This window comes from Pipistrellus kuhlii, unplaced genomic scaffold, assembly GCF_014108245.1.
Source record: "Pipistrellus kuhlii isolate mPipKuh1 unplaced genomic scaffold, mPipKuh1.p scaffold_m20_p_2, whole genome shotgun sequence".
NCBI classification, from domain to species: domain Eukaryota; kingdom Metazoa; phylum Chordata; class Mammalia; order Chiroptera; family Vespertilionidae; genus Pipistrellus; species Pipistrellus kuhlii.
The window spans coordinates 71,628,768-71,837,591 of NW_023425515.1; the positions used below are offsets into that span (position 1 = coordinate 71,628,768).

The window sequence follows — 208,824 nt, forward strand, 5'->3', positions numbered from 1 at the left end:
GATGTTTCGGATGCAGCCTGGAGTCTGCCTGCTGGGGAATTCCCTCTTGCTCAGGGGAGGTCAGCCTTTTGTTTTATTCGGCCTTTCAGCTGACTGGATGAGACCACCCATATCATGGAGGACAGTCTGCTTTACTCTGTCTACCCATGCAAAGGTAAATCTCGTCCGAAGGCGCCCTCGTTTTCACCACGGCCGAAACAGTGAGAATATGACTGAGCCAACGTCTGGGCACCATGGCCTGGTCAAGTTGACACACAGAGTTAAGCATCGCCGAAGGCGTCTGCATTCGCCAAGACTTTCTAAACAGGTCCTCCCCGTTTCACTTTGTCCTCCAGTGGAAAGGACCTGTACAAAATGTAAGTCCATCCATACGCCAGACATGAGTGAAAGTGTAGAGTTGACCTTTGTTTGAAATTTACCAACTAAACTCCTTCTTTGTGGGACAAGTTCGCCATGCCGCGGATGCGGGGATGAGCCAGCCTGCTCTCAAGGGACCTGTGCCACACAGATCTCTGTGTCCCGCTAGGCCCCCTTCACGTGCCCTGCAGGGCTGTGCGCACCTCCCACCTCACCCTGGGTTCCTCCCCGTTTCCTCAGTGTCGCACCGGCCTCCCTGAGGGATGAGAGCCTGTGCCCCCGCTCCCCCTGCACGACCCCAGAGCACGTAAGTCCGTGCTGGGCACAGAGAAAACTCCTGACGTGGACACAGCCCAGTCTCTCCCAGCCTGCATGCGGGCCTTCCTGACAAAGGCTGGCTTTTCATCTGGATTATTTCATGGTGGAGGCTTTATGAACCAAACGTTAATGAGAGAAGCTCGCTTCGGACAGCCGCTGGCGTTCCTGTGCAGTGTGTCCACCGGAGCCCCACATGCTGTGGCCCACGGCTGTCACCATACCTTGTCTCTGGTGCTCGTGAATGAAAGGACTGCAGAGCGGACTTGTCCTGGCTCCTCCACCGGCTGTGACAACAGGAGCCCCTCGGGCTCGGCCGGGCCCTCTCCCAGCACGGGGTCAGTCCACAGAGTGCAGCCCTCTGAAGCCCTTCTCTCTCCTCGCCAGGCTTCTGAGAGCTTCACGCTCCTCGTCCCTGTTTACAGTGTCAGGACGTCATGGGCACTTCTGAGTTAATTGCATTCTAGGCAAGCCATTTCCCCCCCCCCCTTTTTTTTAAAATATATTTTATTGATTTTGTACAGAGAGGAAGGGAGAGAGATAGAGAGTTAGAAACATTGATGAGAGTCATTGATCAGCTGCCTCTTGCACACCCGCTACTGGGGATATGCCCGCAACCAAGGTACATGCCCTTGCCCGGAATCGAACCCGCGACCCTTCAGTCCCCAAGCCGACGCTCTATCCGTTGAGCCAAACCGGTTTCGGCAATGGCCCCCTTTTTAACTCTCCCTCCATCTACCCCCTCACCCTTAAAATAGCTGTCTGGAGAAATGATTAGGAGAGAAGGTGGAATTATGAGATTTGGATTGCAGTGGCTCGGAGAGCAGCCAGAGGAGCTCACTTACGGAGAAAAAGGAGAAACTTCTCTGCGGAGGGTCAGGCTTGTACAGTATCCCCCAGGCCGATCCCGCGGCAGTCCACGGAATGATTCAGAGCTGCTCTGACAAATCTAGGATCTCTTCTAAGTCTGGAGAGTGAACTGTTGTCTTATAATGAATCTTCATTTTTGATTAGTGCAGAGCCCATGTCCTGCTTCCAGAGGCAGGATCCAGTTCTCTTATTCATTTTCACCACGGCCGGAACGGAAAAACTGAAGTCATCACTCCGATGGCAAGAAACATCTTGTGGAACTCGCACAGCCAGCCACCGGCGCAGACAGGCCCCGTGTGGGGCACCTTTTGCTCCTGGTCTGTATGGAAAGAGCCTCCCTCCGCGGACACAGAAGGTTCCTAGGGCAGGTTAACATTGTAAACATGACTGAGGCTCTGTTGATTTTTTTTCTTTCTTGTTTATGAAGATTTCCCAGTTTCTTTTTTATAACCAGCATCCATGGACTGCCTAGCTATAAAGATGTATTCTTCAGTCTGAGGCCAGGAATTTTCTGGACAGGTTGGGGGAGGTTCCAAATGGTTTGTAGAAACTAGAGCTACAGAACTCCAAAAGGTAAGTGGGGGTGGAAGAGACAAACAGGGCACTTGTTTAGGGGAGGGGAGGAAATTTCGGATTTCCGTTTTTCTTGTAATGCAGAAAAATGAGGAAGGACACCTGAAGGAGAGCGGGGGTAAATGAAAGAAGCAATGTGGGTGGAGCCCTCTCCGTGCCTTACCACGGCGTTTTTCAACCGCTGTTCTGCGGCACACTAGCGTGCCGCGAGATGTTGCCTGGTGTGCCGTAGGTGCAGACAAGACAAGAATTTTATAATTTTTCACTATTTTGTTTACTTAATATTTCATAATAAAGTAATTATAAAAATGCTTTCTTTGTGTTTATTTGATTCCTATTCAAGAGAATTACTTTATATAAAGTCAATATAGGCACAGAGTTAAATTTTTTAACATTTTCTAATGGTGGTGTGCCTCGTGATTTTTTTCATGAAACAAGTGTGCCTTTGCCCAAAAAAGGTTGAAAAACACTGCCTTACCACACTGCTGCGTTTAATCCAAACCACAGAGTGAGGCAGATGCTTATTCTCAGGGGTCATTTCTCTCACCTTCTTCCCTCTTGTCAAAGCCACTTCACATCAGTATGGAAATGCTAGCTAATGCTTTGCCTTCAGGTAGGAATGGCCAAGGGACCCAGTTCTGACTATAGAATAGGGGTGTCGAACTCAACCAGAGAAGGGGCCAAAATCTAAAATCCAGCCTAAATCGCGGGCCGAATGGTTTACTGAACAGTCATAAACTGTCATTGTGATGGAAACGCAGCGGAGTGCAGTGATGACAGCGCGGTGCGGGCCACATTGCAAGGCCTGGCGGGACGGATTTGGCCCGCGGGCCTTGTGTTTGACACATGTGCTATAGAACATAAGAGAAAGTCTGTTGGGGTGACTTGGGAAAATATTTTCTTCCAAGACAAAACACACACACACACACACACACACACACACACACACACGAAGAGCTTCCTAAAAATGCACTGGAAGTTCTAGCCAGAGCAATAAGGCAAGAAAAAGAGATAAAAGGCATTAATTTGGAAAGGAAGAAGTGAGTTATCTCTTCACAAATGACAAGATCCTCTATATAGGAAACTAAAGATTTCACACCAAAAATAAATAAATAAATAAATACCTGTTAGAACAAATAAGAGATTTCAGCAAAGTTGCAAGATAAAAAATCACACAAAAATTAGTTGCAATTTTGTATACAACCATGAACAATTCAAAAGAAGATTAATAAAATAATTCAATTTACAAGAGCATCAAGAATAATAAAATGCTTGTGAATAAACTTAATGAGACACCATTTCACATCCATTAGGATGGCTATTACAATATAAAAAAAATAACAGTGTTGACAAGGATGTGAAGAAAGTGGAACTTATTGCTGATGGGAATGTAAAATGGTGCAGCCACTATGGCAAATGATATGTAATTTTTTTCAAAAATAAAATATAACTACAATATGACCCAGTAATTACACTTCTGGATATATATCCAAAAGAATGGTAAGCAGGAACTCAAACATATAATTTGTACATCCATGTTTATAGCAGCTTTATTCACAATAGCCAAAAGATAAAACCAACTCAAGTGTTCATCAGTAGATGAATATATAAACAAATTGTGATTGAGATCTATATTTATATATTGGTGTATTGTTGAGTTTTAAAAGGCAATGAACTTCTAACACAGGCTACAACATGGATGTACCTAGAAGATATTATGCTACATGAAGTAAGCCAGTCACAAAAGGGCAAATATTGTATGATTCCACTAATATGAGATACCTAGAGTCATCCATCTTATAGAGACAGAAGATAGACTGGTGAGTGCCAGAGGCTAGGGAAAGAGGTGGATGGAAAATTATTTTATGTTATGTATATTTTACCACTGCAACAATAACAACAAAATCTCAGGGTCAGTGTGCTCTGCTTGGAATTCAGAATGGCACCGGAAAGCCTTTTTGAGATGTTCTGATACATGTGCTCAGCATTTGAACAAGCCAAGTATGAGCAAAGAACAAGGAGTGATCGCGGCTGTGGCTTTCAGCTGCAGTATCTTCCACCAAGTTAGGACAGCATGCTGCTGTGTGAGGCTCCGGCCTTGCTAGTTTCATTGGGAATGAATAGTCTCCACATCAGCGAGGGTTGTAGTGATTAGGGTTTATGGGATTCACTACATCAGCCCCATTATTTAACCACTCAAAAAAGTTCTTCAGCCACAGCCATCTTATGTCACTACATCACCAAATAGGACTCTTAAGATGCTCTGAGGATGACTTGTTAGCACAAGGAATGCATTCTCCTGGGAACACACTGGAGCCTCCACATGGCCCGTAAGAAGACACTGACCTCTTTGAAACTAGGACTGAAAGATCAGGGGCTGGGGGCAACTTCCAGTCGCACAGATCCTTCTGAACTCTGGTTCTCAAGAAAGATTAAGTGAAGGACTCATCCAAAGACCTGAAATAGAATTTGTCACATACCGATCCTATGAGATAATGCGTGATCTTGCAAAAGGCATTAAGAAGAAGGGAGACAGATAATCTGGGCCTCTTTTAATGTGATTTATTGGATTCTAGAGACTCAAAGACTGGAAAAATTCTCTTATGAGAATATTAAAATGTATAGATTTAAACCGAAAATAATAGTTAAATCCTAGGATCAGGACTAGCACCAACATAAAGAAGAAGGAATTTCCAGCCTCCCAGCCTCCTTCCAGCCAATGCAGATGCCATCAGTCTCCCAGCCAGGGTAGAGACAGGGTCTATATTTCAAGATTTTCATCTTTGACCTTTCTGTCTAAAACATGAAGTAGCGTTGTCATGGGGATTAGACAGCCCCTAGCTTCATGCAGGCTTCTTTGGTTCACACCAGTGATTTTCCCATACGGACTGAGGTCAATTCTTGACCTCTGGAATCCTCCATATGCTATCCTCGAGGCAGCTGCCTTCTTCCTTATAAATTAGCTGTGCATTTTCTGGGATCAGCCACATCCTTGGAAAACTGACTGCAGCTCGTCCAAGAAACTTGGCTTCCACTCCCTGCTCTCCAGAGACAGCTGTGTGAAAGTTTCAGGAGCAATAACTCAGGAAGAAGGTCCGCTGTGGTCAGGAGAGCCCCAAATTTGGATAAGATTTCACTTGAACATTCATTGGCTTGAGCAATTTGGCAAAAGGAGGCAAGGACTGCTAATTCCATGGGGTCACGTATCCTCCCCGAAAAGATGAACTGACTCATGGAAAGGATCTTAGGATAAACCTAATGTCCTGGGGCCGCTTTTATAAAAATACCTCCTCGAACACTCATTTCCCTTGTGCGCCTCTTGAATACTGTTATTTTCAAAGACTTTTCTGTCAGCTTTCCAAGTCACATCTTCTAGAGGAGCTGGTAGATTGTTTGAAAAGCCCAGGGCCCTCAGTTCCAATGAAGCAGAGAAATACAGAGGATGTAATGAACCAAGTGTCTACTGGCACAGCCTGAAGCCAACAGCACCCTGGGGGCCAAGAGAATGAAGAGACCTCAGCCCAATGGAGATGTTTAAGCAGACCGGAGTTAGATGATATTAGCGATTACATACACACATGGCAAATAAGCCATGAAAGGAAGCTCAGCAGCATACGTCATTGGGGAGTTGTAAGTTAAAACAACAATGAGATTCCACTGCCTACCTTTTCCAATAGCTAAAATCCAAACATTGGCAACACCAAATGCTGACAGTAAAAAATTCGGCAGGGAAGGAGAGAGAAATAGGTAAAGCACGGGAGATTTTTAGGGCATCTATGGGAACTTTCTGCTCAATTTTTTTGTAAATTTAAAACTTCTCTAAAAAATAATGCCTATTAATTTTATTTATTTATTTATTTATTTATTTATTTATTTATTTATTTATTTATTTTTAAGAGCTGCTGCTGAGGGCTGGTAAGGGCTGTCTGAATGAAGACAGACCAGGCAGAAATTTTGGCCAAGTAGAGTGGTTGTGTGGTTGTAAAAGGGGAACCAAGTGAGGTTTCTCAAGATGAGGTCCAAGTGCCCAGTGCTCAGTGGTTGAGCACTGACCTATGAACCAGGAGGTCACAGTTCGATTCCCAGTCTGGGTTCAATCCCCCGTAGGGGCCGTGATGGAGGCAGTAGATCAATGATTCTCTTTCATCATTGATGTTTGTCTCTTCCTCTCCTTTCCTCTCTGAAATCAATGCAAATATATATTTTTTAAATGAGATCCAAGAACAACTGTGTTATCTGTAAAGTGCAGACTCCTGGCCTTAAGACAGACGAGTGAATCAAAGCCTCCTGTAGGGGGGTGGAATTCTGCATTTACAGCACTCCAGTGACACTATGGACCGTCTACTAAATTGTTGGTATTCTATTTTATTTCTGCACATATGGAGAAATAAACAGAAAATGTCCACTAAATTGTTATCAAATATATGTGACAAGCCCATGGAAGGCTGGAGATGGCAGACACGGGATGGACACACACACAGGTGAGGCTGATGAGCAAGGGGCTTGATGCAGCTTCTGGGGCTGTGTCATCAAATGACCCAGTGGGAGGTAAGTCCTGAGCTTTGAGTAGAAGCATCACTGGTGATTTCCAGAAGAACTGTGAAAGCATGCCCTCCCCAAAATACCCAAGATAAAAACAAAAACCCAGAACAAAGAAACGAGAATATGAAAGGTGAGCATTTTCCCTCAGATGTGTTACATTCATATACAGGCTGTCCCAAAAACATATACACACTTTTAACAGCTCATAGCTCAATTTTGAAAATGAAAAGTATACACATAAACACTGCCTTTTACAATTATTCAAAGTGTGTATATACACTTTGGGGGACACCCTGTGTTTGCCAGATTGTGGTTTTCTTTCTACTTGAATAAATTACTATAATTACAGCATGAGACTGAAGTAACAAAAGTAAATGAAAACGCCATAGAAGGGAGAATAAAATATCTTTCTCATTTGTCCAGCATCCACTTTTACAGCAAACTAAAATCCTTTTATGTGTACATAATGCTTTGTTTGTTGTTGCTATTTTAGCACTTACTGGTATAGCCAGATGTGTACCCATCTGGCTCCATCACTAGGCTGTGAGCACTTTAAAAGCTTATTTACCTCTGGGTTCTCAACGTCAGGCACATAGAAGGCATTTTGTAAATATAGATTTTGTTAATTAGCTAATTAAAACATCACCTCCAGGTGGAGGCATACTCTCCATTGGAAGTTGGGTTACATAAATGAGAGTAGCATCAAAACTGCATTGATTTACACAAGTAAAGGGGAAGAACGAAACAGTAAGCACAGTGAGCAGTCAGTCAGCACTTGCAAATAGTAGGGAGGAAGATGACAATGGAGTATTCGAGTTCCCGGGCCTGAGGATTTTTGTCAGATCACAGACCAGACCTACAGCTGAGCTTGCTCTGCTGGTTACCACAGCCTGTTGTTAAGTATAGGCTTTCCCCTTCTCTATCCAACATTCATTATAAAACAAAACAAGAACTCTCATAGAACTACTCAAAGTCAGATGGAGAGAAGTGAGGTAGTAGGCATAAAAGATTTCCATGCGTTTTATTCTTAGTGTTTCAGTTACTAACTTTGCATAGAAAATCACATTTGCATTTCAAGTGAGTGTATTTTGTGCGCTTAAATTTTCCTGGCCTGTGGAATACAGTTGAGTGCCTCCGGGTTTTTCAAATGGGGAGGAATTAGCCTCTGCTGTCTATAGAGCCTAATTAGCACTTCTGAGAAACACTCACGGGAAATTAGGAAAAGTTAATTCATTTCGGTCCCTGGGCTTGCTTTTATTTGGACTAACACAGGCTGCCCAGAGGCGGTAGCGGGAGAAGCTGTGAAGTGAAGGGACATTCAGAGCGTTAACTTGGAGCCACTTTGCGTTAACTTTGGAACAAGACAAACGAGTACAATAAAATCGGGAAACATCTCGCATTTGTAGGAGAGTTATGGTTTATTATGAAATGATTTTATGTATATTAAATCTCAACAGAGAAAATACTCAGGAGTAAGCACTGTAAACACGCCTTTTTTTCCTTGTGTGCTCACACACACACCTACTATTTTGTCTTTTGTCACTACCACCTAACATTTTGTTGAACACACTCCCCTATTTGAACACAGTGTTTCTGCATAATTGCTGTTTTTAAGGCCACAGAGCATTCCTTTCTGCAGATGTAGTAATCAGGGCTCTTAATTGTAAGTGACGCTTACCCAACTTAAACTAGCTTAAGGAAATAGAGGCTTACTGGCTTGTGTGCTTGTGTGAGGGAGTGAGCGTGGGGAGGGGGGGTGCTAGGTATGGCTGGATGCAGGGTTCAGAGGCTGTCTTCAGGAGTGCTCTGGCTAAGCCTCTGTCTCTCTTCATCCTTTGTCCCTGCTTGTGTGCTGACCTTACTTGGTTTTACTGCAGGTAGGCTTTCTCCATGGGGCTCACAATGCTAGGACTATATTTTTCCAGTCCTTCACCACTGAAGCAGGATGAAGTCTTCCTAACTAATGCTACAGGAAAGATCCTAAGAAAGGATATTTATTAGCTCACTCCTAACCAACCACTGCGGGGCTTGGAGATGGAACAATCTGATTGGTCACCCGGGTCTTGGGCCGACCCTTCTATTAATATTTAAGAAGCATGCTAGGCAGGCAGAAATAGGACCTTCCACAGCTACTAAATCCTGGACTTTGAGATGGTTTCAGTATTTTGGTTGTGACCGATAACCTTAAGGACATTTTCAAGGATGTGATGCCTATAGGATTTTTTCTTTATGAAAAATTCTTTGGAGTGGAATTCCTGAATCCAAGAGCAAAATACAGACATTCCTATGATTCTTGCTATAGGTTGCCTTATTGTTTTACAAAAGAATTGTGCTGAAAATGTAGCTTATAAAAAGTGAGATCACCCCCAGCCAGTGTGGCTCAGTGCTTGAGCGTTGACCCATGAACCAGGAGGTTACAGTTCAATTCCTGGTCAGGGTACATGCCTGGGTTTGGGGCTCACTCAACAATAGAAGTCATGAAGGAGACAGCCAATCAATGATTCCCTTCCCTATCATAACTGATATTTCTATCCCTCTCCCTTTCTCTGAAATCAATAAAAACATATTTTTAATCATTGAGATCCAATTGAAGTATTGAAGCTGATTTATTAGTGCAACAAACATATGCTCAGCTATGTGCCAATCATTACGTCTCTCCAGCATGTTACCAGTTAGTGAGTCAGCAGTGTCTAAGTCCAAACCCATGTGAGTGCTCTGCCTGTGTCATAAGCAAGAAGAGTACATGTCAAGAGACATGTTCTCTTGTCATTGAGGATCCTCGTGAGTAAGCAAATGGTCTGGAGGTGGAGCTACCATATCACCCTTCCTAGTCCTTTTCAGTCACCCGAATGACTCCTTTTCACTCACAAACTTTACTCAAATTAACTGCAGCAACACAAACTAAACTGGAATGTGAGGCATCACCCACATTTGTACTGATTTCAGAGAGGAAGGGAGAGGGAGAGACAAACATCAATACGTTTCCTTATTTCCCTGAGCGCGGCTTCGCTCATCCCTGAAAAAGAATCTCTGCCAAGGTGTCTCCTGGGGCCACGGAGGGGGTCAGAGGTGGAGAGCGCAGGGACAGGGACGCGAGGTGCTTAGAGAGTGATGAGAAGTGGCTTGGGAGAGCCCATGAGGTGAGTGTGATAGGAAATTTAAAAACCGACAAGAGAAATTTGTTAAACTGTAAAGCACGATGTTAATGAAAGCTATGATGATCAGGAGAAGTGCTACAAAAGCAGCTCTTTTTTCCCCCCTCATAAAAATATGACACAAGGTTACACTGGTATCTGTGGGATAGAAAGCTGGGTTTTGAAATTCTGTCATCACTTTGCACAAAAACATAAGGAAAAAACATTTCTGAAAGTGCTTCTTCCTTTAATTTCTTAGAAGCTCTTTGTTAGGTTATGGCCATCTTATTAAACTTGGGGATGGGATGGTGCCTTAGTGAAAACAAATGGATGAAATCACGTAGAGTTGCTAACTTCCCCCCGGATTCGAGTTACATTAATGGGCAAGAATTTATCATGTAAGGCATGAATAACAGGCATGTGAATTGTGCTCAGGTTTTCCCACTGACTACACTTTTTCAGGATCAGAGCCATAGATTTTACTTCCCCATGACTGAAGCAACCTTAGAGATCATTTAGTTCAACTCCCTCATTTCGCATTGCTTTAGCAGAAACTGTTAGTACATGCATCCATTTGGTTAATATTCTCTATTTCAAAAAGATGTTTGTTTAACTCTCCTTGGCAACACTGTGGCTATTTTTAAAAGGTACATAAATAGGGGAACCGTTACAATTATGATGAAGCAATCCAAATTGTCCAGAAAAACATTTTCATGATGTAATCATAAGATTTGAAAATAGTTGGCATTTACACTGAAATGTTCTTAAAATGCTTTATAAATGAAGGCCTCATTAATCTCTAAACTGTGTTCACGATTGTTGGGTTCCACTGTAAGTGTTCAATTTTCAACATATGGTCCAAAGATTTGCATACTTTTAGGACCCACAAGCTGTCTAAAAGCTTCTCTCTGGTGCTCACCACATCATTTACACTCTCAAGTGGTTTCAGCCAGATTCTAGCCGAAAGGAAGATTAATTAAGAGCTTAATTATCATTTTCTGCTAAATGGCATTTGTTTAACTAGAGCTTTATAGTTTTGTCACCAATGTTAACATATGCTAATATTGGCTAATGTTATTCTCGTGGTAAGAAATTGAAGGCTTATGGAATTCAGGTGGCTCCCAAATGATATCCAAACACAGCACTGTTCATTTATTAAAAAGTCATGGATGACCTCAAATCAAGGTCAAGAAACAATTATAATCAGAGGTTTGAAGAGGAAACAGAAAGTTCAAGGACTAGCTAATTATCCTCCCTGTGATATTAGGTAGTCTTTAGAAGTAAGTAAAGCAAGTGATGATTATAATTTCGCCATTCTGATCAAAGTATGGCATGGAGAATCGTTTTCTTCTAGTTCAGACTTGATCATTACATTGTGAGATCTTGGGCAGCTGACACACAGACAGAGTCACGTGACCTAGCACGTGTACAGGCTTTGAAGTTGAATAGACTTGGGTTTGGGTCCTGTAACCGACCCTTCACTTGTCAGTTCTGCCGTTTACCTGCTCCCTCCTCACATTGCCTGGGAAGTGAAGCCACAAAGCTACAGAAATGAATCAGATGTGATATTTGCCCTCAAAGAATATATTTAGTGACAAGAGATAGGCAACTAATAAATCTATAAAATAGGATTATTAAAACCAACAAAACTAGCGTGCTACAAAAATTCAGTGAGAGGATGTGTGTGTGTGTGTGTATATATATATATATATATATATATATATATATATGTATATAATTATTATAAAAGTATGTAAAACATGATATATAACACATAAAATACTTGACACTACCCCTAGCTTACAATAGGCATATAACAAATTTAGTTCTTTTTCATTCAATATTTTTTTCAGTGCTAAGTTTCTGGCAGTGTTCTGGGTATTGAATAAGAGTCAGAGTAGTACAAACCATAGTCCAGCCCTAAGGGTTACCATGTACAAGTTGGAGGGAGAAGAGCGGAGGAGAGTTTCAAGCACACAGGTGCCTCCAGCACAGGCGGTGTAGGGTAAGTGCCAGTGGCGTCCCACAGCCGAGGGGCCGTGTAAGTGGACGAGGGTGACGATAAGAAAGGGAGGAAGGATGGCAAGCAAAGCCCCTTGCTGAGGCTGGCTGTCCTGGAGCGCAGTTTTAACACGGATTTCTCCAATGAGGCTCATCACTCACGTTTCTGAGGGAAGCAGACCGGGGTGGCTCGGAGTTAGAAATCAGGCTTTCAGCACAGGAGCCAGTGGAGCCAGAGAGGCAACACTAAAGTGCCCGGCTCACGAGTCCACGCTGGCACACCTTGCGAAAGAGGCCAGGGAGAGCAGAGGGTGCCTGTGAAGGTAGGAGAGCGAGAGGAGGAGGGGGGGTCACGGAGGGCGGGAGGGAAGGGAAGTGGACAGTGTCCCAGGTGAGAAGTTTGTGGTCTGAGAAAAGGAACCAAGAACCTTGAGGTCCAGTCCATACTCTGCAGCGGTACCTAGCATGTCCCTGCGTCTCTTAAGAGACACAGTGGGCCTGGCGGCCAACACACTCCGGCTGCTCCCCATTGGAGTTACATGAGTGCCACCTAGTGTCACTTGTTAACGCTGAAGGGGGCCTGGGAGACCTCACTGAGGAACAAGGTCCTGAGAGCAGGGGGACTTAGGCAGGGCCACACAACCATCTGCTGTCTGATCCGTGGCTGAGCCCGAACTAGAAATCCAGGGTCCTCACTCTCGGTCTCCTCGCCTGGGGCCGGAGTCCCGGCAGCTCCCATGTGCCAGAGACTGAAGCCCAAACCCTCCATGGCCTCCATCTCCCCGTGCATTCACTCCTACAACAACACTGGCTTGTTCTGCTGTTATCTGAGGCACGTGAGAATGGAGAACAGAACCTGACAGTTAGTCCAGAGGCCAAGCCACTGGCATCGGGTCTGCTCCGGTCCTGCAGGACCCGCTGCCCTCATCTCGCTGTGCAAGTGATCACACCGTTTCCTCCCAGCAGGTGTGCGGTCCAGGTGGCTGGCTGGAAGTCAGGGGGCGCCTCGGCTTTCAGCCTCCGGTCTCCCTTTTGAATGAAGCTGGTGCGCACCATCCTAGGGACCAGTGTCACGAGGATCTTTCAGGCTTTGTTTTCCAGAAGCCATTGTTCTCCAGTTCTCCAAGTAGAGGTTCTGTTCCAGCGTTAATTTAGGCCAGTGGCTCGCATGCTGCCTGAATGTTAGCATCGCCCAAGGAACTTTTAGAACCCCTGTGTTTGGGTCTGACCCTAGACCAGCGGAGTCAGCATCTGGTGGGAGGGTGGGATTGGGAAGGGGAAGGGAAGGGAAAGGAATTCCCACATCATTTTTTTTTTTTTAAGCTCTCTGGGTTATTCCAATGCTCAGAGGATTGAAAATCACGGTGATGGGCTGGGCTTGTACTGAATAAAAGTAGAAAAGGTAAAAGTAGGAAAGGCAGGTAAATAAAGACATTCTCACCAGGGTCTGGAATAAAACTTGGTGTATACTAATGTGCTCAATAAATAACTGGTCTGACCCTAGACCAACAGGAAATGGTAAGATGTAATGACTTTGAAGTCTCTTAATGCCCTGCATAAGAAATATCTATGAGGAACCACAAATAAACCTAAAGGTAAGAGAAGCAGGTAGACAAGAAAATATAGATAAAAAAGAAATGTTTCAAAACATGAATAAGGTATACATCACTCTCTGCTTTCCTTCTCCTTTCCCAGTTTTAATTTCTTGCTTCCCCCATTCCAATCGCATGTAGTGCATCTACAAACTCACATCATAATGGTCCTGCGGAATCCCAACAGGCTGTCCTCCCACTTCCCTGAGGAAGTGGCACTTGAAGGAAGGTGTGGAGTAAGAGTAGGGAGACTATGTGCTGGGGTCTATGTGTGCGGGGGGGGGGGGGGGGGGAGCACAGGGATGGGGGGCGGGTGGGGAGACGTGGGGGAGCTTTTCAAGGCAGAGACAGCACGTGCAAAGGCCACGTGTTGAGACTTAGTCAAGGAACACAGAGAAGGCCAGTGTGAGGGGGAGGGAGAAGTGATGGGAGAGGGACCACAGTGTTCAGGAGGCCCAAACCAAGCAGGGCTGTGTCCCCTCGTTTCCATGTGCACCCACATCACATGGCTTTTCCACACAATGAGTCCATTGCCTGTTTTTCTGCCCTGCTTTGTCCTGTGTTTACAAGCTCATCTTTAGTATCAGTGACTAAATGACTTCCTTAGGAAAATCTTCAAGTGTCTTTTCCTAAAATCCCAGATTTTTATCCCTATTACGCCGGCCAGGCAAAGCTGAAAAATTTTTAAATAAAAAAACCTCTTGCCCGGCATGGCTCAGTGGTTGAGTGTCCATCTGTGAATCAGAAGGTCACACTTCGATTCCAATCAGGGCACAGGCCCTGGTTACGGGCTCAATCCTAGTAGGGGGCATGCAGGAGGCAGCCAAATCAATGATTCTCTCTCATCATTGATGCTTCTATCCTCTCTCCCTTCTCTGAAAAAAATAATATATTAAATAATTTTCAGCTTTACTGAGCTGTAATTGACAAATAAAATTAGAAGATATGTAAAATGTACATGATGCTGCTGATTTGATAGAAATTATGAAAGGATTCCACCCATCTAGTTAATTAGCACATCCTACAACTTGCTTATTTTACTTAAATATATCATAAACATCTTTTGTGTCAGTCAGCATACATAGCTTTACCTCATTCTATTTTAGCAGGGACATGGAATTTCATCATAACTGTACCATTCAATGATGAACAATTAGGTTGACTCCATTTCTTCTATTTTTTACATTATAATCCAAACAATATCAGTGAGCATCCTGTGTACACTCTTGCTCAATTGTGCAAATATCTTTATAAGGTAAATTCTGCAGAGAATGTTTCAAAGGGTATACAAATTTTAGATGTTGATGAGTATTTCCAAATTCCCATCTGAAACTATTGTACCAATTCAGCTCACCCAGTGGCATAAGTGTGTCCATTGTCTTTCAGTCTCCTTATCTCATAAGAACCAACCAGGATCAGAATTTTGCAAAATTCAGATCCTTAGACCTAGTCCATTTTCTGAGTCTTGGCCCTGTTTCCATCTGCCTAACGACTCCCACTTCCCTCAAACCTCTGTCTCCAACAGATCCTCCTCCTGAGGCTCTGCTCCTGCTGTGGCCACTGTCATCTGGGTACCCTCCTTGTCTCTCATATCTAATCAGAGATTCTGTCTCTTACCATCCTTCTCTCCTCACAAACTCTCACTTTCGTTACTTATCTTCCAGCTCTGTGGCTCATAATCCCAGTTTAGGATCTTACTTCTTCCTTCCAGACCTCCTCACCTCTGATTTCTCCCACTTTCAATCCTGAACTTAAGTCCACATTCGTCTTCGTAAAACTCTCCTTATATGGGCCTCTCCTATTTGAGAACTTTCAGCGACTCCATTCTCTTTCAAATCCTGGCTGAGCTGTCTCTCCGTCACTGGCCTACTTTCCTAACCACCAACATGCCTGGTCCTTCTGCACTTGATCCAGTCGATCCCTCCCTGAAGTTATTACCGTGTCTCCACCTACCTGAGCCCTACTGTCCAAGGGAGCCCTCAGGGTGTCTGGGCAATGAGATTTCCGGATGGAGGGAATGCTGGGGCTACAAGGCATGTAGAGCCTCATAGGACACTGAAAAGATTATGACTAGGCAAAATTTAAGCATTATCATTATGTCCTATACTAGAGGCCCGATGCACGAAGGTTCATGCAAGAATGGGCCTTCCTTCCCCTGGCTGCTGGCACCACCTTCACTCCAGCTGGAGCTGCCTTTCCACCTTCCCACACTGCCCACAAGCCCAGAGCGGCTGGGTGGTGCAGAACGCCTACATAGTCACCATGGCAATGATGCAAGTGTCCCACCCCACCCCCGGCCACTGGGCACCTATGTATGCAAATTAACCTGCCATCTTTGTTGGGTTGATTTGCATACTCACTCCTGATTGGCTGTGGGTGTTGTGAGGGTACGGTCAATTTGCATCTTACTCTTTTATAGGTAATATGTGGGTAATATGTAAGTTGACCATCACACCTTCGCACAAGATGGCTGCACCTATGTGGTCACAAGATGGCAGCCCCCCATGTCATCACAAGATAGCTGCCCCATGTCATCACACAAGATGGCCACCACAAGATGGCCGGCAAGGGAGGACAGCTGGGGGCAAACAGGCCAGCAGGGGAGGACATTATGATAAGCAAAATAAGCCAGCCAGAGAAAGATAAATATCACATGATCTCACTTATTTGTGCAATATAATGAACAACATAAACTGATGAACAAAAGTAGAGACATAGAACCATCGATCAGATGCTCAAACCTCAGAGGGAAAGGGGGGATGTAAGATATCAAACAAAGGACTTATATGCATGCATATGCACATAAACAATTGACGCAGACAGTGAGGGTATGTGCTGGGGGGTGGGAGTGGCTGGGGAAAGGTCAAGGAGATGGGGGGGGGAGATATGTAATATTTTAAACAATAAAGAATTTAAAAAAAGGAACTAAAGCTAGTTCCAGCTAATATATTGTTTACTACCTCTGTTTCCAACTAGAAGTGAGTCAAACCTAATAAGAGTCTTTTGTCTGGAACATTAGGGAACAAGTTTGGAATGAGGAAAGGATGCATCAGGTTCCCACATTAAAGCACAACCATCCCAAACTAAGAATGAGTCCATCCTTATCCAAATGCTTCCTCTGGGTCCATATACATAATCTTTAAAAGGCAACTTCAATTAGCAAAGACAAACACCAGGAGGATAATGGGGAAACACTATAGCTTCCAGCTCCTTTTTATCATTGTTTGCTCAACACTTTTAAATGGATTAAAAGCAGATGTTGAAACTGCTGCCAACTTTTCATTTGTCATCAGTGAATGGGAATTTGGTTTTGTTCATCATTAAATGTAAGGCTCCAGTAGCTTAAAGTGTCTTAGACTACAGGTCCTAAGGAAATTTTAAAGTTACAAATAACAAGTAATTTTGGTTAATTGGGAAAACACTTGTCCTTGAAAGATAACAAAAGTTCTTGATAAAGTTTAGAATTCTGAAACTCTCACAAGATATCTGAAGGAAAAAAAAATCAATATTTTGTTTTCCACAAGAACTTTTGGGCACCATCTATACTCTCAGCCCTGTGTTTGGCATAGTGGAGATTATAAAAAGAAGTTAAAAATGGGAGAAACCAAGATGGTGAACACCGGAACTTGCTGCCTTGCACAACCACTTCAAAACTACAACTAAATGACAAAATGGACATCATTCAGAACAGAACCACAGGAAGGCTGGCTGAATGGAAAATCTACAACTAGAAAGAAAGAGAAAAGCACACAGACTCAGAGGAGCTTCAGAACTAAAGTGCAGAGGTATGGAGGCACGCACGTGGAAAGGGCTGGCAATTGAGGATGCAGATGTCTTTTTCAATCAAGAGGGAGACACAAGCTCCTGAATACTCTGAACTCCAGTTCTGGGCGAGATCTGGGCCAGACTCATATGGGGGACAGGGAAGGGGGGAGGGGGGGAGAAACTGGACTGTTTGGCATCAGGCCAGAACTGGAGGGTGGCTTTTTCTCAGAGGTGCATGGGACACTGAGACTGAAGGTCAGCCATTACTGTTTGCTCCGCCCTGTTGATTCCCTGAGACCCCTGCCCCACCCAATTACAACCCCACCCCAGCTATGCACAGAGGCTTTTGCATATGAATGGCCTGGCCCTTTGCAATCTAAAATTACCTAACGAACTGCAGCTGGGTCAGAGAGACCCAGAACTTTCAAGGCTTGTATTGTTTCAGCTTGTATTGTTTCACAGCTGGGCCTTATCTGGGCACCTCCAAACCCCAAAACAAAGAAGAGGGATCTGCAGATCTCTCCATAGCTCCTGCTGGGTGGACTCAGGCAGAGCTAAATTTGCACCTCTTTATAGATCCAAGAGCCAGTGTACCCTGTGATCAAAATGGGACTATCCAGATTACAACTTCTCAGATCCGTAAGGGACACACTCAGGGGGCAGACTCAGTGAGTACCAAAGCCCCACTAAAGCAAGTCCTGCCCCATAAGGGTGTCTTCAGCATAGAAGTTCTCCCAGCGTAGACACAACTGATTCTCACAGCCAATTGGCCTGGAGGTCAATTCCTCCCAGGGATACCAACAAAATCAAAACTTAACTACAACAAGACTGTGCACACAGCCCACAAAGGGATGCACCAAGAGTGTCCACCTCAGGTAATTGGGAAGGCTGAGCCACTGGGCCTTATAGAACACCTATCACATAAAGCCACTCAATCAACACAGGGAAGCTACCAAAATGTGGAGACAAGGAAACAGGTCACAAATGACAGAAATGGAGGAAAGCAAACATCTGGATATAGAGTTCAAAACCACAGTTATAAGGTTTTTCAAGAATTTTCTAGAAACTGCCAATAAATTTAGTGATAATAGTAATTACCAACGATTTTTGCTCCGAAGTGACTTTTAGAAAGTCAGATGCTATACTTGTATGTAAGGATTTCTGGTACCAAGAGTTAACCAATTAGATGCAACCTTATTATGCAATGTGACCAATAAAATACTAATCTAGTATATGACGTATATATTTATGGTCCAAGACAGCAGATAACTATCATTGTGATGGCTGTTGTAATTTTTTAAATTTGACACTATTAGGGAAAAGAGATCCATGTCCCTGACAAAGTAGTCAGGTATTGCTCGCTTTAAAAATTCTCAAGGCACACTAATTGAAAATGGCTGCTCGAGAGGAAGCCAACTGCCATGTTAAGAGGACATTCGAACAACACATTGAAAGCCTCATTTGGAGAGGACGGTAGGCTCCTACCAAGAGCCAACACCAACTTCTCAGGCATGTGAGTGAGCCACCAAGGAGGTGGGTCCTCCAGCCCCAGAGAAGCCTTTGGATGATTGCACAACTGCAACCCTGGCCAGTTTGCTGACTATAACCTTGAGAGACTCTGAGCCAGAGCATCCAGCACACAGAAATTGTGAGATAATTAATGTTTATTGTTTTCAGACACTATGCCTTGGGGGTAATTTTTAATGTAGCAACATAATACATTTTATTATGTCTTCATCTTCACCTAAAAATGCATAAAACTAAAGAAAAGATTGTTTGAATATGAGTAAAAGATAAAGATAAAGATAGTGAAATAAACACTACTACACTAACATAGCAATTGACCACACAGATGAATTTGCAGGTTGACCACACAGATGAATGCACAGATTCCTATGGTCACCAATGTTAGCATCACCTTGTATACTGCATAAGGTCTATGAAAAAAGAGATTCCAATTCTCTCTGCTCGAGAAGCATATAAAGAAATATAAAAGCAGAGAGAGAGCTCCTAATATTATTGATGAAATCTTCTTGCATTAGGAGAAAAGAGTAATGTAAGAAACTACAGGAAATTACATCACAATAAAATCTTCCCTAGCTCTTGAAAAGGGTTTTTATTTTAAGCAGAAATCTACTATGAGAACTAAGCAAATTTTCCTTATAATCCCAAGCTTATATATTTTTTTGAAGCAGATAATAATCTAGGTAAATGGTAGGACTTTTAGTTTTGGTTTTGTTGTTGTTGTTAATCTTCACCCGAGAATATTTTTTCCATTGATTTTTAGAGAGTGGAGAGGAGAGGAAGAGACACAGAGAGAAAACATCTATGTGAGACAGAGATCGATTGGTTGCCTCCTGCACACCCACCCTGACCAAGGTTGGGCGTTGTGCCTGCAACTGAGATATGTGCCCTTGACTGGAATTGAACATAGGACCGACCCTTCAGTCCTTGGACTGATGCACTATCCACTGAGCCAAACTGGCAAGAGGCAGTTTGGCTCAGTGGAGATATATATATATATATATACCCAATATATATATATATATATATATATATATATATATATATATATAATCACAAAAATACTCAGAAAGTTAAACCTATAAATTTTTGCAACCAACTAGAAAATGTTCTGTAGGCATAGTGTGGTCTTTGTCATCTCAGGAAGTGAGGTGAAAAATGTGGACAAACATGATCAGAGCAAGAGAAAGAACTGAGGATCCAGGGGTTCTACACTCAGCCTGGAGATCAACAACCCAGTGTGGTGTTTGTCCCTCCAGAAGACAAGGCAAAATGAGAGGAAAGTCTAGATGCCTCTGATTTGGAGCAAGAGAAAGAGGAGGAAGGGCTTATAGGCAGAAGCCTCACCTATCACTGAGATCTGCAGTAACTCAACAGCCCGGATATCAATACACTAAACCCAAGCAAACATGATAGAGTGAATCAGTGGAACCTGTTCAAAAAAGAGGAACCAAAGATATACCAAGTTCAAGGACTTGACCCAACAATCAGATTCCTAGAATTACCACTGGAGGAAGATAATGTCATTTTGGTGAATGTCAGGACCTCAGAGTGAATACTCAATAGAACCCCGAACAGGGTTATGAGTAAAGAACAGAAGCTATAAAAATTTCAGATAATATTGCTAAACACTTTCTACTGAAACCTTGTCCCCAAAGGATTATATATCAATATCTTACTGACTCTATCTAGTATGGACTATAGAATTTGTGGCTGACCCAGTGCAAAAATGAAAAAGAGAGGCCTCCTGTTTCAAAATTAGTAGGAATTTCAAGATGATAATCACAGAGCACTAAACCATATGCAGGGCCCTTGTAAGCATGGGTTGCATGCTCATGAAGTTGACTCTGATCCTTTCTACAGATTAAAGAACTGCTTGAAAATTGTCAAGTGATATATTCTTAATGAAATATCGGGTCTAGTAATAATTAATGTCGTTTTAAAACATTCGTTTAAAATCTTGCTTGGCGTTGACTTGTATTGACATAACCTTCAAACACGTGGTATCTACAGAACGTGTGAAGTGCAATTAACAAGTTTTGCTTGAAAAAGTTTGTGTTTGGTTTGGTTTTTGTTGCAAAACTAGGGCTAAGAAGATGGCGGATGAAGAGCATATTCGGCACTGCATGCTTTACGAGTTCCAATTAGGAAGAAAAGCAAGTGAGGCTGCAAAAAACATCTGTAGTGCTCTTGGTCAAGATGCAGTTAGCGCCAGAAAATGCCAGCGTTGATTTGAGAAATTTCGCGAGGGAAATTTTTCGTTAGATGACAAGAGTGGTCGAGGCCGTGTGTCCAATTTTGATCAAGAAGCTCTTCAAGCTCTTTTGGTGCAAAATCCTCAAATTACCCAACAAGAGCTTGCGACAACTTTAAATTGTCCACAAAAAACAATTTCCAATCAATTGCGTGCACTTGGCAAAGTCCAAAAGTTTGGAAAATGGGTTCCTCATGAGTTGACCAACAACAACCGTAATCAAAGAGTCACAATTTGCAGTTCGCTCCTCTCTCGTCAAAACCGTTTGCCGTTTTTAGAGCAAATTGTTACTGGAGATGAAAAATGGGTGCTGTATGTTAATTTGAAAAGGTGGCCTCAATGGTTGGACAAAAATGAGGCTCCGCAGCCCACGCCAAAACCTGACTTGCATGCGAAAAAAGTGATGTTGTGTGTTTGGTGGAATTTTAAAGGAATTCTTCATTATGAACTTTTACCATCTACCCAAACCATTACAAGTGCAGTGTATAGTGCCCAATTGGAAAGGTTAGCCCAAGCTTTAAGAGAAAAAGAACCCGCGCTGATTAATCGGAAGGGCGTAATTCTTCACCATGATAACGCACGACCACATACTGCAAGAATTACTGCTGAAAAACTGCGCCAGTTGGAATGGGAAGTTCTCCCTCAACCTGCATATTCTCCTGATATTGCCCCTTCCGATTACCATTTGTTTCGTTCTTTGCAAAACTTTCTTCTTGGAAAAAAATTTAATAATGAAGAATGTCTCAAAAATGCATTGACCGAATTTTTTGCATCAAAATCACAAGAATTTTACAACAGAGGGATTAAAATGCTTCCTGAGCGTTGGGCACAAGTAGTAGAAAACAACGGCAACTATATTGTTGATTTTGTTGTATTGTTAAAATAAATTCGATTTAAAAAAGTATTAGAAAACGACATTAATTATTACTAGACCTAATATTATATTTACCACATGGTGTGCAAAGCAGTCTCTGATTTATTTATTATTATTATTATTATTATTATTTTAATATTTTATTCATTTTTCGCAGAGAGGAAGAGAGAGGGATAGAGAGTTAGAAACATCGATGAGAGAGAATCATCGATCAGCTGCCTCTTGCACATCCCCCACTGGGGATGTGCCCGCAACCAAGGTACATGCCCTTAACCGGAATCGAACCCGGGACCTTTCAGTCCGCAGGCCGACGCTCTATCCACTGAGCCAAACCGGTCCCGGCAAAGCAGTCTCTGATTTAATTATACTCAAAATGAATTGCATTTGAGGATTAAAATCGCCTTAACTAATGAACAACTGCTTGTCATGTCACCGACTTAATAGTTTTTAAAACCAACTTAGCCCTAGCAGGTTTGGCTCAGTGGATAGAGTGTCATTGTAGGCCTGTGGACTGAAGGGTTGCTGGTTCGATTCCGGGTCAGGGTATATGCTCAGGTTGTGGGCTGGACCCGCAGTAGAGGGCATGCAGGAGGCTGCCAATCAATGATTCCCTCTCATCATTTTTTATTGTACTATGACTTGTGCTTATTTTAATAAAATAGTTTTTTAAGTTATGAAGTAGAGACCAAAGTACAACTCTCTAAAGAACACTGAACAACCATGTAGCCACTTATGAGCTCTTAAGAAACAAAATATTAAAGATATAATGGGAAACCTGGCCAATTTGGCTCAGTGGATAGAGCGACAGCCTGCAGACTGAAGGGTCCTGGGTTCAATTTTGATCAAGGGCACATGCCCAGGTTGTGAGCTTTGTTCCCAGTGGGAGGCATGCAGGAGGCAGCTGATCAATGATTCCTTCTCATCATTGATGTTTCTATCTCTATCTCTCTCTCCCTCTCCCATCCTGTCTGAAATCAATAAAGATGTATATAATGGAAGCCATTTCCTCCCCTCCCCCAAATATAAGTATATTATATTATGCAAAAAGCTGATAACTCTGTCCAAACCCCTACACTAAGAAACTTGGCCAAACTCTAGCACAGGTTCTAGCAACATAAGGCAGTGTCCCTAGGATGACCCCAGCCCCTCATTGAACCCCAGCTCCCCATTAAAATGCCTGATGGAGAAAGCTCCTGAAAGGCAGCCAGGAGAGTTTACTGTTCCTTCTAGCTGACACCTGATGACAGGCTGCTGACCTCTCTTCCTTGGAGTCTTAACTGGAAAGGGCTTACCATGGTGAGTATATACCGTATTATCTCTTCTAATTTAGTACTGTTCTTCCCAAAGAACAGAGGACCATTCCTTTGAAATGCAATCATTAGGACAGATAGGCCCTCCCTCTCCCAGTCTCTGTGGGAGGGTAGAATCCTAACTTCGAGCATTGCCAGCTAGCTGACACAGTTGGGCCAGTCAAAACTACACTGACCAACCCTCTGGAGCTTTTCACTGCTCCGACTAATGAGCTCCCCCCCCCCCCCCATTCTCCCTTTGAAGCCCTTAGCCACCTCTGCATAAATCTGAATGGAGCTCAGCTCTTTCCCCTAATGTGTCTTTACTGCTTTCACTAATGTCTGGCTGTGTTTGTCTTAGAGAACTGTCATTCCAATTTTTCTATATATCATGCCCCTGCAGTTTTTAAAACCACATATCTATTCATAAACAATATATTGTCTATTTCTTTTTTCTTATTATTTTTTAATATATTATCTATTTCTAATGCCAAATACAAATGACACTAGAGATTCGTGCTTGAAATTCATGCACAGTAGGGTCCCTGATCTGGCCTGCAATCAGGGCCCATCAGGGCCTTCTGGCTGCCAGCCAGGGCCTGCCTTCATTCCGTGCCACCCCCTGGTAGTCAGCACATGTCATAGCGAGCAATCGAACTCCTGGTCTCCTAGACCACGTGTCAAACACAAGGCCCGCGGGCCAAATCCGTCCCGCCAGGCCTTGCAATGTGGCCCGCACTGCGCTGTCATCACTGCACTCCACTGCACTCCATCACAATGACAGTTTATGACTGTTCAGTAAACCATTCGGCCCGCGATTTAGGCTGGATTTTAGATTTTGGCCCCTTCTCTGATTGAGTTTGACACCCCTATCCTAGACGAATTCCCGAGTGGATACTTTGCATATTAGCCTTTTATATAGATAGATAGATATAGATATATATTACTATACTTATAAAGGTGAAAAACTAGAAGGTATTTCCTTTACTGTTTAGCTTTTTAAAAATAAGACAACTTTTAAGTATTAGGACATAAAGTATATTTGTTCTTTTGGCTGCACTTCACTACTACGGGTGGACTTGTCTTTTCTTTGCACCCCACTCTTTCTTCAAACCCAGTTTTTAAAGAAGGAAATTACTGAAACTGCTATCTTCAGCCTTCCTGGTGGAATTCCCCTCCTCTAGTTAGGACTCTGGTCTGACCTGTAAGGGCCGCGCCAAGAGGAATGAGGACGCTAACTGGACGCCCACAAAGACCTCGCCCGCACCAAGCCCCGCCCACCCCGCCCCGCCCCGCCGGAGCCCGCGGCATCCTGGGACTTGTAGTTTTTGGAAGGGAAGCAGCCTCCGCCAAGTCTCCTCCCCCAAAGCTGCCTTTGGCCCCGGACGTCGTGACGTCCGGGCCTCCTCCCCCTTTCTTCCCAGCTCCAGAACCTCAATCCCAGGCTTCCGAGCACCTTTTACGACACTGGGTTCCCCGTCCGTCTCGGCTCCGGGTCCACTTTCCGGCAAAGTGACGTGGACGTCAACAGCAATGGCGGAAGGAGAAGAGGTCCTGCCACCGCCACAGCCGAGCGACGGCCACTGGTGAGTGGAAGCCCCGCGGCCGATTCCCCCAGCCCTCCGGTCTCCCTCCTCCCCGCCCCGCCTGTGCCGGAGGCCCCGGTGGGCGCCGGCTGGGCCGCCCGCGCCTGCCCCGCCCCCTCCGCCTGCCCGGGCGCCTCCGTCCCCGACGCCGGAGGGGCTGAGGCCGGACTCGCGGGGAGCGGGGGTCCGACGTCCGGTGCTGGGCCTCCGCTCGGCCCCCAGCGTCGTCCACCGGCTCCCAGCTCCGGGCTGGTTCGGCCGGAGTCCTGGCCGGGAGTGAGGGGCTGCCGGGGAGGGCAGTTCGGGGGAAAGAGGCCCCGGACTCCCGGCGGGAGGAACGGCCGTCGCCACCTCTGCCTGCGGGTTCGCAGGTTGAGACACACCCAGGGAGGATCCCTCCCACATAGTTGAGATACTTTTTTTTAAAAAATTAATCTTAGTTTCTGAGGTTAATCTTAATTTCCACCATTCTATCCTTCACATAACTCATCTTTTCTCTTCCTACTACTTCGCTCTCAGCCCTGGGTGCGATGTGGGACACCACTCTCGCTGCTGCTCCCCAGCGTTTGCATGCTTACCTGGCTTACACTCCGGGTGTGGGGAGGATCTCCAATAATTTTTTTTGCTAGACTTTTGTCACCCCGTGTTGTTAATCTTTGGGAAAGGCTCCTACTTTTGAAACAGTGGATCTTCATAATACAGTTTTAGGGTCATATTAAAAAAATGGGACTTTGAGAGGTTTGTCTAATTTTTACAATTGATCTAAATGCATTGACCGTATATAATAGATAGTTTTAGATTTCCTTGTTCATCATGTTGTATGCCTACAGCTCACCGGCATTGTTATAAAAATAATACAGGACATCTGTACACATGGACTTTAATCCCCGAGAAAAATGGAAATCATTTCAAGGGATAGATAACATAGTACATGAGGAATTCAGCTCTCAGTTAGCAGACATCAAGCATTACCTTAGTCCAAGGTGTAGGAGGAAAATTTATGGTGACCTCGATGTCGTTTCTTTCCTCCATTTACTTATGTTGGAGTTGGGGAGCTCTGACAGGTACACGCAGAAACAAGGTAAAATTGATCCAGTTGTTTGGGAGAGTGGGTAAAAGTGTTACGAGAGATCAGCAGGCAGAAACCACTTCCCCTTGGAGTCACTGGGGAAAGCTTCATGGAAGCAGAGGTGCTGGAAGAAGGCCTTAAAGAATGAGCAGGATTTAGATCAGTGCTGTCCAGTACAAGTGTCCTGTGAGCCACATATGTAATTTAAATATTTCTAATAGCCATGTTAAAAACTAAAGAGAGCCGGGACCGGTTGGCTCAGTGGATAGAGCGTCGGCCTGCGGACTGAAAGGTCCCGGGTTCGATTCCGGGCAAGGGCATGTACCTTGGTTGCGGGCACATCCCCAGTAGGGGGTGTGCAAGAGGCAGTTGATCGATGATTCTCTCTCATCGATGTTTCTAACTCTCTATCCCTCTCTCTTCCTCTCTGTGAAAAATCAATAAAATATATTTAAAAAAAACTAAAAAAAACTAAAGAGAAACAGGTGAGAATAATTTTTAATTATTTTACTTAAACATAGCCAAATTCTATTTTCACATGTAATCATTGTAAAAACAAACACCCAAACAATGACATAATTTTACAGCTTACTGTACCAAGTCTTCAAAATCGAATACAAATTTTACATTTACATCTCAGTTCGGTCTAACCACATGTTAAGTGTTGAATAGCCACACGTGGCTAGTGATTAACATTGGATACTGCATTTAGATGAGCAAATGGGATTGGCCTCTGAATGGAGCATGAGCAAAGACATAGGCAAGAAAACTGATTAGTTTGGAGAGTAAAGACTAAAGCTTCATGAAGTTTGCTGTTTTGGAAGAAAGAATTGTATCCTAAACTGGCTGTTAGCACCTGATTGAAGGCCAGGAGGGAAATGTTTCTAGAGTTAAAATGTCTTTGAGGGATTTTTGGTTAGGATTGTGAGCATGTGTCTGGTTCCCAGGGGCAAGGAACATGGGGTGAATGGTTGCTTGAGGTAGCATTTGTTCTCTACTAGGGTTGCCGCCTCTTTGTTGTGACTTTTCATTTTTGCTCTTTTTATTGTCATGAATGAAGGAACCCTGAGGTGTTCTGTGATTTCTACTCTCCTTCCATTCTCCTAATATTTCTCCTTTTTCTCTACTGACTCCATTCACCAGTCCCCCTGGAAGTGAGTCTGAGTAGAGTCAGAAGAGACATTCAGATTTGGAGCACAGGGTTTGGTAAAGCCTCTGCTTTAGTGCTTGATGAATGAGTGGTTGTTATAGAATGGGGAGGTTTTACATCTTTTTGGTAACATTTTTAGATGGAAATTTTTCTGAATTGTGTTACACATCTCATTTACCTAACCTAAATTCATCTTAGTGACCTGGGGTCATCCAGTTTACAAATGTAAGTATTTAGGAATAAAACTACTAGGTCCTTGTCCTCAAGGAATATGTGGTCTAGTTAGACTCTTAACTGTTAGAGGAATCACATTTAAGAAAATCAATTACTGTTACACTTCTGTAATAATAGTGAGAGCTTTAGGGCAGTTAGGGTAGATTGTTGCTGTTAAATGGCCTTATACAGAGATCCCATTTTGAAAATGCTTTTTATTAGTTTTTCCCCATTTTCTTTCTTTGTTGTTATTGCTATTTCCCAATTTGTTCCTAATCTGTAAACCTAGGCAGCTAAATCTGTTAAAATTGTGTATTCCTTTGTTAAAAGGGCTCAGAATGGGGCCTGAAGCTCCTTAAAAGTACCAGACATCACTTTTACTTACTTACTGGTTTTCAGATCATTGCTTCTCAAAATTTAAATGTGCATTGGGTTTACCTGGGGATCTTATATTAAAATGCAGATTCTGATTTAATAGATTTGCTTGGGACCTGAGATTCTGTATTTCTGACTGACTGGCATCTGGGTGATGGCAGTTTGCTGGTTCATGGACCAGTTCTACTTAGCAAGTTCTAGATAATGTGTATTTCAGAATGAGTTTATCACAGGAATCTATTCTCTATAATATATATGGCAAGTTATATTGTATCACCTAACATACTATAATTTATCCAATTACATGGTTTATCATTGTTCTTTCCATAGTGAGCTCCTTTTCAAAGGCAGTGGCTGATAGCAGGTGGCTCAGTAAATGTTTATTGTCTGAATGTATGCATGAATGAAGGCACATTTTTGTAAAATCATGTCAATAACATACCATGCTGCCATTTCAGTGTTTTTGTGAGCTGTGTAATTACTGTTATAATGCTCACTTTTTATGGTAAGCTAAAGTTATCAGAAACTGCCTCAGCTCTCAAACTTTCTGAAACTGTAGCCATGTAATTATTTATACTAATAAAAGGGTAATATGCAAATTGGTCAGGACTCCCTCATAGTAATGACCAAACAGCAGGCGGCGTGGGGTGACAAGGCTGGTAGGGGAGTTAGTGAGTTTTGTTTTTGTTTTAGCAAAGGATTCATTCATACTTCATTCAATAAACATCAACTAAGTACTGGTTATATTCAAGCTGCTAAGCAGTGTTTTATAATCATTTGAAACAAATGTAAAGCCAGAATTGTGTATTATTCTGCCTTGCTTGGGCAGTTCAATTTTTTTCATTATTTTAACCCTAGGAATGATACATAAATATCTTCTGAAGTTAAGTAAATACTGGTATTTTTAGAAATTACATTCTCTAGCAGAGTAGAATAGAATGACACAGTTTTAAAATGTAGCAATGTTTGAAGTGACTTATTTACAATAGATTGTGAAAAATACAGATGGGAAACAAAATCAGTCCCTCCAGTTAGGTTCAGAAGAGCCAGTTGTTTCTTGTGCAACTGCAAGAACAATAAGATAAAAGCCAATGAAAACAAAAGATATATCCTGAAACTTAATGTATATCTGTTTTTAAGGATTAGCCTTTTGACCACCTGATAAAATAATGACTAATAAATCATTTGTTTTTAAATCATCTTTTTCTTGTGAAGGTTAAAGGAGTTTGTTTTGTTTGTTTTTTCTTCTTATTCTTAAGCTGACATAGTTGGATGAGAATGCTGTAGTGTGTGCTCTTCTTACAAGCACTTACATAAAACTCATATAAAACTGATTGCTTATGGTGGTATTCAATAATTTCAGCAAGATATAATATTATTTGTATAGAACTTTATCCTTTATAATACGTATATATGTACATATATACATATCTATACTAATAAAAGGGTAATATGTTAATTAGACCAGACATTTTCTGGACAGCCATCCAGACATCCTCTGGACAAAGCCATGGTGGCGAGGGCCAAGGCAGAGGCGGTTAGGGGCAACCAGGCTGGCAGGGGAGGGCAATTGAGGGCGACCAGGCAGGCAGGCAGAATGGTTAGAGGTGATCAGGCAGGTAGGCAGGTGAGTTGTTAGGAGTCAGTGGTCCTGGATTATGAGGGGGATGTCCCACTGCCAGTTTAGGCCTGGTCCCAACGGGCAGTGGGACATCCCCCAAGGGGTCTGGGAATGGAGAGGGTACAGGCTGGACTGAAGGACCTTCACCCCCCCCCCCCGTGCGAATTTCATGCAACAGGTTATATATATATATAATCTCATTTGACTCCTTTAACAATTCTTTGAGAAAGGGAAGTTATGAATTATTGTTGTTGCCTTGTTAGAGATAAGAAGACAGGCGTAGGGTGATCAGATGACAATCCTTCATGATTGATATGGTGGGATGTGATACAGAGTGTTATATACTGTAGCTTTATACCTCTTCAGATTTCAAAATGTGCTCACACATCCCTAGCCAGAAATCACTTAAAGAGACTATTATGGTTACATATAGCTTCCAGATAATACGTATCTAATTTATATTAATATTTAACTAAATGTATTTTATAATACATTATATATTAAAAATGTAAATATATAACAATGTTATACTGTATGTACATCATATACAAAAATAGAATTATAACTTGATTATGTACTGAGAACACAATAATAAAATTAGAACATATAAGCAATTAAATTTTGTTAATAACTATCAGCTCAGTAATTTTTCTGTTTTTTTTTTTTTTTATTCAGTAATGTTGGAGAATTAAGAAGTTCTTAAAATAACTTGTTTATGGTTATTTTCCCTTTAAAAAGTTTCCAGCATTTTTATTTATTTATTATTATTTTTTTAATAAATTTTTATTGTTCATATTATTACAAATGTTCCTTCCCCCCCCCCCCCCCCCCCATTGCTCTCCTCCACCAGGTTCCCACCCCACCCTCTGCCCTTTCCCCACCCCTCATTGTCCTCATCCATAGGTGCACAGTTTATGTTCAGTCTCTTCCCACATCCCCTCTCCCCTTTTCCCCAAGAATCGTCAGTTCACTCCCCTTCCATACCTCTGATTCTATTATGTTCAACAGTTAATATTGTTCATCAGATTTTTTTTTAAATTCCTTGGTTTTTAGATTCACTTGTTGATAGTTACGTATTTGTTCATAATTTTTATCTTTATTTACTTTCTCTTCTGAAAGAACCCCCTTCAGCAATTCATATAATTCTGGTTTGGTGTTGATGAACTCCTTTAGCTTTTTTTTATTAGTGAAGCTCTTTATCTGACCTTCAATTCTGAGTGATAGCTTTGCTGGATAGATTATCTTTGGCTGTAGGTTCTTACTATTCATCACCTTAAATATTTCTTGCCATTCCCGTCTGGCCTGCATGGTTTCTGTTGAGAAATCAGCTGACAATCGTATGGGTGCTCCTTTATAGGTAACTACCTGCTTTGCTCTTGCTGCTTTTAATATTCTTTCTTTGTCTTTTGCTCTTGGAATTTTAATTATGATTTGTCTTGGGGTGGTCCTCTTTGGATTCCTTTTGTTTGGAGTTCTGTGCGCTTCCTGGATTTGTAAGTCTATTTCTTTTACCAGGTGGGGGAAGTTTTCTGTCACTATTTCTTTCAGTATGTTTTGGATATCTTGCTCTCTCTCATCTTCTGGGACGCCCATAATTCTGATGTTGGTTCACTTGAAGTTGTCCCAGAGGTTTCTTACATTATCTTCAACTTTCTGGATTCTCTTGCCTCCTAGCTTCTGTGGAGGAGTGTCTTCTGGCTCTTTATGTTCCAAATCTTTGACTTGATTCTTGCGATCTTCCATTCTGTTTTTAGGACTCTGTATAATATTTTTTATTTCAGACAATGTATTCTTTATTTCTTGTTGATCCCTTATCATTTCTTGTTGATCCCTTATCATTTCTTGTTGATTCCTTAATAATTCTAGTTGATCTCTTTTCATATCCTCATAGGTCTTATCGATCTTTTCTAGGAAATTCTTGAAAAACCTTATAAGCGTAGATTTGAACTCTATATCCAGTCGCTTTTTGTCCTCCATTTCTTTCGTTTGTGATATATTTCGTTGTCGCATTTCGCAGCTACAGATGGGGCGGAGTTTCAGGGTGGAGCCTACAGCCTTGGCTTCTGTCAGCCCCGCCCTATGCTGCTCCTAGGTCTCAGGGTCCTTCAGTACTCCTTGCAAGCGCCTCTGAGAGAAAGGTGCCCTTGATTTTCGCCTGCTACCAAACAGTCTAGGCTCTCCCCCAATGAGCCCGGTATTGGGGTTCAGTTCAGTTGGAAATGGAGTTGGAGGTGGCGTTCAGAGCAGTCTGGAGCCCCAGTCTCCTTCCCGCCGGGGCAATCCCACGGCACAGCCAACTGTCCCTTCTCTGCGCGCAATGTGCGCGCCTCCGGGACCTCCTTTCGCCGCTCCCCCGGGGTTCCGCCTTACACCCCAGCTCTCTATGGATGAGCCTGGGTCCCCTGGGACTGGCCTAGAACTGGGGTTCAGAGCAGTCAGAACTGGGGCCCTGCACAGTCGGAGCTTTTATCTCCTTCCCGCTGGGGAACACCAGCCAGGCACTCAGCCACCCCTCCTCTCTGGCTCTGTCCTCTCCGCGCGCGCCGTGTGTCTCTGTACCTTGGGCTTTTACAGCTCCTCTGTGACTCCTCCTGGTTTTCTCCTTGCTTCTCGTTGTAGAATTTCCAGTCGACTTTCCTGTAGTTCTGGGTAATGTCCATTTTATATTTTAGTTGTATTTTATTGAAATTGTTGTGTGCGGCTGCGGCTAGGTGTTTACCTGGGCAGCCATCTTGGATTCTCAGTTTCCAGCATTTCTAAATATAAAAGTGACATATAGAAGTATGTATTTTATCTCATATAGGTGTGTAATTGAATACTAGAAAGTCTTGAGCTTTATATCATAGATTCCATTGTGGTCACTGATATTAAAGAAATGAGATCCTCTTTTTCCAAATAAATTATCATTGATGATTGGAATTCAGGGAGAAAAATAAATCTCTCATCTACTTTTTTGCCAAATTATGATCTCTGATTGATAAAGTACCCTTAGAAAGAATTGTCCAGTTGTTGCAAAGTGTCACCTTACTTGCAATAGTTGTTCCTTTATTTTCCAAAATGATGGTTTCCAGAAAAGGAGTATTTGGGGTATTGCTTTTCTCATTACATTTTGGATAAAGTGGAAATTTGTAATAGAAACATTGTGCTATTTTATGTTGACTTTTGCTGTTTTCATTTTGTTATTTCTCTTAGGCAAAGGATACAGTTTTCAGCTTCCAAATAAAATACTGCTTTGGAGGTGGTAGTACCCTGATGCTTTACCTTTTTGCATTAAAAGTGTTGCAAAGTCACCTCGTGTGTATAGAAAGGAACATTGTGTTAAGAACTTTGTTTTGAGGAAGTGTGTAAGATGAAAGAGGGAAGTATTTAGAGCACTCTCTAAAGTTAACTTCTTGGTAGAGAAGATATTCTTCTATTTTGTAAGCAAAGTCTTACAATAAGTGATTGCAACATTACACATGTAGAAAAGTCACGTTTGTTTGTTTGTTTTTCTTAGGAAGATGAGTTTTTTTCTTAGCAGGGAAAAAAGTACCATTGGTGCAATTTGATCTACATGGACTATGGATAAAAAATAAGACTATGAAGATTTACAGCATCTATTCCATGTATAATTAATTTTAGTAGTTTACAGAACAACATTCTATGATCTCTAATTCCTTTGTCAATTGCAGTACTGAAATATTGTAGTTATCATGTTTGTTTGACTTGTCAAGCCAAGAAGACTAGACTTAGCACCTTGTTTACTTAGCACAAGATGCTGGTTAACTCAAATTCAGAAAAGGATTACAGTAATTGAAAAGGGACTTTTCCAAAGCTGCTTTTGCGGCTCTAATCCTGATTCAGAATTCCACTAATTTTTAAAACACTGATGAGTGAGGTATTTTTTCCTTTGGTATGCAAATATGCAGATTGTTAAAATGCTATAACAGATATGTCTGATTCTGATCAAAATGCAGATAACTTCAAGATTCTTCAATGATCAAAGAATGCTCCCACATGGTCATGGTCATTTCTGAATGTGCTATCATACTGTTGTTCATTAGAAAGGTTTAAGATTGTTATTTTTAAACTAGAGGCCCAGTATATCTACACAACAGAGTACTGCAGTGAAAAAGTTCTTACCATTTGCAACATCATGGATGGAACTGGAGAGCATTATGTTAAGTGAAATAAGCCAGAGAAAGATAAATATCACATGATCTCACTCATAAACTGATGAACAAAAACAGATCCAGAGACAGAGAAATATCGATCAAACCATCAAACCTCAGAGGGAAGGTAGGGGAGAGTGGGGGTAAGAGGGAGAGATCAACCAAAGGACTGGTATACATGCATATAAGCCTAACCAATGGACACAGACAACAGGGGTGTGAGGGCATGAGTGAGATGGGGGTGGGGGTTAATGGAGGAATAAGGACACATATGTAACACCTTAATCAATAAAGAAAATTTTTTTTAAAATATATTTTTTATTGATTTTATACAGAGAGGAAGGAAGAGAGATAGAGTTAGAAACATCGATGAGAGAGAGAGTCATCGATCAGCTGCCTCTTGCACACCCTCTACTGGGGATATGCCCGCAACCAAGGTACATGCCCTTGACCGGAATCGAACCTGGGACCCTTCAGTCTCCAAGCTGATGCTCTATCCATTGAGCCAAACTGGTCCTGGCAATAAAGAAATTTAAAAAAACAAAACAAAAAACACTAGAGCCCTGATCGATTTGGTTCAGTGGATAAGAAGGGTCCCAGGTTCGATTCTGGTCAAGGGCATGTACCTTGGTTGCAGGCATATCTCAAGTAGGAGGTGTGCAAGAGGCAGCTGATCAATGTTTCTCTCACATCGATGTTTCTAAATCTCTATCCTTTTCCCTTCCTCTCTGTAAAAAAATCAATAAAATATATATTTTTAAAAAACAAACACACACACTAGAGACCCAGTGCATGCACTGGGGGTGGGAGGTTGTCCCTCACCCAGCCTGCACCCTCTCCAATCTGGGACCCCTCAGGGGATGTCCAGGCAGTTGGACATTCCTCTCACAATCTAGAACTGCTGGCTCTTAACCCCTCGCCTGCCTGCCTGCCTGCCTGCCTGATTGCCCCTAACCACTTCTGCCTGCCAGCCGGAGCATTCCCTAACTCACATGTGTCAAACACAAGGCCCGCGGGCCAAATCCGTCCCGCCAGGCCTTGCAATGTGGCCCGCACCGCGGCTGTCATCACTGCACTCCGCTGCGTTTCCATCACAATGACAGTTTATGACTGTTCAGTAAACCATTCGGCCCACGATTTAGGCTGGATTTTAGATTTTGGCCCCTTCTCTGATTGAGTTCGACACCCCTACCCTAACTGCTCCCCTGACAGCCTGATCTCGCCCCCAACTGCCTTCCCCTTCAGGCCTGGTCATCCCTAACTGCCCTCCCTTAAAGGCCTTGTCCCTTCCAACTGCCTTCTCCTGCTGCCCCAATCACCCATAACTGCCCTCCCCTACTGGCCATCTTGTGGCAGCCATCTGATGTCCACATGGGTGCGGCCATCTTGTGTGTTGGAGTGATGGTCAATCTGCATATCACCTCTTTATTATATAGGATTGCTTTTTAACATGATCATAACTGAATCATTTTACTCATCCCCAATTATTGCTTGGTGAAAGGGTATAAATGTTAAAGAGGAATTCATAATATTATTTAAATAATCAAGCAGTATATACAAATATAGTACATATTATACTCATGTTGTACTGACTTATGCTGTGTGAGGAGTGAAAAGTCTCATTTCTATCTCATTTTTCAGAAGTAGCTACCTTTCACAATTTTGGTTTTTGTTCTAATGGATATCACCATAATTTTAAATTTTTATGTCTGTATTAAGTTATTTAATGTTAAAATATATTTATTGAATAATTCTTGAGGGAATTTGTGCAAAGGACGAGTGGGAAAGGTTAATGCAAGGAAATTTTAGAAAGTGCCTTCATACCAAGCTCTAGAGCAGTGTTTCCCAAACTTTTGACATATTGTGTACTTCTTCTATCATTTTCGTAACGCTGAGTACCCCTCATACTCATGAGAACGTAGAATTAGGCGCAGCTAAGCACGGTGCAGTGCATATCCACACCAAACTCCGGTGCAATGCTTACCCCCACCAAACTCTTCCCGTACCCCTGGGGGTACACATACCACACTTTGGGAAACTCTGCTCTAGAGGAATAGCCAAATCAATTACTCAGCCATTAAAAATCCAAATTATAAAGAGTATTGAATGACTTGGAGAAATGTTCATAACTTTTTTTGAAAAATATAGATAAGTGAGTCATACAGGATAATTTTATATAATTAGGATAATCCAGTTTTGTTTTATATATGTCTCTGTACACACACATACACACACACACATTTACACACATACATATATATGAAAAAGTAATTCAATGAATGTGAATAGTAGTTCTTTCATGGTATTGGAATTGTGGTTGGTTTTTACTTTTTTTTATGCGTTGTCCAATTTTTCTAAAATGATTATATTACAATAACAAAAAGGTTAAATTTGCCCTGGACTGTATGGTTGGAGCGTCGGTCCTCGGACCAAAGTTGTGGGTTTGATTGCTGGTCAGGGCAGGTTCAGTCTCGACTGGGGTGGTGCAGGATGCCTCCAATCAGTGTGTCTCTCACATAGATTTCTTTTCCTCTCTCCCCCATCTCCTCACTCTCTAAAAAAAAGGAATAGATGGAAAGAATATTCTTGGGTGAGGATTAAAAAAATAATAGTAATGAAAGTTAGCTACTGTCCGGTAATATTAAAAGTAGTTGTTTTCATGGCTTCTGCTTATTGAAGAACTAGAGACCTGGTACACGAAATTTGTGCACTCGGGGGGTTGGGTGGGGATCTCTCAGCCTGGCCTGTGCCCTCTTGCAATCTGGGAGCCCTCGGGGGATGTCTGACTGCCAGCCTAGGCCCAGGAGCAGGCCTAAGCTGTCAGTCAGACATCCTTAGTGCTGCTGCAGAGGCAAGAGAGAATGCTGCCATGCAGCTGTGCTCACCAGCTGTGAGCCCAGCTTCTGGCTGAGCGACACTCACCACTAGGGAGTAGATGCTCAACATGCCCCTAGTGGTCAGTGCGCATCATAGTGACCAGTCATTTTGCCATTTGGCTGATTTGCATATTAGGGTTTTATTACATAGGACTAGTGCCCCGGTGCATTAAATTTGTGCACATTAAAAGGGGATTAATTAGAGGAAATAATTTAATATTGCTATTTGCCCTTTCTCTATAATAGAAGTGTCAGAGATTAAAGAAAATTAGTAAAATGTATATGAAAACCTTCCTCCTGTCAGAATCTGGGGCACACAATGGGACCCAGAGTCAAGTCCCCGCCCACCCACATGCACCTCAAAATCACGTGAGACACAGACCCGGCTGCACCCCACCCCCACCCCCACCCCCATTGGGCTAGATCCAGAAGCCAGTCCCACCCTTGTGAAGCCCCACTGGGCAGGGGATGGAGCCTCAGATCCCCCAGACTAGGGCAGGGCAAGGGGCATGCCTTGAGGTCCCCTATGAAGCCCCACTGGGGGTGGGGTGGGGGCATGGCCTGAGATTCCCCATCAAGCTCCGCCATGCGGGGGAGAGGGGTGCAGCCTCATATCCTCCTGCCCAGCACCGGGAGGGGTCTCAGCCTCAGGTACCCTGTCAAGCCCCACTGGGCAGGGGGTGCAGCCTGAGTTCTAACCTAGCACTGGGGGTGCACCTTGAGGTCCCCTGGCCCAATGCTGGGGTGGGGAGTGTGGCCTGAGGTCCCCTAGCCCAGCACCAGGATGGGAAGCACCTTGAGGTCCCCCATCAAGTCCCACCCGGTGGGGGGGCGCAGCCTGAGGTCCCCTGTCGAGCTCCACAGGCGGAGGAGGGTGTAGCCTCACATCCCTGCTGATTGTTCTTTAAGGCTCCTTATGGGAACTTGGCCTCAGCTCTGGGTGCAGCCATCTTTGTGACAGAGTGATGTTCAATTAGCATATTCTCTTTATTAGATAGGTGTTTTTTTTACCTTAAGAGGGCAACATGTTAGGAAATTTATACATTTAAATAGATATTTCTGGAATACTATCAATAAGAAAGATTTAAATCACTCTATTGAAAGAATGTGGAATGGGAATAATTTATTTTCCTCAAAATGAGTTGTCTAGCTGAGTTATAGATTTTTATTTTTTCAGATTTCTTATGTATTGAATACTAAAATTATAAATAATGACTGAAACTTCAGTTTTAGAGAATTCTGAAGAAATTAGTTATTTCCTGGCCAAAAAAATAATTTGTACCTTTGTGAAGTTTTTTTTTTTTTTTTTTTGTCATTTAAAAAATGTTTATTTGCTGAATGACAGTTGACTTTACCACATTGGTGGGTCTCTAAAATAATTATATTAAACACTTAACATTATTGAATACTAAAGTAATATATCTTAAAGGAACATTAATCCTCAGATTGATCATCTTATCAATAAAATAGTATTAGCAGAATAATTATTTTTGGCACATATTCATGAACTTTATCAGTTATTTAGCGTATTTATCTCTAATATTAAAGTCACTGATATTTTTCTTCGCAATGTAATTTTAATATGGTTTATTTTTTTAATTTAATTTAATTTTATTTTTTTTAACTCAATCTTTATTGTTCATATTATTACACAGGTTCCTCGTTTCTTCCCCCCTCCACCAGGTTCCCACCCCACTCTCTGCCCCCTCATCCTCATCCATTGGTGCACAGTTTATGTTCAGTCTCTTCCTCCCTCCCTTTCCCCGATAGTAAATCCCTTTTCAGATAGCAAATCTGTTACTTAGCATTTTCTCATATCAATAATACCTCCAAATGCCCAATGATACACTTCACACAAAAGACATTTCCTAATAGGACAACCAGCCTCATCCAGGCCCCACCGAAGGCACTCACAGATCAACACCCCAGGACTATACTAACTCAACACATCCAGATATAAGCCTTCATCACTTGATTCAGCAGACCCTCAAGTTCCCGCAAAAGTTTCCAGCCATGTCTGAGAGGCAGCCATGGGGCAGGGGCAGGTGAGGAGCGAGCTGTTTTGGGCCAGGCTGCTCCGGGCCTGGCCTCTGTTGCTCTGGTTCGTTCCACAACCAGCTGCTCCGTGTCTGGTCACTGCCGCTCCTGACCCAGTTGCTCTGGACTTGGCTGTTGCTGCTACAGGCCTGGCCACACCCGACTCGGCTGCTCTGGGCCCAATTGCTCCGGGCCCGGCTGCTCCCAGCCTGACAGCCGCTGCTCCGGGCCTGGCCGCACCAGACCCGGCTGCTCCGGGCCTGGCCGCTCCCAGCCTGGCAGCCGCTGCTTCGGGCCTGGCCGCTCCCAGCCTGGCAGCCGCTGCTTCGGGCCTGGCCGCACCCAGCCTGGCAGCCGCTGCTCCGGACCTGGCCGCACCAGACCCGGCTGCTCCGGGTCTGGCCGCTCCCAGTCTGGCAGCCGCTGCTCCAAGCCTGGCCTCTCCCAGCCTGGCAGCCACTGCTCCGGGCCTGGCCACACCAGACCCGGCTGCTCCGGGCCTGGCTGCTCCCAGCCTGGCAGTTGCTGCTCCGGGTCTGGTCACTGCCACTCCCAACCTAGTTGCTCTGGACTTGGCTGTTGCTGCTACAGACCTGGCCACACCCGACCCGGCTGCTCCGGGCCTGGTTGCTCCGGGCCCGGCCACTCCGGGCCTGGCCGCTCCCAGCCTGGCAGCCGCTGCTCCGAGCCTGGCCGCTCCCAGCCTGGCAGCCTCTGCTCCGGGCCTGGCCACACCAGATCTGGCTGTTCCGGGCCTGGCCTCTCCCAGCCTGGCAGTCGCTGCTCCGGGTCTGGTCACTGCCGCTCCTGACCTAGTTGCTCTGGACTTGACTATTGTTGCTACAGGCCTGGCCACACCCGACCCAGCTGCTCTGGGCCCGGTTGCTCCGGGCCCGGCCGCTCCGGGCCTGGCTGCTCCCAGCCTGTCAGCCGCTGCTCCGGGCCTGGCCGCACCAGACCCGGCTGCTCCGGGCCTGGCTGCTCCCAGCCTGGCAGCCGCTGCTCCGAGCCTGGCCACTCCCAGCCTGGCAGCCACTGCTCCGGGCCTGGCCGCTCCCAGCCTGGCAGTTGCTGCTCCGGGTCTGGTCACTGCCACTCCCGACCTAGTTGCTCTGGACTTGGCTGTTACTGCTACAGGCCTGGCCACACCCGACCCGGCTTCTCTGGGCCCGGTTGCTCTGGGCTCGGCCGTTCCGGGCCTGGCCGCTCCCAGCCTGGCAGCCGCTGCTCCTAGCCTGGCTGCTCCCAGCCTGGCAGCCACTGCTCCGGGCCTGGCCGCACCAGACTCGGCTGCTCCAGGCCTGGCCGCTCCCAGCCTGGCAGTCGCTGCTCCGAGCCTGGCCGCACCCGGGCTGGATGCTTTGGGCTTGGCTTCTGCTGTTCTGGGCCTGGCTGCTCCCAACCCGGCTGCTCTGGGCCTGGCTTCTTCGGGCCCGGCCACTCCGGGTCTGGGTGTTCCTGGACTGGCCACCCTGGGCTTGGCCGCCTCTGCCTCAAGCCTGGCTGCCCCTGCCCCAGGTCTGGCTGCTCCAGTGCTGGCCGTTGATTCTCTGGTTCTGGTTGCTGCTGCTCTGGGGCCTGGCCACTGCAGCTCTGGGCCCAGCTGCCACTGCCTTGTGCCTGGCCACTCTAGATCTGGTCGCCGCTGTTCCAACATTCTGTCCCTCCTTCCTTCCTTCCTTCCTTCCTTCCTTCCTTCCTTCCTTCCTTCCTCCCTCCCTCCCTCCCTCCCTCCCTCCCTCCCTCCCTCCCTCCCTCCCTCCCTCCCTCCCTCCCTCCCTCCCTCCCTCCCTCCCTCCCTCTCTAGATCTGGTCGCCGCTGTTCCAACATTCTGTCCCTTCTTTCTTTCTTTCTTTCTTTCTTTCTTTCTTTCTTTTTTTTTTTTTAAAAAACGCATTTATGTTGCAATGTTGGCTGGTGAGTTGAGTTCTGACTTAGTCTTTGATTTTTCAAGATATTCTTTGCATTCTTTCTTAAGTAATTTTACTATCATTTGCTCTCACTTGATTTCTTCACATTGAGAACTTCTCTGGTTTCTTCCTCACCGTCCTGGAATCTCAGCAGGTTGGCCTGTGGCACCCCTTTGTTCTCCGCGGGCTCCTGCGCTGCTTCAGCCTGTCGCCGGGGTTGGCGCCGCCCAGGAAGCATCCCCGGTCCTTGGCTCCGTTGCCTGCGCTCAGCGGTCGACGGCTCAGGGGCACCCCCCCCCCCCTGGGGGCCCCGTCGCCTGGCTCCTTGCTGGCAAGATCCTCCAGTCTGGAGCTTTCTTTCTCTCTCCCGCTAGGGGAGTCCAGGATCAGAGTCAACAGACTGTCCTCTGCGCGCAGTGTGCGCGACTCCGGGGGCTTGGCCTTTCGCCGTGCTCCCAGGACTCCACCTCACAGCCCCGTCTCCCCCTGCCCAGCCTGGGTCCCCAGGGACTGGCCCAGACCGGGAGTTCCGGGCGGTCCGGTCTGAGGCTCAGCGCAGCCGGAGGCTTTGTTCCTTCCGGCTAGGGTAATCCAGCATCAGAGTCTACATTCAGTCCTCTGCGCACAAAGCGCGCGACTCCGGGGGCCCCCGCCTTTCGTTTTTCCCCTGGGATTCAGCCTCCCAGCCCCGTCTCCCCCTGCCGGAGCCTGGGTCCCCAGAATCTGGCCCATAATGGGGCTCAGCGCTGCCGGTTCGGGGGTTCAGCCCAGGCTGGGGGTTTCATTTCCTTCCTGCTAGGGAACGCCAGGCAGCACCCAGCCCTCTCCTCCTCTCCGGCTGCGACCTCTCGGTGCGCGCATACGTGCGAGCGCGCAGCATGTCTCCGTACCTTAGGCTCTTTTTTCAGCTCCTCTGACTTTCCCTCTGGCTTTCTCCCACCTTCCTATTGTAGAGTTTTCAGTCAGTCGACCACCTGTAGGTCTGGGCAATGTCCACTCTACATTTTAGTTGTATTCCATTGAAATTGTTGTGAGCTGCTGCGGTTAGGTGTCTACCCGAGCAGCCATCTTGGATCCTCTCCCTTTGTGAAGTTTTAAAAATTATTGTTTTAACCATATACAAATGAAAAGAAAATGTATTTCATACTTTTTTAAAAACATAATAGACTGAACATAACTGCTGTTGATTTTCTTGATAACTTACTTGATGTGATATTATTTTACTTTTAATACAGTGGTGCCATTAGAGCCTTTGTTATTCCTCTAACATTTATTGACTATTCACTGTATGCCGGGCACTGCTCTAGTCATATATCTATATAGTTATGTACTCTCTCTTCTCATTCTGCAGTGCTTTGAAATCCTAATTGAATTTGTTTATCCTCCTTGCCATTACCTAGCATAGTGTTAAGAGCGTACATTCTTTTAAAATTTGAATCCTGGTTCAACTATTTATTAGACATGTGACCACAAACAACATAACTCCTCTTTGCCTCAATTTTTGTATCTTTAAACTGGGGCCAATAATGTAACCTACCTCAGGCTTATTGTGAAAGTTAAAAAAAAAAAAAAAATTAAATGCTCTGAACAGTGCCTGGCACACACTTAGTGCTATATAAATTGTTAGTCATTACTACTACTATGAATACTGCTTTCACTGTGACTTCTCAATGCTGTCAGCCAGCTTGCCCTTCTCTTTTTAAATTTCTTTAATCTTAGGAAACAGGTAACTAAGTTTGTTAGAATTAAATGCAAATTAAGAGTAAATTTAGTGTATGAAGCCTGAAAACAAAATGTTGTGTATTTGCCTTTGTATTGATTGCACTTTGGCTGCTGAGAACGTTTTTATCTTGGGTGCAACCTTAACAGGCCCTGCTTATAAATGAATCTGAAATACGTAATAAAAGAATTAAAATATCTCTTAATAAGTACAATTTGCTTTTTAGGGAAAAAGATCTTGAAGAAGCTCTGGAAGAAGGAGGTTGTGATCTTGAAACTTTGAGAAATATAATTCAAGGGAGACCACTACCTGCTGATCTCAGGACCAAAGTTTGGAAGGTAAATGGAAACTAAATTAATGAAGTGTAATTACTAAAGAATAATATTTGAGAGTTTCTATTTTTAATTAGTTGCATAAGACTGTTATCCCATGGGCATGTCACATGTAGAAAATTTATCACACAGGTCAACTTACTAAAACTCTCTGTTTCTGTAATGTTCAGCATATTTAACTAAAGGCCCGGTGCATGAAATTTCATGCACCAGGCAGGTGTTCCTCAGCCCAGCCTGCACCCTCTCTAATCTGGGACCCCTCGGGGGATGTCCAACTGCCAGTTTAGGCCCGCCAACTGCCCTCGCCTGCCAGCCTGATCGCCCCCAACTGCCATCCCCTGCTGGCCTGGTCATCCCCAACTGCCCTCCTCTGCCAGCTTGATCTCGCCCCCAAATGCCCTCCCCTGCCGGCCTGGTTGCCCCTAACTGCCTTCCCCTGCCGGCCTGGTCATCTTTAACTGCCCCCACCTGCAGTCCCGGTTCCCCCAGCTGCCCTCCCCTGCCAGTCCAGTTGCCCCCAACTGCCTTCCCCTGCTGGCCTAATTGCCCACAATTGCCCTCCCTGCTGGCCTGGCCATCTTCTGGCAGCCATCTTTTGGTGACGTGAGGGTGAGATTAGTATCGATAATTTAGATTTTTATTAGTATCGATAATTTAGGTTTTGAAAGGCAATGTTTTCTTTATTAAGATGTTATGATTACAATAGAAATACTTATTTTTATTAAAATATATAAGCAGAGAATAAGATAAAAATGATTTATTATCTACCACCTGTATGTAAAGCACAATATCTTGGTGTATATTTTTTTTACTTTTTACCTCTTTGTATATATATATATATATATATATATATATATATATATATGTAAAATAAATGGAATTATTATTATTATTTTTTAATATATTTTATTGATTTTATACAGAGAGGAAGGGAGAGAGATAGTTAGAAACATCCATGAGAGAGGGTCAATGATCAGCTGCCTCTTGCACACCCCCTACTGGGGATATGCCCGCAACCAAGGTACATGCCCTTGACCGGAATTGAACCCAGGACCTTTCAGTCCCCAAGCCGATGCTCTATCCATTGAGCCATACCGGTTTTGGCAAAATAAATGGAATTATAACTGTACATAGTATTCTGAATGTTTTATCACAGAAATTTGATACACTTATATAATGAGCCTCCTCTTAGTTTTAACTGTTATCAGTATTTGGCCAATCTTGTTTGACTAATACCGCAATCCTTTCCTCCCCACACTGGATTATTTTACAACAAATCATTGGCCCAGCTGGCGTGGCTCAGTGGTTGAGTGTTGACCTATGAACCGAGAGCTCACCATTTGATTCCCAGTCAGGGCACATGCCTGGTTGTGGGCTCATTCCCCAGGGTGCGGTGTGCAGAAGGCAACCAGTCAGTGATTGTCTCTCATCATTGATGTTTCTCTCTCCTTCCCTCTTCTTTCCTCTCTGAAATCAATAAAAATTTATACAACACACACACACAAACCAAATCCTTGATGGCACACTAAAATACTTTAGTATGAAAGTCTAAAAGATAGACTTAAAATAACCGTAATATCATTAAACTTGAAAGAATAGTAATTTCCTAACGTGCATGTCCTTCCATAGCTGGAGGAAAAAGGCAGCTCTCTTTTTTATAAGAGCACTAATTCCATTCATGAGGGCTCCACCCTCATGATCTAATCACCTCGCAAAGGCCCCACCACCAAATACCATCTCACCAGGATTTCAGTATGCATAGGTGACATAAACATCATGCTATATGGCATTGATGTTATTTGTTCAAAATAAATTTACATTTGTAACTATGTAAATATTTTATGTAATTTCTACTCACTATTGACATGGAGCAGTTCAATTTAATTTAGAAGGAATATGACTAAGGTTTCAGCATTTGATGAAGTGTAGATACATTACTTTGTAATCTTTAAAATATTCATTATTATTCCTAAATTCAGGCCTTTTCATTGTTATAGCATCTTTCCAAGGATGGAAGATAACATATGAAGTTAGTTGGGGTTTTTTGTTGTTGTTTTTTTCTTCCAGATTGCTCTCAATGTTGCAGGAAAAGGAGATAGTTTGGCATCATGGGATGGTATTTTAGACTTGCCAGAACAGAATATTATTCACAAAGATTGTCTAGAGTTTATTGGTAAGTTTAATAATTGTTTTCAAACAATAAAATTTTTTTGAAATAAGAATTTTGGGGAAGAGGAATCATTATCTTGTTATAATTTGGGATATTTCAAATTATAAAGAGCTAGTAAATAGCTTTAAATTATTTATTTTGAACTTCTTATGAAATAATTTCTAATATTTTAAGAGAGCCCAATTTTTAGTGTTCTTTTATTTTCAATTCTTCAAGTGTCTTTATAATTTTGATGCAGCCTAAAATTTTTTTTATATAATTGCATATAGTCCTAAATTAAAGGAGGCTGTGTTCTAAAAGTTTATCTATAAATAATAGGTCATGATCTACTTTTAGAAAAATATTTTAGTTAAATTATTAAATGGACTTTTGTTTACTAACTACATAGGAAACATTGCTGGTGTGGGCCAAGGAAATTGAATTTGGAGGTAGAGAATGAATCATTTTCCCTGCCCTTGGCCAGGCTGTAGGTAGCTGCCCATCACGGGGTAGATGATAATCTCTTGTTTAGAAAGCAGTTTTTGCTTTCCAAGAATATGAGTTATGACTCTTTCCTGCTCTTCTACTTCAGATGGTCCATTCTTGTTTGATCTATATATAGGTCAAATATTACTAAGTTAGTAAATATTGAGCTGCTAGTAAATACTGAATAACTATAAGGAAAGATACGCTTTCACATAGTGTTGTCTTGCTCTAAATCAGTGGTTGCCAACCTTTCTGACCCCACAGACCACCTGGCAACCGCTGCTCTAAATGCATTAATAGAATATTTGTTATATATTTGTAAATAAGTGTTATGTCCAATAACTGAGCCTCTAAAAGGCCCTTGGTAACCTTATTTTGACATTTATTTTCTAGACCAGCTTTCAGTGCCAGAAGAGAAGGCAACAGAATTACTTTTGGATGTTGAATCTGTAATTACCTTTTATTGTAAATCACGTAACATTAAATATAGCACGTCCCTTAGCTGGATACATCTACTCAAACCACTGGTGCACCTTCAACTGCCACGCAGCGATTTATACAACTGCTTTTATGCTATCATGAATAAGTACATCCCCAGGTAAAATGTGATTTAATTACTTATTGTAAAAACGAACAAAGGCCTAGTTTGCTTGAGTTAAAGTTGTTAGATATATTTTGGTGGTGAAGTAAAAGGATTAAATAATTATGAAGGTTGTTTGAATCATAATTGTTATTTGACTTAGTGATTATTAAAAATTTTAGGGATTCTTTAGTTAAGAATTTATGCTTCTAGAAAAAAAAATATATATATGTAGCATAACTCTTCATACTTTTTCAGTGGTATCCCTATTTTAATTTCTTCATCTATAACATCAAAATAACATTATAGTGTCTAAATCAGTGGTTTTCAACCTTTCTAATGCCTCGACCCTTTAATACAGTTCCTCATGTTGTGGTGACCCCCAACCATAAAATTATTTTAGTTGCTACTTCATAACTGTAATTTTGCTACTATTATGAATCGTAATGTAAATATCTGTGCTTTCCAATGGTCTTAGGCGACCCTGCTTGTGGTTCTCAGAGCCTGTTGCTTCTGCGACTTTCTGTTTAGTCAGGTCCATAAAGTGTTAGCAGGAGAGCTCTGCCTGGTTTATTAGATAGGCTGGTATTCAGGTGTTCTGAGCGTGGGGAGGAGGTGAATATTACAAGAGCATTGGTTACTGCTGTGATTATTTCTGACCCATTAATGCACGAAACTTTTCTTCTTTTGTCTTTTAGGGATTGTTCCCTGAAGGGGAGACCCTTTCATCTTTTCCGATTACTCATCCAATACCACGAGCCTGAGCTTTGTTCTTTTCTTGATACAAAGAAAATTACTCCAGACTCCTATGCACTCAACTGGGTAATAAAGTGAAAGTAGGAACATTTAATGAAAAATAGATTTTTATGAAACTTTAATTAGACATTTTTTCCCAAGGAAGAAAAAGTAAAGTACTAAATTATCAACCATTAAACCAAAGGAGTAAAATTATTGGCACTTAATAAATAGCTTGTTTTGCTCCTCACTTAAGTTGGTTTATATTAATACAAACTTTAGCCTTTTGTTTTATAAAATATGTGACATATTTACCTACACATCTCTCTATATAAAAGCCTAAGCAACCATTAGGATCAAATGACCAGTCACTATGACACGCACTGACCACGAAGGGGCAGATGCTCAATGCAGGAGCTGCCTCCTAGTGATCAGTGCTCTCCCACAGCCAACCTCCTTTGCCTGGCCAAACTCCCATAGTCCCTCCCCCTCAGCTAGCTGGCCCCAATCGCCGGATCGGGCTGGGACAGGGACCTGGAGGTGGGTGGTGGCAGACTCGGCCCCTTTCCCAGGGGGACCAAGGGCCAGCTCTCTCCTCAGGGCTGGTGGCCAACCTCCCGCGCTCTGTTTCACCCCCCGGCCAGCAGGCCCCAGTCAACCCACTGCCTGCCCACCGCAGTGGTGGCCAGGTGGGGAGGCGGGGAACCACGCAGTGATGACATCGGCCTCTGACGTCCATTCATTCCATGCCCAGCCCAGCGACTGTTGCCTGCTTTCCCGACCCTATGGGGGGGCCTTCACCTGTATATGAATTTTGAGCACTCGTGTGTGTGTGTGTGTGTGTGTGTGTGTGTATGTAATCTATGATAAATACTGGTTCACTTTAATTAAATTTGATTACACTGATGATTTATATTAGAAGTGATATTAAGTCATGAAAATAAAATCAAATGACTAATATAAAAGGAAATAATGTACATCTCAGTGCTCTGATATTCTATATTTGTATGTTGAGTGGAAAGTTTGTTATTCGAGGTCAGTGTTCTCAAATCTTTTGGTCTTGGGACCACTTAACACACAACATTTATTGAGGTTTCATTGTTTATATGGATTGTGTTCATTAGAAATTAAAACTAAGAAGTTTTAGGTATTTACTTATTTAGATGTAATGGTAAATCCATTACATGTTAACATAAATAGCCTACTTTTAAAATAAAAACTAAACTATATTTTCCAGGAGAAAATTAGTGAGAATAGTAGCATTGGCATTGTTTTATATTTTTGCAAATCTCATTAATTTTTAGTAGATTCTCATATCTGCTTCTGGATGCAGTCTCTGAGGATACTACACATAATGTAGCCTTTGGAACATTCTGTTGTTTATTTGTGAAAGCATGAGTATGAAAAAGACAAAGTCTAAGTATTATTTCACGTCATTGATTCCCCTATAAATACTCTTGGGGACTTCCGGGCTCCTCAGGTTTGAAAACTACTCAAACTTTGAGAACTGCTCTTCTGGGTTTTAAAAACATGATTGGGTGCTGGAAGAATATATATTCAAAAATTAAACATCCCTTCATCGTGTCTTATCTAATTTCAGGAAATTCCATTTGTATAACTCATTAACTGTGTGATTTAAGCAGCCTCTTGGCTTTAATTTTTTTCATTTGTAAAATGGGAATAATAATAGTATCTATCTCAGAGGGTGAGTTAACAATCAGAAAATGCTAAGTAGAGATTCTAACTGGTTTCATTTCTGGCCTAATAAGTCTGAAACTGCAGCAGCCTATTCTTTAGTTTCCTCTGGGCTATAATCTTGTAACTCGGAGTTAAAATAATAAAATACCTATAAAATTATAGTTTCTCTGAGATACATATTTGCCATTAACTCCTTATTTGTGTTGATATAAGGAACTTTTTTTTTTTTTTTTAACATTCTAATACTTAATGGAGGTTTCTCTGGTCACACCATGCCTAGGAATTGCATTTCTGTTACCAGAATTCAGAATTAGTACTCAGTGTTGGTAGCAGATTTTAACTAAGTACTAAAAACTGGTTTCTCTTCGTTCATTATCCCAAATAGTTCATTCTTGCTATGAATATGTCTATAGAATGGAGTTTTGTGTTTTTTTTTTTTTTTTTTTAAATCTTTTTTGTTAATCCTCACCAAGGATATTTTTTCATTGTTTTTTAGGGAGAGTGGAAGAGATAGGGAAGGACAGAGAGAAACATCGAAGTGAGAGAAACACATCGATTGGTTGCCTCCAGCATGAGCCCTAACCAGGGCCTGGGCCAGGAGGAGCCTGCAACCGAGATATGTGCCCTTGACTGGAATCTAACCCTGGATGGTTTTTGCTTCCAAATAAAAAAATGTTAATGTGTAAGTTTCTCTAGAGCACAACTGTGTTTTAAATTGCACAGATTCAATGATATTTTTCAATTCCATTAGATACAGAAACAATTCCATGTAGAAGTTTATTTATTTATTTATTAATATTTTTATTGATTTTTTTACAGAGAGAAAGAGAGAGGGATAGAAAGTTAGAAACATTGATGAGAGAGAAACATCGATCAGCTGCCTCCCTCTGGTCCATAGACCGACACTCTATCCACTGAGCCAAACAAGCTAGGGTGGAGCTTTTCCTTTTTAACCTGAGATGAAACAAAACTAATTCTTAAACCCTGAGAACCCATAGCTATAAGCAGTGCAGTGTTAGCTTTAGTTTAGTTAAACGAGTTTAGTGATGACCATATTGCTATTCTGTTTATATTTGCATCTTCTGATCTATTTTTAAGAGTAATTTTTTAAACAACAAAAAACATCAGTAGTATTATGTACTTTAAAAGTTTTGTAGTCAAGTGTAATGGTAGTATGTGGGCTGTGGCATCTCAGGTCTTTAGTCTAGTTTGAATATCACCACTAACTATTACTAGTAGCCAGTAGTAGAACTTGGGAATGTTATTTAATACAAGTCTGTTTTCTCACCTATAAAATGGGGGGGAAAATGTCGTCTTTGAAGGCCTATGGTGAGAATATTTGAAATAAAGATATATTTTAAATAAAAATATTTAATACTGTGACAGTAGCTTAGTGTCTGGAACAACATATATGTGTTCTAGTACTAAATGTATGTATTCCCATTAGACATAAGAAATGTTTTAAACTCAAACGTCAGCCAAAACTGGTTTGGCTCGGTGCATAGAGCATCGGCCTGCAGACTGAAGGGTCCCGGATTCCATTCCAGTCAAGGGCATGTACCTTGGTTGCAGACACATCCCCAGTGGGGGGTGTGCAGGAGGCAGCTGATCGATGTTTCTCTCTCATCAATGTTTCTAACTTTCTATCCTTCTTCCTCTCTGCAAAAAAGTCAATAAAAATATTTAAAAAAAATAAATAAACTTCTACATGGAATTGTTTCTGTATCTGATGGGATTGGAAAATATCATTGAATTTGTGCAATTTAAAACACAGTTGTGCTCTAGAGAAACTTATACATTAACATTTTTTATTTGGAAGCGAAAACCTATTGGGGTATAAATGTTGTCTCATACATTTCAAATGACATACAAGTAAGCTTTGGGAGCAATTCACATTTATATTGTCATTAAACACTTTTAGGTGCTTTTCAATTGCTGTGTTTGATTCTCACAATTACCTTGTATTAATAAGTTAGGTACTGTAATAATTATGCTAGTTAACCTTAGAGAGCTAGATGGTAATTGTTAGTTATTAGGCTATGGTAAATATATGGTACTTAAAAAAGTCTAGGTTAATTATCTCTCTTCACAACAATGTAAGAAGGTGGGTAGTAGTATTTTTATTTTTTATCAGAAGTAGAAATGGAAGCTTTAAAGTTTGTTTCATGCCCTAAGTCAGACAGCCAGTACATGGCTCCTCTGTGCTTTGAATCCACATGTTCTGCCTTTGGATTCTGAATACTAAAAGTACATACTCATTTTCAGGTGCTGGTATCTTGATTTAGAGTTATTTATGCATTTGTTTAATATTTTTAAAAGAACAAGTCATTTCTGATTGCTTATGTTCATCATTCATTTTCTGGTTACAGCTTGGAAGCCTTTTTGCATGTTACTGTTCCATTGAAGTCACAGAGGCATTATGGGATGGATATCTACAACAAGCAGATCCATTTTTTATTTATTTTTTAATGTTAATAATCCTTGTTAATGCAAAGTAAGTATCAAGTGGGTTAGATTTTTCTGTTGTCTGGTCTCAGGGTGGTCTTTTAACATTGAACTCATGTGACTTTTTTTTTTTTTTTTTTTTTTTTACAGAGAAGTTATTTTAGCACAGGAGTCTGACAGCAAAGAAGAAGTTATCCGTAAGTAGAATTTAATGTAGATAATTTCATGTCACTTAGTTTTATTTATTTTTATTTTTAATTTAAGTTCTTTATTGTAAAGTATTACATGAGTCTCCCTTTTCCCCTATTGACCTCTCTCCCCTACCAGCCCCCAGCACATGCCCTCGCCCCCCCCCACTGTCTGTGTCCATTGGTTATGCTCATATGTATGCAAACAAGTCCTTTCCACCCTCCGCCTTCCCTCATAGGTTGGACAGTCTGTTTGATGCTTCTATGTCTCTGGATCTATTTTTTTTCATCAAGTTTTTGCTCATTATAGTCTACAAATGAGTGAGATCATGATATTTACCTTTCTCAGGCTGGCTTATTTCGCTTAGTATCACTTAGTTTTATCAAACTCAGTTTCCTCAGCTATAAATTTAGGGGACTAGTCTAGAAAAGCTCTAAAGTTCTATTCAACTCTTCCTTATTCTTCAGCTACAAATGTTAGACTATTTTCCCTAGTTTTGCTATCCTCATTCATTCATTCATTCATGTTCTTTCATTCCTTTCCATATACTGTTTCTTTGATTTCCTTGTTCAAATAAAATTCATGTCCTCCCCTCCTGTCCCTTTCTTCCTCCTCTTTTTCTCCCTCCTTTCTTCTCTTCCTATCTCCCTCCTTGTCTTCCTCTCTTGTCTCCCTCTCTCTCTCTTTCCTTCTCTCCTCCCCCTTCTCTTCCAGCCCCCTTCATTCTTCCTCAGTTTACTTTTCAATACTCTGCTTTCAATGTATCTACATTGTGAAACCTTGGTTCTCCTTTTGGGTTCTTCTCACCCACTCTAACACAACAGATTTGTTATTTTCCTTTATATATTGCCTAGCACTTTGTGCTATCTGTATTACAGTGTTTATCTTGTTAACATTTTAAAGATTTTTTTTTTTAACATTCTTACACAAGACAAACTTCCTTAAGTCAGGTATTATTTCTTAGTCATTTTTATTTCACATACCCTGGCCCTTACGCGGTGTTTGTTAAATAAATAAATTACAGTATTCTGATCAAGGCTAATGAATTTGATTTGATTGCCTGACAGCATCATTCACTAACAAAATTGCATTAATAGTTTCAGCTCCTTTGGAGAAATACACTTCTCCCCAAACAGTTTTACAGGCATCACTGTTGAGATTCCATTTATATAATTTTTATTATGTTGAGCACATTCCAGCTTTGATACTAAATAATGTTTGTTATATTCTTCACAAAGAATTTTTTAAATGTTGTTATCTCTATACTCCTATTTCAGAGTTCTTGGAAAAAACTCCATCCAGTTTGAATCTAGAAGATATAGAAGACCTTTTCTCTCTGGCTCAGTATTATTGCAGTAAAACACCAGCTTCATTTAGAAAGGTATAAACAGGAAATTACAAACTATTCACTACTTCACATTTTGTACATTGTTTTATTGTTTACATTATCCATTTTAGTTAAGTAACTCGAGATTGGTTTTCTTTTCTGTCTTTTTATGTGTTACACTTTGTGTGATTTTATACTATAAATACTCTCTCTAATGGAGAACACACAGATTAAAAAAGATAGTATACAGATGTGCTATAATTACCCTACTATACTCTGATTATTAGTTATTTCTGATCATTAGAATATTGACTATATTTCTTAAATTAGTTCTCTCTTATAAAAATTGTATTACAAAAATCTAAAAACACACACACACACACACACACACACACACACACACACAAAATCTGATGGGGCCATATGTATAACTATGCTTTCTTTATCTGGAATTCAGCTTTGCACTTTACTGATGCAGAGCGGTCTTGTAAGCAGAAAAGGATCACTTAGCCTTATAAAAACCTGGAATCTTTCTCAGACCAGATAGGTGCTTTCAAGAGAAAGGACACCAGATTAGAAGCATAAGTGGTGTGAGCTCCTAGAAAGTAAAACTCCAGGAAGCAAAAGCTAATGGTGAAGGAGGCAGAGAAGTACTTTAACAACTATTATGGCACACAGGTTTGTCTGTGACCTCAGGTGCCAATGAGAGCATTAAGTGCCTATTTTTTTAAACACATTGTACCATAATAATTGCTAGTTGGTAGTTATCATGTCACTGAAACATCAAGATGAGATTATGTTCAGTATAGCATGTTTCAGAAGGCAGTTAAGGGAAACCTTTTAAGAACTTTTTTTTTTAACTAATTAAAAAAGAGATTTGTTTTGTTTCTAGGGACTAATTTCAGCTATTTTATAATTGCCTCATATAAATCTCCTTAGTTCTCAAAATGTTGTGTAGTCAGATTATGGGATAGTGATTTAGGATGCTGGATGAAAAGAAGTTTTATACTTTTCATTCTCTTAAGAGGAACAGCTTTTATTCAGACATAGTAAATGATCTGCACTAGCATTGGCTAATTAGAGCAGACTGTACTGTGTATTCAGTGTCTTCATTTATGCAATTCATTTATACCATATATTTGTTTTTATTGTATCAAAATATGAAAAGTTGTGAGTAACCAATTTTAAAATTTAGTATTCAGCTATAGGTGATAGTTTGGAAAACAATTTAAAGAATGTGTTATTTCATTTTTTTTATTTTGTGTGAACTCTGACAGGGAGTTTGTAGCTTTTAGCTTATAAGATTTGAGATGATATATTAAGTTTTAAAAATTACATGTCTCAAGGATATTATATAATTATTTTAGCTCTTACCCTGGTATATTAAGAGTATTTTAGAAAGAAATTTTTATTTTGTTTTTCCTTTATGGTATTTTTAAATTTTCTCTTCAAACAGGATAATCACCATCTATTTGGTAGTACTTTGTTGGGAATTAAGGATGATGAGGCAGATCTGAGTCAGGCTCTTTGTCTGGCCATCTCAGTCTCAGAGATCCTTCAAGCAAATCAGCTGCAGGGGGTAAGTAAAGAAAGCCCTATCAGAGGACTGTCCCTTTTATTTTTTATTTTTATTATTATTATTTTGTTGTTGTTGTTGTTAATCCTCTCCCGAGAATATTTTTCCATTGATTTTTTGGGAAAGTGTAAGAGAGAGGGAAAGACAGAGAGAAACATCCATGTGAGAGAAATACATCAATTGGTTGCCTCCTGCATGAGCCCAGATCAAAGCCTGGGCCAGGGAGGAACCTGCAACCAAGGTACATGCCCTTGACCAGAATTGAACCCGGGACCCTTTGGTCTGCAGGTCGATGCTCTATCCACTGAGCCAAACTGGCTAGGGCAAGACTGTCCCTTTAAATACAAGGAACCGGTATTTCCTCCCTGTTTGATGATTTCCCAAAATTAATCTACTACAAAAATGTAGCTATTTTGCTTTCTTTGGTGATTAATGTGCTAAATCTTCTGTCCAGATGGTCATTTTTAAACTGCCAGTATTGGTGTTATTTTAATTTTCAACAGCTGATTATTTTTTACACCAATTTTTGTAAACTGTTAAACCTTTTTCATTTTAGCAAAGCAACTGAATGGTGTATAAAGTACTTAACATAGTGAATTTAGCATTTAACAGTTAAAGTCTGGGTTGCTACACAACTAATTAAATTTCAAAGTTAAATGCCATAAAGCATCTAACAAAGGAGACTTGAAGAACTATTACTATAGTATTGCAACATTTACCCATGGAAGTGTGTATTTGGAATGTGGGATGTATTTCCAAAGAGGAAAGAGGAATAAACATGGGAAAATGCCTTTGACAATAGATCTTTTTAAAACAAGTAATTCACATATTTTTCTTATTAGAACTATTATTAAAAAACAAATGAAAATATGTAATATAGTTTAATGAGACCCATATGAACTTCCTCAGTTCAAACTGCAATTGTAATACTTCCCCTCACCCAACAAAAACATTTATTTCTTATGTGAATTGAATTGTTGATAAGTTTCTGGATTTATTTGCAGAAACAGGAATTGTATCTAGATCTATATTTGTAACTATATGGTTTTTTGAAAATTGTTAAACATGATACACATTAAAAAAATTAAATTCCAATATATTATAATTAGTTTTATAATTCAAACTGACATTTTCCTGTTACATATTTTAAGACTATCTGGTCAAGAACAGTATATACAAAATTTATGTTAATGTTTAAAATGAATATAATTTTTTAGGATCTTGAGGTAATTTTCTTGTATCTGTATTGATTGGGTCATCCTGATCTATGTGAGATCAATTTTTTTTATAAACTTGTTCCCCCTCCTTTGGTTATTAGTATTGTCTAAAATATAACTCTTACGGCAAATTACAGTACATCAAAAAATTGTTTCTTTCTTAGGAAGGAGTCCGGTTCTTTGTGGTGGATTGCCGTCCTGCAGAACAGTATAATGCTGGACATTTATCAACTGCTTTCCACTTAGATTCAGATCTGGTGAGTATAAATGCTTATTAATTTATTTTAATTAACAAAAATCTTTTTTCTTTAATTTATAAATATATGTATCTAATTTAGGGATGTTTTTTATTCTGCTTAAGGAGGGAGTTTCTGTCCTTATGATAAAAATTGCTCTTGGATTGCCTTTTCACTCAGGACACCCTTTTGGCATCCTAAAGGATAGATGAAAACATTGTTTACTATGGCTTATTATTGCTTACCATTGTTAAGTCAATAAATTCTAAACTTCTTACTACAAGCTACCTGATATAGCACTTAGCATAGTGCCTTGCACCTAGTAACTACTCTGTAAATATTAGCTCTTTTATAATTGTGTAATTATTTTAAAAGCTTTTATTATAAGCCTTTTTATCTGACATGAATACTATGTACATAATAAACTAATACTTAATAAGGGTAGTATCTCGGCATATAGGTGTTAAGTTGTTAAAATTTCTATCCTCTGGTCACTTGAATTGAAGAAATAGATGAGGTAAATAGTTAAATATTGTCAGAGATGCTTAGCAGTTGGTAGACTTGGTACTGATGTCATTTAAGCCGTTAACGAGGTTATTGGAGCCTCGGGGATAGAGAAGATGAAAAGAGCAATAAACACTTTTGCTGATAGTGCAGTCTGCCCTCTTCCCAGCATGTCTGAAAAAATTGATGCTAAGACAAAGAGCATGTAGAAAGGCTTAGGTGGTGTTGAGAGGAAACTCCTGGAAAATGAAGAGAAAACAATTCCGAGAGTTTTGGGTGCTGTAGGTGAAAAAGTCTATCTTAGCTTGTTTGTATCCTGAAAGTGAACTCTGTGCCTTTCTCTTCCTTGATTAGAGCAGGAAAACTTAGATGGTTTTAAAATTTACTTAAGTGATTCACAAATACTTGAATTAAAAATAAATATCAGAGAATCTCAGAGAAATCAAGATGATAGCATAGGTAAACACCTAAACTGCTGCCTCACACAAAAATTTCCAAACTACAACTAAAAGACAAAACAGACATCATCCAGAACCACAGGAAGGCTGGCTGAGTGGAAATTCTACAACAAAAAGGAAAGAGAAAAGCACACTGAGGCTCAGAGGAGCTGTAAGAGGTAGAGGTACTGAAATACGCATGTGCGGAAAGGACAGACAACTGAGTGCGTGGCTGGCTTTCTCAAGTGGGAGGGAGACAAAAGCTCCCAACTTCACTTAACTCCAGTTCCAGGCGAGACTCTGGGGACCCAGACTCATACAGGGTGAAACTAGACTGTCAGGAAAGAGAAAAGCACAGTGAGACTCAGGAACTGCCAAAGGCACGCTTGGTGGGCAACTGAGTATGCAGCTGGCTTTCTCAAGCGGGAGGGAGACAAAAGCTCCTGGTTGCACTGAACTCCAGTTTCAGACAATACTCTGCAGACCCATACTCATTCGGGGAGAAACTGGACTGTCTGGCAGCGGGCGGAACTCGAGGGTGGCTTTCTTTCAGAGGTGCTTGCAGCGATTACAACGGGACACTGAGACACAGGAGACTATTATGGCAGGGCTGACAGGAAGCCAATGCTGTCTGCTCCACCCTGAGACTCTGCCTCAGCCAAGCTGAGCACAGAGGCTTTTGCAAGTCTTGTCTCATAAGGATGTCTCCAGCACCGTTCTCCCGATGTAGATACAGCTGATCCTCAAGCCAATTGGCCTGGAGGTCAATTCCTCCCAGTGATACCAACAACAATCAAGGCTTAACTACAACAAGACTGTGCACACAGCCCACAAAGGGGTGCACCAAGAGTGTCCAAGTAACTGGGGAGGCTGAGCCGCTGGGCCCTATATGACACCTAGCACACAAAGCCACTCTATCATGTGGAGACAAAGAAAAAGATCACAAATGAAAGAAGGAGGAAAGCAAAATACTGGATATAGAGTTCAAAACCACGGTTATAAGGTTTTTCAAGAATTTTCTAGAAAAAGCCGATAAATTTAACGAAACCCTCGAGGATATGAAAAAGGACCAACTAGCCGAACTGGTTTGGCTCAGTGGTAGAGTGTCGGTCTGCAGACTGAAGGGTCCCAGATTCGATTCCGGTCAAGGGCATGTACATTGGTTGCAGGCACATCCCCGGTAGAGGGTGTGCAGGAGGCAGCTGGTCAGTGTTTCTCTCTCATTGATGTTTCTAGCTCTCTCTCTCCCTTCCTCTCTGTAAAAAAAATCAATAAAATATATTTATAAAAAAAATAGGACCAACTAGAAATTAAGCATACACTGACTGAAATAAGTATTATACAGAGGAATGCAAGAATCAAGTCAAAGATTTGAAATACAAAGAGGCAAAGGACACTCCTCTGGAGAAGCAAGAAGAGAAGATAATCCAAAAATGTGAAGATAGTATAATGAACCTCTTGGACAAATTCAAGCATACCAACATCAGAATTATGGGGGTGCCAGAAGAAGACAAAAAGCAAATATTAAAAATTTATTTGAAGAAATAATGACTGAAAATTTCCCCCACCTGGTGAAAGAAATAGACTTGCAAGTCCAGGAAGCACAGAGAACCCCAAACAAAAGGAATCCAAAGAGGACCACACCAAGACACATCATAACTAAAATGCCAAGAGCAAAAGACAGAGAGAATATTAAAAGTAGCAAGAGAAAAATAGTTACCTACAAGGGAGCACCCATACGACTGTCAGCTGATTTTTCAACAGAAACTATGCAGGCCAGAAGGGAGTGGCAAGAAATATTCAAAATGATGAATAGCAAAAACCTACAACCAAGATTACTCTACCCAGCAAAACTATCATCCAGAATTAAAGGGCAGATAAAGAGCTTCACAAATAAGAAAAGGCTAAAGGAGTCATCACCACCAAACCAGTATTATATGAAATCTGAAAGATATTCTTTAAGAAGAGGAAGAAGAAAAAGGTAAAGATAAAAATTATGATCAACAAATACATACCTATCAACAAGTGAATCTAAAAATCAAGTAAATAAAAAAATCTGATAAACAGAATAAACTAGTAAATATAATAGAATCAGGGGTATAGAAAGGGAGTGGACTGACAATTCTTGGGGGGGTGGGGGCGAGGATGAGGGGGTGCAGGAAGAGACTGGACAAAATTTGTACACCTATTGATGAGGACAGTGAGGCGAGGTGGGTAAGGGCTGAGGGTGGGATGGGAACCGGGTGGAGGGGAGCTATGGGGGAAAAAAGAAGAACAATTGTAATAATCTGAACAATAAAGATTTATTACAAAAAATTTTCAGAGAATCTCCAGAGTTAACTATTAACAGCGTGCTTAATCTCCTAGACCTGTAATATGTATTTATATATTTCTTGTTCGCTTTTTTCACTTGTTTTTTTATTTGACAGTTCATTTGTTTTTTCACTTAACAGTTTCTTAGAGATCTTTCCACTTAAGTACATTCTTTTTAATGGCTGTATTTGGTCCATAGTACAGATATACCATAATTTATTGATTGATGTACATTTTGGTTGTTTTCAGTTGTCTTATAATAATCAGTGCAGTTAATATCCTGTACACATTATGATCTCGTGCAAATATTTCTGTAAAACAGATTACTTAAAGTAGAGTTATTGGGTTGAGAGATGTGGATGTTGTTGTTTTCATGGTGGCTATTTAAATGTGTTTTTGCCCCCTAGAAAACTATTTCAGGTTTTGCAAATGTTTGTGAAACACAGGGTGGGCAATGTTTTTAAATTTTTTAAAATTGTCTAGATGCTCCAGAATCCATCCGAGTTTGCACAGTCAGTAAAGTCCTTGCTGGAAGCACAGAAGCAGTCCATTGAGTCTGGCTCCATCGCTGGTGGGGAACACCTCTGTTTCATGGGCAGTGGCAGAGAGGAAGAAGACATGTATATGAACATGGTCCTAGCACACTTCTTACAGGTATGCTGACAGATTATTTCAGTTTTGCTTTGTTATTGCTATCACCTTTAAGAAATTCTCATAAGCATTTTTGTGCTGTTATCCACATTGTCAAATTTATCTGTTTTTCGTTTTTTAAAAAATACATTTTTTATTTCAGAGAGAAAGGGAGAGGGAGAGAGCTAGAAACATGAGTGATAAGACAGAATAATTGATTGGCTGACTCCTGCATGCCCCCTACTGGGGATTGAGCCCGCAACTCGGGCATATACCCTGACTGGGAATCAAACCATGACACTCAACCATTGAGCGACTCCAGCTGGGCTGTATTTTTACTTTTTACAGCTTGTATATTTTGTGTCTTGCCAAGAAAGGTCTTTTCCCAGAATTTTCTTGCATGCTTATCAGGTTTCTGTTTTTGTTTAAGTTGTGAATTAATTGTCTGGAATGATTTTCTGTGTAAAAAATAGGTAGGAAGCAAAAAAAATAATTTTTTTCCAGTTAGCTAACCAGGTGTGTTATCAATTTGAAATACCACAATTTTAATATACTGAATTCTTCTATGCATTAACTTCTGTTTCTGGATTATTCCATTGCGTTGATCTTTATCTTTATTCATGTCCTAAGACTATTTATAGTAGCTGTGTAATTCATTTTAATATATTCACTATTTTTATAGCCACCTCTTTTTGTGTGTTTGAATATAAATTATCTTCAGCGTAACTAATCTGTATTTCTGACTTTATGCAATCTGTTCCCCTCCCTTTTCTGCAAAGCCATACTCAGTTATGGCTCTTTATTTATAAAAAGAGCTGTTTATTAGGTATTCTTTGGTACTTTATACATTAAAGTCCTCTTTGTGTAACCCTTAACTGTGGAATCAGGAAGACAGTGGTGTGGTGTTGCACAAGCCACTCAATTTGGGTCCTTTCTATTCATGTTGTATTTTCCTGGGTATCAGGTTTGAAAATATTATTGTGGAGGACAGAATCCTTGAAAGACAGGATGAGAGAAGTAATGAGGTATTTGGGGAGAGACTATAAGATAACTTTGTACTTTATTAAAGAAAAGATTTTAGAGACTTATATAGAATAACAAATAGGGACTCAAACTCATTTTACTTATAAATTTAATTGGCCTATTCTAAAAATGATCTGGTATAAACTGCTAATTGTAAGGGTTGTCAGATCGCCAAAATTTGGAATATTGTGAATTCTATTTTTATAATTCAAGTTCTTAATGTGGTTTAGAAATCTACCCCCCCCCCCCAATTTTTATCATGGATAATTTCAAACAAATCTAGAAGTGCAGAGAATTGAACCCTATAAACACTTTATACAGATATAACCTGTCATTGTCATTATTAGACTTTATTATAAAAAATAACCTAGTGCTCAGCCAAAACCGATTTGGCTCAATGGATAGAGCGTCAGCCTGCGGACTGAAAGGTTCTGGGTTCGATTTCGGTCAAGGGCATGTACCTGGGTTGTGGGCACATCCCCAGTAGGAGGTGTCCAAGAGGCAGCTGATTGATGATTCTCTCTCATCGATGTTTCTAACTCTCTATCCCTCTCCTTTCCTCTCTGTACAAAATCAATAAAATATATTTTTTAGAAAAAATAACCTAGTGCTCAGGTTTCCCTGATTTTCCTAATATCCAAAACCAAACATTGTACTTGGATGATAACTTTTTAAGTCTTTTTAAATTTATAGATTTATAAGTTCTCTTTCAAAATATTTTTCCTTGCATGTATTTGTTGGGGGAGAAATTATTTGTAAAATGGTAACGTTTTGTCATTTTTTTTCATTCTGAATATTTGCTTTTATATTTCCTTTTTATAAAGGACACACTATTTTGGAAATTAAAAAACAACAACACTCTAATTATACCCAAAAATACATTAACTATTTTTCATTTGACCTTTATTGCACTATTGGAACTGTAATTCAAATAAAATTACAGTCTTGTTAGAACCATGAAGTTGTTCCTTTCTTCCCACCCAAGTACTAGACCTTAAAATACACAAGGTAAATGTATTTACTTCTCTGTGCCAAAGTCCATAATGTTAGCTTATAACCTTATATTATACTTCTCAATGTTTATAGAATTATCAGAAGTTTTAATTATTCCAATATTGCATTTTGGAATAATTTAAATTTTTTATTCTATTACAGAAAAACAAAGAATATGTGAGCATTGCCAGTGGAGGATTTATGGGTAAGATTTTTATTCATTGATCCGTTTGCCACCACTTTTCAGTGAAATTATATTAACCAGAGTTGATTTGTAGTAACTAAGTCAGTTAATGGGTATTTTCTCTCTTCAGTCATTCAGTATTTTCAGAAAAGACAAAGCCAGCAGAACATAGATAATAGACAAATATAATAGGAAATTGATAAATATATAATGGAAGACTCTAAATAGATATGTTAAAATGACTGAATGACTGCCCACATGACTTGCCTTTACAGAGGAGAAGTAGATAGGATCTAGGAAAGGAGTAGGAGGAATACTTTCCACTGTATCTGTATACCCTTTCTGCTCTTGCTTTTTAAATTTGTTTTGTTTTCATTTTATTTTTAACTACTAGAAGGTATTAGCTGCTAGAAAAATGACTCAGTGGAATAAAACAAATACCATATGTTGATGTTTTCAAAAATGCAGACTAATATCTGGTAATCCAGGTTAGTAAAATAATTGACAAAATCTCTGCAGGCAAATAAATATTTGAGAATTTATGAATAATTAGGTCAGAATAATAACATTTAGAATTTTTGTTTTTTATAAGAGATGTTATTTAAGGGGACAGACTTGCAACTAGTAATAAGTCCTGCAGTACTAATGTACAGTATAGTGAGTATAGGCAATGGTATTGTATTGTGATCATCAAACTTGCAAAGAGACTAGATGTTCATTATTCCTACCACGAAAAAGAAGTGATAATTACGTTATCTTATGTCATAACTTAGAATTTTTGGTAGATTAGTTCCTGTTTTCTCTTGGTCTTTATAACATTAGCAAGTATCATGATTACCTCCCTTTTATCGTGGCCTGATAAAGTAATTATCTTTGAGGCTCATATATAGAGTGATCTACAAAAGGGATTATTTCAATAAAGTGTTAAGCAAGTATTGGCCTTGGCCTTAAGGTATGAATTATTTATTTTCCAAGAAAAACCTCTCTTTCCATAGCAATTAATGCCTGGACTGCTTTTATTATTATGGCAAATATTGATATCTCCTTATGGTAAAACAAAAGTCACAGTAGATTTTCTTTTATTTTTAATTATTCAATATTACTTTGTATTTGTTTCAGGTGTAACAATAAGTTTTCTATTAATCTTCTGTGTCATAAGAAAATGTTGCTGAAAGCATCTATTAATACTTGAAAGATTACCTTCCAAAAAGGAAAATATAAAGCCTATATATACAGTTATTGTCACCCTTAGGATCAGTTAAGAAAAGCAATATGTGTACAGAGGGCATTGGAAGGAAGGAGAAGAGAAAGGGGAGGCTCTCTGTGGCTTGGACTCCTTTGCTCCTTTTCAGAGGTGCAGAACGAAATACCTGTGATTATGTCTGTGGATCCTTTTGCATTCAGTTATGACATGTTTATTATACTTCTCTGGTAATGGATCTTCCTTAAAGGGGTTGATTTGATGGGTTTTGTTTTTCTTCTCATTTATTTTAAGCATTGCAACAGCACTTAGCAGACATTAATGTGGATGGACCAGAAAATGGATATGGCCACTGGATTGCTAGTACCTCAGGCTCAAGGAGCAGTATCAGTTCTTCTGTTGATGTAAGTGTATGTGTCAGATATGTCACCACAGTAAGATAAATGTCCGGAGAAAGGTGATTTTAATTTGTAAACCCCACCATAACAAATAGAGTAAAATTTTCAAACACATACAATGAGGAGTGTGATGTTATTGTGAAGTTAATGAGACGATGGAGCAGGTCCGCACAGTTAAACTAGCCTGAAGTGTAGGAGGTCTACCTGCCGAATTCATATTTCTCCCTGTCCCACTGCAGTTTGTTGTCACCTAGTGACAGTTTTCTGCTCCAGCTGAAATATTCTGAGTTCTGTGATGAACTGACAGTCTCAAGTGAGTTTATTCTAGGAATCTCCCAATCAGTTTGGGCCAAGATAATACTGAGACCGATGATCCCATTTTCTGCATACCATGTCTACTCCCTACAACAGACATATTGGATAGATTTAGTCCACCCATATTTGAGAATGGGTCATAGAGAGGGAGACTGGAACCCATTGCCAGGACCATAATATTTAAATTTTAGTTCTTGAGATGTACATTACTGCAGGATTTTACTATTTGGATAAATTTATTTTTCTGTTCTATTTTGGAAATATTTGGGCAATAAGTCTTTTATACTTTTTCAGTAATTCAGGTAAGTCAAATTAGATGTTAGGAAATCACTAGAGGCCCAGTGCACAGATTCGTGCACTGGTGGGGTCCCTTGGCCTGGTCTGCATCCTCTCACAATCCGGAACTCCTTGGGGGATGTCAGCCAGTTTCCGCCCAATCCCCACAGGCCTGATCTAGGAAGGAGGGAACCTGATCCTGTGGGTTGAGTGCATATTATAGCAACAGGTCGTTTGGTCACTTTGGCTTAGATAGATAGAGAGATAGATAGATAGATAGATAGATATTCTTAACAAGTAGTAGTCCTCACCTACCTAAGATTATTCTTTAAAACAGAAATAAAAGGAAAACTGCAGTATAGAGTCATGGTTACTAGCTTCGACATACAGGTATGACATACCAAGGTGCTCAAGTTTTATCTCCACAACTTACTTTCTTCATGGTCTTCAGTAAGATCTTTCCAGCCCTGGTTTCTTCATCTGTACAATACAGATGTAATAACAGCACTTTCCTCATAAGGATGACATGAGGATTAAATATGCAAGTGAATGTAAGGTATAGTAGTTATTATAGAATTATAACTCATTAGGTGTATTAATTGAGGCTTATCTTCAGCTCTGTAAGGCAAAGCAAATTATTATGAAATTATCAGTGGAAAGGATCCTCTAAGAATTAAGTTTTAAAATTGATTCTCTTAGGTATCTAAGCGTTCTTCATATGAGATCACCATTTATTTATCGATAATAAACACTTGCTATTTTCTCTTTTTCTTAATGTTCACCCAAGTGCATGCTTTTTGTTTTATTATTGATTTTAGAGAGACAGAAAGGAAGAGGGGGAGAGAGAAACATTGATATGAGAATGAAAACCGATCAGCTGCCTCCTACACACACACAAACTCAAGATCAAACCCATAACCAGGGCATGTGTCCCAACCAAGAATTGGACTCATTGGTGCACAGAATGACGTTCCAGCCAGCTGAGCCACACTGGCCAGAGCTATTTTTATTTTTGATTAGGTAGTATTCCATTATATGGATGTATAATTTATTCAGCTTAGTCCCTTATTGAATATTTACATTGCTTCCAGTCTTTTTGTTATAAATATTACCACCATTAACTTACGTGGTAATATACTTGCATATATCATGATTATTTGGTCCTAGAAGTGGAATAACTTAATCAAAAGATTACTTACCAATATCTTCTGAAATCTGCATTATTATCAAGTTACTCTCCAAAAAGCATTATTCTGATTTATATTCTCAATCATAGCATCGGTTTTCTGTTGAAGCTTTTGCCTTCAGATTTGAAAAACACTGATTGAGGCTGGTAAAGAAATAGTTGTAAAGATGTGTTATATCCAGAAGTACCGAAGAATTTCCCAATCAGTGTAATTTGGTTTTGAATTTGGATATGGAAATAAACTTTTTGTGTGTGTGTGTATTATATAGTTAATGAGTTATTTCTCATAAAAATGAAAATGATACCCATTTATTGTAGCACCATATATAAATGTGAAAAGTACGTATAAAAACAAATCACCTATGACCCTATCAGAGATAACTGCTACTTATGTTTTTTAAATACTTTCTTCAGATCTTTTTTTAATGCATGGGTTATTAGTATTTTATTTTAAAAGTAATGATCAGCCCTAACCGGTTTGGCTTAGTAGATAGAGCGTTGGCCTGTGGACTGAAGGGTCCCAGGTTCGATTCCAGTCAAGGTCGTGTACCTTGGTTGCAGGCACATCCCCAGTAGTACAGGAGGCAGCTGATCGATGTTTCTCTCTCATCGATGTTTCTAACTATCCCTTTCCCTTCCTCTCTGTGAGAAATCAATAAAAGTATATTTAAAAAAAATGATCAGGTTATACACATAATTTCACTAAATATATGAGTATTTTCTAACATTTTGAAATACTTTTATTGTTAAGCATGAGTTTTTGTTGTTGTTGTTTTGCTATTATAGGAAAGGTGAGTGACAGCATAAATACTATACTAACCTGAGCTGTCAGTCTCTCTCCACATTGCTCTCACATGTAGTTAAAAATCCCATGGCGGCAGCCAGCCACAGCCCTTGAAAACATGTTGTAAATCATGTGTTTTTTAGATCTGTATAATTTTCCATCAAATAGTACCTAAATCCTAGACCACTTCTTGATTATTTCCTTCCCATAAATTCTGAAGAGGATTGGTACACTTTGAAACTTTGACACCTATCACCAACTTGCCTTCTAGGGTATATGGAAGCAATTCCATGAAATAATTTAAGACCTATACCTATACCTATTAGGTACGCCAGGTTAACCTAATTCTTGAGAAATTGGAGGCCTAAGTGAACATGTTTTAAAAAGCAAAATTTTACAACGAACCAGTTATTTAAAAATTTAGCTCCATGAAATGATATGCTCGTTATCGGCATCTCCCTCATTTTATTGTATTTAACGGCACTCTGAAGATTATCACTTCATTTTTCTAATTGAAGATTGTAGCCACCTTGCATCAAACAAACCCACTGGCATTTTCAGACAGCATTTGCTCACTTCATGTATCTCTGATATATTTTGTTCTCACAATGTTTCAAAATATTTCATTATTATATTTGTTATGATTATCTGTGATAAGTGTGATCTTTGATGCTGTTTATTGTTTTGGGCTGCCATGAACTGTGCCTATATAAGACTGCAAACTTAAAAAATGTGTGTGTTCTGGCTCTTACACCTATTGAGTCATTTCCCCATCTGTCTGTCTGTCTCTCCCTTTTCTGGTCTCTCTATTCTCTGATACAGCAATATTGAAATTAGGCCAATTGAGACCCTACAGTGGTCTCTAAATGTTCCAAGCGAAAGGAAGAGTCACAGGTCTCTCACTTTAAATCAAAAGCTAGAAATGATTAAGCTTATTGAGGAAGGCATGTTGAAAGCCAAAATAAGCCAAAAGCTAGATTCTTATGCCAAATAGCCAAGTTGTGGTGCAAATAGCAAGAGAATACGAAGTAAAATGAAGACTGTATTACTGCAGTCTCATTTCATAAATGAGGAATTGCTTCAATGGATGAGCAGAGAAAGTGGCTTCTTGAGGTGGAATCTATTCTGGGTGAAAATGCTCTGAAGATTATTGAGATGACAACAAAGGATTCAGGATAATATATAAACTTATATATAATACTAGGGACCCAGTGCATGAGGCCTTGAAAGAAACTGTGGGTCCCGAGGCTGTGGTGGGCACAGGGGCGGGTCATGCCAATCCTCCGTGCCCCGACCCGGCCCATCCTGCCACGGCATTTAGATCACCGTTAGCAGTAGTGTGTCTGCTAATCGTTTGGAGAGAAGTTCTTTAGTAATTTTATTTTTTTCAGGGTGAATCTTCTAATGGCTTAAATGATAGAGGAATGAAATCACTAGTAAATAAAATGACTATTGCTTTGAAGACAAAATCCGTTAATGTCAGGGAAAAAGTTATCAGTTTTATTGAGAATACATCAGCTCCTGTGGATCGGTGAGTTGTTTATAAAGTATGAGTTTATGATGAGTAATTAAAACTAAAGAAAAGTCTTACAGTAAAAATTTAGTTGACTTGAATGTGTTCTAGAAAAATATTAAGTACATTTTTTAAGTATATGGTTTCAGTTTTCATTATAATTATAAGATGTTCTTTATTGCTGTAAAATTTGTCTACAGATTGCTTTTTTTTTCTTCTCAGAATAAGGTGCAAATAATGATTCTGCTCCTTCATGCCATTTATTAAAAATATATTCAAATGCCATTTTATGTTTTACACTTCATATGGTGTCTGCTTCCCACATGGCAAATGTATGAGAATCAACTACCAAATGCAGTAATCTCTGCAGGAACCTCTTCCTCTGCTTTCAGAATGTAAAACCTAGAAAATATTGTCATGCTAAATAAAGCAGAAATAAATTTTCTGAAGTTCAGTAGTTCAGATCTTCATAGAATTTTGTTCATAGAATATAAGAGACTGTTAGCTTCCCATGACTTACAAATGAAGGACATAGCCAACAAATAATAAACAAGTTTATCTGTTATATTGTTTCTTACTGGAATTGTGAATGCACAATATACGTATTTTTGTCCACACATCGATCTTTCTTATTCCTAGAGTTCAAAGCTAACCTAATAATTCAGTGCAGAATTTGTTTCTAAGCAAGCTTGATCTTGGTAGTGTGTTATAGTATTTAGTTTTATTCATGTTTTATTTGTTGTATCCTAGGAAAGTTGAAATATTTGGCTTCAAGAACTGAATGTCAGGAATTTACTATTTGTCACTTTTTTAAGTATAGTACATATATACAAAAATACATTTTTTCCCCATTCAGTAAATAGTAAAGAAGAGAATAGGTTGTTTTCACTAATTCAAAAAATTGTATTTTGTCTAAAATGGTCAACTGATAAATAATGTAAAGTGTTTTACCACAAAATATTTTTTTACTCATTAAGTATATGTCTGCTCTCAAAGGCCTTTAACATTTTTACTTTTAATTAGTGCATTTTGAATTATAGTACTACTATTGCTACATTTTATAGCCTGAACATTAAATATTTTTATTTTAAAATTCATTAATTTTATTTTAAAATGAACTAGTGATAACTTTAAATGAAAATACTTTGTTAAGAAGTCACTTGAGACAGGCTTTTACATTTTTTTCTTTGTACTTTGGATGATTGAAACTCTTTATAATGTACACTCTGGGTTAGAAAAACTGATTGTGCTTATTTTTGTTTTAACTGTTGTGGTTTTATAATCATTTTGTTCTGTCCTCTGCCTCAATTTGCTGTAGAATGTCTTTCAATCTTCCTTGGCCAGACAGAACATGTACAGAGCGGTAAGCCAATGAGTAGAGCGGCTTTGTTGGGCATCCTTTCCTCTAGCATGCTTCATGCTGTCTATAAGCCTCATGCTGTCTTGGCTAAAATTTCATGTAGCTGTTTCAAATGCTAAATTTTTCTCATTCTGCTTTTAGGAGTACATGTGATGCTAATACCTTTTTGGTTTTTGCTTTGATCATTAAAATTTTTTTTTCTTGCATGCTTCCTTTTATCTCCCATTCATCAGATGAAAATCAAGTACATTTGAATCCAAGAACTTCATAAACCTGCAGCTTTTATTCTGAGGCAGAGGAAGGTGAAACAAAGAAAATAAGTAGTTTCAAAGTTGACAGGGTATTTAGCTTTGAAGATTATTTACTTCTGTGTCCTGCCCTAACAATAGAGAAAATTATAGTACCTGGGGGGAAAAAGCACAATTCATGGTTCAAAATTTTGGATAATTCATGTTTATTTTGTCTTCTGTAATAATAAACCGTAATATGGAAATCAACTGAACTGTGCAACGACCATCCAGACAACCTTCCAAATGAAGCTGGGTTGCAAAGGCCTACTCTTGCATGAATTTCATGCATAGGGCCTCTAGTTTTTTAATATTTTAGATTTTTTTTTAACAAAATGTATATATTTAGTTTCATGAGTTAACATATAAATTGGTTCCAAAGAACCACAATTCTAGAGTCCTGTCTTTGGTTTTCATTGAAAGAAATTGCCGTGATGGACATGTTAATGTATTACCCATCTCTTCTCTGCCTCATTGAGATGGGCTGTTTGTCATTAGATCCCATAAATTTTAAAGAATCTTCAATTAGGATGAACGAAACAACTTTACTTAATACTTTTATATGGCTTTACAGTTTTTTGTTTTTTGTTTTATATTTTATTGATTTTATACAGAGAGGAGGGGAGAGAGAGAGAGAGTTAGAAACATCGATGAGAGAGAGTCATCAATCAGCTGCCTCTTACACACCCCCTACTGGGGATATGCTCACAACCAAGGTACATGCCCTTGACTGGAATCGAACCCGGTACCTTTCAGTCCCCAAGCCAGCCCTCTATCCATTGAGCCAAACCGGTTTCGATTGGTTTTACAGTTTTTATACTCATTGAATTTTTCTGCAATTTAAGTTAGAATATCATATCTAGCAATACCTATGAACATTTTAAAAGAAAATATTGCCATACTTTGAATGTAAGTTAAGCTTTAGAATAATAGACTTGACTTTTTCTCGGAACATTTCAATATTTCCAGTGGCCAGAAGTATCATTTTTAAAAACAGTAGTTTACTCCCAACTTATTGATAAGAGTTTTTATTTGCTATAACTGTTCGTATACAGAACCCATTACAAGGGCTGCTATTATAATTTTATATATTTTAAAGGAAATTGCCTCCTTAAAATTATGATTGTGAATCATCATTCTATTTTCTCTTATTATACAACCATTGAATTAATCTGATTTTATTTAACTCCCGAGTTTTCTCCCAGATTCCTAATTTTTAAAAAATTTAAATTACTTTCTCTGGCCCAAAGGCAGATATACCTATTTTAAAGGAAAATTTAGTGAAATGTTGGAATGAAATTTTAGCTCTTTCTGAGCTCAGCGAACTAAGTAAAAACCTTGACAAACTATTTTGTAGATGTTTCTGTTGTTATTTTCTCTAAGAAAGAATAAATATACTTCTTTTTTTTAAAAAGAGTCCATCCATTGAATTTCATGAATTTTTTGCCAGTCTTTTAAGAACCATCTCAGTAATCTTTAGCAGTCTTCTTATAAAAACTACATTGTATTTTTTTTCCTATTTGTCTCTTCTGATACTTGGTTTCTGATTCAAGTAATCACTATAAAAGTTACCGTTATTACTTTCTGTGTTGTAGCAGGCGGTTAAATTATGTTTTAATATCAGGAGAGAAGCAATAATTTAAATCTTATAATTTTACAATCAAAACTAAATGCCCGGTGCATGGGATTTGTGCACTGGTGGGGGACGTGGCCCGCAGGGATTGGCCCACTGTGGGAGCACTGCTTAGCCAAGGGGCTGTGGACCCGCCCTCTAAGTGGCTGCTCCCTCTGCAAGAGCAGCCAGCTGAGCGGTGCTCCCACTTGGGAGTGCACTGACCATCAGGGGGCACCTCCTGCGTTGAGCGTCTGCCCCCTGGTGGTCAGTGTGCTTCATAGTGCCTGGTTGACCAGTCATTCTGGTCATTCCACTGTTTGGTCTTTGGGCTTTTATTAGATAGGATGGCACTAAAGTATTCTTAGGTAAAACTGTATTATCTTTGTCTGCCTTTTGTAAGAAAGTTGAATCTGAGTTTCATAGGTTTTTTAATTTTAATCTAATGAGAATAGTTTGGTAATTTTCAGGATAATTTTACATTAGATTTATTTTAACATAAACTCAAAATTATTTTATGATTTTAATGTAATCAAGTGTAAGCTATGTAGTGATTAACCTAACTTATAATTCCCAAAGAATATCTGATTATACATTCAACTCAGATTGATTTTCTGTTGAAGAATGTTGTTTTAAAGAAGTAAAGATTTAAGTCCTTCAACAAAATTAGGTTGTGATAAGATTTTTATTGATAAATGTATTAGAAAAATATTTAAAATACAGGTTTGATATCCATCTTGTGGAAAAAAATGAATTATAAGGCTAAGTAAAGATATTGTAACTTGATTTTTTCCCCCACTTTGGACTCTCTTTATACTTTATCCTACAAATAATAAAATGCTTATTCCCCAGAAACATATAGTATTTTGTTGAAACACTTTCATTTTACTTCTTGGTTCATTTGAGATTACCTGCAAAGGAATGAGGTTAAATTTTTATATTAAAAAAAAAAAAGGTCATACTTCTGGCAGAACTAACCAATTTTGAGTTTACATGTTGTTTAGCCTTCTTGCACTTAAAGAAGAAAGACAGATTCATTTTCATGGCTTACTAACATTTATGTATAAGAAGTAGAACCTTAGTTTCTATTAAAATTAAAGTAACAATAATAAAAAATGGGAGGAAAATCCTTAAGACACTTGCACACTCCTATGAGAACTTTAAGCACCCCTAGAATTTGAATGTTTGGTCCCATAGTCTATTGTCTAATAAACATGTATGTTGAATTTGCTATATGCTAGACATTGTCCTGAGAGCTTTACAAAATATGGAAAGCGTGGCTCTAGTGGTTGAGTGTCAACCTATGAACCAGGAAGACACAGTGCGATTCCTGGTCCGGGCACATTCTGGGTTGCGGGCTCGATCCCCAGTGTGGGTATACAGAAGGCAGCTGGTCAGTGATTCTCATCATTGATGTTTCTATCTTTTTCTCTCTTCCTCTCTGAAATCAATATATATGATATTAAGTGGTTTAATTCTTATAACCAGGAAGGGTAGATGTTATCATTTCACAGAGAGGTTTAGTAACTCCTCGAAGGCCGCACAGATCTAAGCATTGTTGTTGTTGTTTTATCTTTACCTGAGGACATACTTAGAGAGAGGGAGGGGGCGGGAGAAAGAAATATCAATGTGAGAGAGAACATTAATTAGTTGCCTTATGTAAGTGCCATAACCCAGGTATGAGTCTTGACTGGGAATTGAGCCGGCAACCTTTCAGAGCATAGGACAATGCTCAGCCAACTGAGCCACTCTGGCTGGGCTAAGCCTTGGTTTAATATGAAAATTAAAATTGCTTCAGATATAATATTTACAGATTTGAAAACCTTCAGCCACCAAGTCCTTTTGCCACTTTTGCTAACATATTTCCTTACCTTGTTTCAATTTCCTTAACATAGCTATCCTAAAACTGGTTTGTATGTGGGCAAAGAACATTTACATTGGTTTGAATAGTCAAGTGATACTTGGTTAAAATCTTTAATAACTTCTTATGTGATTTCTCCCCTCTCCCCCTAAAATTTTTTGAATATAGGCATGTGAGCAGCAGTGACAGAGTGGGCAAGCCATACCGTGGTGTGAAGCCTGTGTTCAGCATTGGGGATGAAGAAGAGTACGACACAGGTGTAGTACCACACCTACTTATACACTTCTTTCCTCAGGCACCAGGAGTGATTATAAAGATTATTTTGGGAGTAGCAGACAACTGCTTAACAACAACAGCAAAAAAAGACAGTACCCAGCCGGCAGGTTCAGTGGTTCAATTCCTGGTCAGGGCCCATGTCCAGGTTGGGGGCTCCATCCCCTGTATGGGGTGTGTAAGAGGCAGCCAATCAATGATTGTCTCTCATCATTGATGTTTCTATCTCTCTCCTCCTTCCCACTCTGAAATCAATAACAATATATTAAAAAAGAAAAAAGACACAGTGAGATTCTGTAAAGGAGATTAAAGACTTTTTTTCTATTAAGAGTTGGTCTGAAACATCTAAAATTCTGCCTATTAGAAATTCAAGGTGAAATGTTGCATAGCCGGTTGATATAGGAACCTTTAATCTAGGAGACAAGTCTAAATTGGTGATAATTTCAGAATCATCAGGGTACAAATAGTGTCTAAATCCCTGGGATTGAATTTAAAACCCCTGATACTCCCAATTTAGGAGATTGAGAGTTATGGGACCAAAGTTCAGGGAATTTCAACATAGACATCTGAAGAACCTTTTGAAACTAGAGGCAATATTTTAAAGGGCCACAAGATGGGGATATTGTGTAAGGGAAATTTGTCATCCTCTGTGTGGTTGGTTGTCTTTATATTTTTAAAAAGAATTTACTACTTTGGTTCATAATCCCACTGCCAGATTATCCTGGTTAAGGAATCGTAATTAATAATATGTGTATTAAGTTAGAAAAAATAAAACAGTACATAAATGTACAAAATATGAAAAAAACTTCTATATCTCATCTTGCCTTTTCCACTTAGTAATACATGTTGCATATTTTCTATCTCAGGCCGTATACCTTCTCAGTTATTTTTCTATCATGTGAACATACCATAATTTATTTGTTCAATATTCTTCCATTGACTTTTTTTTTAATAAATTTTTATTGTTCATATTATTATAAAAGTTCTTCATTTTTTTCCCTCCACCAGGTTCCCATCCCCCACTATCCTCATCCATAGGTGCACAGTTTAGGTTCAGTCTCTTCCCACACCCCCTACTCCTCTTTCTCCGAGAATTGTCAGTCCACTCCCCTTCCGTACCTCTGATTCTATTATATTCAACAGTTAATATTGTTCATCAGGTTTTTTAATTCTCTTGGTTTTTATATTCACTTGTTGATAGTTACATATTTGTTGTTCATAATTTTTATCTTTATTTTTTTCCTCTTCCTAAAGAACCCCCTTCAGCAATTCATATAATTCTGGTTTGGTGTTGATGAACTCCTTTAGCTTTTTTTTATTTGTGAAGCTCTTTATCTGGCCTTGGATTGTGAGTGATAGCTTTGCTGGCTAGAGTATTTTTGGCTGTAGATTCTTGTTATTCATCACCTTAAATATTTCTTGCCATTCCTATCTGGCCTGCATGGTTTCTGTTGAGAAATCAGCTGACAATCGTATGGGTGCTCCTTTATAGGTAACTACCTGCTTTGCTCTTGCTGCTTTTATTATTCTCTCTTTGTCTTTTGCTCTTGGAATTTTAATTATGATTTGTCTTGGTGTGGTCCTTTTTGGATTCCTTTTGTTTGGAGTTCTGTGCGCTTCCTGGATTTGTAAGTCTATTTCTTTCACCAGGTGGGGGAAGTTTTCTGTCACTATTTCTTTCGGTATGTTTTTGATATCTTACTCTCTCTCATCTTCTAGGACCCCCATAATTCTGATGTTGGTTCGCTTGAAGTTGTCCCAGAGGTTTCTTACATTATCTTCAACTTTCTGGATTTTCTTGTCTTCTTGCTTCTGTGGAGGAGTGTTCTGGCTCTTTGTGTTCCAAATCTTTGACTTGGATCTTCCATTCTGTTTTTAGGACTCTGTATAATATTTTTTATTTCAGAGAATGTATTCTTTATTTCTAGTTGATCCTTTATTATTTCTAGTTGATCCCTTTTCATATCCTCATAGGTCTTGTTTATTTTATTGGCCTTTTCTAGGAGATTAATGAAAAACCTTATAAGCATGGTTTTGAACTCTATATCCAGTCACTTTTTGTCCTCAATTTCTGTCGTTTGTGATCTGTTTCCTTGTCTCGGCATTTTTGCTGCTTCCCTGAGTTGGTAGGGTGGGAGGATCAGCTGTATCTACGCCAGGAGACAGCCTTATTCGACTAGACTTGGAAAACTGCAAGAGCCTCTGTGCTCAGCTTGGATGAGGCGGAGTTTCAGGGTGGAGCCTACAGCCTTGGCTTCCGGTTAGCCCCACCCTATGAGGTTCCTGAGTCTCAGTGTTCCTCAGTGTCCTTTGGTACTCGCTGCAAGCACCTCTGAGAGAAAGGTGCCCTAGAATTTCGCCTGCTACCAGACAGTCTAGTCTCTCCCCCAATGAGCCCACAACTGGGGTTCAGTGCAGTTGGAAGCAGGGTTCAGTGCAGTCCGGAGCTCATGTCTCCTTCCTGCTAGGGCAATCCAACGACTCAGTCAACAGTCTGTCCTCTGCGCGAAATGTGCGTGACTCGGGGGCTCTGCCTTTAACCGCTCCCCTGAGCTTTCACCTTATAGCCCAGATTCCCTCTGTATGAGCCTGGGACCCGCGGGTCTCGCCCAGAACTGGGGTTCAGTGCAGTTGGAACTGGGGCTCAGCACAATCCAGAACTTTTATCTCCTTCCCGCTAGGGAACGCCAGCCAGGCACTCAGCTGCCCCCTCCTCTCTGGCTCCGTCCTCTCTGAGCGTGCAATGTGCCTCCATACCTCACGCTTTTACAGCTCCTCTGATTTTCCTTCTGGTTTTCTCTTTCCTTCTCGTAGAATTTCCAGTCAGTCAACTTTCCTGTACTTCTGGATAATGTCCACTTTATATTTTAGTTGTATTTTTTGGAATTGTTGTGTGAGGCTGCAGTTAGGCGGTTACCTATGCCGCCATCTTCGTTTCTCTCCCCATTGACATTTTAACTTTTATTTCTGTTTCAGATGACAAACAGATTTTTTATACATATATGAACATGAACTTTTGCAAGTACATCCAGATGGTAAACTCTTAGCAGTAAGATTGCTAGGTTATAGGGAATCACATTTGATATTTTTATTAATTCATATTACAAAATCACCTTCCAGAAAACTTGCATTGCAGTAAATGTAATTTTCTACCTCCTATTTTTAATTTATTTCTTTTGCTCCTTTTCCCCCAGTCCTCTCTGTTGCCATCATCCTGTTATATATCTTTCTCTGAATATCTCAACTCCTTCTATTAACAAATGAATGAATAAATTATGGTGTGTTTACATAAATCACACACATATTTACATTATGGAAAACTGCACAGTAATGAAAATGAGAAAACTAGAGCTATGCATATCAACATGGATAAATTTTATAATGTTGGGAGTGGGGTAGCCATTACAGAAGACTACAATTGAATAGTCTACTTATATAAATTTTACGTAAAATACAAAATACTATATATTATTTAGGAATATTTATATATAATTAAAGAATAACTATATGCAAATATAGTTAAAGTATGGAACTGGTAACACTAAATTCACATAATCACTATTTCTTTTTTCTTTTTTTTTTAAATATATTTTATTGATTTTTTTTACAGAGAGGAAGGGAGAGAGATAGAGAGTTAGAAACATCGATGAGAGAGAAAGATTGACCAGCTGCCTCTTGCACACCCCCTACTGGGCATGTGCCCACAACCAAGGTACATGCCCTTGACCAGAATCGAACCTGGGGCCTTTCAGTCCTCAGGCTGATGCTCTATCCACTGAGCCAAACCGGTTTCGGCAATCACTATTTCTTAGGAAGGAAGAGGAGTGTGACTGGGGAAGAGGAATGTAACTATATGAGATTTCCTTTTTTCATTATATCTTTACCAGAGGCCTGGTGCATGAATTCGTGCTCCAGTGGGGTCCCTTGGCATGGCCTGCACTCTAGCAACTCAGGACCCCTTGGGGAATGTCAGACTGCTGGTTTCGTCCCAGTCCCCACAGGCCAGGCCGACAGACCCCACTGTGCACGAATCCGTGCATGGGGCCTCTAATCCTATCTAATAAAAGAGCAATATGCAAATTAACTATCACTCTGCTACACCCACTTCTGCCTGCCAGCCTCATCACACCCTAACCACTACCCTGCCAGCCTGATTGATGCCTAACTGCTCCCCTGCCAGCCTGTTTGCCCCTAACTTCCCTTTCCTGCAGGCCTGGTCACCCCTAACGGCTCTCCCCTGCAGGCCAGGTCCCCCCAACTGTTCTCCCCTGCAGGCCTGGGTCCCCCCAACTGCCCTTCCCTGCAGTCCCAGTCACCCCCAACTTCCCTCTGCCAGCTTGGTCACCCCTTACTGCCTTCCCATACAGGCCTGGTCCCTCCCAACTGCCCTCCCTTGCAGGCCTGGTCCCTCTCAACTGTGGTGGCCATCTTGTGTCCACATGGGGATCTTTGACCACATGGGGACAGCCATCTTGTGTGTTGGAGTGATGGTCAATCTGCATATTACTCTTTTATTATTAGTTAGGATAGAGGCCAGATGCATGGGTGGGGCCAGCTGGTTTGCCCTGGTGTCCCAGATCAGGGTGGGGGTTCCCTTGGGGTGTAGGGCAGCCTGGGCAAGGGGCCCATGGTGGTTTGCAGGCTGGCCACGCCCCCCAACTACCCAAGTGGAGACCCTGGTATCTGAGGTTTATCTTCTATTATTGAAACTTTGTAACCTTAAGCGGAGGCCTTTGCCTGCCAGGGCTGCAGAAACTTGGCTTCCTCCATTTTCAGGGCAACCCTAGCCTCATGCTCTCTGCAGCTCTATGACTGCCGCCATTTCTGTTGGAATTAATTTACCTTCTATAATTGAAACTTTGTACCCTTGAGTGGAGGCCTGGGCCCACCAAGGTGTGTGGAAAGCTTAGCTTTCTCCATAGCCAGGGAAACCCAAACCTTGCGCCTGTTCGCTCTGTGGTAGCAGCCATCTTGGTTGGAGTTAATTTGCATACTTGCTCTGATTGGCTGGTGGGCAGTTGGGAGCCAACAGTCCTGGATTGTGAGAGGGATGTCTGATTGCCCATTTAAACATCCACCGAGGGGGTCCCAGATTGAAGAGGGTGCAGGCTGGGCTGAGGGACACCTTCTCCCCCTCTGTGCATGAATTTTGTGCACCGGGCCTCTAGTATGTATATAAGATCTTTGGTTAATCTCTCCACTCCCACTCCCTTCCTCTTTCCCCTTCTGAGATTCATCAGTCTGTTTCATGTTTCCATGCCTGTGCGTTGAGCATCTGCCCCCTGGTGGTCAGTACGGGTCATAGCTGCCAGTAGAACACTCAGGCTTTTATAGATATATTTTGAAATATTTCTTTAAAAGCAAAGGGAAGAACATTTATAATTATTAATCCCAGGGATTGTAATTTCTCTTAAATAAGAACAACAAAATAAATGTTTTTTATTTTTCTCATGAAAAAAATGTAGATTTTTACTTATCTATCCCATGATGGATTTGTTGTTGTATATAATCTGGAACCAGCCAAAACTGGTTTGGCTCAGTGGATAGAGCGTCAGCCTGCGGACTGAAGGGTCCCGGGTTCGATTCCAGTCAAGGGCATGTACACTGGTTGCAGGCACATCCCCAGTAGGAGGTGTGTAGGAGGCAGCTGATTGATGACTCTCTCTCATCAATGTTTCTAACTCTTTATCTCTCTCCCTTTCTCTCTGTAAAAAATCAATAAAATATATTTTAAAAAATAAAATAAAATCTGGAACCAGCAAGAGAAAAAGAACTCTGCTGTATTTGCCCTCAAAAATAGGTATTCATTGTTAGAAAATTCAGCCATCTCTCTACAGACTAGTCAGATTTTATAGTTATGCTATCTAAATAAAAGTTTAAATTTCTTTTTATTTATTTATTTATTTATTTTTTAAATCAATCTTTATTGTTCATATTATTACAAAAGTTCGTCATTTTTGCCCCCCTCCACCAGGTTCCCACCCCACCCTCCGCCCCCTCCCCACCCCCCATTGTCCTCATCCATAGGTGCACAGCTTATGTTCAGTCTCTTCCCACATCCACCACTCCCTTTTCCCCCGAGACTTGTCAGTCCACTCCCCTCCCGTATCTCTGATTGTATTATAATCAACAGTTAATATTGTTCATCGGGTTTTTTAATTTCCTTGGGTTTTTTAAAAGTGTTTAAATTTCTTAGTTTAATCTTTAAAGATGCATTCTCAGTGTTTTCACCTGACTTTTTCTTACTATATAGAGCAGTGGTTCTCAATCTTTCTAATGCCGCGACCCTTTAATACAGTTCCTAATGTTGTGGTGACCCCCAACCATAAAATTATTTTCGTTGCTACTTCGTAACTCTAATTTTGCTGTTAATAAATCATAAACACAGACATTTACATTATGGTTCATAACAATGGCAAAAATTAGCATTAGAAAGGTTGAGAACCACCAATGTAGAGCAATTTTTCATAACATTATTTTTGTATTAGTTTTTGTGGCATAAGGAAATATAGTAGTAACAGCATTAGCATTAAGTCCTAGCTGGTTTGGCTCAGTGGGTAGAGTATCGGCCTGCATACTAAGGGTCCCGGGTTCAATTACAGCCAAGGGCACATGCCCAGATTTGGACTCAATCCCCAGTAAGAGGCATGCAGGAGGCAGCCGATCAATGATCCTCTCTCATCATTGATGTTTCTATCATTCTCTCCCTCTCTCTTTCTCTCTGATGTAAAGAAAAGAATTGATTGGTGTGTGTTTTCAAAGTACTACTGAAATTGTTTTTCAAGCTGTTAAGAAATGTATCATTTTTGAAATTGGTAATGCCCACTTTTAACACTTTAAATTCTTTATAGATGAAATTGACAGTTCTTCCATGTCAGATGATGATAGAAAAGAGGTGGTAAATATTCAGACTTGGATAAACAAGCCAGACATCAAGCATCATTTTCCTTGTAAAGAAGTGAAAGAAAATGGACACATGTTTCCTAGGTACTTGTAAAAATGTCTTCTTCTGAAGTATAATTGAATTTAAGGAAGTTAATATAAAACCAAACTACAAAAGAAAGTTTATTTATCCAAATACAATAAGATATAATTTCCCTCTAATAATATATGAATCGATTTTTTAGAAAAGATTTTTAATGTAATTTTTTATTTTGAAAATTTTAAACAAGAAATGTTGAAGAAACAGCACATTGAACACCTTTATAAACCTCTCTTAGATTCACCAGCTTTTAACTTCTTTTCACACTATCCCATCTCTATTTGTGTATATACATACACATATACTACATATGTGCATATGAATTTCCCTTTTATCAAGCCATTCAGAAGAAGCTTACATATAACACTTAACCCTAAACACTTCAACATAAATCTCCCAAGAAAATCTCATAACTCAAATAGTGTTTTCAACTTTAAAAATCGTAAAAATTAGCATGATTCAACATTCAGACCATATACTTAAATTTTTCAGAGTGCCCCCAAAGTATCTTTTATAGTCTTTGTTTTTATTTCCTGATCTAGGATCCAGTCAAGGTTCACACACTGTATTTATCTGTGTTATCTATTTAGTCTCACCCAAAGTACTATACTCCACACCCATTTCTTCACTATTAATTAATCCTGTGACTGTAGGCTGAATGTGCCACATTTTAGACATTTCTGGTATTTTTCTTATTGTATTACCTAAAAGTGTATGAGTATTATCACTGTATTAAAGCTGACACAAGGTTAGGGGTCAGACACAAGGTGAGGGATGCTAATTCTGAGCACATTTTGTCTTGAGGATACAATTACAGAATATTATAAAATATGTAAGGCAGCCCAATTATTGCGTAGTGGTGTCTAATATTGGGCATATGCTATGGTATACTGAATGAGAATACTTCATGAATATATTATAGACAATACTGTTAAAAGTATGAAAGGTAGTATATTTTATATACCTATAGAATAGATTCTAAAACTCTATTGTTTTAAATCTATTATTTTACTTGGATCATACTTTTTATAAAACACTAGAGGCCCAGTGCACGAATTCATGCACGGGTGGGGTCCCTTGGCCTGGCCAGCAGTCAGGGCTGTTTTGCCCGGCTGGCCAGGGCAGGGACTGCTGCAGGAGGTTGGCTGTGGGATCCCACTGACCACCAGGGGGCAGCTTCTGCATTGAGCGCTGCCCCCTGGTGATCAGTGAATGTCATAGCAACCGGTCATTAGGTCATTCAGTCGCTTAGGCTTTTAAATATATAGATTATACCTTTGTTCTTAGACATAGTTTGTTAATAAGACTTTAGGGAAAATGTAAAGCTTATATAGCTTATCAATAATAATAATAAAAGCATAATATGCTAATTAGACCAGACAGCCGAACAACCTTCCAGATGAAGCCGAGGCTGTAAGGCACATGTGTCAAACACAAGGCCCGCAGGCCAAATCCGTCCCGCCAGGCCTTGCAATGTGGCCCGCACCGCGCTGTCATCACTGCACTCCGCTGCGCTTCCATCACAGTGACAGTTTATGACTGTTCAGTAAACCATTCGGCCCGCGATTTAGGCTGGATTTTAGATTTTGGCCCCTTCTCTGATTGAGTTCGACACCCCTACTGTAAGGGCTGAGGCAAGTTGCCACAGCTGCTAGGGCTGAGGCAAGCCACTGCAGCAGCAAGGGCCAAGCCCCTTGCACCAATTTAGTGCATCGGGCCTCTAGTCTTATATAATAAAGAGCTAATACGCTAATTAGACCAAACAGGAACAACCATCCAGGCAACATTCTGGACTGTCTGGACGAAGACAGGGCTATGAGGACCAAGCCCCTTGCACAAATTCTGTGTATTGGGCCTCTAGCCATAAATAATAGAAGCCTAATATGCTAAGTGTCTGGTCATCCATTCAACCAAAGTGTAATATGCTAATGGTATGCTAAGGCTGCTCAACCACTTGCTATGATGTGCACTGACCACCACGGGGCAGATGCTCCAACTCGTAGGTTGGCTTGCTCCTGGGGTCTGGCCGATTGGGGCTGAGCGAGATAGGCTGACAAGCCCTGGAGCCTTCCTCTGGTCCCTCCCCAGCTGGTCAACTTCCCACATCTCTCCCTGGCCCTGATCATTCACCAGTGGGGTCCCTTGGCCTGGCTTGCACCCTCTCACAATCTGGGACCCTTGGGGGTTATTGGAGAGCCCATATTGGCCCGATCCCACAGGCCAGGCCAAGGAACCCCACAGGTGCACAAATTCATGCACTGGGCATCTAGTTTGTTTATAATGAGCCTTTGTATTTTTAACTCAAAAGTAATTTCATCTGGAGTTGAACATTTTTTATAATTGGGGCTATTGAAGGTAATAGCTATTTTAAACAACATTTTAAAAACATTCTTTTTGTTTTTTAATGCTTTTTCTCTCAAGTCATCTGTTGGTTACTGCAACACATATGTACTGTCTAAGGGAGATTCTTTCACGGAAAGGATTGGCTTATATACAGTCTCGACAAGCACTAAATGCTGTGGTTAAAATTACATCCAAAAAGAAACATCCTGACCTAATTACCTTCAAGTATGGAAACAGCAGTGCTTCAGGAATAGAAATCTTGGCAATTGAAAGGTAAGATTTTCTTAGGATGATATTGTCTAAATTATTGAATTAGTTCATTATTAAACATGCTTTGTTTCTCTGTTTAGGGAAAGAGGTGGTAGATAGGATACACGAATCACTTCCATTAATATTCTTTGCTGTCTTTTTCTTACTCATCTGTGTTTTAGCCATCAGCCCATGGTTTTAGTAAGTACCATAACTAATTAAACTTTTTGACAGAAGGGTCTTCAAGAAAACCTGTGCCAGTGTTGCATTAAATGCCGGTTCGTAATCAAATAAGTTTTTTCCGAATATAAGTCAATTTTTATTTTCTTTCATCAGATTCTTACTTTTTTTTAAATGTCAGTGACCTAAGCAGTGTACTGAATGGTGTAGTTAATTTGCAATCTGGTATAAGCTCCTCCTTGTCTCATTATGAAGCAGTGACAAACAGTTCTTGGACTGGCACAGGGCCATATACCACATTGATCTTGAAGCTAAACCATATCTAACCTAAAAATATAGCAATATGCAAATTAACCATCACGCCGCTACACAAGACATACCCACCAGCCAATCAGGGTGGGCACGCAAATTAACCCAACAAAGATGGCGGTTAATTTGCATATAAAGACAGTATAGAAAGAAGCCAAGCCTGCAGAAGGGAGCAAAGCTGCGGAGAAGCAAGGGGGGTGGCAGAGAAGGGAGGAAAGCAGGTGGGGCAGCGACCGCAGCAGGAAGCCCTATTGCAGGAATCTTCCTGTAACGGGCCACTAGTTTAATCTTATAAATAAAAATGTGAAGCCAAGAGGGATTAAATGACTTTCCCATCTTCACACCTACCTTTTAACTCCTGATCTGCAGTTCATTCCACCTTGCTGTACACTATGAAAAATCACCTTGCTTTTGCATTTAGATTTTCTCTCAAATATGCTTTTGAGTATATTTTTTTTATCCATTTATTTTTTTGCTACTATGATACTGTTTTAATTTCAGCCATTTTATAATTTCTTTTTTTTTAAATATTTTTATTGATTTTTTTTTTTTTTTTAACAGAGAGGAAAAGAGAGGGATAGAGAGCTAGAAACATCGATGAGAGAGAAACATTGATCAGCTGCTTCCTGCACACGCCTTACTGGTTATGTGCCTTTGACTGGAATCGAACCCAGGACCTTTCAGTCCACAGGCCAACGCTCTATCCACATAGCCAAACTGGTTAGGGCTTGAGTATATGTTAATATAAGTTCGGGGGAGTACGTAGAAGGACATTTCTGCTGGCTTTGTAAGTCAGGGAAAGCTTCCTATTGGAGGTGACATCAGAGTTCTGAAGACAAAGCGCTGTATTAATATTTACATATTTCCCCCTACAGGTATTTGATTCCAAATGCAGGAGATGCTACCAAAGCCATAAAACAACAGATCATGAAAGTGTTGGATGCTTTGGAAAGTTAATATAAAAGAGAATTAAAAGGAAATTAAGGCAACCAAGAGAAATATGGACATTTTCTTGACTGAATACTAACTGGAGAACTTTCATTTGCTCATGTGGATATTTGAAAATTTTAAATTATTATAATCTCTGGACAGTTAATTTTAAAATTTTTTCCTTTTGCATTTTTGGCTTTGTAAAATGATTACTTACAAAAGTCACTTATTAAGTGACTTTGAAGTAACTGACCCTGTGCCCTTATGAACTAAGGGAGCAGAATGCAGTTCTGTTTTGAAGAGCTGTTTTAAGGGAACATGCATCACTTTCAGATTTAAAAAACAACCATACACATATATATATATATTTGCAATGTCTTCACTGAAAACTAGAGAGAGAATTAGTTGAAGAGAGCCTATTAATTGCTAATTTGGTTTTACCCACTGAGCAATATCAGTAACTAAAAAATATTACATAGCTTAATAATTAGTTTGCCGTTTCTGTTCTTAAAAAGAGTGTTATCTTTTCAATGAAATGGATAAAGATTCCAGCCAACTCAGAAAGTCAGTCCAGTAATAAAATGTTGAAACATCAGTTTCCAAACATCTTTGCACCATTGGCTAATAATTTGAACATGAGTGCTTCAGATACTAAACTTCATCCTAATAGTTTCAATGGAGCAGTTAAAAGCAATATATATAAGTAGGCAGGCATACTAAGATTACAATTAACATTTTGAGGACAGAATTATATCTGTACAAATGTCATTGGTCTTTATTACAAATGCAATACTTGACTTAGGGTATTTAAGACAGGTGTTGAGCACACACTGATTTATCCTCAGTGAGATTATGGTCTATGACCACAAATATCCACTTAAATAAAAGCCAAATAATCAGAGAGCTGTATAAACTATAGATGTTTTTATCATCACCTTCTGAAATTTCTCTTCTTTGGTTTTTGTTTTGTCTTACAAAAATTCCAGTGGTTTCAAACTATTTTTATTCTCTTAATATGACAAAACTGTAAAGAGATCTGCTTTATTTCAAAGCTTCCTCAACTTAACTTATTGAGAGATTCATATTAGACATGTTAGGTGAGAGAAATCCAAGAACACATTTGAGGATGTGGAATAACTTCTTGTAAAATCTGGGAAATAGCAAATCCTAACAATCTTCCTTGTTTTAAAGTGTAATGGATTATCTCAAAGGGATTGATAGGAGAAATATTTAGACATATCCTGTTTTCAGATAGTAATTTTAATTTACTTCATGGAAATCAAGTGAATAAAAGGCAGCATATGTCATGGTATTTTGATATTTTATTCTAATTAAATAAAAAGTTTACTTGAGTGGTTGAAGACATTTGCATGAAATTGCTCCTGGTGCAATAATTGATATTTATAACTCTCTCCACAACTGTTATATTGCATTTTTTTCTTTTCTTGGCATCCCTTTGGAAATGTCCTGAAGTCTCATCCCTCCACCCCCATTCCAGATATGGGACTTTTTACATAACATTAATGTAAAGGTGTTCGTGTTAATGTTTATAAATCACAGTTGTAAATAAACCAATACAGTTTGCGCAAAACTTTGTTCTTAATGACAGTCTCTCTTTTTCTTCCCTCCTCCATTTTTAATCTTTATAGATATCAAAAAATTAGGAAATTGAGGGCCATTCTTTAAAATTTAAATGTTTAGATTTGAAAGTACAGTAAGCCCTTAATTTTAGAAACCCAATTTAACAGACTTTGGATTTTATTTACTAGAGGCCCAGTGCATGGATCTGTGCACCAGTGGGCCCTTCAGCCTGGCCTGCACCCTCTTACAATCTGGGACCCGTTGGGGGATGTCGGACTGCTGGTTTTGGCTGGTTCCTGAAGCGGCAGGCAGCTGGGGAGGAGCCCAAGCCCATGAATAGAATTAGAGAACCCAGAAATCGACTCAAGCCACTACTTTTCCTTGCCCTTAAAATTGATTAAAGGTGGGCTTTTAGTGCCATCCAGACGAATTGCCAAAATACAGGAAACACATGCACTTTCGTAAGCAGTGGAGAGAATGTACACTAAGGAGGCCTGTTCAATTGTTGTTTGAGATGATTGGCCCATAAACACTGCAGTTTCATCCATAGCAATCATGTTGGAAAGATTGTATTTAGAGAAGTCAGCATCATCAATAAAGGACTTGAATGCAAGTGCTCACTTAATACTTGAGTATCTTCCAACCTAAACAATGTTGTAGATCTTCTTAAAGACAGTTCACTTTGCTGAAGGAAATTATCCAACCAGTGCTGTGATGCTTCGAAGTCTTCCGGGGCTATGTTAAACTGTGATGCCATTGCAAGGGCAAATTCTCGAATCTGAACCCTATTCACAACCAAAGCCTTTGCTCTCCTGTCAACAACCCATTCACAGATCAGGTCTTCCAGCTCGGAAAATAATGGTTGCCGACCTGATCCACACTTGTGCTTTTTAGCATTTCCCTTGTCCACTTGTTCAATGAGGTTACCATACTCTGCTCGCCATTTTCGGACCAATCAGATACTCAGCATCTTCTCTTTGCAGAAAGCAGTAAGATTTTGGCCCCAAAAGTCTTCCACGATTCCTTTCTTGTACTCCATGGAGTAGCTTTTTCTCTTTGCACTCATTTCTAGGGGTAAAAAAAAGGAATTCGGGTATCAAGGTGGGGGGAGGGGGATCACTTAAAATGACGGGGAATCAGAGGGGAGAATCAAAATGGCACAGGAAAATCAGAGGGGGGATTACCATTTTAGTAACCCCTTTTGATCCTCTTGTGTCATTTTGATTGCTCCCTCTGATCCTCCTGTGTCATTGTGACTCCCCTCCCCCCACCCCTGTGCCACTGAACACCTTAACCAGACATCCCCCCTACCCCTTTATCAGACATTTACCCCTGGGGCCTGCCTGGGGACTGTCACGGGTTGCTGGGGCCTGGATCTGGGCTGGAGCAGGGTCTGCCACTGACAGAACCTTCAGTCATCATGAGGGCGGCCGAGAGCATCAGCTGGTGTCACCAGAGACAGACCAGCACTCACCATCTTTGCCGTGTCCCATCTGCTCTAATCCTCCTGTTCTTCTACATGCATCTGCGAAAGTCTCCTCCTCTCTCCCGCCCCGGGCTCACTGCTCACTCAGACCTCCACTCCGCCTCCACACAGCAGTGACGTCAGGACTCCGCATAATGTCACTGGTTGCCAGTCGGGGCGGCCCTAGCGACCAGTTTACGGTAAATTAATTTTCATTCTGAGACAGCCTAGGGGGGGGCCTTATTTTCGAGGGGATGCCTTATATTTCACTCAGAAGGAACCTGTAAGTAGGTCTTATTTTCGGAGGATGTGTTATTTTCAGGGAAACATGGAGTATATCTCAAGAAACTAGAAACACTAATCAGAAAGGATATATGCACCATCATGTTCATAGGAGCGCAATTCACCATAGCTAAGATTTGGAAACAGCTTAAGTGCCCATCAGCAGATGAATGGATTAGAAAACTGGCACATCTACACAATGGAATATTATGCTGTGGTAAAAAAAGGAGTTCTTATCATTTGCAACAGCATGGATGGACTTGGAGAACCTTATCTTAAGCAAAATAAGTCAGTTGGTGAAAGATAAATATCACATGATCTCATTTGTGGAATATAATGAACAACATAAGCGGATAAACAGAGACAGAGAAGCATCGATCAGACCATCAAGGGGATGATGGAGGGAGGGGAAGAGATCAAGCAAAGGACTTGTATGCATGCATAAGGGTCTATCCAATGAGGGCATAAGTGGAGGGGGGTGAGCGGGGCAATGGGGGAATAAGGTCACATATGTAGTAATACCTTAATTAAAAACAATAGAACACTTGATGCACTTAAAAGAATAGCAAATTTTTATTTTATTTTAATTTTTGATCTCTAAACTTGACAAAAGCACAAACAAAACACAAAAATCAAAGAGCAATCCTGGCGAGTGAGTATAAGTGGAAAAATTCTAAAACAACATCACCAAACAGATTTCAGTCCATTAGAGGCCTGCATTGTTGAGGATACTGAGTTTGAACCCTCAGTGGATCTCTCTCCCTCCCTCATCAGCTACCAGCCCTAGCAGTGAGGTCCCACTAGGCCTGAGTGCCTCCCCCAACCTGGCCAGTTCCGCCCCAGTTACCGCCACTGGTTCACATGGCTCCAGGCCATCAGCTCACGGCCGCTCCCAGGCACAGCGCCCACCCCGCCCGCCGCAGACTCAGGCCCTGGCTGAGAGGTGGAGGCCGGTCGTTACACATTCACCAGCCGCTTCCCTCACTCCGGCCGCCCCGCTGGTCCCTCTGCCTCCGGGGCGGTCCTCTCCTGAGGGCCGTGCTGTAACCCCGGTTCTGATTGGCCCGTTGGCGCCGACAGCGAGTGAGGGACAGGAGTTGCGGGGGTCCAGCAGGAAGCCCCGCCCAGTGCGTGATGAGAGGGGCGGGGCCTCGGGCGCTCGCCCCGCCCCTTCCGGCGCGGCTTGGCCCCGCCCCTCCCGGCGCTGCCTGGGTCCGTCCTGAGGCTGCAGCTCCCCGCGGCGCGCATGGTGTACCCCGGGAGAGCCATGGCCAGTGAGTAGCGCGGCTTCGGGAGCGGCGCCGGCGAGGGCTTCCCGCGCCGTCCGTGACCTTCCCTGTCCCGGGTCCGCGGGGCTTGAAGAGGGGGCCGGAGCGCGGGCCGGCGAACTCGCGGGTACCGGCTTCCGGGGGCGCGGGCGGGGCGGGGCGGCGGGCCGGCGCCTGCTCCCCCCGGGCTCCCCCTGCGCCCCGCGGGGCAGAGCCTGGAGGCGGGTCCCGGGGCCCCTGCGCGGGAGCGTGGGCGCTCCTGTAAGGTGCAGGCCCCGCCCCTCAGAGAACCTTTGCGGGGACCCTCCGCAGTGTGACAGCCGGGCCACCTCGGGGGGAGCCTCTGCCTGCGGAGTTCCTGGAGGCGGACGCTTTGCTCCCGGGGCGGAGGAGCAGCGGGATGGCTCTCACCCTTTTCACCTGAGGCTGTTTGAACTTGAGTTTTGCGATGGCCTGAGCCCAGTCACGTGAAACGGAAGCACCTGTTGTCTTCGATTTGGGCTGCGATAGGACTGGATCCTGCGCTCCACGTTGCACCCGCCCCCCAACTCCTGAGCCAAAAATTGGGCAAGTCGTTTCTGCTTCTGGACATTGAGCTTAGCGGTTGGGTTATCGCGTGTTAGTTCCACAGCCCCCTCCTGGGTCGGCCCCAGCGCGGAGTTTGCCCCCAGGCCTGGGCCAGATTTCTTTACACCATCAGTGCGGTGCCCTGGACTCACAGCCTGGAGACCTGGAGCCTCACAGTCCTGGCCCAGTCAGTAACTTCCCATGCCAGCGAGACATCTAACCTGGTGACCTGTGAAATGGACAGGGCGTCTTGGGAGGCCCCCGTGAGATGATAAGGTGTGGAAATTCGTGGAAGTGCTCTTTGTTTTTTTATTTCAACCTAGAGTGCAAGTTGGTGGCTGAACGATTGTTCAGGATCGTCATGTGGGCGTCCTTTCACACACCTCCCTCTGGATGTGACTGCATCGTGTGAGAGGCAGGCATGACAGAGGCTGAGGTGGTTCTTAGTGGTGGCTGTCTGACTAAGTTGAGGAGTTTTTTCAAATCATATGACAACCCCCCCAAAACAAACAAACAAGGTGCCCATCTTGCGTTACTGTTCCAGATTTGGGCTTGGATTGTTACTCTGCCACTGTTCACTGACTGCAACTTTTGCCTCTGCAAGCTTCCTGTTTCCTTATTTACAAAGTATTCTATGGTCCCATGTTGGTCTTTGCACGTATTATGTGTATTTTTCCCTCTGGGTAAGTCCTTCATTGTTAGACTAGGTCACAGGCGTCTTCAAACTACGGCCCGCGGGCCACATGCGGCCCGCAGAGGAGTCTGATCCGGCCCGCCAGGTTTTTTGGGCAGTGAGCGCAGCCGAGGTGTTACAGTAGGAATTAGTAGTTCATATAGTCCGGCCCTCCAGCTCTCTGAGGGACCGTGATCTGGCCCCCACTTTAAAAAGTTTGAGGACGCCTGGTAGGATGACTCTTAGGGCAGCCAGGGACCTAGGAAATCATTGTATTTGTATTTTACAGCTGAGGTAATAGCACTCCCCAGGGGTGAATTGCCCTGCTGCAGTCCCCTCTGTGGAGCAGGCGGTTTGTAAAATGCAAGCAATCCCAAGCCTGATTCAGGAGCTGCCTTCTGGGTAGGATGGGGGAGAGGGAAGCCAGTAATAGCTGTGTGGACTTCAAACCCCCTCCCCCATTCCTCTGAAGCAGAGACAAAGCCCAGCTTCTGAGTTAGTGTGGAAACCTGTAATGGTTTTGGTAGTGTTCTCAAGGTATTTGTTTGTCCCAAAGTAATCCCAGCTTTTGTTCCCTAATTTAGTTTCCTTTGTTTTCATCCAGATTCTGAAACTGTTTAACAAGCTGCATTCAGGGTTAAATTGAGCTCTTCTCACTTTATAAACCAAGGAATGCGACGTCTGCATTTTCCCTTCAGGGTTAACTGCGAGCCAGACAGGCCTTCATCAAAGGCCAGGTCTGTCAGCCCTGCCTCTTCCCAGGACGTTTGCACAGGTTCAGGACACACAGAGTGCGTGCTCTCGTGGTGGGGGTTTCACACTGTAGAGCAGGGGTGCCTAGGGAAGCCAGGGCAGGGCATTACTGCTAATCCTGAACTAGCAGCCTCACCTCAGACCATGAGCAAACACTGGGTATGTCAGTCAGGGTCCACACAGGACACAGAAACCACACCAGTTACTTGAACAGGGACAGTTTTATATAAAGAATTATTAACCACTAAAAGGTGATTACTATAAGAGCTAAAAGAGAACTCTAAAGAATATAGGAAAGCAAGTGTAGGGTGTAGCTACCACCTCACGGAAGGAATAAGCCCTAAGACTGACCGCAGATCTGTTGGCAGGGCTGGCCACATAATTTGTGGGGTCCAGTCCCCAATAAAGATGTGGAGCATTGTTAAGATAGCAGGAAAAAGTGCTGTCAGCTTTTCCTTTGAAGTGTCTCAACATCTCATGGTGGTTTTTATTTGATACTTAATGTTGTGGTCCTCATCTACACTAATAAAAGAGAAAGATGCAAATTGGCTGTACCTTCACGATGCCCACCAGCCAATCAGGAGTGAGTATGCAAATTAACTCAACAAAGATGGCGGGTTATTTTGCATACACAAGCACCTGGCAGCTGGGGGCGGGATGCCTGCGTTGTCACCATGGTGATGATGCAGGCATTCTGCACCACCCCAGTCGCTTTGGGTCTCTGGGCAGCATGGGAAGGCTGAAAGGCGGCTCCAGTGCCAGAGCAGAATCAGTGCTGACAGCCAGGGGAAGGAAGACCCATTCTTTTTTTAAAAATATATTTTATTGATTTTTTACAGAGAGGAAGAGAGGGGGATAGAGAGTTGGAAACATTGATGAGAGAGAGTCATCGACCAGCTGCCTCTTGCACACCCCCACAACTAAGGTACATGCCCTTGACTGGAATCGAACCCGGGACCCTTTAGTCCGCAGGCCGATGCTCTATCCACTGAGCCAAACCGGTTTCAGCGGAAGACCCATTCTTACATGAATCTTCGTGCATGGGGCCTTTAGTATTAGCATAACCAATGGACACAGACACTGGGGCGGTGGCGGCTTACCCGGAGTGTGAATGGCTGGGGAGAGAGGGGGGTTGTGTCAATTGGGGGAAAAGAAATATGTAAAATTTTAGACAATAATAAAAATGTTTAAAAAGAGCAAAAATGTTGCAGTCATTTGGGCATAGGGATATTTATGGGGTGAATACAGACCCTCACAAGTGCACAGGAGCGCTGCCCTGTGATTAGGCACATCTGCAGCCCACCAGCTGCCACCCTCGCCCTCCTGTTCGCAGATGCACTTAGGGTTGAGTCCCAGGCCCTAATGAGGAACTTGAGTCAGGTGTCTTCCCTCCTCATGACCCACTGCCCCATTCCCAGTGGGATTTCACCGTCTGTACTGGAATGCCCTCAGTTACCCAGATAAGGGGTAGGTGAGGCCCAAGATCAAATAGTAAGGAATAGTTGTGTATTCAAACCTAGTTGTCTTCCTTCAAGCCCTGTTCTCATTTTAAGTAAAAATCTGGCCCTGCCTATTTCACTTCAGGCTCTTGTGCGTGGCATGGGGCTCTGCCCATGGCAGTTGCTCGCCAAGGTCTCTCAACATCACCCTGCTTGAAATTTTGGACTGATAATTTGTTGTGAGGGACTGCCCTATACATTGTGGCAGGTTCAGCAGCATCTCTGACCTCTTTCTGTTAGATGCCAGTAGCAACCCACCAGTGTGACAGTCCAGAATGTCTCCAGACACTGCCGGATGTCCTGGCAGGCGGCGTTGTCCTCGGGTGAGGAAAGCTCCGATTCAGCAGTCCGATCTTCTGACACATGTTTTCTCTTCTTCAGCTTTCCGCTTGGCCCTCATCCAACTTCAAGTTTCTTCCGTCAAATCGGATAATCTCAATCGAGCTTGTAGCCTTGTCCGGAAGGCAGCCGCCCAAGGAGCAAAAATAGTTTCTCTGCCAGTAAGTATGGAGGAGCCACCCCTTTCTGGGCACGCTGGGCCCCACGGAACAGCGTCTGCCAGCTCTGGTTTTCCTCTTGTGTCCGGGGCCAGCAGGGCCCTCTGGGGGCCAGGATTGTGTCCTGATTGTCGGAAAGATGACCCTCGCAGGGGCCTCCGGGATAGGACGTGCCCATGCAGTTACAGGTCCTCAACAGGAGGGTCGCCTACTCTGCTCAGAACCCTCGTGGGCTGGAGGACTTACCTAAGGCTGAAATACCCCACCTCGGACATTTCCCTTCTTTCCTTATATAGTTCTTCTTCTTTTTTTAATCCTCTCCCCAGGGTATGTTTTCTCTTGATATTCAGAGAGGGGTAGGGGAAGGAGGGAGGGAGAAAAAGAGGGAAAGAGAGAGGGGGGAGGGAGAGAGAGAGAAAGAGAAAGAAAAACATCTATGTGAGAAACATTGCCCGTTTGCCTCCCATATGCACCCTAACTAGGAATGAACTTGCAACCCTTTGGTGTATTGGACGACACTCCGACCAACTGAGCCGCCCAGCCAAGGCTCTTTGTATAATTCTTTTTTTTTTTTTTTTAATATATTTTATTGATTTTTCACAGAGAGTAAGGGAGAGAGATAGAGAGCTAGAAACGTCGATGAGAGAGAAACATGGACCAGCTGCCTCTTGCACACCCCCTACCGGGGATGTGCCGGCAACCAATGTACATGCCCCTGACCGGAATCGAACCCGGGACCTTTCAGTCCGCAGACCGACGCTCTACCACTGAGCAAAACTGGTTTTGGCTCTTTGTATAATTCTTTATAGGACCAGGATGTACTGATTTTATAGCTACACCTCCAACATTTAAAAAAACTTTTTTTGAAAACTTAAACTATTAGAGACATTTAGAAAATCTTTCTAAATGTAGAATTCTGCATCTCTTTTCTAGGTGATTTCTTTTAAAACAACCAGCTGAAGCTTGCACCACATTTGCCTGCCCTCTAGTAGGGGGTTAGCTCCAGAGAAGGATCCCGCAGGGTCAGTGGTGGAACTGTTCTGGACAGCCCTCCTCCCCTCTCCCGCGCTGGGGAAGAGGCGGCCCTTTGAAAACCCTGTCAGACTGGCGGGAGGATTCTCAGGACTGCCCGCACACTGGGCCAGGCCATCACAGATAAGGCCAGTGAGTAGGAATCTTTAGCAGGGGAGCTCGAGATCTTAATGTTAATCCATCTTCGCTTGCACTCCTGTCCTGGGACTCACCTGGACTTGTACCCTAACGTGGCCTGTCGTTGGTTTGTGCTGCTCGGGCATTAGAGTTGAAGACCAGGAGTGAAGCACTTGAACTCAGCTCTGCTTCTCTGACATGCGTCTTGTACAGGCTGTCAGCCTGAGCTCCTTGGCATAGTGTGCGGAGCACAGGCAATCTCAGTAAATGCAAGGCGAATGAATCAGAGTCAAAGTCTAGCGGTTTTGCTTTTCTTTTATGACCGAGCTGGGGAAGACAGATGTGTCCGGGGAATGAGAGTCCGCTGGGTCAGGATGCTGGTGCTGGAAGGGAGCTGAGAAACCGCTCATTTTACAGATGGGGAAACGTCTTAACTTCTGTGGCTTTCGAAGCTTCTGTATTTTTCCAGTCGCAGGCTTTATTGCTTTACATAGTTGATGTAATTTTGAGCCTATGGGTTCATCCTAACGAAGTCCTGAGAGGGAGCCCGTGTGGTGGCCTGGGCGCCCTGGGAACGTGCAGCCCTCCTGTCCACTCGAGGGAGAGGCCGTTCCCACCTGCCGAGATGACCAGGGTCTGGCTGAGCACAGGTGCCTGTCTCTTCTCAGCCCGCCTGAGCCGGTGCTGACACTGGCCTGTGGCTACAGGCTCTGCAGCCCTAGAACCTGAGAGAGAGAGAGAGAGAAGGAGAGAGAGAGAGAGGTGTGTGTGAGTGTGTGTGTGTGTGTGTGTATGTGTGTGTGTGTGTGTTTGTGTGTGTTTTAACCCTTTCAGAGCAGAGCTGGAAGCAGCGGCTCTGTCTTCTTACAGTAGGACTTTAAAATGGGTTGGATGTTTTGATGTTTTTTTTCTCTCTGCTAACATTGTTCTAGGAATGCTTTAATTCTCCATATGGCACGAGCTATTTTCCTGAATATGCAGAGAAAATTCCCGGTGAATCCACAAACAAGCTCTCACTACTAGCAAAGGAATGCAGCATATATCTCATTGGAGGTAACTTCCTACCCTTAAGGTATAATGGTGGGACATTGAAAGCACATGGATAATTTTTGTTGTTGCACTTAAACCAGGGAATATGAATTAGCCATTGAAAAGAATGAGGTAGGTCTAAATGTAGTAAAGGGGAGAGCTCATCCAGACATACTGTGAAGTGGGACAAGAGTAGGTTCAATATGACATGAACAAATACTCGCATTCATATTAATCCCACACACAAAAGGTTGTTGATTTTCATATGTGGTTTTGCATGTCAGACACAGTCAGTGTTGTAGAAGGACGCACACTGAACTGGTAATGATGATTTTCCCTGGAGAAGGAGTGGGAGCGAAGGCACAGATGGAAGTATAGAAAGAAAACCATACCTGAGTGTCTTTCATTTCACTAATACAGGGTTAAGAAAATTGTTTTTCTTGTGCTCGCTTCAGCAGCACATATACTAAAATTGGAACGATACAGAGATTAGCATGGCCCCTGCGCGAGGATGACACGCAAAAAAAAAAAAAAGAAAATTGTTTTTCTTAAAGAGGCTCCATACATCAAGGTAGCTTTATGTGGTTGTAAAATAAATTATAAAATGTTCTGTTTGCTTAAAAAAATCGGTACAGTAAAACTGTTTAATAAGGACTGCAAACAAAATTATTTCTGTATTATGCTACAATATATTAAGAATTAGAAATGAGTAAGAGGTGGAAAAAGAAGGCAAAGCAAGAGGAGGCAGGACTGGGAACCACAGTCAGTGACGGACAGACATGTGGCTCCATGTCCGTCTGGAGGCCCTTGTGGATGCAGGTGTATTGCAGGAGGGCCTGGTGAATTTAAGTTGAGCAGCAGTGAATTCCCCATGTTGCTTCAGTGTTTCAGATTAAATTTTGCTCAAGATCAAAGCTAAATTCAGATATTTTTGAAACTTTAGCATCTGACCTAGTTATTTACACTCCGGAATTTATCTCTGAAAGATTGTATTCAAGAAGGAAAACAACTGGTTAAGTGACCCTTACAAGATAGTAAACTGTATTGTTAGACATAAGTGACAGTTTATCAAGCCGCTGTCCAGTTCCAAAAGATTGCTTTGTTCAGAATGTTTTCTGTGCCTGCCGTCTTTCTCCTCTCAATAAAAGGTTCCATTCCTGAAGAGGATTCTGGGAAATTATATAACACCTGTGCCGTGTTTGGGCCTAATGGAGCTTTACTGGTAAAGCACAGAAAGGTAAGTAGGAAATGTGCCAAGTCTCATTGCCTCTTGAGAATTTACTATGAAGTCCCCTGTTTCTTCTCATTGTATTGTACACACATCAGGCATTTTGACTGGGTGGCACATTTGGCTATTCTTGGATTTGCATTTTGATATAAACTTTAGACTTGGCCTGTCAAAGGGCAAACCTGCAGGAATTTAGTTAGGATTGCATTGAATATATAGAGATCATTTGGGGAGTGTTGACATCTTGGCAGTAGTAAATGCATGTACATTTACGATTATTAAGTCTTCCTGGTCACGTCATTCTTTTATTGTTATGGAATGTCTGTTCTGCTTTTCTTTTTCTTTTTCTTTTTTTGGCCTTTGTAATGCTCTCTTTCTTGAAGTTTATTTTATCTCTGATAATACTGTAGCCACTCTTCTTGTACTTAATCTTGGTGCGACTTTTAATCTTTCAAGCTATGTATGCCTTTATTTTTTAAATTTGTAGGTAGCATACAGTTGGGTTTTGCATTTTTATTCATTCTGACAGTCTTTGCCTTTTAACTGGAGCAATTACTGCATTTATAGTGAATACTAGTGTCCGGGTGCATGGATTTGTGCACATTGAAAGGAAATTAATTAGAAGTAATATTTTAATATTGCTATTCATGGCTTTCTTGTGAAAAGAAAATAATATTCTACCAAGACTCCTATCTACCTACTCTAGGACTTCTGTGAGGATTAAGTGAAATGAAGTACGGGAAAACGCTTCACAAACATTTGGTTGAACTGTAAAATGTTTGCCCCTGGCTATAAAACAAGTTGTGTTCCTGGGCTGAGGAAACTTCAGGAGGTTAATTGCTAGGGAGAGGAAGCCAGGTCTTGCTACATGACGTCATTACCTAGTGCCCACAGTCACCATTTCCAGGCTAGGCTGGGTTGTGGACACATCTTGTGCCATGGAGTCTTGGCAACATTGGCTGTGATTTTATGGGGTGTCACTCTGGGGTGGTGATGGGGATTGTGTCCCTCTTTGGGGGGAGCAGAGTGTTGGTTTGTGGGTGCCACGTCTGTGTTGCCGTTTATTTTTAAATGGCCAGTTCGTGTCATGGCAGCTTTAGCGTTGAGCATCTGTTCTTTGGTGGTCAGTGCACATCATAGCTACCATTCAGCAGGACAGTCTTTTATACATATAGATAATTATTAATATGGAAGGATTTAAGCATATAGATATTTCACTGTTTTTCCCCCATCTTTTCTGCATCTTTGGCGTTGAGTATTTTTTAGAATCCCATTTTGTCAATTGGCTTTTAAATTATACCTCCTCTGCTGTTTTTGTTTTTGTTTTTTAAGTTGTTGCACTACGCATGACAATATGCACCCTTATCACAGTCTACGTTGAGTTAATATTATATTACTTCATGTGAAATTTCTAACCCCTTTTCATTTTTAAACTATGGTTGACACGCATATTGTGTCTACATACATTGTAAATCCCACAAAGAATGTATTTTTAAGGTAGTGTGTGTTTTAAAGAAAGGAAGATAGAAATCTTTTGTTTACTCACATATTTACCATTGTTATTTTTCTTACTTTCCTGAAGATCCTAGTTCTATCTGATATTTTTACCTTCAAAAAGGAAGACCTCCTTTCGCTTCTTTGTAGTGAGGATCTGCTAGCTATGAATTTTCTGACTTTTTGTTTATGAACATCTTTAGTTTGCCTTCATTCTTGACAGAGATTTTGGTGGGATAGAATTCGGAGTTGACAGTTTTATTTTTTCCCCAACTGTTGGAGAGACCTTTTTCAAATACCTTCTAGCCGCTTTTTTCTTTTTTTCTGATTAGTCAGTGGTAACTTGTATTATTGTTCCTTGTGTGTAACTTGTGTTATCTTCCTGCCGTCAAGATTTCCCTTTTGTATTTTTCAGTGGTTAATATTTTGTCTCTCATGTGCCTAGGTGGGGTTTTTTTGTATGTGTCGTACTTCATGAAACTTTATATTTACGTCTTTCACCATATGTTGGAAACTTGGGGGCATGATTTTACTATATATAGTTCAGTCCCATTCTCTTTTTATAGGATTCCAGTTTTGATACTGTTCCTCCAAACCAGGTCACCAAGGCTCTGGTTCTTTACTTTCCCAACCTTTTTCTTTCTCTTCTTCAAATTGGACAGTTTCCACTAATCTATGTTCTGAATCTTTCTTTTGTAATTGCCAATCTCCTATAAGCCAATCCAGTGAAATGTTTAAAAATTTCAGATACTGAGTTTTTCAGTTCTAAAATTTTTCAGTTCTTTAAAAAAAAATTACATATATATATATATATATGTGTGTGTGTGTGTGTGTGTGTGTGTGTGTGTGTGTGTATAAAATTGATTTCAGAGAAGAAGGGAGAGAGAGAGAGAAACATCAGTGATGAGAGAGACTCATTGGCCGGATGCCTCCTGCATGCCCTACAATGGAGCCCGAAATCCAGCATGTGCCCTGACCAGGAATCGAACTGTGACCTTCTGGTTTATAGGTTGATGCTCAATCACTGAGCCATGCCAGCTGGGCTCATATGGTTCCTTTTTATAGCTTTTATTTCTCTACCAATATTTCTATTTGTTTAATTCATTATGAGCATTTTTTTTTTCTTCATACTCTTGAGCTTAGTTTCAATAGCTGCTTTAAAGGTTTTGGTAATTACCACATCTTGGGCATGTTGCGGTACTATTTGTACAGTTGCTCTTATGTGAGTCACCCTCATATCTGGCCATGGACAGATTGTGTTTATTGCCATGAACTCTGCTGGGAAAGAGGTAACTGAAGCCTGTATTTGTGCTGCAGCTCCATCTGTTTGACATTGATGTTCCTGGGAAAATCACATTTCAAGAATCTAAAACATTGAGTCCTGGTGATACTTTCTCCACATTTGAGACTCGTACGTACCAGATAAGTCCACCTCCTTTTGCAGTCCCAGTAAAAGAGGACCAGGTATTCCTTTGTTGTTGTTTTTTTTAATTATTATTATTATGCCCCTCCCTAATTTTTTTTTTTTGTAATTAATCCTCACCCCCAGGATATTTTTCCATGCTTTTTAGAGAGAATGGAAGAGACCGAGAGAAAGAAGCATTGATGGGAGGGAGATACAATAATTGGTTGCCTCCAGCACTCACCCACATCAAGGCCAGGGATCCAGCCTGAAGCTGAGGTACACGCTGTTAACTGGAATTGAACCCGTGACCCTGCAGTCCGTGGGCCAACGCTCTGTTCACTGAGCCAAACCAGCGAGAGCTCTCCCTAGTGTCTTTACATAACCTGGCTGAACGGCCAGACGTGAGAAGGGCAGAGAACAGTCAGAGATCTAGAAAGGGCGGGCTGAGTGGAGAACTAGGAGTTTGACATGACTTTGCTCTTCCGTTTGGTACAGCCTCCTGTCGGTGGGATCGTTTCCGGAGTGTGCTTGCTAGTCCACAGTTGAGCACCTCTCACTTAGAGAATAAGCATTTACTTAGAATGAATTTCTCATCTCTGCTCTGCTGACATAAATGATGTCTTTACGAGGTGACAGCCAAGCAAGAATAAGCTTACAGACCTTGTCCACCACGGGCCCTGTGTCGCCGTGTCCCCATCAGTCAGTGACGTTAGCTCAGGAGGCTTTACCCTGGCACCGTGCTGCAGGTTAACTGTCATCTGTGCGTTTTCTGTCTGTCAACAGCTTACTGCAAAGTGGGCCTGGGCATCTGCTACGACATCCGCTTTGCAGAGCTTGCACAAGTCTACGCGCAGAGAGGTGAGCAGCACCGCCGTCGTGTTGTGTGGGTGCCTGGAGGGTTGAGGCTGGACAGAGGGAGCCCTTAGTCGGAAAAGCTGGAGGAGAGGTCTTAACCTCTCCACCCCTGACGGCCTTCTCAGACTCTTGCTGCGAGTGGACAGTGTGGTTTTCCAGAGGTTGTGGTTTAACACGCCGTGCGGCTAAGGCAGGAGCCAGACTCTTACACATCTGCTCTACCCCTCCAGCCCTTCCTGCTCCTGTGTTTGGGAAGAGTCCCGTGGAGCCCAGTAGCAATGAAAACATGTCTGTCCCTCGTGGATGTCACCGGGCCACAGTCCTAGATGCTGGGTACGGTGGGAATGTAGTCAGTGACATTTTGGTGCAGATGAAGGTGTCCTACCATCCAGCACCAAACAACATCAGAAGATCTGGTTCTGGTTCCAACTCTTTTCCTACCTCAGTGGTCGGCAAACTGCGGCTCTGGAGAAGCGGTTTGCCACTTCGTTGACTAATGAGTTTGCCGACCGCTGGGACAGAGGCTTCGTCACAAGGAACAACTACAACCTGTGATTATTGGAATCAAGAGTCTAGGTCAGTGGTCAACAAACTCATTAGTCGACAGAGCGGCAAACCGCGGCTCGAGAGTGTGGCTCGCAAGCTGCAGTTTGCCAACCACTGAACTACCTGGCATGGTACTTTGGGTGAATGGTTTCATTTCTAGAGCAGTGGGGCTCCCAGTTTTCTCATAGGGATGCTGTGAGGACGAAGGAGAGAGAACTTACTAAAGCTCCTTGTATGGCACTCAACACACATTAGCAGCCCTGCTAGACTGTCGGAGCCACTCTGATTCTGAATGAACTCAGCGCAGTGAGGTGGATGCAGCAGTTCGCCTGCTCTGGGTCGGCAGTCTTTGCAGTCTTGCCCATGAGCCTGGAAGCACCCGCTCTGCCCCTCATTTCAGTTGAAGGGCGTTATGGAACGTGGTCCTCGGCCATGCAGAGCCACCTCACTGGTGCCGAGAGAAATCTGAATGATAGTCGTGTCATCCCCCCCGCCTCCTCCCCACTTTTTTCTAAGTGAACTCACATGTGGTTTTGGTCATCAATACCAGTTTTCTCCTGTGTCCGTCTGCACCATGCGAGTGTCTGAGGGAACGCAGAGCCATAAGCTAATGCTGCTGACACTGTCTGACCTGGCTGACATCCTTTTATGCGGGGGGAAGTGGGAGCTGGGTCCCCACTGAGTGGAGGACAAAGGAAGGGGCCAGGGAGTTGGGTGTTCTCTGCACAGATTCTCGCCTCCCTCTCCCAGGCTGCCAGCTGCTGGTCTATCCCGGAGCCTTTAATCTGACCACTGGGCCGGCTCACTGGGAGCTGCTTCAGCGAGGCCGGTAAGACAGCATGTCAGCGCACCTGCCGGCATCTCAGTTTCTCTGTGGGAAGGTTTCAGGGCGGTGAAGTCCCAGCCTTCCTGGTACCGAATGGTGCCTGTGACTCAATTCCGCAGCATCCAATCGCATTTCAAATAGATGCATCTTTTCGTCTTTCAGCCCAAAGGGAAGGCTTCTGCTGGGAACCTTCTCTTCAGAAGCCAGAGTACCAACCGCTTAGATTTTTAAAAAATATATATATTTTATTGATTTTTTATAGAGAGGGGGAGAGGTTTGTGGTCTTCACACAGCTGACCCTGTGCTGTTTGATTGGGTGCTTACCCTGCCCCGACTTCCACAGCAGCCTGCTGGGCCCGGGATGCTCTGCCAGGAACCTCGCTATGAGCCCTTGTCCTGCTGACCTCTAAGCGCTGGGCCTTGCTCTGATGGGTCCCAGTTGCTGTTTCCTTAGCCCCCTGAGGCTGAGCAGTGAGAGGCAGGTAGCAGGGGGATGGAACATGGAAGGGAAAAGGAGTGTAAAGTGCTCTGCAAACCATGAAATGCTGGTCAGAGACAATGTGTTTCTTTTCTTTTAAAAAAAATATATTTTATTGATTTTTCACAGAGAGGAAGAGAGAGGGATAGAGAGCCAGAAACATCAATGAGAGAGAATCATCGATCAGCTGCCTCTTGCACACCCCCTACTGGGGATATGCCTGCAACCAAGGTACATGCCCTTCACCGGAATCAAACCTGGGACCCTTCAGTCCGCAGGCCGATGCTTTATCCACTGAGCCAAACTGGTTTCGGCGACGATGTGTTTCTTGATTAAATGTTTTTGTTTTATGTGTTTAAAAAAAAAAAAAAAAAAAAAATATATATATATATATATATATATATATATATATATATATATATATATATACACACACACACACACATACATACACACACACACACACACATATATTGATTTCACAGAGGAAGAGAGAGTGAAGAGAGATGGAAGCATCAATGAGGAGAGAAAATTGATAGGCTGCCTCCTACATGCCCCTACTGGAGATCGAGCCCCAAACCTGGGCATGTACCTTAACTGGGAATCGAACCCTGACCACCTGGTTCATGGGTCAATGCTCAACCACTGAGCCACACTGGCCGGGCTTGATTAAATGTTTTTTAAATTGAGGTTAATACACTTACAGAAAAGTGCACTAACTTTGCCTCTACAGGCAGGTCAGTGAATGTTGACATATGTACCACCTACAACCAAGATCAACTTATGGGACATTTCCCAGTCCCTGGAATGGTCCCTTTTGCTCCTTCCTAGTCAGTGCCCTATCCTCTCTGCCTAGAGGTGGCTACTGCTCTCCCTTCTAGAGATGATGGTGATTTTTTTCAGGGCGATGTAGAGGTGTTTGCCTGGTTGCATCGTAGAAGGTGGGGTAGGGGTGTGTGTTACCATAAATATTAATAAATGCAGTGAAAGGGGAAAGCAAGAAAAGCTTGGATCTATTGTCTGAGCCCAGAGAGCTCCCAGGTGAGGTGGCTTGATGTACCCAGGCTGGATCCCTGAAATTCTGATCCACCTTGAGAGATGGCACGGCCACCATTGGCATGGAAGTGCCATACAGCCCTCACCGTGGATTGCCCCCTCAAGGGCCCCTTGGCTTGCATTAACCCCAGAGAAGTTCTGTACTGGTTGGCTCAGGCCAGAGTCTGGCCACTGGCAGTGTTAACATTTTGGACTACATTGTTCTGTGTTTTGGGGGGCTCTCCTGTAGGGTGGTTAGCATTTCCGACTTCCACCCACTGGATGCTAATAACAACCCCCTTAATTATAACAATTTAAAAATCTCCAACCCGGTCGGTGTGGCTCAGTGATTGAGCTTTGGCCTATGAACCAGGAGGTCACGATTTGATTCCTGGTCAGGGCCTGTGCCTGGGTTGCCAGCTCTATCCCCAGGGGGGGTGCAGGAGGCAGCCAATCTGTGATTCTCTCTCATCATTGATGTTTCTAGCGCTCGCTCTCTCTCTCCCTCTCTCTCTTCTCCCCCTTCCTCTCTGAAATTAACAACAATTTTTTATTTTATTTTATTTTATTTTATTTTTTTTTTTTTTAAAGAAAGGTCTCCAGACACTGGCAAATGTCCCCTGCTGGTCCAAATTGCCCCAATGAGAACTGGCTTAAGTAATAAGATGGTTTTTGAAGAGAGGGTTCCGTGGCTTTGTGTGTTTCTTCTGTATCTGAGCCAGCCTGTCCTATCGTAGTTTTTAAAAGAAGGATAGGATAGGAAAGTGCCTCAGCTCTGAAATGCATGACTTCCCTGCTTTCTGTCCGTGGACTGCAGGGCTGTTGATAACCAGCTGTACGTGGCCACGGCCTCTCCGGCCCGCGACGACAAGGCCTCCTACGTTGCCTGGGGACACAGCACCGTCGTGAGTCCTTGGTGAGTGGCCCGAGCGGGGACAGGCTCGCCAGGAGCTCGTTGGGCGGTGGGCTGTCTGATTGGTGACCGGCCCTGCCCTCCCCCACCGGCCCGGTGCTGCCTCTCCTGTGAGGAAGCTCCCACGGGAGGAAGAAACGGCCCGCTCTCCTGACCGAGCCGCCTTCGCCCTCTTCTGGTTTCCGTTGTCAGTCTGACTGGATCGTGGGGGACACACGGCAGCAGTGATGGGTGTCAGTTTTAGTGAAACAGGCCCCCAGCTCCCGGCTTTTGGTTAAAATTTATTTAGACTGGGTGACTCGGCCTCAGGCAGGAATGAGTTACAGGGTGAGGATTCTGCTCCCGGAATAATGAGAGAGGATGGGGGATTCAGTAAGAAAATGGAGTTTGTCCTCTGAGAGGGCGGAGCATTGTACTGCTCAGTGGGACCAGCGTGAGAGTCCGCCATGTGCACACGCTGGCGGGCGCTGCTGCGCGGACCACGGTCTCCGCCTGCAGCCGCACAGCACTTACATGTGGTCTCAGTGCGAACGCAGGGACTTCCCTTCGGTTTGTAGATGGTGGGGTTGAAGTTCACAGGCTAAAGTGGTTAGAACTGGTGTTTGGATCCAGGATTTTGACTTCAGAACTTGGGTTTATGCCGAACATCTGTATGATCACACACACGCGCGCGCACACACACACACAAACAGATACGAATCTCTACAATTTCAGGATGCTCAGACAAGGCTGAGAAGGGACCCTGGTCATGTGGGGTCCCTAACGCTTCTGTCTTCGGACTCTATAGGACCCACAGATTAAAGCATGTGATAAGGGGAGTCCTTGGAAATATGACCAGCAAGAGACTCTCCGCACATCAGGATTTGGGGGTCGTTGGGAAACTGGAAGGATTAAGGTGGACCGAAAGTTTTCTCAGACGTGATTCACGTCCCTCTGCCCAGATGTTAGGGCTGCACCTCTGCTTCGCCTGGCTCTGCTGATGAACTCTGGTGCAGGTTAGGCTGGCCGCTTCTGACAGCGGCTCCACAAGGCTTACCTTCAGGTCTTCCTTTTCAGAATTCCATTTGTAGGGCTTGGGGGCCTTCTGACTTACATTGACTTTGGGATAGTTGTCTGGGATTAATACAGAGAGAGCTTTGAATGCCAGGGAAAATGAGGAAGAAAGAGAAAAAGAATAGAAGAGGATTCAGTTAAGCGGCATCAGTAATTGTGTTTGTAGCTCATTTGTGCCAAGTCTGTTTGCGGCCGCCTGGCGGACGGACCCAGTCACAGTGTGTGAGGCCAGGTTACCCTGTGCTGAGCTTTGGAGGCTGCACTCACGAGGTCTGCGCTGGAAGCCCTGCTTTGGGCTGGGCGGCGCAGGCCAGCCTTTCCCCAGGCTTAGGAAGGAGTGTTGTCTCCTAGTGTGGGCTCACACCCACGGATGGAAAGAGGGCCGCACGGCTCTGGCCATGCCCAGGGCCTGCCTCGCCACCCAGAGTCAGGGGCAGCCCCGGCAGGGCTGACGAAGCAGAGCCAGAGCATCTGGTCGAGGACGCCTGTGGACCCGCACTCCTGAGGGGGCAGGGCACCTCCTTTCGGCTATAAGTGGCTCCGGTCCAGACGCTCATTTCACGGAATAAGAAAATCAGGAGTTTGCAGTTTAGGAAATATACTCCATAATTTTCTAAGTCCTAGCAGAGCTTTTATTTCCACTTTATAATTTATTAAAAGTGACTTGGCCCAAGGACGCACAGCATTTTAAATGGTAGAACAGGAGTTTGTAGCCTTCCTTTCTGGTTTTAAATCTCAGATTCCTTGCCCCTTGCCCCTTGCCCCTTGCCCTGTCAAATGGGGAGAAAAAACGGAGTTCTTGAATGTCAGTAAATGTCAGTGAACCCACTCATCTCCCCTGAATCTTTTCCAGGGGCGAGGTCCTGGCCACAGCGGGCCCTGAAGAAACGATCGTGTATTCAGACATAGGTAAGGTCTGCTGGCCCAGGGCGGGGTGAGGTGTCTGGCACCCCCAGTGCCTGAGGCCAGCCTCCAGAGGGGGGCAGCCCGCCAGCTGCAGGAGTTCCTCTCCCCCTCCCCGCCCCTCCCCAGTTTATCCTTCATTCTTGGTCAGGTCTTGAAGACTACAGTTTATTTTGAGTTCTTTTGGTTTGGTTTTAAGTGACTCCAGGGGCTGTGCCAGGCCATCTGTGCCTCTAGCAAGGCCTATATGACTGAGTTCCTTGGCTGAGACTCTGGTAGTTTTTATACTGTTTGGGAGGAAAAACCCCTTTTGTTAGTGAAGAGTTACTTCTTGCTAATAATACACATTTCTGTTTTTGCAGACTTGAAGAAGGTGACTGAAATACGCCAGCAAATCCCCATCCTTAGCCAGAAGCGGTCAGACCTCTATGCAGTGGAGGCGAAAAAGCCCTAAGGTTTATGTTTCAACGTGTCATTAAATAGGAAGTTATGTTTCTGCAGTATCAATTCCCTGCTGAATTCTGTAATGGGGAGCCTTTTTATTGGTTTGTTTGTGATTTTAGCCTGTGGAGACGATGGACCTCCAGCACACTGATACTCCCCGCACCATATCAAGTAGGCAGAGAGGACCCAGGCTGGGCACTGCAGAGCGGAGGACAAGGGGGTGGTCCTAAGCCTTATTCTGTGCTTAAATCACCTCCAGGAAGTTGGTAAAAGTATGAGATTTGGGTATTCTTGTGGTTGGTTTGCCTGATATAAATGTATTGGTGTCATAAACCTCTTATCTCATTGCTGGAGTTGGAATCCGTTACGTAGGAAGTGGGAATACTCTTTCCAGCAGAGCCTTCGAGTTGTATTGTGGGTTTGTGAGTGGCTGTGGGAAGCAAGGTGATGGGTCCTTGGTGTTTGCGAGGGGAGGTGGCAGCCCCTGTAGCAGCCTTCAAGAAAGAGCTAAAGAGTCAACCCCAAACTCTCAGGTCTTAAGGGCAAGACTGTGTCAACAGTGAGGCCTGTGGGAAGATGGCAGTGGAAGCATTTGGTCAGGCAACTAAAGTATGTCTCTGCAAGAGGTGTCTTTTTTTAAGATTATCGATTTATTTTGAGAGAGAGAGAGAGAGAGAAGCATCGATCAACTTGCTTCCTGCACCCCCCCCAACCGGGGATCTATCCTACAACTCAGGCATTGTTTCAATCAGGATCCAGCCTGCAGCCTTTCAGTGCCCAGGGCCATGCCTAACCAGCCGAGCCTCCCCAGCCAGGGCAAAAGCGTTTTTCTCGATAGGAATAAGTGTCTGAAAGTCTCTCTTGGTTTTTCTCTCTAGAAATACTTTTTACCTTGATAAAGGCAAGCTTTTAGCCTAATGGTTCTTGGAATTCTTTGGGGCAATTATAAATTAAGAATTTCAATAAGCTGTGATGTATATACTGGAGGCCTGGTGCACAAAACGAGAAGGGTTCCTCAGCCCAGCTGTACTCTCCATTCAGGGACCCCTCGGGGGATGTCCGGCTACCCTGTGGGATCGGGCCTATATTGGCAGTCGGATATCCCTCTTGCAATCTGGGACCGCTCGCCTGCCTGCCTATCTGCCTGATTGCCCCTAACTGCCTTTGCCTGCTGGCCTGATTGCCCCTACTTTGCACCCTGGCTGGCCTGATCACCCCTGGCTCGACCTCCTGCCAGCCTGTTCGCCCCTGCCTTGCCACCCTGCCAGCCTGATTGCCTCTAAACGCCTCTGCCTTGGCCCCTGGCCTAAGCCGCAGTCTGGTCTCCCTCTGCGGGAGGTGATCTGGCAGATCAGGGGAAGGGGCCGCCCCCATTACCCTGCTGCTGCTGCCACTGCCAGCCTGAGCTTCAGCCCTTCGCAGCCACTCACGGCTGCCTGAGTCTGGGCCCTTCACAGCTGCTGCAGCTTGTCCGGAAGGTCGTCCAGAAGACATCCACTCTAATTAGCATATTACCCTTTTATTAGTACAGATGTCCTAGCTAGCAATGGGCTGGTAATGTTTAACAACCAGCTGTCTTAAGAAAAAGCCCTGATTTTGTGGTGGCATTTTCCAGTTTCTGTGGTGTAAATACTTTCACCCTGGCCAAGTTCCATCTGTCAATATGATCCTCTGCACACACAATTGGGAATAGATGTGAGCATCTGACACAGGTGTACATCCATGAAACCCTGTTAGCAAAGGTAATGAAGATGCCCACTCCACCATCAAAAGTTTCCTTGTTTCTCTTATAAACCCTCTAGTTATTCCTCTTGTTCCCAGGCACTGACTGGCTTTGTTAGTATAGATTAATTTGAATTTTCTAGAATTACATAAAAATGGACCCATCCCATATATGTACTTTTTATCTTTCATCATTTGGCGACTATCCACATGTGTGCATCAATAATTCATTCCGTTTTTATTGCCGAGTATTCTGTTGTATGGACGTACCATCATTTTCCACCTGTTGATTAGTATTTGAGTTTCCAGTCTTTGGCTTTTACAAATAAAGCTTCTTGTATAAGTTGTTCATTTCTCTTGAGTTAGGTATTTAGCATTGGAATGAAATGGTGGGATCATACATGTATTTCACTACCAAATTGTTTTTCAAAGTGATCGTGCTGTTATACATCACTACCAGCAGTCTCTCAGAGTCCCACTGTGCTCCACATCCTCACCTACACTTGGCATGGTTAGTCTTTTTACTGTCATCCATTTTAATGGGCATGTAATGTTTTCTTGTGGTTTTAATTTGTATTTCCATAATCACTAATGACGCTGGGTATCTTTACTTATCTGCATATCTTTGGTAAAGTTTCTGTTCATATCTTTCCCCCATGTAAGTATTGTGTTATTTACCTTTTTATTATTATGAGTTCTTTATATACTCTAGATAAAAGCCTTTTTTCAGATATTATGTTTTGCAAATTTATTCTCTAAGTCTGAGAAAAAGTCTTCGTTTTCTTAAAACTATTGCTTAAAGAACAAAGATATTTAATTTCATGAAGACTGATTAATACTTTTTTCTTTGAAGTTTGTCTTTTCTGAGTTGTATTTATGTAAATATATTTATGTATTGCATAAACCACCAAATCCAAGGTCACTAAGACTTTATCTTATACTTTTATTTTTTAAAATATTTTATTATTATCTGTGTACATATTTTAACATTGCCCTCTCCCTCCCCAGATTTATCTTATACTTTATAATTTATTTTCAGTTAACTTTTGTATATGGTGTAAGAATCAAGATGTTTTATTTTATTTATTTGTTTGGCCTATGGTTGCCTGTTGCTCTAGTACCATTTGTTGGAAAGATTATCTTATGCCCGTTGAGTATCCTTGGCTCTTTTAGGAAAAGTGAATTGACCATATACATCTTAAGTCTATTTTTGGACTCTGTTTTATTTCATCAATCTATTTGTCTGTCTTTACACCAGTAACTAACTGTGTTGATTACTGTGGCTTTCTAATAGATTTTTTCCTCCCTCAAATATGTCTTTATTGATTTCAGAGAGGGAAGAGAGAAATAGAAATGGTAATGATGAGAGTCATTGTCTGTGTGCTGCATGCTCCACACTTGCATTCAATGAGCAGGCAACCTGGTCATGTGCCCTTGGCTGGACTCGAACCTGGGATCCTTTAGTCCTCAGGCTAATGCTCTATCCAGTGAGCAAAACCAGCTAGGGCTACATTCCCTTTTTCTTTTCTTTTTTAAAAACATATTTTATTGATTTTTTACAGAGAGGAAGGGGGAGAGAGAGAGCCAGAAACATCGATGAGAGAGTCATCGATCAGCTGCCTCTTGCACGGCCCCCACTGGGACGTGCCGCAACCAAGGTACATGCCCCTGACCGGAATCGAACCCGGGACCCCTCAGTCCGCAGGCCGACGCTCTATCCACTGAGCCAAACCGGTTTTGGCCCCTTTTTCTTTTCAACAGGCTTCTAAAAGTAGTCGAGAGTGTAACCAAGTGATCCAGAGAACGGACATCATTTGCCCCTGAAGTTCCCAGGTGTGGAGAGGGCGCAGGACTGTGTAGCACCACATGATGGTCCCATCATGCCGTGGGCCCGGCCCAGCAGTTCCTAAATTCCTGGTAGAACTGTCCTCGTTGTGGCTGGGTGTTGCCTGCCCTGAGGGTCCCTGCTCTTTTGGGGTCTGTGTTTGCCTTGCTCTTGCCCTCACTGCCTGTGGGGGTGCAGGGATGCAGAGTCTGTGGCTCCTCGGGGCTTGATCTAATAAGTCTTAAAGTCAGGTAAGATTAGTCCTCTAACTTTCTTTCCCCCCACATTGTTTACAGACTATTCTAAGTTCTTTGTATGTACATTTCAGAATCAGGTTGTAAATTTTTACCGTGAAGTCTCTAGGGGTTTTATTGGGATTGCATTGACTCTTTAATGCAGTTTTGTGGAAAATTGCTATTTTAACAGAACTGACCAACAGACCATGAACATGAGATGTCTTCTCAGTTATTCAGGCCGCCTTTAATTTCTTGTAATACCTCTGTCAGGTTTAGGTCTCGGGGTCTGCTGCCCTCATATGATGACCTAATTTGATAAAAATTCAATTCTTTTATTTTTGCTTTTCCCTTTCCTTTATCACTCTATGTCATTCTGTGATTCACTTTATCTACTTTATTGGTCTTTGTTGTGTTATTTTAATTGCTGTTTTCGGGTTTATACATCCTTAATATGAGTCTTTTCCTCAGGCACACACCTACCAATTGGCATGTAAGAATATTACAGTGTACTTCATTTCACTTCTCCCTATGTAAATTGTCATACTTCAACATATGAACCCCATAATAATACAATTTTTATTTTAAACAGTCAGTAATCTTTTAAAGAGCTTTTAAAAAAGTGTACTATACATTTAACAACATATTTACTATCTCTAGTACTATTTTGTGTAGACCTATTTCTGCTTGAAGGAATTTTTTTTTTTTAGCATTTTTTTTTGTACTGTAGGTCTGCTTGGTGATTTTCAGCTTTAGTGTGTCTGAAAAGGTTTTAATTTTGCCTTCATTTTAAAGAAACTATACTGATTATAGAATTCTAGACCCCTCTCCCCCCACAACACTTAAATTTGCTGCTGTATTATGCGCTGGCTTGTGTTCCTGGAGTTCTTATTCTTTATTCCTCTATGTAATTTATATATAACATCGCCCAATTTTACCTTTGAGAATGTGATAGCTGATTAAAATTAACCCTGAATTTGATCCACTTGAAGTGGGAGACTATTGCCATCTAAGGCACTAAAAATGTTTTAACTCATTGCCCTGTACTCCCTGACTTTCTAATGAGTTAGTCAATTTTTTTTTTTTAAACTTTTAAGTCTGGTATTGCATGTTGGAATTTGTCACCTGAAATTTAGATAAGCTAACTCATTTAGGTAATTTAAGTGACTTCCTTACAGAGATGGTAATGTATGGTGAAATATATCTGTGTGTGCTGCTTGACTCTGACCCAGCTGTTTGAAGTGGAGAGCTAACAGATATAGGTGTTGTATTGGTTGCAGATGAAGACATTCCTAACATTGCAGGGTTTAAAAAGACTTAGTAGTCAGTTTGTGACATCAAGTGGGTTTTTAGGGAAGGACTCCTTGCTGCACCAAAAGGTCTGTGCAGAACACTAGTGTACCAAGTGAAAAAGGGCTCAGACAAGAGGGTGGGTGAAAACTAGTGCTCTCCTGCCGCTAGTTTTGTCTTTCACGCTGCCTCTTCTGGAGAGGTCTGGTGGCGAGTAGGCTTGACGAAGCCAGAGATGGAAAGGGAGATGTGCCTTCTATGGTGTCTGCACTGACCAAACACATGGTCAGTGCTATTGGCTTCATGGACTTTTCTCCTTTGTGCCTTATCTTTGTGTTGTAGTTGTGTGTATGAAATTATCTTCATTTAACTATTTCTTGAATGAAGATTGGAGAACAAAGCTAGTTGTGCTGTAGTGTACCCCCATCTTACAAAGGACACCTCAAAAAGTCGAATTACGGAGTCATTTATTAAAAGCCGGCGGCTTACAAGGGAGCAAAAGTACTCCAGACCTCGCAGCCTCGAACAGCTTGCCACATCTGGCTTATATTGGCAGAATATCAGAAAGGTATCGATTACATCTTTGGGTCTGGAATGAGGAACCTGTTTTGCGAAATAAAAGCATTTTTACAGAAGCGAGATGAGCAAGTTATCTAAAATATAGGTTTTGGGTCTACAGAAACACATTATTTTGGACCACCATGGCAATTTGGAATAATTGTGCTGTCCTGATTCTGGGATCACCAAGTCAACAGGAATGCACTATCTGTAGCTACTGAGACAATTTGGGATAATTTGAGTTGTCCTGGTCCCCAAAAGAATGTGCTTCAGTAACCAGTTAGATCACAATCGATGGGATATTCAAACCATCATCAGTGGAGTATTGGGATAGCATACGTAAGTTCAGAAAATCAAAATAACTTTCTGTTGTTTTAGCAAACAAATAAGTACAGAGCCCAAAAAGCAGTTTCTACCTGAGATGATTGCTACCATACTTCAGTTGTTGGAAGAAAATGCACTTCAGGATAAAATGGTCTTATTAAAATCAGGAATTAAGCTAAGCCTTAGCTGGTTTGGCTCAGTATATAGCGCATTGGCCCGGGTTCAATTCCAGTCAAAGGCTCCTACCTCGATTGTAGGCTTGATCCCTGGCCCTGGTTGGGGCGTGTGGGAGAAAACTAATCAGTGTTTCTCTCTCCCCTCCCTTCCGCTCTCTTTTAAAAAATCACTGGAAAGCCAAAACCGGTTTGGCTCAGTGGATAGAGCGTTGGCCTGCGGGCTGAAGGGTCCCAGGTTCGGTTCCGGTCAAGGGCATGTACCTTGGTTGTGGGCACATCCCCAGTGGGGGCTATGCAAGAGGCAGCTGATTGCTGGTTCTCTTTCATCAGTGTTTCTAACTCTCCATCTCTCCTCCGCTCTGTTAAAACTCAATAATAATAAAAAATTAAAGGAAAAATACCTTCAGGTGAGGATTAACAACAACAAAAAAATAAAAAAATAAAAGCTCCAGATCTACAGTCAAATAACTAAAACACATCCATACTTTCTCACCAATGACTTCATATCTGGTTCAAATGGAAGGAGTCTGGAAGGCGGAGCACGGGGGCAGAGTGATCCCACCCTCTCCTAAAGTCTGTGGGCGCCTACAGATGTGTTCCTTTGTGCTCAACAGTGGGACCTCAGTCCTCGGACTTAACTCGTTCTGGAGCTGTTCCAGAAGCAATTTCTTTGAAAACCAAATTATTATTTCGTCCCAGACCCCCAAGTGATTCCGTATTAACCTTTCTTTTGTACAGCACATGTCTAATGTACTGTTTAATTTAACAAACATTCCTAAAATTTAGCAAACCACCACCCTCTGCCAGCCTTCAGTGAGTCGCTTTCAGTACTCACTCCAGGGTGTCCAGCAGGAGGTCAGAATGCAGCATCTTCATGACACTGCCTCCAAACACTGTCCCTGGCTAACTCCCTGCCATCTATCCAATCACAACCGTTTCTCTCTCAATTGTCTGGGATGTTTCTTTCACACCCTGAGCAGCATTAGCACTCGTGAGGGCTTGTTTTAAAATTATGCTAATAGTCCATTTCTCCAGCAACAAAAGCAAAAAAACAAAAAGCCAACAAAAATAATCACAGCACAATTTCCCAAGATGTTAACACAGGTTTAGTGGTAAACTGACACTCACAGTTTCACTTTCTGTCATGCTGATGTATCAGCACAAAAGGGTTGTCAGGTTGAGAACCAGAGGTGTGACTTCATTTTTTTTTTTTTTTTTAAGATTTTTTTTGGGGGGAGCAGGAGCAAACATTAATAGACTGCCTCTTTCATGCCCCTCACCGGGGGATCAAGCCTGCAGCCCGGGCACGTGCTTGACGGGGAAATCAAATTGGCAGCCTTCTGGTGCATGGGCTGATGCCCAGCTGAGCCACACAGGCCAGGGCTCAACTATTCTTAAATGTTGTGTCCCAAGATCCATTCTCTAAGTTTCTCCCTCAAAATAAAACAAAAACCATGCCATCCTGTAAAAAACTCCCTTCACCTCCCAGCCTCTTAACAGAATCATTCCTGCTCATTAGTTCTCAGAAGCCTGCGGCCATTTCCCCTGTGACCGATCCAATGACACTCCCCTGGCAGACTTGTTTTGCCTCTAACGTCACTGTGACCTTGGTCCTATCTGCTCTCAGCCCACTTTTACTGGTACATTGCTCCCTTTTGTTCCTTACATGTTTCCCTGAATTTTTTATTTCAGAAAGGAAGAGGGAGAGAGAAACATCAACGATGAGAACCATTGATTGGCTGCCTCCTGCAGGCTCCCTACTGAGGACGGAGTCTGCAGCGGGGCACGCACCCTAGACCAGAATTGAACCCAGGACCCTCAGAACACAGGCGACGCACTGTGCCAAACTGGGTAGGGCTACCCTTTTCAATGTTAATTCTGTCCTGAAGTAATCGCATCTACATGCATGGTCTTAAAGATATGCTAATTCTCAAATATGTAGTTTCACCGTTGGTGTCGCCTCACCAGTTGAAAAAAAGAACATCTTGCTAGATTAACTTGGGTGGCTTATTTTCAGCTCAAAATCATATTGTCCCTTCACTTATATTTTTAAGAAAAGGTTGCTCTAGCTGGTTTGGCTAAGGGGATAGAGCATTGGTCTGTGAAATGAAGGGTCCAGGTTCGATTCTGGTCAAGGACACATGCCCTGGGTTGGGGTTTGATTCCAGTAGGGGGCATGCAGGAGGCAGCCAATCAATGATTCTCTCATCATTGATGTTTCTGTCTCTCTCCTCCTCTTCCTTCCTATCTGAAATTAAAAAAAAAAAAAAAAAAAAAAAGAAGAATGAATGTATAAAGTAACAGCCACAGGTTCCAGGGATGAAGACGCGGATACTTTGGGGAGGACCATCATTCTGTGTTATGGCTTGTAAACAGACTTCAAGAAAAGAAAGAAAAGCTTGAATGTAATATTTATTTGGTGAATTTACATATGAGGTCATTTACAAAAGTAAAGAACAGACAGATGTAACTTTCAGTGCAGGTCCAAATATCTTTTAGAACAGGCAGTAGTCCATGAGGACTCGGAATGACAGTACTGATTGGCACATGCTTCAGTTTTCTTTGTGTTCTCGCCCCCCCCCCCCCCCCCCATGGGGTAGAAAAGGAGAAGGGAAGATCAGTGTTAATGTAAATACAGCTAGGCAAGTAAAAACTGGTGTTTGTCTTCTCTAAGTCACAGGTTGCTCAGAGATGGAGCAATGTGTGTTCAGGAGCATTATCTAATAACTAAAATGCAGAGCTCATAGTTTCCATTATCCAAGTCATCTTAAATTATATTATCTGCGCCCACTCAGAGGCCCCTCAGTATTTTGCAGACTCTGACTTTGGAAGGAAGTAATTTCTAGTAATTTCTAAGAAGACAGCATTTACAATCTTTTTGGTTTTGGTAGGATAAAGCACCCTTTAAAATGGGGGGGAGGGAGGGTGTAAAATGCTCCTTTACTCCCAGCAACGTAAACTCTAATTAGATTTCATTTCCAAGAAAGTGTAACTAAAGGCTTGATGTTTTATTATTCTCGGGCTTAAATAAACCTGTCACCACCCAGAATATCTCAAAACAAGAGACCCCTTTAAGAACAGCTACCAGAAAAATGCAGCATATAAACAAAATGATGGTCCTTAAAAGTGACAACTGGAAAAAACAAAGTGATTTGTAAGTAAAATGGTAAGGTAAAGAGATAAACAAAACAAAAATCTGCTGTCAGTATCCCTAGTGAAGACCTGGTCGTGGGAAGTCAGCCGGCCTTTGGGAACAAGATTAACTCAGAAACAAAAAGCACTCCACAGGTCCGCAGCATCTTTAAAAAGACTGACTCCAAATTCCTTAAGCACATTTAGCCACAGTTGAAGCACTAAGCTTCAGAAAATGCTATGCTTCTGGCTCTAAGAATTACTTTATTTTTGAACCTTTAGCCCCATTTTCTCTCCATTAGAAACTTTAAGCTAATTAAATACACCCATGTAGCACACTCATTCTTTAACATACAACCAACCTGCATTTTCTTTTAAAAGGACGCTATTTAATAGTACTTATTACAGAAAATAGTCATGGCAATTAAAAACACACTTTCATTTCACCTTACCTCTTACCTGGTCCATTCCTCCATTCACTCAGTCTTCCAGCACATACATCAACAATATTTGCTTCTGCATAATTTACGATGAAAGCAGCTATTGTAGACTTGAAGAACAATGTACATTACCCATTAGCGTTAAAGGGGTAAAAAGGCTGAACAGTTGCCACTGAGTCAAAGGTTCTGTGGAATTTGAGGCATTGTGCATGCTGACAATACTTAAGGGTTCTATCAGTTTTGATGCCTTAAAAACAAAACCCCATTTAGGCTTTATTTCCTTCAAAAAACAAACAAACCCAAAAAACCCCAAAACTCAACAAAACAGAAAAAAAAAACACCTCAAAGGGATTAAGTGAATCTAAAAGAAACCTATTTTACAACACTTATTGTTACTTTAAAAACCAACATGCTGTAAAAATACTTATATTACACACACATACACACACAGACAAAATCTTCCATCTCCCCGCCCTCTTAAAAAAAAAAAGCCAAATCAACAAATAAAAGTTTTATTTGCATGGCCAATTATCATGTGTACTCTTTGCAACTTCATTCTAGTAATCCTGAACAGGTTTTAAGCTTGTCGCCCAGGGAATAAAAGCTGCAACACTGCACACTTCCTTCCACAGCCACTCCCACACCTAAATGTGAAACAGATGTAGCGGATGACAGCAGCACAAACAGGAATACTTCCCACCAGCCAACACAGTTCATGAGTGTCTGTAGGGTTCAGTTGCAGAGGGGGTAAACTTCTAAAAAGAGTCATGTTCCCTCCCCCTATTTTATAATGTTGGTGGCTTTAATCCATATTTCTTTGCAACTTCTGTCTGGGCATGGGCCGCATCACAGAGGGAGTACAGATGAGCCATCTCCATTTCCGATTTGGCCAGGTTAATAGCTTTGTTGAACATGTCAATGGCTTTCTCCATGTTTCCTCTAAAAGAACAAAAATTTTAAATATTTCATTCAACAAGCTCCTCACAGAATGCAATGAAGATAGTAGTGATGTGATATAGAGTCTGACCCATAAATTTCAACTACAGTTCTAATAAAATCCTTTTAAAAAATATATATATATATTTTATTGATTTTTTTACAGAGAGGAAGGGAGAGAGAGAAAGAGCTAGAAACGTCGATGAGAAACATAGACCAGCTGCCTCTTGCACACCCCCTACTGAGGATTGTGCCCACAACTCGGGTACATGCCCTTGCCCGGAATCGAACCTGGGACCTTTCAGTCCGCAGACCGATGCTCTACCACTGAGCCAAACCGGTTTCGGCATAAAATCCTTCTTTATAATAAAACAATGCACATCGAAAGTGCTTGATTTACAATTACTGTGTGCTTATACCTGTTACAGTCTTGTTTTACAGATAAGAACAGTGAGAGTAGAGAAATTAAGTGACTGACTTGTTTATAATCTTCCTAATTCGTATGTTTGACCAAATACAGCAGGCTAGCTTTTAAGTGGGTAATTCTGTGTGGTCACGAATGACGTTATTAATATCCAAAGGGCCCTTGGCAGAGAAGGTTCCCAAGCCCTGCGCTGGAAGTGACAGCCTCAGGGGACAGCAATGGCACTCAGGGGCCTTACCTTCCGGACCTGTGGGCCCACCTTCCTTCTGCCTCACCTCTTACCACCACACCCCCCTCCTATGCACCTCACTCCGGTCACACACGTCTACCCAAATCCCGTGACTGTGCTTACACCCAGACCTGCACTATTTGTCTCTTTCCAAGACACAGTTCAAATCTAGTATTCTCATGAAAACGGTTTTCCACTCCCTTCCCAGTGTTCCTGTAGTTCTGTGGTCATTCTATGCAGACATACGTATACACAACACAATCCTAGTAGATCCTTAGTGGAAAACCTTCAATTTCTAGAACCTAAAACAATGCCTAATAATAGTATCTGATTTTTTTAGTAAATGGGTAAATATGCTTGGTCAAAAATATAATTTACCATTTACAATTTAAGTGTGGTTTGGCTTTATATGCTTACTAAGAACCAAGAGCTATGTTAAGTAATTAGTATTAGCTATGTACACTGAGTGATCTCTGAATGCATAATAATATGGACATTGTGTGTGTGTGTGTGTGTGTGTGTTAGAGACCTGGTGCATGAATTCGTGCATGGGTGGGGTCCGGCCAGCCTGGTCAGGGGGAGGTGACGTGGGCGGTTGGCCAGCCTGCCTGCTTGTCGAACTCCTGGTCAAGGGGACAATTTGCATATCAGCCTTTTATTATATAGGATATACACTGAGTGGTCAGATTATTATGCGTTCAGAGATCATAGTAATATGGCCACTCTGCATATATGCATATCATCTTACAATAAATATTTATTAAGCCCCTATTCTATCTATGCCAGTTAGACTAAGAAGTACACTGTACCTGTGGGGTGACTAACCTCTTACTCCAACAGATGACTCCACGGTAGACATTAACAACAACAACAAAACTTTAAAAGTTCAGATATCAAGTATGTAATAGGTTGCTAAATCCTAGGGTAATGAGCAATTTCACTCCATTCACATGTCTTTACTTTTAAGGAAGGATTTAGAATGAATTTCTTAAAAGTTAAAATTAATTCACAAACAAAAACCATCAAACACCATAACGCAAGGGTCCTTAATCCAGGCTTTATGAACAACTTAAATGCAAAGTGCTTTTATATGTGCAGCATCCTAAAAAAAAAATCAACAGGTCTGCTCAAAAAGATTAAGAACTGCTTTCCGACAGAACTTTGCATATAAATAGTGCTTCCTTGTTAAGAAAACCTCTCCACTTGTGGCTATGGGCAGAAGGCTGTTAGTCCTGCTTTGCAGATACAGGTTGTGGGTTTGTTGTATGCCAGCACTAAATTATTTTCTAGTCTTTTTGTACAATGTACCATTGTAATCTGTCTTCATTATTTTATCCAAAATAAACTTTTAGTTTTAATTAAAAAAAAAAAAAACTGCTTTCCCAACCCATTCTAATACAAGAATATTGTATTCACATTAACAAATTGGCAATTTTATTATTTACATGCAACCATTAGTACACAATAGTTAAAAAGAACCATAAAATTTTCATCAGCCTGAATATATATTTTCTGCCTATTCTGAGCAGACAGAGGAGCCCAGGAGGGGCTGAATGACAGAATTACAACAACTACTTGTTCCTAACAAGCAAAGTGGCAAGATCAGTTATTCTGATGTCAATGAAAGATGGCTCATTTCCCGTCTACTTGGCTCACTGGTGTAGCTTGTCAATTTAACCCATCTGGTCATCAGTTTATAGATTCTTCAATTACACTAAGGATCTTCTAGTTATAAAGATTGGTGTAGAGATTAACTGAACTAATATTTGGAAAGTAACCAAGGTTCCGTATCTGGCCATAAAGTAGGTTCTCAAGTAGATGGCAATTTCAGTATTAAGATGGTTATTACATTGAACTCTTGGGCATAAACAGTTGTCACCTGTTAATGGTGGATCTCAAGTGCAACTCTGGATAAACATACACAAGAAGTTATGAAAAGAGTTGCAAAAAATCTTACCCAACTCCCTGATTTTAAAGAAAACTCAGGCTCAGAGCTGATGTTGCCACTTGGCTGGTTGCTTCTCACAGGATCTAGTTCTCTTGGCCACCTGACTGCCTACCATTCCTGATGCGGCTGCACTGCCTAAGCTCTCTGCAGGCTTTTTCTCCCAAAGAGGAAAGAACACACAACAGGAATTGGAAAAGATCAAATTTTTCTTTGTAATACATATGCTTGACTTAAACATTTAAATTTGAAACTTTTAAATTTGAAAAATAATAAAATAAGGCAAATAAAAGTTGCGTAGTTTGAGGGAAGCGTGCCTCAAAGGACATAACATATTACGACTTAAAAATTTAATTGATATTGACAATAACCTATCTGTAATGAGAAGAATGAAGAGATAAAATATCTAACAGAGCTGCCTTAAATTTCCTAAGAACAGACTTTGGAAGTTACCTTTGTACTTCAATAGTTCCCATGGTTTCATAGGCAAAATCACATTTACTGTCAATTTCAATAGCTTTGCTGATAAGCTCCAAACCTCTATCCAGGTCTTGCTTCCACTGAAGTTGAAGTAAACTGCAAATGCAAAAAAAGCAGTCAGATTGACCATGGGCCAAAAGCAACAAGAATATAAGTATATAACTCAATTTCTGCCCTCAATGAATTTTTAATTACAAAACGAAAATAAAACTTAAAATAGTATATAATCTGCAAACTGTTTTTATTTCTCAATTTATATTTGTTTTGTATACTAAATTCCTTATTATGAAAAAGTGTCAATGGAAATAACCTAAGTGTCCATTGATGGGTGCATGGATAAAAAAAAAAAAAAAACTTGGCACACACACATATGCACACAAGGAATATTACTAGAATGGGCCATAAAAGGAATCCTACCATTTGCAACAACTAGGATGGATCTTGAAAGCATTATGCTAAATGAAATAAGTCAGACAGAAAGTCAAATACTGCATGATCTCACTTATACATAGATTCTAAAAAAACAAAAACAAAAACAAAAAAACGAACAAAAACCAACCTACACATAAAGAGAACAGAGTGATGGTTCCCAGAGGCAGGAGTGAGGGGTGAGTGACATGGGTGAAAGGAATCAAAAGGTACAAGCTTCCAGTTATAAAATAAGCAAATCATGGCAATGCAATATATGGAATGGCGGTTATAGTTAATAATACTGTATTGTGTATTTGCTAGCTGCTACAACAGATTTTAAAGTTCTCATTACAAGAAAAAAAAAATTCTGTATGTACAAATACTTGTTAGACTTATTGTGAAAATTTCACAAATACTGACTACATTGTACACCTGAAACTAGTATATCTGTTTTTTTAATAGCACTTTTTTTCTATTTTTATTTATTTAATATATTTTATTGATTTTGTACAGAGAGGAAGGGAGAGAGAGATACAGAGTTAGAAACATCGATGAGAGAGAGTCATCGATCAGCTGCCTCTTGCACACCCCCTACTGGGATATGCCCGCAACCAAGGTACATGCCCCTGACCGGAATCGAACCCGGGACCCTTTAGTCCCCAAGCCGACGCTCTATCCACTGAGCCAAACCGGTTTCGGCTGAAACTAGTATATCTTATGTCAATTATATCTCAATAAAAAAGAGAGGAGAAAGTGTCCAATAGTATGGGCTCTATACTAAGTGAAGTTTCTTTTTTATTACAGTTCATTTAGCATGCTATGTTTCCTATTTGACACAAGTAACATTTCACAGAATGTTCAGAACTGAAATCCTTAAGCTAAATGAAATAGTACATTTATTGATTGTATACAAGAATGAAACATAAGTAAAATTTAAAAAATTAACAGTGAAGCATCCATAGCATTAATAAATTTATTGATTAACTCAGTGATACTCTACACCACAGTACTTTCCTCAGTGACCAAAAGAAATCCATCCCATTATGCAAAAATTTATTTTTTTACTGGAACAAACAGAAGCACAAAAATACATACCCTTTATGAACGTAAGTTGTGGCATTATCTGGTTCCAAATCAATACATTTATCATACATTTCATCAGCTTTACCAAACTGCTGCTGATCTGTTAATGCCTAGGTGAGGAGATACTTCAGTTATATTAACATAACTGTCAACCTAAACAGCTAAAAGCACATTGCTTATTAATTACAAAAAATTACTTAATTTATCAATTTCTTTACAAATTATGATGTTTGGAGGATACAAAATGTTACAACTTAATTATGTTACAAATATGAAATCTTAAACGTCCACTATTTTTGACAAGTCATTAAATAGAATAGCAAACAATGTGGTAAGTGGAATACACAAAACCCCACTCTTGGTGCAGTTCTAATATCAGATTTTCATAAGTCACTTATTCATAACTTATCAAAATATATCCAAAGGAATTTAAAGGCAATACTCATTATTTGAAAGGATAAATTCAGACATGTGTGTTAAATGTCAGTTATTCCTTAAAAATTGATTTTTTTTTTAAAAAAAAGCAGTTACAATGAACTGTTTTAAAGCAAATCCCATGGCAGAAATCAAAGGGTTGGTGGTTATGTGGATACCAGATCACACTCAAACTGTAACTGCTTTGACGCCCTAATCAAAGCAATAATCAATTCGGACTGTCACAGTACAACACGTGAGATTGCAGAGAAGCTTCATGTATCACATATATGCATTGAAAATCACTTAAAACAACTTGGCTATGTTCAAAAGCTCGATACATGGGTTCCTCACGAACTGAAAGAATCACAGTTAACGCAACGCATTAGCAGCTGCGATTTGCTAAAGAAACGTAATGAAAATGATCCATTTTTAAAACGACTGATAACTGGCGATGAAAAATGGGTTGTTTACAACAATATCAAGCGGAAAAGATCGTGGAGCAGGCCAGGTGAACCAACTCAAACAACATCAAAAGCTGATATTCATCAAAAGAAGGTTTTGTTATCAGTTTGGTGGGATTACAAAGGAATTGTCTACTTTGAACTCTTACCACCCAACCGAACGATCAATTCTGATGTCTACATTGAACAACTAATGAAATTAAACAATGCAGTTGAAGAAAAGCGGCCCAAATTGACAAATCAAAAAGGTGTTGTATTCCATCATGACAATGCAAGGCCACACACATCTTTGGTCACTCGGCAAAAATTAATGGAGCTTGGTTGGGATGTTTTGCCACATCCACCATATAGTCCTGACCTTGCACCATCTGATTATTTTTTGTTTCGATCTTTACAAAACTCCTTGAATGGTAAAAATTTCAATAATGATGATGATGTCAAATCGTACCTGATTCAGTTTTTTGCTAATAAAAACCAGAAGTTTTTTGAACGTGGGATTATGATGCTGCCTGAAAGATGGCAAAAGGTCATTGATCAAAATGGGCAATACATTACAGAATAAAGTTATTTAGTTCCATGAAAAAATTGTCTTAAAAAATCCGCAATTACTTAGCTGCCGACCCAATATGTTCCTCCCTGTCTCCTCCCTCTCTAAAAAGCAATGGGAAAAATATCCTCAGGTAAGGATGAATTATAGAGAACTACTAGAGGCCCGGCGCATGGACGCATGCACCAGAGGGGTGTCCACAGCCGGCCTGTGCTCTCTTACAATCGGACCCCTCAGAGGATGTCTGACTGTGGTGGGCCCGATCCTTGCAGGCGGCTAGGGAGGAGCCCGCTGCGCTGCACTGCTGGTACTCATCCTCATCCTGGCCCAGGGCGGCTCAGCGCTGCCTCGGAGTCAGGAGAGGCTCCTCCCCTCTCCCCCCAGCTGTGCTCACCAGCCAGGAGCCTGGCTTCTGCTGAGCAGGGCTCCCCTGGGGGAGTGCACTGACCACCAGGGGGCCGCTCCTGCATTCAGCATCTGCTGCCTGGTGGTCAGTGCACATCATACTGACTGGTCTTCCCGTCATTCGGTCATAATGGTTGTTAAAGCTTTTAATATATGTAGACAGTGTGTATCTATACTAATTAGACCAGGAGACCTTCCTGACAAAACCAGCTGGGTGAAGCCGCCTGCAGCAGTCTTGGGCACCAGCGCCTGCGGCCGGCTGTGGCCCGGGAGATGAAGAAGCTGCTTGCCCTGTGGTCCCGGGCCGCCAGCCGGAGAAGCCACTCACCCCGTGTCCCAGGGACACGGAGAAGCTGCCTGCCTGCGGGTGCCACCAATGCTTGAGGCTGGCTGTAGCCTGGGAGATGGAGAAGTCGCCTGCCCCGAAATCCCAGGCTGCAGCCAGCGGAGAAGCCTCCAGCCCTGCAGGCCAGGCACCAGGGCCTGCGGCCTGGGAGATGGGTTCTCTCTTCTCTCACTGCTGTCATTACTACAATATTCCCTTCTGAATTTCTCTCTGCTGCCCGACCCAACCCCACTTTTCACCTGAAGGATAGGGAACAGAGAGGGCAGTGTTAAAAGCTGACATTTTAAGCAGGTAATTTGGTATTTAAACATATACATGGAAAACTAGTCCTTAAGGTAACAAAGTCTAGAAAGGGAGGGCACAGGGCAAGACATATTATATCCAGCAATCCATGTGGGGACTGATAACTTTGCAATGTTGACATGAATATTCTTCATGAATATGTTGGCAGGGACAATTCTTCCATCTTTGAAAGTATATCAAGTCTGTTTAAATAGATTTTCATCTGCATAATATAACACATTCTGATACCACCACCACCAATGTGGTCAGTGTTGTGCTGGTAAATGTTTAACAGGGTGTCAAAGAAAACAAAACCCTGATTTATAGTATCTCCAATTTCTGTGGCATAAATTCTCCATCCATGGCTTATTTCAGCTGCTAATGTGATGCCACTAAATGCAGAACTGAGAAGAAATGTGTAGTACACTATTATATCCCACCAGAAAGACCCAAAGAAATAATGTCAAGAGTCAGAACAGTAAAGTGTAGTAAATAATTGAAGAGTGATGAATTTAGAGTATGTATTACCTTTGGTTTTAATGTAATTTATTCACTCTTAAGATTATATAGTTTAATTTTTAACAATGACCATCTTTAACAACCAGCTTGCAAAATTCCTGAAAATTTGTGAGCCAGTCAGAGCAGGCTCCAGCACAATGCTGAGTGGAATATAATTGTTAAAGGGCATGGCTCATGGATTTGAAACAAGACTCGGCCACTTTTAGGTTTCACTGGTCAAGTTACCTGATCTCTTTATACCTCAGTGTTCTCATCTGTGTAATTATGGTATCTATTATGTAGAGTTGTTGCAAAGATACAATGAAATCTGTGTATGACAAGGCACAGCACCTGAAACAAATTCACTCACTTTGATATAAACTGTTGCTACCTCAATATGTAGCTGACAAAATTACTCATGCTGAAAGAATGAAATTTTACTAATGAGAAAAATACCTTATTTGCAATCTACATAGAGACAGTCAATTTTGCTTCCTAGACAGTAGATGGTAATCTACTACTAGAAACTGAAAGGGGGGAAATGACCTCAACCAACCACCAGGGAGCTGGACCATAAAGCAGGGGGGATGCCATACATTCTGGGATACATCTGCAGTAAGAGCCTTAGCCTCGGGCATTAATTCAGATCAACTAAGCATCACACTTAAGATGAATGGTGAGAAGGACTCTGAGGCTGCTTCTAGACTTAGCAGAAATAGAACTATTTTAATGCATAAGCAATAGTTACTATGGCTAATGATGGCGAGAAAAAACACAGCATGATCTATACTAATAAAAGACCAGACGTCTTCCGGACAACCACCGCACGTCCTTCCTGACAATGCCGGGCCCAAGCAAAGCCACCGGCCAGTGGTCTCAGCCCCCAGCGCCCGCAGCTGGCTGTGGCCTGGGAGACAGAGAAGCCGCCTGCCCCTCAGTCACAGGCTATAGCCAGCTGGAAAGCTGCCTGCCTTGTAGTACCGGGTGCCAGTGCCTGCGGCCGCCTGGAGGAAGGAATCCTGGGTCCCGGGTGCCAGGCAAAGGCAGAGGAGGTTAGGGGTGAGCAAGCCAGCAGGGGAGCAGTCAGGGGTGATCAGGCTGAAGCGGTTAGGGGCAATGAGGCAGGCAGGCAGGTGAATGGTTAGGAGCTAGCGGTCCTGGATTGTGAGAAGGATTGTCCGACTGTCTGGGATCAGACCTAAACCAGCAGTCATACATCCCCCAAAGGGTCCCAGATTGGAGAGGGTGCAGGCCAGTGTGAGGGACACCCCCTTTTCCCCCCATGCTCAAATTTTGTGCAATAGGCCACTAGTATACATATATAAAATTACATGTAACTATGTATATAGTGAAGCAAAAATAAGGAAACCACAGAATAGACATTTTAGCATAGACTGTGATACTAGTGCTAATAAAGATAGCTCAGGTAAGCCAAAATCTATTTTTGGTAGCATAGTGACAAGAAAATGTGTAAGAAAGCTCTGGGAGAGCTGTTCCTAATATAGGTTTCTTTAAAAAGCTATTCAGTGGCCTTTGTTCTTTTAGCTGCTTATAGAACTCTGCATCAAAAAGGCATTTTAAACTTCATTTCAGTGATGCTGATGGGATTATCCCTTCTGCTTTGTTCCTAATATAAAGCATAAACCCAAGTGTACCTATTCAATACAAAGTTACACAATTGTAATGTGCATTTTCTTATTTTAAATTCTATCCATTCTTTAAAATTATATTTATATAGTACATGCTATCACAAGGAATATAGAGCAACTATTGTTCCCCCCCACCTTTTTTTTTAAGTTATTATCGGCCATTACCATTAAACTGTAAGGACAAAGACCGAAGAAATAAGATTACTTCTGAGATTAAAGAACTTCTGTGTTTACTTCATGCCCCAGAGAGTTAATAGAGAATTTCAATTTCTGATAATACGCTGATATGTAGAACTATTAAAGGATAGATCCAACACAAATCAGTCTTCTCACAGTCCCATACCATAAATCCTCAAAAAAAGTTTCACCCATGGAACTTTTTTCTTTAACTTTACTGAAGACTACATTAAGGAACTTTAAAAAAAAACAAGCAACCTGAAGAATGGTTTGGAGGTAGAAATCTACCACAGCTGGTCATTTTTGAATGTTTTCTATTTCTGAGATGTGGGTGTGACAACATTTCTTTGGAATAAAAAAAAATCATATAGAATATTGAGATAGATGATTTATGCAGACACCAAAAGCAACTTTTAAAAATTAGTAAGTTTCCAAAGATTTCAAGTTACAATTAAACAGTGGAAGTAATTCAAGTTTAAATCAAACTTTCCCCAAAGCTTCAATCCTAAACCAAGAATTTTAGACAAACCAAAGAGGAGTTAAGATGAACTGTTTATAGCCTATCTAATCATTTCAAAGGATCTTGATCAAATAGAACAGAAGTTTTCAACCTTTCTAATGTTGCGGCCTTTACTACATTTCCTCATGTTGTGGTGACCCCCAATCATAAAATTATTTTCGTTGCTACTTCATAACTGTAATTTTGCCATTGTTATGAATCATAATGTAAATATCTGTGCTTTCTGATGGTATAAGGCTCTACAGTCGCAACACACAGGTTGAGAACCACTAGCAGGGTCGCCTAAGACCAATGGAAAACACAGATATTTACATTATGATTCATAACAGTAGCAAAATTATAGTTATGAAGTAGCAACGAAAATAATTTTATGGTTGTGGGTCACCACAACATGAGGAACATGGCATTAGAAAGGTTGAGAACCATTGAAATAAACAAAAAGCTTCCATATTTTTCCTTCCTTGAATACAGTAAATTTTCCTAAGTTCATTTGATAAATCCAATCCAAATGAAAACATAAGGGAAATGGTCTGCTTAAACTTCCCCACATTATGAGTTCAGGGTCACGGTTTTCAAATTGAGTAACATATGAGCCCCTCTTGAAGGGGTGCAGGACCATCCTGGGGGCCCAGAGGATCACAGAAAACATAGCATTGCTTTCTGATTTCTCTACTGGGATTCAGCACACAAGTACACATCTTTAAAAAAGAAAAAAAAAGAAAGAAAAGAAAAGAAAAAAAAGGCCAATCAACTAATAAAGTATGAAAAATCACACTTACCTGGGCATATAGTGCATAGCCTTCAGCACACCTGGGAAATTTCTTTATGACCTCTTCAAACCCTTTCATAGCTGTTTGGATTTGTGAAGAATTGTTTCCTGTATATGCCTGGCGATACTGTTTTAAAAAAAAAAAAAATCAAAACAGGCCTGTTAAATCAAGAATTTAAAACTCATGGAATGTTAAAATATTATAAAAGTTACACAAAATTACATAAATATTTCCAGAAAGGCAGGAGTTATACTAACATAATTTGCTGCATCTAAAAGGGTTCCAAGGAAGCCCTGGTTGGTGTTGTTCAATGGTTAGAGCTCAGGTCTGTGCAAGGAGGAGTGATAGGTTCAATCCTTGCAGGTTCAATCCCCAGCCCTGGTCAGGGCACATGTGGGAGGCAAGTAATCAGTATGTCTTTCTCACATCAATGTCGTCGTCGTCGTTCCCCCCCACCCCCACCCCCATCACTCTAAAAAGCAATGGGGAAAAATATGCTTGAGTGAGGCTTAACAAAAATAAATGAATAATAAACACAAGGATTCCAAGGAAATAACTCAGCAGCAGTGTATTCAAAGGCTATGTACAGCTAGGTCTTTGCTGATTATACAAATTCCAGGATGTTCAGTAGAAGGGGGCATTCTAATGTGTCAGAACTTAACTTGTATATAAACGGGGGAATTTTAAACCTAATTTATTATCACTTTACTACAAATGTTACTTTATCTAATATCATTTTCACCTATAATATACAGGACAGACCAAAATTACAATGATGGTCCTATAAGATTATAAGGGAGCTGAAAAATTCCTATTGCCCAGTGACTTAGTCACACCAACATCATGATGCAATGCATTACTCACGCATTTGTGACAATGCTGTTGTAAACAAACCTACTGTGCTACTAGTCATACAAAAGTATAGCACATACAATTATGTACAGCACATAATACTTGATACTGATAATAAATGACTATATTACTGATTTATATATTTACAAGACTAAATACTTTATTATATCTTCAATTGCAGTCTTTCTATTTACAAAAGGTTTGCTGTCAAACATATATATGTGTGTATGTATGTGTATATATGTATATGTATTATGTATACATACATATACATATATATGTACACACACACACACACACACACACACACACCCTGTTTTATGCAGGCGGAAGCCTCAGATACCTCATATTTACTGCATCTCTTAACTGCATAATTTTCTGGTGCTTGATTCAGTATCATGTTGTTTTACCCAGTAACCTGCTGTACAGGTTTGTAACCTAGGTGTTTAGTAGGCTATGCCACTTATGTTTGTGTAAATGTACTGTGATATTTGCACAATAACAAAATCACTTAAAGACACATTCCTCAGAACGTATTCTTATTGTTAAGCAATGCATAACTGTAAATGTGTTTGTGATCCAATTTCTTTCTTTAAAAGGAAAATCATTTTAGGACTCAAACTATAGAGTGTGGATGAAAAGGAGCCACACACTAAACCTGGCAAGGTCAGGGGAGGCCTGTGGGAAACCTAAAGTATCCACACAGGATGGTCTGAAATTAAAACTTCCTAACTAAAAGCAGTTCATGGGGGGTAGTCATGTCCAAAGATGATATTTTTCCCTAACAAAGGTCAATCTTCACCTTAACTGAGTTTGTCTGTCGTCTCTCATCTAGAATAGCATACTGACAAACATAAGATGGCGGTTAATTTGCATACACAGGCACTGAGTGATGGGGGAGAGACGCTTGGCAATGACACAGGTTTCTGCCCCGCCCCGGGTCTCTCAGGCCTCTCTGGGCAGCGTGGGAAGGTGGGGCCTGAGTGGAAAGGGGCTGGGCCAGCTTGGAAAGGCGGTGCTGGCAGCCAGGGAAAGGAAAGCCCATTCTAGCATAAATATTCGAGCATCCGGCTTCTAGTGTAAAAGATGTGTCTATCGTTTTACTTTTCATCCAATGCCAGAGGTTTCCTCACTTTGTTTTCTCCAGCCTCCTTCATCTATCATCAATGAATTCCATGTAACCTACATCTCGTTTTTTTATGGTAATGTATAAAGAAGGTGCAAAACCGCCATTTTGCAAAGAGTTTTCTCAATCCATTGAGATTTTTCTTCCTGGCAATTGTCAGTTTGGCTCAAATAAACTCACAAAAATTCTTACAGGTTTGGTCATTTCCTGTGGTTCACAAGAGCTATTGGAGTACCTCATTTCAATATAAATTGAATTATTTTACTTGATTTTCAGTGTTTCTGATTATTAATAGTTTTACAAAGGCGAGATGAACTTGCAGTTAATGTGGTGTCATGATTGCAGTTAGTTTCTCAAAATGCTTTTGTTCTCTGTACTAGTTTATGGAAGAGGACCAGGAAGAACAGTGCTAATCAGGGGAGCATAAAAATCAGGGATAAACATCTATCAAGATGAACACAAATAATACAATCAGAGAAATACAGAAGCAGTGCCTCAATAAATATATGTATACATTTCCTTCTCTAAACTAACTTGTTTTCCCTCGAGGTGTATCCTTTCGGGGAAAAAGAAAAAGATGATTTTACGGATAATGAGGGAAATAAAAATGATGTGTAGGAATAAAAAAAGAAAGTAGAACCTACCAATGCAAAGCATTTCTGTGCTTGTGCCAGGGCAGACTCAGGTCTTAATCTAATACATTCATCAAAATCTGCCACTGCTTCTTCAACTTGATCAAGCAGTATTTTCAGCTAAAAAACAACAACACACACACACACATATATAAATAAACAAGACTCAAAATAATAAGTGTACTCACCCCCAGTTAAGTACATACTATCTTTTATCAATGCTCAGCATAATGCTAATAGCAAATAGTAATTATTCAATATAGAATTACTTTCTAGAAACAATAAACTAGAAAATCTTATAATTTTAAGGAAAGCTTCTACAACTTAAAACTAGTGTCCAATTTCTTAAAAAGCACTAAAAACCCACCATTTTGCACTGTAATTTTGACCACTCTTTTTTTTTTTTTAAATATATATTTTATTGCTTTTTTACAGAGAGGAAGGGAGAAGGAGAGATAGTTAGAAACACTGATGAGAGAGAAACATTGATCAGCTGCCGCCTAACAACTGCCTACTGGGGATGTGCTCACAACCAAGGTACATGCCCTTGACTGGAATGGAACCTGGGACCTTTCAGTCCACAGGCCGACACTCTATCCACTGAGCCAAACAGGTTAGGGCAATTTTGACCACTCTTTTCTTCTAGAAAAGTAGACATTTCTGTACTTTGAAATTTCAAAGCAAATCAGATCATTCAATAATTACTTTTCAAATTAACCTTAAGATACTACCAGTAAGGATCAAAATGTCAGGAATTTTAAGAATGTCAACACTTCTTCAAATCCTTCAGACAGAAATATTAGGTACAATTCTCCATTAGAGAAAGAACTTCAGCTTTTGTTATTGAGTGGATAGTCCATATTTTCTACCATAATACATTCCACCAAGTCACAATAAACAAGCAGATTAAAAAGCCATGCTTTCTCCAGATGAAGCTAAAACTAGGAACTGTTTACTTCACTATATATATATTGCTAAAAACCAAATATGCAGATTGTAAATCTCCAATAAGATATTTTGTGTGTGGCCGAAACTGGTTTGGCTCAGTGGATAGAGTGCCGTTCTGAGGACTGAAAGGTCCCAGGATCGATTCGGGTCAAAGGCTTGTACATTGGTTGCAGGCACATCCCCAGCGGGGGGTGTGCAGGAAGCAGCTGGTCGATGTATCCCTCTCATCGATGTTTCTAGCTTTCTATCCCTCTCGCTTCCTCTCTGTGAAAAATCAATAAAATATATTTAAAAGAAAAATACTCTTCTTAAAAAAAAAAAGAAAGATATTTTGTGTGTGTATTGTTTGGATAGTCTAGGCTAAATATTTCTTGACAGCAAGAAGCCCACAAAAACCATTGCATTAATTCAAAATGCTCATTTAAATGTTTTTAATGTTTTACTCATTGAAAATCTATGTACTGGAAACACCTGAAAAACAAACTTGAACTAGCAAGCCAATATCTGTAGCCTTCCTTTTCTTCTTTTTAATAAGCAAATACTGATATTATAAGGACAAATGTTCAAGAGGGGGACTGTGATCATTTGTTCAGAATGATCTGAATTGATATAAGAAAACTTTAAGACATTCTCAAATATGGATATCAAATTCCTTAATCAGAGATCAGAACTCTTGGTAAGAAAATAGACTTACCTGTCCTCGGTGATGATAAACATCTGCATTCTGAGGATCAATGTCAGCAGCCATGTTAAAATCCTGAGTGGATAGCAAAGGCTGCTGCTGCTGCATGTACATGCTGCCCCTTTTGATTAGTGCATTTGCTCGAAGCTACATGCCCCAAATGAGAAAAGGTCATCATTACTACCTTATATCCCAATATAGTTTAGAAACAAACAAACAGCTGTATTGAGATATAATTCATATACCACAAAACTCATTTAAAATCAATTGTTTCTAGTATATTCAGAGTTGTGCAACTATCACCACTATCTAACTCCAGAACCTCATCATTAATCTCCAAAAGAAACTTTATACATATTAGCAGTCACTTCTCATTTCCTCTCTAATCCATCAATCTACTTCTATGAATTTGTATATTCTTGGGCATCTCATTAAGATGGAAGTCTTTTGTGTCTGGCTTCTTTCACTAAGTATATTTTTAAGGTTCATCTGGTTATAGCATGTTATCAGTACTTCATGCTTTTTTATAGCTGAATATTATTCTGCTAGAGGCTCAATGCACAAAATTCGTGCAAGAGTAGGCTTTCCTTCCTCCGGCTGCCTGGCATTGGCTTCCCTCACAGCCCCAGCTTTACCTGGAGGGTCATCCAGGATATCTGGTCTAATTGGCATATTGTGCTTTCAATATTATAGGTTGTATACCACTTTTCTTTATCAACTCATACCTTGATGGACATTTGAGCTGCTTCCACTTTTTGGCTATCATGAATAATGCTGCTATGAACATTCATGTACAAGTTTTTGTGTTGCCTTATATATTCAACTAGAGGCCTGGTGCATGAAAATTCATGAACTGGAGGTGGGGGTCCCCTCAGCCAGGCCTGCCCCCTCTCACAGTCCGGGAACCCTCAGGGGTGAGAGATGACCCAGTGATTAGGGGAAGATGATGACCTATCACACCTCTGCTGCCACTGCCGGCAGCGCAAGCCTCAGCCAACCCTGGATACCTGAGCCTTGGTTGGCTCTGGGCAGCCGCCTCAGAGGCTTGCCTGTGCCTCGGGCTGGCCCTAGGTGGCTGGGGGGCTGAGGGTACTGGGGGACTCTGGAGGCAGGCACACGGAGCAGCCAGGCCCACCTGGGGACAGGCCCGACCTTGCCACGCACCTGCTGCCCAGTGGGGCTGAGGGGAGTAGGTGCTGCAATCTTGAGGCTGTGGGCACTGTGATCTTTTGAGGGCTTGGCAGTCAATTAGCATATTCCCTCCTTATTGGCTGTGGGCACCATCATCTTTGCAATGGCATGAGATTAAATTAGCATATTCCCTCTTTATTAGATAGGATTCTCTTGGGTATATGTCTAGGAGAGGAACTGCTGGGTCTTATGGTAACTCTTATCAATAAACTCCCAAAATAATTTCTAAAAAAAGTTTTACTATTTTACATTCTTGTGAGCAACGTATGACAGTTCCAATTTCTCTACACCCTCATCAATACTCTTCTCTGTCTACTTTCTGAATATAGTCATCCTAGTGGGTGTAAAGTAAAATCTCATTGTGATTTGGATTTGAATTTCCTTAAGAGTTAATGATGTTGGGCATCTTTTACTGTCCTTATTGGCCATTTTAATATACTAGAGGATTGATGCACAAAATTCGTGCAAGGGCCTTGGCCCTAGCGGGCCCCCATCTACTGTGGCTTTTTCCGGAAGGAAGGATGTCTGATCTAATTAGCATATTATGCTTTTATTATTAGAGATTCTTTGGAGAAAATGTCTATTCAGGGCCTTCAACCTGTTTTTAAATTGAATTGTTTTAGTAAGAAGAGTTCTTCATATATTCTGGATACAAACCCCTTATCAGATACAGAATTTATATTTTCTCACATTCTGTGCAATGTGTTTTCTCTTTTTTGATGGCATCCTTTCAATCAAAAAAGTTAAAAATTTTGATGAAATCTTTTCTTTATTGCTGTTGCTTAGCTTTTGGTGTCATATCTAAGGAATCACCATATAATCAAAGGAAAGCTGTCCTCCTATTTTTTTTCCCCCTGTAAGAGTTTTATACTTTTAGCTCTTACATTTAGGTCTTTGATTCATTTGAGTTAATTTTTGTCCAAGCGTATGATAGACATCATTACTACTTGCCATTCAAACCAAAAGTCATGATCATAATAAAGCAAGATACAGAGATCCCCAGAATTCTTTTTCAAGACAAACTTACATGTCTTCCTGAATTAAATGAACAGGAATGCCCTCACATTTTAACAAGAACACCTAACAACATTTGTAATTAGTAGGAAAATCATTAGGAAATAAAATTAAAATTACTAGGGTAGCTACAGCTTTAAAATTTCATTTTAAAAGTAACTTAACAAATATTGTTATAACTACTTTTGTTTACAGAAAGTTTAGATATTTATTGAAAAGTATTTAAGTCTTTATTACAACTTTTATACATGAATGATTTCTTTGAAGGTGGAAAAAGCCAGAGTTTTCCTAATTTCATGAGGAAATAGGTCAGTGTGAACAACTGGTAAGGAAGAGTTAGTTGATGGCTAAATTCTGTCATGTTACACTTAGTAGAGACCTCTCAAAATTCAACGGACACCCAATGTTAATTATAAAAATAACTACATACACATAAGAACACTTGGAAAATGAAAAGCTGTTCCAATGACACACTGCAAAACTTTTGGTATATGTTAGTACCTATATCATATTTTTAGATCCTGTATTTTTCCTCCTGTTAAAAATAAAAAATTACTGGCATCCTAATAAAATCTCCCAGAATATATTATTAAATGTGCTTATTTTTATTAAATGCACTTTATAACCTTGTACTACCTAAAGCATATAACTTACAGCATTACATTTACCATTTCACTGACCAAATATAGTCCATTACATAGGCAATGCTACAAATGAGAAGTGAAGCTACCGAATGCTATAGGAAAAATATTTCCCTTTCCTAGCTAAAAATAAACGTCACTGATATTTATATTGCAGTTTCATTACACCAACTCAGCCATCATTAGGGGTAGTTCCTTCCAAAACAAAAGTAGCCTTCTGGAGAATGACAGTGAAATGCCAAAATTTTGGCAAAACAGATCTAAAAACCTCATTTTTATTTATTAATTTTTGCACAAGCACAAAAGCACATTTTTAATATGTACCTTCACATTAGCTTCTTTCAAATTGATGACCTTGTCTAAATCTGGTTTAGCTGCGTTGGCATTGCCAATAAGCAGGTAGAAGGTAGCTCGTAGTAATAATGCTTCTGCCATGTATTTGCCTTGAGCATCTATTTCTTTTGAGCATTCACTTATGATCTTATCATAGTTTTCTTCTTCCATGTATTGTTTAGCCTTTAAATATCCAGAACTGAAAATAAAATGAATATAGGAGATCATTTACAAAGAGAGGATGAAATGCTACAACCTGCCACACTTAGTAGACCCGAATTAAGCAAACATCCATTTCCCCTTAATAAGCTAGTCGGCCAGTGTGGGAAAGCAGCAGGGCAGGAGGTAACAGGAGTCTTGATTTTCATGATGCTTGAATAATTTTTAAAAAGGAATCAGCAGAGTCAGTGGCAAAAACCTGGAGTTACTGCCCAAGCGTCAACATTTAAACACTTGAAATGAACAGGGCAAGTCTTATTCACTTTCTTATCTGTGGCACATTGATGGCATGCAACAGTTATTTTATGACTAACAGAAAGGATAAAGAAATCCTATATAATAAAAGGCTAATATGCAAATAGACTGAAAGGCGGAATGACCAGTCTCTTGACATGCACTGACCACCAGGGGGTTGGCGCTCAATGCAGGAACTGGCCCCCTAGTGGTCAGTGCGCTCCCACGGGGGGAGTGGAGAGCTGCTCAACAAAAAGCCAGGCTCATGGCTGGCAAGCACAGCAGCGGTGGCAGTCAGATATCCTTTGAGGCTCCAAGACTGTGAGAGGGTGCAGACCAAGCTGAGTCACGTCCCCCCAAACCCCAGTGCACAAATTTCATGCACCAGGGCTATAGTTGGAAATAATTTAGGTCAGGGTCACAGAGGCCAAGGGAAGAGGGTGTGACCAAAGCTGTACTTTGTAAAGATGAGCAAGGGAGCAAGACTAGAAGCAGAGAAATATCTGCAGGGCTTTCATCCAGAAGTTGTGTTGTTTTACTTATAAGAACAGACCTAGAAAGAATAGGTGGAAATATCAAAGAAGCAAATTTAAAGGTAGATTCTCCCAGAAAAAGTACTTTAAAGACATCCTTCCCTACTTCTTAAATTCAGTGACTACAATATCATTATTCATCTAAGATGATGACTATTATCAAAGGTGCTTACAGGAGGGATTTCCTTGAACTGAAAAGGAATTTATAATAGATGAGCTTATAAGAGGTGTTATAAACATAAGGTATTATAAATGGAAGTACATTTTCTCATTCCACTTGTTATATATTTTTAATTAAAAAAAAAACTGACAAATGACTTGAGTTGTTGGTCAAGCCTGGCTGGTGTGGCTCAGTGGTTGAGCACTGACCTATGAACCAGGTTACGGTTTGATTCGCAGTCAGGGAACATGCCTGTGTTGCGGGCTCGATCCCCAGTGTTGGGCATGCAGAACACAGCCAATCAATTATTCTCTCTCAACATCAATGTTTCTATCTCTCTTCCTCTCCTTTCCTCTCTGAAATCAATAAAAATACATATTTTTTAGTTTTGTTCCTCACGTAACCAGGCTAAGAAAATATAATTATTAAATCAGTATGGAAATAATAATGGTTCCTAACTTATTGAGAATCTAAGTGTATGCTTACAAATATAATCTTTAAACTTCATAACTACCCTCAAAGATAAATATTACCAGCCCCAGTTAAAAAATGATGAAGCTACAGTTCAGAGTAAAATGGAATTCAAAAACTTAGGCCCGATTCCAGCTAGTGTTTTGGTGACAGGTAGCTGCCACCTCTCAATATATCTTTTAGAATAATGGTATTAACATCATTGTAGTTTTGCTCGGACAATGACCTTTTTCCTAACCAGAAGAGGAAATTATTGGCATAATTTTAAACATTTACTTCCCAACAACTATCTTCTGAAAAGACTAAGTATCAACTAAAATTTGAACATCTTAGTATCATTATGCATAGTATCTTCCTCCTTAAAAACTGGCCAACAATGCTGGAAAATTTGAGAGACAGAAATGAAAAACAATCTCTATCCTGGACCCAGAGAGAATTATGCTAAAGTGAAATAAGCCAGTCAGAGAAAGACAGTGCCATATGATTTCACTTACATATGGCATCTAATGAATAAAATAAACAAAACAGAAACAGACTCAAAAAACACAAACAACAGGCTGACAATGTTAGAAGGGAATGGGGTTAGGAGGCCAGGTGAAAAAGGTAAAGGGGTTAAGCAAAAACTAATTAAATCATAGACATAGACTAACAGTATAGTAATTACCAGAGGGAAAGAGGAGTCGAAGGGGGTGAAAGGGGCTAAATGGTGAAGGAATGAGACTTGACTTGGGTGGTGAACATACAATACAATATAGAGGATGTATCTAGGATTGTACATCAGAAATTTTTATTATTTTATTAACCAGTAACTCCAATGAATTCAAATAAAATGAAAAGCTGGTTAAGAGACATTTAAAATTAAAGAATAAAAGAGCAATCTGTTTCCTTAAACGTTCTAATATGTTATAGGTGGAAAACTATGCTTTTCTACAAAAATACTTCCTTTTCTTCCAAATTCATTTAGAAATGTTATTTTGGTAATAATAGTGTACCTTTTCCTGGAGAGGAAAGGTAGTCTTAACATCAAAACATAAGTACTGATAAAGACAAATGGACAAGCAGGCTAGATGGCTTATGTACTAGACTGTACCACTGACCTCCAGTTGTAAACATGGCATCCTATACTGCTCTCCAAAAGAGCAAAGTCAAGAAGCCTAGAAAAAGGCATTTTCCCAAGCAAGCAGAAAAAAAGCTTGAAGAAAGTCATTTTTGGGAACTCCTAAGCATCTCAGTTTATAAATTATAAACTTCCCAACACTAAAACGTTTGAATATTCAATTACATAATAATTTTCAAATTAATGTCCCTATTTGAATAGTTGATCACCTCACTCACTGGGAATCCTCTTGTGAATATCACTAGGACCCTAAAAGCGGGGCAAACTCCTGCTAGTAAAACCTTAAATCACCGGAGAAAAACTCTCAGGGTGTAATAGACACATGTGAGAAGTATTTTTATTATAACAATGCTATCAGGATATTTATTTATTTTTTTCTAGATGAGTGAGAACCCCATTTAGGCACATAAAAAAACCAAAACTAAGCCCTAGCTGATTTGGCTCAGTGGACAGAGTGTGAGCCTGTGGACCGAAGGATCCCAGGTTTGAGTCTGGTCAAGGTCAATTCCCAGGTTTTGGGCCTGATTCTCCAGTGTGGGTGTGCAGAGAAGGCAGTTGATTAATGATTCTCTCTCATCTTTGATGTTTCCATCTCTCTCCCGCTTTCCCTTCTTCTCTGAAATCGGTAAAAATATATTTTTACAAAACAAAAACAACAAAAATCCCCCCCAGCCCAGCCCAGCAATGTGACTAAGTAGTTGAGTCAACCCATGAACCAGATCACAGTTCTGTATGGGGCTTGATTCATCTAAGATTCAGCAGGAGAAGTGCAAGAGGAAGCCAATTAATGATTCCCTCTCATCATTAATGTCTCTCTTTCCCTTCCTGTCTCTGAAATCATTGAAACATATTACAGATTAGAGGCCCAGTTCACAAAATTCATGCAAGGGGTGTGTGTGTCCCAGCCCAGCCTGCACCCTCTCCAATCTGGGACCCTTCAAACAATCCAGGACTGCTGGCTCCTAACTGATCACTTGCCTGCAAACCTGATCAGCCTCTAACCATTCCCTTGCCGTCCTGATTGATGCCTAACTGCTCCCCTGCCAGCCTGATTGCCCCTAACTGCCCACCCTTGAAGGCCTGGTCATCTTGTGTGTTGGAGTGACAGTCAATTTGCATATTACTCTTGTATTAGATAGGATAGAGGCCTGGTGAACGAGTGGGGGCTGGCTGGTTTGCCCTGAAGGGTTTCCTGGATCAGGGTGGAAGTTCCCTTGGAGCGTGAGGCAGCCTGGGTGAGGGGCCTGTGGTGGTTTGCAGACTGGCCACGCCCTTCCAGCAACCCAAGTGGAGGATCTGGTATCTGGGATTTATTTATCTTCTATAATTTAAACTTTGTAGCCTTGAGTGGAGGCCAGAACGGGTGGGAAGCCTGGTTTCCTCCACTGCCGGGGAAACTCAAGCCTCCTGCTTGCTCTGTGGCTACAGCCATCTTGGTAGGGTTAATTTGCATACTCATTCCTGATTGGCTGGTGGGTGTAGCAGATGTATGGTCGATTTGCATGGTCAATGGTTTCTCTTTTATTAGTGTAGATATATACATATATAAAATATCTCCCCCAAAATAAGCAGATACTATACTTAACACACTTACTTTTCTTTCACTTCTAAAACCTCCCCTTCCTTGTCTTTATCTTCATCAGACTTCTCTCCTTTAAGCATGGGCTGAGAAATTATATCATCCGTGAAAGAACTGAAGTAAGATTTGATAAACTGTGGAGATGGCATCAGAGGTTCGCGATTCTGAAATTCAATCATAATTAAATACATCAAAATGAGAAAACACAAACCAAAAAAGCAGATACATTTATACAACACTGAGAATGACATAAGAATTGGAATCTCTTTTTTAAATAACTGAGGAATATTAGGTTCCATACTATATAGGACAGCAGAAATGGTAAAGCTGTCAGCCCTAGCTGTTCAAAGCAGGTTTTAAGTGAGAACATTTCCCCTCTTCAAAGATGTAAAATGTTAAGAAATCTTAGAACCATTCATTAGCCAAGCCAGCATGGCTCTGTGTTTGAACACCGACCTATGAATCAGGAGGTGGTTCAATTCAGGGCATATGCCCCAGTTGTAGGCTTGATCACGAGTGAAGGGCATGCAGGAGGCAGCCTATCAATGATTCTCTCTCATCATTGTTGTTTCTATCTCCCTCTCCCTTCTTCCTTCCTCTCTGAAATACACACACACTAGGTGTACCAGTTAATGTGGATTTTGTAATCAAGTAAACATGATAATTTTATTTTTTAATTTAGTTTTAATTTTTTAAATATATTTTATTGATTTTTACAGAGAGGAAGGGAGAGCGCGATAGAGAGTTAGAAACATCGATGAGAGAGAAACATCGATCAGCTGCCTCCTGCACACCGCCTACTGGAGATGTGCCTGCAACCAAGGTACATGTCCTTGACCAGAATCGAACCTGGCACCTTTCAGTCCACAGGCCAATGGTCTATCCAGAGCCAAACCAGTTTCGCAAGCATGACAATTTTAAAGAGACACATCAAAAGTGCTTTATTCAAAGTAATGTCCGTCATTAGCTACACATTTCTCCATCTTTCAGGTAATTTGTGGATATCCCAAAGAACTTTTCTTGTTTTGAAGCAAATCATTCAGAGGCCCAATTTTCCACTTCTTTGTACGTTTTGAAGTGCTGCTCAGAAAGTATTTGTGCCATCGATTGGAACAAATGGTAATCTGAAGGAGCAAGGTCTGATGAATATGGCAGGGGGGTTAATATACCTCAGGCAAGATCTTTTAATGTGTCTTTAACTATTTTTGAAGTGTGTGATGGTGCATCATCACGAAGGAAAATTACTTTGCTGTGTCTTCTGTCACATTCTGGTCATTTTACAATGAAAATGTGGTTCAAATTGATTTCTTATTGTCGGTATCTGGTTTTAGAAGCTCATAATACATCACACCTTCCTGATCCCGCCAAACTCAGAGAATTGTCTTCTTTTTTAAGCGATTTGGCCTTGCAGTCAATGTGGATGGTTAACCTGGATCAACCCATGATTTTGTGCATTTGGGATTCTCAAAATATATCCACTTTTCATCGCCAGTCACAATTCAATGCAAAAAAAACAAAACTTTCTTTCATGCCATTGAAGGAACATTTTACTGATGACTTTTCAGTTTTCCACTTGTCTTTCAATCGTTGATATGGCACCCATTTTCTTTTAAAATCTTTCCCATTGTTTGTAAACAATCGGAAATTATTTGCTGAGCAACATTTAATCTTTCTGCAAATTGTTTTTGAATTTGACAAGCATCTTCATCCAATAAATGCTTATAATTGTTGATCTTCAAACTTTTTCGGTTAACCTGGAAGTTCTTTGTCTTTCACATTGAAATTATCACTTTTAAAGCATTGAAACCAGCATTCTCAAGTATCCTGAGATGGAGCATGGCCACCATAAGCTTCCAGAAGTATACGTTAACTTTTCAGTAGTACTTTTCTTCAAAATAAAGTAACGAATTAAAACTCCTTCAAATGCTCTTTTTTATGGCACGAAATTCAACATTTTTAAGCATAAAGATACCTATGATGTTAACACCTTCAGCAAATTTGACAAATGAAGTTTTGAAGCTTATTGTCAATACAACAAAATAGCATACATATAAAATCATATGTATCAATATATGGATAATTCCATCTATTGAAAAAAATCCACATTATTAACTGGCACACCTAATATATATATACACCATTCACTAAAAGTAAAAGAAGGTAAAATCTGGAATCCAGGGGACAAATAACTGCTGAGTTAAAATGATATCCTTCTGGTCCCTGTCCTAGGAGACTAGCATCTCAGTTCACCACTGAAGACCATGTCTTACAAACGCGTTGACATGTAAAGTCTACATCCCATGGGCCTTCATCTGTCCTCTGTACTGCATCTGAATATCTCCATTAGAGTTAAGTGCCAATTGAAAGCCAGAATGAGATCATATTTCCTGTTAAGTTATTGCTTTTTGGCATGGGAAACTCACTCACAATCACATAATTATAGTAGCATTTTGTTTTTTCTTATAGTACAACTTAGATGATAAAGTTTTAAAGGTAGAGAGAAGAAGAAGTAACAGCCAAAGGGCTCTCATAATATATATTGGATCCTTTATATACAAAATTCAATCAAAAATTTTTTAAGTGAAAATATAGTATTTAAAATTGTATATCAAATATTATTGTTATTTTGGTAGATTATTTTGAGAATATATTTTTATTATTGATTTCAGAGATGGAAAGGGAAAGATAGAAATATCAATGAAGAGAATCATTGATTGGCTACCTCCTGCATGCTCCAAACTCCTAAAAAATGATATGGAGTCTATATAAATATCGGTTAACTTGCATTTTCTTACGACCCTTCAATTCAATCAGTACAATTCCTTAACAATAATCTATAATAATAAAAGGGTAATATGCTAATTAATCCAGATGTCCTTCTGGAAGTTATTTCGTATGTCCTTCCTGACGAAGCTGGGGCTGGAAGGAAGCCAGCCCGGGTCCTGGTGCGGTGGGGAAGCCAGTGCCAGCAGCCGGGGAAAAGAAGGCCTACTCTTGCACGAATTTTTGTGCATCAGTGTTATGTAAGTAAACATTAAACATTAAAAAAAAACAAACAAACAAAAAAAAAAACAAACAAACAGGTTCCCTTAAGATTCCATTTATATTTTACAGTGTTTTAAGGAACACCAGTTCTATGAAGTGCTCAGTGAGAGACAAAGGATCATTAGTTTAAAAAAACTGAGAACCGCTACATCTATATTTCTCTTAGGGATTCATAACTCATCTGAGCACATGAAAGTCCTGCCATGAAGGACCGTGTTTTAACTCAGCTAATATTTGAAAATGGTAAGTTAAAAATATACATAGCTTGTTAAATTGAAATTTTTTAAATAAAACCAAACAAGTTATTATTTAAAAAAAAAAAAAAAAAAAAGGAACAATTGTTAAATTACTGACATTTAGCAGAAAATCTCTAGGGATATTTGGTGATGACTGTGGTACTCCCACAGTACTCTACTCATACCTTCCCTGGCACTTCACCATATGATGCCTTATACCTATCATGGTGGTTTCCCTCACCAAACTAATTGCTTAAGGGCAAGGACCAGTCTCTGTACTGACCCTTCTAAAATGCCCACCATGGAACTTTCATCAATATTCGTGAGAGCCCCTGTCACAACTACTCGACTCTACTGTGGTAGCTTAATAGCAACCAAAAATAGTGTGTGAGCACCTGAGTTCCAAATAAAATATCTATATATACAAAGAGGAAGTATGCAAATTAGGCCAGGAGCCATAATGGGTCACGACCAGACAGGAGGAGGTTGTGTGCGCAGGTAAGGCCCGGAGTGGAGACGGATGCAGGGGGAGAAGGGACGGGCCGGCCCCCAGAACTGGAGCACACACGAACAGGGACAGAGGGGCCAGCCTGCAGCCTCCATGGCCAAGCACAGGTCTGGAGAGGAGACGGTGGGCCTGCCTCCCACGGAAGCAGCACAGCTCCTTCCTACCTCATGCGGAATTGGTGCTGGCTCCCGTGAAAGTGGCGCGGCTCCCCCAGAAGTGGCAGGCGGCCTACTGCTGGCAATATCATGCTATGGGCGGGCTACTACTTACTTATAAAAACAAATGGCAGATGGGATTTGGCCTATGGGCCATTTAACAATTCCTTTTAATGTTCTCCAGGTACAATATTGGACACAGCCTACATTCTTATTTAAAAAAAAGATAAGTAACAAAAACTCAAATTAAAAGGAAAAATAAATATAGTCCAGATCTAATCCAGTTATCATTACCATCAAGCCCAAGTTTAAACAATATATTAGAAATGACCACTCAAAATGTATACTCACCCTCTATTAACCAACTCAGATTAATTTACCTTGTATTTTTCTTTGGCTTTCTCTTTTCCAAGAAGTTTAAGAACTTTATCAGCTAACAGCATGCTTTGTTGATTTTGGAACCCTTCTAATATACACACAGCAGTAACATCTAGAAATAATAGAAAAACAAGAATAATTATGAAATTATTGTGAAGATGACTAGCAGCATCAAATGGGCACAGTCTTACCACAGAAAGCCAAACTAAATTCATGGCTTTATGTAGCTATCAATTTCACTTCCAATAAAGTGATTCCTACACTTTATTTTATATGTTCTATGACCAAACTCAAAGCTCAGAAAGTCACTCCACTTCTATGAGATTCACTTTCTTCACCTGGGAAGTGAAAGAGACTGTAGTGCGTGATTTTTTGTTTCTCCTGCACTAACATTTTACATAGAAAATAAAACAAGGAACTCAGGAGCATTCTCTTAGGGCCAGTAACTATAGGCCAAATTAATATCTGGTCTTTTTATAGGCCTCAGAGTTATTTCTTATTATAGAGCCATCTTGCCAGGGTTCTCAATGAAATATACTTCAAAATACCATTTTTATGTGGTCATGCCATAGTTCTAAGATACACTAGTTTGGAATTTAAAAGATCAGTGATTCCTTAATCTCTCAACTTTAAAAGTACTAAAACAATGGCTGTTCCTGTTTTCTGAACTCAGCTTCTTACAATTACAAATCCTTCCTTCTCCAAGAAGTCTTTCTGCTGTTATGCTCCCAAAAGCCTGGTTATGCCAGTATCAATGTTTTTCTAATCCCATTTTCCATATTAAAATCCATTTAACCTCCTCTTAATAAAGTATCTATAAATAACTTCAAGATTCCATTCAAAACTCAAAATTCTCTATCCAAAGCAACACACTTCCATCTACCACCAAAGTTATGACAACATAAAACATCAAATTTTTCTAAATGTTCTGTAAACCACTCACTTGGTAATTTAGGTTTTCAATAAATAAAATGGCACTTTTCTTTTGAATAATAATGCTTTTAAAAATAATTATGGCCCTAGCCGGTCTGGCTTGGTGGATAGAGCTTCAGCCTGTGGACTGAAGAGTCCCAGATTCAATTCTGGCTAAGGGCATATGCCTGGGCTGCCAGCTCAATCCCCAGTAGGGGATGTGCAAGAGGCAGATGATCAATGATTTCGTCATTGATATTTCTATCTCTCTTTCTCCCTCTCCCTTCTTCTCTAAAAATCAATTAAAATAAATTTTAAAAAATGATAATTGTGGCTAGCCCAGCAGGTGTGGCTCAGTGGTTGAGTGTCAACCCATGAACCAGGAGGCAATGGTTCAATACACAGTCAAGGCACACGTCTAGGTTTCAGGCTCAGTTCCCAGTAGGGGGTGTGCAGGAAATCAGCCAATTGGATGATTCTCTCCCTCCCCCTCTTCTTCCTCTCTCTGAAATCAATAATATATATATATATATATATATTTTTTTTTTTAAATATATTTTATTGATTTTGTACAGAGAGGAAGGGAGAGAGATAGAGTTAGAAACATCGATGAGAGAGAGTCATCGATCAGCTGCCTCTTGCACACCCCCTACTGGGGATATGCCCGCAACCAAGGTACATGCCCTTGACCAGAATCGAACCCGGGACCCTTCAGTCCCCAAGCCAACGCTCTATCCATTGAGCCAAACCGGTCTCGGCTATATATATTTTTTTAAACAAATAATAATTATGGCTAAATCTTCTGAGTGTTTATGGTTTTAATTGTGTAAGATTTAAATGTGCAATGGAAAACAATTTTAGATGGTAGAATTACACTTTGATTTAGCTCCACGTCACCCAGAAGAATGTACTTTAAAACCCAGTGGTCTAGCCCTGGCTGGTTTGGCTCAGTGGATAGAGCATCGGCCTGCGAACTAAAAGGTCCCAGGTTCAATTCAGGTCAAAGTGCACACGCTCGGGCTGTGGGCTTGAACCCCAGTGGGGAACTTGCAGGAGGCAGCTGAGCCATGATTCTCTCTCATCATGGATGCTCTCTCTCTCTCCCTCTTTCTTCCTCTCTGAAATCAATAAAAAACATATTAAAAAAAATAAAATAAAACAGCAGAAATGTATTATACAAACAAACAAAAAAGTGGTCTATACTATAATTGAAATTTTGATACCAGAGTATTTACAGTATTTACTAAGAATGGCACTTTCACTTCATGCTATGTCATTTCTAACTGGGTATAAAATAATGTTTGAAAAATACAGAGGATAAAAAAAATGTTTTTAATGAGTCATTTTAAAATTATTTTAGATGTAGGATATTAACTGAAAACATGTAGAATCTTAGAAAAACTATCACTTACTAAAACCTCTTTCCTGATTTTTTACTCATGGAATTACACTGATGCTCACTGGTTGTCAATTTTAAAATGTATAGTGTATTAAATCCGAATCATAATATTTATTTAATTCCATAATTGAACAGAGACTGTCCTCAAGTATCAGCTAGTACAATTTAAACCAGAAAACAAAGTCTCAATTTGGAAAGAGTTGAACTTCTAAATAAAATTGATTTTTATACTGACAGGCAGAGTTTCATATAAATTTTACCAATGAATACAAAAACCATTAATTTTCATATGGAAACACAAAAATATCCTCACCTTCTAAACATTCTTTCTTATTGTCTAGCTTCTCGTGGGCTTTTGCACGTCTAAAGAGAGCTTTCACATATTTGGGATTAAGTTCAACAGCCTTTGTACAATCTTGTGCCACCTCTTTCCATTTTTGCTGTAATTGAAAGTATTTTTTAAAAGTCACACCAAAGCACTGTTTGACAGAAATCAGTTTTCCAAACTTAACAGGCTGATGTTAAGAGTCTGACAATAGAAAAAAGAATTTTCAATACATATGAAGAATATAGTTCATATAAATATCTGTAATAAAGATAAGCAAGGACACACAGAAGGCCGAGAGAGACGTATGAAAACATGCTCAAAGTCACTAATCCTCTGAGAGATGCAAATCAAAATGACAATGAGGTACCATCTCACACCTGTCAGAATGGATATAATCAACAAATCAACAAATGACAAGTGCTGGAGAGGATGCGGAGAATAAGGAACTCTCTTGCACTGCTGGTGGGAATGCAGACTGCAAAACTAAAAATGGAACTCCCATTTGACCCAGGAATCCTACTTCAAGGAATATATCCCAAGAAACCAAATACATTAATCAGAAAGGATATATGCACCCCTATGTTCATAGCAGCTCAATTTACAATAGCTAAGATTTGGAAACAGCCTAAGTGGCCCTCAGTAGATTAATGGATTAAAAATTGTAATACATCTACACAATGGAATACTAAACTGCTGTAAAAAAGGAACTTTCACCATTTGCAACAGCATGGATGGAACTAGAGAGCATTATGCTATGCGAAATAAGCCATGTATAGTGTATTAAATCCGAATCATAATATTCATTTAATTCCACATGATAAATATCACAAGATCTAACTCATTTGTGGGATATAATGATCTACATAAACTGAGGAACAAAAATAGATCCGGAGACAAGGGGTAGGGGTGGGGGTGTTAGAGAGCAACCAAAGGACTTGTATGCATGCATATTAGCATAACCAATGGACACAGACACTGAGGTGGTAGGGGTTTGGCCACCGGGTGGGAGTGGATGGGGGTATCAACAAGGAAAAGGGAGACATGTAATACTTTAAACAATAATAATATTTTTTTAAAAAGGTAAGCAAACTGATTAGTAAAAATACTAGGCAAAGGACATACTTAGGCCAACTTTCTACCACCAAATCTACAAACCTACCTGCATCTATGTGCCCATATCATCTTCTTCTTCCTGCCTGTTAGAAATGAGGAAGCACCGTTCTTTATCAAAGGCCAACCCTCCACTTATGGATCTGTACTCTCTCCACTTTAGGGACTCCACTCTGTTAGCCATTCTCTCTCTCCATCAATCTGACGCCTCTACTGAATCATTCCTATGAGCATCTTTTAAAAACCCTCCATTGATTCTATAAATCCTGTAGCTTTTACACCATTCTTCAGCTCCTCTTTACTGCCAAACTCCAAAGAGTTGCCTCTCTATCTGATTTCACCTACCTCACTGGCTGTTCCTTCATAATTTCCTTCACTAAATTCTTGCTCTCTATCTGATTTCTGCATGCTGGAATATTCAAGGCCTCATCTCTCTTCCTAGGTGATCACTTCTATTGTCCTGGAATTATATAACACCTAAAATTAGATGATTCCCAAGTATATTGCTTTAGCTCAAACCACTCTCCTAAAATAGACACTTCTCAAGTCAACTGTGTACTTAGCTGTCTCATGCCTTTCCCAACCCACTGTTATTAAAATTCCTGCTTCTCTTCACCCTTCACATCCAATGCTGTTGGGTTTCAGCTTTCCTTCATGGCTCATCTAAGCTACTACAACATCCTTAGTTGGTCTCCCTGCCTCCATTCTTGCCTCCCTCCAATATAGTCTTTACAGAATGGCAAAAGCAACAGATGATATTCCTGCTCTACTTAAAACCCTTAAATATTTCCCTATACTCAGCATCAAATCCAAATTCCTCACCACTACAAGGCTTTGCTTGATCTGGCCTCTGCTATTTCTCCCAATTTCATCCCTCTATATTCCAGGATCCTTTATACTTCATTAATCACACCAGACTCTTTCCTGCCTCAAATTACACATAGCATTTCCACTATTTGTAATACTCTCTTTCCCTACTTTTATATGCACCAATACCATCTTCAATCATTCCTCGATTATAGAATCATGCGTTTTTCAAAGCATTTACAAGATATCATTTAGTAGTTCGTTGTTTAGCTATAAAGTCTATGCATAACTGTTTGCTTTTATATAGAACCAGCTCCTGCCATAGTAACATTCCATACAGTCAATTAAATTTGGTTGAACAAATAAACGCAGAGAATACAAATGCTCAATAAGCATAGAAAAGGATAGTCAACTTCAGCATCATTTCACAAACTGCAGATTAAAGTAATGAGACAGTATTTTTCTTCTATAGAAGTGGCAAATATTATTAAAACTGATAACCAGCCTAGCCAGTGTGGCTCAGTGATTGAGTATTGATATATGAACCAAAAGGTCACAGTTTGATCTCCAGTCAGTGCACATGCCTGGTTTTCTGGCTTGATCTCCTCCAATAGGGGACATGTAGGAGGCAGCCACTTGATGATCTCTCTCCTCATAGTCTCTCTCCTCATAGATGTTTCTCTCTCTGCCTCTCTGAAATCAATAAAATCATATTAAATTGAAAGAGTGATCATCAGTCAGTAAGAATACTGGAAATCAAGCATGCTCACGTTATTGTTGAAAATAAATATTGATGCTATCTTTTTATATATTAATTTCTAGAATTTTATTTCCCAAAAGTATGCATAAAAATTTATCCAAATGTTCAATAGCGAGATGTTTTCCACTATAAAATCATACAACAGCTACTACATATAGCCTTAAAAAAAAATGAAACAGATCTATATGTTATGAAAAGCTGTACAAGATATAGTGGCAACTGAAAAAATATGTTGCAAACAATATACGTAATAGGAACTCATCTTTGTTCTTTTTTATTTTTACTTTTTAATTTACTGATTTGAGAGAAACATTGATTTGCTATTCTACTTATTTATGCATTCATTGACTGACTTATATGTACCCTGACCAGGGATTGAACCCACAACCTTGGTGTATCAGGATGATGTTCTAACTAATTGACCTTCCCAGCCAGGGCCTCCCCTGCCCACAACCCTCACTTTTGTTACTACATATACTGAGACAAAGAGTTTAAGAAAAAACCTCACACTGTTGAGGAGAATAGTGTCACCAGAAACTTTAGCTTTTTGTATTGTCTAATTTTATAAAATGGGTTATATATAACTTTGGATTACATTTTTAACAAGCAAAACTAAAATTTGTTCTTAAAAAACTTACATAATTAAAGGATATAAAAACAAAACAAAAATCCTTTAAGATTTCAAAAAAGTTATTAGATTTATTTAAGTAGTATTATCTGGCACATAATAAAAATAAAGAAACAAAAATAACAGAAAAAACAACCTAGGATACCTACCAACTGTTCAAAGGCAGCAGCTCTGTTTTGATAAAATGTGGAAAGGTCAACATTCTTCTCTGTAGGGCACAGACTGATGGCCTCTGTATAGCAATGAATAGCTTGTTCATATTTCCCTGCTTTAAAGTATTTGTTGCCTTTGTTCTTGGCTGCTTGGGCTCTATCAAGAGAGTTCTAAAATGAGAGGAAACAATTATTAAATACTTATCAATAGTCAGGAATAGATTCAGATCACAGTACCTAAATGATACACTGACAGAAAAAAAAAAACAGGAAGGTGTTCAGAATGGTCCTTTACCTGAATGGTGCAAGTCACTTCATATAATTATCTTCCTGGGATAATCTACACTAATAAAAGAGAAACATGCAAATTGACCATGCCTCCACCATGCCCACAAGCCAGAGTATGCAAATGAACCCAACAAAGATGATAGCTAATTAGCATATGCAGGCTCTTCCCGGGACCCAGGCCGTTCCTAGCCTGTAGGCCTACGCATAGGCACCAGGCGGCTAGGGATGGGGCAGAAACATAGCGATATGGCACGCGTGCATCGGTGCCTAATGGTGGCCCAGGTCCGCACGCCCCCCAGGCTGGTGCCCACAATGAGGGGCTGGCTGCTAGCCTGGGGACATGGCCCTAGCCCAGTGAACACAACACAGGGGGTCCACAGGGAAAACACCTGTTCTTTTTAAAAATATATATTTTATTTATTTTTTACAGAGGAGAGGGATAGGCAGTAGGAAACATCGATGAGAGAGAAACAATCACCTGCCTCCTACACATTCCCCACTGATGATGTGCCCCCAACTAAGGTACATGCCCTTAACAAGAATCAAACCTGGGACCCTTTAGTCGGCAGGCCGATGCTCTATCCACTGAGCCAAACCAGTTTGAGCGTAAACACTTTTCTGACTGCTCATTCACTAAGCTCTTGTACGCTCTTGGAGGAAAAAATGAAGGTCTGCTGCTTGAGGAGCTAAGAAGTGTCATATCCTGCCCTAGCCGGTTTGGCTCAGTGGATAGAGCCTTGCCCTGCCAACCACAGGGTCTGGGTTTGATTCTGATCAAGGACATGTACCTAGATTACAGGCTCCTCCCTAGCCAGGGCCAAGATCAGAGCTCATGCAGGAGGCAACCAATTGAAGTGTCCCTTTCACATTGATATTTCTCTGTCTTTCCTTCTCTCTTCCACATTCTCTAAAAATCAATGGAAACATATCCTCAAGTGAGGATTAAAAAAAAGAAAAAAGAAAAAAGAGTCATATCTTATGAAAGACACATCTTAAAAATGCCTAAAGAAAGTTGTCATTTTTTCATGGTGAAGGGACTGGAATCTATGTTGATGAAAATACCTTGGTGGCTGCAGTGGCTGGCAGTAGTGAGTTGATGGGGCTGGTGCCTTCCCCTGATCAGCCTGATCACCTCCCACAGAGAGAGGACAGACTGCGGCTTAGGTCTGCTCCCCACCGGGATGGGGGCGTGGGGGGAGTGAAGGGGGGTGGAGGAGGCCTAAGCCATCAGTAGGACATCCCCTGAGGGCTCCCAGTCTGTGAGAGGGGGCAGGCTGGGCAGAGGGAACCCCCTACCAGTGCATGGATTTTGTGCATCGGGCCCCTAGTCCTGTGTAATAAAAGCTTAATATGCTAAGTGTCCAGTTGGCTGGTCAACCAATTAAAGCGTAATGTGCTAATGATATGCTAAGGCTGCTCAACTGCTCACTATGACATGCACTGACCACCAGGGGGCAGACAGTCAAACAGTTGCTATGATGTGCACTGCCACCAGGGGACAGACACTCCTACTGGCAGCTTAGCTTGCTGCTGGGGTTTGGCCAATGGGGACTGAAAGAGACGGGCCTGACACACCCTGGAGGCCTCCCAGGCCCTGATCATGCATGCACCGGGCCTCTAAATCTCAGTAATAAGACTGCTAAATCAACAGGTTTACGTATTTTTTTTAAATATATTTTTATTGATTTTTTACAGCGAAGAAGGGAGAGGGATAGAGTTAGAAACATCGATGAGAGAGAAGCATCTATCAGCTGCCTCCTGCACACCCCCTACTGGGGATGTGCCCACAACCAATGTACATGCCCTTGACCGGAATCGAACCTGGGACCTTTCAGTCCGCAGGCCAACGCTCTATCCACTGAGCCAAACCGGTTTAGGCTACATATTTTTAATTTCAAAACCATTCAGACTTTCTCCCCAAAATGCTTAAGTGCTTTAATGTACCACTTTCCTGCCATTCCTACCAGCAACAGGTATGGTTGCTATCCTTTATTTTACCTTTTAGAGCACATTTGCCAATATCTGAAAACATTTTGACTAACAACTGAGGGCAGGGGAGCTACTGTATCTAATGGACAAACTTTAGAGATGCTTCTAACATTCTACAATGCCAGTGAAATAGGACTTTTAGGGGTAAAACAGGGCAGGTTTAGGAAATTTTAGAAATTTTGGAAATTAAGGGGACCATGAAGGAAGCACAGGGCTGCAGAGCAGAAGGTATATTTCCATAGAATGAGGGAGCTGGAAACAGCAAAAGGTCTATATTTACAAAACAGAGAAGGCCTTCATCTAGAAGGAGAAGAAAGCCCAAAGGGAATAGGAAAACAATAGGGAAGTGTGTGGTGTGTGTGTGTGTGTGTGTGGGGGGGGAAGAACCTCACATGTTCCATGTCCCATGTCAGGTTAGATCTTTGAGCCCAGGAGTTACTATAGTAGCCAGTCTAAGGGAATAGTGACCAATCAGAGGGGATATCAAGGCACCAGGATCTGCAGCCTTTATAAGCCACAGGAAAAGGGAACTCAGTGGGACCCTTTTACCCTCCCCACATGGGAGTCCATCTGTGGGGCTCTTTCCCTCTCCATATTGGAGTCTGTACTTGATCTTCAATAAATCTCCACCTTTACTACACCACTTACTGTCCGTGGACTCATTCTTCGATTCCAGCGGACAAAGAAACCAGTTCCAGTCCAAAAATTCTATTTCGCCAGCACAGTCCCCACAACAAAGAATTATCATATTCAAAATGTCAATAGTAGTAAGGTTGAAAAAATTGGGTATAAACTAATATTCCAGTATTATCTTAATTTGCATTTTCCTCACTATTGTTGAATTTGAATATTTTTCATATTCATTGGTCATTTGCATTTCTTATTTTGAAAAACCACTTATTCATACATGTTACTATTTTTCTATTAGACTGTCAGCAGTATAGAACAGACATTATAAACACTGTCATTTTTATTATAATTATCTCAAATGTACTATTTGCTCATCAATATACTTTTTTGCACTATTTTTGCCTCAGAATCTGATTCCTGGAATACCCAATTTACACAGTTTATGTGCACAATATGAAAGAGTTGGTAGTTAATACCCACTGAGGACAGTTGTGAACATGTTGATCAACACATGGGAAACATCTCTGTAGACAAATCTAGTTGTCCAGAGTCTTGCTACGAAGTCCAAGAACTTAGTTGGCATATCTCTATCCAAAACTTTGTTGTCAAAATCATCCAACTTGAACAAATATGTGATTATGAGGAAAATCCATATATCTCCCACTGACAAAGCAAAAGTGCAAGTGGCTGCTCCCTCAAATAACTTACAGCACAGTGAAAGCCCCAGGACATCTCAATCACAAAGAGAGATAACAATCCTTTTTTCTATTTGTTCTTCTTCCCTTACTCTTGTTTCATTTTTCTTGCTGCTTCTCCCTTCCATTTACCTTTTGTTTACCTTCTCTTTTAGTCTAACCACAGCTATGGCTATTTTTTTAAGTCCAGTGTGCAAAGAATTTGTAGGAAACTATGATCAGAATATAAAAAGTTTAAGCTAGCCAATGTCAACAAGTAACATGCATATTTTAAAACTAGGATGTGTGAGGATGAAAGAAACCAAATAAAGCACAATAAATTAGATGAATATAAAATCTTCCACTTGTCAATAGCTTTAATCATCTTCTATAAACTTTGACAGAAAAATCCTAGGCATAAAACATCTATAAAAGAAGACAACTAGGACTCTCTTAGGTAGCTATGATTCTGGAGGGCAGAGGAGGAAGGGAACTATTAAGGTGATTTCTTGAAAACTGCATTTGAAGCAAACTCAACATCCCTTCCATTCCACTGAGAAAAGCAGAAGTCTGACTCTACTAGGGCTGTGCCATCCAGGAGTGGAGATCTACGTCTACAGACAACTGACAAGCATACCTTGCTTGTCTTCTAGAAACTGCTTACATAAAGGAAAATTAATACCACAAAAGAGAGGTACCAAAAAGAGAGAGGTACCAAACTCAAAGTGAAAACTAGTATTTATGAAAGAATAAAACAAAAACAAAAAAAAGTTAACATCAGTAGAAAATGAATATATCAGTATTTTAAAAAGGACCAATTAGACATCTTGAAAATTAAAAAGAGGATTACAATGAACTCATTGTAATTAGAGTTCATTGTATATTAGACTAAGGAGTCAAGAAGGTCTGCCAGAATGCAATAAAAAACAGTTTTGCTCAGTGGATAGAGCGTGGGTAAGGCACCGCCCCCATCACCCAGCTGCTGCTGCTGCTGCCACTGCCGGCCACCATCACAGCTGCTGGCCCTTGCTTTTTAGTGCTGGCTCCGCCCCCCACCCACTGGTAGGGACTAGGCTGGCTGAGGGAGGGCTATGGGTGGTTGAGGCATAGCAGGTCTCGCCCTGTCCAGCTTCTAGAGGCATGGTGCCACAACCTGGCCCCTGCCGCTGACTCTGTGGCTGCCTCTGGGGAAGGGGCCATGGCGGTGTTCTCCTTACCCCACCCCCCCCAGCAGCAGCTCCCCCCCCCGTGGCCTCTGTGAAAGGGGCCACATGGAGCTAGACCAGCCTGCAGCCCTGGACCAGCCCATGCCACCGGCCCTCGCAGCAGCTGTGGCTTTGTCTGGAAGGATGTCCGGTGTAATTAGCATATTACCCTTTTATTAGTATAGATAATGTGGTATGGAATACTATACTCAGCTTTAAAAAAAGGGAAATCTTACCCTTTGCAACAGCATGGATGGACCTGGAGAACATTATGCTAAAGTGAAACAAGCTAGAAAGAGAAAGACAGGTATCATATGATTTCACTCATATGTGGAATCTAATGAACAAAATGAACTAACAAGCAAAATGAGCTAAAAAAGACTCATAGAAAGCAGGCTGACAGCTGAGGGATGGGAGTCTGGGCGGTGGTGGTGAAAGAACTAAGCAAAAAAGGGTAAAAAATGTGGTATATTGAATGCATTTAAGTATGCTTGACTACAAACACATTGAAGATTTATTTAGCATTTTTACTGAAGATTTACAGAATAAAGAGAACATTCTCTGGGCATAAACAAGTAATACGCTTTTTCCAGTCTACTAGAAGTTAAAGTCTAAATGATATCACACTAGAAAAAATAATAACAACACACTGAACACAAGCAGAGGCAGTCATAGCAAGGGCTGAAGATTAATAGAATACAGCTAAGATAGGCACACAAGGCTTTGCATAGAAATATGGATACTTATTTTATTAAGCAAGGTTCAAATCAACCTAAAATCAAGCAACTGAATCTTTCAATTAGCTATTTCCCTTCATTTAGTCAAATTTTATAAGAGCTTCCTTTTTAAAATTATTACAAATTTTTAACTCTTAAGGCCAAAATAAGAACCTACTAATTTTCTTTCCCTATCCTATATAATAAAAGGCTAATATGTAAATTGACTGAATGATGGAACGACCAGTCGCTATGACATGCAGGGCTGTCCTCTGGTGATCAGAGTGCTCCCACAGGGGAAGCACTGCTCATCCAGAAGCCGGGCTCATGGCTGGCAAGCAGGGCAGCGGTGGTGAGTCAAACATCTGTGGCAGTCAAACATCACCCAAGGGCTCCTGGACTGTGAGAGAGCGCAGGTCAGCTGAGGGAGACCCCCACCCCCCCCCAAGTGCACTAATTTTGTGCAATGGGCCTCTAGTTGTACTATAAAATAAAAAAAATAAAAAAAGCTTTGAATGACTGAGTATAAAAGGATCAAATTACAAAGGCAAACACCATATTGCAAATTGTTTACTTTTGCATAGCTCTTGATCTTGGTTAACACCCCTAGCACCTTCTGCTCATCCCACTCCTCACCTCATTACTTTCTGCCAAACTGTTAATAAAAGGCAAAGAAAGAATAACATGCCCTAGGCCTTTTGGCTCAGTCCAGGTTCGAATCCAATCAAAGGCATGCACCTTAGTTGCAGGCTCAATTTTCAGTCCGGTTGGGGTGTCTGAAGGAGGCAACCAGTTGATGTGTCTTTCTCACATAGATGTCTCTCTGTCTTTCCCCTCCCTTCCACTCTCCTTAGAAATCAATGAAAAAATATCCCCAAGTATTTTTCCAAAGCAAAACAAAAAGAGGGAATAACATTACAATAGAGATGGTATAGAAAAGCTCATTATTTTGCTCCACTGATGAATTTAGGACAAAAAGCAACTTATTAGCGCAATGCTAGTTTATCAGTTAAAACCAACTATGTCGGGAACTAGACCTTAAGCTTTGAGACCAACACTAGGCAGAAATTAAGCAAATGCACTGGAGGAAAAAGTTTAAAGCTAGTAAAGATTTTAAAACTAAAAAAGCAATTTGTTACTGAAAATTACTTTTGGTTTGAGTATTTTTTTTTTAAGTTCCAAACCTTAAAATTGATGATTCGTAATATTTGATACTAAATTTCTGTGAAAATGCATCTTTCCCCTGCATCTTTTTAAAAAAAATACATTTTATTGATTTTGTACAGAGAGGAAGGGAGAGAGTTAGAAACATCGATGAGAGAGAGTCATCAATCAGCTGCCTCTTGCACACCCCCTACTGGGGATATGCCCGCAACCAAGGTACATGCCCTTGACCGGAATCGAACCCGGGACACCTTTCAGTCCCCAAGCCGATGGTCCATTGAGCCAAACCGGTTTCAGCTCCCCTGCATCTCTTACAACAAATCACTTTCTAATTGATCTGAAAGAGCTTTTTAACAAGCTGAATTGTTGAAACCCCCTAATAACTTCCCACTACCATTGCTTACACATAAGAACTCCAAACTCAGATTACTCCACTCTTACCAATCTGGCCTCCTACATGTAACAGTGGTGGGCTCAAAAAATATTAATCTCACCCTGGCTGATAAATATTACTTAAACTACTAGAAGACAGCTTTATCCATCCAAAATATGAATAAGTTTCATCTCTTGATAATGAGTAATTGTCCAGTAGAGTCAATGACCCTGTACTTCTGCTTAATGAATTCAACAAACATTCGGACTCAAATTTTATGGGAAATCCTGAAGTTAATGCATTAAGCAAAAATCATTAATAGGCCGAAACCGGTCTGGGACTGAAAGGTCCCAGGTTCGATTCCGGTCAGGGGCATGTACGTTGGTTGCGGGCACATCCCCGGTAGGGGGTGTGCAAAAGGCAGCTGGTCGATGTTTCTCTCTCATCAACGTTTCTAGCTATCTCTCTCCCTTCCTCTCTGTAAAAAATCAATAAAATATGTATTTTTAAAAATCATTACTTGTCAAAATTACTTTTGAAAATTCTTTTTTTTTAAATAACTTTTAATTGAACTTATTGGGGTGACAATGGTTAAAAAAATTACATAGGGTTCAGGTGTGCAACTCTATAATACATTATCTGTATATTGTATTGCATGGTCACCACCCAAGTCAAGTCTCCTTCCATCACCATTTTTCCCCTCCCCCACCCGCTTTCCCTCTGGTAATCACCATGCAGTAGTCTGTGGTAGTTTGTGGTGATGAAGTTTGCTGGTGTGTATTTTTTTTTAATTCTTTAGGAATTAAAAACAACACAGGAGATGCAAGGTAAGTGCTATTATCTCCATTTTATGTATAAAGAAACTGAAATCTGGAGAGATTGAGAAATTTGCCCAAGGGAGGACTCAAACTCAAGCAATCAGACTCCAGATTGCCTAAACTTCAATATAGGCAATTTTTTACAGAGAGGGAGAGAGCTAGAGAGCTAGCTAGAAGTATCGATGAGAGAGAGAGAAACATCGATCAGCTGCCTCCTGCACACCCCCTCACTGGGGATGTGCCTGCAACCAGAGTACGTGCACTTGACCGGAATCGAACCCGGGACGACCCTTCAGTTCCCAGGCTGACACTCTATCCACTGAGCCAAACCGGTTTCGGCTAAACTTGACTTCTATAGTACATGGACTGTTACACATGATTTATTAATATGAATCTTTATCACTAAAACCACACGCAGATTCACACTCCTGAACGGAAACAAAAAAGATTTAGGTATCATCTTTTGCTCACCACTGGTGACTCCAAGGCGAAAAGGTCATTAACTGAAAAGAGAATCATCAGCACAATTAGATCTTTTTCTTTCTTTTTGTCAAGGAAATATAACTGAATTCATTTGATATGACTCTACTGTACAACCACCAACAGGACAGTCTTTATCCTGAAGGAACACAAGAGGCAAGAGTAGGAAATAAACAGTATAAACTGGCAGCCTCTCAAAAGAACTATTACTAATCAAAACACAGAAACTCCAGTTCACATGTACAGAAAATGTACATTAGATGATTAGTATATTAGTATTAGTTTAACTAATAACCAGAAAAATTTTAGTCCAAAGAGTAGGTAGCAATTCATACACACACAAATACACTCAAAACTATCTGGGTAAAAAACAAGACTTAAAAACAAGTAACTCAAGATAATAAATCTAAAAAGTAACAATGAGAAACAGTAAATGTTTATCTTCTCTCTCCTTGACAAACACTGTGCTGAAACTTGTCAAACAAGAAGCAAACTTAGGACCTGCCCCCATCTTTCGCAGAGGCAATCTACTCTGGGGAGAAAAAAAAAAGTAACATTTAAAGATCAGAACCACAGATATTAAGATATAACTTAGTGAAATACAAAGGAAGAAAACAATCAGTTTGACAGTCAGTGAAAAATTACTTAACAAGAATCCGCTCTGGAACAAATATGTGTAACAGAGAACAGTCAATAAAATATTCCAAGACGGAAAAATAACCCTCAAAGGACTCTTCAGCACATACACAGAACTTCAGAAGACCAGAAAGGGACCTCCAAAACAAGCCCTGCACTAACAATATGACACCATTACAGAAAGCTTTCAATGATATCCATCTGGCAGTAAGGAGTCACTGTAAACTCTTAGCAAGTATTTATAAATTATGTGATAATCACATACAGTCACTGTGAAAGATGATATAGAATTGGGTACATAAATCCGTGAGAAAAATTAGTAACCAATTAAAATAGGTTGTTTGATAATGCTTCTCTTAAATTACTTTATTCTTTTTTATTAAATTCTAAAAGTATATTTATTTTTGTTGTTGTTAATCTTCACTGGAGATATTTTATCCATTGATTTTCGGGGAAGGAGGGAGGGGAGAAGGGAAAGGGGACGGGGGAGAGAAGAGAGAGATCAATGTGAAAGACACAATGATTGGTTGCCTCCTGCAAATTCCCTGACTGGGGCTGGGGATTGAACTTAGAACCCATGTATATGCCCTTGAGCAAAAATTGAACCTGAGACCCTTCAGAGTTAGGGTGGGCACTCTTAACCACTGAGCAGCACTGGCCAGAGCTAAAAGTATATTTATTAAATTTAAATTACAGCTTTATAAAAGTAGCATTCAATTCTGAAACACTGAATAAGAAATAATCTTCTAATACTTTATTGACCAACTGTCATTTTTATGTGAATAATAAAATACCTAAGATAAAGCCATTTCCCACATGTATCCTGAAATTTAAAAAATTTACACCCAACCCCACCTACTAAATCATAGTGCAGTGGGGGGGGGGGGGGGGGGGAGATTGGTAAGGTATGTACACATAAAATACCTTAATAAAAAAAAATGAGAAAAAAAAATCATAGTACAGTGGCTCTTTACCTAGGAAGAACCTACTTGTAAGAATGCGGTTGCTTTAACATTATAATGTAGTGCATATAAAATCAAGCAACTTATAAAAAGAATGCTTAAATGAGGTTTAAGACTATTATACCAATTTCAAGGATCAAGTGGTAGAATAAAAATTAAAAGCTGGAAATTTTGAAAAAACATTTAACTTATGAACATGTATATTTACAAATGTCTAAGTATGAGGGTTTATTGATTCATTTGCTCAATCCCTCTATGTGGTGGGCACTAGAGAATAAATGGGTTAGAAAGATGGAGCCACCCCAGACTTCAGATTCAAGAGTACAGTAGGAAAGATATCGGGTCTAGTAATAATTAATGTCGTTTTTAAACATTCGTTTAAAATCTTGCTTGGCGTTGACTTGTATTGACATAACCTTCAAACACGTGGTATCTACAGAACGTGTGAAGTGCAATTAACAAGTTTTGCTTGAAAAAGTTTGTGTTTGGTTTGGTTTTTGTTGCAAAACTCGGGCTAAGAAGAGGGCGGATGAAGAGCATATTCGGCACTGCATGCTTTACGAGTTCCAATTAGGAAGAAAAGAAAGTGAGGCTGCAAAAAACATCTGTAGTGCTCTTGGTCAAGATGCAGTTAGCGCCAGAAAATGCCAGCGTTGGTTTGAGAAATTTCGCGAGGGAAATTTTTCGTTAGATGACAAGAGTGGTCGAGGCCGTGTGTCCAATTTTGATCAAGAAGCTCTTCAAGCTCTTTTGGTGCAAAATCCTCAAGTTACCCAACAAGAGCTTGCGACAACTTTAAATTGTTCACAAAAAACAATTTCCAATCAATTGCGTGCACTTGGCAAAGTCCAAAAGTTTGGAAAATGGGTTCCTCATGAGTTGACCGACAACAACCATAATCAAAGAATCACAATTTGCAGTTCGCTCCTCTCTCGTCAAAACCGTTTGCCGTTTTTAGAGCAAATTGTTACCGGAGATGAAAAATGGGTGCTGTATGTTATAATTTGAAAAGGCGGCCTCAATGGTTGGACAAAAATGAAGCTCCGCAGCCCACGCCAAAACCTGACTTGCATGCGAAAAAAGTGATGTTGTGTGTTTGGTGGAATTTTAAAGGAATTCTTCATTATGAACTTTTACCATCTAACCAAACCATTACAAGTGCAGTGTATAGTGCCCAATTGCAAAGGTTAGCCCAAGCTTTAAGAGAAAAAGAACCCGCGCTGATTAATCGGAAGGGCGTAATTCTTCACCATGATAACGCACGACCGCATACTGCAAGAATCACTGCTGAAAAACTGCGCCAGTTGGAATGGGAAGTTCTCCCTCAACCTGCATATTCTCCTGATATTGCCCCTTCTGATTACCATTTGTTTCGTTCTTTGCAAAACTTTCTTCTTGGAAAAAAATTTAATAATGAAGAATGCCTCAAAAATGCAATGACCGAATTTTTCGCATCAAAATCACAAGAATTTTACAACAGAGGGATTAAAATGCTTCCTGAGCGTTGGGCACAAGTAGTAGAAAACAACGGCAACTACCGTATTTTTCGGACCATAAGACGCACAGGACCATAAGACGCACCAGTTTTTAGAGAAGGGAAATGAAGAAAAAAAGATTCTGAAACAAATAGTGTCCTAAAATATTTTATGTGCATTAAAACCCAACATCACAGTCATAAACACATGTAATCAACCCTGTAATGTAAACAGCAGCATTTAGAACCATTTTAGAGCCGGGCAAGCACACAGAGACCACACAGAGCTGGGCAAGTAAAAAAACTTTTTTTTAAAAGTATATGTGTAGACTATATTTGGACCATAAGACGCAGGGACTTTCCCCCCCCCCCCACTTCTGGGGGGAAAAAAGTGCATCTTATGGTCCAAAAAATACGGTATATTGTTGATTAAATTTTGTTGTATTGTTTAAATAAATTCGATTTAAAAAAGGTATTAGAAAACGACATTAATTATTACTAGACCTAATATGAAGAAGCAACCCTGGTATTTGTGATAAGTACTTTGGAAGGAAAAAGTTCAGTGTCATGTAATCACATAGTGATATGAGGTACCCGCTGAATTGAATTATATAGGCATGTCATTGGTGATTCTTATTTACTTATTTGGTGATTCATATTTTTTAAAGAAACACTGGTATGTCTCAGTTGTCAGTGGTTGAACTGAGGGGTCTCTGGTTTGATTTCCATTCAGGGCACATGTCTGGGTTGCGAACTCAATCCCCAGTAGGGGTTGTGCAGGAGGCAGATGTTTCTCTCATTGATGTTTTACTCTACCCTTCTCCCTTCCTCTCCAAAAATCAATAAAAGCATATTTAAAAAAAATACCTAGAAACAGATCATTTTGAGAAAGATAATTATTTAGAAGATGACTGATAAGTGCAGGTTACTCAGTCTTTGGTACCATTATTAAATGTTTAGATATATTTCTCCCTTCCCATTCTAGAGGGCTGACTTAGATTAGTGGTTCTTAACCATTTCATGTGGGATAACCCACCCCTGTGTAACATTAAAAAAACTGAACACTATAATAAGTGTATTTTTTAAATATCAGATTAAAAGTCAAGTGCATAAAAAGCTACTATAGAATCAAGACTTAACTACAACTAAGCTGTACATCAGTCCACAAAGGGGAGCACCAAGAGTGTCTACCTCAGGTAACTGGGGAGGCTGACCCACCAGGCCATATAGGACACCAAGCACACAAAGCCACCCTAGCAACTCAGGGAAGCAGCGAAAATGTCGAGACATTTCTCAAACAAAAGAAATGGAGAACAAAAGACTGGATATAGAGTTCAAAACCATGGTTATAAGGTTTTTCAAGAGTTTCCTAGAAAAGGCCTATAAATTTAATGAGACGCTCGAGGATATGAAAAACAACCAACTAGAAATTAAACACACTGACTGAAATAAAAAATATTATACAGAGACCCAACAGCAGACTAGAGGAATGCAAGAATCAAGTCAAACATTTGGAATACAAGAGGCAAAGGACACTCCTCTGGAGAAGCAAGAGAAGATAATCCAGAAAGTTGAAGGTAAGTGTAAGGAGTCTCTGGGACAACTTCAAGCATACCAACATCAGAATTATGGGGGTGCCAGAAGAAGAGAGAGTGCAAGATACTGAAAACCTATTTGAAGAAATATCAGAAAACTTCTCCCACCTGGTGAAAGAAATAGACTTACAAATCCAGGAAGTGCACAGAATCCCAAACAAAAGGAATCCAAAGAGGACCACACCAAGATATATACATCAAGACAAAGAGAATCTTACAAGCAGCAAGAGAAAAACAGTTAACCATAAGGGAGTACCCATAAGATTATCAGCTGATTTCTCAACAGAAACTATGCAGGCCAGATAGGAGTGGCAAGAAATATTCGAAGTGATGAATAGCAAGAACCTACAACCAAGATTATTCTACCCAGCAAAGTTATCTTTCAGAATTGAAGGCCAGCTAAAGAGCTTCACAGATAAGAAAAAGCTAAAGGAGCTCATCATCACCGAAGCAGTATTACCATATATGAAATGCTGAATGGTATTCTTTAAGAAGAGGAAGAAGAAAAAAGTAAAGATAAAAATTATGATCAACAGCCAAAACTGGTGTGGTTCAGTGGATAGAGTTTTGGCCTGTGGACTGAAAGGTCCCAGGTTCGATTCCAGTCAAGGGCATGTACCTTGCTTGCAGGCACATCCCCAGTAGGGGGTGTGCAGGAGGCAGCTGATTGATGATTCTCTCTCATTGATGTTTCTAACAATCCCTCTCTCTTTCTTTCTGTGAAAAACCAATAAAATATATTTAAAAAGATAATATCAACAAATACATATATATCAACAAGTGAATCTAAAAATCAAGTGAATTAAAAATCTGAGGAACAGAATAAACTGGTGAATATAATAGAATCAGGGGCAAAGAAAGGGAGTGGATTGATAATTATCAGGGGGAAAGAGATGTTGGAGGTGCAGGAAGAGACTGGATTAAAATCGTACACCCATGGATGAGGACGATTAAGGGGGGGGGGGGAAGGGCAGAGGGTAAGGTGGGAACCCAGTGGAAGGGAGCTATGGGGGGGAAAAGGAGAAACAATTATAATAATCTGAGAAATAAAGACTTATTAAATTTTAAAAAAAGCTATTATAAAGTCAAAATGCTTTTAAATATATGCACTTTTTTTTTTTTTTTTTTTTTAAATCATAGGTTTGGAAAAAGAAATGTCCAAAACATTTATGCAGTCAGCATACCAGACTTGGTGTATATGTGGGTGTGGTGGTCTATTGTGATAATTCAGGTCCAGAGACAGACCTATGGACAAGATGATCTTCAAACAACTTCCTGACTTTGAGAATCTATAATAGTTCAAGTTTTTATTTTTATTGAATCTGTGGCATATCATGGTAGGTTTTATAATGGCCCATTATATAATATACTTTCAGTATAGCAGTCCCTCCATATCAATGGTTTCTCTCTCCAAGTTTTCAGTTGCCTGCATGGAAAATTTTCCCAGTCATCAACATGACTGTCGTTCCTGACATCCAACCACCGACATGCTCATGACTTGATCAGTCAGGATCACCCAAAGCAAATAATCTTCCTTTTGATGCATGGTCAAGTCAATAGTAGCCTACTGTTATGTCATGAAGACCTGGTCATTTACCTCACTTCATTTCACCACGCAGGAATCTTATCATCTCACATGGTAACAAGAAGGGTGAGATTAGTACAATGAGATATTTGAGAGAGGTACGTTTACCTAAGTTTATTACAGTACTCTGTAATTGTTCTATCTTATTAGTTACTATTATTTCTTATTTTGCCTAATTTATACATGAAACTTTATTATAGGTATGTAAAAGAAGAAATATAATATGGATGGTTCCCAACTTAACAATGGTCTGACTTATGATTTTTCAACTTTACATGAAAGGCATGAAAATATGCACTCAGTAGAAACTGTACTTCATATTGAAATTTTGATTTTTTCCTGGACTAGTGATATATGGTAAGATACTCTCCTGTGACACTGGGCAGTAGCAGTGAGCCACAGTTCCCAGTCAGCCACATATCACAAAAGTAAACTGATATTCTACAGCATAGCATTAAATGCATTTTTAAACCTACAATATTTTCAACTTATTATGGGTATATATTGATGTAAATTCATCATTAAATTGAACATCTGTAAATACAGGATTGAGGACTATTTTCAGGCATCCACTTGGAACGTATCCTTTGTGGATGAGGCCAGACTGTACCGTAATCTCAGATGCTGTAGACTGTGGTTAAGTGATTTTCTTTAGTGATATCCTAAAATCTGTTAAACAAAATATAAATGTCTGCTTTTTCATTACAAGTTTGCTATCACTGACCCCCCAAAAAATAACTGGAACTAGTCTACATTGCACTTGAAATCTGAAACCCAATAAAGAAAAGCCCCGTAATTTTATTGGTTCATTTTACATAAAGGCAAACTAAGTAAAAAGACAAAAAACACTGGTTTTCCATTATCATTCACTGATAGTGACCCCTGCACTGACAATATTTGCCCATTCCTTCATTCTCTTAATGCCGAAACCGGTTTAGTTTGGTGGATAGAGCGTCTGCCTGTGGACTGAAAGTTCTCGGGTTCGATTCCGGTGAAGGGCATGTACGTTGCTTGTGGGTGCATCCCCAGTGAGGGGTGTGCAAGAGGCAGCTGATTGATGATTCTCTCTCATCGATGTTTCTAACTCTCTAGCCCTCTCTCTTCCTCTCTGTAAAAAATCATTAAAATATATTTAAAATTTTTTTTTTTACTATTGATCAGGTAGAGAAAGAACAGCTATAAGGCATCAGGATTCTGCCAGTTTTTCCATTAGTTGAAACAAATACCTAACTACAAAACCTACTGAAATTGCCAATTTAAAAATGCTATTCAAACACGGAGCAATTTCTCCAACCACATATAATAAATTACAATTAGGGCCAGTTATATTTAGGTAGTCTAATAATAACTCTAGACTATAAGACCAGTATTTATTAATCATAAAGTTAAAATAAAATTTGTTATTAAAAATGAAATAGACATCTCTATTACATTGATGCTTTCCCCTCCCCCTAAAAAACATCAATAAACATATCCTGGAGTGAAGATGAAAAAAATTTAAAAGTAAAATAGACATTCTTATTGTTGCTTTACTAAAGAATCATCTAGTAACTCGACGCAAGAATGTAAGTACAAGCCCACAAATTCCACAACGTGTACAATAGTATGTGCCAGTTTTACTTTGGATTAAAAAATAATAAATTATTTCAAAGCATTCAAGTTACACAAAGAAGTTAATAATCTAAAGGTCTCATTTTTTAATGGCAGTCAAGTGAATAAAAAAAATTATTCTTATAAAACTACAAAACACCATGAAATTTAAAAATCATCACAGTGTTGACTGGGACAATGCTGAAAATGAAAGAGTTTACTAGATTCTATCAAATACCAAATGGCTGAGGTGGGGTAGTATTTGAAAATGCAACAGAAAAAAGAAAAAAAAATGCAATAAAATGAAATGTCAAAACCTAGTTTCATATATAGAAACTATATTTTTGGTGATTATTATATAACTGAGAACTTTTATGTATTTTTCATTCATCTACTATTCTTCTGTGACTAAAAACTGAATTTAAAATTTATAAAGATGAACTAGGAAAGGCCAGATAATTCCAGATACATGAAAATGACATGAGGCAAGTGATGACTAATTCAAAGAATCCCAGATGGATTACCTTATTGGCAGCACTCAGAAACACCATTTAGGGCTGGAAGAAATGTAAGAGATCTATCTAATTATGCAGGATGACAGGAAGACCAGAGAGAGAAAATGACCTTCCCGCCCTAGCCTCAGTGGATAGAGCTTAAGCCGGCGAACTGAAGGGTCCTGCGTGGATCCCCATCAAGGGCATGTACCTTGGTTGCAGGCTCCTCCCACCCGGGCCCTGATTGGGGCTCGTGCAGGAGGCAACCAATTGATATGTTTCACATTGAAGTTTCACTCTCTCTTCTACTCTCCAAAAATCAATGGAAAATATCCTTGAGGGGGAAAAAAAAAGAAAAGGAAAATAAAAAAGACCTTCCCAAGGTAACTGATGGAGAGCCCAATATAAAGTGCACATCTCTTGTTCCACCATACTGTTGTGCATCTTTTCTGTTTTACTCTCCTATTGGAAAACCTTTGGTTCTCTCCTGGCCTAGCATCACAGAAATATAATAAGCACTAAACTAAGGTAGTTCATTACCACATCAAAATTTCCTTCAGCCCTAACCAGTTTGGTTCAGTGGATAGAGTGTCAGCCTTAGGACTCAAGGGTCCCAAGTTTGATTCTGGTCAAGGGCATGTATGTACCTTGGCTGTGGGCACAACCCCAGTAGGAGGTGTGCTGATCAATGTTTCTCTCTCATTGATGTTTCTAACTCTCTATCCTTCTCCCTTCCTCTCGGTAAAAAAATCAATAAAATATACTTTAAAAAAAACTTCCTTTAAAGCTGACTTGGTAAAACATGTCTTGAATATGAACAGTATACGGAAATGATTTGTAAATGTATATAAACTGGAGTTATTTGACCAAAGGTTTCTCTGACCTCTGACTTATTCTGGAACTTCCACCATATAATCCTAGTCTTGGATAAGACCCTCCACCCTTACCCCACCCTAGTGTTAAATGCAGCCTGGCCAATTCCCCACACAGCTGTTTGATACCAAAAGGATTTAACAGTTCAACAAAACCATACCAAGCAGTTCAGGGGATCCGCCAACGTTTTGCCTAACATCAGAGAATGTGTTTCAGGCATCGTGTCAAGCTTGATCATGTAAATGTCAAGGTAAGATAAAAAGACGAATTTAAGATGCTTCTGTCCAAAATGGTTAAGAACTCACTCTCACAGATGGAAAAAAGAAGTTAAATGAATACCATTTACAGTCAACCTACAGTCACCGTATTTACTCATCCTCCATCCTAAGACACTTTTAAAAAGGGCAGTGGCTCGTTCTGAAAAGGTTATTACCAACTAAGTGCCAGGCCTTGGGAATCGCCAAAGCCATTCCTACTACAACGTACCCATCGTTAATGGAATTTGGTTTCCTTCACTGCTTAATACCATCGTCACATTTGCAACGCTACTAGAGATAAGTGCTGTGTCACCGGGGAAAATACACGTTTCTGAACCCCCGAAGGAAGCTGTCCGAGAAGGTCGCTGGCCTGTGCCCTCGGACTACTCCATCCCCTCTAAAGGCTGCCAGACACGGCTCTCCCTAAGCCCACGTGCTGCCGGCTGCAGGGAGGGAAGGCCCCCGCCCCGCACAACCCGCCAGGGAAAGCTGCCCCCGCCGGGTCCCACCACGGCCACGGCGGGGCCGCTCCTCACCATCTCCAGGTGAGCGCCGGGGTCCTCGGGGTGTCCGCTGCCCGGGGCCGGGCTGGCCCTCCCCTCCGGGGTCTTCCGCTCACTGTTGCGCTTCAAGCCGCCGGCGTCGCCTCGACCTCCAGCCTCCCGGCGCCGCCGCTGCCGGCTCCACAGGTACATGGCCCCCGCGCCCAGCAGCAGGGGCGCCCCGACCGCCAGCGCCAGCTGCCATCGCGGCAGGCCCCCGGCGCCCGGGCCCGCCGCCGCGCCGCCGCCGCCCACCCCGCTCCCGGAGCCGGGCGCAGCCGCAGCCACCACCGCCGCCTCCACAGGCTTAGAGGCGGCCATGGCGAGCGTCCTCCGCCTCCGCCTCTCTGCGGGCCGCGGGCGCCACAGTCACCAGGCAGCGTGCGGAGGAAAGCCGGAGGCAGGGAAGGGGAGGCTGAGAGCGAGAGAGCACGCTCGGAAGCCACAGCAGACAGAAAAGGGCCAGAGGTCACCGGAAGCCCAGGGCATGCCGGGCCAGACCTGCGCGCCCTCCTCCTCCCATTGTAACCGTAGAAAAGGCGGAAGGGAGGCGGGGAGTAAACGGAGGGTGGGAGAATCACTTCCGGGTCAAGGGAAACGTTGTACAGAGGCGTCCGTCCGGTGGGCGTCGGGGCAGCCCTTTTTCCTGCCTCTCGCCCCGCTGTTGTTTGTGAGACTGTCTTCGGGGGCCTTGGGGGGGTCTCCGCCGGCAGCGGGGGTCTGCCGAAGCCGAGGAGCGGTGCGCAGACACTGGGTGTTAGGGCGTCAGGCGACCGGGGGCTGAGGGAGGCTCTGCGGGGACCCTAAGAACGGGCGAGAGTGGCGGAGGGTTTGTGAAGGTGATTGGCTGGCAGGGGAGGTGGGCGGGGCGCAGGCCGCGGTGCCCAGTGTATTTGGTGGAATGGGCACCCCTCGTTTTCTAGTTATCGCCACGTTGGCTCTTCTCAGCGTCCCGCTGCCGTCTGCTCGATTGTCTGCGTGTCCTGGAAACTAAGGGATTGGGAGGACTTTTAAAGATGTAAGAGAAAAAGAGCTCAAAGCTGAAGATAACCTGCTGTGTCCCCGATCTTATCTGTGCCATGGCCAGATTTTAGTTTGAGACGCGGGGACACAGTAGATGGCAGCAATCGGATTGGGTGGAAACGGGCGAGTCTAGGCTGGCTCTGTCTAAACTAAGGGCTTGAACGGGGTCCTGGTGGCTCCCCGGCGCGCTGGTTAGGAAAGCGATGACATCGATGTGTTGCTACCCCGCTTTCCAACTGAATGGGCAGGAACGCGAGGACCCGGAGTTACCAGCTTTTCCTTACGAGTTTGTGTCTTGTACTGGGTGGCGCCTGCCACCCCAGCTCACACCGCGCTCCCGAAAATACCCGCCATCCTCCGCGGGGCGCTGATCTGCCCAGGGTCCTTTTTGTATGCTAAATGTCAGTCTTCTTACCTCATTCCCGAATAGAAATTTTAGTTCAGAGCTTTCACGTATTAATAGCTTTGTCTTCCTTTCCCGTTGCTCTGCAAAGATCTCTTCAAACAAAAATGTTCTTAACCGGGAATTATATGGAATTCACAGTATTTTTTTTTTTTTTTTTTTTTTTTTTTTTTTTTTAAGGAGAAAAGCCAAGTATTAATAGAGAATCAGAATTCAGAACTGAGGCTCCTCATTCCAGGTATGCCAGTCTGCAGACTGGATGAAAAGCGACCGACCGCAAGGAAGTCCTGCCTGGTCGCCTTGCAAACTCAAAGAGATCTAAAGTAACCTAAAGGATGGTCTGAAATTAAAACCTTTAATTAAAAAGCAATTTATAAAAACAATTAAAAAGGAAAGCAGCCAATTAATGATTCTCATCATTTGTTTCCCTCTCCTTCCTCTCTGAAATCAAGTTAACAATATTAAAAAAAGAAAGAAATAGAAAGTTTAGAGTGGGTAGCCTTCTAAGCCAGTGTCTTCCCTGACACAGATCAACTTCTATTTTTACTGACCCTATTGTCTTTTTGCACGTAAGGTACCTGTGGAATGTCAGGGCCACTTGTAACTTCCCTTTTCCAGATCCCTCTGGGCACAACAAGTGGCACTTGGGTGTAGAGGACAAATTCCCTTATTTTTGTTATTGTGTTAATCTTTGACTGTTAACTCTCCTATACCCATGAATGTAAAAAAAACATGTCTTATTTTACTTTTTATCCATTCCCAGTGGTTCCCCTTTGCTTCTCTAATCTATCACCAATGAATTTCTTGTACTACTAAGTTATAAAAATAGGTGAAAGATCACCATTCTTCAGAGCATTACCCCAATAGGTTGACCTTCTGCTTCCCGTCAATTATTGACAATTGTTGACAAATAAACTCATAAAAATTCACAAAAATTCTTTAGAGGTTTGAATGTTTTCTTACGTTATCAAGACCTCTGTATTAATAATTTACAAGTGATAGATTAAATGAGCATGGCCTAATTTGAAAGTTTCAGAATCATTGCTTTTCTTTTGCTTCATACAGATTCCTATTAGTAAATTGCTTTCAGACAAGTTCCTTAGCAACAGACTGAAAAGATGAGCTAAAGATGATAGGGGCCCGCCTTGGGGCTAAGTAGCTGAGCATGCATCAAGCGGTCCCTAGTTCCATTACACATCAAGGCACCTGTCCTATGTTTCTATCTCTTCCTTTTCTCCTTTCCTTTCTCTCTCTAAAAAAAAAATAAATAAATAAATTTAAACCATGATAGCAATGGAATTGATCAAATACATTGTAGTAATTGTTGCAATGGTTATCTCTCTGATTCCCAGCCCCACAAAGCAAGTATTGTGCCCCTTTACATGATTTTTCCCTTTCATTTTCAGAACAATTATGATTTTTTCTCTGAAATTTCCATTTTTCTGCAGCCTCATAGGGGATTATCAAGTGCTATTAATTACAAACTATTTGTGGGAACTAATAAAGTGTTCCAAGAAGAATTATTTTTTGACATAGATTATAGGTTGTTATGGTTACAACCCAAAAGTTACAAAGGGTTTAGTGTGAAGTCTTTCTCCAACTCCTGTCCCCAGGCACCCAGTTCCCCTCTCCAAAGACCATCAATTTTAGAGGTTCTTGAAACATTTGTTTAAGATTTATCTAAAGGGCTGTTTTGGAGGCTTAATTTAAAAAATATATATTTTTATTGATTTCAGAGAGGAAGGGAGAGGGAGAAAGAGAGAAACATCAATGATGAGAGAGTAATTGATCGGCTGCCTCCCTCATAACCTACCTGGGGGATCAAGCCCAAAACTCAGGCATGTGCTCTGGCCAGGAATTGAACTGTGTCCTCCTGGTTTATAGGTCGAGGCTCAACCACTGAGCCACACCAGCTGGGCTGCCAGGCTGGGGACTTTATTTTTAAGATCAACATCAATAAATGAATTTGTTATTGTTGGTTTTATACTTTGTTAATCTGATTTCCATTCCTGAGCCTACTCATCTGTCCTCCCATTTTTCTCCATCATTTCCAAATTTATTAGAGTACAGAATTGAGCAAAAATGTCACTAGCTTTTTGACCTTCCTGATCTGATGCATACATCTCTAGATTGTGAAACAGCAAAAACATAACACGTTTCAGGTTATAATAAAGACTTAGATAGGTAATAGGTAATATTTAAAGTCTTTTTAGTGTAATCCTATATAATAAAAACGTATATGCAAATTGTTCGAACAGGAGTTTGGGAATTTGACTGCTCGCTATGATGTGCACTGACCTCCTGGGGGTTGCGGAACACGGTGGGTGTCAGCCATGCGGCCCTGGCAGTGGACAGCAGTGGAGGCACTACTGGCCCCTCGACGAGAACAGGACTAACGCTGGTGTGTGTTTCTCAGCACCTAGACGGGTTCAGGAATCTGGAGAAGGGGCTGTTGTAAATTATTAAAGAGCCTAGAGACAAAACAATTTTGGAAGGCATTTTGGGGTAACTAGAGGAGATTTAACTAAAGAATGAGCTAAGACTTGGAGGGCTATTGGGATGGAATGAATGCATCTTGCATGAGGAACGAACATGCATTTTTTGGGCCTTGGAGCCCTATTCCCTGTACCAAAGTCTATTTTGGCTTGTGAGAGCTGCTATAACCACATACCATAGACCAGGTGGCTTAAACAACATTTTTATTTATCACAGTTCTGGAAGCTGGAGTCCAAGATAAGATTCTGGCTAATTCTATTTCTGGTAAGGGCTCTCTCTCTCCGTGGCCTGCAGACAGCCTCCTTCTCTTTGTGTTCTCACATGACCTCGGTTTTTCTGTGTGTGTGCTCACCAAGGAGGAGAGCAAGCTCTCGTGTCTTTTTCTTTTTCTATTGCAGCTTGAATCCCTGACCATAGAGCTTGGACAGGGCAGGCCACACCGAGAGGAAAGCTCAGCTTCCGTGTTAGTGAAGGCACCCTGGTGGGAGGGGAGCCCGGGGCTGTCACCATCAGCTCTGCCAGGGAAAGGGTGTGTGCGCTCACTGGATGAGAAGGGCCTGGAGGCCCCCATCTGAGGCCCGCCCGTCATAAGGGAGGATGGGATGAATGACCTTGTCACTCCCCACCCGTGGCTGCCTTCCAGGCAGGAAAAGGCAGAGCAAAGTAAAGGAGGGCATCCAGGACTAATGTGGAAGGCTCCTCCAGCCTCTGTCTCCATGGTCCCCAGCCTTGCTGCTCTGTTTCAGGACAGGACCGAGAAAAGAGGCTGCCAGGGCCCGGCCTGGCCCTTAGCCGAAGGAGCGCAGGAATGTTGTTTCTAAAAAGAAACGGACAGAGAGAAGGTTCTGGGAGTATAGGAGAGAACCCTAGCAAAGAGCCAGGCCACGGCCACATTGGGGTAGCCCTGAGAGGGCTCGAACCACTTCAGCAGACACTGTTCCGTCTACTGAACTATAAGCATCCCAGAATAGAAGCTATGTCTGGTTTATCTTGTATCTTATACAGAGCCCAATACAATGCCTCCTCTAATGCTATATGTCAGAGCAAGTGAATATATTTTTATCTTTTTGTGTTGGAACATACAGTTCATATTTTCCACAATGATCTTATTTTCATAATTATTTGTCCTTAGGTGTGCTACCTACGAATACTCAATTCCGAGTCCCTGAAGCATGAAGACCATGTTCTAATCATCTTTGTACTCCTACATCTGTTTAGAGCTTGAGGGTATAATGAGTGTTTGTTAACTTATTTATCTGCCCAAGATTTCAGGAAATTGATCATTGTCTCACAAATAGAAAGAGGTAAAGGCTGGTCAACCTTGAAGCTCTGAAAGGTCAGAGCCAACCACTCCCTATCTAATTGAGACACAGGTAACTGAGGCAACTTCCCCATCTTGTAATCATGTAAATCATTACTGGTGTGATAATCCACTTATTACCTGCCTAAGGGCTATGGGTGTATCCCAAACCTGCTTAAGGGTAATGGGTATATCCCATAGTCTCAATAAAAGGGATATGAAGGCCTGAGCCTAGTGGTATACTAGAGGTAGACTCCCGCCTGGCCCCCCATTTTCCCCGAATTAACTCTTTTCCAGTCTCTTCATTTGTGTGCGGCCTTCTCCAGAAACCGGACTCTGAACAGGAATCCTGAACCAGGTGGCCCATGATAAGGGATCCCACACAAGATGATGTATGAAACATGGTCAGTGCTGAATAAAGGGTTGATCAAGAGTTTGTTGCACAAGTTCCCAACTGCTGCTTTATCTCCATTCTACTGTGGCCAACATGAATGGTCTGGTACCACCACTGCTGTCCAACCACTGCTGGTGCCTCTGGGAAACCAACTCACTGCTGCTGCTGCCGCCAGCAGCACCGTCATCATGATAGTTCCCAGCCTGAAGCAGACTGTAGCCACTGCTACCAGCTCCACCACCGCAGCTGTTGCCATTGGAATCGACTTGGATTTTCCTTTGTATCCCACTTATGACTTACGGAAGTCCCTGTGACCTCTGAGCCCTCCAGCTGTTAGCTATTCTCCAGTCTTTCTCCTGATGGTTTCTACCTAATCCAACTTCCATCAAAGCATCAGCTGAGTGGGTGTTATTGCTCTGTTTCTCAGGAGGAAGGCCACTTGATGATTCAATTAAGTGGCTGCTCATTTTACTGTCAGAAGGAGCCTCTGCATTTATCTGCAGGGAACGATCTACAGTAACCCCAGCTCCCACTCTTTAGCTATGACTGATAGCTCAGATGTATAGTTTAATGCAGTCCTTTGCTACCTTTCTGCCCACTCACACAGATTTATAAGATTTTTCCATCCTCATCAACCTAGTTCATTGCCACCCACAAGAATTTATGTCATTTGAAAATGTAGAAATGTTGCCTTGCATTTTAAATTACAAGGATATTGCATAGAGGTTATACCCATTGTGTAACATTGTATAACAAGGATGCTGAGGTCCAGCACTTTGTTCATCACAGTCAGGTGTCTGGCTCTGTCTGCCTTGGGAAAGGTGCTCCTTTTCCTGATTTTCATGAAGATGCTAGCCATCACTAACTGATGGGCTTGCAGTGGAATACCCACCTATTCAGGGCACCATTTTCTAATTCACTCCTATTAAATTAGTAGTCCTGCCTATGCAGACCTGATCTTGGCCTTGGCATCCTGGGAGAGCACTGGACCCAGGAGCCTCTAGCCTATATTTCCTGATACGTACCTTTTAAGTTTTCCTAAACAATGGGCAATTGCCTCAAATAGTCTCAGTGGGAGACCAATTTTATTAAATTATGGAAAAATGTAAAACCATGAGAAATAGTTTCTGTACCTGTGTTCCAGTTATCTACTGCTGCTTAACAAACCATCCCAAGAGGTAGTGACTTAAAACAACCTAGTGGCATAAAACAACTATTTTATTACATCTCACAATTTTGTTGCTCAGGAATTTGGGCAAGGCTTGGCTGACTCTTCTGCTGATGTTAGCAAAGCTTACTCTCCTGGTGGATGGGCTTGTCTGGAGGGTTCAAGATGGCTTCGTTGGGTGTCTGACACCCTGAAGATTACTTGAAGACTAGACTCATGGGAGCACCTTCTTGTGGACTTTCCGGCATGGCAGGCAGCGTGGTCAGACTTATGTGGCAGCTCAGGGTTCCTAGAGAGCATGTCCCAAGAGCCCCAGGCAGAAGCTGCAAAGCTTTCTAAAAACCTCACTTCTACCACATTCTGAGGCTCAAGCATGTTTCTAAGGCTGGCACAAAGTCACAGGGTGCTGAATAAGACTCCACTCTCAATGGGAGAAACAGCAAAACGTTGCAATTATTTTTACTTTACTGCAATCTTCTACCGAGATTTAACCAATGTTAACATTTTGCCATACTTTCTTGTGACACAATTAGAAAGACATTTTATTATAAAACCCAATAAAAAGCACCTGAAAGTCTAAATAAATGTCATACCAAATAGTGAAATGTTAGTAGTTTTCTTTTTGAAGTCAAGAAGCAGACAGAGTCCGGGGTTTATTGCATAGTACTAAATGTATCAGTCAAAATAATAAGACAAAATAAGAAAAAAAAAAGCAATTATTTTTACTCTACTGCAATCTTCTACCGAGATTTAACCAATGTTAACATTTTGCCATACTTTCTTGTGACACAATTAGAAAGACATTTTATTATAAAACCCAATAAAAAGCACCTGAAAGTCTAAATAAATGTCATACCAAATAGTGAAATGTTAGTAGTTTTCTTTTTGAAGTCAAGAAGCAGACAGAGAGTCCGGGTTTTATTGCATAGTACTAAATGTATCAGTCAAAATAATAAGACAAAATAAGGAAATAAAAGGGCAATGAAGAAGTAACTTTTCATTATTTTTAGACCACTCACAGTTATCTCCTTAGAAGACCCAAGAAACTCTGTAATCTAGTAGAAGCAATAAAATAACTAAGTAATGTTGCTGGATAAGCCTCACACTTTTAAAATTGATCCTTTGTGTTCTCTAAAATATTAGCTATTGCGTGGTTCGCCTGTTCTCAGGTCTGGCACACGGTTGCTTCCTTCTTTTCCCTCCAGCCTGGATCATCATATTAGGTCTTAGCTTTTGGTGGTTGGACCCCACACCTTCCACTGGGGGTGGAAACATCTTGTCACCCATATTTGATGTAGAGTTGTCTGTGGGTGTTTCCTGTACAGTGGCTCTATTAGTTTTTATGTGGGAAATTCAGTGAGATAAAAAAAACAATGCTGCCTTCATTTTTATCTTCCCACAATACCTGGTAGCTCAATAGCATCTTGATTTTGTAGCTACCCATTTAGAGAATTTATTTTTTATTTATTTTTAGCTTTGGTCATTTTTTTTTAATTTTTAATTTTTTACTTTTATTATAAAACTAGAGGCTCAGTGCACGAAATTTGTGCAAGAAGCTCAGCCCTCACAGCCCTGGCTGCCTTGGCCAGCCCTCGTAGCCCCGGCTTCATCCTGAAGGTTGTCCAGAGAGTAGTCTGGAATGATGTCCTGATGGTCATTCTGCTGTTTGGCCTAATTAGGATATTAGCTCTTTATTATATAGGATGATTATGGGTTCATAGGAAGTTACATATTCATGTACATGGAAGATCCATGTACCCTTTACCTGGCCTCTTCCAGTATTGACAACTTGCTTAACTGTAGGACATTGTCAAACCAGGAAGTTGTCATGGATACAATCCACAGCACTTATTCAGGTTTCACCAGCTATACATGTACTCCTTTGTGTGTGTGTTATAGTTTTGTGTAATTTTAACACATGTACATCTCTGTGTGTAACTACATCTACAATCAAAACAGAGATGTCTCATCTCCACAAGATCCCTCATGCTAAACTTACATAGCTACAACCCTGCCACTCTTAACTTTGGCAACCGCTAATCTGTTCTATATCTCTCAGATTGTGTTAGTTCAATATTCTATATATATAAAAGCCTAAGAAACCCAGCAACAGGTTGACCAGTCGCTATCATGTGCACTGACCACCAGGGGCCAAATGCTTAATGCAGGAGCTTCCCTCTGGTGGTCAGTGCGTTCCCACAGCTAACCTCCCTCTGTCTCTTCCCCCAGCTTTTTCATTTTCACAGGGTCCAAGGATAATTTTCACTGGTTACCTGGGCATTCATAGTGTCTGATTGTTTTATGAGAACACACTCACCTCAGGCTTCCTACCCTCAAAGAGGGTAGAACCTTTCACATTAAGCATGATTTTAAAAAATAATAGTGCCCACTTCAACTGCAGCTGTTGCTGCCACTTGACACTTGGGGACACCCTGGGGGCTTAGCAAGGCAGAGCATTAAGACAGGGACAAAAGAACAACTCCAGTCCTAACTGGTTTGTTTCAGTGGATAGAGTGTCGGCCTGCGGACTGAAAGGTCCCAGATTTGATTCTGGTCAAGGGCATGTACCTTGGTTGCGGGCACATCCCCAGTAGGGAGTGTGCAGGAGGCAGCTGAATCAATGTTTCTAGCTCTCTATCTCTCTCCTTCTGCATTCCTCTCTGTGAAAAGTCAATAAAATATATTTAAATAAATAAAACACAAACTAGGGGGAGGAATGGAAGATGGGATGAAAAGAACCTGGTTTGCCATCTTCTCTTTCAACTTTCCCTTCAAATTAAAAAAAAAAAAAAGAAAAAAGAAAAAAAAAAAAAAAAAAAAAAAAAAAAAAAAAAAAAAAAAGAACAACTCCTGGGTCCTATGCCCCTGGCAGCATCTCCTCCTCTGCCAGGGAAGGTGGCAGATGGTGGAGCAGGGCCTCCTCTTGGGTCAGGGTGACAAGCCCGAGAACAGCTCTCCCCCAGCTGCCCGAGGCTTGACACCTGCTGTTGCTCCTGCTCCTTCACTGCTAAGGCTTGTTAAGAGAACCTTGGTCCAGCCTGGCCTGCATGGCCCAGTGCTTGAGTGTCTACCTCTGAACCAGGATTCTGGTCAAGACACATGTCAGGGTTGTGGGCTTGATCCCCAGTAGGGAGTGAGCATGAGGTAGCCAATCAATGATTCTCTCTCATCATTAATGTTTATCTCTCTCTTCTTCTCCCTTCCTCTCTGACATATTTTATTAATACATCAATAAAAATGTATTAAAAAAATAGAACATTGGTCCAAGCAAAGTGGGAAAATATTTTTCTCTAATACTTTCAAAGAAATGGGCTTAATTTGAAAAAAAAAATGTGGAGGCCAGCTAATTTTATATAGTTGGGTACATTTATCTCTTCTTGCTTTGGGAGAATATTTGGCAAAAGATTTGAAGAGTTTCCTTTCCTTCCTATATTGGAGATCCTGAAGACTATCTCTGGTTTTGGTAACTCTTTAAATGGACTCACAGGGCTGGGGGCTGGGTGGGTGGGGAGGGGGGGTGAGAGGAGGCCAACTGTAATAAAAATAAATAAAAGGGCTCACAGGACTCATTATATACTTGTACTCATAGCTAAGATTTACTACAGTGCTATAAAACAAAATCAGCAAAGCAGAAAGGCAAACAGGTGAAGTCTGAGGAAGCTGGTCTTACGCGTCCAAGAGTCCCTTCCCAGTGACGTCACACGGGGTGTGCTTGATGCCTTTGGCAGGGAGCTCTGATGGCACACACAACATGTTTAGTAGGAAGCTCTCCGGAGACCCATTGCCACATTGGGGACCCAGAAAGACTTCATGTTTAGGAATTAGTAAGGACAACATTTTGAATTTGCAAGTTTTCAGAATGTGTTTACAATAATCCTTACCCCTTTTGTCCTGATCATTTATCTAGTAAGCAGCCTAGAAAAGATCCATTTCTATTTGGGGGTCAGCTATATTTGATAATCAAACTGCCTAAGCAGAAAGATGAGTGAAACACAATCAGGTAATCACTTCATTGTTGCAGACTTCAAATAACCTGGAAAGCCGAACACAAGTCACCAGCAGGGAGCGTTTGATGCGGAGATGAGAGGACCATGTGGGTGGAGAGGTCCCACTCCATATGATGTCCTTCCTCCCAGCTTGTAGCTTACCACAAGTTAGATTTCTTGTGATCAATCATGTCAGATGCAATAAGCCCCGCATTAGAAATGTAGAGCCACCAACCAGCAGCTTTAGATGGTCCCATCAGAGAACAAGTCTTTCCCCATGGGAATCTGCCAGTGTCCCTTGTGGTACAGGCAGCACCCAAGGTGGTTTTATAGTTTACTAGAGACCTGGTGCATGAAATTTGTGCAGGGGGGTGTAGGGGGTGTCCTTCAGCCCAGCCTGCACCCTCTCCAATCTGGGACCCCTCAAGGGATGTCTGACAGCCTGTTTAACCCCAATCTCAGTTGGACATCCCTCTCACAATCCAGGACTGCTGGCTCCCAACTGCTCTCCTGCCTGCCTTTCTGATTGCCCCTAACTGCTTCTGCCTGATCACCCCCTAACTACTCCCATGCCAGCCTGATGATTGATGTCTAACTGCTCCCCGCCAGCCCGTTTGCCCCCAACTTCGTGTAACTGCCCTCCTTTGCAGGGTTGATTGCCCCCAACTGCCCTTCCTTGCAGGCCTGGTCCCCTCAAATGCCCTCCCCTGCTGGCCTTCTTGTGGTGGCCATCTTGTGTTCACATGGGGGCAGCCATCTTGTGTGTTGGAGTGATGGTCAATCTGCATATTACTCTTTTATTAGATAGGATAGAGGCCTGGTGCACGGGTCGGGGCCAGTTGGTTTGCCCTGAAGGGTGTCCTGGATCAGGGCAGGGCTCCCTTGGGGTGTGGGGCAGCCTGAGCAAGGGGCCTGTGGTGGTTTTCAGGTCAGCCACGCCCCTGGTGACCCAAGTGGAGGTCCTGGTATCTGGAATTTACTTACCTTCTACAAATGAAACTTTGTAGCTTGGAGCGGAGCCAAGCCTCCTACTCACTCCATAGTGGCAGCTATTTCTGTTGGAATTTCTGTATCTTCTACAATTGAACTTTGTAGCCTGGAGTGGAGGCTTGAGCCGGCCAGGGCTGCAGAAGCTTGGATTCTTCCATTGCCCAGGGCAACCCTAGCCTCCTGCTCTTCCAGCTCAGTGGCTGCCACCATTTTTGTTGGAATTTATTTACCTTCTGTAATTGAAACTTTGTACCCCTGAGTGGAGGTCTGGGCTTCCTCCATTGCCAGGGAAACCCAAGCCTTCCCCCTCCTCTCTGTGGCTGCAGCCATTTTGTTTGGAGTTAATTTGCATACTTGCTCTGATTGGCTGGTGGGCATGGCTGGTGGGTGTAGTGGAGAGAGCAGAAATAGTAATATTTTGGCAGGAGGATGGGTGGAAAGGAAGAAAGAGGGAGCTTGCTGATGTGCTGGGAATGTGCTACGTGCTATGTCTTCACCTGCATGGTGGCAGTTATACAAGGGGAAATTTATGTGAATTCATCAGACTGTGCACTTAAGAGTTGTTCATTTTAGCCGAAACCAGTTTGGCTCAGTGGATAGAGCTTCGGCCTGTGGACTAAAAGGTCCTGGGTTCGATTCCGGTCAAGGGCATGTACCTTGGTTGCAGGCACATCCCCAGTGGGGATGTGCAAGAGGCAGCTGGTCGATGTTTCTCTCTCATCAACGTTTCTAACTCTCTATCCCTCTCAATTCCTCTCTGTGTAAAATCAATAAAAATAAAAAAATTAAAAAAAGACTTGTTCATTTTACATGTACATGTAAATTACTTACATTTGAAAAAGATTTTTAATTGATTTTTAGAGAGAGCAGAAGGGAGAAGGGGGGAGAGAGAGAGAGACTGAGACAGAGACATTGATGTGAGAGCAAAACATCTCAGGGACAGAGCCTGCAACTGGGCATGTGCTGTGTCCTGGGATGGAATGGGCAACATTTCAGTGCTGGGATGACGCCTAGCCAGCGGAGCCACACACCAGCCAGGGCTGTTTACCTTTGTATATGTATAAATAATGTCAATTAAACACCCTTCGCCCCAGGAGCTGCATTTTATATCAACATCCATTTTATTTATTAGGAGAGTATTTAGCTCTAGATGTGACATGCCAATAGCTGGCCATCTTGCAGGCTGCAGTCAGTCTGTCCCAGTGAGTGACCCCATTTTGGAGCCAGCCTGGAGCTGACAGGTATATGATGAGGGTCATGCAGGATCATCGCTGACAGCTGGAGATGCCATCACAGCCATCGGCAGCAGAGTACTGGGAACATCAGGCAGTGGACTGTGCTTCCCACCCCGAGGCTGCGAGGCACTAGCCTGGCCATGGAAGGATTACAAAGCCTCTCAATTTAAAGAGACGGGCGGAGGGGAGGGGAGGGGAGGGGCCTGTGGGCAGCACGATTTATAAATAGTCATTTCCCTGGGCTGCCTGATGGTGAAGGGGTTGTTTAGTAAATCTTTCTCCTTTTAAGGATCCATTTTCGGAGACCATTGGAAAACACCAGTTTCATTGTTATCTTTTGGGGTTTCATCAAGCCAGCCGAGTTTGACAATCTTCCTGTCTGCCTGGCTTAGAGACAGGCCTTAGGTATTTTGAATCGCCTCTCCATGGAGCACAGAGGTGATGATGATGATGATGATGTGTCTTTTGCCAAGTGGATGAGCAGCTTCTGGGGCCACAGCTGGATGGAGGAGGATGAGAGAGGACTCCGGGACCGCCGAGGATCACACCACACCAGTTACAGGAAAGCTTCCCTGCCCTGCCCAGTGAGTTATCCCATGGAACAGGGGAGGGCTGGACTAGGGAGGGGGTTTTCTCATGGACAATTTTGAAAGAGTCCTTCAGTATAAAGTTTTCTTTGGTTGAAAATCAGTGCTCCCAAGTTTTTTTATGTCCACAAAAATACCTTTTATCATTTTGTCTTAGCCTCCAAGGGACCTGATTTTCTTCTACAGATAGTGATTTCATTATTATTATTATTATTATTATTATTATTATTTTATTTTTGTTTTTATTTGTTTTTTCTTTTTCCTTTTTTAATTTCATTTTTATTTATTTATTTTTCTGTCTTCTTCTTCTTCTTCTTCTTCTTCTTCTTCTTCTTCTTTTCTTTCAAAAAAAAAACCTTTAATATTCACCTTCCACTTTTGAAAGATGATTAAATCTTTGAGTTATACATGTTTTGAGTAATCTTTTTCCTATTCATCACCTTTTAAGGAAAGTGTTATGGGCAGAGGTTGGCCTTCTTTTCAGTTCATTTTCTTTTTCTTGACATTTATTTATTTTTTAAATTACTTTATTGATTAAAGTATCACATATTTGTCCTTATTCCCCCATTCCTATCCCAAATCCCTCCCCACACATACCCTCACTCTCCTGTTGTCTGTGACCACTGGTTAGGCTCATATGCATGCACACAAGTCCTTTGGTGATCTCTCTCCTTTATCCCTCCCCTCCCCTATCTTCCCTCTGAGGTCTGACAGTCTGATCAATGCTGTTCTTGTTCATCAGTCTATGTTGTTCATCATTTCCCCTTTTCTGTTTTCTCCTTAATTTTTTTTAAAAAATGTAATGATTTCTTCATTTTTAGTACTAAGGTATCTTTAACTTCTATGCAGAGATCCTGATAAGCTTGAGATAATCCTACTGAGTGACAATATAATTCAGGTCAAAGGGAAGAAACTTGATGCTATAGTTACTAGTAGTCTGTGTAGCATTGGTGTGGACCAATGTGTAACTTACAATAGTCTTTTTAAACAGTGAAAATAACTTCACTATTTGGTGAATTCTAAGGAACTGGGGATTCCATATAATAAATCACTCCTTTTGCCTGGCAAGTATGACTCAGTTAGCTGGAGTGTTGCCCCATATTCCAAATGGACACAAGTTCAATTCCTGATCAGGGCACATACCCAAGTTTTGGGTTCAGTTCCTGGTCAGGGTGCCTACAGAAGGCAGTCGCTGATGGATGTCTCTCTCTCTCATTGATGTTCCTCTCTCTCTCTCTCTCTCTCTCTCTCTCTCTCTCTCTCTTTTGTCCCACCCCCTTTTCCTTCCTCTCTGAAATTAATAAAAGTATATTTATAAATGCTGGGGTTCTTGTCCCAGCCTTACAAAGGGTTCAGCATTCTGAAGAAAGGGGCTGATGCATAGATTCAAGAAGGAGTCCAAGGATGAAAGATAATTTTGAAAGGCATTGGGGGGTCAGAGGATCTTCAGCTAAAGGAACTGAAGACTCACTTTTGTCTAAGGACCCCATGCTATTAATTTAACACAATTTGTCCTAAGGCAAGGTGGAGATATACACTTCAAAGGGTAGGGTTACAGAAGCATTGTCAGTTTGGGGAATAGCCTACAGCTATTCAGGATTTTGGCCAACAGGAGGCAACAAAATGCCCGGAGCTGTCTGACAGCAGACAATCCTATTCCTGTTTCAGGGAGATGTTTTTTTAGCTGTCTCAGCAGGTAATTACTTTTGTGGCTTACCCTTGTTGAGCCGCCCAAGCTTCATCAACCTTTTGGTGAAACTCTTGTAATTATTACACACTGAAATTGGTTCCCGAAAATAAGTAAGTAAGTAAATAAATAAATAAATAAATAAATCACCCCCTTTGATAAAATTTTTTAAAATATATTTTATTGATTTTTTACAGAGAGGAAGGGAGAGAGAGAGCTAGAAACATCGATGAGAGAGACACATCGACCAGCTGCCTCTTGCACACCCCCTACCCGGGATGTGCCTGCACCCAACGTACATGCCCCCGACCGGAATCGAACCCGGGACCCTTCAGTCAGCAGACCGACGCTCTACTGCTGAGCCAAACCGGTTTCGGTCCCTTTGATAAATTTGATACACTTTTTTTCTTCTCGTTCTCATTTGGTTTCCTGATGGGAGAGGGAACCAAAATTCTCCCATCCTTAGCACTATTTTCCTATGGCTGGGCCGCGCACCAGTGTCTAGGGAGGACGATGTGAGCTGGAAAGCCCTGAGGGGAATGGATGGGCCTGGCGAGGTGCGAGGTGCGAGGTGGGGACTGGGCAGCAGGTACCAGCAGGGTTCCTCTGCTCACCTGGGGGAGGGGGTAGAAGCTCCACAGTAGACAGTCTGTCCTCTGCTTCACAGCTACACAATGATGCTGCAGCTTTTCTCTTTTCAAGTCACTTAGAATTCTAGGTGCCAGAGAATCCCTCCCACCCTCCTGTTTCTGTCAACCCCAGAACCAAGTAATTTTGGGGGTAATATTATTTTATTTTATTTTTAGCTCCCGGGTTCTCAGACGCAGCCTCTTTTATTCCCAGTGGTCAGCAAGGAGGAGGAATGAGACCTCTTGGAGACACAAATGTTTAAAAATAGGTCTCTTGCCAAATGTGGACTCAAGGACAAAGGGCAAGCTTCAATGCCTCTGTGAGCTCCAGGTTCCTTAAGTGAAAAAGAAGGGCTTGGGCTGGGTGATCTCTGAGAACACTGCTTGCTCTGACTTTCCACGGCTCTGTTATAAAACAGAACTCCTACTTATCACACTCTTATTTTAATCTCCCATGTTCCACATCAAGTGAGGCATTCATAATGTGTGAGCCTAGGATACGATTAGTTTCCAGTTTCCAGATAATGTGAACAGGAGGAAACAAAGAGGAAAAAATGTGATTTATTATACTATTTGTCACAACAGCCTGTTAGAGCCACAGAAAATATGAAAACAAAGGAAGATACAGGCATAAAATGGGATTTCTTAAATAAGTTTTACTATCTATTAGACTTTAAAAACTGAGATAAATCCTTTATTTAGAGAATTGACTTTTAGGTTGCAATGTATATTTTGTTTGTTTTTGAACTATATTTTTATTGATTTCAGTGAGGAGGGGAGAGAAAGAAAGAGCAATAATGAGAATCATTGATGGGGCTGCCTCCTGTATGCCCCCTACTGGGGATCGAGCCCACAACCTGGGCATGTGCCCTGACTGGGAACTGAACCATGATCACCTGGTTTATAGGTCATTGCTCAATTACTAAGCCACAACAGCCAGGCTAGGTTGCAATGCTTTTCAGTGAGTTTTAGGTACTGAGTTCACTGGCCTAGGGCTTTAACATCAAATGGACTTCCTCGGTGTTTCTTCTGTGCTCCAAGGAAGCTGCATCTGTGCCTCCCACATTACAGTATATTGTTGTGGGGTCGAACCCTGGGTTCAAAATAAGACCACCATATTAAAAAAATATATATATTAAAAACAAAACAAAACCGAAATCGGTTTGGCTCAATGGATAGAGCGTGGGCTTGGGGACTGAAAGGTCCCGGGTTTGATTCCGGTCAAGGGCATGTACCTTGGATGCGGGCATATCCCCAGCAGATGGTGTGCAAGAGGCAGCTAATCAATGATCCTCTCTCATCAATGTTTCTAACTATCCCTCTCTCTTCCTCTCTGCAAAAAATCAATAAAATATATTATTTTTTTTTTTAAAAAAGGAAATTCCCTTAAAAAAAAAAAAGATTGAATTTAATGGCATTTGGGATATGATCTCAGTGGCATGTGGTTTAGATGAGTTTGGCTGCTTCAGTTTCTGAATGAAGGAGACAAGTCCTTGAAACGGGGGTGTGTGTGTGTGTGTGTGTGTGTGTGTGTGGAGCAACTTCGGGGAAGGTGCCAAGTGTCTGAGGCATGGAGCCTCATAAGTGCCAAGAGGCTTTCTTATAGCTCTCCCTTATTTCCCTAGTTATGCCTAGTGATAGGGTCTTCATGGCAGCTTCACATTGATTTAGTGCCACCACATGACAGAGCAGGATCCACTTATTCCCTCAATTAAAAAAAAATCATTTAAATGCATACTTTAAAAATTTTTAATGAATAAATAAATAAATGCATAATTTAGAATGTCCTTTAGTTCCCCTAAAGGATGTCCAGTGGATGGTATTGAATCTCTTTATTATTTCTACAAGAACTACCTACCACTTTATCAGCTGAAAACTGGAATTTCCCCCCCCTGATGCTGTTTCCATTTGTCGACTAACTTACATTCATCCTGATTCTGATGTTATCACTGGACACTGTTATATATATTACTTACTAGTGATCCAGTGCACAGATTCATGCCCATTGAAAGGAAATCAATTAGAAGGGGCGGCGGGGCTGGACTGGGTGAGAGGGGCCGGACATGCCCTGGACCCAACCTCACGTGGCCCCTCCTCAGTTGGCCACATCTGAGGCAGTGCTGTGGCTCAGAGCCTTGAGTCAAAGGGATCTGTGGAGTGAGCAGGGACCCTCTGGCAGGTGGGGTCCCTTGGCCTGGCCTGCGGGGATCAGGCCGAAACTGACTCTCCAACATCCCCCAGGGGGTCCTGGAATGCTAGAGGGCACTCTGCAAAGATGCTGTTGTACAGGGTGGAACTCAAACCAGATTCAGGACCGACAGCGCCCCAGCAACAACATAACCCATGGCCAAAGGTAGAATCACGTGTACCCATGAGGAATTGGGCTTCCTCCTCTCTGGTTCCAGGGTGTGACACCCGGGAACCTCCGTTGCCAAGTCACTGCAGCTCTGCAGTTTCTGCATTGAGCGTCTGCCCCCTGCTGGTCAATGCATGTCATAGCTACTGGTCAGACACAGCATATTAACCATATATATATATATATATTCTTTAAAATATATTTTTTATTTATTTTGTACAGAGAGGAAGGGAGAGAGATAGAGAGTTAGAAACATCGATGAGAGAGAGTCATTGATCAGTTGCCTCTTGCACACCCCCTACTGGGGATATACCCGCAACCAAGGTACATGCCCTTGACCGGAATCGAACCTGGGACCCTTCAGTCCCCAAGCCGACGCTCTATCCATTGAGCCAAACTGGTTTCTGCTATATAGATTCTTTAGATAAAATTCTTAAATAGTATAATTCCTGAAGACCTACAAAGCATTATTATTTCTTTTGCAGTAGAATTCTGCTACGTCTGGTACAATGTTAAAAGTGACAGTTATAGGCAGTTTCACATAGAAATAGAATGTTTTTGTTACTGTTCAAAATAAAAGTTTAGAATTATTAATCCAAGAAAGAGATGCCTCATGCTTAGGCATGGCACTTGATTTCTCCAGTAGTCAGTAGGCATGTCTTAGGCAAAACACTGAGCTAAGCTAAGATTCATTTTCCTCGTCTGTAAATGAGGAAACATGACTTCCTGTAGGATTTGTTCTGAGGTTAGAGATCAAGGTCATGGTCCCCAGAGTGCCTGGTACACTCGGTGCACTAATACTCAGTACCCAGCACCTGATCTTTCTTCTCCCTGTTTCTCACCTCGCTGTCAGTGGCTGGCCAGGAGCTTGTGTGTACTCTGAGGGCAGGCGGGGTACACTCCGAGGATGACTGCAGGGACAGGCAGGATAAAGATCATCAAGTTGTTAAGCTCTGAAGTGAAGATCTTACATAACCAACACCTTTAAAATCAGAACTTGGGGTCGGAGAGTACATAGGATTTTTCTTTAACAGCACCGGTTTCCTGGGCCCATGGTGGAAACAGCTAAGCTAAGCCTCTTCTGTAATGAGAGTCAGGGCACTGGGTAGTCATTGCTCTGAGAGTCAGTGCCTGCTGCAGGCCCTGCAGCTGGGGCTCTGGGAGCTTGGCCAGTGATGTCAGACCCACCCCCAGTGACAAAGCCCCTTCCATGGCTGGGCAGGAGACATGTACACACTTTGTAAAAACAAGTTATGTGGGGGCATTGGTTCATGTCTTTGTAAGGGAAATTACATTACAAAGGCGCATACAATTGCAAAAGTAGAGCTTGCAGTATAGTAAGTAACATTTTTAAAAGTGGGAGCTTCTCCCTATAACCAATTAGAGTGCTCTTTTACACTTGTTTCTCACAAAGTCCCACACCCAAAACAACAAGCTGGAAATTCCACCAGATATAAGAAGATATTGTGATTGAAACTTTCGCCATTCTTTTTAAAAAACATAAATGTCGTTGTTTTTATTGGTTTTGGGGAGAGAGAAGGGGAGAGGGAGAGACAGAAACATCAGTGATGAGAGAGAATCATGGATTGGCTGCCTCCTGCACGCCCCTTACTGGGATCTAGCTCACAACCCGGGCATGTGCCCTGACCAGGTGGGAATTGAACCAGTAACCTCCAGGTTTATGGGTTGATTTTCAACCATTGGGCCACACTGGCTGGGCAAAACTATGCCATTCTTTTCAGACCTCCCGGTCTCACATTTTAAAATTTTGTTTGAAAATGTTATTGTGGTTCCTGGCTGGTGTGACTCAATTGGTTGAGTGTCGTCCCATGCACCAAGAGGTCACTGGTTCCATTCCCGGTCAGAACACATGCCCAGGTTGTGGGTTCCATCCCCAGTAGGGGTTGTGCAGGAGGCAGCCAATCAATCTCTCTCTCTCTCTCTCTCTCTCTCTCTCTCTCTCTCTCTCTCTAACAACAACAAAAAAAATCAATAAAAACATATTTTTAAAATTATAAAAAGTGTTATTGTGGTAAGACCAGTTAACCTGGGATCTATATCCTTAGCAGATTTTTTTTTTTTTTTGCAATTTTTAAAGTATGTAACCCATTGTTACCTAGAGGCACAATACTGTGAAGCAGATCTCTGGAACTTATTCATCTTGCATAACTGAAATTTTATATCCACTGATTAGCAACTTTCCATTTCCCCTCCTTTATCCCCTGGCAATCATCAATCTATTTTTTGCTTCTATGAGTTTGACTATTTATGTGTTTTGGGTTTTTTGTTTTGTTTTTTTTTTTGAGTTTAACTATTTTAGATACCTCATGTACGTGGAATCATGCGTTATTTATGCTTCCCTGCCTAGCTCAAAATTTTAAAATATCATTTTTTTCCTTGATAATGTAAATTCACTTATTGTGGAAAACTTGAAAAATACTAAGAAGGAGGAGGAAACAAACAGTCCCACATCGCTGAGAAAACCTTTGACCACAGTTCGGTATGTTTTCAGATTGCCCATTTTATGCTACCCCCTTACTTCAACCCCTCCACACCTCCTCACTCCAGCTTCCCTCCCCCAGGCCCCCCGCCCCAGCAGGCTTCTCTTCCTTCCACACCGCAGCTCCTCCTGTGACGGGCCTGGGCACAGTGGTGCTAGTCCTCAGGCAGAAAATGTTCCTGCTCGCTAATTAACCCTGCTTGTCCTTCAGATTGCAGCTTAGTCATTACAGCTACACGGAAGTTTCCTGCTAATCCTCCCAGCCTCACCCACCCAAGTACACACAGTTTCACCCTGTTATATCCTCTCATTGCACCTTGAACCTCCGAGTTTTGCTGATTTTTGGTTAATCCTTACCCGAGGATGTTTTCCCATTGCTGTTTAGAGAGAATGAAAATGGAGGGGGAGTGACTGAAATCTCGATGTTAAAGAGACACATGGATTGGCTGCCTCCTGCATGCATCCTGACCTGGGCCGGGGATCTAGCTTGCAACTGAGGTACAAGGAATTAAACCCAGGACCTTTTAGTCTGCAGGTCAAAGCTCTATCCACTGAGCCAAACTGGCCAGGGCCACCTTGAACCTTTGTTGCATGTGCCAAAGGAGTGAGCGTGTGGGTATGTGTTTTGTGTTTTTTCTCCGAGGCAGACATGAGCACCAAGATGAGCACACTCTGCCTGTTTTGCTCCCTAACTTATTCACAGCACCAAGGACCATAAATGGACTTGTACGTACACATTTCCCTCATGTATATGGCAGCTTTACAGATCTTTAACCATATTTCTGATCACCGTTTGACAGTAAGTTTCTAGACACGTGTATTTGTCTGCCAGGGCTGCCATAACACAATGCCCCAGACTGGGAGCTTGAGCAACAGAAATTTATGTCCTCACAGATCTGGGGGTGGGAAGTCCAAGATTAAGGAGTCAGCAGATGTGGTTTTTCTGGGGTTCCCTCCTAGGCTTAGCGACAGCCACCGCCTCACTGTGTCCTCACATGGTGTTTCCTGTGTGAACATGTCCTTGGTGGTCTCTGTGTGTCAAAATTTCCTCTTTTATTGGGGCTCCAGTCAGACTGGATGAAGGCCCACCCTAGTGGCTTTACTTCAACCCAATCTTTAAAGTTACAGCACCAAATGAGGTCACATTCTGAGTTTCCCACATGGGGCTTCAATATGTGAATTGGAGGGGAGAGACACAACTCAGCCCATTACAACACTCAATAGCTGGATCCAAGGAGCAGGATATTTTTTTTATTTTTATTTTTTTTTATTTTTTTTTCTTAAATCAGTCTTTATTGTTCATATTGTTACAAAGGTTCCTCATTTCTTCCCCCCTCCACCAGGTTCCCACCCCACCCTCCACTCCCTCCCCATCCCCCATTGTCCTCATCCATAGGTGCAGTTTATGTTCAGTCTCTTCCTCCCTCCCTTTCCCTGATAGTAAATCCCTTTTCAGATAGTAAATCAGTTACTTAGCATTTTCTCATATCAATAATACCACCACATGCCCAATGATACATTTCACACAAAAGACATTTCCAAATAGGTCAACCAGCCTCATCCAGGCCCCACCCAAGGCACTCACAGGTGAACACCCCAGCCCTATACTAACTCAACACATCCAGATCTAAGCCTTCATCACTTGATTCAGCAGACCCTCAAGTTCCCACAAAAGTTTCCAGCCATGTCTGAGAGGCAGCCATGGGGCAGGGACAGGCGAGGAGCGAGCTGTTCCGGGCCTGGCCTCTGTTGCTCTGGTTCGTTCCACAACCAGCTGCTCCGGGTCTGGTCACCGCCGCTCCTGACCTGGCTGCTGCTGCTCCGGGCCTGGCCGCACCCGACCCGGCTGCTCAAGGAGCAGGATATTTTAATCTTCTGACACCTTTTGCCAATGGCTTACTGGGAAGGCGTGTCCATTTATAGTCCTACCAGCTGGGAATCACAGTCCTGTCTCTCTCCACTTTTGTCACTTCTTAGTATCATTAAGAAACGTTATTTTTATTTTTGCTAACCCGAAAGGCAAAATTGTACATTATTTCATTTAAATAATTGTTGATGACTAATAAGCACAAACAATTTTTATCATTTGGCATTTCTTTTTTTTCCCCATTCTTTATATAATCCAATAGATATTCAATAAACTCATCCTGTGAATAAGGCAAGGTGCTGCATGAGACTGGGATTTCAGCAGAGAATGAAACATAGCCCTTGATGTCATGGAGATACAAATTAATGGAGAAGAGAGACATGTTACAGAGTTACCGATTACATTTGTGATGAGTAGGGTAAAGAGGTAGGAGCGCCCAGGAGAACATCTAACAGGGACCTGAACCGCTCAGGGTGGCAGGAAACGCTCTCTGGGGATATGCAGTTTCAGTGCTGACTGAAGGATGATTAGCTATTAGTGAGGCAAAAGTGGAGGGTGAGGACACAGGAAGAAAGAGCAAAGGGAAACTAAGGGTACAGTGGTAGAAGGCAAGGGAAAGAGTGTTTCCAGAAGAGCAAATGTAGTTGGTCCGAAGGTTGTGGGTTATTGTTAAGCTGATTAACAGAAGAGCAAATGTGTTGAATGCTACTGAATTAATCAAGATCAAAATGTGCACAGAACTTGGCAAAATTGAGACCAATATCATAACCGAAATTAGTTGTGGATACAAAAGTTTGAATGGAGTGGGTTGGGTAGTGAGAAAAATTGGGAGAGCAAGTGTCATAATTCTAAGAAGTTTGATTTCTCTGAAATATTATTCTGTGATCATTTTCCAATTGATTTGAACACTTATGTCATTGTATTACATGATTTCTATGTTTTTCTTATATATGTAAGATAAACTCTGTATTGTCAGGATATATATTTTTAAAATATGTTTTATTGATTTTTTACAGAGAGGAAGAGAGAGGGATAGATAGTTAGAAACATTGATGAGAGAGAATTGTCAATCAGCTGCCTCTTGCACATCCCCTACTGGGGATGTGCCCACAACCAAGGTACATGCCCTTGACCAGAATCTAACCCGGGATCTTTCAGTCCGCAGGCTGATGCTTTATCCACCGAGCCAAACCAGTTTCGGCTGTATTGTCAGGATATTATTAAACACTAGAGGCCCAGGGCACACAAAATCATGTACGAGTTGCTCGCTTCTGCTTGCCTCAGCTGGCCACCCTGTCCATTACTTCAAGAGCCACCACTCACAGGCCAGGGCAGGGGGAGGGAGTGAGAGTCACATCAATGCACCTCCTGGTGACCGGTCTTTGGTCATTACAGTGTTATGACTACTGGGTTTTTATTATATAGATTAGTAACACGTAGCACATGTTTTTTGGTTTTTGTCTACTATTTAACTTTAAGTTGCTTTTGATGCATATTAGCATTTTTATTTTTACATAGTTAAATTAATTTTTTTTTCATTCTGATTTATTCCATTGCTCTTCTGCTTAGAAATTTCTTCTTTGGTGCTAACTTCAGCAGCACATACTAGGTGTACTAGTTAATAATGCAGATTTTCTTTCAATTGATGGAGTTATACATATGTTAATATATATGCAATTTGATATGTATGTTATTTTGTTGTATTGATAACAAGCTTCAAAACTTCATATGTCAAATTTTCTGAAGGTGTTAACATTATAGATATTTTTACACTTAAAAATGTTGAGTTTTGTTCCTAAAAAAGAGCACTTGTGGGAAGTTTTAATTCATTACTTTATTTTAAAGAAAAGTGCTACTGAATACTTCAGGAGGCTTATGGTGAACATGCTCAAGATACTTGTGAATACTAGTTTAAACATTTTAAAAGTGATGATTTCAATGTGAAAGACAAAGAACATCCAGGTCAACTAAAAGTTCGAAGACCAAATTTCTTCTTTATACAGAAATCACATATTCATTTTTGTATTATTTCTTAAACATGTATGGTTTCATTAAAATTTGTTGTAATTTTTGAATTTACTTATACATATCAATTCAAGGCTTTGAATGCTTCATTATATTGACCTAATGGTGGAGGAGCAAGATAGCTAGTCTTGGGATGCTTCACTTAATGATTTAACCGATTGATTCTACTGCTTTATTGTAGAAGAAAAGTCACACTGATGAAAAAGATAAAATTTCAGTTCAACCTGAGATTTGTTTAGTTAGTAACTTATGGTTGTTCTGTCTCTGAGCTAATTTCACGCAGTCTCTTTATATTGTAAACGTTTTTATTCTATATTCTCAGTTTCCTGTGCTTCCCAGAGTCACATCACATGACAGCTATCCTAGAAGGCATTCTCATGAGGACCAGGGATTTCGATGCCGTACCCACATGAAGGATTACAGAAAACACTCAGAGGATGGGCCATTCAGGGATCCGCTGGAATCAAACAGAAGATCCCATTCCAAAACTCGGGCATTTTCAGAGTCCTTTGAGCAACAACTGTGCTTTAGAACCAAACGCTCTGTGTCTTTGGTATGTAACAGAATTATTAATATTTAAGCGAGTTTAGAAAAGGAAACCCAAAGGATTCTTCCTCCCCATACTTGTGGAGAACAAATCTAACTTTTTCATTTATAGCTCATTGATGAGATCTTTGAAAAATGACACTCAGTTTTTTTGTACATAGCCCAGATGTACATAATTTTAAATTACTCTTATTGAAGGCATCTGGTGTAGGAAAAATTCCTGGAGGACCATTAGTGGAATGTTTTTGTTATGGAGGTTCTCCAGTTCTTTGAGACTGCTTTCATCACCCTTATTATAAACCAGAGGCCCAGTGCACAAATTCGTGCACAGGCAGGGTCTGGCCGATTAGGGTGGGAGAGAGCAGATCAAGGACTGATCCAGCTGGAGGGAGGGGTTGTGGGCAGTTGGCCAGCTGTCCCTGCTCCCTGGTTGAACTCCTGGTCAAAAGGCTAATTTGCATATTAATCTTTTATTATCTTATCTACTAAAGAGGGAATATGCTAATTGAAGGCAGCACCTACAGCCAATAACAGGGAATATGCTAATTGACTGCCACACCCTCAAAGGTGGTGGCGCCCAGAGTCACATGATGGTGGAACCCAATCCCCTCTGCCCTGCTTGCCTCCGATGTCCCCCAGTCCCCTCAGCCCCCTAGCTACCTAGGGCCAGCTCAAAATGCAGATTGTATCTAATCTTCTGACCTGATAATATTTTTTTGTAGGGAGATTTCAGATCATGCGTTGCAAGCAATTCATTCTCTTTAATGTGTATGTGTGTGTGTTTTTCTTTCCCTGGCTGCAGTTCCTCAGTCTTTACTTAGCTTTTGTAACACTGTCAGATAGAATACAGGGCAGTTACTTTTTAGAATGATGTTCAATTTGTTTTTTTCTGGTATTTCTTCATAGTTAGATTAAGATTATGATATTTTTGCAAGAATAAAGCAGAAGTGAAGGAATTCCTGTTTTAAAACTACACTTTAAAGTTACTAATTATATTCATTCAGGAAATTTACTAACTGCTTTAAATTCTTTCTGGAATAAGGTAGGATATAAATATATTTTGAAAATACTTTAATCTAAACACTTCTTTGTTGATTCTAATGGCCTAAAATTGTTTTTCACATAGTCTTATAAAATTGCTTAAGTGAAATCATTTGCTAATATTATAAGCCCTGAAAATGTGTAAATGAAAAAATAAAAAAAATCAATAAAATATGTAAAAATAAATAAAAACACACACACACACAAAAAAACATAACATTGGAAAAAAAGAAAGTGTGTAAATGTGTTTTTTTTATTGAAATATTTATCGCATTATTCCTAAAATATAACATGTTGCTCCATTCATTTCCCAAGTTCTTTCTTTCATTTTTAAAAATATATATATTTTTATTTATTTCAGAGTTGAAGGGAGAGGGAGAGATAGAAACATCAATGATGAAGGAGAATCATTGATTGGCTGCCTCCTGCATGCCCCCTACTGGGGATCTAGCCTGCAACCCGGGCATGTACCCTGACCAGAAATTGAACTGTGACCTTCTGGTTTATAGATCAAGGCTGAACCACTGAGCCATGCTGGCTGGGCCCAAGTTCTTCCTTTTGAATGCCAAGATAACCAAGGCAGCATTTTCAACTTTTCTTTTTTTTTTTTTTTAACTCAAGAATTCTTTTAATAGGTATCTCTCTATATAAAAGTCTAAGTGACCAGCTGTAGGTATGACCCACACTAACCACCAAGGGGCAGACGCTCAATGCAGGAGCTGCTGAGCTGTGGTCACTTGGCATTGGTAGTTCTCGGTGACACATCTGGAACCAGGGAGGAAGGAGCCCAATTCCGGGGTGTGTCACACAAAAACTGCCCTCTTGCAATCCAGGACCTCTCGGGGGAAGTCAGATCCCCGCAGGCCGGGCTGAGGGACCCCACCGGTGCACAGATTGGGCCTCTAGTATACTATAATAACTAGAAATCTGCTAGGAATTTACAAAATTATTTCAATTTTCATATGATAAAATATTTATAGTAAATAATTTTAAATTAAATATTTTCTCATATCAGTTTTAATGAGTATATTATAAAGTTTATCTTAATACAAAATTAAAAACTCAGAACACATACAGATATTTTAAAACCTTTTTTTCTATTTCACAACTGACACACCTTTCCAAAGCTAACTACATTAAAAAGTGTGACTTGTCAGAATTTATAAATGATATTTTTTATCTTTTGTGTGAGCACCAGCTGCATACTAATGTGGAGATTTAAATTCTGTATCTTTTAGCATTTAAAAGACCAGAAACTGCTTTTGTAGCTGATTACGACCAACAACAAATGACTTTTCAATATCATTTTGATACTGAAAAACTCAATTGGCTTATATTGATAATTTTCACATTTTGTTTCTAAGTGAGATAAGAAAAATATTTCAGCCGAAACCAGTTTGACTCTGGATAGAGTGTCGGCCTGTGGACTGAAAGGTCCCAGGTTCGATTCAGGTCAAGGCATGTACCTTGGTTGCGGGCACATCCCCAGCAAGGGGTGTGCAAGAGGCAGCTGATTGATGACTCTCTCTCATCGATGTTTCTAGCTCTCTATCTCTCTCCCTTCCTCTCTGTACAAAATCAATAAAATATATATATATGAGAGAGAGTCAACGATCAGCTGCCTCTTGCACACCCCCTACCAGGGATGTGCCCGCAACCAAGGTACATGCCCTTGTCCGGAATCCAACCTGGGACCTTTCAGTCCCCAAGCTGACGTTCTATCCATTGAGCCAAACTGGTCTCGGCTATATTTTCTTTTTTTTATACTGTTTTTTTTTTTTTTTTTAAAGTAGTGGAGACATTCATGACTGCTAAATAAATTTTGATCAGACTGATAGATCTAATACAATCGATGCAACCTAATGAAAATAATCTGGAGGCACATTTATGGAGTTAGTTCAGTTGTTAAGTTCCTCTTAGTTTGTATCTCAGCCTCATCATTTGTTTGGCTTTCTGTCTTTGACGAATGGACTCATATGGATCGAAATGAAGTGATCCTGGTACATCATACAAACAGTTTACATTGCAGAATAACTGTCATCCCTGCGGGCTGAGCCGGGACCTTGCTCATCTCACTGCCGCTCACCACTGTGCCAGTTCACTTGGTAGGCATTTAGGGGTTCCCGAGCGTTTCTAGATCAGAAGAAGGAGGGGAGAACAATGGTTTTATTTCTTTTACTTTAAAAGAGAAAAGTGTAAACTTTTCATCATCACCACATCTATCAATGCTCTTGTTTTGGTCAATAATCCCTTTGAAAGGCCTTCCCTGACCATGGAAACTAAAGAAGCCACCTTTCCCCCAAATATATAGTTCTCTGTCATATCCGCCTGTTCATAATTATCATTGCACTCATCACTATTAGTTATTCTCTTGTTGCTTTTTAGTCTTATTATCTGTGTCCCTCCACCTAGGTATAAAATGCAGGAAGTTGGATCTCTATAGCTGGTGCTGTATCTCCTGCTCCAGTGAATATGGGCCCCTGGGTAACCTGCTGGGGACTGTGGATAATTTGGGTGTCATTTTGACACTTCAGTCTTCACCAAATCCTTAGATTAAAACTAATGCAAACCCTACTATTAGTATATTTTAAGGGAGTGGACACAGGGAGGTTAGAATCATTGCATGTATAATTCACTTGCCACATTCCTTTTCAGTTTTGTGTCAGAGGCAAAGAGTCAGTCACGTGCAAGCTGAGTTTCCTCCATAGACCTTCAAAGGTCCCCTATTCCTTTTACTTATGACTAAAATCCTTAGCACCACCCTTAGGCTCATGCTAATTTATTATAAGAAACTAAGATGTGGAAGTCTGCTCAATGATCAGGCCTTTCTTCATTTCTGATAATTATAAGAGAAATGGCGGGACGTTATTAGCTTTTTGGATCCTTCTCTTCCAGGGACCTGAGAGCAGAAAGGACAGAAATGAAAGAGAATGCCTGCGGATGGAGACGAGATCCCTTAAGAAGGTGGAGGAAAGGAGGAGCTCTAGGAAGGAAGAGCATGCAGAAGCACACGTGGTCCCTCTCTTGGAGCAAGGACCCAAATAGTACTTCGTTTCCACGTTAGGACGACAGAGGCTGCTGTGTTTTTTGGCTTCTGTACACTACACTGCAGGTAGCTGGAAAATACTGTCTGCGATGCTGAACGATGGAAGTGGGCTCTGGTTCCACTGCTCCCCAAGAAGACATCCTACTCCAGCTCTGGCATCCGAGTTGAGAGTTTGATCTGTTTTGTTGTCCTTTTATGGGAAACCTACATAACAAAAGGCTAATATGCAAATTGTCCCCTCAACCAGGAGTTTGACCAGGCGGTGGGGTGATTGGCCAACCAACGGTGGCCCCTCCCCCTAACCAGCCCTACCCCTATTGGTCCCCTTCACCCCATCTGGGTGGGATCAACTGCCAACCTCCCACGTCTCCTTCCTCTGGCCCCATCAGCCCCTATACGGGCAGCCAGACCCCACCTAGGCATGAATTTGTGCACCAGGCCTCTAGTAAGAAGGATGAAAAGTATTTTAATAAAGTAGTTCTTGAAAATGTAAAGAAAGATATTTAAAGAGCCATCCACACTTCTTCACTAGTCCTTCTTCACATCAGCATCAAAATAATCTTAAATGTCATTGGTGTGACTCTAGGTTTACTTCCTTATTAGAAATAATTATGCAAGTGCTAGTGGTTCAGTGCACGAAATTTGTGCATGGGGGGTGTCCCTTAGCTTGGCCTGTACCTTCTCCAATTTGGGACCCCTCAGGGGATGTCCGACTGCCAGTTTAGGCAGTTGGACATCCCTCTCACAATCCAGGACTACTGGCTCCTAACTGCTCGCCTGCCTGCCTGCCTGATTGCCCCTAACCACTCTGCCTGCCTGCCTTCTCGTCCCTAACTGCACTCCCTTGCTGGCCTGATCACCTCCAACTATCCCCCGCTGGCCTGCTTACTCCCAAATGCCCCCCCCCCCCCGCTGGCCTGCTCGCTCCCAACTGCACCCCTCCACACACACACACACACACACACACACACACACACACGCGCACACGGCCATCCTGCTCACCCCTAACCACCTCTGCCTCAGCTGTGCCACCATGGCTTTGTCCGGAAGGATGTCTGGAAGATCTCCCAGAAGGTCTCCTGGTCTAATTAGCATATTGCCCTTTCATTGGTATAGATCACATGTGTCACACACACGGCCTGCGGGCCAAATCCGTCCCGCCAGGCCTTGCAATGTGGCCCGCACCGCGCTGTCATCACTGCACTCTGCTGCATTTCCATCACAATGACAGTTTATGACTGTTCAGTAAACCATTCGGCCCACGATTTAGGCTGGATTTTAGATTTTGGCCCCTTCTCTGATTGAGTTCGACACCCCTAGTATAGATGTCTAACGGCCAGCGTTTAATAAGGACTGGTAGTTAACATGCCAAATACTAAGCTGAGGCCATATATTTCTTTTTTGTTGTTGTTGTTGATTTCAGAGAGGAAGGAAGAGAGAGAGAGAGAGAGATAGAAACACCAATAATGAGAGAGAATCATTGATCGGCTGCTCCTGCATACCCCACACCAGGAATCCAGCCCACAACCTGGGCATGTGCCCTGACCAGGAATTGAACCGTGACCTCTTGGTTCATAGGTCAACCCTCAACCACTGAACCACTAGTCTGAAGTCTTTAAAGCATTACCTAGAACAATCCTCACCACTGTAAGGTGGGACCTATTCTTCTCTTTACTTGCTGGCTGAGGAAACTGATGTTTAGAAAACATCAGGCCTTCACAGGTGTGGTGGCAGAGTTAGGAACAGAGTTTAGTTCATTCTGACTTGTGCTCCTAACCCAAGGCAGGGCCTCCATTTCTCTTTAGCAGTGAGTCCTAATGCAGTATTTGAGAAGCGAGCCAGAGTGGGAGGAAGTTACCGTTTTGATTACATGAGTGGAGACTGATTCTCTGAGGTCTGCTGTGTGCTCTTGGTTGTATCTTTATGCAGCCATATTCTTTACCATTTACTTATTAATTATTTTTTAAAATATATATATTTTATTGATTTTTTACAGAGAGGAAGGGAGAGAGATAGAGAGAAACATCGATGAGAGAGAAACATTGATCAGCTGCTTCTTGCCCACCCCCTACTGGGGATGTGCCCACAACCATGGTACATGCCCTTGGCCGGAATCAAACCTGGGACCCTTCAATCCACAGGCTGATGCTTTATCCACTGAGCCAAATCAGTTAGGGCTATTTATTAATTATTTTTATCCTACATAATAAAAGCCTAATATGTTAGGTGTCCAACTGACAGTTCAACCAGTTGCTATGACATGTAGTGACCACCAGGGGGCAGATGCTCTGACTGATAGGTGAGCTTGCTTCTGGGGTCTGGCCAATTGGGAGTGGGTGAGACTGGCCGGACACACCCTAGAGCCCTCCCTTGGTTTCTCCCAGCCCTGATCTCCCTGGCCTGGGCCTGGGCGAGACTGGCCAGACATGCTCTCCCCAGGTTGCTCCCTGGCTGGCCAATCTCCTGAGATCCCTCCCCAGCCTCTAAAATATTTCTTCTAATTAATTTCCTTTCAATGTGCATGAATCTATGCACTGGTCCTTAGTTTAAACATAATTCTATCTAATAAAAGAATAATATGCAAATTGACCATCACTCCAACACAAAAGATGGGCTGCCCCCATGTGATCAAAGATGGGTGCCCCCATGTGGACACAAGATGGCGACCACAAGATGGCCAGCAGGAGAGGGCAGTTGGGAGGGACCAGGCCTGCAAGGGAGGACAGTTGGGGGTGACCAGGCCTTCAGGGAAGGGCAGTTGAGTGGGGGGGACCAGGCCTGTAGGGGATGGCAGTTAGGGGCAAACAGGCTGGCAGGGGAGAGCAGTTAGGCATCAACCAGGCTGGCAGGGGAGTGGTTAGGGGATGATCAGGCTGGCAGGCAGAAGTGGTTAGGGGCAGTCAGGAAGGCACATAGGTGATCAATTGGGAGCCAGCAGTCCTGGATTGTGAGAGGGATGTCTGACTGCCCATTTAGGCCCAATAAGATCAGGCCTATGCAGGCAGTTGGACATCCCTTAAGGAGTCCCAGATTGGAGAGGGTGCAGGCTGGGCTGAGGGACACCCCATACCCCTAGTGCACGAATTTCGTGCACTGGGCCTATAGTTGACATATTACACTATATTAGTTTCAGATGTATAACATTTATAGAAATTGTGAAATGATTATCACAACAAGGCTAACATCCATCACCACACATAGTTACAATTTTTTTCCTATAATGAGTTTTACAATCCACTCTCTTACCAATGTTCAAATATACTGAGTAACTAGAGTTGCAATATTGTCTATTACATCCCATAAATTATTTAAAAAGTATGGAACACTTTATAAATTTGTGTCACTTTGCTCAGCAGTCAGTCTTTTCTGTGTTATTCCAGTTTTAGTATACGTGCTGCTGAAGTGAGCATGTGTTTTACTTGTTTTTTCAGCTTTGTTAAGGTATAATGGACAAATAAAATTCTATGTGTTTAAATTGTACAACACAATGATTTGACATATGTACACGTCATGAAATGATTATGCAACCAGGTCAATTAGCACATTGAGGCCATATTCTATCACTATTTTTTTTTTTCCATAAAGGAAAAGATTCGAGCATTCTCTAATACTCTTCTGATGTAGTCTTTGTCTCAGTCTTGAATCTTCAAATGCCCAACGGCAGCTAGTCTCTGGTTGTAAAGAAGAGTATCTCCCCAAACTGCTTATAACTGATACTATAATTGATTGATTAGGTAAGACACAAACTAACTTTGACATTAACAGTAGAAAGAAGGAAAGGGAGAAGGCAAGAAGAGGAAAACAATGAAAAGTAAAATAGTGATGATCTTTGACTTGAATTATTTCAGTTTTCATACTGCTAACACCTTCATCCATTTTGTAGCCTTTATACACAGTTTTATGCTTGTTAAACACGTAAAAGATAACTGCGAGCTTTCCATGGTGACGTTACCCTGGTATTTGCCACCAGCGCGGGGGAGGATGGGGCCTGACCTGCCAGCAAGGCCAGCGCTGTGCTGCAGTTGTGGGAAAGCAGTTGTCTCCACAGGTTTCCTTCAGGGCTTCTCTGTCTTGTCAACCAAGTTCCTGGGGATGGTCTGCTCATTGGCTCTGGCCCCTAAAGGAAGGTCTGGGAGAGGTGGTCCATCCATGGGAATAAGAGCCAATGGAAGGAGTTTCCTCTGCCCAGTGGCTGGCTGGCTGAGACAGCTGCCACCTCCTACCCCAGCCAAGGCACCTGTGAAGGTTTTTCTGTTCCCTGGACTCAAGAATGGCAGTACCTGGAAAAATCATGATTAGGAACTTTATATTTTATCAAACTGGGAGGAAGTCTATTTTCACTCTATTTTCAGCATCATAGTACATGGAGGAAGGGAGACTTTCTGAAAATGAAGTTGCCAGCTTATTACCTTGTTTTTTATATATTTTAAAAATATATTTTTATTGATTTCAGAGGGGAAGGAAGAAGGAGATAGAAACATCAATGATGAGAGAGAATCACCTTCTTTTTAAATTTTTTAAATTTTTTATTGATTTTTTTTTTTTTTTTTTAGAGAAGAAGAGAGAGGGATAGAGTTAGAAACATCGATGAGAGAGAATCATCGATCAGCTGCCTCCTGCACGCCCCCTCTGGGGATATGCCCGCAACCAAGGTACATGCCCTTGACCAAAATCGAACCCGAGACCTTCCAGTCCGCAGGCCGACGCTCTATCCACTAAGCCAAACCGGTTTCGGCAGAATCACCTTCTTTATATCACAAAATAACACTTCTAATAAAATTGTATTTGTAGATAATTTTTCCCCTTAAAATGTAAATTTTTAACTTATAAAATCAAAATCTGACACACTTTGAAATAATGTAGAAGCATGTAAAGTAGGAAGTGGCAGTCCTCTGGAAAAGCCCCTGTCAGAATTATGAACTTAATAGAGTTCAGTTATGGTCAAGGCACTCTGGTTTCTCTACTCTAGGGGGCAGAGTTGAGCTGACATTTGGAGAGGTAATGCTGGATATAGAGAAGACTGGCCAATGACAAAATCATTACTATTACTTTCAACCAGAAAGGAGAAAAATGCAGCATTTCCTATCCAAGCTCTGAAGTTAGAGTAAATGTATTAGATGTTGGTAATTCTTATGATTTATTAATGTATTTAAAAGTAGACACAGCCAAAACCGGTTTGGCTCAGTGGATAGAGCGTCAGTCTGCAGACTTAAAGGTCCCAGGTTCGATTCTGGTCCAGGGCATGTACATTGGTTGCGGGCACATCCCCAGTAAGGGGTGTGCAGGAAGCAGCTGGTTGATGTTTCTCTCTCATCGACGTTTCTAGCTCTCTATCCTTCTCCCTTTCTCTTTGTAAAAAATCAATAAAATATATTAAAAAAACATCAAAGTAGACACAAAGCTTATTTAATTTAGCATAATACTCACCAGGTCCCTCACTGCTGTCTCAAAGGGTAAGAGATCCTTTGTTTTTATAGCTGCTTAGAATTCTATTATGTATATACCACAGCTTTTTTTTTTATCTACTCATCTATTGGCGTCTGATCTTAGCTATTGTAAATAGTGCTGCTATGAACATAAGGGTGCATATATTCTTTCTGATTGATGTTTTGAGATTTTTAGGATATATTTCTAGAAGTGGGATCACTGGGTCAAATGGCAGTTCCATTTTACATTTTTTGAGGAAACTCAATGCTGTTTTCCATAGTGGCTGCACCAGCCTGCATTCCCACCAGTAGTGCACAAGGGTTCCCTTTTCTCCACATCCTCGCAAGAAGGCCTGGAGGGAGAGTGTGGTGTGAAAGGAGTCAAAGGAGGGGGGAAAAAGCTACATTTGTAATATTTTCAACAATAAAGGTAAATTTTAAAAAAAGTATACACAAAGGACAATGACTGATTAGTAATTTTTGTTACCAGAAAGGGGACTTGACCCTGAGTGGGTCTGCCTAGGGCTGGCCAGCAGTGTGTGTTCTAGAACCAGAAGGAAAAAGAAAACCAGGAGGTTTACTGTGTTCTAGTAAAAAACCTGCTCCGATGTATTAATACACTGTGTTCTAGTAAAAAGCCTGCTCAGATTGGCCAGAGTCAGAGAGGCGGTCTATTAAAAAAAGAACTGGTGTTGCCTCAGAAGTGGGGGGGTAGTCTTATACAGTGAATATAGGCCTAAACCTATGTTTTAACTGTAAAATTAGGGGTCGTCTTATAGGCCGAAAAATACGGTAAGCCATTTACTCTTAAAAAATACTTTTATTGATTTCAGAGAGGAAGGGAGAGAGAGATAGAAACATCAAGGATGAGAGAGAATCATCAATGGGTTGCCTCCTGCATGCCCCTACTGGGGATCAAGCATGAAAACCAGGCATTTGTCCTGATGGGGAATCAACCATGATCTCCTGGTTAACGGGTGGACACTCAATCAAGTCAGCCGATGCCTGAGGCACAGGCAAGCCTCTGATGGCTGCCCAACCGCCCAGGGCTGCCTGAGGCTCAGGTAACCAAGGCTGGTCAAGGTTTTCACTGCTGGCAGTGGCAGCAGCAGAGGTATGATGGGGTGTCGCCTTTCCCTGATCACCAGGTTGCCTCCTGCCCTGGAGGGCTCCCAGATTTCGGGTGGAGGGCCCCCTTTCGCACTGGGCCTCTAGTTCAATCATAGAAAATAATGAAATCTTGCCATTTGTGACAACACGGATAAATCTTGAGGGCATTATCAAAGTGGAATGAGTCAACTAGAAAAAGACAAATACTGTATAATCTCACTTATGTGTAAAATCTAAAAAAAAAAGCTAATACAGAGAACAGATTGGTGGTTGCCAACAGCAGGTGTGTGTGGGTAGGGGAGGAAAAAATGGGTGAAGGGGGTCAAAAGGAACAGTTATAAAATAAATAAGTACTGGGGATATTGTGTACTGCATGGTGACCATCTACACTAATAAAAGAGAAAATACAAATTGACTATCATTCCGCTATGCTACCAGCCAATAGGAGTGAGTATGCAAATTAACCCAACAAAGATGGCGATGCCCATAGTGGCCAGGTGGCGCTGGGGCTGCAGGGGCCAGATCAGAGACACAAACCTGCAGGAAGGCCGGCATCCAGCAGCCCCAAGCCCCGCCATGGTGGCGCTGAGGCTTTGGGAAGCCAGATCGGAGACACAAACTTGCAGGCCCGGCACCTAGCAGCCCCAAGGTCCTGGGGCTGCTGGGTAGGGGGTGAGGGGGCAGCAGAGACACAAACCTGCAAGAAACCTGTGGAAAGGGAGATAAACTATCATAATTTTATCTCCCTTTCCACAAGATGAGAAAACTGCCCCTGGATTTTTCTTAAAAAAATAAAATATTTTATTGATATTTTACAGGGAGGAGGAAGGAAGAGAGATAGAGAGCTAGAAACGTCGATGAGAGAGAAACATCGACCAGCTGCCTCTTGCACACCCCCTACTGGGATGTGCCCGCAACCAAGGTACATGCCCTTGCCCGGAATCGAACCTGGGACCTTTCAGTCCACAGACCGACACTCTATGCACTGAGCCAAACAGGTTTCGGCTGCCCCTACATTATTTAGTGATGTGGCCCACACCTTTTTACAAGCACAGGGTATGTTATGACCACTCCCAGGAAGGTCTGGTCAGAATACCGTCTCCAGGGAATAATGCTACTGTGGCAAATCAACTAAGAGAAGAAACAAGCTTTTGTTGGGTTTATTTGAAAGGTCAGAGAACATGCCACTCCAACATAAATGCTTTGTTTTTATACTCATGATCTTGAGCTGCAGATGTTTGAAAAACAGCAAATGCATGCAGAGCCTTTCACTGAAGACTCCTGATCTGCCTAAATTCAGACCTCCAGAAAGGAGCTTAAATGTCATGGGTCTCCTTGACGGGAGAAGTGTCATCAGGCAGAGAAGACTGACTCCTGTCACAGGACAGAAGAGTAGAAGCTGACATTACACCCAAGCTTTGTTACAAACTATTTCCCCCCATACCCATTGATCTTTCCTAAAAGTCATTTACTCTCCTCTAAGAGGCCTATATCTCCCGTCCCCTATCCCTAGGAAGAAGGTATTTAAATCTGCATTCTAAGCCACTTTGGGGAGTTACTCATTTTTCCCTGGGATCTCCCACATATACATGAGGTACACATGTTAATGAACTTTTGTTTTTCTCTTGGTATCTGTCTTTCATTACAAGGGCCTCCACTAAGAACTCAGAAAGGTTGAGGAAAACTATTTTTCCTCCTCCATAATTTTATCTTGAAAAATCAAGTCCCATTTGAACAATGAGGTTGGTTCAGGTACCAAGCAATCCCTGCTGATGGGAGGGAAGCTTCTAGGGAGAAATCAATGATATTGGCATCAAAGTGGGATGGAGGGCACATGCATGGTTGCTGGTGGGAGTTTAAAGTGGTTCAACATTTTTGGAGGATGAGTTGGCAAATTCGATAGAAATGTTCAAGGTACATCCAAGAGTCTTCTAGGAATCACATCTGCTGAGATAAAGCACAAGCACATAAGCCCTGATCAGAACCCAAGATGCTACTGCGGGCACCCTATCCCTTCCATGATAGAAAAACCTGGGAACAATCTGCATTTTTAGGACAAGTTGGCATCTATACTAATAAAAGGGTAATATGCTAATTAGACTGAACATCTTCCAGATGACCTTCTGGATGCCCTTCCTGAAGGACAAAGCCATGTTGGCTGGGCCAACGCAGAGGAGATTAGAGACAATCAGACAGGCAAGGGAGAGCAGTTACGGGGAACAGGCCAGCAGGGGAGAGAAGTTAGGGCAAACAGGCTGTCAGGGGAGAGGAGTTAGGGGGATCAAGCCAGCAGGGGAGAGCAGTTAAGGGGATCAGGCTGGCAGGCAGGTGAGCGGTTAGGAGCCAGAGGTCCTGAGGGGTCCCAGATTAGAGAGAGTGCAGACCGAGCTGAGGGGACCCCCTTCCCATGTACAAATTTCATGCACCAGGCCTCTAGTAATTAATAATGCTATACTGCATGTTTGATAGTTGCTAAGGGAATAGATCTTAAAAGTTCTCATCACAGGAAAAAAGTTTATTTAAATCATATATGGTGATGGAAGACTTACTGTGGTAATCATTTCACAATATATACAAATATTAAATCATTATGCTGAACACCTGAAACAAATATAATGTTATGAGCCAAATATAATGTTATATGTCAATTATAGGTTACATGTCAAGTATATCTCAATGAAAAAATAAGCAAACAAACCAAAAACAATAGTGAACGGAGAAGCCTTTTTCTCTTACCCAGCCCTTTTAGTCCCAGCTCATGTGTGCTTGTGTGCCCAGCAGCTCTTGAGTGGCTTAAACCAGAGGTAGCCACACCTCTTCCTGGCTCGGAGCCTCTCCCTTGATGACTAATTGCCAGCATCCAGTTGTTCATTCAACAAAGATGTTTGACTGCCTGCGCTGTGCTGGGGACACAGCAGTGAGCAAGTGATGAGAGCTCCTGTTGTCCAGGGACTCAGATTCCAGGGAGGAAAGAGATAGCAAACAAAAACTACACATCACTGGCTCAGAGATAACTCGTTAAAAAACAACAACACTGTATCACTGTCTAGCTTGAAGACCTTGGCAGGTTTCCTATCATTTACAGAATTAAGTCAAAACCTTTCAGCATGACATCAAACACCCATCTAACTGGTTCTCAAACTGTAAAGAAGACATTGTTCCACACTCTTCGGACCTCCTCCCTGTGGTCTCCCTCCTCAGTCTTCTGTGCACAACACGTCTTTCTTCAGAGCTCATGTTTTCCTTGCTATTGTGTAAATTGCCTTCAAGTGTTTTGGTGGAGGGCTAGTACAAACAAATGAAAATTTTATAATAACCATTACGTCTATTTGTTTAGATTTTCCATTTGGGATGGGCACTGGTTAGCTGATAATTAAGGGGTAATGATTAATATACTGGTCATGAACCATTTTAACATGACTAAGGAGCCAACCAAGTACTTTCCCAGGAAACTCTTTTCTAATCTCTGAAGTCCATCTTCCACCTGTGGTTAGTTCATGTGTTTAAGATTGCTCACTATGTTCTTATACACAAGTGTCTTTACTTCTCACCCCTTAATTTGCCAACATAGGAAGATAATGACAAGTCACCATTTCCGGGAAGTGCAGGAGCCAATAGAAAACACACACACACACACACACACACACACACACACACAAACAACAACAACAACAAAAAAACAAAACACGGTAAGGAGGGGGAATGAGAGAAACAGAGCACACGATTTTAAAGATCATCTGATTAAAAAGTACTAGGGATGTGGTGTGCACATGGCAATGATAGTTACCACTCATGTGTGATATACATTAAAAACTATTAAGAGAGCAAATCCTAATTTCTTACAAGGGAAAAAAACTTATTTTCTCTATTTTTTTTCTTAAATTTCTTTTTATTGTGTCTATCTGAGATGATGGATGTTAACTAAACTTATTGTGGGAATCACTTCACAACATATGTAAGTGAAGCCTTTATGCTGTACACCTGAAACCTATACAATGATGCATGGCAATTATCTACATACTAGAGGCCCGGTGTATGAAAATTCATGCACTGGAGTGGGGTGTGTGTGTGTGTGTGTGTGTGTGTGTGTGTGTCCCTGAGCCCGGTCTGCTCCCTCTCACAGTATGTAGCCCTTGGGGTGGGAGGCGAACTGGCGACCGGGGGAAGGTGATGCCCCCATCACACCTCTGCTGCTGCCACTGCCTTCAGCACAAGCCTTGGTTGGCCCTGGTTACCTGAGCCTTGGGCAGCTCTGGGCAGCTGGGGGCTGAGGGGACTGGGGGATTCTGGAGGTAGGCATGCAGAGCGGCTGGGCCTACCTCTAGGTGGGCCTGGCCTTGCTGCACACCTGCCTCCCTGGCAGGGCTGAGGGGACTGGGAACTGCCATCTTGTGACTGTGGGTGCCGCCATATTTGAGGGCATGGAAGTCAGTTAGCATATTCCCTCCTTATTGGCTGTGGGCACCACCATCTTTGAGGGTGAGAGTCAATTTGCATATTCCCTTTTTATTGGCTGTGGGTGCCGCCATCTTTGTGATGGCATGAGGGTAAATTAGCATATTCCCTCTTTATTAGATAGGATATAAAAGCCTAAGCAACTGTTTGACTATTCAACTGGTATCTATGACATGCACTGAGCACCATTGGGCAGACACTTAAGACACAAGCATGGAAACATGGAACAGACTGATGAACTGCAGAAAGAAGGCGGGGTGAGGGTGGAAAGAGATTAACCAAAGATCTTGTGGGCATACGAGGGACCCGGTGCGCAGATTCGTGCAATGGTGGGGTCCCTAGCCCTTGCCGGTGGGCATCAGGCCGAAACTGGCAGTCTGAGATCCCCTGAGGGTGCCCGGAGGGCAAGCGGATGAAAGCCAGGCTGAGGGACCCCCCCAGTGCGCAGATCCATGCACCAGGCCTCTAGTATCTCAGTAAAACTGAAGGAACAAAAGATCATCTGACCCAAGACTGTCTCATCCCAATTCCTACTTGAGGCAGGAACTCGCTCTGCAGTGAATCTGCCAAACGTGTTCCAGGCTTTGCTTGATGACTGCCAGGGCTAGAAGACAGTCTCTTTCACTGCGCTGAAGCTCTCATAGTTGATGCTGTTGTTATCCTGCTCTCCTTCTCCTCCCACCACATACCACACACACACACACACACACACACACACACACACACACACAAAAGGCCCTTTCTCATCCTGAGCTATAATCTCCCTTTTGTAAAGGCTCCATCCACTTGAAATGTGGATTTTTCTTTGCAGGAGTACCTAACAGTATAGCTTCCTCTCCTGAATGATGTCACTGCATTCTAGAGGAGAGCATTCACGCTTTTCTCTACCTTTCTCGTCCCTGTGGGAACCTCAGCGGAATGCTCTGTGCCATCCACCATTGCTCACCGAACCCGAGTTCCACAGCCCATCACCTTGAATGCCTTCACTTGAACCTTTCTAGTTTGTCAACTTTTTGTTTAAAATATGGCATCCATAGTAATAAAAATGTAAGTGAAAACAAGGGGCCATTTGTTTTTATTTTTATTGATTTCAGAGAGGAAGGGAGAGGGAGAGAGGATAAAAACATCAATGATGGGAGAAACAGGGTGCAGCATCCTCCTGTCTGTCCCCTACTGGGAACATGCCCACAACCCGGACGTGTGCCCTGACCGGGAATCTAAGGGTGACCTCCTGGTTCATAGGTCGACCCTCAACCACTGAGCCATGCTGCCTGGGGAAGGCTATTTAAAACTCAAATTTGCAAATGTTTTAAAATTTTTCTCAGAGTTTGGAAAGGTTAAGCTGTGATGTTAAAGTACAACTTTTGTCAAATGCTTGTTCTTCATTGATTAATATGTATGATTTTTCTTCTGTAGGCTGTTAAAATCATGGTTTATATTGATTGATTTTGAATACCGAACAAGCCTTGCAACTCTGGGAAAAATAATTTTTATGTATTGCTGAATTCCATTTGCTAATATTTTGTTAAGGATTTAGCGCCATATTCAGGAGGGGTATTGGCATGTATTCTTTCTCTATATGTGCTTGTTTGTATATCAGAGTAACACTGGCTTTACAAAGTGAATTGTAAGTATTTTCTCTTCGTTTTTAAAAAATATACATTTTATTGATTTTTTACGGAGAGGAAGAGAGAGGGATAGAGAGTTAGAAACTTCGATGAGAGAGATACATCGATCAGCTGCCTCTTGCACACCCCTACTGGGGATGTGCCCACAAACAAGATACATGCCCTTGTCTGGAATTGAACCTCGGACCTTTCACTCCACAGGCTGATGCTCTATCCACTGAGCCAAACCTGTTTCAGCATATTCTCTCTTCTTTTATTTTCTGGAAGAGATTATATAGAATTGGTACTAATTCTTC

At 41.4% G+C, this 208,824-nt stretch overlaps 4 protein-coding genes, 3 long non-coding RNA genes and 2 other non-coding genes across 17 annotated transcripts; 6 read left to right on the plus strand and 3 right to left on the minus strand.

Annotated features, from left to right (window-relative positions):
- Nucleotides 1–24,513: 24,513 nt before the first annotated feature.
- TBC1D23 (TBC1 domain family member 23) lies at nucleotides 24,514–84,495 on the plus strand. 3 transcript variants are annotated; one of them, XM_036445073.2, is made up of 19 exons: nucleotides 24,514–24,676; nucleotides 42,026–42,137; nucleotides 44,199–44,304; nucleotides 45,160–45,364; nucleotides 46,045–46,168; nucleotides 50,149–50,273; nucleotides 50,375–50,421; nucleotides 51,691–51,794; nucleotides 53,197–53,319; nucleotides 54,698–54,790; nucleotides 58,507–58,677; nucleotides 60,832–60,874; nucleotides 62,349–62,458; nucleotides 66,405–66,544; nucleotides 67,845–67,889; nucleotides 71,815–71,903; nucleotides 78,771–78,906; nucleotides 81,323–81,517; nucleotides 82,858–84,495. In XM_036445073.2, exons 1-19 carry the CDS (start codon nucleotides 24,624–24,626, stop codon nucleotides 82,937–82,939), a joined length of 2,103 nt encoding a protein of 700 aa, XP_036300966.1. In that variant the 5' UTR covers nucleotides 24,514–24,623; the 3' UTR covers nucleotides 82,940–84,495. The 3 variants fall into 3 exon arrangements, with proteins under 3 accessions (XP_036300966.1, XP_036300967.1, XP_036300968.1); XM_036445074.2 differs by lacking the exon at nucleotides 67,845–67,889; XM_036445075.2 differs by lacking the exon at nucleotides 53,197–53,319.
- LOC118725129 lies at nucleotides 65,008–65,137 on the minus strand. Its single transcript, XR_004989870.1, has one exon. It is a non-coding gene; the product is annotated as a small nucleolar RNA SNORA44 (small nucleolar RNA).
- A 2,864-nt stretch (nucleotides 84,496–87,359) lies between the features above and the next one.
- On the plus strand, nucleotides 87,360–129,197 carry NIT2 (nitrilase family member 2). 2 transcript variants are annotated; one of them, XM_036444235.2, is made up of 11 exons: nucleotides 87,360–87,514; nucleotides 91,382–91,500; nucleotides 93,579–93,699; nucleotides 94,824–94,912; nucleotides 97,715–97,808; nucleotides 98,586–98,660; nucleotides 99,954–100,032; nucleotides 102,360–102,458; nucleotides 104,362–104,417; nucleotides 104,774–104,866; nucleotides 128,494–129,197. In XM_036444235.2, exons 1-10 carry the CDS (start codon nucleotides 87,487–87,489, stop codon nucleotides 104,863–104,865), a joined length of 852 nt encoding a protein of 283 aa, XP_036300128.1. In that variant the 5' UTR covers nucleotides 87,360–87,486; the 3' UTR covers nucleotide 104,866; nucleotides 128,494–129,197. The 2 variants fall into 2 exon arrangements, with proteins under 2 accessions (XP_036300128.1, XP_036300127.1); XM_036444234.2 differs by lacking the exon at nucleotides 128,494–129,197 and adding an exon at nucleotides 104,975–105,733.
- LOC118724995 lies at nucleotides 94,118–94,222 on the plus strand. Its single transcript, XR_004989763.1, has one exon. It is a non-coding gene; the product is annotated as a U6 spliceosomal RNA (small nuclear RNA).
- Nucleotides 106,499–167,316, minus strand: TOMM70 (translocase of outer mitochondrial membrane 70). Of its 6 annotated transcripts, XR_004989050.2 has the most exons (13): nucleotides 166,625–167,097; nucleotides 148,283–148,456; nucleotides 144,814–144,940; nucleotides 142,192–142,301; nucleotides 137,883–138,031; nucleotides 133,546–133,753; nucleotides 130,388–130,522; nucleotides 128,758–128,865; nucleotides 126,145–126,261; nucleotides 120,076–120,173; nucleotides 118,543–118,665; nucleotides 115,256–115,494; nucleotides 106,499–106,510 (listed from the first exon to the last, which is right to left on the minus strand). XR_004989050.2 is itself a non-coding variant. In XM_036444232.1 (12 exons), the coding sequence occupies exons 1-12, from the start codon at nucleotides 166,949–166,951 to the stop codon at nucleotides 115,341–115,343; spliced, it is 1,830 nt and encodes a 609-aa protein (XP_036300125.1). In that variant the 5' UTR covers nucleotides 166,952–167,316; the 3' UTR covers nucleotides 115,052–115,340. The 6 variants fall into 6 exon arrangements, 3 of the variants coding, with proteins under 3 accessions (XP_036300125.1, XP_045439986.1, XP_045439987.1); XM_036444232.1 differs by lacking the exon at nucleotides 106,499–106,510 and having other exon boundaries at nucleotides 115,052–115,494; nucleotides 166,625–167,316; XM_045584030.1 differs by lacking the exons at nucleotides 106,499–106,510; nucleotides 118,543–118,665 and having other exon boundaries at nucleotides 115,052–115,494.
- On the minus strand, nucleotides 115,977–117,290 carry LOC123652651. The gene is made up of 2 exons (XR_006742097.1): nucleotides 116,868–117,290; nucleotides 115,977–116,606 (listed from the first exon to the last, which is right to left on the minus strand). It is a non-coding gene; the product is annotated as an uncharacterized LOC123652651 (long non-coding RNA).
- Nucleotides 136,602–145,266, plus strand: LOC118722584. Its single transcript, XR_004989053.2, has 3 exons — nucleotides 136,602–136,612; nucleotides 140,353–140,360; nucleotides 145,107–145,266. It is a non-coding gene; the product is annotated as an uncharacterized LOC118722584 (long non-coding RNA).
- Nucleotides 167,267–171,940, plus strand: LOC123652649. Its single transcript, XR_006742096.1, has 4 exons — nucleotides 167,267–167,369; nucleotides 168,237–168,294; nucleotides 170,315–170,457; nucleotides 171,685–171,940. It is a non-coding gene; the product is annotated as an uncharacterized LOC123652649 (long non-coding RNA).
- Nucleotides 171,941–179,833: 7,893 nt separating this feature from the next.
- On the plus strand, nucleotides 179,834–195,982 carry LNP1 (leukemia NUP98 fusion partner 1). The gene is made up of 3 exons (XM_036447511.2): nucleotides 179,834–180,209; nucleotides 191,599–191,829; nucleotides 195,759–195,982. Exons 1-3 carry the CDS (start codon nucleotides 180,051–180,053, stop codon nucleotides 195,906–195,908), a joined length of 540 nt encoding a protein of 179 aa, XP_036303404.1. The 5' UTR covers nucleotides 179,834–180,050; the 3' UTR covers nucleotides 195,909–195,982.
- Nucleotides 195,983–208,824: the final 12,842 nt, after the last annotated feature.

Coding starts and splice junctions, on each gene's coding strand:
- NIT2 (XM_036444235.2), top strand. CDS start 87,487: ATGGTGTACCCCGGGAGAGCCATGGCCA. Junction 91,501..93,578: donor CAAAAATAGTTTCTCTGCCA/GTAAGTATGGAG, acceptor ACATTGTTCTAG/GAATGCTTTAATTCTCCATA. Junction 98,661..99,953: donor ACAAGTCTACGCGCAGAGAG/GTGAGCAGCACC, acceptor TCCCTCTCCCAG/GCTGCCAGCTGCTGGTCTAT.
- LNP1 (XM_036447511.2), top strand. CDS start 180,051: ATGGAGCACAGAGGTGATGATGATGATGATGATGTGTCTTTTGCCAAG. Junction 180,210..191,598: donor AAGCTTCCCTGCCCTGCCCA/GTGAGTTATCCC, acceptor CTATATTCTCAG/TTTCCTGTGCTTCCCAGAGT. Junction 191,830..195,758: donor CCAAACGCTCTGTGTCTTTG/GTATGTAACAGA, acceptor CTTCTCTTCCAG/GGACCTGAGAGCAGAAAGGA.
- TBC1D23 (XM_036445073.2), top strand. CDS start 24,624: ATGGCGGAAGGAGAAGAGGTCCTGCCACCGCCACAGCCGAGCGACGGC. Junction 44,305..45,159: donor AGATTGTCTAGAGTTTATTG/GTAAGTTTAATA, acceptor TTTATTTTCTAG/ACCAGCTTTCAGTGCCAGAA. Junction 71,904..78,770: donor TGAAGAAGAGTACGACACAG/GTGTAGTACCAC, acceptor AATTCTTTATAG/ATGAAATTGACAGTTCTTCC.
- TOMM70 (XM_036444232.1), bottom strand. CDS start 166,951: ATGGCCGCCTCTAAGCCTGTGGAGGCGGCGGTGGTGGCTGCGGCTGCG. Junction 144,941..148,282: donor CTGCTGCCTTTGAACAGTTG/GTAGGTATCCTA, acceptor TTTCAATTACAG/CAAAAATGGAAAGAGGTGGC. Junction 142,302..144,813: donor TAAGAAAGAATGTTTAGAAG/GTGAGGATATTT, acceptor TATTATTTCTAG/ATGTTACTGCTGTGTGTATA.